Source organism: Ovis aries, chromosome 13 (assembly GCF_016772045.2).
Source record: "Ovis aries strain OAR_USU_Benz2616 breed Rambouillet chromosome 13, ARS-UI_Ramb_v3.0, whole genome shotgun sequence".
Taxonomy (NCBI): Eukaryota; Metazoa; Chordata; class Mammalia; order Artiodactyla; family Bovidae; genus Ovis; species Ovis aries.
The window spans coordinates 6,406,287-6,625,443 of NC_056066.1; the positions used below are offsets into that span (position 1 = coordinate 6,406,287).

Below are 219,157 nucleotides of genomic sequence, written 5' to 3' on the forward strand. Positions count from 1 at the left end.
TCTTCTCTTGTGTTGTTGGAAGAAGGTGTTTGCTATGACCAGTGCATTTTCTTGGCAAAACTTTATTATTCTTGCCCTGCTTCATTCCATATTCCAAGGCCAAATTTGCCTGTTACTCCAGGTGTTTCTTGACTTCCTACTTTTGCATTCAAGTCCCCTATAATGAAAAGAACATCTTTTTTGGGTGTTAGTTCTAAAAGGTCTTGTAGTTCTTCATAGAACCGTTCAACTTCAGCTTCTTCAGCATTACTGGTTGGGGCACAGACTTGGATTACCATGATATTGAATGGTTTGCCTTGGAGATGAACAGAGATCATTCTGTCATTTTTGAGTTGCATCCAAGTACTGCATTTTGGACTCTTTTGTTGACCATGATGGCTACTCCATTTCTTCTAAGGGATTCCTGCCCACAGTAGTAGATATAATGGTCATCTGAGTTAAATTCACTGATTCCAGTCCATTTTAGTTCGCTGATTCCTAGAATGTTGACGTTCAGTCTTGCCATCTCTTGTTTGACCACTTTCAATTTGCCTTGATTCATGGACCTGATATTCCAGGTTCCTATGCAATATTGCTCTTTACAGCATTGGACCTTGCTTCTATCACTAGTCACATCCACAGCTGGGTATTGTTTTTGCTTTGGCTCCATCCCTTCATTCTTTCTGGAGTTATTTCTCCACTGATCTCCAGTAGCGTGTTGGGCACCTACTGACCTGAGGAGTTCCTCTTTCAGTATCCTATCATTTTGCCTTTTCATACTGTTCATGGGGTTCTCAAGGCAAGAAAACTTTAGGGAGCATACAATCATTCAAACCAATAGCAGTAGATATTTTCAAACTCAAAACCACCACTCACTCAGACAGACCTTCACATTTATTTTAAATGGAGATGATATGAAACAATAGCCACACTGACTGTACATATCCAAGGTATCTGATGTTTGAAAGGAATTTCGCATATTCCATCATGGCAAGTTTCAAAAGTGAGAACATGTAGTACATACTGCCTGAAAGTCATTGTGTGATTACCCAAAGTTGGCAGTTGAGATTAGAAAGAAAAAAAGAGAAGCATATTTCAACTGTGGTTTGAAATGTTTTCTTTTTGTTTTTAATTTGCATTAAATATAGTTTTCATTCTGTCTGCCCTCTGAGAGATAAGGATAAGAGGCTTATGGAAGATCCCTGATGGGAGAGACTGACCGTGGGGAAACTGGGCCTTGTTCTGATGGATGGGGCCATGATCACTAAATCTTTAATCCAATTTTCTGTTGATGGGTGGGGCTGTGTTCCTTCCCTGTTGTTTGACCTGAGACCAAACTATGGAGAAGGTAATGAAGGTAATGGCAGCCTCCTTCAAAAGGTCCCATGCACACACTGCTGCGCTCAGTGCCCCTGACCCTGCAGCAGGCCACCGCCAACCCATGACTCCACTGGAGACTCCTGGACACTCACAGGCAAGTCTGGCTCAGTCTCTTGTGGGGTCACTGCTGCTCCTTTCTCCTGGGTCCTGGTGTACACAAGATTTTGTTTGTGCTCTCCTAGAGTCTGTTTCCCCAGTCTTGTGTAAGTTCTGTAATCAAATCCCATTGGCCTCCAAAGTCAAATTCCTTGGGGGTTCTCAATCCCTTTGCCAGATCCCCAGGTTGGAAAATCTGCTGTGGGTCCTAGAAATTTCTTAACAGTGTTCAGAATTTCTTTGGTATAATTGTTCTGCAGCATGTGGGTCATCTGCTCGGCAGCTTTATGGTGGGGTTATTGGTGACCTTCTCCAAGAGGGCTTATACCACAGGCTGTGTGAATAACCAAATGGATCACACAGACCACAACCCTGTCTAACTCAATGAAACTACGAGCCATGCCACGTAGGACTACCCAAGACGAACAGGTCATGCTGGAGAGTTCTGACAGAATGTAGTCCGCTGGAGAAGGAATGGCAAACCACTTCAGTATTCTTGCTTCGAGAACCCCATAAACAGTATGAAAAGGCAAAAATATATGACCCTGAAAGATGAACTCCCCAGGTTGGTAGGTGCCCAGTATGGTACTGGAGAAGAATGGAGAAATGAATCCAGAAAGAATGAAGAGATGGAGCCAAAGGATGTGACTGGTGATAGAAGTGAAGTCTGACTCTGTAAAGAAAAATCTTGCATAGGAACCTGGAATGTTAGGTGCATGAATCAAGGAAAATTAGAAGTGGTCAAACAAGAGATGGCAAGAGTGAACATCGACATTTTAGGAATCAACAAACTTAAATGGGTGAATTTAACTCAGATGACTATTACATCTACTACTATGGGCAAGAATCCCTTAGAAGAAATGGAGTAGCCATCATAGTCACAAGAGAGTCTGAAATGCAATACTTGGGTAATCTCAAAAACTACAGAATGATCTCAGTTCATTTCCAAGGCAAGCCATTCATTATCACAGTAATCCAAGTCTATGCCCCAACCAATAATGCTGAAGAAGCTTAATTTGAGCGGTTCTATGATGACCTATAAGACCTTCTAGAACTAATACCAAAAAAAAAGATGTCCTTTTCACCATAGGGGACTGTAATGCAAAAGTAGGACGTCAAGAGATACCTGGAGTAACAGGCAAATTTGGCCTTGGAGTACAAAACAAAGCAGGTCAAAGGCTAATAGAGTTTTGCCAAGAGAACTCACTGGTCATAGCAAGCACACTCTTCCAACAACACAAGAGAAGACTCTACACATAGACATCACCAATGGTCAACACCGAAATCAGATTGATTATATTCTTTACAGCCAAAGATGGAGAAGCTCTATACAGTCAGCAAAAACAAGACCAGGAGCTGACTATGGCTCAGATCATAAACTCCTTATTGCCAAATTCAGACTTAAATTGAAGAAACTAACCAATAGACCATTCAGGTAGGACCTAAGTGACATAAGGGATTAGATCTAATAGACCAGAGTACCTGAAGAAATACGGACAGAGGTTCGTGACATTGTACAGGAGACAGGGATCAAGACCATCCCCAAGAAAAGGAAATGCAAAAACACAGTTGTCTGAGGAGGCCTTACAAATAACTGAGAAAAGATGAGAAGCTAAAGGCAAAGTAGTAAAGGAAAGATATACCCATTTGAATGCAGAGTTCCAAAGAATAGCAAGGACAGTTAAGAACACCTTCTTCAGTGATCAGTGCAAAGAAATAGAGGAAAAGAGTAGAATGGGAAAGACTAGAGATCACTTCAAGAAAATTAGAGATACCAAAGGAACATTTCATGCAAAGGAGGGCACAATAAAGGACAGAAACAGTATGGACCTCACAGAAGCAGAAGATATTAAGAAGAGGTGGCAAGATTACTCAGAAGAACTATACAAAAATGATCATCATGACCCAGAAACCACAATGGTGTGATCACTCACCTAGAGCCAGACATCCAGGATGCCAAATCAAGTGGGCCTTAGGAAGCATTACTACAAACAAAGCTATCGGAGATGATGGAATTCCAATTGAGCTATTTCAAATCTTAAAAGATGATGCTTTGAAAGTGCTGCACTCAATATGCCAGAACATTTGGAAAGTTCAGAAGAAGCCACAGGACTGTAAAAGGTCAGTTTTCATTACAACCCCAAATAAAGGCAATGCCAAAGAATGTTCAAACTACTGCACAATTGCATTCATCTCACACACTAGCAAAGAAATGCTCAAAATTCTCCAAGCCATGCTTCAACAGTACATGAACCATGAACATCCAGATGTTCAAGCTGGATTTAGAAAAGGCAGAGGAACCAGAGATCAAACTGCCAACATCCATTGGATCATCGATAAAGCAAAAGAATACCAGAAAAAAATCTACTTCTGCTTTATTGACTGCTTTATTGACAGTCTTTGACTGTGTAGATCACAACAAACTGGGGAAAATTCTGAAAGAGATGGGAATACCAGACCAGCTTAATGGCCTCCTGAGAAATCTGTATGCAGGTCAAGAAAGAGCAATTAGAACTGGACATGGAAAGACAGACTGGTTCCATATTGGAAAAGGAGTACATCAAGGCTGTATATTGTCACCCTGCTTATTAAACTTACATGCAGACTGCATCATGTGAAATGCCAGGCTGGATGAAGCTCCAGCTGGAATGGAGATTGCCGGGAGAAATATCAATAACTTCAGATATTCAGATGACACCACCCTTAGGGAAGAAAGTGAAGAACTAAAGAGCCTCTTGGTGAAAGTGAAAGTGGAGAGTGAAAAAGTTGGCTTAAAACTCAACATTCAAAAAATGAAGATCATGGCATGTGGTCCCATCACTTCATGGCTAATAGATGGGGAAACAATGGAAACAGTGAGAGACATTATTTTGGGGGGGTTCCAAAATCACTGCAGATGGTCACTGCAGTCATGAAATTAGAAGATGCTTACTCCTTGGAAGAAAAGTTATGACCAACCTAGATAGCATATTCAAAAGCAGAGACATTACTTTACCAACAAAGGTCCATCTAGCCAAAGCCATAGTTTTTCCAGTAGTCATGTATGGATGTGAGAATTGGACTATGAAGAAAGCTGAGGGCTGAAGAATTAATGCTTTTGAACTGTGGTGTTGGACAAGACTCTTGAGAGTTCCTTGGGCTGCAAGGAGATCCAACCAGTCAATCCTAAAGTAAATCAGTCCTGAATATTCATTAGAAGGACTGATGCTGAAGTTCCAATACTTTGGCCACGTGATCAGAAGAACTGACTCATTGGAAAATACCCTGATGCTGGGAAAGATTAAAGCCGGGAGGAGAAAGGAATGACAGAGGATCAGATGGTTCGATGGCATCACTGACTCACTGGACATGAGTTTGAGTAAGCTCTGGGTGTTGGTGATGGACAGGGAAGCCTGATGTGATGCAATCTATGGGGTCACAGTCAGACACGACTGAGTGACTGAACTGAGCTGAACTGGAAATATAGTTGAGTTACAATGTTGTCTTAGTTTAAGGTGGAGAGCAAAGAGATTCTGTTGTACATATGTATGAATAAAAATGTAAACATTCTTTTCTTTACTTTCTCTTCTATTGTAGGTTATTATAAGATATTGAATAGAGTTCCCTGTGCTACACTACAGATCCCTGTTATTTATCTATTTTATATAGCATCATCATCATACAGTCGCTCAATCTTGTCTGATTCTGTGACCCCACGATCTGCCAGATTCTTCTGTCCATGGGGTTCTCCAGGCAAGAATACTGGAATGGGTTGCCAGTTCTTTCTCAGAAGTCTGTATATGTCAGTTCCAAATTCCTAACTTGTCCCTCCTGGCTTCCCCTTGACATGTTTTCTTTCTTTTTTTTTTTTTTTTACTTTATTTTATTTTTTTAATTTTAAAATCTTTAATTCTTACAGGCGTTCCCAAACATGAACCCCCTCCCACCTCCCTCCCCATAACATCTCTGTGGGTCATCCCCATGCACCAGCTGCAAGCATGCTGTATCCTGCATCAGACATAGACTGGCGATTCAATTCTTACATGATAGTATACATGTTAGAATGCCATTCTCCCAAATCATCCCACCCTCTCCCTCTGAGTCCAAAAGTCCGTTATACACATCTGTGTCTTTTTCCTATCTTGCATACAGGGTCGTCATTGCCATCTTTCTAAATTCCATATATATGTGTTAGTATACTGTATTGGTGTTTTTCTTAATTTTCCACAACTGAACCAGGAAGAAATAGAAAATCTTAACAGACCCATCACAAGCACGGAAATTGAAACTGTAATCAGAAATCTTCCAGCAAACAAAAGCCCAGGTCCAGACGGCTTCACAGCTGAATTCTACCAAAATTTCGAGAAGAGCTAACACCTATCCTACTCAAACTCTTCCAGAAAATTGCAGAGGAAGGTAAACTTCCAAGCTCATTCTATGAGGCCACCATCACCCTAATACCAAAACCTGACAAAGATGTCACAAAAAAAGAAAACTACAGGCCAATATCACTGATGAACATAGATGCAAAAATCCTCAACAAAATTCTAGCAATCAGAATCCAACAACACGTTAAAAAGATCATACACCATGACCAAGTGGGCTTTATCCCAGGGATGCAAGGATTCTTCAATATCCGCAAATCAATCAATGTAATTCACCACATTAACAAATTGAAAAATAAAAACCATATGATTATCTCAATAGATGCAGAGAAGGCCTTTGACAAAATTCAACATCCATTTATGATAAAAACTCTCCAGAAAGCAGGAATAGAAGGAACATACCTCAACATAATAAAAGCTATATATGGCAAACCCACAGCAAACATTATCCTCAATGGTGAAAAATTGAAAGCTTTTCCCCTAAAGTCAGGAACAAGACAAGGATGTCCACTTTCACCGCTACTATTCAACATAGTTCTGGAAGTTTTGGCCACAGCAATCAGAGCAGAAAAAGAAATAAAAGGAATCCAAATTGGAAAAGAAGAAGTAAAACTCTCACTGTTTGCAGATGACATGATCCTCTACATGGAAAACCCTAAAGACTCCACCAGAAAATTACTAGAGACTAATCAATGAATATAGTAAAGTTGCAGGATATAAAATCAACACACAGAAATCCCTTGCATTCCTATACACGAATAATGAGAAAGTAGAAAAAGAAATTAAGGAAACAATTCCATTCACCATTGCAACGAAAACAATAAAATACTTAGGAATATATCTACCTAAAGAAACTAAAGACCTATATATAGAAACTATAAAACACTGATGAAAGAAATCAAAGAGGACACTAATAGATGGAGAAATATACCATGTTCATGGATTGGAAGAATCAATATAGTGAAAATGAGTATACTACCCAAAAGCAATTTACAAATTCAATGCAATCCCTATCAAGCTACCAGCCACATTTTTCACAGAACTAGAACAAATCATTTCAAGATTTGTATGGAAATACAAAAACCTCGAATAGCCAAAGCAATCTTGAGAAAGAAGAATGGAACTGGAGGAATCAACTTGCCTGACTTCAGGCTCTACTACAAAGCCACAGTCATCAAGACAGTATGGTACTGGCACAAAGACAGACATATAGATCAATGGAACAAAATAGAAATCCCAGAGATAAATCCACACACATATGGACACCTTATCTTTGACAAAGGAGGCAAGAATATACAATGGAGTAAAGACAATCTCTTTAACAAGTGGTGCTGGGAAAACTGGTCAACCACTTGTAAAAGAATGAAACTAGATCACTTTCTAACACCGCACACAAAAATAAACTCAAAATGGATTAAAGATCTAAATGTAAGATCAGAAACTATAAAACTCCTAGAGGAGAACATAGGCAAAACACTCTCAGACATAAATCACAGCAGGATCCTCTATGATCCACCTCCCAGAATTCTGGAAATAAAAGCAAAAATAAACAAATGGGATCTAATTAAAATTAAAAGCTTCTGCACAACAAAGGAAAATATAAGCAAGGTGAAAAGACAGCCTTCTGAATGGGAGAAAATAATAGCAAATGAAGCAACTGACAAACAACTAATCTCAAAAATATACAAGCAACTTCTGCAGCTCAACTCCAGAAAATAAACGACCCAATCAAAAAATGGGCCAAAGAACTAAATAGACATTTCTCCAAAGAAGACATACAGATGGCTAACAAACACATGAAAAGATGCTCAACATCACTCATTATTAGAGAAATGCAAATCAAAACCACAATGAGGTACCACTTCACACCAGTCAGAATGGCTGCGATCCGAAAATCTGCAAGCAATAAATGCTGGAGAGGGTGTGGAGAAAGGAACCCTCCTACACTGTTGGTGGGAATGCAAACTAGTACAGCCACTATGGAAAACAGTGTGAGATTCCTTAAAAAATTGCAAATAGAACTACCTTATGACCCAGCAATCCCACTTCTGGGCATACACACCGAGGAAACCAGAATTGAAAGAGACACATGGACCCCAATGTTCATCGCAGCACTGTTTATAATAGCCAGGACATGGAAACAACCTAGATGTCCATCAGCAGATGAATGGATAAGAAAGCTGTGGTACATATACACAATGGAGTATTACTCAGCCGTTAAAAAGAATTCATTTGAATCAGTTCTGATGAGATGGATGAAACTGGAGCCGATTATACAGAGTGAAGTAAGCCAGAAAGAAAAACACCAATACAGTATACTAACACATATATATGGAATTTAGGAAGATGGCAATGACGACCCTGTATGCAAGACAGGGTAAGAGACACAGATGTGTATAACGGACTTTTGGACTCTGAGGGAGAGGGAGAGGGTGGGATGATTTGGGAGAATGACATTCTAACATGTATACTATCATGTGAATTGAATCGCCAGTCTATGTCTGACGCAGGATGCAGCATGCTTGGGGCTGGTGCATGGGGATGACCCAGAAAGATGTTATGGGGAGGGAGGTGGAGGGGGTTCATGTTTGGGAATGCATGTAAGAATTAAAGATTTTAAAATTTAAAAAATAAAAACTAAAAAAAAAAACAAAAACAAACAAACAAAAAAAAAACTCTCCAGAAAGCAGGAATAGAAGGAACATACCTCAACATAATAAAAGCTATATATGGCAAACCCACAGCAAACATTATCCTCAATGGTGAAAAATTGAAAGCTTTTCCCCTAAAGTCAGGAACAAGACAAGGATGTCCACTTTCACCGCTACTATTCAACATAGTTCTGGAAGTTTTGGCCACAGCAATCAGAGCAGAAAAAGAAATAAAAGGAATCCAAATTGGAAAAGAAGAAGTAAAACTCTGTTTGCAGATGACATGATCCTCTACATGGAAAACCCTAAAGACTCCACCAGAAAATTACTAGAGATCATCAATGAATATAGTAAAGTTGCAGGATATAAAATCAACACACAGAAATCCCTTGCATTCCTATACACTAATAATGAGAAAGTAGAAAAAGAAATTAAGGAAACAATTCCATTCACCATTGCAACGAAAACAATAAAATACTTAGGAATATATCTACCTAAAGAAACTAAAGACCTATATATAGAAAACTATAAAACACTGATGAAAGAAATCAAAGAGGACACTAATAGATGGAGAAATATACCATGTTCATGGATCGGAAGAATCAATATAGTGAAAATGAGTATACTACCCAAAGCAATTTACAAATTCAATGCAATCCCTATCAAGCTACCAGCCATATTTTTCACAGAACTAGAACAAATAATTTCAAGATTTGTATGGAAATACAAAAAACCTCGAATAGCCAAAGCAATCTCGAGAAAGAAGAATGGAACTGGAGGAATCAACTTGCCTGACTTCAGGCTCTACTACAAAGCCACAGTCATCAAAACAGTATGGTACTGGCACAAAGACAGACATATAGATCAGTGGAACAAAATAGAAAGCCCAGAGATAAATCCACACACATATGGACACCTTATCTTTGACAAAGGAGGCAAGAATATGCAATGGAGTAAAGACATGTTTTCTTTCTATGTGTTTTTCGCACCCTTGTCAAAAAGAAAGAAAGAAACATGTGAAGAAAAAGAGGAGAAAGAAGGATGGGGGAAGGAAAACACAGGAAATTCAAAAAGAACAGGGATGGAGAGGAAGATGGAAAAAATCTGAAAGGGTGGAAGCATCTAAGGTTCAGAAGTTTCACATCAAAATCCTTCACTCAGAAATAATTTTGTAGGGTCAACAGAGCTCTGTTAAAATAACACCATGTACTTAATGTGTCTTTCTAAGGTGAGGCAGTCCGACTAGCAGTTACCAGCACTCCTTCTTCCTTTGTCTTCTCTCTTTTATATAAATCTAGAAGGAAATAAGCCAACACAGATTTAGCTCCCAAATCTTAGTGGAGCAACCATAGAAGACAGGAGTCCTTTTTGAAGACAGAGGCTGGGAGAAATGCAATAAAAATTCTGATCCTGAGACCTGAAAGGGAGGGCACACTTAGTACTTTTAAAAATATATTTACTTATGATTGGAGGATTAATTGCTTTACAATATTGCATGGGTTTCTTCCATCCATCAACACGCATCAGCCATAAGTATACGCATGTCTCATCCCTCTTGAACTTCCCTTTCATGTCCCACCCCGTCCCACCTCTCCAGGTCATCACGGGGCTCTGGTTTGAGTTTCCTGAGTCATTCATCAAATTCCCACTGGCGATCTATTTCACATGCTCTGGTATTAGTTCCGTCATTTGGCCCAGGTCTCTATGGGAAAGGATACCGTCACAGGCGAAAGCATGGATGGGAGAAGCATTCTGATCACTTCCTTTGTCTGCCACATCTTCCTGGAGGGGAGACAAACCCTGCCCCAAAGAGCTGAGAACCAGGACATGAGGCTCTGACAACAGGACTACTCCTGTCTTTTTGTTGTGTTTGCTTGTTTGTGTTCATTGACCCAAGAAATGCGTTTCTTTTCTAAGTGCCTGATGTTAAAGAAGTCTCCATTCAAGAGGACCATGAGGGCAGGCTTGGGAGGACTCAAACAGGCTGTAAATGATTAATGCTGTCCAACAATCTGTCTCATCACAAGGCCTTTAGATCTGTCTGGTGACTAGTGCATTGAGAGAATAAGAACTGGTAAGTAAACCAGAGCTATCAGGGCTAGAATGTTGCTTCCAACACCTGTATTCATAACAAACTCCCCCATCAGAGGTTAGCCCACAAAAAAGGCGTTATCTAACTTTATAGCTGGAGAAATTAAGGTAAAAGAGAGAAAACCACTTTCCCCAGGTCACATAATAAAGGTAATGCAGTTATGCATGTTCAGTCACTCAGTCGTGTCCGACTCTTTGTGACTATGGACAGTAGCCTGCCAGCCTCCTCTGCTCATGGAATTCTCCAGGCTAGACTACTGGGGTAGGCTGCCATACCCTCCTCCAGGGGATCTTCCTGACCCAGAGACTGAACTCACATCTTTCTGGATCAGTTAGTACTTCTTGATGACACTGGTTTTGACATGAGGTGGGTTCTGAACAGTTTTCATTTGCCATTTTTGCATTATGGTAAAGTATATATGATATCAAATTTACCATTTTAACCACTTTTAAGTGTATAGTTCAGTGGCATAGGGTACATTCATATGGCAATCATCACCACCATTCATGCCCCAACTTTTTCCATCTTTTCTGACATTAAACAGTAACTTCCTATCTCTCCTCCCTCTAGCCCCTGCCAACCACTTCTGAACATTCTTTTACAGCAAAAAGAAGTGTTGACTTTGACCTTGGTTTACAACCAGAAATGTAATTAGATGCAGGAGCGGGGCGAGGAGGGGGTAAATGTCAATTCAACACTGACTGTCTTTGGTAGGAGACACCTGGGGACTGTACCGTGGTATGTGTGTGTGTGTCTTTAAAAGACTCTCCACCTCCCGGCCAGCCTCCTCACCATTTGCCACTAGGTTTTGCAGCCTGCCGGTTGCCTCAGTCCAGGCTAGGAGCTGGCAATCTCCTTTGTAGTTTCAGGAGCAGTTTTGTTGCCATGGAGGCCACATTCTGATTTGAGGACTGTAAAGGTAATCCTTTGCTTTTAGTTCCAAAGATCTGCCCCAAAGATAGGCTGCTGCTCTTCTTCTGGAAAAGCCTGATTGGTAGCTTTCCTCCAAGCGCTCAGTCTGAAGTGCTTTATTTATCCTATTCCCTCGCCAACTTCAAAACTCAAGCTCTCCCAGGGCCTCTGGAAGGGAGTCTGTGGCTTCCATCGATTTCCCGCAAATGGCTGATCCTGGAGGTGGTGCAGTTTGCAATGGGACGCTTCATAATCAGAGTGCCTCCGACTGTCACCGGGGAAACTGCTGGAAGAACGGGGTGGTGAAAGAATCCCAGGTAAGAGGCGATCTCTCCCCCTTCATCTGAATGATTGGAACATTTCAATATTTTGCTGTAAAGCTCTTTGAAGCTGTCCTCATTGAAAGTCCTTGGCAGGAAGTGTTTTCCATGTTTGGACTCTGCTTCGGCTCATTTCAAATGCTTGGCGACTAAAAAGTTTAGATATGGGTTAAGGAGGGAATTTCTTCTTTATACAGGAGAGGAGATATGTAGACCCAAGAGCTTTCAACTCCTAATATACAAACATCCCTACTAGTTGTTTTCTCTCAAGTGTTTTGGGAAGCACTGTTGCAAAGGCTAAAATTCTTGAGCTGAATTTCAGTCCCTCAGAAAATCACAACAGACTGCGTTCACCATGCTTCATAAGAAATAAAAAAGGAAGTGAAAGTAAACACTGCTGAGATTATGTGGAGTTGGTGGCATTTTCCCCTGGTAGAGGAGGAATGCCTCTCTGTTTGAAAGGCGACTTCTTTTCGGTGTTCCGTGGGGCCTTGTCAGAACTCACAGCTTGATTTGGGGCCAAAGTCTTTCTTTGAAATTTGACATCATAAGCATTCCTTTTTATAAGACACTTCAGAAAGCGTGGCTTATTGTTATATGCTGCACACAGGAACCAAACAGACTTTGAATTGTTTTCCCATGTGAGGCTTTAAAAAAATGTTTTCACTCCTGCTATGGCAGAGTGTTTGAGGGGAATGTGCTGAGGAGGAGGAGGAGGAGGAGGAGGAGGAGGAACCCCAGAAATGTTGTCAGCTTATTCAAAGAGGGAGCCAAGCCGGGTCTGCAAGCTACTTGTGAAAACAAGCAGGCAGTCTCCAGCTTCTCACGGGATGCCCAGCCCTCTGCTCTGAGCCGCAGGAGGAGCAGGGTGACCTCACCTGCTCCAGAGCAGATTAGCATAGGCAAACTGGCAGCTTTACTCATGGAAAATGAGAAGCTGAGTGGCAAGGAACCCACTCGGGAGAACTGGGGGGAAGGGGGGAAAGTCAGATGGTTCTAAGATCACAGGACAGGTGGGGCTGGTTGGAGGCCAGCTCACGAATCAGTGAATTAAATTCTTGTGTCCAGTGGGATGAAAGAGGTGGAGAGGGGGAATCGCTCTGGAGTATGGGTCCTTTGTGAATAGGCTATAGTCTCCAAAATGTGTTCCTGTCTCAACATAAGGCCTTACCCTAGCCTTGATGTGTCCACTAAAACCCTCAGGTCTGGCCTCCTCCAGCTGACTATTCAATCAGTCAAAAAGTTCATTCGGGTTTTCTCATCTTCCTGACAAACCCAAATGACCTTATTTGGCCCTCCCAACATAATGTGAAGAAAAAGTATTCAAGTCTCATTATTTGCATGAGGGGGATCATGCTAATTCCCACCAGTTCTTCATCACTGCATCGATTCAGATCATTACCACTGAAGACTCTCTTTGCCCCTAAAATGACTGTAACACTGGCCCCTGGCCTACTCACCTTCTGAGCCATCCCCACCCTGAGGGCAGAAATGCCTTCAGGGGATTCCTTCTCTCTGTCCCTACTTTATCTTAGTTCTGTAACCACCCTCTAGTGTTTGAGGCTAGAGACTTAGCTAGATGGTGACGACCACTCCTAAGTAAGAAGAAAAGCCAGAGTCCAGAAGATTTGTTACTAAGTGCTCCTACAAGACTGCAAATAACTTTGAATTTATCGACACTTCCCTAAAAGCAGCAGGAAATATTAGGGCAGCCACTGCCTTTTCCAACAGCTCTTTCTGAAGGAAGGAACATCCAGAACCTATTTGCTCAGATATATTTAGGTGTTACTAAGTTGAAATTGGCTTCCACTGAGAGCCTCAATTATGCTTAAAAAGTATGTTCCAGAAAGAAGAAACTCTGCTGGGTTCTTAGGGCAGTAGGGCAGACAAGAGTCTGTTTTCCCCTCTGTGGCTGTGGGTGTGGCCGTCTTTACCATCATGATCCTCAGTCACTGGCTTTAGCCCATTTCACTTTGAGGACACCTTAAGCAAACTGAGGCTTGACCAAAAGCCTTGCAGCTTGAACCCAGTCCTTACAGAACAAACTCACTCTTGGAACCCAACCACCATGTTTGAAGGAAGCCAAAGCAGCTCAGGAGAAGCCCAAGCAGAAAAAACCCAAGTAACCCAGGCAAGATGCCGCGCCAGCTGGTAGACTGAGTGAGTCAGCTGTCTTAGAAGTGAGTGCCCCAGCCCTGGAGTCTGTCTGTTCCAACTGTTCTTCATGGAGTAGAGATGACTTGTGCCTACTGCTGCTAAGTTGCTTCAGTTGTGTCCGACTCTTTGTGACCCCATGGGCTGTAGCCCCCCGCAGGCTCCTCAGTCCATGGGATTCTCCAGGCAAGAATACTGGAGTGGGTTGCATTTCCTTCTCCATGTCCCCACTGGCCCTGCTCAGATTACAGATTCTTGAGCAAACAAGTGCTATTTGTTTTAAGGATGGTGGTGATTTATTAAACAACAATAAACATGTAAACACATGGATATTCCATTTCTTTAAAATGCCTAGAAAAATCGTTCTACAGTCTTATTACAACCATTCTCAAAGCCTTCAATTTGAGGAAACATGTTTTGCCATCAATCTTTGGCAAAGATTCCTTTTCCTGAGCTTTATATTTTTATCTTGTTTTATCTTGTATTTTGCATAAGGACTTAAGGTGAGTGTCTGGCTGGTAAAACCAAACACAATGAACTCATATGACATCAGTGCAAAAGCACAATCATTTGAAGGCTGTCAAATCCAAAGTGTAATTATTCAACCTGAGGAGGTCTGTAACTTGCTGCCTTATCTAAGAAATAGCAGGCAAAGAAGGATGCATGTGTTCAGGTTTAGCTGTTTTGTTGATTGAAAGAATATATATTTTAAAGTCTATTTAATATCTTCCAATTATAAATTAATTTTATCTATTGGTTAAAGTTTCCTAGAAAATGATTCTCCTTAGAAACACAAGTAGAAGTAGATTGACGTTAACCTAATTATTTTCAAGGAATCCACTACATTTATTTTGAAATACACTTGTTTTAATCTTCCTACTAAGTACTGTCATCTCTCTTAGTTGGCCTGAACTAACGTTTTACTAAAATTCTGAAGTATGCCAACCCATAAATTCATGTGAGAAGTTGTCACCACCATATTATTGTTAGAAAGTTATAGGGCCATTCATTCACAAATTAAACATTTGGAAACAAACAAACACTATGAGCAGGGCTCAGAGAAGTATTCAAAACTGTTCTCCATAATCTACTGCATCCATCACAATTCTCTCTAAATAATGCTTCACTCAAAAGCTTTACACATTGAAGATCGTTTGATTACAGCAGAGGTTGAGATGACAAATACCCAGCAGGCTGGCAAGGCCTGGGGTGGAAATAGAAAGTGGTCAAGCATGGGATAAGGCTTCCCAGGTGGCTCAGCGGTAAAGAGCCTGCCTGCCAAGCAGGAGACACAGGATCAATATCTGGATTGGCAAGATCCCCTGGAGAAGGAAAGAGCAACCCACTCCAGCATTCTTGCTTGGAAAATCCCATGTGCAGAGGAGCCTGACAGGTTACAGTCCATGGGGTTGCAAAGAGTCCATCATGACTTAGCAACTAAACAACAGTAACAAAGCACGGGTTTACCCGAGTAGAGTGAAGCAACTCAGGTAACAACAACAACAAGAGCTCAGGACAGTGTTGTGTTGACAGATTTTATGATTTTCAAAAGAAGCTGGAAATCCAGATGGGGGAGGAGGGGAAGAGCATATCCTAATTTTTAAGTATTGTCATTTAATCCTTCAAAAAGCCAATAGTGTAGATTTCGAGGAGACATTGCTACCAGGCACAAGCCTGTAATCTCTGAACTATTGTTTAGTCACTAAGTTCTGTCCAATTCTCTGTGACCCCACGGACTATAGCCCACCAGACTCCTGCATCCATGGGATTTTCAGAGCAAGAATAATAGAGTGGGTTGCATTTCCTTCTCCAGGGGATCTTTCAGACCCAGGGATTGAACCTGCATCTCCCACATCTCCAGCATTGCAGGCAGACTCTTTACCACTGAGCCACCAGGGAAGTCCCTCTGAGCTACAGGATGAGAAAAATAAGAGGTCCTAAATAGAGTGAGGTTATTGATATTTCTCCCGGCAATCTTGATTCCAGCTTGTGCTTCTTTCAACCCAGCATTTCTCATGATGTACTCTGCATAGAAGTTAAATAAGCAGGGTGCAATATATAGCCTTGATGTACTCCTTTTCCTATTTGAAACCAGTCTGTTGTTCCATGTCCAATTCTGACTGTTGCTTCCTGACCTGCATACAGATTTCTCAAGAGGCAGGTCAGATGGTCTGGTATTCCCATCTCTTTCAGAATTTTCCACGGTTTATTGTGATCCACACAGTCAAAGGCTTTGGCATAGTCAATAAAGCAGAAATCACATCACTTCATGGGAAATAGATGGGAAATAGTGGAAACAGTGTCAGAATTTATTTTGGGGGGCTCCAGAATAACTGCAGATGGTGACTGCAGCCATGAAATTAAAAGACGCTTACTCCTTGGAAGAAAAGTTATGACCAACCTAGATAGCATATTCAAAAGCAGAGACATTACTTTGCCGACTAAGGTCCATCTAGTCAAGGCGATGGTTTTTCCAATAGTCATGTATGGATGTGAGAGTTGGACTGTGAAGAAGGCTGAGTGCCGAAGAATTGATGCTTTTGAACTGTGGTGTTGGAGAAGACTCTTAAGAGTCCCTTGGACTGCAGGGAGATGCAACCAGTCCATTCTGAAGGAGATCAGCCCTGGGATTTCTTTGGAAGGAATGATGCTAAAGCTGAAACTCCAGTAGTTTGGCCACCTCATGCGAAGAGTTGACTCATTGGAAAAGACTCTGATGCTGGGAGGGATTGGGGGCAGGAGGAGAAGGGGCAACAGAAGATGAGAAGGCTGGATGGCATCACTGACTTGATGGACGTGAGTCTGAGTGAACTCCGGGAGATGGTGATGGACAGGGAGGCCTGGCGTGCTGCAATTCATGGGGTCGCAAAGAGTCAGATACGACTGAGTGACTGAACTGAACTGAAATAGAGTCATTCAGGGAACCTGGGTCTTCTTATTTAGACTTATTTTATATATTTTTAAAAGCAATAGATGTATCTTACTTCTTAATTTTCTTTACTTGTTATATTAACACGTATTCCTGGAGTGTGCAAGTCTGAGGAACAACTCTGACTCCACCATGTATAGTGGGTTTCCCAGGCTGACCCTGATTTCGAATATTAGGTGTCAAGAAGTCACAGAACTGACACCATTTTACTGCTCAATCTTCCTCTCTCAAACTTCATAGGAAGTGGAATACAAACTTTTTGTTAGACAGTGCACTCATATATCTTGGTGACCATTATTATTCTCTAGCTATGATATAACTGGGTCTTCAAAAGTTGCCCAGGAAAATGGCTATGTGTAAATATGATTATCCCGTCAACTACAAGTTATACCTGACTGTGTTCTTCCCCTGCCATGTAGAGCTTATCCTTTGGGAAGTCAAGGATCCTTTGGTATATTTTCTGTATTGCAGAATTTTCCATGTAGAAGGCTCATGTGTTCCTAGACTTTCTCGGGTTCCCAGGTTAAGAACCTTAACTCTCACACCCCGATCAGAAAAACCAACAAACCCATCTTTCCAGAGAAGACAGGGTAAAGGGATTCATAAATTGATTTACCAAGGAGAAACACACACACACACACACACACACAAGTATGAAGCCAAAGTGATTCAACAAGACCACTTGTTATTAATCTATTAAAAAACTTTATATTAAAATTGTGTACCCCACTTTTTAATACTATTTTCCTAATAGTCCGTCTAGTCAAGGCTATGGTTTTTCCTGTAGTCATGTATGGATGTGACAGTTGGACTGTGAAGAAAGCTGAGCGCCGAAGGATTGATGCTTTTGAACTGTGGTGTTGGAGAAGGCCCTTGATAGTCCCTTGGACTGCAAGGAGATCCAACCAGTCCATTCTGAAGGAGATCAGTCCTGGGTGTTCTTTGGAAGGAATGATGCTAAAGCTGAAACTCCAGTACTTTGGCCACCTCATGCAAAGAGTTGACTGATTGGAAAAGACTCTGATGCTGGGAGGGATTGAGGGCAGGAGGAGAAGGGGACGACAGAGGATGAGATGGCTGGATGGCATCACCAACTCGATGGACATGAGTTTGGGTGAACTCCGGAAGTTGGTGATGGACAGGGAGTCCTGGCGTGCCTCCCTGGGGGTCGCAAAGAGTTGGACACGACTAAGCAACTGAACTGAACTGAACTGAATATTTCTTGTACTATAAAACTATGTGTATATCCCGCCTTACAACCTTGAGTAAAAATGAACTTTCCAGGGAGATATTTCTTTTCTGGTGGCTTTTCACAACCCAGAACCCCTCAGGATTTCCCAGGGAACCACTTAAGGAAGAATGATAGCAGGAAAACGAGCTTTGACCTCAGCTAGAATTGGGTTTGAGTCCTAGTTTGCCCCTTACTAGCCGTGCCTCATCGGAAAGGTAGCTTCATGTCTCTGATCCATATCTCATAAGGCAATGCTGAAGATTTGATGAGATAGTGCATGCAAGGCTCTCAGTAACTCTCACATGTGTGAAGTGAAGTCGCTCAGTCATGTCTGACTCTTTGGAACCTCATGGATGGTAACCTACCAGGCTCCACGGTCCATGGGATTTTCCAGGCAAGAATACTGGCGTGGGCTGCCATTTCCTTCTCCAGGGGAACTTCCCAACCCAGGGATCAAACCCAGGTCTCCTGCATTGCAGACATACGCTTTACCATCTAAGCCACTAGGGAAGCCCCCTAGCTCACATGCGTAGTCGACAATAAATGGTAGCTTTTATCTGTGGAAGTTAGCCTGCAGCTATCTCTTACTCTTCTACTGCTATTTTAAGAATGTTCAATACAATGCCTGGCATGTAACAGATGCTCAGTAAATGATAGTCTTATGCCTTGAATTCCCTTATCCAGACGTGGCTTTATTTTACTTGGTCTGTCAGCAGCACTTGACACAAATAATCATTCCTCCTCCTTCAAGCACTTTGCTCTCTTGGCTTCCAGGTTGTGACCCTCTTATATCACCAGCTTTTCCTTCGCAGTGTCTATTCCTGGCTTTACTCATCTCCTTGACCTTTAAACAGTGGAGTGACCCAAGGCTCAGTCCTTGTGCCCCTTCTCTTTCCTAACTGTAAATATCTCCTTATTGAACCTTGCCCCATCACTGTACAAACATCACTATCCATGTTTACGCATTATGCGTACATATGCCATTTCCAATGGCTTACTTGATATTTCACTTGGAGAATCAAAGGCATCTCCAACTTAACATGCCCAGAACTGAGCCCCTGATACTCCTTCTATCCCAAACACACTTCCTTTGGAGTCTTTCCCATTGCAGAAAATCACAACTCTAGCCTTCCAGTGGCTCAAACCAAAAACATGAAACCATTCGTGACTTTTTCATTTTACATTGAATGAGTCAGCAAATTAATGATCCTCTCTTCATAGAATATCCAGAATCTGACCACTCCTCACCTCCCCACAGCAACCTCTCTGGTCTCAGCCCCTAAAATCTCTCACCTTGATCGTTTTGGAAGCCTCATCCTTTTTCCCCATTCTCTGGTTATCCACTACTGAATAACCACCCATACCAACCAGAGCAACACTAAACAACAACCATTTCGTTATGATCATGGACTCTGCTACCTAGGACTTTGATTGGGGGACCTAGAACACCTGAGCCTGGAGGATTCGCCTACAAGATGGAGTCCTCACTCCCATGTCCCATGCAGTCTGAGACAGCTGAGAAACAGGGTAAGCCAAGACTGTGGGCTGCATCGCCCATATGTCCCCACCAGCAGGGAGGGCTCCAAGAGTTTTCTCATAAGTGAAGCAGAACTCTCACAGCCTTCTCTACCCTAGCCTCAGAGGTCAGCTTCATGAGTACCTGTTGAAGCAGTCACAAGCCCACCAGGTTCAAGCGCAGTCTTTGAGAATAAACAGGCATATAATGCCTACTTAGATTTTTACCAAAAGTAAAGGAGTAAATTTAAGAATGTGCTTGGAAAGCAAGTCGATGATGATGGTATTGTATTTGTTATGATGTTACTTTGATTGAGGCAGACTGTCTTTATTATGCAAGACACTTGTAAGTGTAGAGATATTTTTTTCAATTGCATTGTATTTTTTTTCATTGGTATTCTAAATGAAGACAGAACAAAGTAGAATGCTCTGTGATGTCATATGGCAATTGCATTTTTTCTCTTTCTCTGGGTAAAAATGTATTAGATCTGTAATTGAAGTCTTTCTGAAAGCAAAAACAAACAAATTAAAAAAAAAAACCTACTTCTCAATGGAAAGATGATTAAAAAGCTTATAGACATCTTTTAAATTTCATACCCTGCTTCCACCCTTGCTCCCCATCCACTACCATCAGCAAGGCTGCTCTCAACATAGCAGCAGAATGATCCTGTTGAAATGACATCAAGAGCTCACTTTTCTGCCCAAATCCTCCCCATGGACCCCATTTCACTCAGAGTAAAAGCTGAGATCCTTACAGTGACCACAGGCACCACGGGCACTCTGATCCATCCATGACTCAGCTCCTGCCCCTTTCTGGGTACTTGGAGTGTTCCAGTCACACTTGAGCCAGGAGCCCAGGACCTGCCTACCCAGGGATATCCCCACATCCTCTCCCATTTGTACTTAGCCAGAAATCCACATGACTGTACCTCCCTCCTTTCAAGTCAAATGCTACCCACAATCCTATCAAAATCGCAAACCTCCTTGCTTCCTGCCTCCCTTAACTGCTTGTTTTCTTTAGTACTTAATATCATCTGCACGTACACACATAGATTTATTTCCTCTGTATTTGTCTGCCTCTGGTTCTAGAATGGGAGCTAGGCTCTGGCTGAGATTTCCATCTTACTCACTGCTGAATCCCCGGAACCTCACCAGAGCCAGTACACAGTAGTTGCTCAATAATGGTTGCACAGTGATTAAAGACCTGATTTCAGCTTGTTTTATTTCCTTTGCTGGTTCTGGTTCTTTAAAAGATGGAAAAGGCCCCTTGCCTGGAAAATCCCATGGACGGAGGAGCCTGGTGGGCTGCAGTCCATGGGATCTCTAGGAGTCGGACGTGACTGAGCAACTTCACTTTCACTTTTCACTTTCATGCATTGGAGAAGGAAATGGCACACACTCCAGTGTTCTTGCCTGGAGAATCCCAGGGACGGGGGAACCTGGGCTGCCATCTCTAGGGTCGCACGGGGTCGCACAGAGTCCGACACGACTGAAGCGACTTAGCAGCAGCAGCAGCAGCAGCAGCAGCATATCATACATAGTCTACTTTGTAGGTTTTGAAGTGTCTAACCTCTTATTAATTAATTACTAATTTAATTATTAGTGATTAATTAGTAATGAAAGGTTTCCTATCCTTTGTTGGAGAACATAACTACTGTTTACTTCCCTCTTTTTAAAAATCAGTAGATCGTTAGATTATTTTGTGTGACCAGGTCACTACATACTTTTATGTTGATATCCAAATATTAGGTATACTCTAAGCCTGGGGTTAGAGAACGTGCTTTCAGCAAGCAGAACTTTTTAAAGGAAATTTAAAAAGAAATAAATAGTATTAATTTATCCTGATGATTTTACTACCTCTTAATAGAAGATGAAATATGCCTGCATTAGAGGGAAAATGACTAATACCTCAGGGTATAGAGACCTATTATCTGGTTTTAATAAAAATTCTGCATTCTCAGGATCGCATATCCAAGAAAAACCAGAATAACCTGCTTTCCCATTCATGACCCTGTATATGAGATTATTTTTAATGTTTAATTTAACAAATTTTGCATCACACTATGCTAGGAATTTTCTAAATACAAGCTTATTTGATTCTCAGAAGCTTATGAACTTAATTATGCAAAGCATTTTTATATTATAGAAAAGTTCAGTAAATTTGCCCAAGATTAAACCTCCTATTAGTGGAGGCTGGCCCCAAGGTCTGTGTTTTTAATCATTAGGAAAAAAAATTAGAAAAGCCTTTTCTTTAAACTTTTTTTTGTGAATAATTTCAAACTTACAGAAAATTAAAAGAGTTCTGCAGTGAATACTCATATACCTACCACATAGAATCTGCAATGACCATTTTATTGTATTTGTTTCACCACACTTTTTCCTGTCTGCACTTCCCTCTACTCAGCCATCAATCCATATGTTTGGTGCATTTCAAAGAAAATTGTAAAATCAGTTCATCCCACCCCTAAGTATTAGCCGAACTTCAATATTTGTCCCTAGCTCTTTTTTTTTCTTTTGAGGCAAAATTTACATTGAATTTTGGCTTATATCACCTTTTGATTTCTCTTGTTGGAAAGAGTTTCATAATGTAGTTTTCACTGTAGCAAGATTTAACCTCTGGACAAAAATACTGAGTGGTGTGTAAATTCACATCTAGTGAGATGGAAGATGGGCTTCCCAGGAGGCACTAGTGGTGAAGAACACGCCAGGTTCTTCAAACAACAGGTTTGATCACTGGGTCAGGAAGATCCCCTGGAGGAGGGCATAGCAAGCCCATCCAGTATCCTTGCTGGGAAATCCCATGGACAAAGAAGCCTGGAGGGCTACAGTCTGTAGGGTCACAAGGAGTCAAACACGACTGAAGCGACTTAGCCCAGCACAGCAGAGATGAAATAAGGACTCAGCAGAGACTCTCCCTCTTGAGGAACTCCCCTGCTGTACATCTGTAATTCTGCAGGGATCAAGAGCCATTTTCTCTCTCTCTTTTTTTTTTTTTTCCTTTAGTATAATCCAGCTAACAGGAAAGGAACTTAGTATAGAAATTCTTACAATTCCATTCCATGCCCTGTCTTTCTTACATATGGAGGAATGAGGTTCAACAAAGCTAAGTAGCTATCTCAGAGGTCACACCAGTGTGAGACACCCTCATCGTTCTAGTCTCTTGATACCTCGACCGAGGACCTTTCTGGAAAGGTCCACTTTATTGGAAACCTCCCACCTGTGAAAGTAATCAGCCTGGGACTAAGGTATTTGGTGATTCATAGTGGTACCTGCTATTGCAAATTCTTTAGCTTTGACTTCAAAATTGATGCTGCAAAATTGCATTTGTCTCATGTAAGATGTAAAGACCTCTTTTTTCCTGTTTCCTCAAATAAAAGACACATGGAGGGAGCCTCCTTCTTTGTGTATCTTAGAAAAAATATGTCAGAGAAACCAATATTTATTGAGAGTTAATGATTGCTGCCACACACAAGATCCCACCAAATGTTTATGCTTTTTGAAATATTGTTAATTCTCACCTATCACTTTCAAATTTCACATTAAGGATCCAAGATTCAAGGAAGTGAGATAATCACCCACATGGAAGGCAAGTAATAGGAGGCTATTATGACCCCTAATATCACATAAGGGCTTCCCAGTCAGCACTAGTAGTAAAGAATCTGCCTGCCAATGCAGGAAACATGAGAGCCGCAGGTTTGATCCCTGGGTTGGGAAGATTCCCCTGGAGGAGGACATGACAACCCACTCCAGTACTCTTGCCTGGAGAATTCCATGGACAGAGGAGCCTGGTGGGCTATGGTCCATGGAGTCACAAAGAGCTGGGCATGACTGAAGTAACTTAGATGTACCCATGCCATATCACATAAACTGTTGCCACATCTCACAGCCCTACTGTTCTCTTAAAATGAACCATCATATAGAGATTGGGAGTAGGGCCTCCCCTTTGCACTGCTTGGGCTTGAATTTCAGCTTCACATCATCATTTTGTGACCTTGGGAAAGTGATTTAATCTCTGTGCCTCAGTTTCCTCATCTGGAAGATGAGGATAATAATAGTGTCTGCCCAATGGATTCCTTGTAAGAAATAAATATGATAGCGCATGCAAAGAATCAAAATGATTTCTTGAAATTTAACCAGTGCTTGCTTGACCCCTTTTAACTTTCAGCATCAGCTGTAATGATCCTTATATCCAAGATCTTGTTGGACTCTCACAACTATGCTGTGAAGTTTTGAAGTCTATTAACCCATTTCATGGATGGAAAAAACTGGGCTCAGAAAAATAATGAGACCAAAGACACATGGATGAAGGGGAAAGAGTTGGACAAGAACCTCAGACATTTTTCAAGTGTCTAAGAATCTTAGACATTTCCCTCCAAGTTCAGGGATGTCTCAAAGGACTGGACACATAATAGGCCCATACTCTGCACATCAACTCCATCAACTATTCCTTACAAGAACAGGTAGGAAGGTACAAAAAATCAGTGCTTCTAGTCTTCAGTAGATATATTCATAGCAAGAGATGAAGTGCTATTTTGGTCATTACACTTAGAAGAGCAGCTTTGGGGGTCAGTCGTAGTAATTTTTTTTGTAAAAGTCTTGAATAATGTGAATTTCTATCTTAGATTTTCATAGCCAGGCAGCAAAGTGATTTTACATGGCACATCAAATAGCACAACTTGCTATGAATCTTTCTTTAAAAATCATTGACCTTTGTCTTTACATGTTTATGGCAGATAGCATGTGCGTTCCTCAGAATTACCTTCTTCTGAGCCTTCGTGAATCCTCAATTTCATTTTTAAGTGTGTGCCATCATGCAGGCTTGCTTCCAGACCCAGCATGGAAATGCAAGTCAATTCACTTCTTGGTTCCTTTGCTGAACTTCCCCAAAGCAATGACATTGATGATGTGGTAAGGATTCTTATGTTTTGCAACACGGCCTGTTTCCCAGTCATCTACTCTGACAGTCCGAAAGAAACCGCTAGGTCACTTCAGTCGTGTCCAACTCTGCAATCCCTTAGACGGCAGCCCACCAGGCTCCTCCGTCCCTGAGATTCTTCAGGCAAGAACGCTGGAGTGGGTTGCCATTTCCTTCTCCACTGCATGAAAGTGAAAAATAAAGTGAAATCGCTGTCATGTCCAACTCTTAGCGACCCCATGGACTGCAGCCTACCAGGCTCCTCCATCCAAGGGATTTTCCAGGCAAGAGTACTGGAGTGGGTTGCCATCACCTTCTCTGCCGAAAGAAACTAGGCTCCAGATATTCTCAAACACTAGAATATTCATAGCAGAATTGATCTCAGACCTCAGAGAAGCATGTTATCTCATTTTATAGGTATTAGCAGCATATTTCTCAATAAAGAACAGAACTGAGACTCACTTGCCCAATATCTCAAAACAGCCAATCTGGGATAAGACAGATGCCTGTCCACTGCCAGTTTCTAGAACTTCCACACAGTACTGTTTCTCAAAGTGTAGAATCTAAAACAAACCCTGTTGGAGCCCTTGACAAGAAGGTCTTTTGCCAAACCATGTAATAATGAGGGTATCTGGGAAAATCCCACAACCGATGTAAGGTTTGATGGACTGGTTTGTAAGTTTATGCAAGAGGGGCTGGCATTTCATTCATTGAGCTATGCTTCTCACTGATCAGTTCTTCCCAAGCCCACTGCAACAGGTGCCTATATGCGAAGATACAAAAGTTCTCCGCAGGGTGGCCTGAGATAATGACTCAGTGGCTGAAATAAATAGGTCGTGAATATCAGTTTACTTTTCTAAAGTGTTATATCAATCTTTATACCAATCAAGATGATTCATGCTTTGTGTCTGCCCATTACTTAGGGCCCATAAATTATGATGGTTAAAAAAAAATGCCTGTAACTTCTAAATGGTTGATTCAGGAGTACAGGTAAAAACTAATCAAGACTAGCCTTGCTCTGGGAGAAGTTACTTTTAATTTTTCTTTTTTTGGTAAAAAAAAAAAGTTAATCAGATAATTATAGGTGTGACCATGGATGCTATCAGGTTTTCTTGGAAGCAAAGAAACAAATCATTGTGGTGCCATACTCTTGGGAAATTGGTTGGTTGGAGACATTATGTCTACTTTCCCAAGAAGCAAAAGGTTTTCATGGAAAATCAAAGGCACACTGCCTTCCATGAAAACTGAAGATTTCAGCCAGAGAAACTGTATGCATTCAAGCAGTGCCTCTTTAAGGACACATTCTATCTTCAAAGGCAAGCAGAGAATGAGCCAGGTTATAGATTAACTGAACCTAGACTGTTCTAGACGTGCATAAAATGTAAGGGATTTTATAGGGTGACGGGCAGAGGGAGGTAAGGAGAATAGGTCTGTGAAACCATGAGCCAAATCCTGATAAACACAGAGGAAAGGGAGACTGGTGGGATCCTGGGCAACTTTCTTTCTTGGTAGGGGGGCTTTCTGCTTCTTCAGATTACTCAATGGCAGGCACCGTTTGGTCCACCTTCAGGGAATGAGAAGTTTTGGTTGGGGTTCAGAGGTGGTAATTCAGCATAATCAAAGGCCAAGAAGAAAGTGTTTCCATTTGATTCAAAGAGAAAAGCCATTGTTTATACTTCAAGTTCAGTTCCCTGAGCTCAGCCAAGTGACTCAGAACCACATATTGTGTGCCTCTGGAGCCCCACCCTCGTTTCAGCTCACCTATGAGTCACCAGCTGCCTGGCCAGAGAAAGGAATGCTACAGGGCACACCTCACTTGTGCGGCAAAGCTTGTCTCTGGTGTGAATTCACTCTAGGTAGCTTAGGAGACACTTTCCTTTTGAGTTTTGGTCATAGGTTCCAACTTCCAGAATCAACAGAATGAGTTTGCTTCATCAAATATTCTTCCTCAGTGGATACAAGAAAGACTTTTTAATTTTATATTGGAGTGTAGTTGATTAACAATGCTGTGTTAGTTTCAGGTGTCCAGCAAAATGATTCAGCTGTTATGTGTGTGTGTGTGTATACGTATATACACCTGTATCTATTTTTTCAAATTCTTTTCCCATTTAGATTAGTACAGAATACTGAGTAGAGTTCCCTGTGCAGTACAGAAAGGTCCTTGCTGGTTATCTATTTTAAATAGCAATGTGTACAGTCAATCCCAAACTCCTAGACTATCCCTCCCTGCCATCCTTCCCCCCACATACACCCCCTGTTAGCCATATGTCTGTTCTCTGGGAGTCTCTGTTTTATAAATAAGTTCATTTGTATGATTTTTTAAAAAAGATTCTCCATATAAGTGATATCATAAGCTGTCTTTCTCAGAATTACCAACCACACAACCATGAATCACTGTGAATCACTGAATGTTGGGGTTCCCTGAAGATCCAATCACATACATGGCTTTGCAGGGGCTCTTATGAAAACAGATATCAGATCAGATTTTAAGCCAGCATTTGGTTAAAACTCATCAATGGCTTCCCTTAGGATCAAACCTGTGATCCTAAACTCTTTTTACAAGCTCTGTACAATCTCCGAAGCTGTTTCATCCATTTATTCATCAAATATTTATTGGATACCTACTTCGTATCAGATGACCTTCTAGGCACTGGAATACTGATGATGGACAAAGTGGATGACATTCCCCCTTTAGAACTGACCTGCCCCTCGCTAGTCCCTGCCAGCCCACTACCCTACCCCCGTCCCTCCCCACAGTTCCCAGGCTCTTCCTCCTGCTGGGAACACTGCACCTTGTTAAATCCTACTGACTTTTTGTTCAGTCACTCAGTCATGTCTGATTCTTTGTGACCCCATGGAGTGCAGCACGCCAGGCTTCCCTGTCCTTCATTATCTCCTGGAATTTTCTCAAACTCATGTCCATTGAGCCAGTGAGGCCATCCAACCACCTCACCCTCTGTCACCCCCTTTCACCTCCTTCCCTCAGTCTTGCCCAGCATCAGGGTCTTTTCCCGTGAGTTGGCTCTTCTAATCAAGTGGCCAAAATATTGGAGTTTCAGCTTCCGTATCAGTTGTTCCAATGAATATTCAGGGTTGATTTCCTTTAGGATGGACTAGTTTGATCTCTTTGCTGTCCAAGGGACTCTCAAGAGTCTCCTCCAGCACCACAATTCAAAAGCATCAAATCTTTGGTGTTCAGCCTTCTTTATGGTCCAAATCTCACATCTGTACATAGCTACTAGAAAAACCATGGGTTTGACGATATGGATCTTTGTCATCGAAGTGTTATCTCTGCTTTGTAATACACTGTCTAGGTTTGCCATAGCTTTTCTTCCAAGTAGCACACATCTTTTAATTTCATGCAGATCTTGTTTTAAGCATTGTCTTCTTCAGGGAGACCTTTCTCTTTTCTTTCACAAGGTCAGATCCTGTCCTATCCACCCCATAGCCCCCTAACTTATTCATCATTTCCCTTTTTGTAAGTAATTGTTTTGCATCTGTATTTCCCTGTAGACCAGGGGTTGGCAAACCTTCTCTGAAATAGGCCAGATAATATTTTCAGCTCTTTGGGGCACGCAGTTCCTGTCCCAACTACTCATCTCTGCTTTATGGCAAGAAGGAAGCCATGGACAACAAATCAACAAATGTGTTTGTTGGCTAAATGAATGAACAAATATGCCTACATATGATCGTACTAAGTGAGGCTAAGTGAGAGAAAGACAAATATCATATAATATCACTTATATGTGAAATCTAAAAATGATGATACAAATGAACTTATTTACAAAACAGAAATAGACTCATAGACATAAAAAACAAACCTATGATCACCAGAGGGGAAATGTAGTTGGGGGGGGGGGGGGATAAATTAGAAGTTTGGAATTAGTACATACATACTCCTATATGGAAAATAGATAAACAACAAGGACCTACAGTGTAGCACAAGAAACTACTCAATGCCTTATAATAACCTATAATGGAAAAGAATCTGAAAGAGAATGCTGCTGCTAAGTCGCTTCAGTCGTGTCCGACTCTGTGCGACCCCATAGATGGCAGCCCACCAGGCTCCTCCATCCCTGGGATTCTCCAGGCAAGAACACTGGAGTGGGTTGCCATCTCCTTCTCCAATGAATGAAAGTGAAGTCGCTCAGTCATGTCTGACTCATAGCGACGCTATGGACTGCAGCCTATAGGCTCCTCCTTCCACGGGATTTTCCAGGCAAGAGTACTAGAGTGGGGTGCCATTGCCTCCTCCCTGAAAGAATAGATTCATGTATATATGTAACTGAACCACTTTTCTGTACACCTGAAACTGATACAACATTGTAAGTCAACTATACTTCAATCAAGAAAGAGTTCCTAATTCAGAAAAAAAAAAAACTATATTTCAATCAGAAAGTTTAAAAAAAAAAAAAAGGAAGGGTAAAAATGAACAAATGTGTAAATATAGAAAGCCATTAAACTTCTGGTTTGCTGTTTTCACTGCTTTACACTTGATTAGATGTTGTCACTGAGGACTTCTTACTCTCTGGTCCTGAGATGTATTCTGCATGCACAGAAAAGCTCTGTGTTCCTCAAGTGATCCAGCTGCTATTAGGTAGATAAGAATATTTTATCCCCCCCTTGGCCCATAAGCATCAGGAGGATGGAAGTCATAAGATAAAACTACCCGAATGACTCGTCCACTGCCAGGCATAAGTGCATAAACATGGTAGTCAGCCTTCTCAGGAGAGTTGGCAGCTACCCATGCCCATCTGGGAAGGAGAAAGAGCCAGCCTCATGGCCAATTTATTTCTGAAATATGTTCCAGTCTGTCATGTCTCAAAGGTTTAAGTTTTGAGCACCTCAAGGATGAACACTCTCTCACCTGGACTGAGAAATTATAACTTAACTAGAAGACAGTAGGTGGTAGTTAATCTCAGTGATGTTGAAACACATGTGCATTGCTTTCTCTGGCTTATTAGGATAGCTTCAGAAAAGCTGTGCTCCTCAAGTGATCCAGCTGGCTGTAGGTAAGATTAGAAGACTGCAGTCATTACAGGCTGATGAAGGATGACTGCTTTGTTCCAATGTTCAATTATGTCCACCTGACTTTAGAGACTCCACCCCAGCTGTCAAATCAAGCAGGATCCTGGGAAAGGTCTGGCTCATCCTGCCGTGTAGCCCTATTTTGTTCCAGCAGGCACTACACATTTCATCTCCAAACAGGCAGGAAACGAGGTCCTTGCAAGTTCCCATTCCTCTCGTTTCCACCACGACGTGCCTGTGCTGATTCTCCTGTCCTGAGAGACCCTCACCTCCTCCCTCAGCATTTCCCAGTCTTGGCTCTGTCTCATTCACTCCTCCAGCAGATCTTCGTGTGGCTTGCTCCTAAAGACTTCATTTAGTCCCCTCCAAGCCATCCGACCTTTTCGGTGACTCCTTCACTTCCCAGTCTGGAACTGCGGAAGTCTGGGACTCTTCATGGGCTGCCCTGACTTGTTCCCTAACTTCCCTGGTGGCGGATGGGCAAGCCGAAACGCGGGGAAAGCAACTTGACCTCTCGACGACTGAACTTGTGCACCATGACAAAGAAAGTTTGGAATAGCTAATACATAAAGAAATTGTGCCTTCGAGAATTCCCATGTTTATTATCTGTCTGTCTGTCTTTCTGACTTCTGTGGCCGCTGAGGCCTCAATCTTTTAATGTGATTTTTTTTCTGTCATGCACCACCTCACACACAGAGATGCTCAATATATCAAGAATTAAATCTTTGGCTCAGCTTTCTGGAATAAGCATGCCCAGAATGATTGATTGATTTGATTGACTGATTATCTCATTCCATCTGTTTTTGAGTTATAGTTGATTTACAATATAGTTTCAGGTGTATGACATAATGACTTGATGCTTTAATAGATTATACCACATTTAAAGTTATTATAGAATATTCTTTACATTCCCTGTGCTGTACATTACACCTTTGTATATTATTTATTTTATACATAGTAGTTTATGCCTCTTAATCACCTTTCCCTATCTTGCCCCTCCCGGCTGGTAACCACTAGTTTGTTCTCTGCATCTATGAGTTTATTTCTCTTTATATTCATTTGTTTCAGTTTTTTAGATTCCACATATAAAAGAGAAATTACAGTAGCTGTTTTCCTCTGACTTATTTTACTAAGCATAATACCCTCCAGGTCTACCCATGTGGTTGCAAATGGCAGATTTCATTATTTTTTAATACCAGAGTATTATTCCATTATATATATATATATATATATATAAAACACACACACACACATACACACACACACACACACACTGTACATACATACGTTGGGGTACATATATCTTTTCAAATCAATGTTTTAATTTTCTTCAGATGATTACTCCGGAGTGGAACTGCTGATCATACGGTTGTCCTGTTTTAAAATTTTCTGAGGCACCTTCATACCATTTCCACAGTGGCCATGCCAAGTGACACTCCCCAGATTTAAATTAAAATATTGGCCAATGCAGACAGGTCCTGATGCATTCTTTTCCTTGGGGAAGTAACTTAGTTCCCAGGCTTCTTCCAAACCCTTCTAAGCAAGATTTAGACATGAAAGAATTTTAAAATGATTCTTATAGTATCTATTCTTCAAGATAGTATTTTGACAATGTTAAGGTAATATTTGAAAAATGAGCCACTGGGCTTTCCTGGTGGTCCAGTGGTTAGGAATCCACCTGCAGATGAGAGGGCCACAGTTCCATCCCTGGTCCAGGAAGACTCCACATGCCCGGGATCGACTAAGCGCATTCACCACCATGACTGAGCCCATGGGGTGCTACCACTGACGCCTGTACACTCTAGGGCCTGTGCCCACAAGACAGCCCGCCACAGCGTGAAGCCCACACGCCGCAGCTAGAGAGTAACCCGCTAACCCCAACCAGAGAAAGCCCACATGGCAACAAAGGCTTGGCACAGCCAAAATGAAAACATTTGTTAAAATACTTCAAAAAATGCACCACCCAGTCTCATGGCATAACCCGATATAAGTTTATCTCTCACTCCTATGAAGTCCAATGGGCACTTATAGGAATCTGGAGGGGCGAACTGTGAGGACTCTGCTCCACGTGGCCACTCAGGTCACCAGGCTGAGCAAAGCTCTGCAGACTAGACTGGGTGGCTTCCAAGGTCACCACGGCCGTCAGCATTCAGATGGCAACAGGGCAAAGAGAGAACGAGACGGGTCAGGAGAGAGCCACAGGTCAGGCCCAGAAATGGCACGTTTCACTCTTACCAGTTTCACACTGACCAGAACTCAGTCGCACAGTCACGCTTGTCGGCAACGGACGTGGGACTTGTAGCCCAGCTGTGAGAAAGAGGTGAGGGAAGTGGTTTGATGCTCACAGCCAGTCTCCCCTACAATGGACATTAGTGTGAAAATATTTGAAATATTCAAAAGGCCTAAGTGAGAGATAATAACAGCTATTATTTTTTGCAAGTGATCCTTTATTTTCTGTCCTTTTATTAAATAACTTGTCTTTTAAAAATATTTTTGTAGTACAGTGTGATGAGTATTACAATGGTGTTATGCAGTGAGAACACCCAGCCTGGATCTTTTTAGGAAGTGAAGACAAAACTAGGTCTTAAACAGTGGATATTAGGTAGGCAAAGGTATAAAGCGCTGGCTTGAAGGAGGGGGGCAACAGAGGACATTCAAAAAAGGAGTAAATACCAAAAAAATTACAGGAATCTGTCAGCATGAGAGAAGGTTTGGAAGGGCATAAAAATCAGGGTATCAGGATGTGAAATGAAAGCAGCTCACCTGTTTGTGACAAGATGATACGAGTTAGACTAGACTGAGACATAGGAGTTTGATAAAGCATTTCTAAACGTTTGTATCTGTAGCAGACTGTGATTAAAATACTCGTTTCTTAAAATCCCAAGCAACTTTAAGATATGAAGTACCCTTTCAGCTAAGGTAGAATTATGTACTCTCATCTTTCTCGCTTCACCCCACTTTCATAAGCTTTGGAGCTGCATCATTCCTACAAATCTGTTAGATTTCAGCCAAATCTCACTGGCATTCCAAAGTATTTTAGAAGAGAAATAAATGGCAACTTTGAAATCAATAAGATTCTCAAATGTCTTAGAATAAAAATAGAGGATTCCACTGAGGAAAGCGCTGCTCTGAGTTTTACCTGCCACTATGAATGAAAGTTTATTATACAACACAACATACGGCATACACACACAGTAAGGGATATATACTCATCAGTCAGAACAGGGCACTCATTAACCAATCAGAGTGGATGCTCAGGAGAAATAACTGAGATGAATGTATCGTGAATACTAGATGAACACCAGTCCCTCCCACCTCCACCCGCCTCTCACCTGGTCTACAGTTCTTGTTACTCTCTTGACTGGGGAGGAGAACTGATCTACTGGGATCCTCAGCTGCCAGTACTGGAAGACTCAAATTGAAGGAGATTGAAAATAAGATGTTGTTATTCTCACGTAATGAGAGTCTAGAGTTAGGAAGAGTCTCTAATTGGATGGTCCCTGGATTGGTTGTTTTGGTCCGTTAACTCTTGGTCATCAAGGATCAAGTCTTTCCATTTCCTCTTTCTACCATCTTTTGTGCATAACTGTCTTCACCTGTGGCCACAAATGGTTGCTGCAATTCCAGATGACCCAAGCATCATGGTCTTTCTCAACTTCAGTATCTCGACAATGCCCCCCCGCTGCCCCGCCCCACCATGCCTCTAACCCCCACCTCTTTGTCCCCTCTCACATTTACTGACTCCTCATGTGTCCTCAGTCTCTTGCTTCTCCCTACGTATAGGTACTGGCCAGGGCTCTATACATATTCTTTCTCTTCTTTCCCAAATATTTCTCTAAAAGCAGCATCATTCATTCTAGCAGTTTCCTTTATCGTTGCACTCAGAAGATTTCAGGAGCATTTTACGAGTGTTTGCTCTGGGACAGGTCCTTTGCATTTATTACCTAATTTAATTTTCAAAATAAACAAGGGATATGAACTTGGGCAAATTCCGGGTGACGGTGAAAGACAGGGAAACCTGGTATGCATTCATGGGGTCACGAAGAGTCAGACATGACTTGGCTACTGAACAACAACAGAAACCTTACTAGCTCCATTTTACACTGAAGGCATTTGAGAGCAAGAACAATTAAGCGACTTGCACCAAGTCTTACAGTCAGCAAGTGAAATGCCTGAATCCGAAGCAGGGCAGTCTCCCTGCCCCTGAGCCCTCCCAGCCATCAGGCCCTGCCTCCCTCCAAGACTGGCCTCAGACGTCCCTTTCTGGAAGCCACTCCTGATCACCCCATGTGATACAATCTCACCATTTGTGTCACTCTGATGACATTTCTTTTTGTTCAGTGTTATGATTATACTTTCTCTCCTCCGCCTGTCGCATTATGCCATCAAGTCTGGGGAAAAGAGGCTATATTTTTTATTTCCTATCCTCTCTAATAGTAGCCTGTTGTGCTGCACTCTGCTCAGTCCTGTCTGACTCTTTGCAGCCCACCAGGCTCCTCTGCCCATGGAATTTTCCGGGTAAGAATTCTGGATTAGGGTACCATTCTCTTCTCTAGGGGATCTTTCCAAGCCAGGGACTGAACCCCAGTCTCCTGCATTGCAAACAGATTGGTTTACTGCCTGAGCCCAGGAAAGCCCAATGTTAGCCTAGAACAGTGAAAAACAGGCAGCCAATAAGGGACCTGCTCATTTCCACCATGGTAAAGAACCTGCCTGCCAATGAAGGAGACATTAGAGAAGCAGGTATTATCCCTGGGTTGGAAGGATCCCCTGGAGGAGGACATGGCAACCCACTCCAGGATTCTTGCTTGTAGAATCCTACAGTCCCTGGAAGGCTACAGCTAATACGGTCACAAAGAGTTGGACACGACTGAAGCGACTTAGCACGCACAGCTCACATGCTTGTTTCCATCACCTGAAGGAAACGCAGGAAACAAACAGCCCACAGGGGGTCGCCGAGTCCCAAATGACCAGGCACTCTGGGAAAGGTAGCTCAGGATCTATTGGGGTTTCCAGTCACCCCACTCCAGTACTCTTGCCTGGAGAATCCCATGGACGGAGGAGCCTGGTAGGCTGCAGTCCATGGGGTCGCTAAGAGTCAGACACGACCAAGCGACTTCACTTTCACTTTTCACTTTCATGCATTGGAGAAGGAAAGGGCAACCCACTCCAGTGTTCTTGCCTGGAGAATCCCAGGGACGGGGGACCCTGATGGGCTGCCGTCTATGAGGCCGCACAGATTCGGACACGACTGAAGCGACTTAGCAGTAGCAGCAGCAGTACAGAATGATACTTTGGTATCTTGCAAAACCCCTATTCCTCATTCATTTTTCACTTAACGGATTTAGAATCTGTTGATAATTTCTGCCTGAATCAATTATTTCTTTAAGAGTTGTGGAATAAAACGTACGTTGCTGATTACCTTCTTCAGTGATCAACTTCCAATTTTCTCCAAGTATTTTCATAATCTTAAATGTGCTCTTTGACATGTAAAAGATTGAAAGTCCAAAATTTTCAGTGTCATAGTTCATTGTAACGGAAGAGTGGCTAATTTTCCATTTCTGTTTGTCTTTTCAGCAAAATGGAAATTCAAATTTTTACAAGCCATTTGTGGAATCCTTTGAGGAAGCACCTCTTCATGTTATGGTTTTCACTTACTTGGGATATGGAATTGGAACACTGTTTGGCTATCTCAGGGACTTTCTGAGGAACTCGGGAATAGAAAAATGCAATGCAGCCGTGGAGAGAGAAGAGCAAAAGGTATGCACGAGCAGCTCCTGAGTCTTTGTCAATGCCAATTCTTCCCTGAAGTATGCTCCCAAGTGGTAATGCATGTACAGATCCTGAAAAGAGTGATATGCTCAGCAACTACTCAAGGCAAATGCTATTCCCCTGAACCCCGTAAACCCCCCAAAGTTATCCATGTATTCATGGACTTGTTTTCTTTACAATATTTATTGAGCAATTACTAGTTGCCAGGCTGCCGTCTATGGGGTCGCACAGAGTCGGACACAACTGAAGCGACTTAGCAGCAGCAGCAGCAGCAGCAGCAGGCTAAACTAAGGGTTTCCATGTACATTATCATAAATATAATTTTTAAAACAATCCCATGAGATAGATTTCAAAAGAGCATTTTAAAGGTGAAAAATCAAAATCAGAAAGTGAGGGCATGAGTGGGACTGTATTCTGGTCTTCTAGTTGTAAGCTGAGTATTATTTATATTCTATTCTGGACTAGGAAAGTGTGTTTGAGTGACATGTGGTCAGGGTTTCACTTAGATCAGAGTTTCTCAACTTTGGCACTATTGACGTTTCGAGATGGATAATCCTTTGATGTGGGAGGCATTGCAGGATTTTTAACAGCATCCCTGACCTTGACCTGCAAGATGTAGTTAGAACTCTCCCATATCCTTGTGACAATCAAAAATATCTCCAGACATTGCCAAATGCCTCACCAAGTGGAATATCACCCTCAGTGTAGACCACTGATCTGGATACTTTCAATGGCGAATGTATAAATGTCTACAGCATCTCCTTTTCACATAAAGCTAACAGGACAACTTGGAAACTATTCAGAAATCTGTGAAGAGCCTGTGTCCTTTTACCATGTTTTCCAAAATTGGTTCAAAGGATATATGATGCCATGAATCTCTTTTCCCCTAAAACTTGCTTTAAAATATACAGTTGTGGCCACAGATTATTCCACATGATGGAGCCTTGAACATATCTAAGTATAGCATCATTGACACATGTAATAGGAGAATCTCAAATCCTATAACTTACTGACCAGTACCCACAGTAAGCTAAGCTCTTATTATAGAAACATAACCATGAACAGGTCATGTAGAACACTTATTTTGGAATTACCAAATTGGAATTAAGTTAAGCCTACCTTCAGGGGGAAATCAGGCCCAGTTTGACTGTTGAACTCTCTCTTACATTAGCAAGGACTAAGTCGTATGTTCTACAGCAACTGCATGTGAACTATGTTGCTTCAGTCGCGTCGGACTCTGTGCAACCCCATGGACTGTTGCTGGCCAGGCTCCTCTGTCCATGGGGTTCTCCAGGCAAGAATACTGGAGTGGGTTGCCATGTCTTCCTCCAGGGAATCTTCCTGACCCAGGAATCGAACCCACATCTCATGCCTCCTGCATTGGCAGGCGAGTTCTTTACCACTAGTGCCACCTGGGAAGCCCCTATACCGAGTAATGGGGACTAATAGAGAAGAAAATATAGGTCCTTCCAGCAGAGAATTTGAAGTCTGGTATGCAAAAAAAGACTCATGAGCAAAACAAACGATAAAAAGTGATGATGGGGAGGAAGTTGATATGGGAAACAGGGATCTGTGTCCTGCGCTTCTCTTAGGAATTTAGGAAGGCATTATGCTGGGACTTAGTGGTGAGCAGGTATTTGCCTATTGAGCAAGGTACAAAGGAAGACACTCTCTAAGAGAGCTGCAAGCAAGTCAGATTCATTTGGAGTTTGTATTTTGTGCCAGGCACTGTACAACAGTCTGGAAACATAAGAATAACTAAGGCAGATAATGGTTTTGGAGAGCTAACCACAAAAGAAGCAATTGCAGTGGAATTTGATAAGAGGTACCATTGAGGTTAGCAGATGACATCAGGGAGGCAAAGAATAGAAGCATTTAACCTGGGCTTGGTGTTCAGTGAAGCCTGCTGGGGGGAAGAGAAACTTAAATTCAGTCTTTAGAAGACTGAAGAGTAAGTAATAAGGCAACGAGTGCAGCAAGATGAGCTGGAAGGAGTCTTCAAGGAAAGGAAACATGGTGTGAAGTGGCCCAGAGATAAGAGAAAACATTGAACATTCAAGGAACCAAGGAATTCTAATGATCAGAATGTTGTGAGAGTGGGATTATGTGGGGAGAAAGATTGCTTGAGAGGCAAGCAGAGACCTTACTATAAGGGGTTTTTATAAGCCATACACATTTGTTATAAGAACAATGGGAAGGCATTGAAGGAGTTCAGGCAGAGGAATGCAGATTAGCAGATTAGAAAGATCATGTTCACTGCAATGTAAAAAATGGATTGCAGGAGGACAACGCAGGGACCAAAAAAAGAAAAAAAATCCAATTAAGAGGCTGAGGCAGAAGTCCAGGTTGATAAAAAATCTAGATGATACCTTGGGCTGGGCCCAGGTTAGTGATAGCTCATGAGAGACAGGCCAAGAGATGCTTAAGGGTTGGAATCAGGACTACCCCACCAGAAAAAAAGAACGAAATCATTCCATTTGCAGTAGCATGGATGGACCTAAAATCTACCATAGTAAGTGAAGTAAGCTGGACAAATATCATAATGTACGCTTCCCTGGTGGCTCAGAGGTTAAAGCGTCTACCTCTAATATGGGAGACTTGGGTTTGATCCCTGGGTCGGGAAGTTCCCCTGGAGAAGGAAATGGCAACCCACTCCAGTATTCTTGCCTGGAGAAGCCCATGGACGGAGGAGCCTGGTGGGCTACAGTCCATGGGGTCGCAAAGAGCTGGACATGACTGAGCGACTTAAATAACTAACTAACTAATGGAGAATCTAAGCAAATAATACAAATGAACTTATTTACAAACAGAAATAGACTCACAGACATAAAAAACAAATTTATGGTTACCAAAGGGGAAATGGAGAGTGGAGGGATAACAGAGGAGTTTGGGATTATCAGATATACACTATTGCATATAAACTAGGTAAATGACAAGGACCTACTCCATAGCACGGGGAAGTACTAATATAGTCAACATCTTGTAATAATCTATAATGGAAAAAATCTGAAAAAGAGTATTGATCTAATTAGATAGATAGATCTGTATCTATTCGGTATAACGGGATTGCTTTGCTATCAACCTGAAACTAACACCACATTGTAAATCAACCATACGTCAATTAAAAAAAAAAAGAGATAGAGTTAGGGATGATCGATTTGACTTGGGGAATTACAGAGATGTGCAAATCAAAGCCCACACTTGGTCTACGACTTGGGCAACTGGATATAAAGAAGGCAGTATCACATATTGAGATGGGGAATTGCGAAGGAAGATGAAGGTGAAGGGGAAGGTGATCAATTCACTTTGAAACAAGCTGAGTTGAAAGAATTGACAGCTAGATAGAGAGGTCTAGACCTCAGAGAAAAGTCTGAGATGGATATTGTAGCATCTTCAGTATATCTGGAGCATATTAAATTAATCAAACCCATAGGAGTGGATGCGATCTCCCAGGGAAGGTCTATGGAAGAGAAAAAGACAAAGGGTGTGAAGAGGACAGAGAACTTTAGAGAATGTTATAAGTGGCAGAGATGGAATTCCAACTCAAGACTAGAAGCAATGCGACAATAAAAATCCTTATAATAGTCTAGGAAGGAGATAATATGTGCTTGAGTTGAGGAAGAGACAGATGGAATGAAGAAAAGGAAGCTGGTTATAAAGATATTTAGGAGGTATAATCAACAAGTCTTGGTTGCTGAGTATATGGAAAATAAGACAGAGGAGGAAACCAGGATAATCTCAAATTTATTCTTTGGTCAGCTACAAGAATGGCAGTGGCACACTCGTCACTTGAGGACTGAGTTAGTAATACTAAGTGAAAAGATTAAAAAGAAAAAAAAAAAAAGCAAAATCTCTCTCCAAAAGAGCCCTAAAAAAATCTCAGACCCAGAGCACGTGCTATCTCAACAGACTTGATTAATAATCAAGACACTAAGGAGGAAAAAAGACAACCCAGACAGATACAAGGTTTCAATATTTTGCTTCAGTTCTTTTAACCCTTTAAAGGCAACTTTAGAGTTGAATTGCAATGTATTAAAGAGTCGGACAGGACTGAGCGACTTCACTTTCAATTTTCACTTTGATGCATTGGAGAAGGAAATGGCAGTCCACTCCAGTGTCCTTGCCTGGAGAATCCCAGGGATGGGGGAGCCTGGTGGGCTGCCGTCTATGGGGTCACACAGAGTCGGACACGACTGAAGCAACTTAGCAGCAGCAGCAGCGGCAGAGATCTCTAGCTATAGTACTTTCTCAGTGATGTCATGGCCCAACTTTGCTAAATCCAGAGTAGGATGTCAGAAAATATAATCAAAGGAATATCAAGCATTGTCAGGGATTTTAAAAACTTCAAGTACAGCTGCATGTCTCAATCCCTGTGGCCCCTGCTGGTAAAAGACTTATCAGTTGCGATACCATGTTTCCGTTAGACCCAGGCAGTCCCAGAGCCCTACAAGTAAAGCCCAGATATTTCTGGTTCATCCCCAGAGATTTTTACTCCCACATATAACAAAAATGGTTCAGCAAGTTGTAACTAGAAAATTTGGACATAAATCGCCAAATAAATGTTTGCATGAATTAAACCTCGCTCTTTCTTATCCACACTTGGCATTCTGAAACAACAGCAAGATTGGCGCAGTATGACTTTCTTCTGAGTGTTTTGAAGGATGGGGTTCATGAAGGTCACTGGGTGTGAGGCATGGTTTTGTCCAAAGCAAACAGACGGCCCAGTGCTGGGCTTCCTGTTTGGATCTGGGTGGGTCCAAAATGAGAGAGTTTCCCTGGGAACCCAACATATTAGCCAGCAGCTTGTGGGGCGGGAATGCTTCAGCCCCTTCATTCTCTTCTCAGTTAACAACCAACATGATCTTTTTAAACCTAAGTCAGTTCACATGTCAAGGTGCTACAGAACCGCCCTCTCGATGAGCCCTGTCCCTGTTCCGCAAGGACCTTCTTCCTCTTCCTCAAACACAGCTTCTCACACCTAACCCAAGGATTTCTCACCCTCCTTTCCCTCTGCTCAGAATGACCCTTCTTCCCTCAGATACCAGTACAGCTCACCCCCTCACTTTCTTCATTAAATCCATCCGGACATCACCAGCTTTAAAGCCAGGAGGAGTCACCAGCAGAGTTATCCCCAAACTCCCCAACCAGGCTTGGTTCCAAATACCTTCTGGCTGCTTCTCAAAAACAAATGCACCCTCACAAGAAAGGCATATTTTCCATGATTGCATCTAGCTTTGGGGAAAAACTCCAAAATCAAAGTTTGAGAAATAGTTTGTAAAATATGGCCATTAGTAAAATCAGATTATAACTACCCATGGTGAGTTTTCAGGTCAACATTTATTTTGTTATTGTTGTTTACTTGTCTTGTTGTTGTTTGGTCTCTAGGTCCTGTCTGACTCTTTTACAACGCCCCCCCCCCCCCCCCCACCCATGGACTGTAACCTGTCAGGCTCACCTGTCCACAGGATTTCCCAAGCAAGGATACTAGAGTGGGTTGCCATTTCCTTCTCCAGGGCATCTTCCCAAACCAGGGGTCAAACCTGCATCTCCTGCATTGGCAGACGGATTCTTTACCACTGAGCCACCTGGGAAGCCCCAACGTTTATTTGGATATATATAAATACCCAAATATCCAAACACCCACAGGCATGAAATTTCTGATGTGTCATTAAAATGTTAGTCAAATCATTTTGTTTTAGTTCTTGTACAGTATAGACCTTACTGCCTCCCTTGGCAAGAAGGAATCTGCAATAGTAGGTTTTTAACAAGAATAGTAGCAAGGTTGATGGATCTTGATGAAGTAGAGCTTTGCTAGCGCCTATCAACTAGTACTAAGCCAATGTATGGAATAAGTGGGTTATGACTAGCCTCTTCCTATGTCTTTTTCCCTTTCCTTTTTATTACGGGAATAGCTGCAAAAGCTATGGTCATCCTTCCTTTCTTTTTCGTGCATTTAGTTACATATGTGCTCATTTGCATCACCCTCTCCCTTCCTTAAGGTATGTTCATAACATACATTTGTTGTGTGACTGTCTTTTTTATTTTTTCAAGAAGTTATATACTGAAGATCTTTACCTGCCAGAAGAAGATTACCTTCATTGTTTTTAATAGCCACATGATGGTATTGTATAGTAGGATTATATGATTATTTATTTTTATTCTCTTTTTTATTATTGAAAATAATGCTTCAATGAGCATCCTATGCATTTATTCAAGGATAATGCATAGAAATGACTTTCTGGGCCCAAGAAATAAACATTTTAACTTCCAAAATATCGGCAAATTGCCTTTAAAAAATATTGCATAGCATGTCTCTAGTAGTACGCGAGAGTGCTTGCTTTCTTGTCAGCACTTGATACATTGATATTTTAAAAATATTTCTCATTTTTGCCAGTTTGAAAAGGGAGGTTTTTTCATGTGCTTGTGTTTCTCTGCATTTCCTTGGTTATAATGAGACTGAGCTTTTCCTATGATTATTTCTCATGTATGCTTACTCTTCTTGAATTTCCTGTTGATATCATTTGCTCATAATTTTATTAAATTATTTTTATTGATTGAGAGAAGTTCTTTCTATATATCCTTCATCAATAATTTGCCTCTTAAATCTGTTTTAGTTATTTTTTTTCAATTCTGTTTCTAGGCTTTTAACTTTTTTTTAACTTTTTCTTTAACTTTTTTTAACTTTTTCTGTGGCTGTCATCTCTGGGGTCGCACAGAGTCGGACACGACTGAAGCGACTTAGCAGCAGCAGCAGTGGCTTTTTAGCCACACATATATTTTTAATTTTTAAGCTGCATGTATCAAACACCTCCTTTATGTTTTCTTTGTTGTTGGTTTTGCTATTTTTTACTGTTCTTTCTCTTTGTGAAGGGGGAGTAGTTTAGGAAGGCTATTTTTATCTTGTAAGAAAGATAAAAATTTTCCTATAATTTCACTCAGTACTTTTATAATTTGGAGAATTCATTTAATCTACAAACTCATCTAGGATTTAATTCCATGTGCTCTGTGAAGTAGAAGGACTATTTTTTTATTGAAGCACAATTGTTTTACAGAGTTGTGCCATTCCCTACCATATAGCAAAGTGACTCAGCTATATAAATCAGTTCCGTTCAGCTCAGTCGCTCAGTCGTGTCCGACTCTCTGCGACCCCATGAATCGCAGCACGCCAGGCCTCCCTGTCCATCACCAACTCCCGGAGTTCACTCAGACTCACATCCATCGAGTCCGTGATGCCATCCAGCCATCTCATCCTCTGTTGTCCCCTTCTCCTCCTGCCCCCAATCCCTCCCAGCATCAGTCTTTTCCAATGAGGCAACTCTTCGCATGAGGTGGCCAAAGTACTGGAGTCTCAGCTTTAGCATCATTCCTTCCAAAGAAATCCCAGGGTTGATCTCCTTCAGAATGGGCTGGTTGGATCTCTTTGAAGTCCAAGGGACTCTCAAGAGTCTTCTCTAACACCACAGTTCAAAAGCATCAATTCTTCGGTGCTCAGTTTTCTTCATAGTCCAACTCTCACATCCATACATGACCACTGAAAAAACCATAGCCTTGACTAGACGGACCTTAGTCGGCAAAGTAGTGTCTCTGCTTTTGAATATACTATCTAGGTTGCTCACAACTTTTCTTCCAAGGAGTAAGCGTCTTTTAATTTCATGGCTGCAGTCACCATCTGCAGTGATTTTGAAGCCCCAAGAAATAAAGTCTGACACTGTTTCCACTGTTTCCCCATCTATTTCCCATGAAGTGATGGGACCAGATACCATGATCTTCGTTTTCTGAATGTTGAGCTTTAAGCCAACTTTTTCACTCTCCTATATATATACAATCTTTCTTTAATCTTCTTCTCCGTTATGGTTTATCACAGAACATTGATAATAGTTCCCTGTGCTATACATCAGGACCTTGCTGTTTACTCATCCTAAATGTAATAGTTTGTATCTACCAACCCCAGTCTCTCTCCCGACAACCACAAGCCTGTTCTCTGTGTCTGTGAGTCTGCTTCTGCTTTACAGATAGGTTTGTTTGTTCCACGCTTTAGATTGCACATATAAGTGATATCATATGGTATTTGTCTTTTTCTTTCTGATTGGCTTCACTTAGTATGATAATCTTTGGCTGCAGCCGTGTTGCTGCAGACAGCATTGCTTTGTTCTTTCTTACGGTTGAGTAGTATTTCATTGTGTGTACACGGATCTCATGTTTATTCATTCATCTGTTGATGGACGTTTAGATGGTTTCCATGTTTGGGCTATTGTGACTAGTGACTAGTACATGTATCTTTTTTTTTTTTTTACTGTGATTTTTATTTTTTATTTTTTTAATGTGTAAAATTATTGTTTACTTTTATTTTTATTTTTTAATTTAAACTTATTTATTTTAATTGGAGGCTAATTACTTTACAATATTGTATTGGTTTTGCCATACATCAACAAGAGCATGTATCTTTTTGAAGTTTGTCTGGATATAGTCCCAGGAGTGCGATTGCTGGATCATATGGTAATTCTATTTTTAGTTTTCTGAGGCATCTCGATACTGTTTTCCACAATGGCTGTTCCAATGTATATTCTCACCAACGATGCAGGAGGATTCCCTTTTCTCTGCACCCTCTTCAGGATTTGTTACGTGTAGATCTTTTAATGATGGCTATTCTGACTGATGTGAGGTGGTACCTCATTGTAGTTTTGATGTTGAACATCTTTTCACGTGCCTGTGGGCCATCTGTATTTCTCCTTTGGAGAAATGTTCGCTAAGGTCTTCTGCCCGTTTTTCAACTTGGTTGTTTGTTTTGTTGTTATTTAGTTGTGTGAGCTGTTTTTATCCTTTGGAGATTAAGCCCTTGTCTGTCACATCATTTGCGAATATTTTCTCCCGTGTCATAGGTTGCCTTTTCATTTAGCTATTGTTTTTTAATGGTTTCCTGTGCTGTGAAAAGCCTGTAAATTTAATTACATATCATTTGTTTATTTTTTTATTGCGATCGCCTTGGGAGACTGACCTAAGAAAACACTGGTATGATTTATGCCAAAGAACATTTTGCCTAGGCTCGCTTCTAGGAATTCCATGGTGTCGTGTCTTTGTTTAAGCCCTTTTGAGTACAGTGTAAGGTCTGCGCTAACATCACTGCTTTACATGCAGCTGTCCACCTTTCCCGGCACCATTTGCTGAGAGACGTTTTCCCATTTTATATTCTGCCTTCTTTGTTGAAGGCTGATTGACTGTAGATGGGTGAGTTTATTTTCTGGCTCTCAATACCACCCTGTTTTGATTACTACGGTTCGTTGTATCTGAAGCCTAGAAGAGTTATGAGGGGGACTACTTTTTCATGGGATTTTTAAATTGTCTCAGTATCAGTAATTGAATAGTTCAATTACTTTTTACCCACTGATATGAAAAATCAGCCAACATGTTGATTTTTTAGGTAAATTTACAAGTTTTCAAGTAGTTTGTGAAAATTTTCTCAATATATACCTTAGAATTAGCTTTTTAGGTATTGAATTTTTAAGAAGGAACTCTTGCTGCTTCAACTGGTAATGTATTAAATCTATGTTTTGACTTTGGAAAATTTGACATCTTAATAAATAATAGAATATTATTCTATTTAGTCTTCTCATTCAGAATGGTGGTATGTCTCTCCTTTTATCTAGATATTTATGTCCTCTAATAAAATTTTATTTTTTTAATTTATTTTTTATTTAATTTTTTTAGCTTTTTTTATTCTAAGGTCACCATTTTCTCTTATTATTGTTATTTGAGTACAATTTTTTGGTGATGGTACTATTTAAATAGTATGTTTCCCCCTATTTTCGATTCTAATTAGTTATTGATGGCATATGAGAAAGCTATTGCTATTTTTATATTTTAAGTTAAAAAACTCTCACCTTAATGAATTCTCTTTTTAGTTGTCACAGCTTCTCAGATAGTTGTGTTGGAATTTCATGAGTGTCGTAAAAAACTATATATTGTCTTTTGATCTATTATAACAAACTTGTTAATTATGCTATTTTTTGTTTGTTTTTATTTTTTTAATTTACTTATTTTAATTGGAGGCTAATTACTTTACAATATTATAGTGGTTTTTGCCATACACTGATATGAATCAGCCATGGGTGTACATGTGCTCCCCATCCTGACCCTCCCCCACCTCCCTCCCCATCCCATCCCTCTGGGTTGTCCCAGTGCACTGGCTTTGAGAGCCCTGTTTCGTGCATCAAACCTGGACTGGCGATCTGTTTCACATATGATAATATGCATGTTTCAGTGCTATTCTCTCAAATCATCCCACTCTCGCCTTCTTCCAGAGTCCAAAAGTCTGTTCTTTACATCTGTGTCTCTTTTGCTGTCTCGCATACAGGGTCATCATTACCATCTTTCTAAATTCCATATGTATGTGTTAGTATACTGTATTGGTGTTTTTCTTTCTGGCTTACTTCACTCTGTATAATCGGCTCCAGTTTCATCCACCTCATTAGAACTGATTCAACTGCATTCTTTTTAATAGCTGAGTAATATTCCATTGTGTATATGTACCCCAACTTTCTTATCCTTTCATCTGCCAACGGACATCTAGGTTGCTTCCATGTCCTGGCTGCTGTAAACAGTGCTGTGATGAACACTGGGGTACACGTCTCTTTCAATTGTGGTTTCCCCGGTGTGTATGCCCAGCAGTGGGATTGCTGGGTCGTATGGCAGTTCTATTTCCAGTTTTTTAAGGAATCTCCAACTGTTCTCCATAGAGGCTATAGTAGTTTGCATTCCCACCAACAGTGTAAGAGGGTTCCCTTTTCTCCACACCTTCTCCAGCATGTACTGTTTATAGACTTTTTATAGTTTATGTTTATATTTATATTAATATAGTATAATTTTATTATTAAGTAAATTAAATAATATATATATTTATAGTCTATTGTTTATAGACTTTTTAGGAAAACTTTTTGCCCTCACCACAATCGATATTTGTGGGGTCTTAGTTTCCCGAACAGGGAGTGAACTTGGGCCATCAGGAATAAAAGTATGGAGTCCTAACCGCTGGAGCACCAGATTTTCTTTTTTAAAATATCTGCCTTTTTGTCATCTCACAGGGCTTTTAGATGTGTGGTAGAACACATCCAAGCACTGGATGTACCATCTTTTTTTCAACCTCTCTCTAATTTCTTAATAAGAAAAATCAGATTTCGCCATTCTTACTTTGTGTTTCTCGTACTTCAGTGAATTGTCTGTAATAAACTTACCCTTCCCAACAAAGAGGAAAAGATAAACATGTCTTAATTTTTTTTCTGAGTTCAACCCTGTTAAGAGAAACAACTGTTTCTCAAAAGGAAGTAATAGAATGACATGAAATGTTAGGTGGAAAAAGAAGTGTTACTGCCGGCACAAGTAAGAGCTGTGTTTGATGATGACTTTTCCCTCTCCCTACAAATCCATAGTTCTATTTACTACTGAATGAGAAGGTAGTTAAACCCAAAATGAAGACACATACTTCCAAATTTGGTAGTATTTTTTGCAACAAACCATGGATATGTTCACTTAGCCCTGCAGTGTGGTTTGTTGAAAAGAGCACTCATTGGTACAAATCTCAATCTGTCCACTCAGATTTTCTGACTTTCTGTTGAATTGTCTATGAAAATAGGACAGATAAACCTGTAACACTTGAAAAATGATAAAGTACTCTACAAGATTAATGGTGGAAAAAGAAAGAATGTCATATTGCAGAAGAAACAAGGTCATGTTGTGGCTATATTATTATTAGGGTTTCTCCACCCTCCTATAAGGCTTCCCTGGTGACTCAGCGATACAGAATCTGACTGACAATGCAGGAAATGTGGGTTCTCTCCCTGGGTCAGCAAGATCCCCTGGAAAAGGAAATGGCAACCCACTTCACTTTCTTCACCAGGAAATCCCATGGACAGAGGACCTGGTGGGCTACAGTCATTGGGATCACAAAGAGTCGGTCGCCAAGTTAGCAATTAAACAGCAACGATGACCCTCCTATACCCTACTCCAGAAAATGACTGTGTCCTTGTGGCCGGGGGTTCACTCTCACATCCACCTTTTGTGTCAGGAAGAAAAATATAGTAAGTAGACCACGTGACTCAGAGGATGAGATGGCTGGATGGCATCACTGACTCGATGGACATGAGTTTGAGTGAACTCCGGGAGTTGGTGATGGACAGGGAGGCCTGGCGTGCTGTGATTCATGGTCTCACAAAGAGTTGGACATGACTGAGCGACTGAACTGAACTGAACTGAGACCACGTGATGAGCTAAATATGCAGATAGATAAAGATACATCCTATTGCAGTACTTCGGCTTTCGCAACAGCTAGTCCAGATTCATATTTTTATATAGTGACAATGCTGTGGGAGGCTTACCTGAGACTAGAGGACAATGACCTTTAGAAGGCACTCACTGCTCCTGAAGAAACCTCATAGTGCTCAAAGGAGTGGGGTGGGGCGGAAAAACACCCACACAGAGGCAGGAACCTTCATGGGTGCAGAAGAATAGGAGCTCTGTAACCAGAAGGCAGAACTTCTTCACTGGACCAACCAGATCTAGGTTTTGTTTTTTTTTTTATACCAAACATTGATTAACAATGTTGTGCTAGTTTTGGACGTACACAAAAGTAATTCAGTTATACATTTATCTAATGTTTTTCAAATTCTTTCCCCATTTAGGTTTTTACAGAGTATCGAGCAGAGTTCCCTGTGCTATACAGTAGATCCCTGTTGGGGATCTATTTGTAATCTAGCAGTGTATACCTGTCAATCCCAAACTCCCTAACGATCCCTCCCCTACCCCCTACCTCCACCCCCAGCAACCATAAGTTTGTTCTCTATGTCTGTGAGTCCATTTCTGTTTTGAAAATATGTTCATTTGTATCCTTTTTTAAAGACTGAACATACAAACAATATCATATGTTATCTGTCTTTCTCTGTCTAACTTACTTCACTCAGTATGATAATCTCCAGGTCCATCTTTGTGGTGGCAAATGGCATTATTCTTCCATTCCAAGGTTTCCAACCTCATTTTTCCCTCTCAGGAACAGGTAGATGACCAAGCTGATGATTCAGATTTAAGTTAGCATTTATACCACCCACAAAAAAATAGCTCTATGTGGTTAAAAATTGCCCTACCTCTTCAACAGAGAAGTTTCAAGTGCCTAATTTATAGAAATTTCTATTGAGTGTGGAGATTATTCCATAGCAGAAAGTCCTCTCTGACCCCACAAAGTTGGCTAGAACCCCCATGTCTTGCTTTCAGAGCTTTTATCTCAATAAAGAGCTAGCTGCCCATTTCTCCACAGGTTATTCTGGATCTCTGAGCCAGGAGCCAGAAGCTTGGGCAGGGTGGAGCATGTTCACACCTCCCCTCGGGCCGCCTGGTGACACACCTTCATGAGACCTCAGTGACAGAAGCTGCAGACTTTTTTCTTAGGTCAGCGTCAAGTTCCATACGATGCACGCTCCCTCCTCCATGGCATGGAGGATTGTTGGCCTTCGTATTCCATATTATAGGTCACTTTTTGAAATTTGTATTTTATATTGGAGTGTAATTGATTAACATTGTGTTAGGTTCAGATGTACAGCAAAGTGGTTAAGCTATATATACACATGTATCTGTTTCTTTTTCAAATTCCTTTCCCATTTAGGTTATTAGAGAATATAGAGCAGAGTTCCCTGTGCTGTACAGTAAGTTCTTATTGGTGATCTCTTTTAAACGTAGCAGTGTGTACGTGTCCAAAGTGACTGCTGGTAGACCAGATGGAGCGGAAGTTGACCAGAGCTCAAATTACTCATCTAATTGGGCCTAGTTTTCCTCCCAGGTCAAATGGGTATTTGAACTCCATGATTTCCATTGTTCTTTCTGCCCTGGTATCTTGAGCATCTTGTGGTTCCATGTTTGAAATCAATTTCATTTTAATTTTGTAGGCATACTATTTTGGTTCTTTTCTTTCTAAAATCAACTGTTTTCTTAAGCCAAAGTTTAACTTCTCCTCTAAACTAACTGCTAACTCTCTTTTGTGTCAGATTTCTCATGAAACCTAGAACTATAATTCCATTCAGAGTCCAGACATATTACTGACAGACCTACTTCTGTCTTTCCTTTCTTTTTGTAGGGCAGGTTTAGATGACTTCATTTCAGATAAGAAATTAAAAATCAGAACTAGAAGGACACAAGCCATGTTTGGGAATATAGAGTAACTTACAGATCAGTTAAAAAAAAAAAAAGGTCTGAGAAAAATGTATGAAATCAAACAGAAATAGTTTGAAAAAGATTTTCCTAGAATTACATAATCAATTTTTCTCTCAAATATATGTCCATTTCCATGTAAAATGTAAAAGTGTACAATTATCATAATCTATAGATTTAAATAATAGTAAAATTGGAGTTGGTGATGGACAAGGAGGCCTGGCGTGCTGCAATTCATGGCGTCACAAAGAGTCGGACATGACTGAGAGACTGAACTGAACTGAAAATCTATCTAAGGGCATTTCACTATTTGAGAGAAAATATATTTGATATAAGAATTTCAACTTACAAATGTAATCAGTAGAGTTGCCCAACCGTCCTTCAAATTCACATGCAGTAGTCCTCAGGACTTTTTCTTATAGACAATCACAGTTTTCTCCAGATATGATGCCACTGTCACTAAAAACCAAAAAGTGAAATAACAGAAAAACACTGTGTTATGGATGCAGCCAGCAGCCATCAAAAGATGCAGATTCTATCTTTTTCCATCTGATTGGACCATCTCAGAAGATGAGAGGGCCAGATTAGTAGCATAAGAAGTCCTTCCGCAAAGCCTTTCCCCATCATCTTCCTTGTGCCTTTAGGATATACGCTCCATTTCATAGGAGGAAGAAAGAATTCAAAGAAAATGAGAGGGGGAGTAGGGAAGCTCACTACTCCCAATCTTCCATGGCTCCTTACTTCCCCCAGGGTAATGTCTGAGTTTCTCATGAGCACATGTGAGCCTCCCATGTTCTGCAGCCAGCAGATACGGCAGCCTCACCCACACTACAGAGAATGATAGGGAACTCAGGTGACAGAGTCAGACCATCAGAATCTTGGCTTTGACTCCAAGGGAAGTGCGAGCCATTATAAGCTCGGAACATAGAATGGCAGGATTCATCATGTTTTATTCTTTCTCATTCTTCTCAAATATACCCTACATTTCCAGCAAAGAGACCGATTTACCCTGAGTGCCCTCTCTAAGCATACCTAGCCATCATAGTCTCATCGAACCATCAGTGACCATCTCCAAAGCCTCTCCTGCATAAAGCCATCTTGATTTCTCTGGCAAAACATGATTCTGCCTCTGGAAAAATCTTACAAACACCGAAACTACTTGACTTTACCCAAGGTTTGCATTTTCTACCTTGTTCTAGCTTAGGAGTTAGATGACAAAGTCAAATATGTCTTGCTCTGAGCCTCACCTGGATTACAGGTCCCTCAGGCATGGATGACATTTGATACAGCAAAACAGTGCTGTTGCTTCAACACTGAGAGAAGCCAAATGCCTCCAGAAGCTCTCCAACTCAGTGTCTATGCCCTTGGTCACCTACCAGCAGTTATGCCAATAGATCCAACAATTCAAGTTCATCCACGTTTCTAAACACATTATGAGTGGGGCTATTTGTGGTCAAAAGAGTTAAGACCAAATAATCATCCAACTAGTTCCTTTCCAACTAAACTGCTTTAGACATAAACACCTCTTGCTAAATTTTCGATGAAATTCACTGGGATTCATTGTCTCCAGCATTCTTTTGGAGACTTGTATTGCACTATCATTTTTGATACCTTTATTTGCCACAGGTTTTCCTTCTCCCACTAAAATGGAAGCTCCTTGGAGGTGAAGGACTCACAGAATTATTTGTGGACCCGGCCCATCCCCTTACCCAAGACCCTTGCTCAAAATATTTGCAGATGGAATATTTTCATGGCTCCTCCACATCTTTCAGTTTTTATTTGTAACTGAACTATAAAAAGGGAGAGACCAAAGTAAACTTCTGCCTCTCTTATAATAGGATTTTGTGCCACTGTATCAAAACTTTGAGAATTTTTATACGAGGAACCTTTATATGAGAATCAGAGACAACTGGAACCGGCCCATCTGCAGTGCCCCGGGAGCTGTGTTCGACGTGATGGAAAGGGTGACAGATGACTACAACTGGACATTTAGGTGAGGCAGCCGCCTAGAAGGGCTTGAAAGAAAATGCTTTCAAGGAAATTCTAGCATGGGTGTCAGATTACAGATCTGAAAGAAAAACAGAGCAATGAAACAGCTGGTCTTCCATTATTCAGCCCTTTGCAAGCCCTCATGATGCCAGTGGAGGAAGTCACAGTAATTAAGTTGCTAAGGGCAGCTTATTTGTATTGTAATTAAGAGAAATCTGTGGCAGAAGGTGCAGGATACACAGAACCAGCCAGGAAGAGCCCTTTTCAGCTTTATTGATAAATTGTACCCATCTAGTTCCAGCTGAAGGAGCCCGTGATGAACATAGCTGTTTCTCTTTAGACAGTCCTTGCTGCAATTTAAACCAGGGTGTCATGAAAGCAAGCACCCAGGAAAAGTCAGAGCTGAGTAATGCTCTATAGCCTGGCTACCTTTTCCCAGTGCTCTGCCCAGATTCATGATGGAGTTACTCTCCTCCAAGGGCAAATCATTTTGTGGTGACAACAAGGCCGATCAAAAGGAAAATAGAAAAGATGTGATTTAGGCCAAGCCTAAGATCTCTTTCTAGTTGTATTTTATGGGACCCTAGTGTTCTTGCCTGGAGAATCCCAGGGACAGGGGAGCCTAGTGGGCTGCCGTCTATGGGGTCGCACAGAGTCAGACACGACTGAAGCGACTTAGCAGCAGCAGGATGCTATTGAATGAAAAAGTCCTTTGTGTTCACCTGACCTTCTCTCTGCAGGTTTACTGGAAGAATCATCAAAGATGTCATCAATATGGGGTCCTATAACTTCCTTGGCCTGGCAGCCAAGTACGATGAATCCATGAGGACAGTAAAGGAGGTTTTAGAGACATATGGCCTAGGCGTGGGCAGCACCAGACAGGAAATGGGTATGTATGTTCACTATTTTGAAATGTTTTCCCAGTTAGGCCTGATTCCTGTGGCTACTTCTCAAATCTAGATCATATCTAGATTGCGTATCACAAAAAGCTATTTTAAAATACAAAAAGAAAAAGGTATATTATGGTCTCTTTGAAAATTTCAAACATTATGCTCATACTAGGCAGTTTATTAAGATTTTAATTCTCTAGAATAAATAAAAATGATTCTTTCCTAACCATGTGATCTGAAAAAAGCAGCTATCATACCTCTTCTATCTGGTCCTTTTCTGGGTCATTGTCTCCGCTTTTCTTAAACAGCTTTGCTGTTTTTCAATCACTCAGTCATGTGCAACTCTTTGTAACCCCATGGACTGCAGCATACCAGGCTTCCCTGTCCTTCGCCATCTCCCAGAGTTTGCTCAAACTCATGTCCATTGAGTCAATGATGCCAGCTTTATTAAACAGGTTTACTGAGGTTTAATTATGCCTTGAGATATAATAGGAAATGGCTACCCACTCCAGTACTCTTGCCTGGAAAATGCCACGGACACAGGAGCCTGGTAGGCTACAGTCCATGGGATTGCAAACAGTTGTACACAACTGAGCATCTTCATTTCTCATTGAGGTATGATTACTATTAAAAGAAAAACATTGTACTTACTATGTATAATTTAACGAGTTTGGACATATGCATATTCCTGTGAAACTGTCACCACAATCAAGGTAATAAATATATCCATTACCTGAGAAAGTGTCATATCACCATCCTTTTTGTGGTAAGAACACTTAGCATGAGATTAACTCTTTTTTTTCTATTTTCCCCCTAAATAAAATTTTATTTTTACTTATTGAAAGTTGACTTATAATATTATGTTAGTTTCAGGTGTACACCTAGCAATTTTGTATTTTGAGGGCTACTCTTTTAACAAGTGTTTCTAGAGCACAATACAGGATTGTTCTGGGCACTGTGTGGTAGTGAAGATTTCTAGAACTTATTCATCCTGCATCACACTGTCACACATTATCACAAGTGTCATACCCATTAAACAACTTCTCATTTGGATTTAGCTCTTTCTCCTACTTTTCTTGGTGATACCCACCACTTTTGTACTTGATTATTGCCTGTTTCTGCTCCTCCTGTGAAGGGAGGAATGGGTCTTCTTGACTGTTGTGTTGAATGAATGGATGGATGGATGAATGTTGAATAAATGAGAAAGGTGGAGCCAACAGGCTTTTTGTTTCTCTTTTAGCTGAAACAATTTTCTCTCAGAAGAGTACAGTCTGAGAAGGGAACTTCTGCTCCCCACACTTCTGGGAGAATGAGGGAGCAGCTTGTTCCTGTGGCTTGGCTTCGCTGTTCCTGGCCCGGTGGCTTCTCCTATATGATCTCATTTATGCCTCCCCAAAACCTGTGCTGTAGAGGCAGTACAAGTGGTGTTATTTGCATCTTCCAGAGGAGGAAACTGAGGACCACATGCACTCAGTGATGTGCCCACAGTGGTAGCTGTGATAACTCCTAGTCTTGCTCAGATTTTCTACTAAACAGTTTTCCATCTGGGATAATAAACACAGGGCTCACCAGGTCAGCCTCAGGCCTAAGAATCAGATGTAAATCTACCAAAGATGGACTCACGATTCATGAAACATGCCACTCCTAGAGAACCAGTTGGCAGAAGGGCTTTAAAATCCCGTGATTAAAAAGACCGGTGCAATAAATCAATACCATGGTAACCCAAGTCTATGCCTCAACAGTAGTGCTGAAGAAGTTGAAGTTGAATGGTTCTATGATGACCTATAAGACCTTCTAGAACTAATACCAAAAAAAAAAAAAAAAAAGATGTCATTTTCATCATAGAGGTGCTGATGCTGCTAAGTCGTTTCAGTCGTGTCCAACTCTGTGTGACCCCATAGATGGCAGCCCACCAGGCTCCCCCATCCCTGGGATTCTCCAGGCAAGAACACTGGAGTGGGTTGCCATTTCCTTCTCCAATGCATGAAAGTGAAAAGTGAAAGTGAAGTCACTCAGTCGTATCTGACTCTTAGCGACCCCATGGACTGCAGCCTACCAGGCTCCTCCATCCATAGGATTTTCCGGGCAAGAGTACTGGAGTGGGGGGCCAATGCAAAAGTAGTACGTCAGGAGATACCTGGATTAACAGGCAGATTTGGCGTTGGACTACAAAGCAAAGCAGGTCAAAGGCTAACAGATATTTGCCAAGAGAACTCACTGGTCATAGAAAACACCCTCTTCCAACAACACAAGAGAAGACTCTATACACAGACATCACCAGATGGTCAATACTGAAATCATATTGGTTATATTATTTGAAGCCGAAGATGGAGAAGCTCTACACAGTCAGCAAAAACAAGACCAGGAGCTGACTGTGGCTTAGATCATAAACTCCTTATTGCCAAATTCAGACTTAAATTGAAGAAAATAGGGAAAACCACCAGATTATTCAAGTATGATCTAAATCAAATTCCTTATGATTATACAGTGGAAGTGGGAAATAGATTTAAGGGACTAGATCTGATAGACAGAGTGCCTGAAGAACTGTGGACAGAGGTTTATGACATCGTACAGGAAACAGGGATCAAGACCATCCCCAAGAAAAAGAAATGCAAAAAGGCAAAATGGTTGTCTGAGGAGGCCTTACAAATAGCTGAGAAAAGAAAAGATGGGAAAAGGCAAAGGAGAAAAGGAAAGATATACCCATTTGAATGCAGAGTTCAAAAGAATAGGATGGATAGATAATAAAGCCTTCCTCGGTGATCAGTGCAAAGAAATAGAGGAAAACAATAAAATGGGAAAGACTAGAGACATTGTCAAGAAAATTAGAGACACTAAGGGAACATTTCATGCAAAGATGGGCTCAATAAAAGACAGAAATGATATGGACCTAACAGAAGCAGAAGATATTAAGAAGAGGTGGCAAGAATACACAGAAGAACTATACAAAAAAGATCGTCATGACCCAGACAACCACAATGGTGTGATCGCTCACCTAGAGCCAGACATCCTAGAATGTGAAGTCAAGTGGGCCTTAGGAAGCATCACTAAGAACAAAGCTAGTGGAGGTGATGGAATTCCAGTTGAGCTATTTCAAATCCTAAAAGATGATGCTGTAAAAGTGCTGCACTCAATATGCCAGCAAATTTGGAAAACTCAGCAGTGGCCACAGGACTGGAAAAGGTCTGTTTTCACTCCAATCCCAAAGAAAGGTATTACCAAAGAATGTTCAGACTACTGCACGATTGCACTCATCTTACACGCTAGCAAAGTAATGCTCATAATTCTCCAAGCTAGGCTTCAGCAGTAAGTGGACTGTGAATTTCAAGATGTTCAAGCTGTATTTTAAAAAGGTAGAGGAACCAGAGATCAAATTGCCAATGTCCATTGGATCACCGAAAAAGCAAGAAAGTTCCAGAAAAACATCTACTTCTGTATTATCAACTACACCAAAGTCCTTGGGTGGATCACAATAAACTGTGGAAAATTCTGAAAGAGATGGGAATACCAGACCACCTGACCTGCCTCCTGAGAAATCTGTATGCAGATCAAGAAGCAACAGTTAGAACCGGACATGGAATAACAAACTGGTTCCAAATAGGAAAAGGAGTACGTCAAGGCTGTATATTGTCACCATACTTACTTAACTTTTATGCAGAGTACATCATGAGAAATGCTGGGCTGGATGAAGCACAAGCTGGAATCAAGATTTCTGGGAAAAATATCAATAACCTCAGATATACAGATGACACCACCCTTATGGCAGAAAGCAAAGAACTAAAGAGTCTCCTGATGAAAGTGAAAGAGGAGAGTGAAAAATTTGGCTTAAAGCTCAACATTCAGAAAATGACGATCATGGCATCTGGTCCCTTCACTTCATGGGAAATAGATGGGTTAACAGTGGAAACAGTGTCAGACTTTATTTTTTTGGGCTCCAAAATCACTGCAGATGGTGACTGCAGCCATGAAATTAAAAGATGCTTGCTCCTTGGAAGAAAAGCCATGACCAACCTAGACAGCAGATTTAAAAACAGAGACATTACTTTGCTAACAAAGGTCCGTCTAGTCAAAGCTTTGGTTTTTCCTGTGGTCATGTATGGATGTGAGAATTGAACTATAAAGAAAACTGAGCACCGAAGAACTGATGCTTTTGAACTGTGGTGCTGGAGAAGACTCTTGAGAGTCCCTTGGACTGCAAGGAGATCCAATCAGTCCATCCTGAAGGAAATCAGTCCTGACTATTCATTGGAAGGACTGATGCTGAAGCTGAAACTTCAATACTTTGACCAGCTGATGTGAAGAACTGACTCACTGGAAAAGACTCTGATGCTGGGAAAGATTGAAGGTGAGAGGAGAAGATGATGACAGAGGATGAGATGGTTGGATGGCATCACCAACTCGATGGACATGTGTTTGAGAAAGCTCCGGGAGTTGGTGATGGATAGTGAGGCCTGGCGTGCTGCAGTTTGTGGGATCACAACAAGTCAGACACAACTGAGTGACTGAACTGAACTGTGCAATAAATCACCATTCAAATTGAACACATTTTCATCTACATACTCAGCACTTAACTAGAACTCCAGAGTCTATAAGTGGTTTTCCAGATTTCTTGGGAAAGACATGGTATCTTTTTTTTTTTTTTTAATATTTATTTACTTGGTTACATCAGGTCCTGCAGGATGCAGGATCTTCGTCATGTTCCATAGGATCTTTTGTTGTGACATACCGACTCTAGTTGTGGTGAGTGGACTCAGTAGTTGAGGCTCATGGGCTGAGTTGTTCCACAGTATATGGGATCTTAGTTCCCTGACCGGGGATCAAACCAATAACCCTTGCATTGCAAGATGGATTTTTAACCATTGGACCACAAGGGAAGTCCCAACACTGCATCTTTATTTTGAGGCATGAGGGCTGGATAAATCAGCAGGGAGAGGAAGAAAAGTTCTCCTCCTTCAGAAGAGCTGAGTCGCCCACAAGCCTGGAAGGACACCCTGTCAAAAGAGACATGGAGTCAGAGACAGTAACAGACACTAGAACCTTAAGGAGACAGCCTGACACAGGATTCCAGTGAAGACAGATCCAGAGTAAGGGTCCCTGATTCTGCAGATTCAACAAACTCAGAGAAACCAGACAGAGATGAGGAACCATGTCTGCACTGCCTACCGCCAACATGCTTTCCCCACATGCTCATCCTTCTGAATTGCTGGACTTTTAATGTTCACTTGCTTCCTCAAGCTCTCCAGCTTAAGCTCTCAGAAGAAAATTTTAACAACTTCCAAGTAAACAGAGAGAGAGAAAAACAAAAGCCACCTGCAGTAGTTTTAGCAAATAGAAGAACTGAAAACAAGAATGTGAGCAGTCAAAAACTATATGACTAAACAGGGTACATACATTTGAAATTGTTTTGCAAGATTAATAGTAACCTGAACATAGCAGGTATTATTTTAAGAAATACAAGTAGCTTTTGAAAAATGTGTACTACATAGACTTAAGAAAATGTTAGCAGGGCCGACAGACTAACAATACTTTGGAAATATAGAGACTTAATTTTTACTAACTGAAATAGCTTCTTGAGGAACCCGAAATAAAAGTTTAGGGACATTTAGATTGAAGGCAAAAAGAGAAGAAGACGGCAAAGGATGAGATGGTCAGACAGCATCACCAACTCAATGAACATGAATTTGAGCAAACTCTGGGAGATAGTGAAGGACAAGGAAGCCTGGTGTGCTGCAGTCCATGGGGTCGCAAAGAGTCGGACATAACTTAGTGACTGAACAATAGCGATCACTTAGAATACTTCCTAGAACTTTTAAAAATACTTTCCAACATTCAAAGGGAGAAAGAACACAAAAATCATATTACAAAATAGAAAAATTCAACAAAAAAGAAATCAAAAGGAAATATTTAAAATGTAATAAAAGGATAAAACATCACATGTTGACCAAAAATATACACTTAGAACATATTTATTTACTAAAAGCAAAAGACGGAGCCAAAAACTAAATTCAACTATGGGCTGTAATCAAAAACAAATACAACTAGATGAAAGTTATTCTAAAGGGTGAAAAAAATGGCAAAATTGGTCCCAACCAGATGCCTGGTTCCACCTCCCTGGTACAACCAACACCAAAAAAACACCCTCCGTGCCCAAGAGAGAGGTTGGTACAGTGGAAGGGGCAGTAAAAAGTGCCCAAGAGTAGGGTGTTTGCCAAATCTGCACCTAAAATCTTAAAACCAGGCCCAAAATAGAGCTGGAAATGACACATTTCCAGACAGATGCGCACAGAATTGCAAGTGGTATTTTAAGATGGAAAATGCTGTGCTGCTGCTTATTTTTCGGAACAACTAAAAGACAGCAGAACTTGGAGCTCAGGGAGGTTCTGACCCTCTCCTGGGTGAATTTAACATTTCACAGGCTGAGGGGAGTGGATGATTGTGGTTTTTTTAAATGTCCTAAACATGAGACAGAGTGAAATGGCAACTTGGAATCATCATTCAAGCGTTTAAACTCTCTGACCCATTTTCAATTCGTGTCTTCTATGCTAGTGTTGGTTTTCGTTAGAATGCTCCCTGATCTGGGCTGTCTCCTTGAAACTGTGTGCCTTATGCAACGTTTTTGGTCACTGTAGTCTAGCTTTTTTTTCAATAATATTTTTAATCTGTTTGAAAGATTGGACATTTTTGACTTTAGGTGTGTGGCATTACTCTCTGATTTAGGGACTTCTGGAATGAACAGTCAATTAAGTGTCGAGACTGATACTCTCTTTAAGGTGGCTTGCCTTCAAAATTTTAGCTGGAAAGTCTGTAGATTAACTGTCTTTGCTGGAAAGTAGCTGGAATAACTACTGAAATTTATTTAGAAACGGATTCTAAAACTACACAGTTATTTAGATTTTTAGCACGAGGATTAAGAATTGTGTAAAAAATGCTCATAATGTCTGAGTAGTAGCATCAAACAATCAATAATATCTTCAGGAATTCCCTGGAGGTCTAGTGGTTAGGATTCAATGCTTCACTGATGGGCCCAGGTTCGATACCTGGTCAGGGAAATAAGATCCTACAAGCTTCACAGCATGGCCTACAAAAATAAATAAATGAAATGGAAAAAACCATCAGTATTATCTCTATTATGCAAAATATTTCTATATTTGATTTTTTAATTTCCTTCCTGAAAAGAACTATTTAACTTTGCTGTATGTAGAAGATGTTTGTTTGAATATATTGATTTAACAACGGAAGACACTGATGCAGTCACCCTAAGGCAGAATTGCTTGTTCTTCCTTCATAGGAATTAAGCTTCAAGAAAAGAATAAACTGAAACTTGAAAAATAAATAAATAAATGACCAAAGGTGTGGTACAAATGCAAACAGAAAGGAAAGCAGTTAAGGAAAGTTAAGATTAAAGCATGAATTATTAAACATCAGAAGAGATTCATCTCTTGAAATTATGTAGAGAGCTTTCTTCATAATGCAGATCAATGCAGCTCCTAGAGACTGTGCATTAAGTAACACAGCAGAGGCATAGACGATTCTTAATTTTTCTGTAGAAACTGAAAATTAGTAGGATAATGAATTATCCTAGGAGGTTTCAAAAATCATGTGTGTCAACTTAATGTGCCTGATTAAAAACAAAAGCAAGAAAAATAAAAAATGAAATAGTGATGGGAGACTAAAGTAACTTCCCGTCTTTGAAAAATGAAGAAGGCAAAAAAATAAAGACAAAGAAGACATTGATGATATAGTTATTGAGTTTAGTTTAATAATTATGTATTGATGTGTATTATGTGCTGAACTTAAAATGACCAACACAACATTGTAAAGTAGTTTTCCTCCAATTAAAAAATAAGTGTAATTTAAAAAGAGAACAAAAAGTAAATTTTTAGGAAAACTGTTTTGGAAAAAAGGAAATAGGGAAAGTTGTTAAAGGCTGCAGAATATGATGTTACATACTGTAAAAATAAAACTCATGTTTCCTGGAAAAAAAAAAAAAACTTACCAGTAGATGTAATCTTTTTAAATACTCACTTAATTTTCATAAAAATTTACTATATTTTATGCACAAAGCAAACCTCATTAAATTCCAAAAAATGAAATCTACAGAAATAAAACTAAAAATTAGTACCAAAATTAGAAATGAAACCTTTTTAAAAATCACTTGAAAGTTTTAAAGCCCTCTCCTAAGTAACTCTTGGATCAACATGGAAATGAAGTCACAATGGCATCATATTTAGAAACTAACAATTATGAGAACATCATAGGATCCAACTAGTTGCATAACAGAGGAAAATACGTATTCTTACATTACTAAAGTAGTGAAACTGAAGGTAGTAAACTAACCAATCAAGGGAACGAGGGATAAGAGGAAAGCAAAAGTACTGAATTGTTAAAGATTAAAACAGAAAGATAAATTAGAGAAGCGTAATTTCTGTTGGGCTGAGGCACCTATATTTTACTAAGTCACTAGAGGTGATTCTGATGACCACTCAGAGTCACCCACCACTAAGCCAGCATAACCCTGATCCCAAAATTTGACAAACAAATAAACATTTCATAAAAGGAAAATTATAAGGCAATATTATTTGAGAAAAAAATATATAAGAAATTGGCATTGCATATTCAAGAGCACAGTCAAATAACAGAATACCATGATCAAGTAGTTCTATTCAGGACTGTCAGGATAGTTAGCTCAGTAAGACACTTTGTAACCTTGAAAGACCCAAGAAGAAAACACATGATTATTTTGATAGATGTCACTAAAGCCGTTATAAAATTTAATATCCATTCCTTATAAAACTTTTAATAGGATAAAAATAGGAGATTCTTGAATGGAATAAAAAAAAAATATCTACTTCAAACAATAAGACAACACTTTGTGATGAAACTTCTGGTTACTAGAAGCTTTCACTTTGAAGTCAGAGAAAAGATGAAGATATGTTTTTACCACCATTTTAATAACCTTTGGAAGTACTAGATAGCATAATTATTCATTAACTTTTTATTCTTTATGTCAATGAATATCCACTGAATAACTACAGTGTGACAAAATAAGAAATATACGTGCAATTAAAGAAGAGGCGAACAGATGATCTGGTTGCTTCTTTCTCTAGTTTCTCAGCCTCGATTTTTGAGGAGTAAAGTGGCCCTCTGAAGGGGCTGTTCTCGAGACTATTGTAGAGATGAAGGGTGGTCGGGCAGGAGGGCCGAGGCCCTAGTCTACCTTCCTCCATTTTACATAGTAAACTAACAAACATTTATTAGAAACAGCAAATATTTAATGAAGAATCCAATAAAGACCTAAATTCAAAAAAGACAATTTTTGAAATTCAATAAGTCCATGATCCACAATCAATAAGAGGACATACTGGGGAAAATAATATTATTAATAAATAGGAGGGAAAACAGCACAGACCCAGGGGATAAGCTTATTTTGAAAATGTTTAGAACCTATTTGAAGAAAACTATAGGATTTTTATAAAAGACCTAAAGGAATACTTGAAACAAACAGAGAGATATGAGTATCTTAGAAGGGAACATCTCATTCTTATAATTTGATCATCTCTTCCCTAATTGAAAAGGTAAATTAAACACAATCCCACGACATAAATAAAAAGAGCAGGCAGAGTGGGTCTAAACTAAAGCTCTAGAGACAGGCACAGTTTGGTCCACCCATTTGTATAAGAAAAGGAACAGTATTTCAAACCAGCTGGAAAAGGATCAATTATGTCATAATTAATTTTGTGATAACTGGCTGATCATATAAAGAAATCATCCAGATTCCTGCCTCACACTTTGTATCTTAGTAAGCTGCACTTCGCTAAATTGCTAATGTGTTTACAATTGTACGTAAAAACACAAACAGTCACCAGAAATAACTCTATAAATAAAACTGAAACTGAGTGACTGACTAAATGGCTGAATGGATGAACAGCTGAACAGAATAAAACTACTCAGACAATTCAGGTACAAAATGCACTGGTTTTGTGCTCCTTGGTAAGGACCCTGCTGGAAATGTCAGACTGCAGCGCCCTTGATGTGAGCAATGCTTGTGTCTTAGTCCATGGGCTGATGTAACAAAATACCATGCACTGAGTGACTCATAAACAATGAGTGTATTCCTTACAGTTCTGGAAGCTGAAAGTCCGAGATCAGGGAGCCAGCGTGGCGGGTGGGGCCCTCTTCTGAGCTGCCGACACCTCCTTGTGTGTTTCCTCATGTGGCGGAAGGCGGGGGCTGGCTCTTTGGGGCCTCTTTTGCAAAGGCACAAATTCTATTTCCATCCTCGAAACCCCACCAAACCCCACCTCCAGATACGAACACTCAGGACATTAGGTTTTCACTGTATGGATTTTAGGGGAACACAAGCATTCAGACTCCAACAGCCACTTCACTAGCTTGTCACATATCAACCCTCCGCCCTGCAACCCATAATGACCTCCGGTCTTTCCGGCTGTACTCACCTCACCTGGCAGAATGCCTGCTTATGTGGCAGGGATCCATTCTAAATGATGTCCAGGCTGCCTCTATGCAACACACTCTACTCAGGTCCATAGTAGACAGGGACTCTTCCTGTTAAGAGGGACAAGTGGCTCCCAAGCCACCGCTAGCCACAGCTATCGTTTGGATTTCACAAACCTGATTCAGACAGTAGTCTACTGTGTGCCTGTGCTTCAGGGAATCAGAAATAGCTTTCCCAGAAACATCAAGGCTAAAGATACAATAAAATGAAACATTGAAACTTCTGTACCAAAAAAAAGAACCAGCAATGGCGACTAAGAGTCAAAGAACCAAATTAGAAAGAATTATTCACCTCTATGTAACAAGATATTCATATCCTTAATGTGTAACATGAAAATGATAGTCCCTCAGTCATGTCTGACTCTTTGCAACCCCATGGACTGTAGCTCTGCAGGCCCCTCTGTGGAATTCTCCAGGCAAGAGTACTGGAGAGCGTTGCCATGCCCTGCTCCAGGGGCTCTTCCTGACCCAGGGATCGAACCTGCGTCTCTAGCACCTCCAGCATTGCAGGCAGTTTCTTTACAGTCTGAGCCACCAGGGAAGTCCAGGAACTTGTAAAGACTCTTACAAATCAAAAGAAAGAGAACATCCCAGTTTAAGAAGTGGGCCAAGATTTTGACAAATTTCAAAGCAGACGAAACTTCAGAATCAGGACAGCGTGATGTTCCTCAACCCACTTTTTCATTATCACCTCCTCTAAGATACTTTAACAGCCCAGAGACACTATGTATTTGTTTATGTGGTACATGGATATCTTTGCTTTACCTAAAAGTAGAGTAAGGTATGCTCCCTCCAAAAACCAATTTTCAACCGTTTGGGGGCAATATCCCTGTTTAGACTGCATATGGTACCTTTGGGGGAGGTGGATGGTGATCAAGGAGGATGCAAAGGGACTTCCTGGAAGCTGTTCATATTGTTTGCTTGTTTGTTTATCTTGATGCAGTTATATGAGTTCTCTTTATGAAACTTCATAAAGCTCCATATGGACAATTTGTTTCCTTTTCTATATGTATGGTCTAGTTTAAATGAAAATTTAATTTTTAAAAGTAGATCCAGTACATAAGTGGACAATTAAGAAAAATAAATATAAATGGTCAATGAGCCTGTGAAAATACTCTGCCCTTAAGTAAAAAGTGATGAAGGTCCAGAGTTACCATCTTTTACTTCATTGACAAAAGACAAAAAATAAGATCCCATGGTTTCAAAAGAGTAAAGAAAAGGGCACCCTTATATATTATACTGTTGATAGAATAAGTTGAAATTTGAAAATGCATCAACAATAGGCTATTTAACTCAACAGTTCCATTTTGAGACAGTTTGCTTTGAAAAATTTGAAGGTGTTCAATGAGGTATGATTGAGAATAATCATTGAATTATATTTAATAATAGAAAAAAATGAAATGTGAATTTCCAGCCATAGGAAATTGATTAGATATACTTGGTAGATCTGTTTAATATAATATTAATTAGTCATGCAGAGTTATAATGTAGTTGCTCAGCAGCATGATTGAGAGGCAAGTCTCTGGGATGATGTTGCTGGGATTCAAATCCTAGTCCTTCATTTGAGCGGACCAGGGCCTGAGATAAGCTATATACCTTCTGAGTACTCAGTCTTCTCTTCTGTAAAATGGAAAATATATTATTAATGAAACTATATACTTATATATGAAACAGGAAACAGACTCAGAGACACAGAGGACAGACTTGTAGTTGCCGAGGGAGACAAAGGGTGGGGGAGGGGAGGAGGGCGCTTCTGGGATTAACAGATACAAACATATTATACACAGAACTGGTAAAGGACAAGGTGCTACTATATTGCAGAGGAAACTATATTTAATAGCCTGAGATAAATCATAATGGAAAAGAACATGGAAGCGCATGCATATACATGTGTAAATGAATCATTTTTCTATACAGCAGAAATTAACACAACATTGTAAATCAGCTATAATTCAATTTAAAGAAAGAAAATACATTGTTAAAAGAATAGAACAAGTCATATGTCCATAGAACATAGGACAAGTCATTAGTCCACCTTTTAAAATATGTTTTACATGAATAGCTACATTAACAAAAATGGCTATATTTTATTGGGTAGTGCTTTCTATTTTTCACCATGATCTCATATTTCTTGAGTTATTTTCTTAAAGGTCCACAAGATGAAGGCATAGTCTTATGAAAATAGTTATTGGACTTCTGAGATGTTGCCACTGAGTAAGACCGACCATATTTTTTCAGTGTATTGGAGGGTCTCTGCTGCAGGTTGCGTGGATTTTTTTCACCTTAAATCTGTGTTTTCAAACTTTCGCTCACATTGGCACCACCTGCCAGGCTTGAAAAAACACAGATTATTGGCCCCACCACCAGAGTTTCTGATTCAGTCAATCTGGAATTGGACCTGAGACTGTACTTCTAACACATTCCCAGAAGGTCCCGTGTGGTGCTGATGCTGCTACTCCAGGGACAACACTTTGGGAACCACTGGAAACTAGCATAGCTGACTTTCCTGACCACATTGTCAAAAACTTTTCCAAAGTGGAATAGTCTTTCACCTTGTGTAGAATGAATACCACGTGTACCTGGGGGATGGAGTCTACTAAAAAAAAACTGCAAAGTAGGTAGGATAGACCAGAAGTCAGTGAAGCAATTTGATTTTGATCTCTGAATCTATTCTGACACATGTTGCTGGTCTAAATTTCCAAATTCAGGAAAGGTTAGACTCAGGCAAACTAGAGAGAAGCTTTTGTTTCCATTTACTGATAGAAAGCATCAATAATCTATAGAAAGAACGAAATGTTTTATACCAGCCAAATTGAGGCCTGCAGCCCAGGAGACACAGATTTAAGAGGCACTTGAATTGTGTTCCCCCAGACTACAAAATCAGGGAGGTTCACAATGGTGAAAACTGCAAGGTACAGCTGGCTACATGAGTTGTTTATCAAGGTTTATTACTAGAACTACGAGGATGTACGCATGTTTGTTAAGTAAGGATTGAGTGGGATTAGAAATGGTTGCACAGTTACAAGAGACCTTGAGACCTTAAGGTGGCAGCTGGCAACTGCTAACAGGCGTTATTTCGAGAATGCTGGTGGTGTCCTTGCGTTTGTTAGAGTTCAGAAAAGTCAGGTTCTCGGTGATACAGGAACATGTCTGAAACCACATCCACAACGGCCACCTTGCTCCATTTTGGATGCCTGAAACACAGTTACTCTATTTTGGTTTTTAAATGCATTCTTTACTTTAATGGTTTAATTAGAACCATTTGACAGGCCACAGACAAGTTACTCTAGTTAGCACGTGTGCTGTGCTTAGTTGCTCAGTCATGTCCGACACTTTGCGACCCCATGGACTGTAGCCCTCCAGGCACCTCTGTCCATGGGGATTCTGCAGGAAAGAATATTGGAATAGGTTGCCATGCCCTCCTCCAGGGAATCTTCCCAACCCAGAGATCAAACCCAGGTCTCCCGCATTGTAGCCAGATTCTTTACCATCTGAATCACCAGGGAAACCCCTAAAGTGCAACTTGCTGAAGCCTGGGATTGAGCCAAGGACCTTTAGATCTGCAGTCTAACACTCTCCTAACTGAGCTATTTTGGCAACTTAGCATAAAGACTTGACATCTGTGTCTCTATTCGTAATTATTTCAACTAGTTAGCATATAGTTTTTTAAATCATGTGTAGGCCAGGATGATTTCCCCATACATCAATATGTGAAAATTTCTTCCATCAGTTTCTCCCTTTTCTCTACTTTTGGTCAGCAAAGAGATGTAGCTTCTTGGTCTTTCTTTCCCTATGTACTGATGGTTAAAAGTGGGTGTGTTGTCATGTACCCCAATATTCACAGCAGCACTGTTTACAATAGCCAGGACATGGAAGCAACCTAAATGTCCAACAACATATGAATAGATAAAAAGATGTAGCACATGAATATGATGGAATATTACTCATCCATAAAAAGGAACAAACTGGATCATTTGTAGTGACGTGGATGGACCTAGAGTCTGACATACAGAGCGAAGTAAGTTGGAAAGAGAAAAATAAATATCAGATATGAATGCATATATGTGGAATCTAGAAAATGGTACAAATGAACCTATTTGCAGGGCAGGAATAGACACAGATGTCAAAAACAGACATGTGGACGCAGATGGGGAAAGGAAGGGTGGGACAAATGGGAGAGTATTGGCACATATAGACTGCTGTGTGTGAAATAGACAGCTGGTGGGAAGCTCCTGTATAGCGCAGAGAGCTCAACGCTGTGACGACCTAGAGGGGTGGAGTGGCGGGGACAGAAGGAAGGTTCAAGCGGGAGGGTATATATGTGTGCATACAGCTGACTCACTTCATTGCGCCGCAGAGACTAACACAGCATTGTAAAGCAATTGCACTCTAGCAAATGTAAAATTTTTTAAATTTAAGAAAAATTTTAATTTTAAAAATTTCAGAAAGTGGATATATAGTAATAGCATATTATCTGAATCCATGCTCTGTAAGTCCTCTGGGCTGCCATCGCTTCACCTAGCAAGGGTTCAGACGTTCAGAAGTTCACTTGGAAGAAAAAAAAACCCATGGGATGTCACAAGGTCAATGCTGTGTCCAGAAAAGCTCATCTCTTCATGGAGATTCTTTTCCCCTGAGAAGGAAAGACTTGTGCTCAATTCAAAACATCAGGAGAACCTGAATAGTATGACGACCTAGTTGAGAACACTTATTCAAATCAAATAAATTTCAAGAAGTAGGCTTGAAATATTTTCATCTTAAAAACATCAGAAAGAACACATTAACTTACGAATCAATGCAACCGGATATAATAGGATATTCTGTTCCATTATCAGGTTTCAGATGTGATTTTAATATTAGTTATGTACAAGTTTGCTGGATTTTCTATTTCTTAGTTTGAGATCATTGTCCTTAATCATTAGATATTGTGTCTCCTTCTTTATCTACCTGACAACTTTCTCTGCTATTATTTAATTCAAATTACTGAGGTTCTTCTTGTGTTTCTTTCTCAAACATTTATAGTTAGATTGAAGAAATATGCATTATTGCTGACCTAAATACTGGAGAAGGGGCCAGCCTGAATTTGAAGTTTACATTCTTAATTTGCACAAAAAAAACCTTTATTCATAGACAGTGCCAATTCCTTTTAGACTAAATCACTGTAAATTCTGATCAAGGATATTTCATTGCATTTCTCTCAAGACTCTTTAGTTTCACCTAAGAATACTTGTAAAGGAAGGTGGTCTCTCAGTGCAATAGTTTGTGAGGAGGAAAATGAAAATATATCTTGGTTTCTGAAAACCTTTTGGCAATTTCCTGATACTTGTTATAATTCTAACAAGGTAATCACCTTTCCCTTGAGAGTGATAGAAATTACTGCATAGCCAAATTTCAAATAGCAGAGATATTTTTGTAAGTGAAGAATTTGGCCCTGTATATTCAACAAAGCCAAGCAAACATAACAATTTAACAAGGAATGCCAATAATTTTATAAGGATAATACATGCCAGCAAAGTAATACCTGGATAATCAAACAAAGTCGAAACTCACAGAATTTCAGAATATGTAGGTCATCTACCAATTCCCTTCACCTAAAAAAATAGCATAAGATACATAAAGCCTAGAGATATTTTTAATGACTTGCCAGTCAGTGTTCATACAGTCAGTATGCTGAGAAGATTAGACACCAATTCTCCTAAGGCCTGGGGTTCCCCTGGTAGTCCAGTGGCTAAGACTCCAAGCTCCCAATGCAGTTTGATCCCTGGTCAGGGAACTGGCATCCACACGCCGTAATGAAGATTGAAGATCCATGTGCCACAACTAAGACCCAGAGCAGCCAATAAATAAATATACACAAACACCGCAAAAGAACAATTCTCCTGAGTTCCACCGAAGAACTCTTTGCACTGCTCCATACTGTTCAAAGCTAAAACAAGACCAACTATTCTCAGGGGTTACCAAACCAATCCAGCTGCCCCTGTTTTTGTACCCCACGCAAGTTACAAGTCGTTTTTATAGTTTTAAGTGACTGCAAAATTAAGAATGATATTTTGTGACATAAAATATATTGAATTTCAGTTTTCATAGCCACAACGTTTCACTGGGCACAGCCACACCCAGTCTTTTGTGTATTAACTGTGGCTGCTTTCACTCTACAATGGCAGAGTTCACTAGTTGCCGCAGAGACCACACAATCCACGAAGCCAAAATACTTTTTTCTCTGCCTCCCTACAAAAAGTGTGCTGGGACTTCACTGGCAATTTAGTGGCTAAGATTCCATGCTTCCAACACCAGGGAGGAGGCTTCCATCCCTGGTCAGAGAACTGAGATCCCACGTGCCATGTGGCATGGCCAAAAGATTTTTTTTTTTCAATTAAAAAGTTTGCCAATATAGATAAGTACTTGGGAAGATGAATCCTCTAGATTTAAGAGCAATTGTCCAGATTTCTGAATTTGGTGCACATCAGGATATATCAAGCTATAGTCTCCTTTACTTCATTTAGACTAATAATCCTGTTAAATCCCAATATACTAAGGATACAGGTTAACTTTCATTGACATTGGTACTTGTGTATATCCTTTAACCACTGATGGCAGAAAGTGAAGAGGAACTAAAAAGCCTCTTGATGAAAGTGAAAGAGGAGAGTGAAAAAGTTGGCTTAAAGCTCAACATTCAGAAAACGAAGATCATGGCATCTGGTCCCATCACTTCATGGGAAATAGATGGGGAAACAGTGGAAACAGTGTCAGACTTTATTTTTGGGGGACTCCCAAATCACTGCAGATGGTAACTGCAGTCATGAAATTAAAAGATGCTTACTCCTTGGAAGAAAAGTTATGACCAACCTAGATAGCATATTCAAAAGCAGAGACATTACTTTGCCGACTAAGGTCTGTCTAGTCAAGGCTGTGGTTTTTCCTGTGGTCATGTATGGATGTGAGAGTTGGACTGTGAAGAAGGCTGAGTGCCGAAGAATTGATGTGTTTGAACTGTGGTGTTGGAGAAGACTCTTGAAGGTCCCTTGGACTGCAAGGAGATCCAACCAGTCCATTCTGAAGGGGACCAACCCTGGGATTTCTTTGGAGGGAATGATGCTAAAGCTGAAATTCCAGTACTTTGGCCACCTCATGCGAAGAGTTGACTCATTGGAAAAGACTCTGATGCTGGGAGAGATTGGGGGCAGGAGGAGAAGGGGACAACGGAGGATGAGATGGCTGGATGGCATCACGGACTCGATGGACGTGAGTCTGAGTGAACTCCGGGAGATGGTGATGGACGGGGAGGCCTGGCGTGCTGCAATTCATGGGGTCGCAAAGAGACACGACTGAGCGACTGAACTGAACTGAACGTCAAACAATAATCAGTCTCAAAGCTGCCAAGAACAAAGAGCTTTATTTGGGATCTTAAGAACTGTAGTTCAGGAAACAGATTTGAAAGAGTCTTCTGAAGTAGGGAAAGCAACATCTCTCGAGAGCCACACACACTGAATCTGAGCCTTGGCTCTAGACTTACTAACCACTGCCCTTGGGCAAGTGAACTAAACTCTGGCTTTGGTGTCCTTATCTGCAAAACAAGTTCATAACTTCAAAAGATTGTATGACAATTAATTAATTTAAAGCTTGAAATGTTTCAGTAGGGCGGGTTGTCACACTGCTAAGGAGATAGCCTGTCCTTATTAGCTCCATCTCCTTTGGGTAAGTGGCATCACTTCTGTGTCTATTCCCTCACTGATAAGATAAGGACCAGGGCACCTATTTTATAGAGTGTGTGAAGGTATAATGATTAAATTTAATCACCACACTCCATAAGGGGACCCTCATCAGAAGTTGATTCCCCTTCTTTCTTCTACCTCTGTTTTTAGAAGTGGATTTTTAAAGTCAGAGAATCAAATGTGAATTTGCTCTGTACAGTAGATAACAGTGTATTAATAATAATAGCACTGGAATTATATAAGCAAATCCCCTGTTTTTAGGAAATAGTGAAATATTTAAGGGTAGAAAAGGCATCATGATTGTAATGTATGAAGTAGTTCAGTAAAAATTTCATATAATTATATATATAATATATAAAAAGAGAGAGAATGGTGTTTAAAGAAGCATACTAAAATGATAACATTTAGGGAATCTGAGTGGAAAGTGTTTAGGGATTCTTGGTAATACTCTTACAGCTTTTCAGTATGCCTAAAATTACATCAAATGAAATGTTTGAAAGAAAAAGTGTGAAACATAATTCTATTGTGCATGTGGTCAGAGGTTATGTACAGGTCATTTGATCCACTTAAAAATTCTCCTCTTATTGAGATTATTTGTGACAGGAAAGCTCATCACAGTTATGTATCCATGCCTCACTTAAGGTTTTTGTTTGCATGGGATTCTAATTATCTATTAATGCTTTAACCTTCCAAGGGGTCGTAAGGAGTTTGCTTGAAATTAAGGCCTGGGAAGGTGAGCAGATAAAAATTGTTTCTACTATTTTATTGGATTTCATCAGCATGAGAGTTCTCTTGACCCAGCAGCAGTGGCTAATATTCAGAGTGGCAGAGTATTCTAGACCCATTTCAGACACCACATCTGGCTTCTAGGTTTTCCTCTGATTCACAGGAAAACAGAGGTCCTCGAGGCTCTGTAGGTCCACAGCGCCTACTAGACTGGACACAAGTGGACCAAGCAGAGAGCAGGCATTCTAGGAACTTTGTGGTGGAGCGCTGAGAGGTGGGATCCCTTAGATGGAAGGCTTGGTGCTCCTTCTGATGCAGGGATCACCAGTCCAAGCACAGCGGCTCAGAAGTGGGCTGGGAGCCGTGGCGCAGTAGGAGGGGCCAGATGAGAAAGCTGGCAGGTTGCCACCATAAATGGCCACCTACTCCTTGCTTACATCTAAGGAACAATTGACAGACAGGATATTCTGGATGAAAAGTGACTACAGTCACAGTTTGGAAAATAGTCTTCACATGTGCTGCATAGATAGGCAAAGTTGGTGGTTGGGAACTGGGTTTGTTAATAACACCCATGCTCTTTACTATTAACCACTATCAATATCATGGCCAATATCATTCAAAAATCAACTGAAATGTGGAGTTCATAATTTGCTACTTTTCCTTGAATCTGATTTTTATTGATATGTCTGGTGGTGGCATAGCCTGTGCTTGGCATGCAAAAGCACTGCAGAGAGAGCTGCCAAGAGCATATACCCAGCTTATATTTATTCTTTTATCATGAAGTAGATTTCCAGCAGCCACTGGATAAATAAACCATCAGGGTAAGAGCAAGTGTCAATATAGGCACAATGTCGCAATTTGGATATCCATTTTTACCAGCCTAGGTGTGGTTGTTATTGACTTTCAGAGACTAAAGAAAAGATGGAAGTCATCACAGAGGGAAAGAGAAATAAAGATTATTGTGGATTTATTGGAACCTTCAGAATCTGCCTGCCATTGGGTTCGATCCCTGGGTCAGGAAGAACCCCCTGGAGAAGTCAATGAAAACACACTCCAGTATTCTTGCCTGGGAAATCCCATGGACGGAGGAACCTGATTGGCTACAGTCCATGGGGTCACAAATAGTCAGACACAATTGAGTATGCACACACACAGTATCAGGACTTTAGCTCTGCTTTCTTGGGATTCAAAAAACGCCCGTATTTACATATCAGCAACAAAAGGTTGACTATAATTCTAGAATTCCTAACGCGCTCAGATCAGTAACTGCCACTTGACAGGACTCAAACATCTTCATTCAACCAGGACATGGCTCAAACATTGGTAGAGACAAGCTAGTTAAGTTTCTAGCGCCCATTTTGTTTCCCCAAGGTCCTCCTGCATTTTTTTTTTCTCCTGCATTTTTATTTCCTTTTTTCAGTTTTAATATTTTTATTGAAGTATAGTTGATTTACAACACTGTGTTAATCCCTGCACTTTCATTTCTTGAATCCGAAGAACAGGAGCAGGAAAGCAGCCATCCATTCATGTGAAGGAGACATATTATTTCTTTTTTCTTAAAATCCCCACCCCCATCCCAGACCAGCCTAGTCTAATTTTGAAAGTCTTGGCTTCCTAGAGTAGAAGACGTCTAGCCATCCTGGAAATGTTTCAAATCTGTTGATGAAACTTGAGCGATGGACATTAATCAGAGAAACTCCATGATCATGGGAGTTGGGAGTGGGAACTATTCTACAAATTGAAGAAAGTAAAGCCCTAGATACAAAGTAACCCACCTATGAGACATCCGGTCACAGAAACTGATATATGTGAGAATGTACTAAGCACTCAACCACTGGAAATTCATATGGTTTCTAAGGGACCTAATATGGTCACCTGCATTTCCTCCCTTCTTCTTCCCTTTGAGTCAAGCTAATGAAAGAGACCTGGTTGAGGGCAATTTCTCAGGCTGTTCATAGACACACCCACTTCCCATATTATCTTAAGGACTTTTCATGATGCAACTGTTATAGACAAGCCCCTAAAACATCAGATGTGGGGAAGACCTAAGTGGAGGAAGACAGCACAGTGACTCACCATGAAAATCTACTCATTCACTTCTGGGTGATGGGGCCAGGACATTGTTGTCCCCTGACCTCTGGGCAGGAAAGTCTCATGGAGAATGTTACCCAGCTGACAAAGTCTGGGAACCCGCCATCCTTGCTGGAGGCCTTTCTCAGGCGTCAGTGTTCCCAGACTGATGCTCTCTGCCTGGTGGCCTGGTGGCCCTGGCATCACAAGGCTTCTTGACATTTTTGGCTGTGCCATCCCCTCCTTTAGCCTCAGTCTTGGCTTCTTTTTCCATCAAAAGGCAGCATGCAACTCAGCAAGCGCCTGTTATGTGTCAATACTGCCACAGGCACCGTGGTTGCCAAGACAAACGTCCCACACCCAGTATCTGCCCTCCAAGGGCTCTTCCTGTAATGAGACGGCCCCATGAACATCCCCAGTGAAACCTACTAAGTGCTGTAATCATTCTGTGATAAGGCTCATGCAATCTCAGGGGAGAAAATGACCAAGTTTGTCTAGGGAAGCTGAGATGACATCCGAGAAAAGATGTTATGTTAGGTAGGTCTCAAAGAATGACTCAGAGCTGCAGAAACTCATTCTAGGTGGAGGAAAGAGCACTCCCAAAGTCAAGGATGCCTAAAACAGCACTTCTCCCAGTCCCTCCAGCCAGGAGGGATTGCCAGAGGCCATCCAGCTGTTTAGTGGAAGAGCTGGCATCAAAACCAGTTCCCTCATGGCCAAGCTGGGGGTCATCTCACCACCTGTTCTTGGAGTTGCTCCCTTTAGGATGCAGTCTCTGCTAGGTAAAAACAAGTCTGACAAAAGTGCCCACATTTTATCTTTAAATTTCAGTTTCTTTTTTTCACACTATATCTTGAATAATAAAGTTTTCAATTACAATTTAAATTTCTAACTATTCACCACCTCCAAATCTTGAGTGAAACTGACTCTGCTAGAATGTTTGTTTTCCAAGCAATGTTTTCAGACAGTTTGGAGGATAAATGAATTCAGATTTGAGAAAAAGGCTACCAGCCAGCTGTTGTGACCTCTCAGGAAGAGCAAAGATGGGTCATCAGATATTCTTTTTTATGTTAAATGCAAAGTAAAATTTTCAGCTCACCATACAATGCTTTCTAAAGTTTAATACTTCATCAGTTTAGCTCAATAAGCAGGCTGATTTACCAATTTAGATAAAATTCTGACATCACACTCTGTATAGTCAAATGTGTTAATAGAAGCATGATTATAATAGTCCTGAATGTGCTAACAGTATTACTCTAACTTAAATCTGAGTTAAGTCCGCTCCTATGTTCTATGAATATAAATTACAGCATTTCTCAGTTTGTACATTTTTTATTCTGTTAAGTGTATCACTTAGAGAAACGAAAATAAAATGCAAGACATGTGTAATTTAAATTTTTTTAGTAGCTGCCTTTTCAAAAGTTAAAAAACATCAGGCAAACTTAATTTCATAATACATTTTATTTGACTCAATATATCCCAAATATTACCATTTAAAAATGTAATCAATAAGTAAAATATTAATAAACTATACTATATTTTATTGTATATTGATTATCATTGTATATTAATAAACTATACTATATTTTTATTCTTTGTACTATCTTCAAAAAATAATGGAAATTATACCCTTCCATATGTGCTCAGTTGCTTCCATCGTGTCTGACTCTGCGACCCCATAGACTGTAGCCAGCCAGGATCCTCTGTCCATGAGGATCCTCCAGACAAGAATAATGGAGCGGGTTGCCATTTCTTTCTCCAGGGTATCTTCCCAGCGCAGGAATTGAACCTGCATCTCTTATGCCTTCGGCATTAGCAGGCAGATTCTTTTACCCCTCCAGCACATGTCAATCCAGACACTAAATTTTCATTGGTTAAAGTTAAATAAATGTCGAATAATCTGACTAAAACAGTAAAATTGTGTTTAGTAGAGAATATTTTCCAGAGCTTCAGTTTTAACATTCTATTAACTAAAATTAAATAAAGTGTAACACTCAGCTCTTCCATTGCACTGGCCATGCGTAGCTGGCGGCTGCAGTACTGGGCAGTAGAGATGCAGAGCTTAGTGATGGCAGGCGTACGACTGTGGGAGCATTGCCGCTCTCCGTGAGGCCTGAGAGACTGAACGTAACATGGGGAGAGGGGCATGCCAGAATCTCCATACTCTGCTCCACAGTGGCTGTGTCAACGCATATTCCCACCAGCAGTGTAGGGGGCTTCCCTTCTCTCCACACCCTCTCCAGCATTTCTTGTTTGTAGATTTTTTGGTGGTGGTTAATCGGGTGTGGGGCTTCCTACGTGGCGTTAGTGGTGAAGAACTCATCTGCCAACGCACAACACAGAGGAGATGCAGGTTCATCTTTGGTTCGGGAAGATCCCCTGAGGAAGAGTGTGGCAACCCGCTCCAGTATTCTTGCCTGGAGAATCCCATGGACAGAGGAGCCTGGTGGGCTACAGTCCGTGGGGTCACAAAGAGTCAGACATGACTGAAGCGACTTGGCGCGCGCGCGCACACACACACACACACGCATATTCTGGGTGTGAGGTGGCACCTTCCTGTAGTTTTTTTATAGAATTGTATTTACTGATTTATTTTTGGCTGTGCTGGGTCCTTGTTGCTACGCAGACTCCTCTCTAGTTGCGGTGCATGGCCTTTTCATTGTGGTGGTTCCTCGTCGCAGAACGAGGGTGCTTGGGCTCAGTAGCTGAAGCACGTGGGCTCGGCAGTTTTGCCTACCGGGCTCTAGGGAACAGATTCAATAGCTGCGGCGCATAGGTTCAGTTGCTGCACAGCATGTGGGATCTTCCCAAATCAGGGCTCAAAACCGTGTCTCCTTCGTTGGCAGCGGGATTCCTTACCAATGAGCCACCACTGAGCTACAATGAAGGAAGCCCTCATTGTAGTTTTGATTTGCATTTTTCTAATAGTGATGTTGAGCAGCTTTTCATGTGCCTCTTGGCCATCTGTATGCATATACAGGGAATCTAGAAAAAATACTACAGGTGAACCTATCTGCAAAGCAAGACTGGAGACATAGGCAAAGAGAACAAAAGTATGAACACCAAGAGGGGAAGAGAGGAGCAATCATTTGAGAGATTCGGATTGACATGTATTCACTGCTATGTATAAAATATATAACTAATGAGAACCTATTGCAGAGAGCAGGGGGGAAAATAGTAAAAAAAGAAATCATAATAAAAAAGAAGTGGTCAGAGAGTAAGCTTTTAAAGGTGGTAGAGTCGTAAAAATGCGAACTTTGGAGTTAGACTTGACTGTCTCTGTTGACTTTTATCTGTTACTGCTTCCCACTTCAGTTTTCTTATCTGTAAAGTAATAATATCTGCATTATCGGGTCGTTAAAATTAAATGAGGTAACTTAAATAGCGGGCTTTGAAGTCTGGCACATTCCAAAGGTTCAATAAATTATAGCTTGATTGCATGTATGAAAGTCATGAATTCTGCATTTAAGAGTGGGGAATCTCTGAGGGAGTTAGAATTTAATTATTCTTGGGGTGTAGGGTCAGAGGAAATAGGAATTGTGGCATTTTTTATAAATTTTATTACATGATAAAACACACATATATATAGAAAATTGCACCAATCATAAGTATAAAGTTCAGTGGATTGTCACAAAACAAACATACCCATGTAACCAGCACCAAGATCTAGAAACAAAACATCTAGAGCATCTCAAAGCTCTTTGCATGCTTCCAACAAAAGTAACCACTTTTCTGACTTTTAGAACTTCTTTGGTGGCTCAGTGGTAAAGAATCCGCCTGCCAGGGCAGATGCGGGGTTTCATCCCTGGGTTGGGAGGATCCCCTGGAGAAGGAAGTGGTAACCTACTCCAGTATTCTTGCCTGGGAAATCCCATGGACAGCCTGGCGGCTGTGGTCCATGGAGTCAGACATGACTTAGCAAGCAGCTAAACAACAACAGCAAATACCTGACTCCTAACACTGGTACTATCGGTTGTTTTTGTCTGTTTGTAAACTATAAATGGATTCATACCATATGCGTGTATACATATCTGACTTTTTTCAGTCGACCGCATATTTGTGATGTTTTCCATGTTGTTGCATGGGACATTAGTTTGTTTTTTCTCATCGCTGTGCTGAATTCTACTATGTAAATACCCCCCACAGTGTATTGATCCATTCTACAGTGTATGAGTATTTGAATTGCTTCTGTAATGGGTCTACGGCCAATAAACCTGCTATGAACACTCTTATATGTGTCTTTTGGTGATTAAGCGTTGGAATTTGAGTTTTCAATCTTCAGCTTGTTGAGAACAGAAGACTCATCCACCCTATCATTTCATGTGCAGGAACCTTGGATAAGCACAAAGAGCTGGAGGACCTTGTGGCTAAGTTCCTGAACGTAGAAGCTGCTATGGTATTTGGGATGGGATTTGCAACAAACTCAATGAATATCCCTGCTCTCGTTGGAAAGGTGAGGCTTTGTTAACATAATTGTCTTCCGCTGTGTTATTCCTAAGACAATCTGAGTAAATCCTCTGTTAGACATAGCTGAGAAGTTTCTTTTCTTAGAACTGGATGTTCAACTTTTTGAATATAGGTACTCTTACCAACCAGGGTCCTTTTCTAATTAATAGAAATTGATGAGACCAGACAAGAGGTTAAGGCAAGGCTTTAAGGGGGTCCCAGGAGCAAAAATAAGTAAGAGGTTCCCTTACTTGCTCACTCCCTGAAGGGGGACAATCTGGTTTCTCACCTGGGGTGAGGATAGAGGCGGGTCCAGAGGTCAGGCTGAAGGGATGGCTTGGGTGGTCTGCCCACTGCTCTGGTGATGTTTTGTGCAGGGACCCAGTACCCTGTTTTTGCTCCCAGCACCCTGCTTTTTCTGCTGGCTCTTCAGAAGTGGGAGTTGGGTTTTATATTTTGTTGTCCATAATTTGCAGTGTATGCATACAGCTATATTTTAGTCCCACAAAAATAGTTTCTTTGTACTTTGTTGCTCAAGAACACAGAGAGGTTTGTCTAGGTGCAAGCTCTGCAGCAAAGGGTCCCAGGTCCAGGTCCCAGCCTGTGTCAGTACCAGCTGAGTCCAGCAAATTTCTTCATCATGATATTCCAGTTGTAGAATCTCAGCCCTAGATGTGAGTCAAATTTCTCTTCAGTGATAGTTTAGCAAGATCAATTAAGTTTCTAAGCTCCTGAGTCATTACGTTCAATGTAGCAAATGATTGTTAAGCATTTATTTTGAAAAAACATTTTGCTTGTGTAATTCACTTTTTTATTCACTCAGTTAGTCACTTATTGAGAATCTGCTGTGTCCTCCAATGAGGCAAAATGTAGGGCATACAAAGATGTATAAGACCTTTGTCCTGTAAATTCAGGTAGTTTATAGTTTAATGGGGTATAGTGTCCAATTCTATGCCATCATATGAACCATAGCCCGCCAGGCTCCTCTATCCATGGGTTTCTCCAAGCAAGAATACTGGAGTGGGTTGCCCTTCTCCAGGGGATCTTCCCAATCCAGGGATCAAACTCACATCTCTTATGTCCCCTGCATTGGCAGGTGGGTTATTTACTACTAGTGCCACCTTAGGATGAATATTACAGAAAAGGTGTGCCCATAAATGGGGAGGGGCAAAATAATTCTTTCAAGAAAGGCTGGGATGCCTATGCAAAGAAGGTGACATGAGAACAGAATCTGGTACTTATCTGTAGAGATAAGCTATTTCCTTAAGAGAAGGAAATGGAAGTATCATGTATAAAGAAAGAATTAGAACAGAAGAGAATGATTGAAGAAATCAGAATGAAGACAGGTACCAAATTGTGAAGAACTTTGCAGCATAAATGGTGCTAGAGTTTTGGAAATTCTTTTGGAGAAAAATGGAGAGTTGGTTGCCTCATTTTCAGTAAGCAAGTGCCATAATCAGATCTCTGTTTTTAAAAATCTGACTCATGGCAACTAATGTAATGTAATATATAACCTTTGATTGGATTCTGCATTGAAAAAACAAAAAAGAAGGAAATGAAACTTCTACAAAAGTCATCAAGACATATTTAGGACTGTTGGCAAAGTTTGACTTTGAATTATATATTAAGCGATGACTCCTTGTGACCCCATGGACAGTAGCCCATAGGATCCTCTGTCTAGCCCATAGGACTGGAGTGAGTAGCCATTCCCTTATGCAAGAGATCTTCCCAACCCAGTAATCAAACCCCCATCTCTTGCACTGCAGGCAGATTCTTTACCATTTGAACCACCATGGAAGCCCATTCTAGGTAATAGCATTGTATTAATGTTTAATTATGATCACTAAATCGTGATCATGTAGGAGAATGTCCTTTTTCCTAGTAGATACATGCTAAAGAATTTGAGAGTGAGATATGATGATTTACAACTCTCATATGTTCACCAAAAAATTACAAATACACAATGTCTGGAGAATGGAGATGTGAGAATTTTGCTCCCTTTGGCCTCGAAAATTTAAAATGTATAGTGTGGAATTTCTATATAATGGAGAACTCAAAGATTCTGGATGGCCACAAAGGAAAAATGCGTTCTTATTTTTTTGCAGATCCCTGCATTTAAAATATGGTTGGGCAATTTCATAATTTAGAAATCTTTAAATTAATAAAGAAAATAGTTTAAAACATTAATTGATAAGCAGTAAATTAGACTGACCTTCTCTCCATGCCTCAGACTGAATTGCCATCCATACTTTTCCAGATGCAGTTTTTAACTGTAAAGCAGAGATGCTTCTGTCTACGTGGAAGTTACTATAATGTGGAATGGGAATCATAAAAGAAGAGCTTGAAATGTCTTGCAGGAAAAAAAAAAAAAAATGAACGAACAACCCTGCCTTCTAGTCTCAGTGCTTCAAAACCATTTCAAATAATCCAGCAGGAACTGGAAAATCCCAGAAAATTCACGCCCCACCCAAAAGTATATTCATTTTCCTGCCAACCATCAATCCTGTAGCATAAAAATAATTCAAAAAGATGTTATTCCCTTAAGAGGACCCCCATCTCCATCAGCTAATTGCTCTTGAGGATCTTATCCATGCAAACATATAAACACCCATTTAAACTCTCGGCCTTTTAAAATTAAAGAGGGCTGTGGGAATCCATGTTACAGGTCTTGAAGTGAGGTCCTATCCCCATGTGTCTCTCCCCCTTTATTTTATTTATTGGCCTGTGTTCCATGTCTTGTTTTCTACACAGGGATGCCTCATTTTAAGCGACGAGTTAAACCACGCATCCCTAGTGCTTGGGGCCCGACTCTCAGGCGCGACCATAAGGATCTTCAAACATAACAGTGAGTATCAACGATTTTATCCAAGAGGTACCACTTGCTCCTAGACAAAAGTAAAGATTATTGACGCAGCTTTGTCCTTGCTCTTCAAACTGGGAGTTTAGCTAATGAAACACGGTTATGTTTATATTCACAACTGGCTTGTTAACCTCCGGTGACCTGGAACAAACGGTTGAACTGCATCAAGCACCCAGATTGCTAAGTGTAACCCAAACATATTAGTATCACTGTCATTAATGGTCTTACAAAGCAGCTGCTGAAGCTATGGCAGATCTCTTAGAGTGCGTACAATTATCAGAAGTGTAAAATTGCCTCCTTTTTTGTAACTCTGCCTTGGGGAAGTTTGGAGACTTAAGTTTTGTGTTTTTTTAGTTTAGTTTTTTTATCAAAGTATAGTTGATTTATAATGTTATATAAATTTATCATTTATATTGTTGATTTCTGCTGTACAGCAAAGTAACTCAGAAATGGCTCAGTGGTAAAGAATACTCCTGCCAGTGCAGGAGACACAGAAGACTTGGGTTCAATCCCTCGGTTGGGAAGATCCCCTGGAGGAGGAACTGGCAACCACTTCAGTAGTCCTGCTTGGGAAAATCCCAGGGACAGAGGAGCCTGGTGGGCTGCAGTCCGTGGGGTTGCAAAGAGTCACACATGACTGAGCATCCATACAGTCATGCATATGGTTTGCCTCGGGCTACTGAGTATAGTCCTACACAGTTGGACCTTGCTGTTTATCCATTCTCTGTGTGCCAGTCTGCATCCACTGAAGTTCCAGCTCTTCCCTCCCCCATCCACCCTCTGTGGGTCTATCTCTGTTTCATAGATAGGTTCATTTGCGTCATATTTCACTTTATTTTTTACTGAGTATTGTTGATTTACAATGGTGCGCCAATCTGCTATACAGCAACATGACTCAGTTATACACATGTATACTTTTTTAAATATTCTTTTCCATCATGGTTTATCACAGGATATTGAATATAGTTCCTTGTGCTATATGGTAGGACCTTGTTGTTATCCATTCTAAATGTAATAGTCGTCCTTGGAGATTCTATAAGGATGAAGACGATAGGTAGATAGGGCGATAAAACTGATGGGATGTGTTAACAGCTACCACAAGTGTGCTCTACAGCACGTGCGGTGCTGTGCTTAGTTGCTTAGTCATGTCCAGCTCTTTGCAACCTCATCAGCTGTAGCCTGCCAGGCTCCTCTGTCCATGGGATTCTCCAGGCAAGAATGCTAGAGTGGGTAGCCTATCCCTTTCCAGGGGATCTTCCTGACTGAGTAATCGAACCAGGGTCTCCTGCCTTGTAGGCAGATTCTCTACCAGCTGAGCTACCAGGAAAGCCCGGTATACAACATACATAAATTTACAACCATTGATTTTTTTTTCCCTAAGTATAGGCTTTGACCCAAACAGTTGTGTTCTTGTTTTATAGCCTGCTATAATGCGGTCCTAGGCAAATTACTTAACCTTCTTAGACTGTTATTTACTACTTCCAAAAATAACTTCTATTATGATGCCTGATTCATAGTATGAAACTAATCTCTATTATGATGCCTGATTCACAATATGTTGGAAAAGGAATATAAAATGCCTGGTAATAGAAGCTACTGAATTGTTTATACCTGTGGTGTTATTAGATGAATCTAAGTAAAAGGTACCTGGGTATTCTTTGTAATATTCTTATTCTTGCAAATATTTTGTTAAGTTTGAAATTATCTTCAAACAAAATTGTAATTTTTAGTCCTTTGCCAAAATTACAATGGAAGAATTTCAATTTATCTTCCAATTTTACAAAGTTCTTAAAACATTTAGTAACTTTTTCTTCATACTCTCTCTTTGGGCCCAAGAAAATAGATAACAGTTCTCATTTATATCTTTTAGTAAATGCTTACTGTGGTTATTTTATATAAGCAACTAGCATTTACTGAGAATTTACACTGCACCAGATGCTGAGTTGATGATCTTTCCTTATGTACTTATTTAACCCTGTGGACAGCCCCATGAGGTCAGTACTAGTTTACAGATGAGTAGATTCAGGCTCCACAACAGGTTGCTTAATATTGTCTAAGATCAGTGCTGCACTCAATATGCCAGCAAATTGGAAAACTCAGCAGTGGCCGCAGGACTGGAAAAGGTCAGTTTTCATTCCAATCCCAAAGAAAGGCAACGCCAAAGAATGTTCAAACTACCACACAATTGTACTCATCTCACACGCTAGCAAAGTAATGCTCAAAATTCTGCAAGCCAGGCTTCAACAGTACGTGAACTATGAACTTCCAGATGTTCAAGCTGGATTTAGAAAAGGCAGAGGAACCAGAGATCAAATTGCCAACATCCATTGGATCATCAAAAAAGCAAGAGATTTCCAGATAAACATCTACTTTTGCTTTATTGACTATGCCAAAGCCTTTGACTGTGTGGATCACAACAAACTGTGGGAAATTCTTAAAGAGATGGGAATATCAGACCACCTGACCTGTCTCCTGAGAAATCTGTATGCAGATCAAGAAGCAACAGTTAGAACTGGACATGGAACAGCAGACTGGTTCCAAATCGGGAAAGGAGTATGTCAAAGTTATATTGCAGAGTACATCATGAGAAATGCTGGACTGGATGAAGAACAAGCTGGAATCAAGATTGCCAGGAGAAATAGCAATAGCCTCAGATACACAGATGACACCATCCTTATGGCAGAAAGCAAAGAACTAAAGAGCCTTTTAATGAAAATGAAAGAAAAGAGTGAAAACGTTGGCTTAAAACTCAACATTCAGAAAACTAAGATCATGGCATCCAGTCCCATTACATCATGGCAAATAGATGGGAAAACAATGAAACAGTGACAGACTTTATTTTGGGGGGCTCCAAAATCACTGCAGATGGTAACTGCACCCATGAAGTTAAAAGACGCTTTTCCTTGAAGAAGAGTTATGACCAACCTAGACAGCATGTTAAAAAGCAGAGACATTACTTTGCCAACTAAGGTCCATCTAGTCAAAGCTATGTTTTTTTTCCAGTAGTCATGTATGGATGTGAGAATCAGACTATAAAGAAAGCTGAGCACCAAAGAACTGAAACTTATTTTAAACTGTGGTGCTGGAGAAGATGTTTGAGAGTCCTTTGGACTGCAAGGAGATTCAACCAGTCCATCCTAAAGGAAATAGGTCCTGAATAGTCAATGGAAGGACTGATGCTGAAGCTGAAACTCCAATACTTTGACCACCTGATGCAAAGAACTGGCTCATTTGAAAAGACCCCGAGGCTGGGAAAAATTGAAGGCAGGAGGAAAAGGGGACAACAGAGAATGAAATGGTTGGATGGCATGACTGACTCAATGGACATGAGTTTGAGTAAACTCCAAGAGTTGGTGATGGACAGGGAGGCCTAACATGCTGCAGTCCATGGGGCTCACAAAGAGACAATTGAACTGAACAAGACCCATTTCAGGCCTTTAGCCTCCAGAACTGTAAGATACCAAATTTGTGCTATTTTAAAGCCATAGATTTGTGCTAATCTCTTACAGTAGAAAACTAATAGACTTTCAGTCTCAGATTTACAAATCACTTGTTCTCACTCACAAATGTGTTCAACCCAACATTTACCCATAAAGAATTCTCCCTGCTGCTGTATTTACATCAGAACACAACCACCTTTGAAAGCAGGTGTCCTTGGAACAACTTCTCATTTGAGATGTTCCAGAAATGAGATGGTATAGGGAGGGAAAAATAATTCAGTTTAGTCACAGGAGGTAAGGCGTCAGTAGCTGCTGGCTGTCTTTATTGCTGGATGAGTTCTTGGATTGCAAAATGTGGGCAATTACTGTTCACCCTCCATTTCTGCGTGTTCCACATCCACCAGATTCAACTATCCACAGACTGGAAATATTTGAGACAAAAAAAACTTCCAGAAAGTCACAAAAAGCAAAACTTTAATTTATCTTGGAATAATCCTAAATACCTCAGTAAACAATGATATTTTAATCCTTAATAGGTATAAGTGCTGACTGGAATAAGGTAGAGATTTTTCAAAGAATCTGCTGAAGATATAAAGTTGCCTCCCTGTGTGTATGAGAGGTGTGCAAGCAGGCCAGATAGGAGCTAATAACTTGGGAAATGGAGTTTAAAAGTGGCCTCCTTCATGATGTATTTAAAGTGATGAAAGAGAAGAATCTACAACCAATAATAGTCTACACAGCAATCTCATTCAGATTGGAGGAGAAATCAAAAGCTTTCCAGGCAAGCAAAAGCTGAGAGAATTCAGCACCACCAAACCAGCTTTAGAACCATTGCTAAAGGAACTTCTCTAGGCAGGAAACATAAGAGAAGGGAAGGACCTACACAAAATAAACCCCAAACAATTAAGAAAACGGTAATGGGATCAGACAGGTCAATAATTACCTTAACTGTAAGTGGGTTAAATGTACCGACCAAGAGACATAGACTGACTGGGTGGATGGGGACACGTGCATGCATGCACTGCCACTTACGGCATTACTCTACCTAACCCCCCGAATTGTGTGTGATGGTTTTATACTGCTAGGTCAATCGTATTTCCACTATGGCTTGAAATTGTAATTATCTTTTATTTTTTGTCTGGCTACTGATTGTGAAAACTGATAAACATCTTTTACTGTTGTGATTTCATAGCTGTTATTCACTTAATTGGAGAAGGAAATGGCAACCCACTCCAGTATTCTTGCCTAGAGAATCCTGGGGACACAGGAGCCTGGGGGCTGCTGTCCATAGGGTCGCACAGAGTCGGACTTAATACCATTGTATCATGATTGGTCAACAGAAAATAATAGAATTCTATATCACTAAAACTACTATTTAATAGGAAAAGAAAAAGTCCTCCTCTCTGATCCCTGGTTCTAAAGCATGTTCCAAGGCTTTGAGGAAGAAATGGAAGGCTTATTTATCAAAACTGAAGGTGGCTTCAAGAAAACAGGAAAATGTAGCACTTCCGGAGCAAAAAAAATAAGACTATCTTAAAATATCAATAACGTCACACAAATAAAATTAATTGTAGCTGAGACAAATGTAAAATCCTACATCTGGGCTGGAAGAGTTTTGTTAACTGGGTGACGTGATTGCTGAACAAGAAGGACTGACCCGTGCAATTCTTTATTGGAAAGAGGAAAGGACTGAGCAAATAAATAGGCTGACTCATTGGAAAAAAGAATGGCCACCTAAACCGGAACGCTCTTAAACATCAGGATTACGGGATATCATACAATAGTATGTGTTCCGCTTTCTTGTATGTGGACTTTGCTCCACCTGTGTCCTCTGCTTACATTTAAAGGTACTGTCCTGACCTTGGAGGGAGAAGAGGTCCTATTTTTATGTAGATTAATACCAAAGGATGCCTGCTTGTTATTTAGAGTAATTATTAATTAATCAGAATTCTGGGTCCTTGAATTTTTATATTCTGTATGGGAAAAAGATATACCTGAAGTATAGTTAAGACTATTCAGACCATCATAATAAATGTTGAATCCTATGTGACTGGATTGGACCAATAACTTTGAGCTATTCATTATTTCCCTGCCTGCCTGCTAAGTCGTCTAGGTGGAGTCCAACTCTTTGCCACCCTGTGGACTGTAGCCCACCAGGCTCCTCTGTCCATGGGATTCTCCAGGCAAGAATCCTGGAGTGGGTTGCCGTGCCCTCCTCCAGGGGATCTTCCCGACCCAGGGACTGAACCCACATTTCCTGTCTCCTGCATTGGCAGGTGGGATCTTTCACTACTAGTGCTGCCGGGGAAGCCCCCATCATTTCTCTAATCTCCCCAGATCAGAATGAGGAACTGAAAAGGCTAAACGAAGGAAAGTTCTGAAAGGAAGGCAATCCTCTCTAAGGAAAAGCAAACAATGCGTAAGTCTATATTTAGCAGAATCTGTCACCAGGGATTAGCTCTTCCTGGACAGCAGATGTGGACAGTTACTGTCAGCCTTCCACTTCTGCCTGCTCCACAGTCATCAGATTCAGCCAATCGCAGACTGAAATTATTCAGGAAAACATTTTCCAGAAAGTTAAAAACGCAAAACTTGGACTCCCTGGGGGTTTAGTGGTTAGAAATCCGCCTGCCAATGCAGGGGACACAGGTTCAATCCCTGGTCCTGGAAGATCCAACATGCAGAAGAGCAACTAGAAAGTAGCTCCTGCTTGCCACCACTGGAGAAAGTCCATGCACAGCAAAGAAGGCCTGGCAAGGCTTAAAAATAAGTAAGTAAACAAACAAAATTTTTTAAAAAGCAAAACTTTATCACAAGCTGGCAACTATTTATGCAGGATTTACATTGTAATAGGTATTATAAGGAAAGCTGAGCACCAAAGAATTGATGCTTTTGAACTGTGGTGTTGGAGAAGACTCTTGAGAGTCCCTTGGACTGTAAGAAGATCCAATCAGTCCATCCTAAGGAGATCAGTCCTGAATATTCATTGGAAGGACTGATGTTGAAGCTGAGACTCCAATACTTTGGCCACCTGATGCGAAGAGCTGACTCATTTGAAAAGACCGTAATGCTGGGAAAGATTGAGGATGAGAGGAGAAGGCAGATGGCATCACCAACTCAATGGACATGAGTCTGAGTAAACTCCGGGAGTTGGTGATGGACAGGGAGGCCTGGCGTGCTACAGTCCATGGGGTCACAAAGAGTCAGACCCCACTGAGCGACTGAACTGAACTGAACTGAGGTATTATAAGTAATCCAGAGATGATTTAAATTATATGGGAGGATGTGCATAGATTATACACAAGCACTATGCCATTTTATATAACTGACTTAAGCATCTGTAGATTTGTGTGTCCACAGAGGTTCCTGGAACCAGTCCTTTGTGGATACCAAGGGACAACCATGTTGAGATCCCAACAATCATTTATTCAACATTCACTGCTAAGCACTGTATTAAGCCTTTTATATAATCAGCCATTTAAATTTAACAAAAATCTAGATTATATTTCTCTTCACCATTCTCACTTATTAAGGGAGAACTAGGCTCAAAGTGACTGAATGACCTGGCCAAGGACACACACAACATATGGTGAGAGTCAAAATTCAAACCCAAGTCTGTTGCTCCTGTCTTGGTTCGTTTTCCCCAGGACCAGACCTGAGACGTGATGTGAAGGCTAGTCCTTTCCTGAGGAAGTGATCCCAGGATGCAGGCAGATGAGCAGGGGATGAAGACAGGGAAGGGAGGCAGCCAGGAAGGAGTGTGCTGTCTACCACAACAGACAACCCAGGAGCAAGTCTACCAGGAGGCTCTGGGCACCAGAGTGAGCTGCCTCGGTGTCACCCCACCTGAAGAGTGGGAGCCGCAGGATTTACCCACCAGCTCCCACTTGTTGGTTGGTTGAGGGCTGTCCTAACTCAGGCTGAGTACACTGCTGCAGCCAGAAAGAAATCTCTTGGACAAAGAATAGCCTGTGTTTGCAGTGAGAGGACCCAGGTGCATGGACATCTCTGGATGATACTCTTCCACTCTCACTAAGTCCAGCTACTGCCAGACCCCACGCAGGACCCAGAGAGACATGGGTTCTCATGTGAAAATCAGTCTAGTGTGATGCCTTATCCTGTTAGCAGCCTGTTAACCCAGAAGCTGAAGTCTGGCCTCTGGCACCATGCTAAGAATATCTCCTTGCACTGTCTACTGTGGGTAGCTCCAGGGAAACAGCCAACACTTAGTTTGCATTTGTGACTCATCAGTGCCATAAAACAGAATCTCCAGCCATTTCACAGCACTGGCCCAGGCATCAGCTCCAACCAGGGCCCCACAGGCTTGGTCTCCTTCCTGATTCTGGTCGTGAAGAATCATGACCAGGTCCAAGCACCGTGGGGTACCTGGAGGTCTTTAGTGAACGCGTCCTCTGGGCTGAGTATATCATCACCCTGAGAATTCCAGGACTGCAAATCCTGGGGGAATTTCAACTTTCTGGAAAGGTCAACCTCTGCTTTCAGAGGTCTGTGGAAATCAGAACTGAGTTTTGTTTTCACTTTTTCTGAACCTGCTCACTTTACTGGTAAATGCATGGGATGTAGATTCTAAGGTAATGTTTCCTAGACTTTAATGTACAAGGAGGCGCTGTGTGGCGACTGGTTAATATGCAGAGTCCAGACTCAGATCTGGGCAGGGGCCTGAGCATCTGCCTTTCCAACAAGCTCCCAGGTGATGCTGCTGTTCCAGGTGCTGGGCCACACTTGGAGCAGAGAGTCCGTGCGTAAGCTCCATACTCGAGTGAGTCACAAAGAGTTTCTTGAGCTGGTCTCGAAGAGGAGAAGCAGTCTTTTCAACTAGGAGAGTGGCATGAGGTCAGAGGAATGGGCAGGCCAAGAATTTGGAGTGGTTTGGGGAAAAAAAAGTCGAGAGGAAGAGCCAGGATTCTTTCTAAAGGCATTTACAGGCCGCGAGGAGGGGGAACAAAGGATGCACTGTCTGCGGGAACACTCGGGGCCCTGCCTCTTCTGAGGGCTCATGAGTGTCATTTGAGTGGAAGGTCAAACCCATAAACGTCACTTAGGTTACTTTACAAGCCACAGCCTTTTAGATCTCCAGGCTCTTGAACTAGATTTTCACTTTAATAAATAAAGCAATTGCCTCTGTACCTTTTAACAGTAAGAGTATTGAACCATTGCTGGAATGAAACTTTCACATGCATTCACTCATTTCAACCTCAGCTACACAACAAGGCACCTACCAATTACCCCTTGTTCCAGATGAAGAAAAAAGGCACGTGGTGGTGAGGTGACTTGTTCAGAGACAGAGCTGGAAAGAGGCAGAGATGAGATGTAAATCAAGGAGGTCTGAGTTCAGAGTTCCCCTTTGAAACACAATGAACTTAGACCTCCTTTCCACTCCATGCCTCCCCCGGATGGAAGGCTGATGTACGCAATACACTGCAGCTTCCATCTCTTATGCAACTCTCCCGGGTCAGAGCAGCTGGGTCAGGCAGAGGCAGGCAGCACTCACTGGGTGCCCTTGGCCGCCCCGCGACCTGAAACACAGCCTCTAGGTGCTGACTCAGGCTCCCACAGTGCTCCCTGAGTCAAGGCTCACCTTCCTGCCTTGATCCCACTCACCCAAGGGTCCCACTCAGACTATTCCCACAGGCCCTTGCCTGAGGATCCGAGACCTCCATGCTGTATCAGGCCCTGAACCTGAGTGCATGGGACACGCTGTCCCTTTATGCAGACTCTGTCTGCTCATCTCATGTCCTCAAGGCCAGACATTTCTGCAGTGACCCTCTGCTGCCCCTAGCCACCAGTACACCCTCAAACCTCAACCCAACTCCTCTCCTCCCTGCTGCCCTTTGCCCTCTTCCAGGAACCTCACCTTGCTTCTTTGACTTAAAAAGGCCACGTGATACCTGCCCGCATATTTATAGATCCATCCAGAAGACCTGAGCCAAAGTATGCATCCAAACTGCTTTGCAAAGGCACCAGTTCTCCAGGACATCAGAAATGCCCTCACTGATCTTGCGGAGAAGACTCTATAAATGTGACTTTGAGAAGAACATTTGCTTTGCTTGCCAGAAGTGGCCATTATGATCATGTTTTCCCCCCAAAGGCTACACAAGGGAGCAGTCCCCCCAAAACCGTCTTATAAGTAAGACTAGGGAACTTCCCTGGAGGTCCAGTGGTTAAGACTTCACCTTCCAATGCAGGCGGTGCAGGTTCCATACCTGGTCAGGGAGTTAAGACCCACATGCCCTGGGGATCTTAACCAGAACTTAAAACAGAAGCAATATTGTGACACATTGAATAAAGAGTTTAAAAATGGTACACACACACACACACACACACACACACACACACACACGCACATAAAGTCTTTAACAAAAAAGTAAGAATGATTTGTCATCAGTCACAGTTGCTTTAAGTATCTGTTGCTTAATAGTTCACATTTGGGCTCAATATTGGATGAAGCCACTGAGTGTCTCTGAAGGCACCCAAGGACGTGGGCCGGGGGTGAGGGGATGAGTGGGCAGAAGAATTAGAAAGAGGAGCAAGTAGCATTTCTTCATCATCCAACCATCTTTTCACTTAAGAAGCAGCTATTGAGCTGCTGAGTATCTTGTCTGCAGGCATGAAAAGATTTGGGCAAGCATCCCACAGAGCAGGGAGCCAGAGGATGTACCTAAATGCAGCTGCAGGCAGGTTTCCTGGAGCTCTGGGGGGTGGAGGTGAATTGCCAGCACGCTGGGCAGCACCTGGGAAGCGCAGCCTGCCATGTGGCCCCCACCACGGGCCCTGGATGGGCGAGCAGGGCAGGGCAGTGAGGGATGGCTGGGGACAAAGTTCTCTTGTCTCAACAAAAGCTCAGTTGCACAAGAGATGAGGAAAGAGGCAGCCGTGGCAGGAGAAACCGTGTCGGCACTGTACAAGGGAGTTAAAAAGAGGCCAGGGACCCAGTTCTAATCTCTAGGAAGAGGCTCTTTAAATTACACTGAACCTCCCTTCTGAGATGATTGCGGCTTCTTTGTAATTGTCTTTGACTTGGGCTCTCTTCTCAATGTCTGTGCAGATCCCAGAAGCTTGCTGATAGTATCACGGCTTTGAATTCAAAAACAGGTGCAGAAACTGATGCAGACAGTCATTGCCACCTAAGGCTGATTGGAGCTTTGGGCACAAAGATGGGCTCTTCCTGGGATTTAGTAATTGCTTAACTGGTGACAAACTAGGGCAGCTTTGAGCCAGAATGTAACCCCAGGCTGCATCTCATCGCCCGCCATGCCAGCTCCCTTCTCTCATCCTGTCACAAACCAAAGGAACCCGTCTTGATGAGCCAGATTTGGTGGTGAATAACATCTAAGGCATTGTGGTGACGACTGCAAGTCCTCAGTGTGTCATTGTGACTTTGTAACAACACGGTAAAATAGCACTGTGTGGGTGCACCTGGATGGCATCAAATGTACTCTTTTGATTTCCCTAACTGAAGTTTTTTTTATACTCTGACCAGGAACTGATTTGTTTAGGCTGAATCTTTTTTTTTTTTTTTGGTTTGTTTTGGGTTTTATTGGTTTGACAAACTTCTGACTTTAGTTTGCTTATCTGAAAAAAGCCAAAACTTAATTGTTCTTGCCTACTTCTCAGAGGTGTCATAGGGATTAACATAATGTGAGTATAAGTACTTTAATAAGTATTACTATTCGAAAATCCCTTGCAGATGTTAGCACATGATTTGCTGAAACAGTAGACTCTCGAAAGGCCTGCAGAACATAAGCCACAATCCCCTGTTCCCCCAGGTCTGCAACCCACAGGGTAGAATTACACAGTAAGAACCTGAGAATCAGAATGTTACCGTGTTACCAGATGTTACCATGGGCCCAGAATCCTACAGTGAGTGAGGTCATACCTCTCTGTGTCTAGCCTCAATGATTCTGTAAAGAGGTTGGCTGGTTTATCCCCCAAGGGGGAAACATGACTGACTGATTCTCCCTTTGCGCGAGGATCCCAGTGGGTGGACACCAGGGGTCTTCTCAAGTTCCGCTAAAAACTTCTCCCCAAAGAGCTGTCCATTCATGACAAACACGATGAGTCCCCTGCCATCTGCAAAATGCAGCAAACACATCAGTGGCATTTGCAGGCTGTCTGATATTAGAAGGATGGATGGAAATGTCTCTCTCCCTTAGCGGTGTTGACTTAAACTCCCAAACTCAGCCTCTAAGATGTATGTGACCTTTTAGACTGCATGAAGAGTATGATATTCTAGGCATGTGCAGATTTTTCAAAAGCTTAGAATATCGATTTTTTTTATTACAAATATAGAGTGTGATAAACTTTGATGTTCGTCTACAGTGGTGATATCTCCACTAAGAGAAGAGTCATCATTCTATCCTCCTCCAGAAGTTTGCCCCTTTGCAATCTCCCATCTCTTCCCTAGGCAACTAACTACTGGGAGAATATTGATTTCTAAATGACTTATAATTTAGTTCACTTGGGTTTTCTTTTATTATTGGAATCACACTCATCATGTATTATTTCTGTATAAACACTTGTAAATTCCAAGTCCCAGGAGGAAAAACCGGTTAAACAGTTCTGCTTAGACTCATCATCTCTTTATTCTTTGAATCATCATTTCTTTATTCTCTCCCAAGACTAATAGGCCTTCAGCAGATTACAGAAAAGGGAGCTGGTTTCTCCAAGCACAAGGGTTCCTTCAACACTTTAGGAGCCCAGCTGAAAGCAAAATGGCAATAAAGGTGAAGGGCTGCTCTCCCTGAAATTCTCAAAAAAAGCTGCTTTTTGTTTCCTTGGCTGCCCTCTAGTGGTCAATGATGCAGAAACATAGGTCATGACTCAGAAGATCCATCTGTCTTTAAAACAAAAGCTAAAAAGACAGTTATTTAAAGAAATACTACTGCAAGCATGAGGAAACTGTCCTCACTTACAATTCATATTTAGATCCCAAAGTGTCATTCCCTTTCATGTTTCCTGGTCTACAATCCTTTCCATGAAAAGATAAGGAATTCAACTATTACATATCAAATTAGCTCTAACACTGAGCATTAGGCCTAGGCTAAAAGGATGAATAAGATAAGGTCCCTGCCTCCCCTGGAGGATACACATGAACTCAAATAATGAGCAATGTGATGAGTGCTTAAAAATAGAGTAGACGAGTCTGTCTCTATTTTGTGGGTAAGTTCATTTCTGTTGCTTTTTAGATTCCACACATAAGTGACGTCATACAGCACTTGTCTTTCTCTGTCTGACCTACTTAATATGCTCATCTCTACATCCATCCACGTGGCTGCACATGGCATTATTACAGCTGAGTAGTATCCCATTGTGTATATTTACTACATCATCTTAAACAACAAAGTCCTACTGTAGAGCATAGGAGACTATGTTCAATAGCCTGTGATAAACCATGACGGAAAAGATTATAGAAAGGAATGCATAAATGTATAACTGAACCACTTTGCTGTAGAGCAGAAGTTTCTACAACATTGCAAACCAACTATACTTCAGTAAAAACAAAAATTTTTAAAAACAAAATAGACACGCGCACACACAAAATATATATATGTGTATATATAAATCATTAAGGACACGAAGGAAGAAAGAAAGTCTGCTGTATCGGCCAAAAGAGTTCTAGTGGGGTCTTGCGTGATGGGTGGAAGTTCTCCAGACAGACAAGAGAGGGAAAGTGTGTAAGACAGATGAGAGGCTGTGTGTTGAAGAATACTGAGAAATAATATCAGGAAGATAGCCAGGAGCCAGGTCAGGAAGGGCCTTTGGAGGCTGCGTTCATTAGCTATTCCTGCAACAAACAGCCTCGAACCCTCAGTAGCACCCAGTAAATATCCCTGATTTTTCCCGCACGACTGGAGGTGGGTTGGGCTAACTGTCCTACTTATCTCGCAGCTTCTCTTGGGCCCCTCCTGGGACCAGCTGGGCTAGCCCTGGGGGTGTTCTTTTCCTGTTACTGGCAGAAGCACAAGAGGAAAAGCAGAAACATGGAAGGTCTCTTAAGGCCATACTCAGAACTCACCTGCTCTCTCTTTCCTGGATTCTATTAGCCAAAGCAAGTCATTGGCTGAACCCAAGTCAGAGGCGGGAAAGCATCCTCCACGTCTTTAGTGGGAGGGCTGTGAGCTCACATGTCAAAGGACTTGAATGTGCAGAGGGTAGGAATTAGGGCCAATAATGGCACCTGCCGCAAGTTCTACCTTGGAAATGCTGGGTTTGAGGTACTCGTGCATTTTTCTAAAATGTGGTTGGAAAACGTAGCTCAAAATAGAGATCTGCTGTATAGGAATGGAGTCTAGATGACAGTGAATACAGGCATGTGTATGCCTGATTCCTTTTGCTATACAGCAGAAACTAACAGCACTGTAAGTCAACTGTACTTCAGTTAAAAAGTTGATTTAAAAATGTTAAAATCAAAGTAGAGAATGTCCATTGAAAAAAAAAAAATAGAGGTCTGGCTTTGAGTGATGGATCCAGGAATCTCAAGACCCCACTCGCCAGACTTGTGGACCCCCTCCCATGCCAACTGGTCCAGAATCTCTAGGGGTGAGAGTGGGGATGTGCATGTTAACTCGGTCCCCAGGCGACGCTTCATGTTGTCTGAAATCTGAGCCCCACTGGTAGATAAATGACATAAAATGACACTGCCTTAAAGTTTTGAAGCAAACCTGGGACTGCTTTACCCCAGAATGTGGCCTCCACGCCGCACCCATTCACCCACCTCCCAAAGCTTAGGCAGTGAGACCCCTGCCGGCCAAACATGCTGCCACTCGAGCAAACCCAGCTCAACTCTCCCAAGATGGTGCCCAAAGGATCGGCTGGTGAGTGTTAGATAATGACATCTCTCCAGGCTAATTTCAACCTGGCAACAAATCTTCAGCCTAAGAAATGCATTTTTTCAATCTCTAAGTGGCGCCATGGAAGAGCCTGTGAAACTATGTATCGGTACCTCCACTAAAGGCTTATTCTCCCTGCTTGGAAACCAAGCCTCTCATCTTGTCAGAGTTAAATTTTACTAAGAAATAGACTGTTTTCTCCCCTCCAGTTGTTCTCTGATTCTAGCTTTGCTCTCTGAAAATTCGGGCCCAAGCCTGAGCGTAAGATATCTGACTCCTACTCCATAATTGAAAAAAACAGAAGGAAGAAAAGAAAAACCCTTTCATGACTCCAATTTTTTTGTATTATTTAAAGACATGCAAAGCCTAGAGAAGCTCCTGAGAGATGCAGTCATCTACGGCCAGCCTCGAACCCGCAGAGCTTGGAAAAAGATTCTCATCCTAGTGGAGGGCATCTACAGGTAGGTGAATAATCAGAGACATGTTCACACGCTGAGGCGCACGGCGAGCTGACAAGTGGGGCAAGGCTGACCTCTCCTAGTGAAAGAGACAAATGAATGAGATAGAGGAGAGATGAAGGGACCTGAGCCAAATCCACCAATGTGAACTGTCAGGGGTTGGCTCACCTGACCTGTCCATGACCATATCTACGGTGGAGCACCTCAGAGGCTGGTGTACTAGAAAGAGTGTCTTCAGAAACGTCCTGACTAACGGTGCTAGCTTGCACTGATTCCTCCCACTACCCTTGGCTGCCCCACAGTTTCGAAGACCTCTGGGACTGGGTTATTCAACTTCAGAACACTCTTTGCCTTTACAACAAAGGCAGGAAAGTAGGTACCGCTGATGGGAGCTCAGCTGCCCCTAATTCAACAGTGCACCCAAACTCTAGCTGCTCCTTTAACTTGGCCAGTTGTTGGCATCAGAACACAAAAGGCCTGCATGTTTTCCTCAATGTAAGACTAACCCGGAGTGCAATTCTTGATTCAGAGCTGGGAAGAGGAGATGGTTTTTGCATCTGAAGACATGTTCAGGCTTCTCTCAGCTTGTGGGCTGAGCAGACAAAACATCCACAGAGCTGGTCAGAACTGCACTTTCATACTGAGGGGTGCAGTTGAATTTGCTTCATTCTCCAAATTGATGATTGGTACTACAGTCGAAATTGCCCCAAACTCGGCTTCTGTCAGATGCCCTAATCCATGAGTCAACGAAGTTGCTCATTCCTAAATCAATGCTCAGTCCTAAAGTCGGAAGAATCAAGGGTGATACTTCCTGTGACATAATTATGGAAAGATGAACAACATTGCAAGGAAGGGAGTGAGGGCTTAACTTCCCAGCAAGAGGGGATGTGGTTGCGAAGGAAGTCTGAGATCAGAAGCAGCATTTCTTTCCCTTCCCAAGGGCACCACCCGAGCATACCTGTCAGTTTTCAGCTGTCAGAGTCACAACAGAGCGCTGCTGGCCCCAGGTGGGCAGAGGCCAGGGATGATGCCAACCCCCTAAAGCACAGGGGGCGGGCCCTGCAACAGAGAGTTATCTGGCTCAACATACCAGCAGTACTGAGGGTGAGAAGCCCTGCTATAGACTCATGTAACCAACCACGGGCCCAGAACTTGCGACTTTTAGGAAATAATCTCGTTTTGACTCTCGGCTGTCATGACCTCCAGCTTGGGTCTTTCTCCCTGTGAGATCTGTGCCAGAGCTCTTATCTAAACACCTGTCAGTCAGGCCTGGACTGGTGGGAGGGCGGATCAGCTGAGCCAGAGAGATGGGCATCTCCCTGAAGCAGAATAAACAGAACCCAACTGCAAACAAACAGAACTCAGCTCCACTAAAAGGAAGTTGTGTGTTCTAAGTACTTTGATCATGGCTGAGTGAAGCGGACAACCGGCATTTCACTGTCAAATAGTCCCATCAGTTACAGAAAGAAACTCCTGGGTAACGGCTATGCTGGGGCTGGGTCCTACCTGATATCAGCAAAATCAGCAATCAACAAATGCACTGCTGCTTTCCAGAGATGTATTATGGGTGTATACCTTGTTAACATCCACACGAATCTTCCTTAGAGTTTTCACTCTCAGATCTCTTTTATCTCTGTCTGTGGTTTGCCCCTATGGGCAAAGTCCCCCTACCACAGACAGCTCACATAAATCAATTTTTTTCAAAACTCCCAAAAAGAGTAGTCAGCCAAATCAGTTTCAAAGTAGGTATCAAGGCAGAAAAAGCTAGATACCAAATCCTAGAAGTCAATAAACTCCACAACAGCAGGTATAATAGTAATAGTAGTAGCAGTGATACTATCACCATCCATAGATCATGAAAGTATTAATATTTATATCGAGAAGACAGGGGAGTCAGGATTTGGAGGGAGGCCTGGACATGGGCTCAGATCCTGTGTTGCTGCCTATAGCTTTGTGTCCTTTATAGAATTCCTTTGTAAAAATTAAATGAGATCATACATGCCAGTGCTTGGCAGAAGCCCAGCCCATAGTAAACCCACAACCAAGGGTAGCAGTCCTCATCATTAAATTTATTTTCAGTTGAGGAAGACACAGTTCAGCGAACAACAAGCCATCTGCTTGGCGAAGCTGTCTGACACCTGGAGGGTGGGTGTCAGAGGACAAAGTGCGCATTTATCCAGTGCCTATGCGTTGCCACATTGCACATCTCATGCGGGCCATCTTAAGTAAGTGCCTCCAGTACTCTTGAGGTTATTGTGAGGATGGAGGCATTCAGCTTCCAAGATCTAGAAAACTTGCCCCAGGGAAGGTAACTGAGATAAAGCAGAACTGGGATCCAAACCAGGTGGCTCTGCAGGGATAGAGACCCAATGTAAACAGAAGAGTCTGCCCACGTGCCCGCATCCCATGAAGTAGATGTGGAAAATGCAGAGGCATCCATTCGACCTTCCTCACCAACCCATCTAGGGCTTCATTCCTTCAGCTATAAAATAGGGAGTTGAAGCTTGAAGTCTAGAGTTCCACGGTGTGGGGTTCAGAAGTACAATAGTATTGCTTTGGTGTTCTCATATGCATTTTCCTTTGTTTCAAAGTCACACTCTTCTAGTTTTGTGTTTCTGGGAAGCCTAGTAGTCAATTCATGGTGGTCGAGGAGTTTTAAAGTCATTCAAATAGACACTAGAGACGGGGAAAGTGGAAAGTGTTAGTCTCTCAGTCACGTCCAACTCTTTGCGACCCCATGGACTGCAGTCTGCCAGGCTCCTCTGTCCTGGAATTCTCCAGGCAGGATTAGTGGAGTGGGTATCTGTTCCGTTCTCCGGGGGATCTTCTGACACAGGGATCTCACTTGGGTCTCCTGCACTGTGGGCAGTTTCTTTACTGCCTGAGCCACCAGGGAAACATTAGGAATGGGAGATGGGTCCAAAATAACCTGGGATATAAACTAGTATAACTGGAACCCAAATTTTTAAAATAAAATTAGTCAAGAAATACTATCTAGTCGTATCCAAAACTACATATATAAGCAAATGTTGGAATCTCAGCATGCCATTGTCTCTAAGAATGTAAGCTATTCTCCTGACCCAAATAATGTAAGCTTAAGAACTGAGAACTTCAGTAGTAAAGTCTAAACTGTATCCCTATGGTATAAATGAATAAGGACAAAGGAAAAGAAAACAGTAGTTACTTGGTTTTTAATTAACCTCAGCTCCTTTTTTTTTCTGTCCTCTCTTTCCACCTTCTTTCTTCTCTTGGATTATACTCTGGGCCCACCAAGGAGATTTTTCCACCGTGTAAGTTGGCAAACCAGTGGCTTAATTCCCAGTCATGCCAGTGGGTAATATGGTTTAAACACCAAGGAGAAGGTGGTGAGAGGGAGATTCAAAAAAAGGAATCTTGTCACTTAGCTAATACATTATGTAACAGAAAAGATATAAAGAGATTATTCACTGGCTTACTGGTTTAAGAATAATCCAAATCCCTGCACAGAGATTTCAATTAATGAGTGAAATTATTTTTACCTACAGTTGTATTTTAGTTTTTTTCCCCCCTCTATGGAAGCCAAAAGAAAACATGACCTTCCACTCAAGAAGAAAATACTGTTCTTGGGTTTGCTTGTTTGTTTGTTTTTCATCATTTTTGGCACAGTATTCTTTGACAGCAATTTTAATAACATAGATAGCCTTTTCATGTATAAACCAAACTCAATATACCACTATGGGGAAAGATTCTACTCAAATTTTGTCACATTGAAAAAATGAAAACTTACTGTGGATGAATATCACTCTTTATAAAAACTGAGTTTTCTCTAGAACTCTTGTGTGCCTTGCATTAACTCCTGGAATCAGCAGTATTGCTGAGTCATTAATTTTTGAGGAAGAAATATAAACCAGGTGGGCAGACTCCTAACATCAGCTAGACCAGTGCCAGCAAAGATGGCTAATTAGTTGCTAGACTGTCTGCAAACTGTTCAATGTGAACTCTGGCTCCTGCCAAACTCAGTTCCAGAACAAAAAATGGCTATTTGTGACATGTCAGGCTTTTAGCATTTTTGTGTTACCAACTTACAACATTTTAAAAGGTAAGAATAAGGTTCTAGAATTTTGAGGGCATCCATCCATGTATTGGGTATGACACCCATATGCCTCCTTCCAGAGTCAACACAGAGGGCTCCCAATTTCTCAAATGAGGCCCCAGTGCTGCCGTTTCCTCCCAAGCTCCTCCTGAGGACAAGAACAACCCAATGGGTGCCCACTATGTGTCAGAAACTTTACAACTACTATTTCTAGGAATTCACATTGAGGCTTTGTGAGCAGTGTGCTATCATCGTGCTAATTTTACACCCAAGGAAACTGAGGCAGACAGCAGCAACTAAGTTGCCCAAGTCCTGAATTAGTAAATGATGTGGCTACCACCTCAGCTTATGGGGTCAGAGGGCTGGACTCCCCATCAATGGCAATAACTTTAACAAGCAATTACTCTAAGAAAATACTGGAATTATCTTGCAAACTTAAGTAAGAGAAGATGACTCTATGATCTTCGTGTTATTAAAATCTGAAAACATCCATTCAGAATGACCTTGTGAAAAGGACAAATAAGATGGACTTCATTAAAATTAAGAACTTCAGCTCTGCAAGATAATATCCAGAGTGTTAGAAGACAAGTCACAGACTGGGGGAAATACTTGCAAAAGATCGGATAAAGCACTGCTATCTAAAAGATTCGAGGAGGAGAACACTTAGAACTCAACAATAAGAAAACAAACAACTGAATTTTTAAAAAATGGGCCAAAGACCTTAACATACACCTTACCAAAGAAGACGTACAGACGAAAATAAGCACGTGAGAGGATGCTTCACATCATATGCCATCAGAGAATATGCAAATTAAAACAGTGAGATACCACTGCCCACCTACTGGAAGGTTGAAATCTGGAACACTGACAGCAGTAAGTGCTGGTGAGAATATGCCGGAACCCAGAGCTCTCATTCACTGGGGGTGGGGATGCAAAGTGGTCCAGTGACTTTAGATGGCAGTTTTGTGGTTTCTTACCAACATACTCTTAACACAAAATCCAGCGATCTTGCTCCTTGGTATTTACCCAAAGGAGCTGAAAACTCGTGTTCTCTCAAAACCCTGCACACAAACGTTTGTAGAATCTTTATGTATAGTCGCTAAAACTTGGAAGCAACCAAAGTGTCTTTCAGTCAGCAAATGGATAAATGGTGGTGTTTCAGACAGTGGAATATTCGCACCAAAAAGAAATGAGCTACAGAGTCACAAAAAGACAGAGAAAATCTAAATGCATTTTACTAATGAAAGAAGCCAGTCTGAAAACATCACTTAGCGTATGGTTCCAGCGACATAATGTTCTGGAAAAGGCAGAACTATGAAAACAGCCAAAAGATCCCTGGATGCGAGGGGTTGGGTGGAGAGACGGATAAACAGGTGAAGCACAGTGGATATTTTACGGCAAAAAAAAAAAGGAGTATGTATTATATCATAATAACAGGTATGTGTCATTATGCATTTATCCAAACCCATAGAGTGTATGATGATGAAACTCAGCCCCTGTGTACTGGTGCTAAATTGAATCTCAGAGACAGAGTTTTGGATGGAGTAGAAAGAAATAGCTCTACTGTTTTGCCAGGCAAAGTGGGATGCAAGGGGATAATGCCCTTAAAACTGTGTGTCCCAGCCTGGGGGGATTTGGTGGGGAGTTTTACAGCAATGGTTCCAAGGCAGGGTTCTGGGGTCAGGGTGTGTGTGCAGGGCCTGTATTCCTTTAATCTGGCCTCAGGTGGTCTCCGGATGAGGTCATCACTCTGTGACCTCTGGAATGAAGAATGTGTCATCAAGTATTTAACATCCTCCATTTGGGGGTTTTAGTTCTGCAGAAGAGCTCGAAGACACTCTGTGTGTGTCACTTGAGGCAGAACCAGAACCCGGCCCCAAGGCTGTCCTGTTGTCTCTTGACTGCTCTTCCCTGCACCTCCTCTCTTCCCTGATTAGCAGCTTATGGGCTTCCTGGTGGCTCAGATGGTAAAGAATCTGCCTGCAACGCAGGAGACCTCGGTTTGCTCCCTGGGTTGGGAAGATCCCCTGGAGAAGGGCATGGCAACCCACTCCAGTATGAGAAGAGAATCCCATGGACACAGCAGCTTGGCAGGTCACAAAGAGTCAGACACGACTGAGTGGCTAACACTTTGGAACTCAGGGAAAGTTATAAAGGCTAAAGCCTATTCCCTATAAACAAGAAACAGGGGACAGAAAGGCTTTTGTGCCCAGGAAAGGCCCTGCTCAGTTTCACGAACAATACCAAGGGTGAACTCTAGTATAAACTGTGGGCTTTAGTTGGTGACGTGCCGGTGGAAGTCAACTGGCTGAAAGAAATGTACCGCTTTGGTAGGTGTTGTTGACAAGAGGGGAGCTTATGCCTCTATGAGGCAGACGGCATATGGGAAGACTCTGTACCCTCTGCTCAGTTTTTCTGTGAACTTAAAACTGCTCTGAAAAATAAAATCCTTTTTTTTTTTAAAGTGGGGCTTCTCTGGTGGCTCAGTGGTAAAGAATCTGCCTGCCAATGCAGGAGGCTTGGGTTTGATCCTTGATCCCAGAAGATCCAACACGCCACAGAGCAACTAAGCCCGTGCATCCCAACTACTGAGCCTGGGAGCCGCAACTACTGAGCCCAGGTGCCACAAGTACCGCAGCTGTCAAGGCCTGGAGCACCTCAGTGAGAGAGCAGCACACCGAAACTAGAGAAAAACCCATGCGGCAGTGAAGACCCAGCACAGCCAGAGTTAAATAAATAATAGATGATTCTTTTAAAAAGATCACCCAGTACCCACTGGTCTAGGTGACTACCCAATAGCTGGACTGTTTTGACAGAATGGACCTAATACTTAGCTATTTTCTTAATACATTAAATTTAATAAATAAACTAAGAAGAAGCGACGTTCAGCTCTCTGTTTGCATCAGTTGACCAGTTCTTGAACTAAACTGATGGGTTGCTTGAATTGTTTGACAAGCTCCTTCATGGGGGTGAGAGTGTGAGTCTGTGTGTTTTCATAGAGCTTAGCTGACGGCGCAGTCAAAACTGTGTGGGAAAACACAGCTCACAAGATGTCCTGAGAACTGATTGAAGACAAAAGTTCTTTTAAATCCATTGGGTTCCAGAGGTGCCATATAAATATGAATGCTCATTTGACTTGCTTATTTACCTCCTGTCTTTCCGTTTGCTGGAGAACTTAGTGATTTTGCAATTTAAAATCCCAAGGAAAGTTACCAAATTGGAAACTGCCAAGAAAAATTAAGCACTTGGGGCTAAAACAAAAGCTGATCTATAGCAGTGGTTCTCAAGTGTTGTCCGCAGCCAGAAATCCTGGAATCTCTTGGGAGCTTGATAGAAACGCAAGTTCTCAACCCACCCCAGACCTCCACTGGAAACCCTGGGTGGGGCCCCGAAACCTGCCTTGTAACAAACCCTTCGAATGTAATAAAGCATTCAAAGGATTCTGATGCTCACACAAGTGAGAAGCATTGCCCTAAAGGAAGAGAGGGGACACCAGCAGATGCCTCAAATAAGCCTTCAGGTTCAATAAGGACTCAACAGGAGAGCCTAAGGCCTTTCTCCTGTGCTTTAATGAACACTGTGATGTCTTAAGAGACTTCCCTGGTAATGATGTCTTCAAGTTCTTCTGTGTGTTTTTTTAATTTGTTTGTTGTTCCTCATATTAGGCAGAAGTGCCTTTCCCTCTAACTGCGGTGCTGATCTTCATTTTAAAAAATAATTTTATTTATTTATTTATGGCTGCGCTGGGTCTTCACTGCTTTTCACGGGCTTTTTCTCATGGGCGAGCGGGGACTACTGCTTGTTGAGATGCACAGGCTTCATTGAGGTAGCGCCTCTTGCTGCAGAGCAGAGGCTTCAGGAATTGCAACACAGGCTCAGTAGTTGTGGCACAGGGGTGTAGTTGCTCTGGAGCACGTGAAATCTTCCCAGACCTGCGATCGAACCTGTGTTCGCTGCATTAGCAGCTGGATTCTTATCCACCGTGCCATCAGGGAAGTCCCTTTCCTGTGTTTTTACTTCCTTCCTTCAATATTCAGCAATTCAAGCACTGAGTTTAGGTCAGACGTGCTACTAAGTCACTTCAGTTGTGTCCGACTCTTTGCGACTCTATGGACTGTAGCCTGCCAGGCTTCTCTGATCATGGGATTCTTCAGGCAAGAATGCTGGAGGGGGTTCTGGCCAGGGATCTAATCCATGTCTCTTGAAAGTGTCAGTCTCTCAGTCGTGTCTGACTCTTTGCAACCCCATGGACTGTAGCCCATCAGTCTCGTCTGTCCATGGGATTCTGCAGGCAAGAATACTGGAGTGGGTTGCCATTCCCTTCTCCAGGGGATCTTCCTGACCCAAGGATCAAACCCACATTGCCGACAGATTCTTTACTGTCTGAGCCACAGGAAAGCCTTAATCCGTGTCTCTTAATGTCTCTTGTATTGGCAGGTGGGTTCCTTACCACCGGCGTAGCCTGGGAAGCTGTTCCAAATAGACAGTAGCAGGCTTATATAGATGCATTGACATAGAGCAATTTAATTAAAATTATCAAAATACCTGGAATCCAGTCTGATCAGTCTAGTTATGCTAATCAACAGCACAGTAAGCTAATTATTTACTTGGGAATTAGCTTTAACAACTCAAAGCACTTAAATCCATTGAGTGTAAATTAATTTCCCCCTAGTGAAACGAAGCCAGAGCCGCTTTACTAGATTGAGAGCGCATCTACACCGAATAAAATATGCCCGGTTGTCCCTGTTTGGTGTCAGGGCAGAAAGGGAGAGTGACACAGAGCCTCCCTGGCGGGTGCACACTACTCACGAGCTTTTCTCCTTTTGCACTAGCATGGAAGGTTCCATCGTGCGTCTGCCTGATATCGTGGCTCTGAAGAAGAAATACAAGGCTTACCTCTACATAGATGAAGCTCACAGTATTGGGTCCGTGGGCCCAACCGGCCGGGGTGTGGTGGAGTTCTTTGGAATAGACCCCAGAGATATTGATGTACTTATGGGCACTTTCACCAAAAGCTTTGGAGCTGCAGGAGGTTACCTAGCTGGAAGGAAGGTAAGAAACAGATCCCTTGCATCTATTTAAAACCTGAATGCCCTGGGAATGCAGTCTTGGGGGGTCCTCTGGTTTCCCTGAGGGCTTCAGTTCTATTTAGCACACCTGACTGATTAAGGCGGCCTGGGCAGCATGGCCCAGAAGGTCAAGGAGCTCATCCTCTGATAGTGCAGAGGATCTTGCGATGAGTAATCCCGTGATCCTGAAACGACAACCCTGGCTGTGCACATAGGCAAAGACAGTGCAAAGGAGAGGGCAGGACCGAAGAAGTCTCAGAAAGACTGTCAGTCTTGTGGACCAAGGGTGGCGAGGGGGGTGTGTGGGTCATATTTCAAAAAGAGAGAATGCTATTTACCAAACCACAGAAGTGCTGCTGCAGACCTGTAAGTAGTTTGGGAAAAAGCTGGTAGGAACAGTGGCCAAGGTCAGATGTTGGAGACACTGACCCTCTGCGACAAGATGTGGGTTTTCAGAGTTTTAACAAGACAGTGGCAAGATTGGAGATCTTTTCAAATATATGTTATTGAAATATAGTTGCTTTACAATGTTATGTTAGTTTCTGCTGCAAGGCAAAGTGAATCAGCCATACATATACAAATATCCCCTCTCTTTTGGATTTCCAACCCATTTAGATCATCACAGAGCACAGAGTAGAATTCCCTGTGCTACCCAGTGTGTTCTCCTTGGTTATCTACTTAATACATATTAATAGTATCAAGAATGTATATATGCCAGTCCGAACCTCCCAACTCATTCCACCCACTTTGCCTCCCTTGGCATCCATATGTCTGTTCTCTCATCTGTGTCTCTATTTCTGCTTTGCAAATAAGTTCCTCTGTACCTTTTCCCTAGATTCCACATATAAGAGATATTATGCAATATTTGTTTTTCTCTTTCTGACTTCTGTCACTCTGTATGACAGTCTCTAGGTCCATAAGAGATTTTTCTCTGCAAAGTAATTCTCTCCCACAATCTTGGATAAGCCATGAGTCAAATCTTGTCATCCTCTCATATCTCATTTGTGTGACTGAAGATTCTGAGCTGATGGAATTAGACGAAAGTGTTATCCCTGTCATTCTACTGCCAACATCACCCAGGAGGTCACCAAAATGAAACAAATGTTTGAAAAGGTTTTCAAAGAAGAGGGAAGAAGACGAGAGAAAGAAAATGAAATATTAAAGCCTGACTTTCAGGGCTCAAAAAGCCAGTTCTCTGCTCCATCATACAACAGCTTTACCAAAACCTTGATGGTTCTCTCCTCCAGGTGTACACCTGCCCCAGAGGGACTGTGAGGGTGGCGTCGGCTCCCCCGGGCAGGGCGCAGCAGTGTATGCAGGTGGCCTATGGCTTCTCTGAAATTCCTGACTCCTCCCTCACTGTCACCAACAGGAACAGGAGCTCAGACTCCTGGTAAACCAGCTAGACAAACCAGGGAGTACAGCTGAAAATAGTCTGCGGTCGGAAAGCCCATGATTTAAAACGGCAGATTTTACTGCGCGCAACTCGCCTGCCATGAGACGCTGCACAAACGCTTAAGATGTTCAGAGGTCCCGGTGACCTTCACCCTTCAAAACGCGCCACTTTCATCTGAGCTCAAAGCACTGCGGTTCAGCCTCCTTCCACAGGCCTGCAGGAATTCATCGAGGGGTACTGAAAACATAAGGAATGCCCGAGATCTTACAGAATTCAGCTAAGTCTAGTGCGAGGCTCGACATTCCCTTCCTCGACTGTCGAAGCCACCAGGGGTCAGAGGGTCCTAAATGCAGGTGAGCCCTAGCCCAGACTACTTCGCTTTGTGAGCTTGCAGTTTTGTGATGACTTTAGCAGCAGTTCTGAGCTGCAAGATTTTTCACCAAGCGTAACTCTGTTTCCTGAGCCGAAGGAACCTGAATAAACTGAAGTCAGCGGATCCTTGAAATGCTGTCAAGTTTGGCAGCTGTCACCATGGTCCCCCTTAGAGCTCGAAACAGGCTCCTGATTGCCAGCTCAGGCCCAGCTCAGTCCGCGCTCTCACACAATCCCCATCCTGAAAGCAGGTGGACTGTTTTTAAAGTATAGTTGCTCTTGCCTACCTACCTTCTGCTGATCTGCGGTAGATACGGAGCCATTGTAAAAATCATTAATATTTAGTATTTGCCTTAATCAGGAAGAAGAAAAATATGTCGATCATTTTTTGCTCTTTAAAAAACGGCTTCTTCGCATACTTGGAGCCAGAAGGATGGATGTCTCATCCTGTTCTTCCCCCTTCTCCCTCTACATTACACTGCAGTCTCTGAATTTACCACTAGGTGGCAGCGAGAATTAGAGAGTGACAACAGACTGGTTCCAAATAGGAAAAGGAGTACATCAAGGCTGTATATTGTCACCCTGCTTATTTAACTTCTATGCAGAGTACATCATGAGAAACGCTGGGCTGGAAGAAGCACAAGCTGGAATCAAGATTGCCGGGAGAAATATCAATAACCTCAGATATGCAGATGACACCACCCTTATGGCAGAAAGTGAAGAGGAACTAAAAAGCCTCTTGATGAAAGTGAAAGAGGAGAGTGAAAAAGTTGGCTTAAAGCTCAACATTCAGAAAACTAAGATCATAGCATCTGGTCCCATCACTTCATGGGAAATAGATGGGGAAACAGTGGAAACAGCGTCAGACTTTATTTTGGGGGGCTCCAAAATCACTGCAGATGGTGATTGCAGCCATGAAATTAAAAGACACTTACTCCTTGGAAGAAAAGTTATGACCAACCTAGATAGCATATTCAAAAGCAGAGACATTACTTTGCCAACAAAGGTCTGTCTAGTCAAGGCTATGGTTTTTCCAGTAGTCGTGTGTGGATGTGAGAGTTGGACTGTGAAGAAGGCTGAGTGCCCAAGAATTGATGCTTTTGAACTATGGTGTTGGAGAAGACTCTTGAGAGTCCCTTGGACTACAAGGAGATCCAACCAGTCCATTCTAAAGGAGATCAATCCTGGGTGTTCTTTGGAAGGAATGATGCTAAAGCTGAAACTCCAATACTTTGGCCACCTCATGCGAAGAGTTGACTCATTGGAAAAGACTCTGTTGCTGGGAGGGATTGGGGGCAGGAGGAGAAGGGGACGAGCCAGGATGAGATGGCTGGATGGCATCACCAACTCGATGGATGTGAGTTTGAGTGAACTCCGGGAGTTGGTGATGGACAGGGAGGCCTGGCGTGCTGCGATTCACAAAGAGTCAGACACGACTGAGCGACTGAACTGAACTGGCAGAGACCCATTAGCCCTGAACTGCGAAGATGACAAGCCTAGAAAACACGGGCCAGTTTTCAGGGCGTGGAGGGTGAGCAGGAAATGAGGCCTCTTGAGACAGTGTCTCGTGTTGTTCCCTGATGATTTAAAATTCAGTCCGGTAAAGAATCCACCTGCAACACAGCAGATCCCAGTTTGATTCCTGGGTCGGGAAGATCCCCTGGAGACGGGATAGGCTACCCCACTCCAGTATTCTTGGGCTTCCCTGGTGGCTCTGACGGTAAAGAGTCTGCCTGCAATGCAGGAGACCTGGGTTCGATCCCTGGGTTGGGAAGATCCCCTGGAGAAGGGAAAGGCTACCCACTCCAGTATTCTGGCCTGGAGAATCCCATGGACAGAGGAGCCTGGCAGGCTACTGTCCGTGGGGTCGCAAAGAGTCTTACCCAACTAAGCACAGCATGGTACAGATAAAAACACCTCCTGGAATCATCTTGGTGAGCCTGTGACAAATGCGGATGAACTGGCTTCCTTCCAGCCTAATGAGCCCATGAGTTCATCGTACTTAGCATCTGCTCCTCTGTGCCTTTAACTTGTTAAGTTATTTTAATTTTAAGTTATGTGTAGTTTCCATTTAAACCATGGTTTTTAATTCCCCTGGACTTTGAAGAATTTTGTGAAGAATTTTTACTTTGAATTTGTTTTTTAATTGATAGGCCATAGGATTGGGCAAATGCTGAAGATCTTTGGGAAAAAAAAATCTTTCTAATATCTGTTTAAATCATTTGAATTCAGTTTTCAGAGTTTCATCTTACATACTTTTTTCTGAATATTTTAAAATAGATATCTCAATTCGGGCCAGTATTACAAAATATCCAACATTCTAGATATTAATTCTACAAAAGCAACAAAAGTAACCATAAACAAGTTAAAGTGTATACACTAGGACTTTACATTTTTCTGAATTATTGATAATTCCAAGTTCACTATGTTCCTGGGCTTCCTAGTAAATCTTGAGAGGTGAAATAATCACTTGGATCCAAAAATCTAGAAAGTGATAAAACTCTCTGGGTCATAACTCTCTTTTTAAATGTCAGTGTTAGTGGTATAGGGACTGTAATCTTAATAACAGTTTCTAGGAGGCTCCAGAAATCTTCATGGAGCAGGTCAAGGTCAGAAGCACCTGCATTAGCAACCAGATGTGTCACGGAAGAAAAAATATTTGGAAACAGACAAAAGAAAAATTGCTTTGGTGCTAAGATACAACCACAGAGAATAGAGATTTTGTCTTCATCCCAGCCCTCCAGTAACAAAATGTCCTAGAAATTCATGTCTGCCTTGGCCCAACCTACCCTCCTGACCCCAGGGAAACTGCTAAAACGGTCTCTCAAGAGCCCGCTGGGTTTCACTGTTTTGCTCACTGCGAGTTCGGAGCTGCTGTAGCTGAGCCATGAACAACCCACACTGAAGCTTTCTGTCCTTTCAAGATCTTCAGGTGAAATGTCAGGTACTTCTCTCTACTTATCAGAGCTCCCTCCCTTCTTCTTTGAAGAAAGCCTGAGCTGATGGGGCTGGTTTCCTTATTTTTTTAATTTGCATTGACCCAGTTGCCGAGGAGATGGGGTCAACAGCACAGACCCCAGCTTCTGGGGTCCAGCTTTCTCTCAGGCACAGATCTGTGCGTGCTCCCCTAGAGCTGACCACGGGCTTTCACAGCCTCCACGAGGCCAGAGATTCGCAACTGAATGCAGCAAAGGTGACCCTCAGGGCTGGTAGTGTGCAGGGCTGGGGTTCTGGAGGAGGGGCCGAGGGAGAGCAGCTGAGGGTGGTGTGAGCAGTAGCCCAGAAGCCTGGCACTGAAGGCGGAAGCCAGCTCTGCTCTGCATGCTCAGCCCTGGCTGGAATTAACAGCCCTTTGAAGGAGATGGGGGTCATGGAATGAATGCCAAGATGTTTACCCTAAGAGCCTCCTGTCCGACTTCCTCAGAAAAGCCACTCTTGTCCTTAAACTCCAGACTCAGGGTTTTGCACTTCCTAATGGTCTTGGAAATCTCAGTCTGAGAAGACCGCTAACCCTCCCTGAGGGAAAACACAGCCCAGGCTCTCCTTGCCTAGGACCAAAGCCAACTCTTATACAGGGCTCATGGCATCCAGTGGGCGAGTGATAGGAGCAATCGGAAACCAGGAGCCAAGGCTACCCTGAAGATGCTCTGCCGAGGTGCCCCTGGGAGCTCCCCTCTCTGAAGCACACAAGCAAGCTAACTTCCATCCACACACTCAGACTCTGAGAAGGTGGACTCAGTCTGAAAGAAATAAGATTGTGGACAAGACAGTCTTTCTCTTAAAAGGAAGTGATACTGTGCCGATGAGGCACTTACTCAAACTAAGGATGCACACGGCCTTGGCTTTGTGAAATTTCTCAGCTCCTGAGGGAAATTGAGGACTGAGGACATACCTCTAGGACGCAAAGCCAGCTTTGTTTTGCTTCTTTGATCTTTGTCAGCAATGCCCCAAAGCTAAGAGAATATTGCTACACTAATGCTAAGTCACTTCAGTCATGTCCGACTCTGTGCGACCCCATAGATGGCAGCCCACTAGGCTCCCCCATCCCTGGGATTCTCCAGGCAAGAACACTGGAGTGGGTTGCCATTTCCTTCTCCAATGCAGGAAAGTGAAAAGTGAAAGTGAAGTCTCTCAGTCGTGTCTGACCCTGAGCGACCCCATGGACGGCAGCCTTCCAGGCTACTCTGTCCATGGGATTTTCCAGGCAAGAGTACTGGAGTGGGTTGCCATTGCCTAAGAATACAGCTTTGTACCCTCTGACTGCACTTCAGGGACCCTCAGCATCCTCCCTTGGTCCCTAAAACCATTCTGATTTCCATTAGACCATCAGTATTTACCAGACCCCTGCTGCATACTCACCACTATAGATTTTAAGAGAGCATATAATAAAGTGTGTAACTGTTTGCTACTCTCAAGGAGGTCCCAGTCTCTTTGGAGAAATAAGAGTAACATACAGGACATGTTTTGAGACTGATACAATTCAATCCATGGTTTAGAACTGTGAACAGGTGTGTGTATTAGAAATTCTCCCCTTCCTCTCCTCCCCCCAGGGGTGCAGTCTCTGTGGATTAGGGGAAGTGCCACATGAGTAGCAATGAACACAGTCTTCTCTGTACTCCCCAGGGCCTCCCCATCACTGTACCAAGCCAGCTCCTCTGCTCTGAAGAAATAATATAATCTGATGCTAAAGGGTGAGAGGAGGGGGGACTCTAGAGCTAGACTCTTTGGGTACAAGTCCTCATTATCGAGCCACTTTTTGGTGGGATAATGTTCTGATCTGTTCCTTAACACAGTGACCCCACCTATAAAGTAGAGATCAAAATAGTAGCTAACTCATAGCGTTACTGAGAAGCTAAAATGAGTTAATGCATTTAATTATGCATGTGAAATGCATTTAAAATCCTACAGTGGCGCCTCAAGCAGCACTTGGATATCAGCTCTGGGTCCATCATGGCCGGTCAGCTCTACCATCTCTACAGTGAAACACTGTTATCATCAGAAACACTGTTTCTCCCTTCTTTGAAGTGCCTCTTCTTTTCTTTTCACTCTCACTGTTATCACCCATATGGATGGGGGAAGTGTTGGGGTGCAAATCTTTGATGCCCAGATCTACCAATGTGTGGAGGGTCATACAGCATGACCCTCTGCTGGACAAGGGGGCTGGGATAAAGACACACCAAGTGTCTGGTTTTTGCCCCCTCCTCCCACCTCGTGCTCCGAGTGTTCAGACTCTCTGAGCTGGCCGTCCGTTAACAAGAGCCACCAACAGCACCAGATATTCACTATGCAGCAGATGCTTTTCTAGGCACCATGTACGTGTTAGCTCTAATCCTCATAATGACCCTGAAAAAAGTATAACTGTTATCCCATTTCTCAGAGAAGGAAACTAAGGCACAGGGAAGCTTAGTAATTTGCCCATGGTCTCAAATCAGCAAGCGGCAGAGCCAGGATTTGAACCTAAGTGATCCAGGCTCCAGAGCCTATCTCGTAACTCTGAGGTCAGACCTGCCCTGGAGGGAGCGACCCCTCATTACCTGTCTTGGAGACATTAGCTTTTTCGTCCACCTTCATTTGGCTCCTCCATCCTGTGCTGATTAACATGCCATCTTTATTCCTAATTTTAGCCCATGTCCATGCCTCTCCCCTCGTCTGCAACTATCCAAATCTAGTCATCCTTCAAGGCCAAGTCATCTCCTTAAAACTATCCTTCCTGGACCACAGGAGCCCATATCATCCCTCTTCCTGCATCCCACCCAGCATCCAGCATCAGTAGAGAAAGAAAACCCCTGCTTCTGCTCATAGAGGAGCATGAAGAACAGCCTGGCTGCAGCTCCTCTGGAAAATGACCACCTCTTTCTCCCTGATGCTCCCCCCATCCTCCATGCTCCAAAGTGAACTTCTTGGGTACCATGTGGTCAGTGCCTCCGTCAGGTGATGAAGATGCTTATAAGACTCACTAAACAAAAGAACAAACAGAAAACTTAATTTTGGTTTCAGTGCAAGTGGAGAATGGCTGCCAGGGACTAGGCTTTCTGTCCTCCTCCCCTTCTCAGGTTCCTGCACATGGAGCATAGTCCAGAGCATCTCCTTGTACAGACTTGCTGGAAAGAAAGATAGAAGGAGCGTGGAGGCAAGGGGGATGGGGACAGAAGTGGTGGGGGTGGGGGGGAGAAGGGAAGGAAGGGAGGCAGGGGGCAAGGAAAGAAGGGAAGAAATAGAGAGGAAAGAAAAGACTGGAATGGAGAGTCTAAAATTAAAAGACCTAAAGAGGAAACCAGAGTAGAGCGATGGAGAAGGAAAAGACACAAAAAATCAGGACTGAAGAGCGTGAAACGCAGGAGAAAGTCAGGGGAACAAGAGTGCCGGGGAGGGAACTGCAGACAAGGATGCTCCGAAGGGAGCAGGGCAGGCGGACTGCAGGTACCTGGTCCCCCAGGGGGCCAGGCAGACGCAGCACACCAGCAGCCGCCTGGGAGGCAGGCCACTGACTACTGCGCGAGCATTTAGGAAAGCGCACAGTGACTTCAGGTACTTTACTTACATCACTACTAGCTCATAGGAAGATGAACAATGTACAGTTAAAATGCCTGGGTAAGGGCGCATGGCTGTGAGCTACCAGGACACCCACCCTGAGAGGGAAAAGTGACAGGCGGGCATGGTGCCAAGCACAGAGGTGGGTGTGGATGTGGCCAGTGCAGGGGGGTCAGGAGGAGACGGTCTGCTCAAAGCAGAGGTCCCCCCAGGTCACCTTCCAGGCACTGACTGAGAAGACACTGAAGTGGGGTTCTAAGCTGTCTCATGATCCTGGAAGATAAGTGACCGCCACTTCATGGACCCCACTGCTCACTCCGAGCCATCCTGAGCGCAATAGCGTTTCTGCAGGGCACCCCGAGGGTCCCGGGCTGTGAGCCAGGAGGATGTCTTCCCAGGCGGGCTGAGTGCCCCTGGGTGCCAGCGCTGAGCCTCCCCTGACCACATCACTGTAGAAGGAGGTGACTGGAGCTCCTTCAGGCTCTCAGCATGCTTACCGCTGACCTCAGGTTCAGGCTGATCAGGCATGTTGGTGGAGAACCATTTCCACCACCATAGGGACCAGCATCCTGCAGCGAGTCAGCACTCCAAAGACTGCAGTGCAAAAATCCCAGTGGTTCTCTCCAGCCCATGGCACACCGGAGTTTATCTTGTCCTCACCTCCATGTTGGGTCAATCTCTCCTCTCCCTTCTGCTGCTCCCTTACACTGGAACTTTTCGTTTTATCTTTGTCTTTCTTCAAGACACAATCCCACTGCCTCACTGGAGCTTCCCATGTCTATTCCCAAGCAGCACATCCCCTCTTTCTCCTCTGCCTTCTGGTAGCCTGGCTGCATATATTAGTCTGCATATCTTGTTACTTTCCCTGCCGTTACTTCTTCATGGGCACAAGCTCATGTACTATGCTCAAGGACAAAAATAAAAAGACACATTTTAGATCCTTTAGAATGTGTAGAGGGTACATATTCTTTGTACCCTCCTGAATGCTAAACCACTGCTTGCATGACCTGGATACCCAAACAAATGTCTAGGAGGCTGTTTTTCCTTTACACATCTGGTTTTGAGTTTCCCTGGTGGCACAGATGTGAAGAATCTGCCTGTAATGCAGGAGACCCAGGTTCGATCCCTGGGTCGGGAAGATGCCTTACAAACCTCAACTCCAAATCTGGAGCTCCTAGTTTTGTATACCTTCTATGTTGTTGAGGGAGAGGCTGAGAAGAATGGGTAGAAAAAACAAATAGCTTAGTCCTGCGCCTGGAAAATTAGACCGCATTCAAGAATCAAATGTCTTCTGCTGTAATGGATGGAGATGGGTCCACCAACACAGATTTATTTGCCTTCTGTTTGGATTTCCCTCCTTCGTTAAAGGACCTTGTGGATTATTTACGGACTCACTCCCATAGCGCTGCTTATGCCACATCCATGAGCCCCCCGGTAGCAGAGCAAATCATCAGAGTAATGAAACTCATCATGGGACTAGATGGGACCACAAAAGGTAAGAGGGTCTGCAGCAAGCCCATCTCCCATTAATTCCTTTCCTGGACCCCTCTCTGTCTCCCTTCTGCCCCATCAACCTCTCCCCTTCTCAAATACACTGCTTTGTCTTAATGTACCCAATTTGTAAATTAAGCCATGTGCACGTTAATAGTACATAAAGTGTAATAGTGCAGAGTGCATAAATGTTCTGGAACTGCCATTAGCACACAGAAAGGGTGAGCAGGGCAATGCTTTCTTAAAGCAACAAACACTTTCTAACTCACCTCTTCATATGATCAGCAAATCTGGAGGATTTTGTTTAATTAGTCATGTTAAAATGAAGCCTGCCTTGGTGTGTGTTTGCCTGTGCTTTCTGGGGATGGTCATTTGTTTCCCTGAGAATGAACTAGTCAATTTAATATTATTTTTTTAATCCCACGCCCATCTATTCATTCATTAATTCGTTAATTCATTTCTTCATACATTTCCTCAATCATTACTCACCAGGGTTTGGGGAGAAGGAATTCACCACTTCCCATTCAAGTATACAGAGAAAACACTCACAACAATAGTTGATCAGCCATTTCTCTGTCTCCACGGCCAAGACGTGCTACTTCATTTGACTCAAATGAGCTTACTCTTTTTTTCTTTTTTTTTGAAATATGCTTTCATCAAGGGCTCTTAGACTTCACTTTCTATCTTTAAGATATAGTTTATAGAGCTTCTACTGTATACCACAATAGGGGACAGTGATGACTAGGGGAGATCTTGCGGTCAAGCAATCTAGTGAGTGTGTTTATAGAAGCAGCAAATTATTCTGGCCCTAGAACTGCCCCTGGGCTATACCATCCATGTGCCCTGCCCCACCTCCGAGCTGATGTGAAACCCTACAATGCTTAGTGCGATGTTCTGAGCGAGCCTACTATTTCAGTAAAAGTATGAAGAGATCCATCTTTGTTTAATATTATTAAAGCAACAAAATACTTGATTCACATACACTTTGTACCCAGAAACCTACCATGTAAAATGGACTAGAACAGGGATGACATGGATAACGTAGTGTCTTTGAAAAAGTGTTACTCGCTCAGTTGTGTCTGACTCTTTGCAACCCCATGGACTGTAGCCCACCAAGCTCCTCTGTCCATGGGATTCTCCAGGCAAGAATACTGGCATGGGCAGCCATTCCCTTCTCCAGGGGATCTCCCAGGCCCAGAGATCAAACCAAGTCTCCTGCAATGCAGGCAGGTTCATTACCATCTGAGTCTCCAGAGAGGCCCTTACCTACCTCCAAACTGATGGTCCCTGATGCCCTTCCGCTGAGCCCTGGTGCTCCCCGGGTCGCTAGGTTGAAAAGAAATGATAGACTTTTCTTTTTCAGTAAAGAAAAAATGGATTTGAGGGTGACTTTGTTCCTCCATGTAAAATGTAATGATTGACTAACTTCTACGGTCATTTCCAGCCTTGCCTTTGGGGTTTTTATGATTCTGTGTCTTATTGAATAGTCAATGTGAAAAGGAAATGTGATTCCAGTCTATCCATGGTGCAGTGCTTAAGGGCGTAAACTGAAAGCAGCTGCCTGGACTTGGTTCCTGGGATACTGCTTAACTCCCTCTGTGGCCTTAGGCAAGTGTCTTCATTGATCTGTTCAACTCTAAGTTACTTCTCTGCTTCAGCTCCTCCAGTTGCAAAATAAGGGAAACGCTATTGATGAGCTAAGGTTTTTGTGAGAATTAGGTAAAATAAGACATAAAAGATTTCATTATGACTGAAACAATTCTATCTATGATAAACATTATATAATTGCTTGCTAGATTACTTGCTATTATTCCTGAAGTGTTCGAGAAGTATTTGGGCTACCTCAGGGATGCTGTAGGAAGGATTCTTATGATGGAAGTGAAGTAAAACTAGATTTCCTTCAAGGTCCTGGGTTAGTCAGGATAAGGCAACTTATGCCAGTATAACAGATAAGCCTGGAAAATCACAGTGACTTCACCAAACCAAGGTTTATCTCTTGCTCATAGGTCTAATATCAAATATAACACAAATTGGACAACTCTCTGTCCACTTCCCCTCATGGGAAGTGACTCAGGCTTCTGCTGGCTTGAGGCTTGGCTGTCTCAACACATGGCCTCCACAGTCACCATGGTAACAAGAAAGAGCATCAGCCTAGAAGTAATGCTTATCATCTCCTTACCATCCATCAGCCAAAACTAGTCACATGACCCACTTGAATCTGGGGAGGTGGTGGTAGTAAATTAATGGGCATGAATATGGACATGAATAAACAGATATTATTCAATCTTTTAAAACTGAAACTCAAAATAGACCTGTCTCCATTCCCACATGAGCTACCAGGTTATGTGAAAAAATTAGTTTGGAACCACTGGTTTCTTGCAAAGTCGTCTTAATGATATTCTTGACTGCATGGATTTCTTAATGAAAAAAGTTATTTGAGACTTAAGCTAAAATGCAAGTTAAAGAATTGTACTGTGATGACCAGAATTATCCATTGATCTTATTTTAAAGACAAATAACTAGAAAAAGTTTACTCTGAAAATTAGCCTATGTCTTCATAAAGATCATTGACTTTTTAAACCCTGTAGATTATATGTTTTATGTTTTCTTTTTTTAATTAATTAATTTATTTTATTTGAAGGCTACTTTACAATATTGTAATGCCTGTAGGGTATATGTTATCATCATCCATTGATTTACACATTCCCAACTCGACAATCTTTTCCTTTCTGCCTCTGCACAGCTTTGCCACTTTATCACAAACAGAACTCACTCTGTTTGATCAAAAAGATCGGCAGAAAAGTTATATTCAAAGATATGATCGTAAGCCCTTTGATAGCCACCTGTCATCAGTTTTTCTCCCTCCAAGGAGGGAGATATTTCCTTTAGTTTTCTCTCTTAGCCTCTTAATTAAAGAATTGCTTGGTCATTATTTTTAACTTCCCAGTTAAAGTGTCTCTCTTCAGTCTTACTGCCATTTTCAGAGGGAACAGAAAGAAAAAAATTAGAGAAAAAGCTGTGTGTACAGTCTGTGTCCTCAGAATCTAGATAGGGGAAGCAGGGAGAAAGATTGAACAGTTTCTTTTCAAAGAAATGAACAAAAGAAAGCAATAGAAAAGAAAATTGATAGAATCATCAGCCAAGTTGCAGATGGTTCAGCCTGACATGGCTTTTGAAGAATTCAAAGGTACCCAGTGAATGATCACCCTGGCCTCATTGACAACAGTGCCTGCTTTAAATAAGATAAACAAGACTGGTTGGGAACATTGCATTAACTCACCCCTTTCTGCAGAGATAGACCAACTCCCAGGGTAAAGTTGCCCAAAGCTCAAAGGACTGCACTACATCAACCCCGAGCTGCCTTACAGGTTCTGAGAAAGTGCCCTGCTCTGAGCCTTCATCTTCAGCCTTCTCCCCTCCTGCTCTGATAGGAGCCTTTCAAGGCTTTGTTTTCGGGTTGAGTTTGGGGAGCGGTTGGCCAGATCCGTTCCTTGATGAATGTCCTCACTTTAATCTGCAAGGCAAAGCCATACGCTTCAAAGAAAGGCAGGCTGCAGGAATAAGGTCAGTGTTCCTTTGAAGCCAAGGTTCAAAGATGAAATAGCAGTCCCAGTGAAATGACAATGTTTATGCACAAACAGCCACCTTGACTGCAGCCAGGCTCCTCGCGGAGCTAATACACACAAGCTGAGGGTCTGCAAGCCGCCCAATCCTTTCCTCAGCACCGAGGCCCTTTCCATCGTCTGGCCTATCGCCCTGTACAGCACAATGAACCCAAAGTGGAGATTTGGTTTCTCCATCCTACCGGACGTTGAGTGGTCCACCAGCCAAACACCAACACTGTGAGCCCCTCAAGGGCAAAAGCTGTGTCTTATATTAATCTGATATTCCTCTGAGTATCCAGCCCACTGCTTGGCTTAATAAACATTCCATGATTCAACTTTCACCTTGCAGGCCCACTCAATTTCAGGTCAGTGTTTATGCTGAACAAAATGGAGGGAATGTTTGTCTCATAGGACTGGGAGCTGGGGGGCAGTCCCACGCCAGCTGTGGCAACCGCAGAAGGGGTCACTTAGCGATGGGGATTGCTCAGAGATGGACACCACTTTGGCAGTGGTCCAGAAAGATGGCAGCTCTGTCGTTTTCTTTATGGCCCAGACAGCCGCAGGAGGGTGAGCCCCAAGCCGCACCAACCTCCCCTGAAGGAAGGATTGTCTACAATTGTCATCTTATTACTTATTTAAATTTTTGATGCATATTTTTCAATTAATCAGTCAACATTCTTTTTGAACCCCTAATTGGGGTTCTCTGCCCCACCCTCCAGCTCTGGGTAATCTTTCACTTTTCAGAGAAAACAGAAGTTGTATCACATGGAGGGTTTAGGGAGTGTGCTTTGCAGCCAAACTGTGCGGGGCCCGGTCCCCGACCCACCACTTGCTCCATGAAATGGCCAGTTGCCTGCCCTCTCTTAGCCTCAGTTGCTTCGTTATAAACTGAGGTTTTGGAAGGATTAAGTGATAGAATACAGAATAGTGAATGCGGCATGATGCTTGATGCGTAGTAAGCACCCGATAAAGGCAAACGATTCCTTTCTCCTCTTCCTTCTCTAGTTTTTCCAACAGTGTTTATGCACCCTGGAATCTCCCCATCTCTCAGGCCTTACACCTGCTCCAGCAGCAAATCCAGCAGCAGTTCGTTTGACGTAAACCCAGATGCGGGTCTTCTCACACGCCCCACCACCCCCTCCATCAGCTCTCACTTGGATCACTGGAGTGATTCCCCACTCCCCACACTTGTTGTCTTGTGACATTCTCCACACAGAAGCAAGATTCCCTTTTTTAAAAAACTCACTCAGACCAGATCACTGCTGCACTCAGAGTTTCCCACTGTTTTCCATCTTAGTATAAAAGTCCAGACTGTGGCTTCAGGCTTCTTCTCCTGATGTGACCTTCCACATTTTCCACCGCTCGCTCCCCTGCTTGGTATGCTCAGAGCAGATGGTGTCCTTACTTTACCTGGAACCCAGAGAACAGCTACTACAGAGGAGGGTCTTTGCGTTTGCTGGTCTTCCTGGAACAGCATGTTCCAGGGACCCGCGTGACCTGCTCCCTCACTTTCCACCCATCTCTGCTCGGAATCAGCCTCCTGAGAGGAGCCACTGGGTCCTGAACTGCACACCCACCGTGTATCCCTCTAATCCTCCTCACCTTGCTTCAGTCATCACAGCACTCATAAGCACCGGGCAAATAATCCACAGATCTGCCTATTTTCTGGTTTCCCTCGCTAGAATGTGAACTCCAGGAGAACAAGCATTTCGTTTTAGTCTTTACACTGAGAACATTGCCTGGCAGTGACAAGTTCTCAACAAATATTTGTTGAATCCTTCTCTCGTTCCCTTTCAGCTCAGTAAATAAAAGACCCTTATCTCCTCCACACCTCTGTGCTTGATTCTCTTCCTTCCCACCTTGTAAACAGCATTGGCCCCTTTTCTCAACTATGAACTTGATCATTTCGTCCCCCGTAAAAGCCTCCCCACACCCCTCCTTTTGTTTCTACAGCCATTGAGTCGCATCCCTTCCATTGCTGCAAATCTTCCTGAAAGAATGGCCCATGTGCCAGCTCCCTTTCTCCTCCCCACGCAGCCATCAGCCTTCATCCTCTGGCCATTTCCCTGGGCTCTGTTCCCTCAGAGGTCACCACCACCCACCTACCCTGCCACTGCTCCCCCAGCCAAACTGGACGGACGTCTCCACCTCATCCTCCCTTCCTGAAAACAGTCTTCCCTTAGTTGTGGAAGACGCTCCTCTTTCTGCTTCTTCTTTCTTTGTCTGGCCTTCCTCTCCTTTACTGCTGGGGCCTCTTCCCCATCTACATTTGCCAGAATTCCAGCCTCTGCACTCTTTATGCTTTCCTCTGCACATGCTTGCCCCTCTGTTCCATTCTGATGTGTAGAAACATGCTTCTCAAACTTAAACTCACATCAGTCACCTGAAAAAGTGATGGAAAAAAGCTCTCCACCTCAGGACACACAGTGGATTGCTCCATTGGCTAACACATTCCTTGTCTCACCAACATGGCTGTTGGAAAAAGGATCTCTGTGATTTCATCAACTTTTCCTGCTGTTACTTCTGTGCTAGGCTGATGGAATTCACCAACTCTGTGAATCACAAAGCCACTTTTGCTATCGTAAAAAAGTGAAAGTGTTAGTCACTCAGTCACGTCTGACTCTTTGCAACCCCATGGACTGTAGCCCAGCAGGCTCTTCTGTCCATGGAATTCTGCAGGCAAGGATACTGGAGTGGGTTGCCATGCCCTCCTCCAGGGGATCTTCCCAAACCTGTGTCTCCTGCATTGTAGGCAGATTCTTTACCATCTGAGCCAACAGGGAACTCCCTTTGCTATCATATACATGGCAATATTTGATTTGTTTATAATTGAGTGGCCGATAAGTTTTCCCTAGAAAGGACAGAGTAGTGGAAATTTACATACAAGTGAAAATAGAGTTCCAATTTCTAGTATATAATATCCAACTTCAGTAGAATACATTTTCATTGTTGCTAATAAAATCTCCTGTGCTTAAACAATAAAGGAAAATAGACGATTCTTCTAAAAATAGAATCTTCTAGTTTTCTTCAAAATCACACTTGTCTTGCCCTTAAATAGGACCTTCTGGGTGGCAGGGTGGGTGGCAAGATAGAATAATGAATTGCGTTCTTCCTTGATGTAAAGCAACTAGCTATACAGGATTTGACAGGATGAAGCACAATAAGCTGTCTTACCTTTGTAATTTAACATGTTTTCTCAGTATAGTATTCTGGGATTATTGCTGCAAAAGAGATGAGAGAAATAGTATTACCAGCTTCCCTCTTCAATCATCTTATAAATCAAACTTAGATATTCCAGATATTTACCTCAATTCTCTACTTTCAATATTTCAATGTGAGACCCAGGCTTTGGTAAACATTAGCAGGAAGGTCAGTAAGAGAGGGATGGGGTAACTGACCCCCCAAATTAGATCTAAGTACCCCTATCATTGTGCTGATATAGGCATTCTTCCTCAAGCGGCGCTTCCTGTGCTCTTTAGAAGATAAAAATTGTGATGAGCCCAAGATCTGAGGAGGAAGTGTTAAATAGACATGCTCCCCGACAGAGGGCCTCCTCACACTGATTTTCTGAGATTCTTCTTATTTCTTGCATGACTTGAGAGGTATTCAAAACATTCTATCTGTGAAGAAGCTGTTACCTCAGCCCTAGGTTTCTGTTTGCATATCCCCATGCTATCTTTGGCAAGATTAAGGAATGAAGATTCAGCTAATGTGATTGCTCTTCTTTTTCCCTCTGCATACTGGCCTCTGGTGCGAGGAGGCTCTCCACTCTTGAACCAGGGAGGTGATGTCTTTTAAACCCACATTTTGATTAGATTATAGCATCACTAGTTTATGGTGACGTTGCCCATTCTCAAACTAAAACTGAGTGTTCTGTCCCTTCCCTGCAAAATCTCTGGTTCTATTCACTGAGAATATCCAAAGAGTTCAAGAGGACTGTGGTTTCTATTCAAAAAGGAACAACAGTGGAAAAGGGAAAAAGGATGGTTCTGGTGGATCATCCACCAGATGATGAAGTCCAGATCATGTTTAAAAACACAGATAAGTCAAAATCAGAGAAAACAATGGTGGTCCTTTCTGCTTTCCAGCAACTTCCACTTTCCTCATTGTTGACCCGTGGACCACCACCCAGACCTTCCTGGCTCCCAAAACCAGACTCAGAAGCCCTTGTGTTTTCTGCTACTCCAGCTCTGTCTCAGAACTTCAGACTGAAACTTGGGGACTGGATGAAATCTGGTCTCAGTACAGCTTGTAATGGTGGGGAGCGGGGGGCAGTGTTGATGCTGGAGGGACCCTTCTAACTTGTGCCACTAACCCTAGACCTTCCATAACTATCCTTTCTAAGTATCGCCCCCTCCCTTGTGGGTAACTATCTACTCCTTCATTCCACACCACTTTCCTCCATAGGGTCCATCACCACTTAGAATTATGTTCTTGCTTCTTTGGTGATGGTCTGCTCCCCCAGGAGAGTACGAGTGCCATGAGGGCAGAGACACTGTCTCAACCTCAAGCGATATATGCTGGCTGGATGAGTGACGCCCCCCATTCAGCGTAAGCTTTGGCCATATCCTATAACTATTCACAAGGCTTTGGTACCACCCTTCTGCATGCTTGTGATGTTTCCTCTGTCTAGAAGACTCTCATCTCTCCCCACACATCCACTATACCCACTCTTCATCTTCTGAACCTTTGTTCAGGCTTCTAAGCCCTGTCTTGATGCCGCAGACAGGAAATAATCCTTTCCTCCTCTGTCTCATGCAATCCTTGCCTTTTATGTTAGTCACACACACCTTAGTCCAGTCCTCCAAGTATGTAGTGATTAGTTAATTATTAGTAATTGTGCCTTAAGCATCAAATGGGCTTCCCTTGTGGCTCAGGTGGTAAAGAATCCACCTGCAATTCAGGAGACACAAGTTCGATCCCTGGGTCAGGAAGATCCCTGGAGAAGGAAATGGCTACCCATGCCAGTATTCTTGCCTGGAGAATCCCATGGACAGAGGAGCCTGGTGGGCTACAGTTCACAGGGTTGCAAAGAGTTGGATGCAGTCGAGTGAGTGAGCACGCATGCAAGCATCAAGGATATGAATGAATGAAAACTGAATGACCAAAGTTAAGGCTAAGCAGAGTCCCTGAATTCTAATCACTCTCTATCAATAATTATAGTATCAGTGCTATAGAGGTTACTTATAGAATTATTTTGGTTCAAATACTGGAGTTATGATCACTTCCTTAGTAGATATATGCATAAGCCAAAATGTACATTTCCTTTTCTATTATTTTGATAAATGAATAGTTTTACATGATTACATATGCTAAGGCTTGTTCTGGACACCATCTAATATAGAGATGAGTAAGCAGGATAATTCAAGTTATTGCTGCCAAATCACAGAAGCAAAAATGGAGTTTTTCCTTTAATTATCCAAGTAGTAGCTGAATCCTTCACTTAAGGTTTCCTATGAAGACACCATCCAAAGCTCAACTGTGCATTTGACTCACACAGTAATCAGCAAAGACTGGCACCAGCTAATCCTCTGTCCGAGCTGAAGTGTATTTCCAAAATACAGGTAAGAGGGTTTTCTTACACATCCAAAATGGCATTTTCCACTGAGTATGCTGAGGGGTCACCTGCCCTCCTCTCCCCTATCTTAATGGTGATTTGCACTTAGGATCCTTTTCAATCAAGAAATTTCGTGTTTTCATGACATTCCCTGGCAACTAGTAATGAGAGATTGAGGAACTAAATTTCCCGCATAAAAATTAGAGTTTCCCTTGTTGCCATTTAGCCAACAGAAAACAAATGGTCATTAGGATTTTGAATCCTTGAAAATTTTTCATGGTATCTTTCCTTACAAGGTCAGTTTTAGTTAAGTTTAACTTGCTGTGGTAATAAAGTCCAACACAGAAACACAATAGACATTTATTTGTTGTTCATATAAAGTCCAAAAGGGATGTTAACCCAGCCTCCTTCCATCTGGTGGCTCCTCCCACTTTGATCTATGGTTTAAAAGGTTGGGGCAAGGAGCGAAGATGATCTGTGTGTGTGACGTTTTCAGGGGCCATGACTGAAAAGGCATGTTTCATTTCTGCCCACATCCTCTTGGTAGAACTGAGTCATGTGACCTTACCTAACCACAAAGGATCCTGGGAAATGAAATTAGCCGTCTGCCTGGGAGAAGGAAACGGGTTCGTTGAATAGCCAGCCAGTCTTTGCCACAGTACTTAACCTCAGTCCAGGACATTCTTTCCCCAGCCTTTCTGATGGATGTATATTGTGGGAAGACATTGTATATTTTAGACAGTTTCCCAATCTTTCTCTATTGACTTAGTAAACAAACTCTTGACCTGGAATGGAATAAAAGTAGCTAAAGAAAAAAGAACAACAAAGTCCAAAAGACTGAAGATGAATCTCTTCCTTTTATAGGGATTCTCAGGGCTTCTAGTCTGGCTTTTACTAGAAACACTTCTGCTTCTTTTTCGCAGAACCTGATCCCAGGCCATGGCAGGTACTGAGATTATGATGGCGCTAAATTCCCCAAAGCTGTGTACTTTTTGGAGGCAGAAAGTGGACCCTGGGCATAACGCTTCCCAGAAGAAACTAAAAAGACATGAAATTGGAACAGCTCTGGAAGTCAAGCCAGAACAGGGGAGAATGTGTATTTTGGAAGTGGTAACACACTCTCAGAAATTCAGGGCATTTGGGGGGAAGGGAGGATGTGATGAGACAGAAAATTATAAACTGCATCTTTATCAGAAAATTATAAATTGCCATTTAAAACATGCAACTTAAAACCATGATTATCTGAATTGGGTGGGTTTATTTTGAGACATCCCAACTCTCTTATTCAGCCACACTTTGGTTATCTGGGGACATGGGCTAAAAGGAGGCAAAGAGGCTAAAAAAAGTATCAAACTTTTCATGTTCATCGTATCAGCACCCAGCAGGTGACGAATCAAGGCAAACCAATCAAGGGAAAACGAAATTCTAAACCCAGGTAGGAAGATAAAACTAGCAATTTTACATAAAGATGGAATGAATATGAAAATATGATTCTATACAACATTGCTTTAAGCATTCCATCTATTTTGGGAAGCATTAAAAACGGTGTGCTTCTGTTTTGTACACGTGGGCGAATTCGGTCCACATAATTCATTCTTTACCATATCTGGGATTTTATTTAAATTTTTTCCAGAGGCTTAAATTTCTATTTTTTTATTTAATTCTTAACAGGGGTTGAATAAAATAGCAAGATCTTTCAAATAACTTCATTCATTTATGAACCTCAATCATTTTTCTTTTCTTTATCCTCTGGAGAGGAAACTTAAAAGAGTGAGACTTAAACTATAATGCATTTGCACTGGAAAATCCAGCCATGCCTCATTTTAAAAATATTTTGTCTGGATTATTTCATTCATCCTGCTCATTTGTGAAATTTTATCGTGAGATTGGCAGGTGAGATACTGACCCCACTCCTAACCCGACATGGACTTGGAGAAAGTGGCCTCCGCGCCTTCCAGCTGTGACCTTGGACCTTTGCTCTGGTCCCTGGAACAGGGCACACATATTTTTACACTTGAGTTTGATAGGTTTGAAAAAAGGGAATACTAACTGGGAAGATTTAGGACTTTGAAGGCGGAGAGAAATCAGTCCACTGCGTGACAGCAATTCACTCTCCAGAGTGGAATTTTCTTGCTTTCCTCCTGTTTACATTTGACATGAGACTCCTTCACGAACTTCTAAGATATTGCTTCTCCACAGGGCAAGCTGTTTGGAGGGCTGCAAACCACGCTTCTCCATCCAAACCATCAAGCTTATCCTGTGGCCGTTCTTGCTAACTTACTCTTCACCCAGAAGCTCCATGAGGAATAAAGAGGGACAACCAGGCAGGACTGTGATCAGGCAGATGAAGCCATGATAATTAGATGCGGAGTTTGTAAATATCTTCTCAGCACCCACCTTGGCAGGGATTTTAGCGAATACAAAATGCACTTCCTCCAAGTCCTTTTCTCCCCTGAAACCCCAACACATTGTTAGTTCTGTCCCTCTGCAGTCCCTCCGTGAGTGCAGAGAAGTCCGCAGAGAATCCCACCTGAAATGGGCCGTCTGGAGCCCCTGGCATCTGAGACCCATGGCCTTGCTCAGGGAAGACCCCTGCCGCTGCTTCCTAAATCTGTTTGGCCCTTGGTTGCCAGCTGGAGACACAGAGAAATGCAGAGAAAGAGGCAGAAGGCGCAGAGGGCTGTGCTTTCTAAATGGTTACAGGCCACTGGCCTTTCAGCAACAGTTAATGCAGAGCAGATGGCAGGTGCTACGCTCGGCTGGCTCTCAACCACGAGGCTGCCTCTGTCCATGATTAATCACCTGTGCTGGGGGGTCAGAAAGTTCTACCTGGCCTGGGGTGGGGGAGCGACCTAAGGTTGGAGTTAGCAAGCGAAGTGACCGTCATTGCCTCTCGGCCCTATGGCTGCTCGCATGTTTTCAGGACCACTGCGGGGTGGGGAGGGCATCCAATAAACAGAATTAGCCAGCCCGTGGAACCAACCCTACCTAGGAGGGGAAGTTTGTCTGGTTGTGCAGAAATGGCTCAAAAACTGGTCCATAATGTTCTGTCCCTTCATTTACTTCCCCTCGAGTTAGCCAAGGGTAGGATTTTATGGCAGATCAGTAAATTCTGCACTTGCTTTGAGGCCTTAAAGGGTTTCCCCAGCACGACTGTAAAGAGAATCTGTTTGTCTTTTCCCTGGCACTGGGGCAAAAGGATAGTGTAGCCACTTCCTTCCTCCCATCCTACAAACAAGATATCCTTTTACAGCACGAGTCCTGCAGAAGTTTCCTCTTCACTTTTGTTTCCTCTGTGTGGATGGGGAGACGGGGGCGTTGTGATGTAACACACATGGAATTCTCTGTCGGTTCAGTCCAACCAGAGAAGAACGTGATTCCAGCTGTAGGATCTTTGAGGGTGAAGGGGAGTTGCTGCTACACATTGATCTTTGTTTTCCCTGTCACAGGTCGTTTTCAACTGAACACCAAAAATCACCAACACACTGGGGGCCGTACCCTAGCCCCACTCTTGTCTGGAGAAGTTGGGGAGAAAACCATTTACCCCACCAGCCACAGCTGGGGAGGATTAGGCAGGTGGATTTGTGGCTGTGCTCTGGGCGAGAGAGAATGTGTTAGTTCTCTGTTTCTGCATAATAGATGACCACGAATTTCAGGGCTTCCTGTTTTTATCTTTTGGCCATGCCACACAGCATGTGAGATCTTATTTCCCCAACCAGGGATTGAAGCTTTGCCCCCCTGCCCTGGGAGCACAGAGCCTTAACCACTGGACTGCCAGAGAAGTCTCAAACTTCAGGGGTTTCAAACAACACCCATTTATAATCTCACAGTCTCCTGGGGTCGGGAGACTGGGCAGTCTCTGGCAAGGCAGAAATCAGGGTGTCAGCAGCTTTCTTTGGAGCTCACCCTTCTCTTCCAAGCTCACATGGGTGTAGCAGAACCCAGTTCCTGAGGGTCGCCAGACTGAGATCCTGGTTTGTCTGTCAGCTGGGAACTCACCTCAACTGCTGGAGACTTGAATTTCTTACCATATGATGCCCTCCATTTTCAAAGTCAGCAGTGGAGAATGTCCCTGTTAAGACCCCTCCCTCCCTGCCTCTTTGAGTCTCTTTCTTCAGGGAGAGCCCAGGCCTTTCTCAGAGCTAACCTGATTAGGTCTTAAGTATTGGTTAATGCCTCTAAAATTCATTTTGCCTTTGTAAAATAGGACTTTATGTAAAGATTTCCAGTAGTTATAAGCTTCATCTTGAATACTCAGAATGAATGTTAGTCTAGTGAATACTTAGTTCTTGGAGATAAGAACATATAAAAAGGCATGTCCTAGGCACCAAAACAAAAAAGAAGCAAACAAAAACCAGGTTATAGGAACCACCAGAACGGCTGTAGATAGCGCAGGTCACTTCTGTTGGCCACAGCTTCAGAGAGCAAATCCAAGCAAGTCAGTTCAGTGCTCAGTGATGACTGAAAATGAACCGTTTTTAAATCTTTTTGAACCATAGAATTTTTTTCAGATGAAATGTACATGGGAGCCCATTTTATAAAGTCATTGTATAACTTTACAGCACTCTTAAAGGACCAGTTGGGTACCAGACGCTCTCCAAAGTGCTTAAAATAAAATCCTTGTAACAGTACGAAAGGGACATGCTTATTATTGTTATTGTCATTGTCATTATTCACATTTTACTGGTGAAGAACCTTAGTTGCAGAAAGATGAGATGCCTTGCTGGAGGTTAGCAGAGTGGAGTTTGAACCCAGGAAAATCAGGCTCCCAGTCTTCAACTCTGTTGGTGTGGAAGCAAGTTGGAGGTGGGGGGTCTATTCCCCCAGCTGCTGAGCCTCCGCCTCACCTTTTCCCCGCACCCTCTAGGCTTCCTCAGTATAACCTGCCCAGCAAACACTCTGAGAACCGGAGCGTCTGAATACCGTACACACTGCCTCTAAGGGGCTGCCGAGCAGCTTCTTTCACGTGCACTGTCTCGTGGGGCCCTTTCAAGGAACTCCAAGAAGCCGATTCCTCAGCCACAATCTCTCCTCTGCGGCAGCCATGGCTGCAGCCACGCTCTCACCCGTTTCTGCTGCCACCCTGGCCTCCTCCTGTGCCTGGCCACCTCCAGCCTTTCCTTTATGCTACTCCATGCGCCGCATGCTGCAACCTCCTCTCCCGAAACCCCCTAGAACCTGGCATCTCCTGTTCGCGCTGCTGCCTGGACCCTCTAGTGCCCACCAGCTCCTGGGCTGGCAACTCTAGCCCTCTGGGTCTTATTCCACTGATCCTTCTCCTGGCGGTGAACCAAATGTTCTAGGCAAGTGAGCTACCGACCCCCCTCTGGTGCACAACGTGTGTTCTTGCCACCTCCGGGGTCTTTGTTGCAAACTCGCAGAGCATTTCTTCCACAGGGCATTCAACTTTCTACCGTTTAGGATTGTTAGATTAATTTTCCTCATCTATGAGCTCCTTGAAAACAGTAGACACATTCGTCTTTCAATCCTGCCACACAGCAGCCCCCGTGCTGAATAGCACTAAGTCTCCCCAAAGTCCCAGGAGACAGATCGTCACCATCCCCACTTAACAGAGCAGTAAATTAATGCTCAGACACGAGTGGCTTGCTCATCTTCATGGCAAAGAGAAAAGGGTGGATGGAAGCTGACATACGGATCTGTAGATGGAGCAGAAAAATGCAAAAATACTCGGAGACAAAATTGCTCTCCAGAGTCTTCAATTAGAATCATCCTTCTTATCTTCATAGAATCAGCAGCCGCCATAATTCATGACTACAAGGGCTGGTTTTGAACTAGGGTACACACCACAGTCACCCAGGGGAGGGCTTTCAAGAGGGTCCACACCAGTCCTGCAGGAGCAGAATCTCTGCAGATGGGGACTTAGCATGCTGCTGCTGCTGCTGCTGCTAAGTCACTTCAGTCGTGTCCGACTCTGTGAGACCCCATAGGCGGCAGCCCACCAGGCTCCCCCGTCCCTGGGATTCTCTAGGCAAGAATACTGGAGAGGGTTGCCATTTCCTTCTCCAATGCATGAAAGTGAAAAGTGAAAGTAAAGTCACTCAGTCATGTCCGACCCTTAGCGACCCCATGGACGGCAGCCCACCAGGCTCCTCCGCCCATGGGATTTTCCAGGCAAGAGTTCTGGAGTGGGGTGCCATTGCCTTCTCCTGGACTTACCCATGAGTATCCTAGAAAACAAAAAATTCCCTGAAGACTCTGGTGTGTTCCCCTGATTAAGAATCACCAATTCACAAGGTTCCCAGAAGACTCCAGCCTTCCAAATTACCCTCATTCCCCATCATTAGTAACTAAGGAACTGCTCTCTATTTAAATGCAAATTAAAATTAAATCATATCACGTATTCTGTAAGGATTCAAGAAGCCCTGCTATGCACTGCGACAGGCCTGCTGACTCTGTCTCTATTTGTCTTACCGCCCTTCTCCTGTCTATTATCTGATATCTGCCCAGTCTACTGGTAGACTATGCGCACATGCTAAATTGCTGCAGTCATGTCTAACTCTGTGACCCTGTGGACTATAGCCCTCCAGGCTCCTCTGTCTGTGGGATTCTCCAGGCAAGAACACTGGAGTGGGTTGCCACGCCCTCCTCCAGAATGTCTTCCTGACCCAGGGATCAAACCTGTGTCTTTTGTGTCTCCTGCGTTGGCAGGTGGGTCCTTCCCCACTAGCAACACCTCAGAGGCACTAACTGGTAGATTATTTCTTGCCTAACTGGTAGATTATTATACAGCCCTAGAATTCTTTTATCTTCTCCTCCATATTAGCAGCTGGCCTTTCTCCGGTACACAGTGAAGGCTCTTCAGTTGTGAAATGTATGAACCCATGAAGCATGGGACTCACACCTCATCGGGAATAACTTTCACAGCTTCTTCAAAGAGCAGACTCTGATAAACTCGATGGCACCCCCAATGTCCAGGCCCACTGGGTAACGCAAAAGCCACCTCCCAGCCTCAGTCTCCTTGTCTGTGAAGGGGACCCCAAAGCACAGTGCCTGGCTCATAGTAGCTGCACAAGGGATGTTCATCCTTACCTCTCTTTGTGGATTAAGCCCCTGACGGTGTCTTTGAGCCGCAAGTGGCGAGGTAGAGGCATGGAAATGAAACCATCTAGCCTGCCCAGTCCCACTCCTGCGTGCATTAATGGGGGCATGGAGAGGCCTGGGCAGTCCTTGGCACATGTGCATGTGAGCATAAAACACGCCGTAACCTTGGAATCTGGACATCAAAAGGGAGCGCTTCAGCGCCTGATAAAAACGTGTGTTCCTTTCCGCAAACCACTCCAAACCCTGTTTTCGCCATCCCACTGGGAAGCTTGTCACTGCTAATGTGATTCTTATGACTCTTGCTGCTCTGTAGCCTCTTGATCTTTCCTGAGATCTCCCTGCCCCAGAGTGTGTTGGAAACAAAATGTCCTGTCTGGTGTCCAGAGCTTAAAATAACAGACATTGGGTTCCTGCTGCCACGTTGAAATTTTACTCCAAGGTCTCTCCCCAGCACCCCCGCCCCCGCCCCTCCCTGTGCCTGGAGGAGAAGCCTAGTGTGAGCATCAGACAAATAAATGGAAGGAAGGGGAGGCCGTGGACAGTTGGGGTGGGCGCGGAGGGGCAGGGGAGACCTTCTGAGACCACTGCGGGCACCCTGGAGGATCAATTTGGTTGTTAAGAAAGATCAACTTCTTAAATTGTGCGACAGGCTTTAAGGGAAGATTCTACCCATCTCTAAAGGAAAGAACCACCTTTTCCCAGCACAGCTGCCAAGAAGCAGGTTTGAGGTCTCCCAGTCTGTATTCTGCACTGGTGAGAGGAGCGCCATGTGTGTCTCTGTATGTGCCCTTTGCAACCTGGGGCATAATAAAATGAGTCTCCCCGACGGCATCTGGGTCTATGCACATTTCCTCTGTTAGACAGCGAGCTCGAAAAGTCTACAGAAAATGGAGAGTGTCATTGGTATTGGCTGGCAAACGAGCTGGAGCCTTACAGAGGGAAATGCCTTTCTCTTTCTTGCCAGCCGATGGTTCAACAGAGAAGAAATTTTCCTTCTTTAGCTTCTGACAGGTCATTCTGAGCATGTCCTCTGTCCACAGTGCCTCCTGGCCCTCTGAAGATGGAGTTGTCCCAAGCATATTTTTGGAAACTCCACTGGTGATTGTTTTTATTAGGGGACTGCATGGCTTTGTAGTGGGACGCTTAGGGTTTTATTTGTTTTCCTTCCCCGGCCCCAGCTGTTTTTGTTTTAACAGCATTGGAGAGAAGGTTAAACCCAGTCCATCCCTCAAGTCGGCAGAGCTAGAAACCCGAGTGGGCCGAATGGCACCCTACAGGTCATCTGTCCGATTGTGTCCATCCATGACCTTATCCAGCCTCACGGGAGGGGCGAGGTTGACAGTGGGTTGATCTCCAGTCAAGTGAGCATTTTGGAGCTGATAACTGTCCAGGAGCAAGTCACCCCCCAAATGTACCACTGGAGACCCCAGGCGTTCAATAACTGCTGGGATGTCATCTTGCCAAACAAGAAGCAAGGACAAATGCCCATCTTTTTACTTTCCCATGTCCCACCAAGGAGCATGACTCAGCCAAGACACGGCCAAACACAGCCACCCATGGCCTTGGGGCTGAACTGGTAATGGCCATTGTTTCTGAGACACTGAGTTTCCTTGGCTGCACCTGGTGAAAGCCAAAACTCACGCTTGGTCTCATTCCCAGAGATGCCGATTTCATTGGTCTGGGGTACAGTCTGGGCATAGGGACTCTTTAGATGCTCCAAGGTGCCACTGAGGCTGCTGAGAACTGCTGCTAATGGAAAAATGTAACTAACCTTGTAAATATCTGTTTCCCAGACACAGTACTAAGCATGTTCCTGCACTAACCCCTTTATTGCTCCAAGTCTTCCTGTGAAATAAGGTAAAACTGAGGTTTTCCAGGTAAAACTGAGGTTTTAAAGCCTTAAGTTGTCCACGTGGAGTTTGGAGTTTCCTAGTCCATTTAACTCCAGAGCTTATTCCTTTTCCAGAGAACCAAGAATACAGCAAAATGACACAATTGCATAAGCTCTCCAGCACTCTACATAAGAGATCTGACCCCTAACTTATTTATCTGGGCGGGGCCTCCCCTGTCTTCTCTATAATGGGTTGAAGGAGAATCAGAAAGTATCTCACTAGGGACCTTATGTGCTGCAAAGGGAAGGCCACTACCACTCCCAGCCTTCATGTCATCTTGGCATGCCCACCCCTGTACGAAAGGACAAGTGCAAAAATTCCTTCTACTTTGACACAGTGCTTTTCAAACAAGAAGCTCAAAGTACAGCATAATTAATCAAATCACCCACATCCTGCAGATGAATAGCATTTTATACGTACAGATTTCTCTCTGCCTCCAGGCCCGCCAACACTAGGAGAATGTTTCCAATTTTCAGAAGTGAGCAATAGAGTAACTGAAAGGAGCTGTATCTTGGCCAGCTCAAAAGACGTCAAGCCATCTATAGGAGTCCTACATGAGAAAAAGTGGTGTCCACAAAGTGTGTCATAATGGCCTGCCTGCCATGCTATGCCGCGTGCTTCAAAGAGGGAAAAGACGGCAAGAATAAAACATCCAGTTCTTAAGAGTCAGCTGCCCCTGTGATCAATATTCTGATCCATCTGGTCAAGTCTCCAAAGGATCTAGAAACCAGAAAGTGACGACGTTAGCTGGTGATCCAGTTACTTGGGTTAATCAAGGCAGAGAGGACAGACGGGGCTGATTAAGTAGCGGGGCAGCCCAATGATGGATGAGTCATTACGGGCAAGTGCAAAGATAATGCCATTGGGAAAAGCAATATAAGTCATTCAGGTACTACCAGACCAGGAAATCCATCTAGTCCTAGAGGGGGTCATTTAGGAAGTATCAGACCCAGCCTGATGAACTCATCTATTCATTGTACAGCTAACAATCAACAGAAGAGCTGCACATACAAGGGGACAAGCCATATGGAATACATTTTGAAGACTGGGGTGTATATCTGTGCCTTCATTTGAAACACCTTCTTATTTTTTTTTTTTATTTTACTGATGTATAGTTGATTTACAATGCTGTGTTAGTTTTAGGTATACAGGTACATACATACATCTGTTTTTAGATTCGTCTCTCATAGGTCATCACAGAACATTGAGCGGCGTTCCCTGTGCCATTAATATATAGTGGATCCTCACTGTTTATCCATCTTATGTAGAGTCGTATGTGTTCATTCATCCCAAGCTCTTGATTTATTCCCCCAATGTTTCCCCTTTAGTAACCATAAGTCTGTTCTTTACAAGTCTGTTTCTGTTTTGTAAATAAGTTCATTTGTATCTGAATCACCTTCTTTAAGCAAGTCCTAGTCCAGTCCCTCTTTTCCGATCCACAAAACCCTTGCTCCTATGTTCTCATCTTCCTAAGCACACACTGTTTCAATGTATGGACGAAGAAATTTTTTTAAAGTAATGACAAATATTTTTCTTCTTTACTTCTAGTTCTGTCCTTCAGATAGCTTCCTCTCTGTACCAGAAGACACTTCAGCATGTTCCAAAACAATTCTTTTTTTTTTTTTTTAAAGCACAAAAGAGGCTGTGTCTATGCAACAGAATTTATGCAAATGGCTCTACACCTCTCCAAGTCCCTTTCTTGGATTCACGTTGCAAATCTGAAATTTTAGGGGAGAGAGCTTATTGTCTCAAGAAGGTGGGTAGGAAACTAAAGGCCCATATGAATGAAAGTGAACTATACCTGCAAGTAACTGTGTCTTTAAAACCAAGTCCCAGCTAGGAACCCTCACCGCGAAAGTCACCCGTGAGTGCAATATCAGTAACGCCAGTGGACGCCAGTTCTCCTGACTTCTTTTCCCTCCCTGATTGCTCCTGCTTTTGTCTCCCTTTTAAGCTCCTCTTCCCAAGCACTCAATGCTGGATTCTCCAATTCCCTGTACTTCTGGTGTTTCAGACAAGCTACTCACTGTTCCTTCTGTCTTGCCCTGCCCTCAACCACATCTTGCTGGTTCTCAACCATTCTGTTTTGCCTACAAACTACAGGGCCATTGCATCTGTTTCCTGGGCGAGGAATTCCCTCCTCTTTATTTTGGTAACCTTTGTCTATCTTTCAGATCTCAGCTCACTCATCACGCGTTGCTTTCCTCAGACTTGGTCTAAGCTCTCCACTGCGGACTCTCAAACACCACATGGCGTTCGTTACCACCCTCATCAGAGCTGCAACTTTACATTCATTTGTGATTCTTTCATTCATGCCCGTCTCCCCCCCAGGAGCCTGCTTCTATCTCTTTTCTCTCGTTGCTCCTATCTGACCTTGCACTGCCCACTTCTCTACTTCAGGGCTGCCCTAGTTTCCACTGACCAGTGATTTCCTCTGTCTCACAGATTCCAGTAATACAATTTTCTCTCAATTCCCATCATTTTTTGTTTTTAATCCCATTGTTGATTCTCTCTAAATTTTTTATAGTCGTGCTCTACTAGCAAGACCGTCTTACTGGTCTAATTCATATGTATTATCTCTTTGGCAAACTTCTCATGAGAGACCCACTCACAGCTCCCTGGGCAGCAGCCAAATGAACTGCCCTTAGGCGAAGCGTGTCCTTCATCCACGGGCTGTTGCCAGCCTGGGGGGGGCCAGGTCAGCTTTCTCAACAAAGTACAACAACCAAGGTGTTTTCTCCCTCACGGTCTGCTTTCTGAGGACTGGCAGAGCTGGACAGGGATCTTCCTGGAGAACGAGGATGGGGAAAGGGGTGAAGAGTAATAACAGAAAAGAAGAGGGACAGTTGAGGTTTGCAACAATCTCCTTCTTGGTTGGTGTTCTGTTTCACACTCCCTTCCCCTGAACTAATGCGTCTATAGCACTTGGCAGATTCCACACCCGGTGGGTACCTAGTAAATAATAGTTTACCTCCTTCATTCTGGCGAGACACCCTTCCTGCTCCCCTGCTGCCCTGAAGCCTAGCCTGACTGTAGTTGGCAGCAGTAGCCAGCAGCACTGTCCCCCGGACCCTGTCTTCCAGGCACAGGGCAGGTCCCGGGCATCAGTGCCTATACCTGCCCACCAGGAGATCTTTGCCCACCCTACTCTGACCCTCCTCCAGCCCTTAATGCAGACCTGCAGAAAGACTTAACAGCACTTGCCAAGACAGTCTGGCATCTGCTTCCCTCTTCCAGGTGGGAATTGATGGATTTCATGCCTATTTCCTTCCAGGGCTGCAGAGAGTACAGCAACTGGCAAAAAATACAAGATACTTCAGACAGAGACTAAGCCAAATGGGATTCATTGTGTATGGCAATGAAGAGTCTCCTGTGGTCCCCCTGCTCCTTTACATGCCTGCGAAAGTAGCGTGAGTATCCAGCGGACCCCCACCATAACACCTAAGCCCCAGGGTGATCCGATGGAGATGGCACTCCAACACCAGGGACCCTTTCCGTGCAGGTGCTGCTCTGCATCTTGAGCAAGACGCTGAGCTCAAAACTCACTTGTCCGGTTTCTCAGAAGTCACAAGGTCTTGGGAGGGAGCCAGCTGCTGCGGCCCACCATTTCCACGCTCTGTGAATTGGGTGAAACCACTTGCTGCCTGAGGCCTCAGCTATAAATGAACAAGGGTCCTGCCCTTCCTCCTGCCCTAAGATCTTTCCTGGGGAGAACCTCAAAAAACCCTCTCTCCCAGCATTCAAAAGCAACATGACCAGGATCTGTGCATTCTCCCGTTGAACTCTCACAGCCATCCTCCAAAGAAGGCAGCCTCCTGTGTGGGGAAACAGGCTGAGAGCAGTTAAATAGCTTTCCAAAGTCAAGATCAAGTGTAGGAAAACCAAAAGGCAAACCCAAACTTAGGCTCTTGCTCCAAAACTCTTGCTCCCAACACCAAATTTTAATACCTCTCCTGTAAGCCGACTTCAGGTTGTTTTCCAATGATTGTGACTCTGAAGTTGAACATCAGTAATAAGTGCATAAAGCAAGAAAAAAAAGACTTTTTCTCAATATGTGTCGATGAGTTTCTCCAGGAGTCATTCTCCATTCTGCTAGACATGAATGAACTCTGTGATTTAAAAGAACTTAATTAAAATCTTTTCTAAATATAAAATATTTGTGTGTCTGACCCAGCACATGGGAGAAAGTAATTATCAACAGATGTTCCTCAGATTCTGGAGGTCCTGACACCACTCTAACACAACCGTATTGTTGGAACTTTCTATTCGATTCTCTGACGGTCTAGGTTGATTGGCAGAGTATTAGAAGTAGTATAGAAAAGAAGCTCTGGGGCTATTTGTTGAAAACTCATGATGGTTAGGACTGAGTTAAACATTCCTAAAAGATGGTTTCTTTAATGTCCACTCATGTCATTTCGCCAGGGCCAAATGACACCCACCCGAGTTGCCTCATGCACCACAGTTGTCCACCACTGAGCCCTTTGTTTGTGGATCTGGGTCAGGAAATCAGTGCTTGGGGTGGCTCAGAGGACAGGGTGCTGCAGATGTCACAGGACACTGCTCTGTGCTGATGGCAGCGGGGGTGAGGAGGGGGACAATGGTGATTCCAAGCGGCAGATACTGCAAAGCCCTCTAGCATCTGGTCTTGGATGGCACAGAAAAAAATCCACATTTACTCAGAGTGTCCGGGGAAGTGGCATGTTCCAACTCCACGCTTAGCCCATGCTTATCTAATACTTTATGATTTGCTCAAATGAAGACACCAAAAGTAAGCTTGCTTTATTACACAATACTGGAGGGTGGTGTTAGGGAGTGTGCTTGATATTTGATGATGGAAGCTGGAATTAGAACCTCAACAGGATGGGAAGTTGAGTCCATCTAATGAGAAGAGCCCATGACAAACTGCACTTAAGTGCGGGGCGACAGAATGAGACAGAGTTCCTCTCCTCCTTTATACAACAGGAGTCCTGACTTGGCAAAGCTAATGTGAAAAATGAAAATAAAACTGAGAAGGAGTTTCCTGGAAAAGTTATGTTCTAGAGTATAATGAGATGTTTGGAATGAAAAAGTCTTCTCATTCTGTCTCTTCCTCATTAAACCAAACTTCTGAATCCCCGCTTTTCTCATACCGAAAATGAGATATATCAGGGTATATTGGCCAGTGGTGGGATTGCTGGGTCATATGGTAGTTTTATTCCTAGCTTTTTAAGGAATTTCCGTACTGTTCTCCATACTGGTTGTATCAATTTACGTTCCCACCAACAGTCCAAGAGGGTTCCCTTTTTCTTCATACCCTCTCTAGTGTTTATTGTTTATAGATTTTTTAATGATAGCCATTCTGACCAGTGTGAGGGGATACTTCATGGTAGTTTTGATTTGCATTTCTCTAATGATGAGCAACGATGAGCATCTTTATACCCTGAGAAGATCACAATTCAAAAAGACGCATGATGCATGTACCCCGATGTTCACTGCAGCACAGTTCACAATAGCCAGAACGTGGAAGCAACCTAGATGTCCCCTGACAGATGAATGGATAAGGAAGTTATGGCACATATATACAGTGGGATATTGTGCCAAGTCACTCAGTCATGTCTGACTCTTTACAATCCCATGGACTGTAGCCTGCCAGGCTCCCCTGTCCACAGGGATTCTCCAGGCAAGAATACTGGAGTGGGTTTCCATGCCATCCTCCAGGGGATCTTCCCAACCCAGGGCTCGAACCCATGTCTCCCATATTCCAAGCAGATTCTTTACCATCTGAGCCACCAGGGAAGCCCAGTGGAATATTATTCAGCCAATAAAAAGAACAAATTTGAGTCAGTTGAAATGAGATGGATGAACCTAGTGTCTATTATACAGCAATGAATAAGTCATAAAAAATATCACACATTAACACATGCGTATGGAATCTAGAAAAATGGTACTGATGAAGCTATTTGTGGGGCAAGAATAAAGACTGTGAAAACCGAGGGGAAAGGAGAGCGTGGGATGAAGTGAGAGAGCCACAGTCACCTGTGTACACTACCGTGTGCCAAACAGACAGCTAGTAGGAAGCTGCTGTGTAACACAGGGAGCTCAGTCCGGTGCTCTGAGGATGGGAGAGGGGAGGAGGGGACACGTGTGTAATTATGGCTGATCCAAGTTCTACAGTGGAAACCGAACAACATCATAAGACAATTATCTTCCAGTGAAACATAAATTTAAAAAAAAAAAAGAAAATGGGATTGCATAGGACCTATTTCCTAATATCATTTGAAGATTAAGCAAGATGAAGCTATCAGCCTTGGCACGCCACCTCTTACAGGGGTCTACTCAGGGTTGGCTGTTATTTTTAATAGTATCAATAGTGCATATAAAGCACTTAGTGTAGTGACTGAATAAGCACTCGCTCAGTGGAAGACAGCATCATTACAACGACTTCTACTACTGTGGCTACAAGGATTATTATTACTAGTTTCAGCTGAGTGTAACATTGAGTCACTGTGGCTGCATGTCTTTTTATTTTTTTATTTATTTATTTTTCTTTAGTTTTTTATTTTTAAATTTTAAAATCTTTAATTCTTACATGCGTTCCCAAACATGAACCCCCCTCCCACCTCCTCCCCACAACATCTCTCTGGCGATTCAATTCTTACATGATAGTTTACATGTTAGAATTCCCATTCTCCCAAATCATCCCACCCTCTCCCTCTCCTCTGAGTCCAAAAGTCCGTTATACACATCTGTGTCTTTTTTGCTGTCTTGCATACAGGGTCGTCATTGCCATCTTCCTAAATTCCATATATATGTGTTAGTATACTGTATTGGTGTTTTTCTTTCTGGCTTACTTCACTCTGTATAATTGGCTCCAGTTTCATCCATCTCATCAGAACTGATTCAAATGAATTCTTTTTAACGGCTGAGTAATACTCCATTGTGTATATGTACCACAGCTTTCTTATCCATTCATCTGCTGATGGACATCTAGGTTGTTTCCATGTCCTGGCTATTATAAACAGTGCTGCGATGAACATTGGGGTACATGTGTCTCTTTCCATTCTGGTTTCCTCAGTGTATATGCCCAGCAGTGGGATTGCTGGGTCATAAGGTAGTTCTATTTGCAATTTTTTGAGGAATCTCCACACTGTTCTCCATAGTGGCTGTACTAGTTTGCATTCCCACCAACAGGGTAGGAGGGTTCCCTTTCTCCACACCCTCTCCACACACAAAAATAAACTCAAAATGGATTAAAGATCTAAATGTAAGATCAGAAACTATAAAATTCCTAGAGGAGAACATAGGCAAAACACTCTCAGACATAAATCACAGCAGGATCCTCTATGATCCACCTCCCAGAATTCTGGAAATAAAAGCAAAAATAAACAAATGGGATCTAATTAAAATTAAAAGCTTCTGCACAACAAAGGAAAATATAAGCAAGGTGAAAAGACAGCCTTCTGAATGGGAGAAAATAAACGCAAATGAAGCAACTGACAAACAACTAATCTCAAAAATATACAAGCAACTTATGCAGCTCAATTCCAGAAAATAAATGACCCAATCAAAAAATGGGCCAAAGAACTAAATAGACATTTCTCCAAAGAAGACATACGGATGGCTAACAAACACATGAAAAGATGCATGTCTTTTTAAAATATTTAAATAGACATTTCTCCAAAGAAGACATACGGATGGCTAACAAACACATGAAAAGATGCTCAACATCACTCATTATTAATGCAAAATATGAGGTACCACTTCTGGAAAAGATCTGCAAAATAGAACTACCTTATGACCCAGCAATCCCACTGCATATACACAATGGAGTATTACTCAGCCTTCATTTGAATCAGTTCTGATGAGATGGATGAAACTGGAGCCAATTATACAGAGTGAAGTAAGCATATATATGTGTATAATGGAGTTTTGGACTCTTGGGGAGAAGGCTAACATGTATACTATCAGTGAATCGCCAGTCCATGTCCGTTGCAGCAAGGCGGGATGCCTAGCTTGGGAATGGTTTAGAAATGCCGCAGTAAAAGGCTAAAACCCCAGTGTGTCATTCCTGTTGCAGGTACTAGAGCCCAGAGTTCAGGTCAGTTCCATTTGCCTCCTAAACCAGAGCTCTTTTCAATGCACTGCACAGCCTCTCAAGCTTTAGTCCATGGGGGAAAATGCACATCTCTTTAAAGCAATGCAGAGCATAGTTTAACCCTCTTTAATGTCATCATCAGTGAATCAAAAGGGCATGGTTTAGTACAATGGGGACTGTACAATTAGCACCAAAAAAATCTGATTATTTCTGTTGTTAAAGAAAACTTAGACCAGGTTAGTTCCAAAAGGTAATGTTATCTATTGTTGGCAGGAGTAGCCATTCCCTGGTCTTGTTTTCTTCTCTGATATTCCTTCAATGGAAAGTTTATACGCAGAAAAGCTTTTGAAACAGGGAGTTAGTTGTCTCAGCCAGTGTCTGAACACTTTTTCCATTTGCTTATTTAAAAACCTTTGATTTTATTAAAGAATTGTGATTTCTCCACATTTCCCCCCACTGCAGAATAGAAATATGAGCTCTAGCCAGGTATCGTTTTGAATAAAGTCCTGCTGCAGTTCTACCACTGGACTCATCTAGGTAGCAGAGTAGAATGTGATTTCACTGCTCATATAAAAATTCACTTAAATAATCAGAAGAATTGTATTTCCTATCTGGTAGAGGACTGACATTTTCCAGCCCCAGGCCTCATCATATGCTTGGAGGATGGTGGTGCCGAAAAAGCACTGATGCTGTGCGCAGTGCAGAGCTAATATTTTATTCTTCTTATTCAAGTAGTTTAGTTTCTTTTGGGCTATGCCAGCTCTAATTTGATTTGGGGAGTACAAACCCAGAGGCTCATTATGCTTCACATTCATAACAATCATATACATTAACTGAAGGAGGCTAGCTTTAGTTGTATAAGTTGTAAGCTTTAAATCTAGACATGCTCCAGGGAGGCCTCAGATTAACCTAATGAATCAGCAGTCATATATTTCACTCTACATTCTTTGGCAAAACTCACTTCCTCTGGTACAAAGAGAAAAGCGCAGACAGTGAAAATGGTCTTTGGGGAGTCCCAAAAGCCAGCCAGAAATCATGGGTCAGGTGGTTTGTACTCTAGCAATAAAAGCACTTGACTTGTTTCTCAGACAATTACAAGCTCTCATCCTGTGCAGTTCCGTGGGCAGCCTTCCATAGGGTGATCAAGAAAGAGAAAGAATGGCTGGTTTTCAAACTTCCTCAGTTAGAAAGCTCCATCTCCTTGCAACCTTTCCAAATCAAAGGCTGAATCTCGCCTTGCCCAAGCCAGGGGGCCAGAGAGGCTGTGTTTGGTGGTCCCAGCAATCTCCATTGCTTCCTTTGACAACCCACCTTCTGCACGAGGAGACCTAAAAGCTGTCAGCTAAACAGGAGGAGAAGGAGAAACCCCACAACCTTCCTCTCCATGGCTGCATCGAGGATTCTTCTTGAAACTCAGGGTTTCTGTAGTATTGTCAGCTTCCAGCCTAAAATAAGACACCCACAAAGGAGAAGGAAATGGCAACCCACTCCAGCATTCTTGCCTGGAAAACCCCTGGACAGAGGAATCTGGCAAACTACAGTCCCTGGGGTCACCGAGTCGGACACGACTAGGCAACTAAACAACAACCACCGCCGCTTAAGCCTAGAAGATCTGAGACATTTACCCCACTTATGGGCAGAGCTTCTCAGGGACGAAGGAGTCCTGTGGGGAGCGATGAGCACAGAGAGGGAAATACTCACTTACTTGGATGCACAAACCTGTGCCTGAGGTTGGATCTCAGTGCAAGAAATTTACAGACTTTGAGAGCTCAGTATTCTAGAATCATTACTGAGATCAGCTCTGAAATTAAAAGATGCTAGAAATGGTGAAGGGGAAGGAATCGTAGCTTTAAAAGGTTTTACTCTATATCAAAGAGCTCTGTAATTCTATGACCTAGGCCTCTAGGCTCCTTCTAGAGAAAGACTCTGCGAGTGCGCACTTCTTTCCCTCTCACCCTCCTCCCCATCCCCACTTAGTCCAGCCAATGTGTTTATTATCCCTGAAGGCACACATAAAAAGTGAGAAAACCCTTGCTATTTCATATCTTTGGCTTGATGGAAAATAAAATCCTTGTCTCTGGAGAGAGAACGTGGCTTGGGGTTGTCTCCCGCAGACCCTCTGATCCTGATTCTGAAATTACAGTCACGAAGTAGAGGCTTCTCAAAATCTCCACACTGTATTATTAGTACTGTAATAAGTATTGAAAGCATATAGTTTTGCATCTAACAAATTGTTTCCTTATGTAGTTGCATTGTGTTAGGGTTCTTTTTATTGGAGTATAATTTCTTTACAATGCTGTGTTAGTTTCCACGTACAACAACATGAATCAGTCGTATGTGTACATGTATCCCCTTCCTCCTGAGCCCCCCTCCCACCCCACCCCCACCAATCCCACCCCTCTCAGCCATCAGGGAGCAAGGACTGGGCTCCTTGTGTACACAGCAGCTTCCCACTAGCTGTCCATTGTACACAAGGTAATGTATATACGTCAATGCTACTCTCTCACTTCATCACACCCTCTCCTTTCCTCTGTGTCCACAAGCCCTTGCTCGAAGTCTGTGTCTCTATTCTTGTCCTACAAGTGTGTTAGGGCTTTTATTCCTTAGGAACTCTACAGACAAAACGTTTCCATATATATGAATGTGTTCATCCAGGGTCAAGGTCACGTCCACGTCCATCTGCATTTTCTGCTCAGTGTTGAAGACTGAACACACCATTGTCTAATGAACGGGCCATGTCCCACAATATACACACACAGTTATGGGTGCCATCAAGTGACTGGCTGCCGCATTTCCTGGTCAATTGTATTTGACGGAAGTTTCATTACTTCAGTTATCTTCTACTTATTTTTTAAAAATAAAGTCATTAGCCACATTCCTTTTTTTGCAGTAGAATTTTGTCATCTCTCAGTTAACCTCCTTCTTAATCTTTCCCTTAGGGCTTTTGCAAGACATCTATTAGAGAGAAAAATCGGTGTGGTGGTCGTTGGATTTCCAGCTACGCCCCTTGCAGAAGCGCGGGCTCGGTTTTGTGTCTCAGCAGCACACACCCGGGAGATGCTGGACACGGTGAGTGCCCACGGCCCAGCAGAAGCAGCGGGATGGGGCCTCGGAGTCTGAGCGCCTTCTTTTACAGAGCTTGCTTGGGTTTCCCTGGATTTCTCTTGGATGGTGTAAGGAAACGACACCAATAACCCTCACTACCTTAAAAAAAGGGGTGGGGGGGAGTCCCAGCAATGCACAACAATGTGATCAACTCAGCAGAGAGAAAAGATAATCAACCCAGGGAAGACTTGAGTCAAGTCGCTGTTTCGGTTTCACAGCAAAGACTGACTGAAAAGCCAGACGTCTGCTCTTGGCTTCTTCTTAAATGCTGGTGCTGATTTCTTGTGCTATTTCAGCAGCAATTGCCTACATCCTGGCACTGGTCAGAGCCACTACATCCATCATAAGAAAATAGGACTCAAATAAGCCAGATCTGGAAAGCCAACAGCAAAGACAGACCTATTGTAAAAGCTCATCCTACCTGAGGTGCAAAGGATTTCAAAACCATTTTACCATTTTACTGTCCTTAAATTTTTCAATCTCTGTATGAATGAATAATATCAGAGCCAAACCAGATCAGTCAGTTTGGGGTTGATGAAACTGTCTCATAAAAATCAAAGCAGTTTAGCAAACACTATCAGGTATCTGCTCTATGCAAAACTCTGGGGCAAAAAGTCTAAGAGGATGTACTATAAACAGGCACCTCATAATAATACCAGAGAGAATAAACTCACCTAGTAAAGAATGACAAGTGCAGGACAGAGGCTCCAGATGACGACCTAGTAAAGATAGCTGCAGGAGCATGGAGGTGCAGCGCGTCATCACATGTTTGGAGCTATTTGAGCAAAACAAAAGATGATGAGGTCAAGGGCTATGGAAACAAAAAAAATCTAGGAACGGACATTATGCGTGCATGGATCTGCCAAGACTTGGCAAATATTTGGGTGCAGGACACATGTAGGCCAGGAAATCAAGGAAAATCTGAGGTCTCTAGCCCTCTAGGGAGTGAAGAACAGCAGAGCCAAGTTACTAGGAAATAAGATGTGTGGCAAAGAATAGCAAATCATCAGCAGGACTAGGGGAATCAAATGAGATAAATTGTAGACATGTAGGGATTACATGTCTATGAGCCATTGGTGGAAAAGTTCCAATATTATACATAGGACGGATAAATAGTGAGGACCTACTGTATAGCAGAGGGAACTATATTCAATATCCTGGGACAAACCATAATGGAAAAGAATGTGAAAAACAATATCTATATGTATAACGGAATCACTCTGCTGTGTAGAGAAAATTAATACAACATTGTAAATCAACTATACTTCAATAAAATTTTTAAAAAGGAAAATCCAATTCAAGAGCTTAGGAGAACATGCAAGACTGGAGTTGCTGTAATTTGAGGAACTAAGGGGAGATTGGGGCTTCCCAGATGGCTCGGTTGGTAAAGAGTCTGCCTGCAATTCGGGAGGCCTAGGTTTGATCCCTGGGTTGGGAAGATCCCCTGGAGAAGGAAATGGCAACCCACTCCAGTATTCTGGCCTGGAGAATTCCATAGACAGAGGAGCCTGGTGGGCTACAGTCCATGGGTCACAAAGAGTTGGACAGGACTGAGTGACTTTCACTTCACTTCAAGGGGAGATCACTAAAGTCAATGTTAGAAGAAAGTATTGTCCAAATATAAGTACATGTGCCAAGAGCAGACTCCAGAAGTGCCTGCATCTGTCGGTGGATACAGGAATCACAGATGAGGACCTGGGCTCAGATGGAGCTCAGTTCATTTCAGTTCAGTCACTCAGTCGTGTCCAACTCTTTGCCACCCCATGAACTGCAGCATGCCAGGCCTCCCTGTCCATCACCAACTCCCGGAGTTCACCCAAACCCATGTCCATTGAGTCAGTGATGCCATCCAAACATCTCATCCTCTGTCGTCCCGTTCTCCTGCCCTCAATCTTTCCCAGCATCAGGATCTTTTCAAATGAGTCAGCTCTTCACATCAGGTGGCCAAAATACTGGAGTTTCAGCTTCAACATCAGTCCTACCAATGAACACCAAGGGCTGATCTCTTTTAGGATGGACTTAGTGCAATCCAAAAAGTCACGAGCTGGTGTACTGACCAACACTAAAAAGGCAAAAGCTTCAGGTTGGGGGAGAATCAACAGAACATCCAAATGCTGTGAGAGGGGAGAAGAAATCATTAGCTTAGCAGTTACCAGGAGCTTGCTGCTGCTCAGAGCAGAGCGTTTTAGGGGAGTGAAGGGAACAGAAATAAGAATACAAAGAATTAAAAATGAAGATGATACTTTGAGTTCGAATTGCACACATGTGCAGCCACACCACATACACACACACGGACCCATATCTTTCTGCTTCACCATTATATTTTTAGGACTTAAACCAATGTATAGAACATAGTATGTGATGCTGGGAAAGAATGAAGACAAAGGAAAAGGGGGCAGCACAGGAAGAGATGATTAGATAGCATCCCTGACTCCATGGACATGAATTTGAGCAAACTCTAGGAGATAGTGAAGGACAGAGGAGCCTGGTGTGCTGCAGTCCACAGGTTCACAGAGTCAGATGTGACTTAGTGACTCAACAACAACAATAACAAAACACAGTAATGATTCACTAGATGACGCATTAACAACTGAACTACCCCTAGGTTTTGAGATGATGGGAGAACTTTGCTGTTTCTGTTCTACATTGTCCAGTTTCTCTAAAATGAGTGTATATTTCCAGTATATTAATTTTAACAAATCGTTTCTTCTAAATGTAATGAATGATGGTAAGAAAGGGTAGATAAGATTTTCAAGAAGTTTGTAAAGACAATAAAAACTGGTTTAGAAAAAGCTTTTGAAAGTGGAGGGAGACTTGAGCATGTCACCACATTGATAGAAGAAAGGGAGTTATGAGAAGAACATTGCAGGTGTGGGGTGAAGTCCACGTGCCCAGAAGCAAGCTCTAGAGACAGCAGAAGGGATGAGTAGCCTGGGTGGATTTGCACCTTATTTCTGACCCAAACAGCACTGAGGCACTCAATGAACAGCCAGTTCAGTAGATATCAGACCCTGTGGTTGTCTTCATGAGTTAATCCCTACACATCACCTGGTTTGGAAGAGGCATGGAACTCTTGCCTAGACAAACGCCTCTAAACTTTTGAGATCATCAAATCAATACAAAATTTTGAGCAGGTTTCTTACAGAAGAGAATATGAAAAATGACCCCTGGAAAAGTCAGGGCATTAAGGTGGTGACTGAACATAAACAACACTTGCCAAAAATACGCATTATTAGGCAAGTCTATTCAGTGACTGTCTTTGGAACAAGACAGAAACAGGGCCACTTTACAAACACAAAGTGACTTAAAATGTACCTCTTCTAACGTGAATGGTAGTCCTCAGTGAAGGGTTGAGGTCAGCTTTAGTAGTAGCAGGGGTAGTGTTAGTTGCTCAGTCAAGTCCGACTCTTTGCAACCCCATGGACAGTAGCCCACCAGGCTCCTCTGTGCCTCAAATTCTCCTGGCAAGAGTACTGGAATGGGCAGCTATTTCCTTCTCCAGGGGAGTTTCCTGACCCAAGGATAGAACCCAGGTCTCCTGCATTGCAGGCAGATTCTTCACTGTCTGTGCCACCAGAGAAGCCCAAGGTCAGCTCTAACCTCCTTATAATCTTCCCACCTTCCAGAGAAATCTACATATGGCCAACACTCAGCTTCTCTCACTTCTTGGCAGCATTCTACCCAGAACTGGCCCCCTATTTTCTTAGAATCCTCTCATGCATGAGTCCAAAGGTGGCAAGTAACTCTTCCCAGACGTCACGAAGATGGTTCAGGAGTGTGTATTCCCTGAGGCATAAAGCCAGCTTTTCTTGAGTCCTGGTGTGTTTCAGGTAGTTGATCAATGAGCCTCAACATAAATCCATTTTGAGATTATATATGCATTACCAGCTTATTATGCATATTTTACAACAGACACCGAAAATAGTTAAATAGTTTGAGATACTATGTTACATCTGTCAGAATGGCTGTCATCATAAAGAACACAAGTGACAGGCGTTGGCAAGGATGTGGGAAGCAGGGAACCCTTGTGCACTGTTGGTGGGAATGTAAATTGGTGCAGCTACCATGAAAAACAGTATAGAGGTTTCTCAAAAGATAAAAATAGAACTGCCACGTGACCCGGGAATTCCATTCCTGAGTATATATCTGAAAAAAAAGCAACTAATTTAAAAAGACACATACACTCCCAATGTTCGTGGCAGCATTCTTTATAATTGCCAAGATATGGAAGCAACCTAGGTGTCCCTCAAGAGACAAATGGATAAAGAAAATGTAATGTGTACACACACACACACACACACACACACACACACACACACACACACAATGGAATACTATTCAGCCATAAAATAGAATGAAATTTTTCCATTTGCAGCAACATGGATGGATGTGGAGGGCATTATGAAAAGCAAGATCAGTCAGACAAAGACAAATTCTGTATGATGTTGCTCATCTGTGGACTCTAAAAACTACGACAAATTAATGAATATAACAAAAAAGAAACAGACACAGACATAGAGAACAAACCAGTGGCTACTACTGGGGCAGGAGGGGCAATATGGGGGCAGCTGAGCAGGAGGCACAAGCTACTGGGTTTAAGATGGACTCAAGGGTGTATCGTGCAACATGGGGAATACAGCCAATATTTTGTAATAGCTGTAAATGGAAAGTACCATTTAAAACTGTATTAAAAATAAAAAAATATTTTTAAAAGATTGAGATTAATAAATAATTGAAGTCCTATGCTCCCCTCCCACATCATCCATGAATTGTCTCCCATCGCCCCCAAGTATGTGGGTCCTTCACTTTCAAAGCCACCAACCTGCCCCATCCCCCACCTTCACCAAAAGCAGTAGAAACTATCACAGATTTATGCCACTTAAAATGTAATGTCTGTTGCTTTTTCTTAGTGCTTATATTTGGTATAAAAGGTAAGAAAATGCATTGAAGTGAAAAGAAAACTTTAATCGCCCATAGTTCTACCAACTAGAAATAAACTATTCATAACATCTTGACAGAGATCTTAACTGATGTCAGTTTGAAAGTCTTCCTAATAGAGAACGTCCATAAGCCCCATGAGTCATTTATTCTGATGTTAGCAACTCTTACTCTCCCTTTTTTCCTAAACATTAGACTCTAATATCTTTCCATTTTCTTTTGACTGGTTGAGAAAAACAGAACCAAAATGTTAAAAAAAAAAAAAAAAAGCATGCCCAATTCTGTAGGATTAGCAATAGACCGGAAGGAAAAATTACATTGTGTATATTCTGGACTTCAGTTGTTTCATTTGTAAAATTGTACGTTTACCTGCCTGGATTAAGAGAATTGAAATAGATGAGCTCTTGGTCCCTTGCTGTTTTAAATTATATTATTCTATGGAGCGCAGAGCTGAGTATTTAAAAGCTGAGAGTGGGAGGGATGGGGAAGCATGGGAGAGAGAAAGGAGGATGTTCATTTCCCCTACCTATGGGTTAAACCCGGGTCTCCTGCACTGCGGGCAGATTCTTTACTGTCTGAGCCACCAGGGAAGGAATTAGTTACCGCCATGTTCATTTTCTTCCTGGTCAGGTTGATTTCTTGTGTCATGAGGACTTAACTCAAACGTAATCTGTGAACATTATTTTTTTTTCTCTCACAAGTTTATACTGTCATTAAATTTTAAAAATAAAGACTTCAAGGGTAAGCATGAATCAAATGCATTTCTTCCTCTCTTCACATCTCCACAATATCTTAAACATACGTAATGTGGAGCTAGACTGTGAAAGAGCATGAAATAAAATGCATTGGCCTCTAACATTCCTCTAGAGCTGGTTTATGATCCTCAGCTTACTGACCTGGATCTTTTTCCTTTTCTTTAAAAAAGCAAATAAGCTGGCAAAAGAAGAGTGTGGTTTTCTGTGAGACCTCAGAGGGCAAGGCCATTTGGGAGTTCAAATAAAACTAATGGAAGGCAATCTCTTTGCAGGTTTTGGAAGCCCTGGATGAGATGGGTGACCTCCTGGATGTAAAATATTCCCGGAACAGGAAGTCAGCACGCCCGGAACTCTATGATGAGATGAGCTTTGAACTTGAGGATTGAGTTTCCTGGACCTGAATGGACCCTAAAGACTTGGCCAGGAAGACCTCCTTCTTTGTCTCAAAAGGAATATAAATGGATTTCTCCTCCTTTCTGAGGACAGTTTTGGTTTCCAAAACAATTTCATTGAACCAAGGGAGACACAATCATTGTTGTGTTTTTAATGTCTCTGTAGAGACATTAACGTTCTCCTCCCCGAAGCGTCCTGCCACAAACACACACACACCACACACACATTTCTTAGAATATTTGTAATGGCAAATAGCCTGCGTTTTAGCTGCTACTGTGCAGCCTCTTCGGTCCAGACCCTTTTAGGAATTCCAGCCAAATGAGAGGATTTTGACTTTTACTTCAGTAGATCTCACTATGTGTTTGCTAATTTTATCTGCAGATGGGGGCAAGGGCAGTGGGCAGTAGCCGGACTCCTTCTTACCCATGAAAGAACCAGCTAGAACTCATCCATATCACTGGAAGTTCCAGGCCAGAGGGTAAAGAAATGTTGCCTCTACCATTTGCCACATTTGGACTTTTTCCAAGGACAAGTGTCAGAAGCCATATTGAGTGTTTGAAGGGAGAGCAGACCTGGCCAGCAAGACCAAAGACGTCTTTACAGGAAACTTTCCTTTTTCTGTTCCTGGTTTCCTACAGTTTTATAGCAGAGCTTTTGAGGTTTGGAAAATTCAAGACTTTTGTTTCATCAGGAAGAGGGAAGAAAACAAGCAAGCCAACTGTAGGCCTAGACTAGACTGATAAAGGTGTGACGGTTTGAGTGTCCTTGGTGCCTGTGGACTGAATGTTTTGTGTCGCTTTTACTACACTGAGGAACGAGCTGTCCTTTTCCTACTGAGTGTGGAGGACATGGGAAATTCAAGTTCCTTTAGAGTTGACTCCTAAGACTACACTTGAAGAATGGATTGGTTCAAAAGTGACATTTAAAAGTAAATGCTATTCAGCTTTTCAATTCTGACTCCTCCATTCAGACCTATGAAACAGTACTGTCCTCTGACATAAGCACTCGACTTTGGTGCTAAGTGGGCTTTACTTGAGTTGCCTTTGTCTCTCTGTCTCTGTCTGTCTCTATACATCTGCCTGTCTGTCTGTCTCTCCCTCTCTAAATGTGAACACAAACTTCTCTGCAAAAGTAGCCCTTTGCTAATTGAATCTAGTCGGTATGGAAAAAAGCCAGTAGAAAACCTTATCTTTAACAAGCCCCCAGATGGTGCCCAGATTGGGAAACTCTTAAAAAGCAGTGGTGACCTTTTACCAAAGCTTCTGTAATAGTTCAAATGAGTTACAGAACATTCCACTCCATCAAATGACACTCTAAACAAATCACTTCAAGAGAGGTTTGACTTCACGTGACACGGATGGACGCAGCTCTCATGCTGTGTGCTGGAGCAGAAACCCCACCCACAGCCCCCACCATATTCTGGGGGCCCAGATGCTCACAGCTTTTTAAAGGATAAAAATGATCAGTGTGGAAAGCTTTTTACAGGGGAAACTATTACCCTAATAGGTACATCAGCTTAAAACTGGATCCCATGATAAAGTTCCCCCTGAACTTTTGTAAGGAGTCCTATAAGCAGAAGAGGACAAGAAGTAGGTCCTGAAAATGCAGTTGCTCCATCCAATGGCTGATTTGGATAACTAAATTCCAACAGAGACTAAATTTCAACTCAGTGAACCAGTGCAGCATTCCTTGTGCAAAGAAAATATATATTGTATACATGTGCCAAGAAAAGGAAGGCACAGAGGTCTTTTCTCTTGAAAATGTATGTTTAAATGAAGTTGATCTTAGTTGGTTGTCCAAAATGAATCTTCATCACGATGCCAGAGTGCTGAGTCATTGATTACATTCTCCAACATGAGATCAATAACCTAGCTCAGTCAGACCGTCTGTGCTGAATATGAACTTTTGAGAACAACTGTAATCCAAATGGAATGTTTCCTGAGCACATTAGAGGGGTTCAGGCCCCAGAGGGTTAATAATATAAGGATATATGTCTTATAGAGTGAGACTGGTTAAGAGGGTACTTGTGAGAATTTTTCATTTTTATAAGAAAAAAATCTACTGCTAAGTTAAAAAAAAAAAGTGTGATTTCAATTCAATAGGTATTATTGGGTCTTCATAGCTATACCAGAGCCAAAACTGTCCCTTTGGTTGGCTCTGTTTGGAAAGATAATGTTTTAACAGAACTGTAATGTCTTACACCCCCAACCCTCCCAACTGTGACGAATTCGTGTGTGCATGCACCCACACACACACAAGCACACTTTCCCCTTTCTTTACAGAGCAAGAGTTTAAAGATTCAGAGATGAGAATCTGGCTGACTAATAAACAGATGGAAGATGCTCTTTCTGAAAGTGACCTTCAGGGAAGCAGAAGAGGAAGGATCTCAACTGATATTTGTAAGGAGGGTATATTTGCATAATAGCAAAATGGCATAGACACCTTCCTAATCTTACGGAACGCAATATCCTGCTGTTGACTATCTTGCCTTTTAGCATGTTTTAGTTTGACAGAGACTATGGGCTTCAGAACGTAAGCTTATTAAAATAAAGATCTCTGGGCCCCAAACTAGACTTCCACTGAATCAAAATAGCTCCAGTGCCCAGGAATCTTGCATTTCAGCCTGTTTCCCCAGGGGATTGTCAACCAGGTCATAATTTGAGAACCAGGGCTTCCCTGGTGGCTCAGCTGATAAAGAATCCACCTGCAGTGTGGGAGGCCTGGGTTCAATCCCTGGGTTGGGAAGATCCCCTGGAGAAGAGAAAGGCTACCCACTCCAGGATTCTGGCCTGGAGAATTCCATGGACTATACAGTCCATGGGGTCACAAAGAGTCGGACACGACTGAGCGACTTTCACTTTCATTGGGACTGGTAACTCTAGTAACTTACCAGGAACTTTGTTCTGATTCTCTGCTGGTGATTAAGAGCCTTTATATTGTTAAAGTAAATTGATTATTCTAAACTTTTCACCCCAATGGAACATTTTGTTCCCATTTTAAAGTACCTTCTCTGTCCCAAAAATGAACCCAGTATTGAAGAATAACCTGCCATTCATTTGAACAGAAGTATCTCTTCTCTAGTTCTCCTCTGTGCATTTCTTACAAGATGTTGCTTTTTCTTTTCATGACTTTCTTCCACCGATTGTGGTATCTTGTTTCCTTTTTTTTCTTCCCACCCCCTGAAAAAAATCTTCGACTTCTGATTATTTATTTATTCCAACAGTAGCTCTTGAGCCAGGTGAAAGTCTTAATAGTGTCCGAACATACAATGCTCCTCAGCGTTTGTCTTCAGAGATAACAAAATATTATAAATGAGTTACTCTAAGGAAACCATGGCTCTTTTAAATATAGGATTTGATTTATGGCGATAATAACAATTGTAATTTGAACTTATCATACTTCCTTGGCAGTTTTTTCCCAGTTTCACTAAGAACAATATATTCGAAGTATTTTTTCTCAGAATGCTGTATGGAGCTGTGTAACATTTAAGAAATTAAAAGCAGACTGTATTTTAAACGTTTCTAGGTATTTATCGTGGGGCATTGTCTTAGGGTGTTGTGGTGTGGTGTTCTGTATGTGTGTATGTATGTGTGTATTTCACTGAAACATTTGAGGTGACCAACTTCATTTCTTTCTGCTGTGATACATTAATTTCTTTAATAAACCAATCACCCAAATTGGCAATATAAAAAAGAGTTGATGTTTTTGTGTGGACTTAGTTTGGGTCACCCACTCTAGTGTTCTTGCCTGGAGAATCCCAGGGACAGAGGAGCCTAGTAGGCTGCCGTCTATGGGGTCGCAGAGTCGGACATGACTGAAGCAACTTAGCAGCAGCAGCAGCCCTTAAAAAAAAAAAAAAAAAAAAAAGACTAAGATTTGCTTTTAAGAATTTCACTGAGAAAAAATGGCCCAGGGTGGAGAGCCAGGACTTGCACTGCGTCACCAGAACCAATGGCGCTCATCTCTTCCCAACTGTTTTCAGTGACATCACCCTTGTAGCTGGAAATTGGCCTTGTTGGGAGTATTTACACCACAGAACTGGCAAACACTACAGATTAGTGGTCTGGAGAGCTGGCTGTTAAACTTCGATCAGGCACACCACTGAGACTGCCTACAATGTTACAATATCTAGCTTGGAGGGAGGGAACAGGATTGGAAACAGAAGTTGCACTGTGATGTCATCATAACAAAGGCTTCAGTAAGGCCCAGAGAAGCTATACAACTGAGATGGGCCTTTAGAAGCAGCTCAAAAGAAGGCAAGGGAGGCAGGTCTGTCCCCCCCACCTACTAGTTAAAGGATTCAGGCTACCAGGGCATCCCTGGGGGAGAGCAGTAACTTAGAAAAGATAATTCCTTTCACTCAAGGGAAATTCTTGGGGAAGGACTCAGCTTTGAGATGATAGCCATCCATCCACTTAAAACTTTTACTTCTAAAATGCATAATTAAATACCACTGAGTCTCTGAAGAGAAAAATAAATATTTTATATATTTTTAACTTATGTATGTAGTTTATTTTGTTATAAATCAGTTCAGTTCAGTCGCTCAGTCGTGTCCGACTCTTTGTGACCCCATGAATCGCAGCACGCCAGGCCTCCCTGTCCATAACCAACTCCTGGAGTTTACTCAGACTCATGTCCATCGAGTCAGTGATGCCATCCACCCATCTCATCCTCTGTCGTCCCCTTCTCCTCCTGCCCACAATCCCTCCCAGCATCAGAGTCTTTTCCACTGAGTCAACTCTTCGCATGAGGTGGCCAATGTACTGGACTTTCAGCTTTAGCATCATTCCTTCCAAAGAAATCCCAGGGCTGATCTCCTTCAGGATGGACTGGTTGGATCTCCTTGCAGTCCAAGGGACTCTCAAGAGTCTTCTCCAACACCACAGTTCAAAAGCTTCAATTCTTCAGCGCTCAGCCTTCTTCACAGTCCAACTCTCACATCCATACATGACTACTGGAAAACCATAGCCTTGAGTAGACAGACCTTAGTCAGGAAAGAAAGATGATGCTGTGAAAGTGCTGCACTCAATATGCCAGCAAATTTGGAAAGCTCAGCAGTGGCCACAGGACTGGAAAAGGTCAGTTTTCATTCCAATCCCAAAGAAAGGCAATGTCAAAGAATGCTCAAACTACCGCACAATTGCACTCATCTCACATGCTAGTAAAGTAATGCTCAAAATTCTCCAAGCCAGGCTTCAGCAATACATGAACCGTGAACTTCCAGATGTTCAATCTGGTTTTAGAAAAGGCAGAGGAACCAGAGATCAAATTGCCAACATCCACTGGATCATGGAAAAAGCAAGAGAATTTCAAAAAAACATCTATTTCTGCTTTATTGACTATGCCAAAGCCTTTGACTGTGTGGATCACAATAAACTGTGGAAAATTCTGAAAGAGATGGGAATACAGACCACCTGACCTGCCTCTTGAGAAATCTGTATGCAGGTCAGGAAGCAACAGTTAGAACTGGACATGGAACAACAGACTGGTTCCAAATAGGAAAAGGAGTACGTCAAGTCTGTATATTGTCACCCTGCTTATTTAACTTATATGCAGAGTACATCACGAGAAATGCTGGACTGGAAGAAACACAAGCTGGAATCAAGATTGCCGGGAGAAATATCAATAACCTCAGATATGCAGATGACACCACCCTTATGGCAGAAAGTGAAGAGGAACTAAAAAGCCTCTTGATGAAAGTGAAAGAGGGGAGTGAAAAAGTTGGCTTAAAGCTCAACATTCAGAAAATGAAGATCATGGCATCTGGTCCCATCACTTCATGGGAAATAGATGGGGAAACAGTGGAAACAGTGTCAGACTTTATTTTTGGGGGCTCCAAAATCACTGCAGATGGTGACTGCAGCCATGAAATTAAAAGATGCTTACTCCTTGGAAGAAAAGTTATGACCAACCTAGACAGCATACTCAGAAGCAGAGATATTACTTTGTATACATACCTATATATAATAAAATATGTTTATTTTTAATAACTATATTTATTTATGTTATTCTTTTTAATGACTATTACAAGGAAATTAATTAATACAGTTTAACATTACTTTAAAGATGTTAACTTCCTGGATTGTTTGAAAAATTCAGTCAGTAAAAAGATGACCTTAAAGTTGAAAAAAAATGTATTTCTAATTTACACACTTTAAAAAGTTTTATAATGGAAAAATCTAAACATACAATAAAACAGAACAGTATAACAAACCCAGACATGCCTATCACCAAGCTCCAAACATTATCAATTCACGGCCATCCGTTTTCATCTGGTGCCCCCTCCTACCAGATTACTTGAAGGCAACCTCCAGGAATCTTATGACGTCATCAGTATGTATTTCACTGAGTCTCTGTAAAGGGTAGCTATGTCTTAATTTGTTGTTTCAACCTCATTAAAAGATAGGTCTTCAGGATAAAAAGTTAAAAGGCACCAAAATGAGTTAAATGTTCTCTGTCTCACATCCTGCACGAGAATTCTCTGGAGTGAGAGTACGAATTATTTCTGAAGCAGATATATGATGTCTTGAAAGATAATAAATCAATCATTTGGGGACATGTCTCATGCACCAGACACTGTATATAGAGCTGTGACATTGGGACTTCCCTGGGGGTCCAGGGGTTAACATTCTGTGTTCCCAGTGCAGGAGGAATAGGCTTGATCCCTCGTCAGGGAATGAAGATCCTACATGCCACCCCGTCCAGGCAATAGATGGAAAAAATTCCCACTAACCAACAGTATATCATCCTTAAAAAAAATAACAAAGAGCTCTGACATACATTATCTCCTAGGACTCTCTTGGAGATGAGTAATGGGCTCACGGCCACAGTATTGAAGATGTCAGGGGAGGAGCAGGGCCTAAAGAGGACTTCCAAGACTCCAACAAAGTGTTGCTTTTTTTCTGCCCTCCTCCTTCTAGAGTCAAGCTTCTTAAAAAGTTATTTCAGCTAAACTTGATATATTAGCAGAGGTAATTCAAGCAGGAGTACGTGAACCCAGCTTACATACTTGAAAAAAAGGTGATGCCTGGGACAGGGTTGAAGGTAGAAATTGTCACTGTCATTCTGATTCTACTCCTTGGTCCAGATGACAGGCTTACATCCACTGTCTGCAAGTCAACAGCCCTGAAAAGCTATCACTGATACAAATCAGTGAAACATCCGTCATGAGAAGGTAGGAGCAGAAGAAAGAGGGTGTGTTGTTTTTTCTCCCCCACTATGGCATGAAACAGTGCTCCTTTTCATTCAGTCCAGATGCTGATTTTTATATCAAAAATATTGATTGAAGGGGCCAGTGATTTTGGCTCCCACCCAAGTTTATTCAGGATCTTTCCTAATTAGGTTTGGGTATACTGCCCATGGCCAGGGTAGAGTGTGGCTCCAATCACCACATGCTCTCCACTTCATCATCGGCTGAGGAATAAGGCAAGGAAATTGCTGCTTCTTTGTTTCTCCAATCCCATGAGTTTGTTTTTTTTTTTTTCCTCTGGATTTGAGGCATGCATGGAGCAAATGTGCAAGAATGACTGAAACAAGTGTAACAGCTTCACTGAGATGAGCTCAAGCTAGCCTGCTTGACTAGGGATCCCCAGCATGAATAAGGCCCTGTGTGCGAAAAATGAAGGGGTAGCCATGTGAGATCATGGAAAAAGATCTTGACATCTTTTAAATGAAAAATGTTCACCAGGTTGATGCAGCCAATCATACTATGAGTTGTTGTTTTTTTTTTTTTTGAAGGGAAAAATAATCTCTTTAACCAACAATACATGATTTCCTCATAATTTGTCTACTTTGCACATGATTGTAGTTCTCATACAACTATTTTAATAATGTTCATATCAATTTCATACACTTTATACCAGTCTTTTAAAAACACTTCTGCATGCATAAGTATCAATACATCTTGGTCAATAATTATAGACACCTATGATGAAAGGGGTTTTCAATATGCATAAAACAGTGTGTTGATCTTAAAAAATACAATCCAGATTCCTGAAAATATTTTCAACTAAATATCTAAGAGTGTTTAACTCAAAAAAAAAAAAACCCTAGGCAAAACCTCAAAGTATATATTTGTAAGATTTTTTATTAATGGGACAATTCATTAAGTTGGATCAACTAAGTAAGATGAACCAAATGTCAAAGATTGTCCACATAGATACTTCTATAACTCCTATAGGTGTTACAGGTACATTATATGGAAAATTAAAATACCATATTAAAGTGGGTCTATTTCTACTACAATGAACATTAACTCACTGAAAAGTTGTATGTTTTACAGGATATTGCATGCACTATTTCAATCAGTCAGTCAGCTCAGTCCCTCAGGTGTGTCCAACTCTTTGCAACCCCCTGGACTGAAGCATGCCAGGCTTCCCTGTCCATCACCAACTCCCGGAGTTTACTCAAACTCAAGTCCATTGAGTCGGTGATGCCATCCAACCATCTCATCCTCTGTTATCCTCTTCTCCTCCTGCCCTCAATCTTTCCCAGCATAAGAGTCTTTTCCAATGAGTCAGTTCTTTGCATCAGGTAGCCAAAGTAATTGGAGTTTCAGCTTCAGCATCAATCCTTCCAATGAATATTCAGGACTGATTTCCTTTAGGACTGACTGGTTTGATGTCCTAGCTATTCAAGGGACTCTCAAAAGTCTTCTCCAACACCACAGTCCAAAAGGATCAGTTCTTTGGTGTTCAACTTTCTTTATAGTTCATACATGGCTACTAGAAAAACCATAGCCTTGACTAGATGGACCTTTATTGGCAAAGTAATGTCTCTGCTTTTAAATATTCTGTCTAGGTTGGTCATAGTTTTCTTCCAAGGAGCAAGCATCTTTTAATTTCATGGCTGCAGTCACCATCTGCAGTGATTTTGGAGCCCAAGAAAATAAAGTCTCTCATTGTTTCCGTTGTTTCCCCATCTATTTGCCATGAAGTGATGGGACCGGATGCCATGATCTTCGTTTTTGGAATGTTGAGTTTTAAGCCAGCTTTTTCACTTTCCTTTTTCACTTTCATCAAGAGGCTCTTGGCTTTCTGCCATAAGGGTGGTGTCATCTGCATATCTGAGGTTATTTATATTTCTCCCGGCAATCTTCATCCAGCCCAGCATTTTGCATGACGTACTCTGCGTATAAGTTAAGTCAGCAGAGTAAGAATATACAGCCTTGATGTACATCTTTCCCAGTTTGGAACCACTCAATATCCAGTTCCAACTGTTCCTTCTTGACCTGCATACATATTTCTCAAGAGACAGGTAAGGTGGCCTGATATTCTCATCTCTTTAAGAATTTTCCACAGTTTGTTATGATCCATATAGTCAAAGGCTTTAGCATAGTCAATGAAGCAGAAGTAGAGGTTTTTCCAGAATTCTCTTGCTTTTTCTGTGATCCAACGGATGTTAGCAATTTTGGTTCCTCTGCCTTTTCTAAATCCAGCTTGAACATCTGGAAGTTCTTGGTTCATGAACTGTTGAAGCCTAGCTTGGAGAATTTTGAGCATTACCTTGCTAACGTGTGGGATGAGTGCAATTGTGCGATAGTTTGAACCCTCTTTGGCATTGACTTTCTTTGGGGTTGGAATGAAAATTGACCTCTCCCAGTCCTGTAGCCATTGCTGAGTTTCCCAAATTTCCTGGCACATTGAGTGCAGCACTTTAACAGCTCAGCTGGAATTCCATCACCTCCACTAGCTTTGTTCATAACGAGGCTTCCTAAGGCCCACTTGACTTCACACTCCAGGATGTCTGGCTCTAGGTGAGTGACCATACCATTGCAGTTATCTGGGTCATGAATATCTTTTTTGTATAGTTCTGTGTATTCTTGCCACCTCTTCTTAATATCTTTTGCTTCTGTTAGGTCCATACCTTTTCTGTCCTTTATTGTGCCCATCTTTGCATGAAATATTCCCTTGGTAACTCTATTTCTTGAAGAGATATGTAGTCTTTCCCATTTTAATGTTTTCCTCTTTCTTTGCATTGATCACTTAGGAAGGCTTTCTTATCTCCTTGCTATTCTTTGGAACTCTGCATTCAGATGGATGTATCTTTCTCATCTCCTTTGCCTTTTGCATATACTACTTAATAATAGCCAAATAGAAAAGAAACATGCCATTTAAACTATTAATATGTTCCTTGATTGTGAATCTAGATGGAAGATCAGGGATTACCAGATATTTGAAGAAAACCAATAACACCAAAATGAATAGCAAAGATGAAAAAGGAAAAAAAAAATTCACCAATAACAACAGACAATCATAGAATAGGGAACTTTTAAAATATTCTAATATTCTAACTTTTAAAATATTCTTATGGGTCAAGTTGATTACATAAAGATATCACATTCCCCAAACAAAAATAGGTTGATATGAAAAGGAACCAGAGTTCATGAAGTTAAAAATACTATTTAAATGTTTGGTGAAAATAAATTAATAGAGCAAACTAAAAAAGCAACTTTAAAATTTAAATCTCTTTCAGAATATAAATCCAAGGACAAAAGAAAGGGAAAACATGAGAGAAAAATTTTAAAGATAAAGGAGAGCTATGCAGAAGAACCAATATCTATCTAACAAAATGCTGAGAAATAAAGAAGAAAACTTAAGGCAGGGAAAAAAAAAATTAAAGAAATAATATAGAACTATTTCCCTAAGGCTGAACCAAAACAGATGGTAGGAAAGGCCCAATAAGTACTGAGTTGATGAATAAAAATAGATTTTCACTGAAAAGCATATTTGTGAAACTTTGCCACAACAAGGATAAAGAAAAACAAAACAATCTCACCTACAAAAGTAAAAGTAACAGATTTTACTTTTGAATATTAAAAATGTGTCCTCCAGAAAGTTTGTTCCAATTTTCATACCCATCAAGTAGTCTATAAAAATATTCATTTCCACCTTCTGGGTCAATGCTGAATATTACCATTTTTATAATCTTTGTCAACCTGATAGAGAAGAAAATGGGTTCTTATTAACATCTGACTTCCGTTTACTAGTGACACTTTTTTCTCATGTATGTGTGGATGTTTGTATTGGTCTCTTATGCATTTTTGGTTTGTATCCCCTGCTGCTTTTCCTTCAAGGATGTCTCATTAGCATCTCCTGATGCTAGAAGAGAATGAAGAAATGACTTCGATTTCAGAGGGAAATAGTTTTGAGTCTAAAATCCTATATCCAGTAAAATACGTCTAACCAAGGTAGGGGGAAATAGGGACTTTTTTAAAGATTTTTTTTTTTAACGTAGGCCATTGTTAAAGTCTATTGAATTTGTTACAATATTGCTTCTGCTGTGTATGGTTTTTTGGCCATAAGGCATATGAGATCTTAGTCCCCCAACCAAGAATCGAATCCACACCCCCTGCACTGGAAGGTGAAGTCTTAACCACTGGACCTTCAGGGAAGTCTCAAAATAGGGAGTTTTTAACATAAAAAGTTTACAAAGTTTACTTGCTCAGTACCTTTTCTTTGCCAAATTTCTTATCCAAGCAAAAGAAAGATAGGGTATCTAGAAAAGAACGAAATTAACCCAGGAGTATAATAATAATAAACCAAAATAATAATTTATTAGTTAAAGTAGATTAAAATTTGTAAGAAAGGTGATGGGCTGGTTTTTTTTCTGGAAGAGAAGTCAAAACCCATGTCTCTAGGAGGCAAGTTCCTCCTCATGTTTCCAGGACACAGCTACCCACCGCAGCACCACTAAGCCCTAGGACCTTGTCATGTCATGTGTGGTGGAGGCTGCAGATGTCAGCCTGTAAGAAAGGAAAGGTGAAAAAAAAAAAAAAAGAAAGAAAGGAAAGGTGAGCATAGAAGAGGTCCAACTCTTAGCACCATCTGATAGTCGACTTAACCTTGGACGTCTTCCAAGGAGGATGACAGGCCCTGCTTTCACAATCCCAAAAGGAGCATCCAGAGACCAATAAGAAGTAGAATTGCGTGGTCACTCACCTAGAGGCAGACATCCTGGAATGTGAAGTCAAGTAGGCCTTAGGAAGAATTACTACGAACAAAGCTAGTGAAGCTGATGGAATTCCAGCTGCGCTATTTCAAATCCTAAAAGATGATGCTGTAAAAGTGCTGCACTCATTATGTCAGCAAATTTGGAAAACTCAGCAGCGGCCGCTGGACTGGAAAGGGTCAGTTTTCATTCCAATCCTAAAGAAGGACAATGCCAAAGAATGATCAAAGTGCCACACAATTGCACTCATTTCACATGCTAGCAAGGTAATGCTCAAAATCCTTCAAGCTAGGCTTCAAAAGTACATGAACTGAGAACTTCCAGGTGTTTAAACTGGATTTAGAAAAGACAGAGGAGCCAGAGAGCAAATTGCCAACATCCATTGGATCATAGAAAAACAAGAGAATTCCAGAAAAATATCTACTTCTGTTCACTGTTCTAAAGCTTTTGTCATCAAACGTCCATCTAGTCAAAGCTATGGTTTTTCCAGTAGTCATGGAAAAATCATGTGGATGTGAGAGTTGGACTATAAAGAAAGCTGAGCACCAAAGAATTGGTGCTTTTGAACTGTGGTGTTGGAAAAGACTCTGGAGAGTCCCTTGGACTGCAAGGAGATCCAACCAGTCCATCCTAAAAGAAATCAGTCCTGAATATTCATTGGAAGGACTGATGCTGAAGGTGAAACTCAAACTTTGGCCACCTGATGCGAAGAACTGACTCATTGAAAAAGACCCTGATGCTGGGAAAGATTGAAGGCAGGAGGAGAAGGGGATGACACAGGATGAGATGGTTGGATGGCATCACCAACTTGATGGACATGAATTTGAGCAAGCTCTAGGAGTTGGTGATGGACAAGGAAGCCTGGTGTGCTGCCGTCCATAGAGTCACAGAGTCAAACATGACTGAGCAACTGAACTGAAAGCCTTTGATTGTGTGGATCACAACAAACTGTGGAAAATTCTTAAAGAGATGGGAATACCAGACCATCTTACCTGCCTCCGGTGAAACCTGCATGCAAGGTCAAGAAGCGACAGTTAGAACCAGACATGAAACAATGGACTGGTTCAAAACTAGGAAAGGAATACATCAAGGCTATATATTGTCACACTGCTTAGTTAACTTATATGCAGAGTATATCATGCCCGGGCTGGATGAAGCACAAGCTGGAATCAAGCTTGCTGGGACAAATGTCAATAACCTCAAATATGCAGATGACACCACCTTAATGGCAGAAAGCCAAGAGGAACTAAAGAGTCTTTTGATGAAGGTGGAAGAGAAAAGTGAAAAAGTTGGCTTAAAACTCAACACCCAAACTTAACATGACATCCAGTCCCATCACTTCATGGCATATCGATGGGGAAACAATGGAAACAGTGACAAACTTTATTTTCTTGTGCTCCAAAATCACTATGGACAGTGACTGCAGGCATGAAATTAAAAGAGGTTTGTTACTTGGAAGAAAAGCTATGACAAACCTAGACAGCATATTCAAAAGAAGAGGCATCACTTTGCTGACAAAGGTCTATATAGTCAAAGCTATGGTTTTTCCAGTAGTCATATATGGATGTGAGAGTCGAACCATGAAGAAGGCTGAGCATTGAACTGTGGTGTTGGAGGAGACTGTTGAGAGTCCCTTGCACTGCAAGGAGATCCAACTTGTCAATTCCAAAGAAAATCAACCCTGACACTTAGTTGAAAAGACTGATGCTGAAGCTGAAACTCCAATACTTTGACCACCTGATTCAAAGAGCTGACTCATTGGTAAAGATCCTGATGCTGGGAAAGAATGAGGGCAGGAGGAGAAGGGAGCGAGAGGATGAGATGGTTGGATTGTAGCATCAGTTCAATGGACATGAATCTGAGCAAACTCCAGGAGATAGTGATGGACAGGGAAGCCTGGCGTGCTACAGTCCATGGAGTCAGAGAGACTAGGACACGACTGAGTGAGTGAACACGAACAACACCCTGGTTTCTCAGTCCCTAGAGATCCAGCCCTCCCCCTCCAGCACTGCTCCAATACCCATCCCATTTACTCCTGACTGATATGTGAGACCTTATAAGCTCCATCCACAGGCTGGTCCTAGAGCCTAGAGTCAGGTCCCCACAGCTAGTTGGTGAGCAGGTCAGCCTGTGCCTTATCCCATGTCTCTCTCTCTTTTCATGCACTTCATTCCTCAGAACCAACGTGTGCAACACTCTCAGCTAAGGCATCTTTGGACGGGGTGAGCTGGGCCCCGCTGGAGGAGGGGGCACTGCAGTGGTGGGTGTCCATCCACCTTCAGCTCTCCAGCAGTGGGAACACTGTCCCGGCCACCAGAACTCTGAGCGTGCTAAGTCTGGCCCATATGCTCCTCAGGATATGAAAGGAGAGGTGGTAGTTTTCTCGCCTCTACGATCGTGACTCTGCCTCTCAAATTGTCACACCTCACTTTGGGACCCTCCTGTGTTTCATTAGTGATGGGGAAAGCCAGCCAACTGGGGATTAGTATAGGTTTGTTTGGGGTTGGTTCTTTTAAAATTCCACTCTCACAGGGGAATAGCCCAGGGTCAACTCTTCAGTGAAATGCTGGAAACAAAAAAATATGGTGCACTTTATGGCTTGTTTATCCATCTGCGTCTTCCCTGGTGCATGTTCCTAGGGTCTCTCCCCCTCCTGGGTTATGACCTTTCAGGATTCTGCAGATTGTTCAAAGCTACTCTTCAGTGACAGTTTAAGGACAACAAGAGGTAGCCACTAAAAATAACAGTGTGCACAGCAATTCATCCCTGCCCCATCCCTGAGCAGTGTCTTCCTCCATGTTGACCTTTCAGCTTTAAATGTGAACATAAGTGAGCAATGTGAAAATAGCATCTATCTGTAGTAGGGCCTCACCTTGCAGAAGTAAGAATGAGGTAACGTGCTTTTAGAAAATTCCTGTTCAGCAAAACTCCAGGAGCATTCTTGTCTAGTTCTTTCAAATGTGTACTTCCAAAGTTTATGATAAGACAGATGTTCTGTTAAAAGGAGAAAGTACTAGAAACAAGAATCTAACAATGAGCTTCATACTTTGAAACGCTGTTTCTGCCCCTGGAAAAAATTTAAAGATGCTTAAAAGGAGAGACACATGAGTTGAATGCAGGTTTAGTTAACCAAAGAGATAAGAAATTATTTCGAAGCTGTCCTGTGTTCACTATTGTGCCCTTGAATTATTCTGATATTCCAATGGGGACAAACTTTAGTCCTGGTCTAAGTCACGAGGCACACTGATCACTTCCTGCTTTAAGCACCTGCCTCCTTCTTTCTAAGGGCTTTCTGTGTATTCAGGAGCCCCCAGCCACACAAAGCAAGAGTCGATGCCTCAAGAGCAGCCCTCCTCAGCGGGTGATGAGAGTCAGCAGATGAGCACCTTGATTCCTTTCCCATCTGGGGGTATCATTTGAAGGCAAGTTTTACACAGTCTCTCAGAGTGCCCTCAACAGGCTAGAGCTCCAGCTGCTCACTGTGATAACCTGCTCATCAATGATCATTTTATTGGCTGTCTTCTTGCCTACATCTCCCTTCCCCATGCTCTCATCTCCCAAATAAACTCCAACTGTTCAAATACTTGTCCCTGAGCCTGCCATCAGGTGAACCCAAGCAAGATAACCTCTTCCCTTTGGCCCACCAATATCTAAGTTTGAGGTCTGTGATCTTACTGAAGTCACAAGAACTTGTCCAGTCTAGCATGATGTTATTACAACCTTCTCCAAGAAACCAAAAATTGACATTTCCAGAGGACCATCTTGCCACAGATGTCACCAATTATACAGAAAGTGCCCAGGCTAGATCAGGTGGATCTCAGCTCACTCACAGAAAGAGGAATGAAAAATAAATGCCAGGGAGGGAAAGAGGAATCCTTGGAAAAATATGTCTCCAAACATTTTCCACCACAACGACCTACTCTCCATGGGTAAAAGCATTGCAAGAGTCTTATCCCATCTTGAGAAGGTGTCTGTGTCTCCCTCCAGTCCCTTCTAGTCTTCTCATTCTATCTAATGTGGGGGAAGCAGGAAGAGGCAAAGTCAAAGGGGGTAGGGCTCCAAAGGAATGGATCGGGAATGTGCAGCCAGGGAAGGAAGCGGAGAGCAGAGGAAGAAGGAGCAGCACCACTAGGGATTCACAAAGGCCCAGGATGGCGAAAGCATTGGGGATTTAATTGCAAGATTATAAAACACTCCCCCTTCCCAGTATATTGTCACTACTAAGACCCCAGTACAAGAACAGGCGGTTACAACTGAACGTGCTCATCCAGAATTTCTCTGAGAACAAGCACTTAGGGAAGCCCAGTGAAGTGAAGTCGCTCAGTCATGTGTGACTCTTTGCGACCCCATGGGCTGTAGCCTACTGGGCTCCTCCGTCCATGGGATTTTTCAGGCAAGAGTAATGGAGTGGGGTGCCATTTCCTCCTCCAGAGGATCTTCCTGACCCAGGGATGGAACCCAGGTCTCCCGCATTGTAGACAGATGCATTACCATCTGAGCCAAAGCCCAACGTCAGGATAAAAACCAGAACACCAGAATCATTTAAGACCTCTTGAACCTATAGCTACAACAAGCCTTACACAAACCCCTAAACAGAAAAGCATCAATCCTCACACTAAAGGCTAATTTTCCCAAGGTCCTAGAGGCCAATAAAGCATACAAAAAGAAAAAAAAAAAAACTAGTCTGAAGAAGAAAGCAATCATTAGAACAATATCTGTATATAGCATAGATATCTGAATTATAAGGCAGGGGATCTAAGGCTTCTCTGGTGGCTCAGTGGTTAAGAATCCACCTACCAATGCAGGAGACACAGGTTTGCTTCCTGGCTCAGGAAGACCCCACATGCCACAGAGCAACCCAGTCCATGCACTACAACTATTTGGCTCCCCAGACCACACCAGTAATAAAGAATCCACCTGCCAGTGAAGGAGATGGAAGAGATACAGTTTCAGTCCCTAGGTCAGGAAGATCCCCTGGAGGAGGAAATGGCATTCCACTCCAGTAGTCATGCTTGGAAAAGTCCATGGGCAGGGGAGCCTGGTGGGCTACAGTTCATGGGGCCACAAAGAGTTGGACACCAGCAGGGTTCTCGCACCTGCTTACGCAGCAGAAGCAGCCAAGACGCACTCACTGGCCTCACGGTTCTTATATGCCCACCTTTACTGGAGAAGGCAACGGCACCCCACTCCAGTGCTCATGCCTGGAAAATCCCACGGACGGAGGAGCCTGGTGGGCTGCAGTCCATGGGTCGCTAGGAGTCGGACACGACTGAGCGACTTCACTTTCCCTTTCAAGTGATATATATACTATATATGATTAGTATAGGACTTCCCTGGTGGCTCAGATGGTAAAGCAGCTGCTGCAATGCAGGAGACCCAGGTTCAGTCCCCAGGTTGGGAAGATCCCCTAGAGAAGGGAATGGATGCCCCCTCCAGAATCCTTGCCTGCAGAATTCCATGGACAGAGAAGCCTGGCGGGCTAGGTCCATAGGGTCACAAAGAGTCGGACATGACTGAGGGACTAATGTGCACATATGATTAATGTATCAAAGGTTCTAAAGGGAAAAGTAGAAACAGGTAAAAACAGATGGGTAATATAAGCAGAGAGATAAGAACTCTAAGAAAGAATCAAAAGGAAACGTTAAGGGAAAAAATTGTAACACAAATAAAGAACACATTTGATGGGCTAATCAGTAGACTTGACATGACTGAAGAATGAATCAGTGAGCTTGGAGACAGAAATTTTCCAAAGCAGAACATCCAAAAGCCGCAGGGCAATTTTGAAAGGCGTAACAACATACAAGTAATTAAAGTACCCATAGAAGAAAAAAATGATAAGGCATAAGAATTATTTGAAGTTACAGTGGCTTAGAACTTTCAAAAACTAATGACAAACACTAAATCATCACAGATCTGGGAAGCTCAGAGATAAAGAATAAATACAAACAAAAATGAAGCTAACAAACTGAAGAAAAAAAAACAAAGAGAAAATCTTGAAGAAGCTAGAGGGGAAAAAAAATACCTTACCAAGAGAAGAACCAGGGTAAGAATTACAGTGGGCTTCTCATCAGAGACCATGCAAAGAAAAGGGAGGTGATATGAAATATCTGAAGTGTTGAAATAAAACACACCACCAACCGAAAATTCTATATCCAGTGCAATTATCCTTCAAACATTAAAGAGAAATAGGGACTTTCTCCAGAGAAGGCAATGGCACCCCACTCCAGTACTCTTGCCTGGAAAATCCCATGGATGGAGGAGCCTGGTAGGCTGCAGTCCATGGGGTCGCTGAGTCGGACACGACTGATTGACTTCACGCTCACTTTTCACTTTCATGCATTGGAGAAGGAAATGACAACCCACTCCAGTGTTTCTGCCTGGAGAATCCCAGGGACGGGGGGAGCCTGGTGGGCTGCGGTCTACAGCATGGTACAGAGTTGGACACGAGTGAAGTGACTTCACAGCAGAGACTGTCTCTGACAAACAAAAATGAGGGAGTTCCTTACCAGTGGACCTGGTCTGCAAGAACTGTTAAAAGTTCTTCAGACAGAAGGACAATAGTATAGGTAGGAAACTCAGATCTGGGTAAAAACAGGATTGTCAGAGAAGGGATAAGAAGAGATAAGGTGAACTATATCATTCTTATTATTCTTAAATCAGTTGGAATAATCACTTTTTAAAAGTAATCATAGTAGCAATGAATTACAGTGAAAATAGCATATAGATAAGTGAAATTAATAGCAGCAAGGTCACAAGGGATAGGAGAGATAAGTTGGGAACATTCTACTAAAAGGTACTTGGACTTCGTGTGAAGTGTGATAGTGTTATCTGAAGGCAAACTTAGCTTTTTTTAAGATATATTTTACAGTCCAGGGAAACCACAAGAATTATTTCAAGTATAACTGATATGCTAAGAAAGAAGATAAAATAGGACTGATCATGTCAAATGCTCAATTAAAGCAGACAAAGAATTACAACAGGAAGGAAAACAGAAGGGAGAAGAGGCCAAAAAAAGAGACATACAATGAGAAGAAAACAAACACGGTAGACGTTAATCCAATTATATCAATAATCACTTTAAATGTGAATGCTCTAATAGCCATTTAAAATACAGAGATTGTCACTTATGGATACCAAAGGGGGAAGGGAGGGTGGGATGAACTGGGAGATTGGGATTGATGTATACATACTACTAAGGATAAAATAGGTATCTAATGAGAGCCTACTGTGCAGCATAGGGTACGCTACTCGGAGCTCTCCGGTGACCTGAGTGGGAAGGAAATCTAAAGAAGAGGGGATATATGTATAACTGATTCACTTTGCTGTACAAGAGAAACTAACACAACATTGTAAAGCAGCTATACTCCAATAAATTTTTTTTAAAAAAATAGTGATTGTCATAGTGTTCAGAAGATCGAACAGGTGGTGACCTGGGAGCTTAGATATGCTCCCAAGACTGAATCCATGACAGAGGTTCTTTCTGCTTTACCAGAGCAGTGGTTTCTTTTATTTAAAAAAAAAAAAAAAGCACTGACATGTTTGATATAAAAATATCTCCTGAGCTAAGTTACATCTGTCAGAACATAAGAACAAAAACATAGAGTAGAAATCTGAAATAAGCCTAGATATTTAAAAAATTGTTAAGTGATTGCATATACCAGTTTGAAATGTGTGAGGCTGCAGGTAAAATAATACTCAATAAACACTGGCTTAAATAAACAGGGCTTAGATTTCCCATCTAAAAGAAAGTCCAGAGACAGGCAGTTTCTGGCAGGAGTTCCATTGCTCAACAGTACCATCTGGGAGCCAGACTATTCCTGTCCTTTCACCCCCACTTTCCTTGGCTTTTGTCCTCATGCTTTTTGCCTAATTATCACAAGCTGGCAACCATATCTCTGGACTTCACATAATTGCCTAAGACAGGGAAAGGTGGAAAGGGAAAGAGCCATCCTGGTAAAATATGCCCCGTTTTGGAAATGGAACTGAAAGTCTCTCTGAAGAACCTGTTTACATCTTATTGGCTGAAACTGTATCACATAACTACCTGTAGCTGCAGAAGGCTGAGAAAATGAATATTTTGCTTTTCCAAGCTGTTGAAGTGAGGTAGGTGAGGGAAAAGAAGGCAGAAAAAAGCCTTGCATAGTGGCCAACATTGCATATCCAAATAAAAAGAAAATATCTGATTTTCTAGCTATCATTAGTTTCACTTTCTTATTTTGTTTTCTTGAATGTATGATTTCTTGGGGAAAAAAATGGCTCCAATGAATATTCTCTGTATAAGGCATAAGTTTACTTAAAAGTGAAATATCTTTCTTTTTCCTCTATTTAACTTCCTTGCTGGTCTCCAAGCTATAACCTGGACTGTACTGAAGCTTTCATGGATTATGATTATACACTTCAAGTGATAAGATATAATAATTTAGGTGAACATGCTATGCAACTGACAAGTAAACTCCCTCTAGGTTCTGCATATAGGAAGTTTAAGTTATTTCATCCTAGGATGATGAGGGGCATTTGGTGTGGAGCACCAAGCAAGATGCTCTCAGAATGTTCTCAACTGCATTTTTGAAAATCCAACTCCAGATGATATTTTTAAACAATAAATGGAGTTCCTCAGCTTCAACAGTTTTATCCACCTAATCAAGAGTGTGACCAAGGACCCTGTCTTTGTTTTTCGCTTTGGGGGGTCTTTTTATCTGTCTTTTCTATGGTACCATCAATGCCATTGGCTTGACCCTAAGGCTGAGTTGTCTCACGCTCACATGCTGGCTGTCAGGAACTACAAGACAATGTATTTTCTGATACACATGTAAAATATAAAACCAGTAAAGAGATATCTCTTTCTTATCCTGCCCATTTAGTTTGCCACAGCCCTTCACTTTGCTCTAACTGAACTGAATCAATCATTGTGTCTACTAAGGACACAAAAGTCTGGCTGCCTTCAGCCAAATGAAGCCCATCCCCATAGCTGGGGATGAAGTCAATCCCATACAAGCTGCAAAGCCTAGTTGCAGAGTGGGAGAGAGAAGACAAGGGGGTGCTGGGGAGGCAGCAACCGTTTTCAGTAGAGCCAGATTCCTGCAATGTTCCCCTTACCATCTGTGAAAATGGGTCCCTGTGAACCTCAGGTCCCTCCTCTACATGAGGGAAAACCTGCTCACCATCTCAACCCATCCCTCAAGTCCTTGTAAAGATTAAGATAACATAAATGAAGGTCCTTTGTAAACAGTGAAGTATTCAGTGCTACAAGGTACACAAATTATCAAGTGCCAAAAGCAAACTACTGGATGGGTTTCCACTATACGTACTGAGCAGCTGCTCTCATTGACCTCCACCACTTGGCCTTTCCAACTCCTGCTCACACCATCTGCCTTGCAACTGGCCATAACTCAGTTCAGTTCAGTCACTCAGTTGTGTCCAACTCTTTGCGACCCAAAGGTTTACAGCATGCCAGGCTTCATTGTCCATCACCAACTCCCAGAGCTTGCTCAAACTCATGTGCATCGAGTCGGTGATGCCATCTAACCATCTCATCCCCTGTAATCTCCTTCTGCTCCTGCCTTCAATCTTTCCCAGCATCAGGGTCTTTCCCAAAGAGTCAGCTCTTTGCATCAGGTGGCCAAAGTATTGGAGTTTTGACTTTGGCATCAGTCCTTCCAATGAACACTCAGGACTGATCTCCTTTAGGATGAACTGGTTGGATCTCCTTGCAGTCCAAGGGACTCTCAAGAATCTTCTCCAACACCACAGTTCAAAAGCATCAATTCTTTGGTGCTTAGTTTTTTTTGTAGTCCAACTCTCACATCCATATATGACTACTGGGAAAACCATGGCTTTGACTAGACGGACTTTTATTGGGAAAGAATGTCTCTGCTTTTTAATTTGCTGTCTAGGTTGGTCATAGCTTTTCTTCCAAGGTGCAAGCATCTTTTAATTTCATAGCTGTAGTCACCATCTGCAGTGATTTTGGAGACCAAAAAATAAAATCTCTCACTGCTTCCTTTGTTTCCCCATCTATTTGCCTTGAAGTGATGGGACCAGATGCCATGATTTCATTTTCTGAATGTTGAGTTTTAAGCCAACTTTTTCATTCTCCTCTTTCACTTTCATCAAGAGGCTCTTTAGTTCTTCACTTTCTGTCATAAAGGTGGTGTCATCTGCATATCTGAGGTTATTGATATTTCTCCCAGCAATCTTGATTCCAGCTTGTGCTTCATCCAGCCTGGGATTTCATATGATGTACTCTGCATACAAGTTAAATAAGCAGAGTGACAATATACAGCCTCAACTGTTGCTTCTTGACCTGCATTTCTCAGGAGGCAGGTCAGGTGGTCTGGCATTCCCATCTCTCAGTATTTCCCACAGTTTGTTGGGATCCATACAGTCAAAGTCTTTGGCATAGTCAATAAAACAGAAGTAGATGTTTTTCTGAAACTCTCTTGCTTTTTCAATGATCCATCAATATGTTGGCAATGTGATCACTTTTCTAAATCTAGCTTGAACATCTGGAAGTTCACAGTTCATGTACTGTTAAAGCCTGGCTTGGAGAATTTTGAGCATTACTTTGCTAGCATGTGAGATGAGGGCAATTGTGTGGTAGTTTGAGCATTCTTTGGCATTGCCTTTCTTTGGGATCGGAATGAAAACTGACCTTTTCCAGTCCTGTGGCCACTCCTGAGTTTTCCAAATTTGCTGGCATATTGAGTGCAGTACTTTCACAGCATCATCTTTTAGGATTTGAAATAACTCAACTGGACTTCCATCATCTCCACTAGCTTTGTTCACAGTGATGCTTCCTTAGGCCCACTTGACTTTGCATTCCAGGATGTCTGGCTCTAGGTGAGTGGTTATCTAGGTCACGAAGATCTTTTTTGTATAGTTCTTCTGTGTATTCTTGCCACCTCTTCTTAGTATTTTCTGCTTCTGTTAGGTCCATATGATTTCTGTCCTTTATTGTACACTTCTTTGCGTGAAATTTTCCCTTGGTATCTCTAATTCTCTTGAAGAGATCTCTAGTCTTTCCCATTCCATTGTTTTCCTCTATTTCTTTGCATTCATCACTGAAGAATATTTTCTTATCTCTCCTTGCTATTCTTTGGAACTCTGCATTCAAATGGGTATATCTTTCCTTTCCTCCTTTGCCTTTCACTTCTCTTCTTTTCTCAGCTATTTGTAAGGCCTACTCTGACAACCATTTTGCCTTTTTGAATTTTTTTTTCTTGGTGATGGTCTTGATTCCTGCTTCCTGTACAATGTCACGAACCTTGGTCCATAGTTCTTCAGGCACTCTGTCTATCAGATCTAATCCCTTGAATATATTTGTCACTTCCACTGTATAATTGTAAGCGATTTGATTTAGGTCATACCTGAATAGTCTAGTGGTTTTCCTTACTTTCTTCAATGTAAATCTGAATTTAACATTAAGGAGTTCATGATCTGATCCACAATCAACTTCTGGTCTTGTTTTTGCTGACTGTATAGAGCTTGTCCATCTTTGGCTGCAAAGAATGTAATCAATCTGATTTCAGTATTGACCATCTTGGTGATGTCCATGTGTACAGTCTTTTTTTGTGTCGTTGGAAAAGGATGTTTGCTATGACCAGTACATTCTCTTGGAAAAACTCTGTTTTTAGCCCTTGCCCTGCTTCATTTTGTACCCAAGGCCAAATTTTCCTGTTATTCTAGGTATATCTTGATTTCCTACTTTTGCAAGGGCAAAGGAGAAGCCTCAGCAAGATGGTAGGAGGGGCAAAATCACATTTAGAATCAAAGCTCATACCCACTAGGGACACTTAGAGGGCTCAGACAAAACCTTGTGCATGCCAGGAGACCCCATAGAGACTGAGCCAGACCTGCCTTTGAGTGTCTGAGTGTCCCCCTGCAGAGGCATGGGCCAGCAGTGGCTGGCTGCCTAGCCAGGGGCTCAGACAAAACTTTGTGCATGCCAGGAGACCCCATAGAGACTGAGCCAGACCTGCCTTTGAGTGTCTGAGTGTCCCCCTGCAGAGGCATGGGCCAGCAGTGGCTGGCTGCCTGGCCAGGGGCTCTGGGTGCAGCAGATCTTGGTGTGTCATAAGTCTTCTTGCAGGAGGTTGCCATGAACCCAGAGCAGACACACCACAAACTGAAGAACAATTATACCAAAGAAATTCTCACACTGTTAAGAAAGTTCTAGGACCCACAACAGATTTCCCAACTTGGGAATCTGGCAAAGGGACTGAGAGCCCCCAGGGAATTTGACTTTGGAGGCAAGTTGGGATTTGATTACAAAACTTACACAGAACTGGGGAAACAGACTCTTGGAGGGCACAAACAAAATCCTGTGCACACCAGGACCCAGGAGAAATAACCAGTGACTCCACAAGAGATGGACCCAGACTTGCCCGTGAGTGCCCAGGAGTCTCCAGTGGAGGAGTGGGTCGGCGGTGGCCTGCTGCAGGGTTGGGGGCGCTGAGTGTGGCAGTGGGTGCACAGGACCTTTAGAAGGAGGCCGCCATTATCTTCGTTACCTCCACCACAGTTTGGTCTCAGATCAAACAACAGGGAGGGAACACAGCCCTGTCCTTCAACAGAAAATTGGATTAAAGATTTACTGAGCATGGCCCACCCCTCAGAACAAGACCCAGTTTTCCCCACAATCAGTCTCTCCCATCAGGAAGCTTCCATAAGCCTCTTATCCTTATCTTTCAGAGGGCAGACAGAATAAAAATCACAATCACAGAAAACTAATCAAATTGATCACATGGACCACAGCCTGTCTAACTCAATGAAACTATGAGCCATGCCGTATAGGGTCACCTGAGATGGGCGGGTCATGGTGGAGAGTTCTGACAAAACGTGGTCCACTGGAGAAGGAAATGGCAAACCACTTCAGTATTCTTGCCTTGAGAACCCCATGAATAGTACTCAAAGGCAAAAAGATATGACACTGAAAGATGAATTCCCCAGGTTGGTAGGTGCCCCATATGCTACTGGAGAAGAGTGGAGAAATAACTCCAGAAAGAATGAAGAGACAGAACCAAAGCAACAACAATGCCCAGTCGTGGATGTGACTGGTGATGGAAGTACAGTCTGATGCCATAAAGAACAATATTTCATAGGAACCTGGAATGTTAGGTCCATGAATCAAGGCAAATTGGAAGTGGTCAACATCAACATTTTAGGGCTCAGTGAATTAAAATGGACTGGAGTGGGCAAATTTAACACAGATGACCATTATAACTACTACTGTGGGCAAGACTTCCTTAGAAGAAATGGAGTAGCCATCATAGTCAACAAAAGAGTCTGAAATGCAGTACTTGGATGCAATCTCAAAAATGACAGGATGACCTCTGTTCATTTCCAAGGCAAACCATTTCAAGGCAAACCATTCACTATCACAGTAATCCAAGTCTATGCTGATCAGTAATGCTGAAAAAGCTGAAATTGAATGGTTCTGTGAAGCCCTACAAGACCTTCTAGAACTAACACTCAAAAATGATGTCCTTTTCATTATCAGTTCAGTTCAGTTCAGTCGCTCAGTCGTGTCCGACTCTTTGTGACCCCATGAATCAGAGCAAGCCAGGCCTCCCTGTCCATCACCAACTCCCAGAGTTCACTCAGACTTGCATCCATCGAGTCAGTGATGCCATCCAGCCATCTCATCCTCGGTCGTCCCCTTCTTCTCCTGCCCCCAATCCCTCCCAGCATCAAAGTCTTTTCCAATGAGTCAACTCTTCACATGAGGTGGCCAAAGTACTGGAGTTTCAGCTTTAGCATCATTCTTGGGGGCTGGAATGTAAAAGTAGGCCACACCTATGGCTGAAGCTTTTCTCTGGGCACCAGAACCCTCTTCACATATGTGGGTGTCAGTTCCCAACTGCTGGGAACTAACATCCTTTCCTGCAGCTCAGGAGCAGCCCAGCCTGTGTCTGATGCAGTTCAGGAATAAATTCCTTGCTCCTGTGGTGGGATAATTCTAGGGCTTGTTCTGCACAAATCCCAGAGTGGTGTCTCCAGTTGTCTGCTCTGGTAACTGGCTTGCTGATGCACCTGGTATTGGCTTTCTTCCCTCCCTGTCTCATTCCTCCCCTGAACCCCTGCTCCCTGGGATCACCCCCAAATAACCTCCTTGCACTTACAACCTTTTCTTAGAGTCACCTTCTAGAGGCAGCCACATGAAGACATACACCAAAATCATATCACACAAACATGAGAATGTTTATTTGACACAAAAAGCATATTCCAGACATTGTATTTTAAAACATATGTAATGATTCTTTTAAAGTAATTTCTGTGTGACTTTTCATTTTCTATGTATGGAGTACCTTTGTTGCTGATTAATTCATTATGTTACTAAACTCACTGAAGGGTCAAGCAGAGCCTGACTCCAGAGAAAGATGAAACACAAGCAATGGTCCCCAGATGTATTTTTCACAAAGTCCTGTCCTGAAGATAGATAATGCCATTAGAACCCAGAAGTTACAATTAGTATATTTATCAGTAAAATACACACTAGACTGTGATGAATTTGCATGTTTGAAGACAAAAGAAAAAAAAATTGTTCAAGATGCATCCACTTACCCACTGCTTTTTCAAAAGAAGTTTTGTTTTGCACGAAGTTCATTTTTATTATAATCAAGTGATTAAACTGAACTGGAGAGATCATTTCACTTAGGCTCATAAGAAATAACAGCCTGTTGTGTTATGTAACCATTCTGAAAAATCAATTTGTTTTTAAGCCATTTAGCAGAGTTGCATACAAGCATTATAAATGGAATGTCTAGCTATATTTGTTTCCTTATTTTCCAATTGAGTTCAAATTTGCTTTAAAACTTAACTCTGCCTCAGAGCCTTTGTACTTGATAATTCCTTTATCTCTGCATGACTGGCTCTTTCTCATTATTTGGTGGTAGAAAGTCCCTCTTCACCTATATAGTCATGAATAGAAGCCACTAGTCATATGTGGATGTTGAGTACTTCATAGGTACCATCAATTCAGTTCAGTTGCTCAGTCGTGTCCGACTCTTTGCAACCACATGAATTGCATCATGCCAGGCCTGGAAAATCCCATGGACGGAGGAGCCTGGAAGGCTGCAGTCCATGGGGTCGCTGAAGGTCGGACACGACTGAGCGACTTCAATTTCAGTTTCATGCATTGGAGAAGGAAATGGCAACCCACTCCGGTGTTCTTGCCTGAAGAATCCTAGGGATGGGGGAGCCTGGTGGGCTGCCATCTCTGGGGTCACACAGAGTCGGACATGACTGAAGCGACTTAGCAGCAGCAGGCCTCCCTGTCCATCACCAACTCCCAGAGTTCATCCAAACCCATGTCCATTGAGTCGGTGATGCCATCCAACCATCTCATCCTCTGTTGTCCCCTTCTCCTCCTGCCCTCAATCTTTCCCAGCATCAGGGTCTTTTCCAATGAGTCAGCTCTTCTCATCAGGTGGCCAAAGTATTGGACTTTCAGCTTCAACATCAGTCCTTCCAATGAACACCCAAGACTGATCTCCTTTAGGATGGACTGGTTGGATCTCCTTGCAGTCCAAGGGACTCTCAAGAGTCTTCTCCAACACCACAGTTCAAAAGCGTCAATTCTTCGGGGCTCAGTTTTCTTTATAGTCCAACTCTCACATCCATAAATGACCACTGGAAAAACCATAGCCTTGACTAGATGGACCTTTGCTGACAAAGTAATATCTCTGCTTTTCAATATGCTGTCTAGGTTGGTCATAACTTTCCTTCCAAGGAGTAAGTGTCTTTTAATTTCATGGCTGCAATCACCATCTGCAGTGATTTCGGAGCCCAGAAAAATAAAGTCAGCCTCTGTTTCCACTGTTTCCCCTGTTTCCTCATCTATTTGCCATGAAGTGATGGGACTGGATGCCATGATCTCAGTTTTCTGAATGTTGAGCTTTAAGCTAACTTTTTCACTCTCCTCTTTCACTTTCATCAAGAGGCTCTTTAGTTCTTCTTCACTTTCTGCCATAAGGGTGGTGTCATCTGCATATCTGAGGTTATTGATATTTCTCCTGGCAATCTTAATTCCAGCTTGTGCTTCATCCAGCCCAGTGTTTCTCATGATGTACTCTGCATATAAGTTAAATAAGCAGGGTGACAATATACAGCCTTGACGTACTCCTTTCCAAAGTGGAATCAGTCTGTTGTTCCACATCCAGTTCTAACTGTTGCTTCCTGACCTGCATACAGGTTTCTCAAGATGCAGGTCAAGTGGTCTGGTATTCCCATCTCTTTCAGGATTTTCCACAGTTTATCGTGATCCACACAGTCAAAGGCTTTGGCCATACAGAAGCCATTTACATAAAACATACATTGGGTATTAAAGACTTAGTATAAAGAAATCTAGGAAACATCTCATAAATAATTTTTATATGGATTATATGCTGAAATGCTATTTTGGATATATTGAGTTAAATGTGTATTATTAATTTTGCCCATTTCTTTTTACTTAGCATGACTGCTAGAAAATTTTAATGTTACATGCAGCTCATATTTTGGCCCACGTGGTATTTCTGTTGTTCAGTGTTGACCTAAGGTTGGGCCCACGTCAACCTCAATACTCTGCTTTATTGTCATCACAGGACTTTACCACCCTTCTGTGTGTGCTCAGTCACTCAGTCATGTCTGACTCTTTGAGACCCCTAGGACTGTAGCCCACCAGGCTCCTCTGTCGATGGAATTTTCCAGGCAAGAATACTGGAATGGGGTGCCATTTTCTACTTCAGGGTCCTTCCCAACCCATGGACTGAGCCTGCATTTCCTGCATCTCCTGCATTGGCAGGCGGATTCTTCACCACTGCGCCACCCAGGAAGCCCCTTATCACCTTACACAAGCCAGTTCTAAACTGTGCTGTGCTGTGCTTAGTTGCTCAGCTGTGCCTGACTCTTTGCAGCCCAATGGACTGTAGTCCGACAGGCTCCTCTGTCAATGGGGATTCTCCAGGCATGAATACTGGAGTTGGCTGCCATTCTCTCCTCCAGGGATCTTCCCAACCCAGGGATGGAACCCAGGTCTCCTGCATTGCAGGCAGATTCTTTACCATCCGAGCCACTAGGGAAGCCGATGAATACTGGACTGAGAAGCCTATCCCTTCTCCAGGGTATCTTCCCAACCCAGGAATCGAACTGGGATCTCCTGCATTGCAGATGGATTCTTTACCAGCTGAGCTACCAGGGAAGCCCAATTCTAAACTAGTTACTTGTAAATAATGCCATTTGCAGTAATATAGCTAGACCTAGATATCATCATACTAAGTAAGTCAAAGACATAGCAGATGATATGATTTATTTACATGTGGAATCCAAAAAGACAACACAAATAACCATGCTTACAAAATAGAATTAGACTCACAGACATAGAAAACAAAGTTATGGTTACCAAAGGGGAAAGGTGGAAGAGGAATAAATTAGGACCTTGGGATTAGCTGGTACACACTAGTATATTAAAAATAGATAACCAAGGACCTACTTACAGCACAGGGAACTATATTCAATATCTTGCAATAACCTACAACGGTAAGAAATCTAAACGGTAAAGAATCTAAAAAATTACATATATATGTGCTATATAAAGCTACATATATATATAACTGAATCACTTTCCTGCACACCTGAAACATTGTACATCAGCTATGCTTCAATTAAAGACATAAACTACTTGTATAATACAATTATACAAGTAAACTCTGAAGTGTTAACTTGTATACTGTAAGCTATGGACTTCCCCGGTGGCTCAGAAGGTAAACAATCTGCCTGCAATGCAGGAGACCCAGGTTCCTGGGTTGGGATGATCCCCTGGAGAAAGAAATGGCTACCCACTCCAGTATTCCTGCCTGGAGAATTCTATGGACAGAGGAGCCTGGTGGGCTACAGTCCGTGGGGTTGCAAAGAGTTGAACACAACTGAGCGACTAACGGTTTCACTTTCATACTGTAACCTCCAAGGATCTGGCCGGTCAAGCTTACCCTGCACCAGTGTCTAGCACACAGTATAGCTGAAAACACACTTTATGACATGAATAGATGGAGAATTAAAGGAATGAGGGGCCCAGGCACTCTGCACCTGGTCAGAGGTCCCCTGTCAATCACAACTCAACTTCATTCGGTTTCCACCAGGTTGATGCACTGGACAGGATCTCCCTAGAGGCAGAGAAAGGGCAAGCACATAAAAGAAACAGAACTTGCTCACTGGCCATTTCTTAATTCCATTTCATGTTTTCTTTATGAGCTCACAATCAGAAATACAATACATTTGGCTCATCTGGTAAGAATGACCAACACACCCAAGACAGACCTAGTTGAGCAGAGGATTTGCCAGTTATTAGGAAGCTAATGACTCAGTAACTAAGGCGACTGACTGGGATCAAAAAGACTTTAACTGACCTTCTGCTTAGCCAACAATCATTACAACAATCATGAAGCTGGAGGTACTTGGTTGGGCTAGAAGTCACCACTAATTGCTGGCCTCTGAGTCCTATAACTGCCATCAAATGGCTACCAGTGATATAATTAAACTTCACAGTTGACAACCCCATTAGGATGAATGGGAAAGTTCACACTTGACTCACTACTATTATTTTTAGATTGCCTTTCTAAAGACTCAGAGACTTTGTCCAGACCAAGTCAAAGTCTACTTATCTTTTGCTCACAGAATTGGCTCTGTCCTGTATGGAAAGTCATGAGTCAGGAGTTAGGCAACCATTGTGCTCTATAAGTTATATGATAAATTGAACTGTTTTTTCCTTATTATCCTAGAATAGAGATTTCTATATTCAAAGAACAGGAAAGGTATGCAGTGTTCAGCTCACATCCAGAGAGCCTAGGGTTCAAATTTTATCTTGGCCAATGATTTACAGGCAGGTTTTAAACACATTTTTAACCTCTTTCTGTCTCTCTTTCCTGATTTTGGATATGCCCACACCAAAATATTTTAGTTGTCATAAAAATTTTTTAAAAAAGAATTTGATTCTCATGTATATCCTAGTTATGCCTTTCCTAACACAGAAATTATTTCCAAAAATTAATTGAAAATATCATCCTGTGTGAATATATAAATAGCAAAGCCTGGAAAATTTCAGTCTAATTAATATCTTGATATTATTCTAAATACATCACAAATATTCAATTATTTGGGAATGTTTGGATTTTTTTATTTTTCAAATTATGAAAGTATGATAACACATTTACAGAAGATTTGGAAAATACAGAACAAAGTTACATACGTTCCAGTACATATCACAACTATTTTTTAAGTAGATAAATTAAGATTTTTGGTTGGCGTTTCAATATCAGACTTTCAAAAATTAACAGAATGAATGTATAGAAAAGTAGAAGGATACAGTAGACCTGAAAAGCACCAAGAAACATTCAACATAATTAATGCAATAATTTGTGCAATTTTCCCACAGCAGTAGGATACTAATTCTATTCAAGTTCCCATAGACTACTGTATCACATATTTATTTCCTGGGTTCTTTTTTTTTTTTTTTTTACAACATAGTACTTCTTTATATGCTCAGAACTGGATTATAATGTCTAGTGGAAATATCTGAATTTTTAAATGCTTTGGTTTTAATTAGATTCTCATTATTATGTAGAGGTGAACTGGTAAAGGGCTACTCTCTCTTCCTGCCCTATACCTCATGCTTAGATGCTCAGCCATGTCCAACTCTTTGTGACCCCATGAACTGTAGCTTGCCAGGTTCCTCTGTCCTTGGGACTTTTCAGGCAAGAATACTGGGCTGGAGGAACTGGTTTGTCAGTCCCTCCTCCAGGGGATGTCCCCACCCAGGAACAGAACCCGGGTTTCCTGTGTTTGCTGCAGTGGCTGGTGGCTTCTTTACCAGTGAGCCACCCAGGAAACCTTATTCCTAAATGTCTGGAGATCAGCCCCACTCTCTCTGGTGTTTGTTTCGTTTGTTCTGCTTTTTTGTGGGGTTTTTGCTTTTTTTTTTTTTTTTGCCATTAACTCCACCTCATTCACAAACCTATATATTCATTTTCATTCTTGGTCTTGTCATTTCCCTCTGCTAAAACGTTCTTCCTTTTCCCCCCTGTTTATCCGTCCTGCCACTGGATGCTTGTTCAGTGTCTTCCTCCTTCCTGAAAACTGTCTGTGTTAATTGGCTTCTATCTGAATAACAACAGCACAGATAGTTTAATTCATTTCCCCTCTCCTGACCTTCCTTCTTTATTTTCCCTTTCCTTGCTCCCTTCCTCCATGTATTCAAAAAATATGTCTTGTGCTTCAGCTCTTCACTAAGGCCCAAACAGTGAGTGAAACAGACCTGGCTTCTGCTCTGTGAAAGCCCCTCTCATGAAAGAAACAAACAGGAGTGCGTTTATCTCCGCAGCTCATGCACCAGCCCTCTTGAGGCGAGGGATCCTTTGCATGCCGCCAGACAGAGGAGGTTCTGAGGATTGCCTCTTAAACTGACGAAGACCCTACAAATGAATTAATATTTGTGTTCATGACTGATGTGTGTGTCTGCCTCCTCAACTCTAGTTCTGATTTTCAGTAGCCCACCATCCCTGAGGAAGTCTCCTCAGCCTTTCTGGGGAATACAGAGGAAGCGAGGAGGGGAGAGCCTGTGCTCAAGAAGCTGCCAAGATGGTGACCAATTAGGGATTTACAAGTCAAAACATCACTTGCACTCCAGCTTCCGAGACTCTCTCTTCTGAGCCAGGATGGCTCTGCTGTAGATTAACTCTGTCAACAATGGTGTTGATTCCACTCTGTGCATAGCCCAGTCCCAGGGCCTGAATTGAGAACTCATACACTTGAGGCAGCTTTATTTTTGAACTGTGGTGCTGAAGAAGACACTTGAGAGTCCCTTGGACTGCAAGGAGATCTAACCAGTCAATCCTAAAGAAAATCAACCCTGAATATTCATTGGAAGGACTGATGCTGAAGCTGAAACTCCAATACTTTGGCCGCCTGATGCAAAGAGCTGACTCATTTGAAAAGACCCTGATGCTGGGAAAGGTTGAAGGCAGGAGGAGAAGGGGGCCACAGAGGATGAGATGGTTGGATGGCATCACTGATTCAGTGGACGTGAGTTTGAGCAAACTCCAGCAGATAGTGAAGGACAGGGAAGCCTGGCGTGCTGCAGTCTGTGGGGTCCCAAAGAGTCAGACACGACGGAGCGACCAACAGCAACAGTCACTGGCAGTGATAAAATCCAGTTTCAGAAACATGTGAATTTATCCTTAGAAGATCCTTTCAGACTCCAGTGTCTCTCTTCAAAATGATTCCAAAGAAAGAAGCAATTTTCCCCTTCTCATAAAATATGAGCTGATTTCCCAAAACTCAAATAAAAGTCATTAGGAAAAAAAAATTCACGAAAGGCCTGCTGGCTTCTGCACTGACATTTTTGCAATTGCATCCTTCCTGAGTTCCAAAATCAAGCAAACAAGCTGAGACAGAAACCACAGAGATAGAAAGAGTCCGTTAAAATGGTCATTTGCACCATAATCTGTGTTAAGGAAATTGGACTCCCTGTGAATGATGTTGCTTGTCGAGATGATACATCTGTTTCATTAAACTGTAATTTTTCCAGAGTAGCAATCTACTATGGGTGTCTTCTCTACTTCAGTGAGCACTAAATATATTCCTAGAAGTTGGTCAACCCCCAGACTAAATAATAAACCTCAGTATCATAAGAACATCACTAGGAACTGTCACTTTCTAGTAAAAGCTCCTCTCTTTCTCTCTCGTTGGATCCCAGTCAAGGAAACAGTGGAAACACAGTGTTTGAGGCTGGAGAAGAACATAGTATTTAGGACATGTTGTGTTTATTTTACCATAAACCCAGTTGACTTAGTTCATCTACATCCAATGTATAGTTTCAAAGAGAAGGAAAAAAAAAAAAAAAGCCTGGAAATACTAATAGAATGACCAAAGGAGGAAAAGGACATTTGAGTTAAATTGCCACCGTCTCTGGACTGTGTTCAGGGCTGCTCCCCATGCCTCAGTGAAGGGGAGGGGTTAGCATCGAGCTTCATTAGCCATAATGATAATTACACATACTTTCAAAGAGGCTTTCATCCCCAAAGCTTGAAGTGCTCTATAAACACTAATTAATTTAAGCTCTGGCTAGTCCAGTGCCATTATGTCTTTTGTAAAGAAGGGTAAACAGAAGTGCAGGAAGTTAAGTGGTTTCACTAGGTTCCTTTGCCAGCTGGCTGCAGAATTGTGAACAAAATCAGGTCTGAACGACAGCCTCCCACCCCAGTCAGAGGCCACAGGGGCTCAGGTGAGGGAGGGACAGAGGAGATCCTGCAAAATTAGGGAAGGTGAGGAAGTGGCTAGATTTTAACCAAAGATGCAGGGAAGCAGTGCAGCTGATACGATGGACATCAGCATACAGATCACTGACTCTCTTTGTCTTTGAGGTGGGGCTTCTCTAAATTTAATGTGCAGATAAATCTCATGGGGCGCCTTGCTAACCTGTGGATCATGGTTTGGCAGGTCCCTGGAGAGACCTGAGGGTCTTTATGTCTAAAGAAGCTCTCTGGTCTTGCTGTGATTTATGTCTAAGAGTGTTTTTCCTATGTCTTCCTCTAAGAGTTGGATAAAGAAGTGGCACACGCATATACAGTGGCATATTACTCAGCCATAAAAAGGAACCAAATTGGGTCTATTATAGAGATATGGATGGACTTGGAGTCTGTCATACAGGGTGAAGTAAGTCCAAAAGAGAAAAAAATTGTGTGTTAACACATACGTATAAAATCTAGAAAAATGGTACAGGTGAAACTATTTGCAGGGCAGGAACAAAGACACGGATGTAGCGAGCAGACACGTGGACACCAATGTGGGACAAACTGGGAAATGAGGAGCGACAGATACATGTTACCATGTGTAAGACAGAGGGCTAGTGGGAAGCCGCTGCATGCACCGGAAGCTCAGCTCAGCGCTCTGTGATGACCGAGGGGGTGGGAGGGAGGGACAATAGGAAGCAGATATATGTACGCATATAGCTGATTAACTTCTTTGTACAGCAGAAACTAACAACATTGTAAAGCAATTATACTCCAATTATACGAATAAATAAACTTTCAGGTGATACTGATGGATGATGCTGTTCATGGACCACACTGTGTGACAATTTCTTTTATTGTTAGAGTTTTTTCTTTTTTTTTCACCCAATTCTGCACTACTTGACTTGTTTCAGTAACTGTGTGTTATCTTTTTTTCTTTTAAAAATTGTCACATGATATTTGTGGTGGGGGGTTGGTTACATAGGTCTTGAAGTGCTTGATTCTCTGAGTTCTAATGAATCCATGCACCTAGATGACCCACAGTCCTATCAAGATGGAGGTCATTGCCATTTCTGCAGGAATTCACAGACCCATTCTTTGTAGCCAGGGTACAGGACGTTTCTGTAAAAGGTCAAAATAGAAAGGGATATTGGAACTTCTAAAATGAGAAGCACGTTACTACTCTAAGCCTTTTCCGTTAAGAAACTGGAGTCATCACAACCCCACTCATTTCATTGTGACTTCCTTTGGAATTTGGAGGCAGGACTGCAAACACATTATGCTGCAAACATCAGGCTGGAATCTAAGTCACCTGCCCTTTGATCCCGACACAGAGAGACTGCCAGTCCTTTGAGCAGGTCTGCCTTCGCTCTTCCTACAAAATGTGCAAGAGGAATTTCACTTCATGACATTTATTATTCAGTATTGGTATTTATAGTATTTCTCAGCCCTTCCTTAAAGAGGATACACTAAAAAAAATTTTTAACATGATTTTTAAAGAGCAAGAACTAGACTGAGGCAAATTTGCACTCCTAGAGCAAGGGACAATATAGGCAAGATGAAAAGAAACAAACCCCAGGGACTTTTTAAACAATGCTAAACTACCAAGGTGAAAAAGAAGGCATCTAATCAGTCATTCAGTTTTCTTTTTTCTTTCATGAAGATAAACATCTGGACATTTGGGAACATTTGGATAATTAACTCAGCTTTTCATCATAAACAAGTTAACTGGTCAACTTTCACTGAGAGTAGGGTTATCTGAAAAGTATAGTGCTAGGTTCCTGCCTGGGAGTCACAACTACTGGGCCAACATGCCACAGCTACTAAGCCTGAGCGCCCTAGAGCCCGTGCTCTGCAACAAAAGAAGCCGCTGCAATGAGAAGCCTGCACACCACAGCTAGAAAGCAGCGCCTGCTCACCACAACTAGAGGAAAGCCCATCAGCAATGAAGAGCCAGCACGGCCAAAGATGAGTAAATAAATAAAATTAGCTTTATTTTTAAAAAAGAAGAAGTCGCCACAGAGGAGGCGAAAGGTTCAATGAAGGGCGTACCATCAGGGAAGACCAAAGGAAAGCTCCCAGAAGAGTAGCCCTTGAGATGGGACCTCAGGGACAGCAAGTGGGTAGCCTGGCAAAAAGAAACAGACGAGTAAAAGAATAAAGGTAGGAAGACACAGATGTAAGTGTTGGGAAACAAACTCTTGTTATCCCGTCAAAGGAGGGGAAAAGCAAAGTGAGGGTTATTTTCATTTGAAAGTGGTAGTTACAGGAAAATGTCAGTCTGGGCTTAAAGAAGTCTTCACGCATAGCCACGCTTTCATCTTTCATTCGGGAAATGTTACAGAGAGCCCACCATGTGTCCGCACTGTGCTAGGCTTTGGGTGGGCTCTGATGGAAAAGACATGGCTTCTGAGCTCAGGGAGCTTATAGACTCACTAGGGAAGCAGACAAAAAACAGTAAATAAGCTAATACACATTGACACATAATGAAAATTTCTATAAATGAAGCAAATGCAGACTTGCGGGAAAGACGCATAAAAGGAGGGATATATTTTATGTAGGATGATCAAGGAAGACCTCTCCGAGGAGGTAACATTTCAGCTAAGATCTGTAGGGCTTCAGGACTGAGAGTTGGAAGGATGGTGACTTTTGGCTGGGTTGTGACTCTCTCATTCTTGCTCTTGCAAGAAGAGGAAGTCTTTCTTCTTTCTGGTGGGCTCTGCTACTGTTGTCCTAGGGCATGAGAGCTCCCCCTTCTGGCCTCCTGAGTCTATTTTAATTGAAGTTTCTTTTTAACAATGTTTAAAGCCCCAACACAGAAAAGAAAGAATATATTCCAGGAACTGTCAGAAAAACAATGACTCTGGAAGTTAGGAAGGCAGGCATAGAATGGCCCAGATCAAGTGTAGTATTGTGGGCCCAGGCAAGGAATTTGCATTTAATTCTATGCAAATCACAACCCCAGCTGGGTTTTAAGAGAGGAGTCACATGGCTTTATTTGCATTCCTATAACCAAGTCCTAGAGATCTAATATGAAGCCTAGGGCCTATAGTTATTATACTATATTGTGGGTGTTAAAATCTGCTGAGAGGGTAAATTACAAGTGTTCTTATCACACACACTCACATAATAATAATAACAATAATAAAGCGGATGGGAGGAAACTTCTGGAGATGATGACTGACTATGCGGATAGCACACGGTTTTACAGTCATAATTCAATAAAGTTTTTTTAATGGAAAAAATAGAGTTAATGTATTCTGAAAAAAAAAAAATGTAAGGCCATTCCTTCTATTCTGAGAAAAAGGGGATTACAGAAGGGGAAACATGAAAGAAGTCAAGACTTTTGGAGGAGCCTTGTTGAGAGTCAACAGAGTCTGGCTGAAGGGCTGGCACTGGGGGTGAGAAGCTGGTGAATTTCAGATATATTTTTGGAGATTAAGATCCAGCAGGGCTTGGTAGTGGACGAGCTATGGAGAGTGAGGGAAAGGAGAACTGAAACTGGGTGGATGGTGGAGCCTAATTTGATGCTACTTTGGATTTTCCATGCCATAGCTTCCTGTATTAGTATACATCTTTGAAAAGTGAAAGTGGCTCAGTCATGTCTGACTCTTTCTGACCCCATGGACTATACAGTCCATGGAATTCTCCAGGCCAGAATACTGGAGTGGGTAGTCTTTCCCTTCACCAAGGGATCTTCCCATCCCAGGGATCGAACCCAGGTCTCCCTTACCAGCAGTCACAGAGTAAGCCCAAGAATATTGGAGTGGGTAGCCTCTCCCTTCTCCAGGGGATCTTCCTGAACTAGGAATCAAACCAGGGTCTCCTGCATCGCAGGCAGATTCTTTACCAACTGAGCTATCAGGGAAGTCAATGCATCTTTAAACACTATCAATTAAAAAGAAAATGCAATATCCAATTCTCCTATGAATTCTTAAAATGCTGTACATATGCTGCTGCTGCTGCTGCTGCTGCTGCTGCTGCTGCTAAGTCACTTCAGTCGTGTCCGACTCTGTGCAACCCCATAGATGGCAGCCCACCAGGCTCTGCCGTCCCTGGGATTCTCCAGGCAAGAACACTGGAGTGGGTTGCCATTTCCTTCTCCAATGCATCAAAGTGAAAAGTGAAAGTGAAGTCACTCAGTTGTGTCCGACTCTTAGTGACCCCATGGACTGCAGCCCACCAGGCTCCTCCGTCCATAGGATTTTCCAGGCAAGAGTGCTGGAGTGGGGTGCCATTGCCTTCTCCTATACATATGCTGCTGCTGCTGCTCCTAAGTCGCTTCAGTCATGTCCGACTCTGTGTGACCCCCTGGACGGCAGCCCACCAGGCTCCCCCATCCCTGGGATTCTCCAGGCAAGAACACTGGAGTGGGTTGCCATTTCCTTCTCCAGTGTATGAAAGTGAAAAGGGAAAGTGAAGTCGCTCAGTCGTGTCGACTCTTCGCGACCCCATGGACTGCAGCCTACCAGGCTCCTCTGTCCATGGGATCTTCCAGGCAAGAGTAGTGGAGTGGGATGCCATTCCCTTCTCCGAATACATATGCTACAGAAAGTTAATTATCGAAACGTTTAAGGGCAAAGAAAGAAAATAAGGGGAAATACATGCAGATTTCATCCTGAGTGATCAGAAATATAACAAATATGAGTTTAGTATTTGGATGTGATAACCTGTGAAAATTTAAATGTCAAGAAAAATTGGGGATGAACAAATAAAAAAAAATGTGGATGATAAACTTTCTGAAGATTTCCACCCCTCCCAACATCTCTCCTGTCCCCACAGGCTAGACAGAGTCAGTGATGTGCTGATTATCATTTATTTTGAAGGGGGGAGGCTTGAAGTAGGGAGTAGAGAGTGGCGGAGCCCTGAGTTGCATATTTACTGATTTCTAGGGGATGAGTTCCCTTGGTATCTCTAATTTTCTTGAAGAGATCTCTAGTCTTTCCCATTCTGTTCTTTTCCTCTATTTCTTTGCAGTCATCGCTGAAGGAGGCTTTCTTATCTCTTCTTGCTATTCTTTGGAACTCTGCATTCAGATGCTTATCTCTTTCCTTTTCTCCTTTGCTTTCCACCTCTCTTCTTTTCACAGCTATTTGTAAGGCCTCCCCAGACAATCATTTTGCCTTTTGGCATTTCTTTTCCATGGGGATGGTCTTGATCCCTGTCTCCTGTACAATGTCTTGAACCTCATTCCATAGTTCATCAGGCACTCTATCTATCAGATCTAGGCCCTTAAATCTGTTTCTCACTTCTACTGTATAATCATAAGGGATTTGATTTCGGTCATACCTGAATGGTCTAGCAGTTTTTCACACTTTCTTCAATTTAAGTCTGAATTTGGCAATAAGGAGTTATGATCTGAGACACAGTCTGCTCCCAGTCTTATTTTTGCTGACTGTATAGAGCTTCTTCATTTTTTCTGCAGAGAATATAATCAATCCAATTTTGGTGTTGACCATCTGGTGATGTCCATGTGTAGTCTTCTCTTGTGTTGTTGGAAGAGGGTGTTTGCTACGACCAGTGCATTGTCTTGGCAAAACTCTATTAGTCTTTGTCCTGCTTCATTCCACATTCCAAGGCCAAATTTGCCTGTTACTCCAGGTGTTTCTTGACTTCCTACTTTTGCATTCCAGTCCCCTATAATGAAAAGGACATCTTTTTTGGGTGTTAGTTCTAAAAGGTCTTGTAGGTCTTCATAGAACTGTTCAACTTCAGCTTCTTCAGCGTTACTGGTTGGGGCATAGACTTGGATTACGGTGATATTGAATGGTTTGCCTTGGAAACGAACAGAGATCATTCTGTTGTTTTTGAGATTGCATCCAAGTACTGCATTTTGGACTCTTGTTGACCATGATGGCTACTCCATTTCTTCTGAGGGATTCCTGCCAGCAGTAGTAGATATAATGGTCATCTGAGTTAAATTCACCCATTCCAGTCCATTTTAGTTCACTGATTCCTAGAATGTTGACGTTCACTCTTGCCATCTCTTGTTTGACCACTTCCAATTTGCCTTGATTCATGGACCTGATATTCCAGGTTCCTTTGCAATATTGCTCTTTGCACCATCGGACCTTGCTTCTATCACCAGTCACATCCACAGCTGGGTATTGCTTTTGCTTTGGCTTCATCCCTTCATTCTTTCTGGAGTTATTTCTCTACTGATCTCCAGTAGCGTGTTGGACACCTACGGACCTGGGGAGTTCCTCTTTCAGTATCCTATCATTTTGCCTTTTCATACTGTTCATGGGGTTCTCAAGGCAAGAATATTGAAGTGGTTTGCCATTCCCTTCTCCAGTGGACCACATTCTGTCAGACCTCTCCACCATGACCCACCCAAATAGAGGAAAAGAACAGAATGGGAAAGACTAGAGATCTCTTCCAAGAAAATCAGAGATACCAAGGCACCATTTCATGCAAAGATGGGCTCAATAAAGGACAGAAATGGTATGGACCTAACAGAACCAGAAGATATTAAGAAGAGATGGCAAGAATACACAGAAGAACTATGCAAAAAAGGTCTTCATGACCTGGATAATCACGATGGTGTGATCACTCACCTAGAGCCAGACATCCTGGAATGTGAGGTCAAGTGGGCTTAGAAAGCATCACTAAAAACAAAGCTAGTGGAGGTGATAGAATTCCTATTGAGTTATTTCAAATTCTGAAAGATGATGCTGTGAAAGCGCTGCCCTCAATATGCCAGCAAGTTTGGAAAACTCAGCAGTGGCCACAGGACTGGAAAAGGTCAGTTTTCATTCTAGTCCCAAAGAAAGGCAATGCAAAAGAATGCTCAAACTACCGCACAATTGCACTCATCTCACACGCTAGGAAAGTAATGCTCAAAATTCTCCAAGCCAGGCTTCAGCAATACATGAATCGTGAACTTCCAGATGTTCAAGCTAGTTTCAGAAAAGGCAGAGGAACCAGAGATCAAATTGCCAACATCCACTGGATCATGGAAAAAGCCAGAGAGTTCCAGAAAAACATCTATTTCTGCTTTATTGACTATGCCAAAGCCTTTGACTGTGTGGATCACAATAAACTGTGGAAAATCCTGAAAGAGATGGGAATACCAGACCACCTGATCTGCCTCTTGAGAAATCTGTATGCAGGTCAGCAAGCAACAGTTAGAACTGGACATGGAACAACAGACTGGTTTCAAATGGGAAAAGAAGTATGTCAAGGCTGTATATTGTCACCCTGCTTATTTAACTTATATGCAGAGTACATCATAAGAAATGCTGGACTGGAAGAAACACAAGCTGGAATCAAGATTGCCGGGAGAAATACCAATCACCTCAGATATGCAGATGATACCACCCTTATGGCAGAAAGTGAAGAGGAGCTAAAAGCCTCTTGATGAAAGTGAAAGAGGAGAGTGAAAAAGTTGACTTTAAAGCTCAACATTTAGAAAACGAAGATCATGGCATCTGGTCCCATCACTTCATGGGAAATAGATGGGGAAACAGTAGAAACAGTGTCACACTTTATTTTTGGGGGCTCCAAAATCACTGCAGATGGTGACTGCAGCCATGAAATTAAAAGACACTTACTCCTTGGAAGAAAAGTTATGACCAACCAAGATAAGCATATTCAAAAGCAGTGACATTAATTTGCCAACTAAGGTCCGTCTAATCAAGGCTATGGTTTTTGCAGTGGTCATGTATGGATGTGAGAGTTGGACTGTGAAGAAGGCTGAGCGCCAAAGAATTGATGCTTTTGAACTGTGGTGTTGGAGAAGACTCTTGAGAGTCCCTTGGACTGCAAGGAGATCCAACCAGTCCATCCTGAAGGAGATCAGCCCTGGGATTTCTTTGGAAGGAATGATGCTAAAGCTGAAGCTCCAGTACTTTGGCCACCTCATGCGAAGAGCTGACTCAGTGGGAAAGACTCTGATGCTGGGAGGGATTGGGGGCAGGAGGAGAAGGGGACGACAGAGGATGAGATGGCTGGATGGCATCACGGACTCAATGGACGTGAGTCTGAGTGAACTCCGGGAGTTGGTGATGGACAGGGAGGCCTGGCGTCCTGGGATTTATGGGGTCACAAAGAGTCGGACATGACTGAACGACTGAACTGAACTGACTGATGGGATGAGTATGCCTTCCATGGCCAATTTCAACTACCAACATAAATAATATCACTGAACACAGAACTGGGAGGAAACAGACAGAAGCACACCATTATATAGTATTTTCAGCATATTGCTACAACAGATATGAATAAACTCGACACCATAGGTAATGGTAAAATGGAAGATAATGAAGAAATAAGTTTTGAGCATCACTTTTGCTCTTATTATAACTTATTTAACTGTTCAGTTGCTCAGTCGTGTCTGACTCTTAATTAGTCAGACCTATTTAATTGTGCATTTATGTAATTTAATTCCTAAAGACAGCCATGTTTAAAAGCAAGCCCGTAAAATTCCTAGTAATTAAACATTTGACTCTCACAAGGCAGTTTGTCTTTCTCCTGCACACTATTGATCATTCCATAACTCACAACACATACCAATGAAAGTGTGTTGAATAAGCTTTACTGGCCACCTCAGCAAACTAAAATGGACTGGAATGGGTGAATTTAACTCAGATGACCATTATGTCTACTACTGAGGGCAGGAATCCCTCAGAAGAAATGGAGTAGCCATCATGGTCAACAAAAGAGTCCGAAATGCAGTACTTGGATGCAATCTCAAAATGACAGAATGATCTCTGTTCATCTCCAAGGCAAACCATTCAATATCACAGTTATCCAAGTCTATACCCCAACCAGTAACGCTGAAGAAACTGAAGTTGAACAGTTCTATGAAGACCTACAAGATCTTTTAAAACTAACACCCAAAAAGATGTCCTTTTCATTACAGGGGACTGGAATGCAAAAGTAGGAAGTCAAGAAACACCTGGAGTAACAGACAAATTTGGCCTAGGAATGTGGAATGAAGCAGGGCAAAGACTAATAGAGTTTTGCCAAGACAATGCACTGGTCATAGCAAACACCCTCTTCCAACAACACAAGAGAAGACTCTACACATGGACATCACCTGATGGTCAACACCAAAATCAGATTGATTATATTCTTTGCAGCCAAAGATGGAGAAGCTCTATACAGTCAGCAAAAACAAGACAGGGAGCAGACTGTGTCTCAGATCATAACTCCTTATTGCCAAATTCAGACTTAAATTGAAGAAAGTGTGAAAAACTGCTAGACCATTCAGGTATGACCGAAATCAAATCCCTTATGATTATACAGTGGAAGTGAGAAATAGATTTAAGTGTCTAGATCTGATGGATAAAGTGCCTGATGAACTATGGAATGAGGTTCGTGACATTGTACAGGAGACAGGGATCAAGATCATCCCCATGGAAAAGAAATGCCAAAAGGCAAACTGATTGTCTGGGGAGGCCTTACAAATAGCTGTGAAAAGAAGAGAGGTGGAAAGCAAAGGAGAAAAGGAAAGATATAAGCATCTGAATGCAGAGTTCCAAAGAACAGCAAGAAGAGATAAGAAAGCCTTCTTCAGTGATTAATGCAAAGAAATAGAGGAAAAGAACAGAATGGGAAAGACTAGAGATCTCTTCCAAGAAAATTAGAGATACCAAGGGAACATTTTATGCAAAGATGGGCTTGATAAAGGACAGAAATGGTATGGACCTAACAGAAGCAGAAGATATTAAGAAGAGGTGCCAAGAATACACAGAAGAACTATACAAAAAGATCTTCACGACCCAGATAATCATGATGATGTGATCACTAATCTAGAGCCAGACATACTGGAATGTGAAGTCAAGTGGGCTTTAGAACGCATCACTAAAAACAAAGCTAGTGGAGGTGATAGAATTCTTATTGAGTTATTTCAAATCCTGAAAGATGATACTGTGAAAGCGCTGCACTCAATATGCCAGCAAGTTTGGAAAACTCAGCAGTGGCCACAGGACTGGAAAAGGTCAGTTTTCATTCCAGTCCCAAAGAAAGGCAATGCAAAAGAATGCTCAAACTACCGCACAATTGCACTCATCTCACACGCTAGGAAAGTAATGCTCAAAATTCTCCAAGCCAGGCTTCAGCAATACGTGAACCGTGAACTCCCTGATGTTCAAGCTAGTTTTAGAAAAGGCAGAGGAACCAGAGATCAAATTGCCAACATCCACTGGATCATGGAAAAAGCAAAAGAGTTCCAGAAAAACATCTATTTCTGCTTTATTGACTATGCCAAAGCCTTTGACTCTGTGGATCACAAGAAACTGGGGGAAATTCTGAAAGAGATGGGAATACCAGACCACCTAACTTGCCTCTTAAGAAATTTGTATGCAGGTCAGGAAGCAACAGTTAGAACTGGACATGGAACAACAGACTGGTTCCAAATAGGAAAAGGAGTATGTCAAGGCTGTATATTGTCACCCTGCTTATTTAACTTATATGCAGAGTACATCATGAGAAATGCTGGACTGGAAGAAACACAAGCTGGAATCAAGATTGCCGGGAGAAATATCAATCACCTCAGATATGCAGATGACACCGCCCTTATGGCAGAAAGTGAGGAGGAGCTAAAAAGCCTCTTGATGAAAGTGAAAGAGGAGAGTGAAAAAGTTGACTTAAAGCTCAACATTTAGAAAACAGAGATCATGGCATCTGGTCCCATCATTTCATGGGAAATAGATGGGGAAACAGTAGAAACAGTGTCAGACTTTATTTTTTTGGGCTCCAAAGTCACTGCAGCCATGAAATTAAGAGACGTTTACTCCTTGGAAGAAAAGTTATGACCAACCTAGATAGTATATTCAAATGCAGAGACATTACTTTGCTGACTAAGGTCCAGCTATGGTTTTTGCAGTGGTCATGTATGGATGTGAGTGTTGGACTGTGAAGAAGGCTGAGCACTGAAGAATTGATGCGTTTGAACTGTGGTGCTGGAAAAGACTCTTGAGAGTCCCTTGGACTGCAAGGAGATCCAACCAGTCCATCCTGAAGGAGATCAGCCCTGGGATTTCTTTGGAAGGAATGATGCTAAAGCTGAAGCCCCAGTACTTTGGCCACCTCATGCGAAGAGTTGACTCAGTGGAAAAGACTCTGATGCTGGGAGAGATTGGGGGCAGGAGAAGAAGGGAACGACGGAGGATGAGATGGCTGGATGGCATCACGGACTCGATGGACGTGAGTCTGAGTGAACTCCAGGAGATGGTGATGGACAGGGAGGCCTGGCGTGCTGTGATTCACGGGGTCGCAAAGAGTCAGACACGACTGAGCGACTGAACTGAACTGAACCTGACTAACAAAACCTCTATCTTCTCATTCAAATTCTAGAAAAGATTTATCTTGGAACTTCCCTGGCGGTTCAGTGGTTAAGACGCCATGCTGCCAATGCAGGAGACACAGGTTTGACCCCTGGTCAGGCAACTAAGATCCCATGGGCCTTGTGGCAAAAAAAAAAAAAAAAAAAAAAACTTGTTTTCTATCTTAACTGAATATCCATTAATAAGCAATTACTAAGCATTAGCTACATGCTCAATAACTAGGGGTTGAGGACTATAAGTGACATATATTGAAAGTTACAATGTGCCAGACACTGTTGTAATTTTTAACTGAATTAATACCTGCAGCGATAGTAACTACTAGCATCAACAATGGTACCTAATAGTATAGCAAATACAGTTATTGTCCCTATTTTATGAGGTAAATTGGAGCACAGAGGCCAATAGGTTGAAAACATGACAATTTGAATCCTTTCTCTAAAGTTAATATAAAGAAATAAAAAATGAAGCAAAATCTCTCCTTCAGCAGTCTCAGGATGACCCATGTGTATATGTATCTACTTCATACGTAAACATTCATCTTAATGTTCATGGATCAAACTTCCCTGCCTTGTCTAGACACTGGAAGTGTTTTTGCATTGTCAATTGCCTCAGTGCATTTGAAATAGTAATCTATTTTCATAAAATGTGCCTTTATGGATAAAAAAATAATATTTAGTTAAATGACAATAGGAAACAGCAATCATTGGATTCAGTTAACATGGCCAATACTGAATAATCAGCAATGATTTATCATACATTTTTTATAGCCTTTGACTATTTCTCTTCACGCCACAACTTGTAGAGATTTAAGTTATAAAAATAGTTTATATGCCTGTAAAAACCAGAAGCTCTGTTCAATGGAAAACAAAGAAAGTAATTTGTACTGTCAAACTACCTTTTACAATTTTAAAATAGGACTGGGGGCTGGGAGCTTCAGACTAAGAAGTACAAAAACCACAAGGATAAGCTTACCTTTTAAAACAATTTCTGACCCAACTCTTTAAATCCATTTTGAAATGACAATAAATAGGCCTCTCAGAGGGGGGAAAAAGTGTTTATCGAAGTGATTGTCACATTGGGTCACACCAAAAACAGCTTTGCAAAATCGTTTCGCATAAAACTTAACGACACAGTGACTTCTCAGAATCCTCATGAATGTAACAACTCAAATAGTAGTACTCCAGCATCTATACATTTAAAGACAGACTTAATCAGTCTTTTGAGTACTGATTGGTTTTGGATTTCCATAGTTTTATTTTAATTATGAGACGTCTTAGTTCCAAGTTTCAAACAACATAATTGCTTTCACAACAGAATTCCCCCACCTTTGAAGGAAACGGAGTGACAGAGGCTCCCCTTAGAGTGCCGAGTTGCTTTGCCTGTCTGAGGCACTTGTAGTCAATTATTTTACATTTACAGCTCACAGTTGCCCTCCACCCCACCCTCTTTGCCATCTCCAGGATCCCTTGTTGGAGTTTTCAAGGGCCCATTCTGTTAACCTTTGTAATAGAATTCTTCCCCTGGGCATGGAAATATTGCTGGAGCCTCCTTCAACAATTTTAACGGGGTGTAGTACAAAAAGATAATTATTTCTTGTGGGGGAAATGTCCCTTTAATCGTGGCTTATGTTTTCTTCGCATTTTGAAGGAAGCCCACTTTGGCTTTGGTATGAGGTAGTGGGCAATTTAAGTTGGGTTGGTGGGGGGGGAATACAGGAGAGGGCCCAAGGTGTCAGTTAGAGAGCAGTTGGGGTGTCTTTGCCCAGCCAGGGCACTTTTACTGCCGGTCTGACTGGAAGGAGGAATAGACAGCCCACAGAGAGCCTGGCATTGGGGAGCAGTGGTTTGATCAGTGTGTGTAGAGGCCCTGGACCCCACCAGCCCAGCCTCCCCTCCAAGCGAAGGGCTCACAGTCGGGCAGCTATGATCCCTTTTGCTGAAAGGGCCAATGCCTTGGCTCCCACATTTTCTGGAAAATTCTGTTATTGAACTCTGGAAACATTAATCAGGTTAAATGGCTCCTCTGCTTAAGACCCTTTGCTGGCTTCCCATCTTTCTTAGCATGAATTCAAACCTCTATCCAAGGAGGTAGCCCATGCCCAACTCTCCCCATCATCCACCGGCTCGTCTCTCAGAGCTGCCCCATCGTCACCGGCTCTTCTCTCTCAGAGCTGCCCCATCGTCCACCGGCTTGTCTCTCTCAGAGCTTTCCCCATTGTCCACCGGCTTGACTGGCCTTGGGCACACCAGGCCCTTCCCACTTTCAGGACCGTTGAAGCACCTGAAACCCTCCTCAGTATGTTTCTTCTCAAATTATTGTCTCTGTTCACAAGTCGTCTCCTCAGAAGTGCCTTCCCTCAAGCCGTCTGCCATAGTGGGAGGGGCGTGAGCGCAAGGGGAGGGCGTGGAGGCAGGTGTTGGTGGGCAAGATGCCCCTGTGGGCAACGGGGACGTCAGGCCCTCTGAAGACCCACTGGGAGACTGTGGAGCAGGTCTTGAAGGAAGCAGTGGATTTGCCCATCACCTCCTGGGTGTGCTTTGGTGGAGGGGGCTCCAGGATCACAGGTGATCATAGCAGAGAGTCCTTGACATCTCTAGTGGTGCCAAGGCAACACAGGGCATTGGCAGTGGGGCTTACCAGCTCTTCCCTAATCCTCCTGGGACTAAATCCATGGACAGCATTCCAGGAATACAGCTAGTCTGAGATTTGAACTCCAGCTCTAACTCATTGAGCACACTTGGGTGGCCCTTCCCTCTCTGAGGCTCAGTTTCTTCTATTATGAGGCTTTAGTTTCTTCTAAAATGGGGGTTTGGATCAGAGCAGTGGTCAGGAAGATCCCCTGGAGAAGGAAATGGCAACCCACTCCAGCACTCTCGCCTGGTGAAATCCATGGACAGAGGAGCCTTGTGGGTTACAGTCCATGGGGTTACAAAGAGTCAGACACAACTGAGCGACTAACATTACTACCACTAGTGTTTCTAGGGGCATATATGTTACAAGTGGCACAGAGATAAGCGTAGGTCATAAATGGCTGAGTTTGTTCTCATCCTAAGGATTATGCATTTTTATTAGACTGGTAACTCTAACTTCTAAAACAAATACCTTCAAGGTTCCCAGTAGTTTAACACAGTAAGCATTAATTTCTCACCCCTGAAGGATCCAGGGCAGACTGGTGTGATGGCAGGAAGGGTAGAAAGAATGTAGGAAGATCTCTTATCTACAAGGCGGTTTAAAAATCAAGGTTCCTTCCTGCTACTGACTCTGCCATTTTCTAGGACCCTAGAGTCCTAAACTACGTTCTTTTGCATCCAGGAATCAGGCAAGGAAAGAGAGAGAGAGAGGACATTTCAAGAACTGAGTCTAGAAATGAACACATCAGTACTGCTGAGCCTGACTATTCTTGATCTAATCATTCTCGTTCAGAATTCAGTCATATGGTCCCAACTAACTTGGAAATGCAATCTTCCTAAGTGCCCAGAAAAATAACACCTGACATTTGATGGATGCACACACAGAATGATCACCGCCACGGAATGCAGAGATACACACACACACACACACACACACACACATAGATACCAGTACCAATATAGATATGAAAACTATAACACACTGACATTTATACACTATTGGTGCTTTGAATGAAACAGATGACTAATGAGAATCTGCTGTATAGCACAAGGAACTCAGTGCTCTGTGGTGACCTAAATGGGAAGGAAATTCAGAAAAGGGGGATCTATGTATAGGAATGACTGATTCAGCTTACTGTACAATAGAAACACAATATTATAAAGCAACTATCCTCCAATAAAAATTAATAAAAAATATAACACATCAAACTTTAATTTCATGACTCTTATGGCTTGGATATGGATAGGTGTAAATGTGAATCTAAACTATTGATTTAGAATCAAGTCAAAGAAAGGCACTGGGTTGGTGCTAATAGAGAAGTTATGTGGATGTGACAAATTGTAAAAGTGGGATGCCCATGCTTTCGAACTAATAATTTTATGTAGAATTTTTTTTTCAAGTTTTGTGTCAAGGACAAAGAATTTAGATCATTTTCATGGAAATTTGAGGAATCCATTAAACAGTTCTACACTAGGGCTGGATAGCAATCACCCGAAAGTTCAGTGGCTTAAAACAATAATCATGTATTCACGTGTCTGCAGAACAGGTGGGGAATTGGTGGCCTGCTCAGACCCAGCTGGCCTTGACCCTGGGCTGCCAGCTGAGTCTAGGTCTGCTCCATACACACCTCTTTTGCTCCCCAGAACAATAGCTGCCCCAGGGCAGAAGCACAAGAGAGTGAGAAGAAAAACACAGTATCTCTCTGCTTTTTAAGTTAATTTCTTTTGGAACATAGCTGCTTTACAATATTGTGTTAGTTTCTGCTGTATAGCAAAGTGAATCAGTTATACGTGTGCATATATCAAGCTTCCCAGGTGGCTCAGTGGTAAAGAATTTGCCTGTGATGAAGGAGACAAAGAGTTCAATCCCTGGGTTGGGACGATCCTCTGGAGAAGGAAATGCAACCCACTCCATTATTCTTGTCTGGAGAATTCCATAGACAGAGGAGCCTGCCAGGCTATAGTCCATGAGGTTGCAAAGAGTCAGAGGACTTAGTGACTAAATAGCAGTAGCAGCACACATATATCCCCTTTTTTGGATTTCCTTCCCATTTAGGACAGGATGCAACGCTGAGTAGCATTCCCTGAGCTACATTGTCAGTTCTCATCAGTTACCATAGTATCAATAGTATATTCACTCCCTACCTCCCTGAAGGCCTGGCCTCAGATCTGACACACCACTGCTTCTGCTCACATGCTATATGTATGGTATGCTTCAGCCGTGTCCGACTCTTTGTGACCCTATGGACTGTAGCCCTTGAGGTTCCTCTGTTCGTGGGATTCTTCAGGTGAGAATACTGATCTTCCCGACTCAGGGACTTAACCCACATCTCATTTGTCTCCTGCATTTGGCAGGCAGGATCTTTACCACTAGTGCCATCTGGGAAGTCCACCTACATGCTATAAGCTAAGGGCCAAGGCAAGTTGCATGGCTAAACCGTGTGTAATCAAAAAAGAGATTATAGACTTTTAGGAAAAGATGTATTCTGTTTAGGAATCAGTGAACTAAAATGGACTGGAATGGGTGAATTTAACTCAGATGACCATCATACATACTACTGTGGGCAAGAATCCCTTAGAAGAAATGGAGTAGCCATCACAGTCAACAAAAGAGTTGGAAATGCAGTTCTTGGGTGCAGTCTCAAAAATGACAGAATGATTTCTGATCATTTCCAAGGCAAACCATTCAATATCACAGTAATCCAAGGCTATGTCCCAACCAGTAATGCTGAAGAAGCTAAAGTTAAATGGTTCTATGAAGACCTACAAGACCTTCTAGAACTAACACCCCCAAAAGATGTCCTTTTCATTATAAGAGACTGGAATGTAAAAGTAGGAAGTCAAGAGACACCCAGAGTAACAGGCAAACTTGGCTTTGGGGTACAGAATAAAGCAGGGCAAAGGCTAACCGAGTTTTGCCAAGAGAAAACACTGGTCATAGCAAACACCCTCTTCCAACAACACAAGAGAAAACTCTACACATGAATATCACCAGATGGTCAACACTGAAATCAGATTGATTAAATTCTTTACAGCCAAAGATGGAGAAGCTCTACACCATCAGCAAAAACAAGACTGGGAGCTGACTGTGGCTCAGATCATAAACTCCTTATTGCAAAATTCAGACTTACATTGAAGAAAGTAGGGAAAGCCACTAGACCATCCAGGTATGACCTAAATTAAATCCCTTACAATCATACAGTGGAAATGACAAGTAGATTCAAGGGACTAGATCTGATAGATAGAGTGCCTGAAGAACTATGGATGGAGGTTCATGACATTGTATAGGAGGCAGGGATTAAGACCATCTCCAAGAAAAAGAAATGCAAAAAGGCAAAATGGTTGTCTGAGGAGGCCTTACAAATAGCTGAGATAAGAAGAGAAGCTAAAGACAAAGGAGAAAAGGCAAGATATACCCATTTGCATACAGAGTTCCAAAGAATACCAAGGAGAGATAAGAAAATCTTCCTCAGTAATCAATGCAAAGAAATAGAGGAAAACAATGGAATGGGAAAGACTAGAGATCTCTTCAAGAAAATCAGAGATACCAAGGGAACATTTCATGCAAAGGTAGGCACAATAAAAGACAGAAATGGTCTGGACCTAACAGAAGCAGAAGATATTAAGAAGAGGTGGCAAGAATACACAGAAGAGCTATACAAAAAAAGATCTTCATGACCCAGGTAACCATGATGGTGTGATCACCCACCTAGATCCAGACATCCTAGACTGTGAAGTCAAGTGGGCCTTAGGAAGTATCACTATGAACAAAGCTAGTGAAGGTGATGGAAGGCCAGTTGAGCTATTTCAAATCCTAAAAGATGATGCTGTGAAAGTGCGGCACTCAATATGCCAGCAAATTTGGAAAACTCAGCAGTAGCCACAAGACTGGAAAAGGTTAGTTTTCATTCCAATCCCAAAGGCAATACCAAAGAATGTTCAAACTATTGCACAATTGCACTCATCTCACACGTTAGCAAAGTAATGCTCAAAATTCTCCAAGCCAGACTTCAACAGTACATGAACCGTGAACTTCCAGATGTTCAAACTGGATTTAGAAAAGGCAGAGGAACCAGCCATCAAATTGCCAACATCTGTTGGATCACAGAAAAAGCAAGACAGTTCCAGAAAAACATCTATTTCTGCTTTATTGACTATGCCAAAGCCTTTGACTGTGTAGATCACAAGAAACTGTGGAAAATTCTGAAAGAGATAGGAATACCAGACCACCTGACCTGCCTCCTGAGAAATCTGTATGCAGGTCAAGAAGCAACAGTTAGAACTGGACATGGAACAACAGACTGGTTCCAAATGGGGAAAGGAGTATGTCAAGGCTGTATATTGTCACCCTGCTTATTTAACTTATATGCAGAGTACATCATGCAAAGTGTCAGACTGGATGAAGCACAGGCTGGAATCAAAATTGCCAGGAGAAATATCAATAACCCCAGATATGCAGATGACACCACCCTTATGGCAGAAAGTGAAGAAGAACTAAGGAGCCTCTTGATGAAAGTGAAAGAGGGCAAGATTGGAGTCAGGAGGAGAAGGAGATGACAGAAGATGAGATGGTTGGATGACATCACTGATTCAACGGACATGAGTTTGAGCAAGCTCTGGGAGTTAAGTGACGGACAGGGAGGCCTGGTGTGCTGCAGTCCATGGGGTCACAAAGAGTCTGACACAACTGAGGAATTGAACTGAACTGAACTGATATGCTTTTTAACTCAAAAAAGCATATATATTTTTAGAAATTATGAGACTACTGTATACTAAGGAATTTATGGGCTTCCCTCATAGCTCAGTTGGTAAAGAATCTGCCTGCAATGCAGGAGACCTGTGTTTGATTCCTGGGTTGGGAATAACCCCTAGAGAAGGAAATGGCAACTCATTCCAGTATTCTTGCCAGGAGGATCCCTGTTGGGCTAAAGTTCATGAGGTCACAAGAGTCAGACAGGACTTAGCGACTAAACCACCACCACCAGAGAACTTTATGAGAAATGTAGTCCAAACCTATCCTCAGAGACATCCATACAGTATTTATATTCTTATTTCCGTTAATCGAGGTATCACTTACCAGCACCCAGATCAATAATGGAACACTTTTGGCACTTTGATGATTTCCTCGTGCCCCATCCTAGTCTATACTCCTCCCAAGACACTGCTTCGATCACTCATTTTGATCAGTTTATTTAAAAAAAAATTTTTTTTTTATTTTGGTCACACTGCACAGCTTGTGGATTCTTAGTTCCCTGACTGGCGAGGGAACCGCGTCCCCTGCATTGGAAGGCAAAGTGTAAATCACTGGACAGCCAGAGACGTCCCACCACTTCAGGGTGGTTGGACATATGCTTGAGCTTCATATAAATGGAGGGATATAAAACGTATTCTTTTGTACCCATTTTTCCTGTTAATCATCATGTCCACGAGAAGCACCCATATTGTTATACACAGCAGTTGACCACGAATTCTTTTCCATTGATGACATTGCATGGATTTATTGAAAATTGTTTATCCATTCTAAAACTGATACACATTTGGATTGTTTCCAGCTGTAGATTATTAGGAACAAAGCTGCTCTGAATAGTCTTACATATGTCTTTTTGTTGATACAAGCACTTATTTTGTTGGGTATATCTCTCTTAATGGCCTTTTAATTGAGGGGATTTTGTACACCATGTGTCCAAAAATAGAAGTTAGGCTAATTAAATTACGTATATTCATACAAGATAATATGCTGCAGCCATTAAAAGTTTTCTTATAGACAATTTTCAATGACCATAAGCAATAGGGTTTCAGTCATGTCCGTAAACTATGTAAAAATATCTAAATAGGTGTGCAGGCTATGTGTATTTGTATGTGAATATATGTGTATGTGTTTAGTGTGTGTACATGTATGTGTAAACAGAAAAACAGTATTCCAGAAAGTTAATGGCGATCATCTGTAGATGGCAGAACTATGAATAATTTCAATTTTCCTTTTAAAAATAATTTTCCATATTTCCAGCAGTGAAAATATATTACTTTTATAATGACAAAAAAGCTTAATAAAAAATAATAAGAACATAAATCTACTCATTAGTAAAGTCTTATACTACAAACCACATTTCCACAATGCTTCTTTTCATATATTACATTTACTTAATCTACATGATATATAAAATCTTGCCTCTTACCAAACCAGCTAATGAGTCAGGATTGATGTGGTCAGGCCAAGCAGACATCCTCCTCCGTGGCTCTCACTAGACTATCCTGTGAGTTCAGGTTCTCATTATTATAGTTGTGTCATAACCAGGAAAAATAACCATCCTAACACGAGAAGAGAAGGAGGAGCAAAAAGAAAGCCAGCATCTGAGGCCTTAATTGAGATCAGATTACCAGATGAATCTCCATAAACACAGTCATTACAAAGTACCTAGATAATATTAGCACGATATAACGGCATGTTATGTTGCAGAAGCAAACCCTTTCATAATGACGTAAAGGTTTACTCTATTTTGAAATGTAATCTATCACCTCTTATTACTATCCAGGGTAGAGTAAATGTCTTTAACTGCTATCGCCTGTCACTGCTGCCACCCGAAGCTGGTGTTTCATTCTGCTTCATCTTCATCATTTCAGTTAAGTCTATTTGTTGCCTTTTAGTCCTTAAGTTGAGTCTAACTCTTCTGCAACCCCATGGACCACAGACTGCCAGGCTCCACTGTCCAGGGGATTCTCCAGGCAAAAATACTGGAGTGGGTTTCCATGCCTTCCTCCAGGGGATCTTCCCCACTCCGGGACCAAACCGGATTCTTTATCACTGAGCCATGCGGGAAACCCAATGAAGTCTACATTCTCCTATAATTTGCCACAAATGTTTATCTGAAAAACTCAACCATAGTCAAAATCAGCTTAGGAAGGGTCTGAGAAACAGGAAGATTCTGCAGAGTATTTCCTTATAGAATTTATCTAGTCCAGGGGTCAGTACAGGGGCATTGTCCACAGGCCACTGCCAGCCCATACTGTCACCTTTTGTACCATCTTGAAACTAAGAATGGTTTTTACATTTTTAAGCAGTTACATTTTAAATGATTATAAAAGTACGTATGTAATGTACTTAATTTTTCTTCTTGCCTCACAAAGCTTAAAATATTTATTATCCAGCCCTCTAAGTAAAAATGTTAACCCTTGCTCTATCCAGCCCACCCATGACACTACAAATTTTTGTTCACATACTGGTGTTTTAGCAGAGATAATTCTATATGGAAATAGTACCATGCCTTGGACACAGCCATTTTATATTCCTCCTAGACATACAAGAATTCTCCATTTTCCAGCTCTCCTTGCAGCTGGGTAGAGCCACATGACAGAGTCTCAGCCAATGGTATGCGGTCAGGCCCTTAGGGCCTCCTGAGCAATCTTCCCTTTCTCTCTTCCCTTGTCTGCTCGATAAGGTACTGGGCCTTTAAATCAAATGAAGGCTGTCCTTTGAATACCAAGGCATTCATAGTATTGCAGTACAAGCAAGAAAATAAATTTTTCTTGGGTTAAGTCTTTGAGTTTGGGGGGAAGTGTCTCTTACAACAGCCAATGTTACTTTCGCTGGCTGGTATACGTAGACTTTTTTTTTTTTTTTTTTTTCAGAATCACTGGGCCTGATATCACCATGGCATATGTTTACTCACAACACACACACACAAATGTGAGAACAGTTTACTCTTCAATCTTTATGAGTATCCAAAACAAACAAGATGATTTGGCTTTCATATCCCCAACAAATAAAAGCTTCATTCGCAAACGCTAGTTTTTGTTGCCATGGATAAAACTGAAGTACAATTTGAGAACCAAGTTAGATACCAGGTAAATAAAGGAAAATCCCAATCTTGTAAAATAACAACTGCCCCCCAAATTTGAGCTCCAAATTTGAGCTCCGAACACGTGTAAACAGTTCTTTCATGCTTATACCCCCACAAGGCCATTTCACGTCTAGCTTTCATCATCCTGTTTACCAAGTGAGAATTTTCAGATTTCAGTTTAGACACATCTGGTTCACAAATGAGCCACGACACCCCCAATCATTGTGAAATCCTCACCACAAGCATTGGTGATGAGATCTTGTGTTTATTAGTAAAGATGTGAGAACCAGTCTGTTGTGAAGCTATTTTGAGTGGAGACATCTCTGATGTGGTATTTTAAAGGTGTCAGTTTGATCTTTCTTTGTTGAAGAACTATTGTCGTTAAATTCACTTCTAATTGCAAATTCATCAGTTTTAGCTTTCTTTCAGATATAACCTCACCTGGACCAAAATATTTTTGGAAAAAAATAATTCAGCTGCTCTTTAGTTGTTAAAAAGAGTTGACATGATCAATCTGTTGGTGTTTTCTTCATGTCTTTTAAACTTCCCTAGGTATCTTTAGATTCCTTGCAACTTTTTCAATGCATCATAAAACTAAGTCATTTATTTTGACATCACTGAAGTCAAGGGTGATTGATAGCAAATTAATTTCTCTTTTGTCTTATACTGAATCTGACTTACTAACAAAGAGAGGAGAGAGAGAGATTGAGGCTAAACTACTCAGAATGAATTGATAATAACTTTTGATTAGACCAAACAAAGAAAAAAACTGAATCTCAGCCTGTGCTGTACACCTGCAACTAATATATTGTAACAATCAACTATATTTTAATAGAAAAAATCAAATCTGAAAATAATTAATTTAAAAATCAGCAGGATCTATTGCTGATCCTGCTCACAGTGCCAGTTGTCTTGCTTTTTGCACTGTCTGCACTGTTGGTTGCGCCCAGGGTAGGCAAGGTGTGAGCTGAGGAGCTGAAGGAGACTTGAGGAGCCGTAGGAACTGCAAACGTGTTTCTTCTCTCTTGGCAGGCACAGCAGCCGTGGCAGCAGCCATAACTTAAGACAGCACAACCATACACAAACCTTCAGGTCTTTTCCAGGTGAAGCTCATAGAGGCATTTCACACCAAGCAGTTGAGACCAAGTGAACACCTCGTGATGCGCATGCACGGTGTTATAAATGAGCTCAGCTCTTATGTAACTGTTTACAAAACGTGGGGTGAGAGAGCCTGTACACACTGTCTGGGCTAATTTGCTCTCTCCCTACACCCTCCTCCCGAAAAAGACATTACTACATGAAGAGGTTCTTATTTTATGCAGTTTCCAAATAAGCGTCTTTACATTCCACAGAATTTTCAAGATGCTTGACTGTGACTGTCAAAGAACATATTTTGACTAAATAAATATATAAATAACTTATTCATAAAAGAAAGTTAACCTCTAACATGGTTACAGCCCACTGCTCTGAGGGGCCTGGACAAGATTAACAAAGAATTTAGGACAAAGTGGAGTAGGTTCCCGGGAAATTAGATGAACTCTCTTTGCATACACCTACATATTCTCAGTCAACAACTCTTCCCATTTAATCAAGACCTCTGCATCTGGAGAGAGATTCCCCAACAACTGGGCCATCGGGAGTGTGGGCCCTGTGATGTGACATACACATGAGAACATGTCACCATCTGGGAGGTATTCCTGCCCAAAGAGCACAGTCTGAAATTAGTCCTGGAGAAACAAACACACTAGTGTGAACTGAAAGTCATTCTGCAAAATCACCTGACCTAGACTTTTCAAATTGTTAATAAGACAAAAGACCAAAAGGAAAAGGGTGGGGTGGGGAAGAGACGGCAATTGTTCAAGACAGAAATAGTGAGATGGGACCATGACAACTACATGCGATAGGGGATTCTCACCTGAGTCTGGAATAGAAAGAAGACAAATAGAAAGGGCATTGTGCTGCATGCTATGCTCAGTCGCTTCAGTTGTGTCTGACTCTTTGCAACCCCATGGACTGTCACCAGTCAGGCTCCTCTGTCCAAGGGATTCTCCAGGCAAGAACACTGCAGTGGGTTGCTGTGCCCTTCTCCAGGGGATCTTCCAGACCCAGAAATCAAACCCATATCTCTGGCTTCTCCTGCATTGCAGGCAGATTCTTTACCCACTGAGCCACTTGGGAAGGCCCAGAGTGTATTGTAGGAGCAATTAGAAAATTTCGAATGTGAATGTAAATTAGATATAATTGTACTGATGGTAAATGTCCTAAGCCTAATTATATTGTAATGATGTAGGAGAATCTCTTTATTCTTAGGAGCTATGCACTGAAATATTTGAAGTAAAGGCTTGCATTGAGTACTTTTTTCTATGTGACAAATCCCCACAAAAGAGCAGCTATGTATTTAGTTTATTTTTCTATTTAGACTCAGCTCCCCTGGGAAGTTCCTGTGAGCTCTGCTGGGATCCCTTGTGTGTCTGTGATCAGCAGCCAACCGGTTGGACAGCTTTGCTTCTGGGGCGAGTCTGGTGGCTGGCTGGAGTGAGTAGGACCCTGTCTCGGTCCCACCTGCAGGTTAGTCCTGACTTATTCACAGGCAGAGGCAAAGTTCCAAGAAAGATACAGCGAGAGAGGAAGCCTGTGAAGTTTCTTGAGACCAGACCACAGCACCGATACAACCTCACTGGTGATGCATTTTCTCAAAGCAGTCACAAGATCTGCTCAGAGTCTGGGGGTGGATGCCTCTGCGTCATGGTGGGGAAAACTGAGAAGTCACATTGTAAAGGGCCTGGCTGTGGTGAAGGAAAAACTGCGGTCATTTGTGCCAGCTACCACAAGGATGGATGGGTGTTCCTTCAATTACACCTGAAATGTTTCTATAGGATTAAAAGCCTTCTAAATATAAAGCTCCAAAATCACTGTGGATGGTGACTGCAGACAGGAAGTTAAAAGATGCTCGCTCCTTGGAAGAAAACCTATGACAAAACTGGCAGCATACTAAAAAGCAGAGACATTACTTTGTCAGCAAAGGTCCATCTAGTCAAAGCTATAGGTTTTCTAGTAGTGGTGTACGGATGTGAGAGTTGGACCATAAAGAAGGCTGAGTGCCATAGAATTAATACTTTCAAACTGTGGTGCTGGAGAAGACTCTTGAGAGTCCCTGGGACTGCAAAGAGATCCAACCAGTCAATCCTAAAGGAAATCAACCCTGAATATTCACTGGAAGGACTGGTGCTAAAGCTGCAATACTTTGGCCACCTGATGCGAAGAGCCAACTCATTGAAAAAGACCCTGATGATGGGAAAGATTAAGGGCGGTGGAGGGTGGGGAGGGGTGGCAGTGAATGAGATAGCTGGATGGCATCACCAACAATGGACATTAGTTTGAGCAAACTCTGGGAGATGGTGAAGGACAGGGAAGCCTGGCGTGCTGCAGTCCATGGGGTCACAAACAGTTGGACATGACTGACTGAACGACAACAACAAATAGGAAGTTGAAGAGAGAAACGGAGGACAGCACTAGAAGTGAGATGCCAAGAGATGCCTTGTAAAGTTGTGCTGTGTGCTTAGTCGCTCAGTCGTGTCCGACTCTTTGCGACCCCATGGATTCTAGCCCACCAGGTTCCTCTGTCCATGGGGATTCTCCAGGCAAGAATACTGGAGTGGGTTGCCATGCCCTCCTCCAGGGGCATGTAACTTGTAAAGTTAAGTTTATATTATCGTCTGCTGCTGCTAAGTCGCTTCAGTCGTGTCCGACTCTGTGCGACCCCATAGATGGCAGCCCACCAGGCTCCACCATCGCTGGGATTCTCCAGGCAAGAACACTGGAGCGGGTTGCCATTTCCTTCTCCAATGCATGCAAGTGAAAAGTGAAAGTGAAGTTGCTCAGTTGTTAGCGACCCCATGGACTGCAGCCTACCAGGCTCCTCCAGCCATGGGATTTTCCAGGCAAGAGTACTGGAGTGGGGTGCCACTATATTATTGTCTAAGCCCATTCAAACATACAGTGATGAAAGTCAGAATATTGTTAACATCTGGGTAATGGGTTACTGGGGTGCTGGTAAGATATTGCTTCTTGGTCTGAATAATAAAAATGTCATGGAGCTATATATACACTTAGGATCTGTACTCTTTTTGGTAGGTATGTCATACTTTAATATTTTAAACTATACATTGAAAAGTAGAAAGAGCAATGGCCTTGAAGCGAAAACCTGATGCTGCCACCAGCTCCTTCTGCAAAATTGAAAATGTCCATTTAATGCCCCGGGCCTCAGTTTCCTCATCTGTAAAAGGAAGCCTGATGAATTCTAGTTGGCCCCTACCCACCTCTAAACTCAGAGATGCAACTCTGATCAGTTTGCTTTCTTTATGCCTAGAAATTATTTCTCAGAAGTTTTTTTTTTAAAAAAATCTATGATATATAATATATAACATGGTAATTATACAAATTATAATTATATATTTTATCCTCCAGCTATAGCATGCCTGAGATTTTATTTTGTTTTGCACAGAAATAATTAGAGCAAAGCCAAAGCAATAAAGGAGTCTCTCTTTTAGTACAGATGAGCTACAGAGGCCAGCTATCTGCAGAAGTCAGTGGATGGGCAGGACATCACATTTTAATGTCACACTGGAAATGTAGTCAAGGACCCTGCCACGTAAGGAAGAACCATCGTGAACTCTTTCAAACAGCCAACCCTGTTTCATCACCACTCCTGCCCATGCCTGAGAAAAACAGCCCTCCCCTGGGAATGCAGCTTCTCCCCATCCTGGGGCACACACTCAGTGGTCCTTGGGCCCTGTGTACAGTCAGGGGCTCTAAGGATGAAGTGAAGAGAGACATAGCATCCCTCTGGTTCTCACACATTTCTGTGTGTCTGTGTCTGTGTGTGTGTGCGTGTGTGTGTGTGTGTGTTAGAGTCTCAGGAGTTGGAGCAACGCTGGAAGCCCAGGTGTCCCACCAGCCTAGCTGTTGCTTTAGCGGGAAGAGCCCCCAGGAGCACCTCCGAGCCTCGGAGGGTGGTGATTTTCTCACTTGTGAGCACTGTGACCCCTGCACAGTTCAAAGGACTCTAGTGGAACAACATTTTAGGGGTTTTGTTTGTGTTTCCTTCAGGGCTTAGAGTCTACCTCTCTGGATCTTTATAGCTACTATTTTCTGCAGTTTTCTAAAAGCTGCATCCATGGAAAATATATTTATGGAACAACCACCAAGTGACTTCAGAAGTGAATGAGACAGACCAATTCCCTGCCCTCACGGACACAGTCTGGAGTACTTCATCTATTGGACAGAGAGACCTGGAACCATTCATCTTGCCTCCTATGGGAGTGACAGTGGAACCTGAAAACAATTTACAGATGAGGAAACTGAGCTGTTTGTTGCTTAGTCCCTACGGTGGGTCCAACTCTTTTGTGACCCCATGGACTGTAGCCCACCAGGCTCCTCTGTGCATGGCATCTCCCAGGCAAGAATACTGGAGCCGGTTGCTATTTCCTTCTCCAGGGGATCTTCCCAACCCAGGAATCAAACTCAGGTCTCATGCATGGCAGGTGGATTCTTTACCACTGAGCCATCAGGGAAGCCCATAAACTGAGCTGAGAGACCTAAAGAACTTGCCTGAGAGGTTACATGGCTGGTCAATAGACCATTCAACACCATTTTGCTGCAACTCCTCCACGGATGGCCCTGAGCTGAGCTGGTAAAGCATGTTCATCTCTTAGAACAGGGACTGGCAGAAGCTAAGTCATACGGTCTAGCTGTCTGCGTATTCCATTGTTCAGTTTCTCAGTCATGTCCGACTCTTTGCAACCCCATGGACTGCGGCACGCCAGGCTTCCCCGTCCTTCACCATCTCCCGGAGCTTGCGCAAACTCATGCCTGTTGCGTTGGTGATGCTCCAGCCATCGTGTCCTCTGTCGTCCCCTTCTCCTCCTCCCTTCAGTCTTTCCCAGCATCAGGGACTGTGCCAGTGGGTCAGCTCTTCGCATCAGGTGGCCAAAGCATTGGAGCTTTGTGTATACATGGAGTCTGTGTATACAAGGTCTTATTAAAACACTGCTACTCGGGACTTCCCTGGTGGTCCAGCGATTAAGATTCTGTGCTTCTAATGCAGGGGGCGTGGATTTAATCCCTGGTTGGGGAACTAGCATCTAGCATGCCACGTGGCGCTGGGCGGGGGGCGGCGCTTTGACTGCTTTCCTGCTGCGACAGCAGAACTGACCAGTTACGACAGAGAGCTGACAGCCCACAGAGACCAAGACACCTGCTCTCTCTCCAAAGACTCGCCACCAGCCCTCACAGCACGTGGATCAGGGCAGTGTGAGACCAGAAGCAGGGCCTCCAAGTTTAGTGGCTTCACATAATTTTTCAAGTGTATTTTTCCTTAAAAAGCGAAAAATAGAGTTGCCATATGAGCCAGTAGTCCCATTCCCAGTCCCAATAGGCATATATTGGGCAAAAAACTCTAATTCAAGAGGATACACACACTCCTGTGTTTACAGCAGCACGATTCACAGCAGTTAAGGCATGCAATCAAGCTAAATGCCCATCAACAAGCGAGTGTATAAAGAAGGTATATATATATATACACACACACACACACACACACAAAGGATTATTACCCAGTCATCAAAAAAACACAACTTTGAGTCAGTTGTGGCAAGGTGGATGAACCTAGTATCTGTTATACAGAGTGAAGTAAGTCAGAAAGAGAAAAACAAATATTGTATATTAGCACATATAAATGGAATCTAGAGAAGTGGTACCAATGCACCTACTTTCAGGGAAGGAGTGGAGATGCAGATGAAGAGAAAGGGCCTGTGGACGCAGCGGGGGAAGGAGAAGGTGGGACGCACAGGGAAAGTAGCACTGACCTATAAACACGCTCATACGTAAAAGGTGCAGCTCAGCGAGTCCCCGTATGCACAGGAGTGCGGTCTGCTGCTATGTGGCCACCTAGAGGAAGGGGATGGGGGAGAGGAGGGAGGCTTAGGAGGGAGAGGATAAATACATAATTAGGACCAGTGCAGTTGTCGTATGGTGGAAACTAACACAACATCGGAAAGAAATCTTCCTCCAACTAAAAAATAAATTTTAAAAAATCTTCAAAAACAGTTGTGGTAATACATACAGTGGAATACTACTCAGCCGTGAAAAAAATGAAATAATGCCATTTGCACTAACAGGGATGGACCTAGAAATTATCATACTAAGGAAATCAAGTCAGAAAGAGAAGGACAAAAACCATGTGATATACGTAGAATCTAAAATATGATGCCGAATGAACTTATTTATAAAACAGAAAGAATCTCAGACATAGAAAACACACTTAAGATTATCAAAGAGGTAAAGGGGGTGGGGGCAGGATAAATATTGAGTTTGGAATTAGCAAATACAAACAAAATATACAAAATAACTGAGAAGAGAAGTGAAAGACAAAGGAGAAAAGGAAAGATATACCCATCTGAATGCAGAGTTCCAGCGAATAGCAAGAAGAAATAAGAAAGTCTTTTTAAGGGAACAGTATAAAAAATAGAAGAAAACAACAGAATGGTAAAGACTAGAGATTTCTTCAGAGAAGGCAATGGAAACCCACTCCAGTACCTTTGCCTGGAAAATCCCATGGATGGAGGAGCCTGGTAGGCTGCAGTCCGTGGGGTTACACAGAGTCAGACACAACTGAGCAACTTCACTTTCACTTTTCACTTTCATGCACTGGAGAAGGAAATGGCAACCCACTCCAGTGTTCTTGCCTGGAGAATCCCAGGGACAGGGGAGCCTGGTGGGCTGCCGTCTATGGGGTCGTACAGAGTCAGACATGACTGAAGCGACTTAGGAGGAGGAGGTGAGGTGTCTTCGAGAAAATTAGAGACAAGGGAACATATCATGCAAAAATGGGCACAATAAGTGAAAGAAACAGTAGGCACCTAATAGAAGTAGAAGATATTAAGACAAGGTGGCAAGAATACACAGAAGAACTATACAAAAAAGATCTTAATGACCCAGATAACCACGATGGTGTGATCACTCACCTACAGCCAGACATCCTGGAGTGTGAAGTCAAATGGACCTTAGGAAGCATCACTATGAACAAAGCAAGTGGAGGTGATGGAATTCCAGCTGAGCTATTTCAGATCCCAATGATGATGCTGTTAAAGTGCCACGCTTAATATGCCAGCAAGTTTGGAAAACTCAGCAGTGGCCACAGGACTGGAAAAGGTCAGTTTCCATTCCAATCCCAAAGAAAGGCAATGCCAAAGAAAGTTCAAGCTACCACACAATTACACTCATTTCACACACTAGCAAAGTAATGCTCAAAATTCTCCAAACTAAGCATTAACAGTACGTGAACTGTGAACTTCCAGAAGTTTAAGCTGGATTTAGAAAAGGCAGAGGAACCAGCCATCAAATTGCCAACATTTGTTGGCTCATCAAAAAAGAAAGAGTTCCAGAAAAACATCTACTTCTGCTTTATTGACTATGTCAAAGCCTTTGACTATGTGAATCACAAGAAACTGTGGGAAATTCTGAAAGAGATGGGAATACCAGACCACCTGACCTGCCTCCTGTGAAACCTGTATGCAGGTCAAGAAGCAACAGTCAGAACTGGACATGGAACAACAGACTGGTTCCAGATTGGGAAAGGAATATGTCAAGGCTGGTCACCCTGTTTATTTAACTTATGTGCAGAGTACATCATGCAAAATGTGGTATTGGATGAAGCACAAGCTGGAATCAAGATTGCCGGGAGAAATATCAATAACCTCAGATATGCAGATGACACTACCCTTATGGCAGAAATTGAAGAGGAACTAAAGAGCCTCTTGATGGTGAAAGAGGAGAGTGGGAAAGCTGGTTTAAAATCCAACATTCAAAAAACTAAGATCATGGCATCCAGTCCCATCACTTCATGGCAAATAAACAGGGAAGCAATGACAATAATGACAGACTTTATTTTATTGGGCTGCCAAATCACTGCGGACAGTGACCGTAGCCATGTAATTGCTCTTCGGAAGAAAAGCAATGACAAATCTAGACAGTGTTTTAAAAAGCAGAGACAAAAAATAAAAAAAATAAAATAAAAAATAAAAAGCAGAGACATTACTTTGCCTAAGAAGGTCCTTCTAGTCAAAGCTATGGTTTTTCCAGTAGTCATGTATGGATGTGAGAGTTAGACCATAAAGAAAGCTCTGCACCAAAGAATTGATGCTTTTGAACTGTGGTGCTGGAGAAGACTCTTTAGAGTCCCTTGGACTGCAAGGAGATCAAACAAGTCAATCCTAAAGGAAATCAGTCCTGAATATTCGTTGGAAGGACTGATGCTGAAGCTGAAGCTCCAATACTCTGGCCACCTGATGTGAAGAGCTGACTCACTGGAAAAGACCCTGATGCTGAGAAAGACTCAGGGCAGGAGGAGAAGAGAATGACAGAGGATGAGATGGTTGGATGGCATCACCGACTCAATGGACATGAGTTTGAGCAAACTCTGGGAGAGGGTGAAGGACAGGGAAGCCTGGTGTGCTGCAGTCCATGGGGTCTCAAAAAGTCAAACACATCTGAGCAACTGAACAACAACAATATATATTAAATAGATAACTAACAAGTTCCTGCTGTATAGCACAGGGAACTATTACAATATCCTGTAATAAATCATAGTGGAAAAGAGTATGAAAAAAGAATATGTATGTATAACTGGATCACTTTGCTGCACAGCAAAAACTAACACAATATTGTAAATGAACTGTACATCATTTTTTAAAAAAAGGTTATTTCTAATCACACACTAGCCTAGCTAAGGTGTGCTGGGCAGAGTTGGAATGGGTAAGGGCTCTGTGCCAGGAATTCAGGCTGATCATTCATCACCCTGCACAGAAATATCCAGCCACCAGACCGAGTTCTACTAGCCAGAACTCAGGCACACGGCTGTATCTAGCTGTAGAGGATATTGGGAAATGTAGTCAACTTGTGTGTCCAGGAAGAAGAGGAAACAGGTTTTGGTGAACGTCTAGCAGCCTCCACCACAATCCCTAAATGCTAATAATTTTTACACCCAGAAAAGCCTCTGGTTTTGACTTTGCAAAAAATCTGATTTACACTTCACACACAGTATGCATGAGTGTAACTTTTTTTTTAATTGAATCCTTATCTTTTTGAGATATATACTGAACTATGTATCAGTGAAATGATATGATGTCATGGATTTGCCTCAAAATAATTTGACAATAGAAAGTTAGAGTACAGATTTGGTCACAAGTTTTATTGAAGTTGGGTTATTTATTATACCCTCTTTACTTCTGTATATATTTTTAAATAATAAAAACATATTTTAAAAGACTATATTAAAACTACCCTTTGCTATCTTCCAACAGTTTTAGTAAAAAAAAAAAACCAACTATATATATATATGTATATATATAGTAAAAACAATAAAATCCTGATCATAATAGACTACAAGGTTCTGTTAAGTTATATTAACTATAGGTGTTCTGGCTTGTTAATTTCTCTTATTTTACCCAACTATTCCAGTCAAACAAGCCTGTCTGCAAAAGAAATAGACTAATAATAAAATTTGTGAAAGAATAGTATGATCAAGACAGAAGAATTAATATTTACAGATCAGCTACTTATAGTAGGAACAGTCTAAAGAGAGTTAATTCATTAAGTAAGGTCTGTATAAAAATCACATGCTGTATCCATTAAACAAACATGGATTGAGCATCTACTCCACGCAAGGCTCTGTGCTTAGCTCTAGAAATATAATGAGAGGAGGCACCTGTCCCCGACTTGAGGATTGTACTTGTCAGCACAGGCTGAACTAGCTGCGTAGCAAACATCCCCAGTCACAGTGGTCTTGAACAACAAAGTGTATTTCTTACTGCACAAGGTTACATGCAGGTATTCCTGGTGCCATAGCTCTCTGTTGAGCAGTAACTCAGAGATGTCGGCTCCTCCCACCTCAAAGTCCTTTGCCTACAGAAAGCAAAGAGTGTGAGAGATGGTCACTTTGTGTTTAATGGCCAGATCAGAATGTGACCGAGCCCTCCACCATCCCACCTAGACCCAGTGCTGCTGGGAAGTGTCTCTAGCTGTGAACAAAGGAAGAGGGAAAAAAAAAAAAAAAAAACCTGGGTACTGGTGCAAGGGAGATGTGCTCTGGAATGTTCTGCCACAAAGGTGATCCAAGTCTGGTATAAAGGCAGACACACAAACAGATACATTCTACTAATGCACAGTTAGATCAATAATAAAAGATGAACAAAGTGCTGTGGACACTCTTAGGCAGGTAGGATTTTTAAAGTTTCCATTAACTGTTGGTATGATTTCCTAAATGTGCTCGACACTTAATTTGCTTGGGCTATTAAATTTATAATTCTTTTTCACAAAACTTGCAACCCAGTTTTCCCTAACTCCTCAAAAGCAGAGCACTGCCAGTAGCCTTGTTTGGGAACAGTCATCACAAGGCATGGAGGTTTATCAATACTAGTTATGTATGCTTACTAGAACATAAACTCACCTGGAATTCGGATTTCACAGCATGCAAGAATTTTAATAGGATTCATTCATACATTTGTTCGACATTTTATACAGACTTTAGTCCCCAAAATTCAATTTACAATTTTACAACATTTTACAAAGACTTTGATCTCCAACTCTCCTTTTACACATTTACAAGAATTTACACTCGCTGCAAGGATTTCTTTCCGACATTTTTGTAAAAGTTATTTTTCCTAGGATCCAAAAAAAATGTTCATTTTAGATGAGAGGAGAGGCAGTTGAGGCTTACATGTGGAGATTGTGTATGATGGAAACATGGGATACAGCAGAAGTGCCTGGATTCTAATTTAGACCAGCCTGCCTCAGGCAATGGGAAAGTCATTGGTCCCTGTGTGCCCACATCACAATCTGGTACAACTGGGGGTTAGAGCCACCCTAAACTCTCTGGACACAGGATTCCAGTTTGCCTTCTTAATTTACACATTCCATCAATGTGCTGATTAGCCTGGACTCCCTCACATCTTTCTAAGTGATTCTAACTTGGAAACACACAGGAGGATCCCTGTGGGATCTCAGAGCCCCTGGGATCTCCTCTTTGATCTCCCATCTGAACCCGGGACCATCTATTGTTTCAAAGTCTTCCTCAGCGCTCCAGTTGGCAATTATTGGCATTTTAGAGCCTGCGGATTGCAATAAGATGCCTAACAGGACCTGCTGCCTAAAAGTTTAAAGCGCTCTCTCCCTCCAAACATTGCTCCCTTCCCAAAGCCCTCCCTGCCCACCACACACAAAATGACTGAAAAGGAGCGAAATGGAGCGCTTTAAGAATCTGTCAATGTGTTAGTAAGATGCTAGGGTTGGTTAGGATTTTAGAGATGCTCACAAAGCATCTCCAGAGCAGTAACTATCTCTTCTTGCCCCTGACACAAAACCAACCGGTGCACCAAACTTTGGGCTTCCCTGGCGGCTCAGCGGTAAAGGATCAGCCTGCCAATGCGGGAGACACACGGATTCCCTCCCCGGGTGGGGAAGATTCTGGAGAAGGAAATGGCAACCCACTTCAATATTCTTAGCCTGGGCAGTCTCAGGCACAGAGGAGCCTGGCAGACTACAGTCCACGGAGTTCCAAAAGAATCGGACGCGACTTAGCGACTAAACAACCACATACTATACTTTAACCACCGCTATTTAAATACTGCAAAATACCGGGGCGAACACTGCCCCCACCCCCACCCCCGTGAACTTTCGTAATGATAAAAGTGTTTTCGGTCTGGATTTGGCGAAGACTTGGCTGAGGTGCCTTGTATAAAGACAGGAACTCTCGGAAGGGAGTTGATTTAAGAATCTTACTTGAGTTTGTAAGGATGGGAGCGGGGGAAGGGGGCGTGTCGGAGAGAAAGGTTTGTTTGGTTAATTTCGGTCCCCGAGGGAGAACGGAGAGACTCCACCATCGGGACGCTGGAACCCAGGATGCGAGGTGCGCTTGGAAATTGGGGAAATTTGGGAACGCCTAGGCTGAAGGTTCCGCTCGCAGGGAGGAAAGGACGGGGCGGGCACAGGGGAGGAGGCAAGGAGGGACCCGAAGGGAGGCGGCGGAGGCGGAGTATAAAAGGCCCCGGCCAGCCCCGGCGCCCGCCACTCCGAGCCTCTTGCAGAAGGCGGGATGCGCGGCGCTGCTGCGGTGAGCTGAGCCCAGCCCCGGACCCGGCTCTCTCGTGCATCCGAGGCGAGGACCGCGCGCCCTCTGCTCGACCCTCGAGCCCTTCCACCGGCCGGCTGTCCCCTGCGAGGCATGAGCGGCGCGCGGGAGCCCGAGGTTTCAGCGCGGTCATGAGACGCTGGCCCGGGAGCGGCAACTGGGCGACGGCAGCCCCCAGGGCCCCTCCGGGCGCGGCGCCTCCGGGATG

At 42.4% G+C, this 219,157-nt stretch overlaps 1 protein-coding gene across 1 annotated transcript; it reads left to right on the top strand.

Moving 5' to 3' along the window:
• The first annotated feature begins 11,362 nt into the window (after window positions 1–11,362).
• On the top strand, window positions 11,363–153,486 carry SPTLC3 (serine palmitoyltransferase long chain base subunit 3). Its single transcript, XM_042230421.1, has 12 exons — window positions 11,363–11,791; window positions 35,144–35,326; window positions 51,364–51,518; window positions 52,255–52,403; window positions 77,756–77,880; window positions 80,625–80,718; window positions 95,379–95,484; window positions 104,386–104,605; window positions 114,290–114,416; window positions 135,803–135,938; window positions 143,542–143,671; window positions 149,673–153,486. Exons 1-12 carry the CDS (start codon window positions 11,681–11,683, stop codon window positions 149,784–149,786), a joined length of 1,650 nt encoding a protein of 549 aa, XP_042086355.1. The 5' UTR covers window positions 11,363–11,680; the 3' UTR covers window positions 149,787–153,486.
• The last annotated feature ends 65,671 nt before the right edge of the window (window positions 153,487–219,157 follow it).

Coding starts and splice junctions, on each gene's coding strand:
- SPTLC3 (XM_042230421.1), top strand. CDS start 11,681: ATGGCTGATCCTGGAGGTGGTGCAGTTTGCAATGGGACGCTTCATAAT. Junction 11,792..35,143: donor GGGTGGTGAAAGAATCCCAG/GTAAGAGGCGAT, acceptor TTGTCTTTTCAG/CAAAATGGAAATTCAAATTT. Junction 114,417..135,802: donor ACTAGATGGGACCACAAAAG/GTAAGAGGGTCT, acceptor ATTTCCTTCCAG/GGCTGCAGAGAGTACAGCAA.